The 288,358-nt window shown below is 46.8% G+C and overlaps 1 protein-coding gene across 1 annotated transcript; it reads right to left on the reverse strand.

The window, feature by feature from the left end:
* Positions 1-225: 225 nt before the first annotated feature.
* GRK3 (G protein-coupled receptor kinase 3) lies at positions 226-141,537 on the reverse strand. The gene is made up of 21 exons (XM_075534361.1): positions 141,400-141,537; positions 99,781-99,857; positions 88,718-88,791; positions 71,423-71,524; positions 67,134-67,208; positions 65,105-65,166; positions 62,469-62,520; positions 60,831-60,922; positions 57,335-57,434; positions 54,284-54,362; positions 50,667-50,797; positions 47,309-47,403; positions 42,101-42,208; positions 27,210-27,276; positions 26,447-26,547; positions 25,085-25,151; positions 23,619-23,714; positions 17,660-17,822; positions 11,207-11,343; positions 7,198-7,311; positions 226-4,883 (listed from the first exon to the last, which is right to left on the reverse strand). Exons 1-21 carry the CDS (start codon positions 141,510-141,512, stop codon positions 4,722-4,724), a joined length of 2,067 nt encoding a protein of 688 aa, XP_075390476.1. The 5' UTR covers positions 141,513-141,537; the 3' UTR covers positions 226-4,721.
* Between the last annotated feature and the right edge of the window lie 146,821 nt (positions 141,538-288,358).

A 288,358-nucleotide genomic window follows, 5' to 3' on the forward strand; every position in this document is an offset into this window, starting at 1 on the left:
TTTCTGGAAACATCACTAGGGAATGTAGATGCAGATAGTTCCTTCAGATGCTCCACATGGGAGCTAAGGCCTGTCATCCCTAAGGATGGCCAACTGGGCTTCACTGACAGAAACTTAGGTGCATCTCCAGGCATCTGTGGGAAGGGCCTACGTATGTAGTGTTCACAAAAGAATGACAAACAGCAGCCATCAGGGTCACCTTTGGTCAGTGCCCATCTGTGCCGTCCCCTACGAGGTGCCCAGAGGACAGGCAGCAGCCATGTGACTTCCCAGAAAGTCTAGAGGGAAAAGCAAGAGGCTTCCCAAGATGTCAACATACTGCACCCGTCCCCTGTGGATTCCAATTCATGATGAGCCCACAGGGCATCTCTGAGGCTGTCAGTCATTATGGAAGCAGACGACCTGGTCTTTGTCCAGTGGAGCAGCAATGTTTGAAGGGCGGACCTTTGGGTTTACAGCCCAGTGCCTTACTCCTTCTGAAGAAGCCTGGGAGGCTCAGGATGGCCAAAGTGATGACACCGTAAGATGACCAATGACTCCACTGCATTGGCACTCAATCATTGGTGGCTCAATGGTTCAGTGCTCTGCTAACAGGAAGGTCGGTGGGTCAAACTCATCAGCCTCTCCATGGGAGTAAGGACAGGGGCGATCTACTCCTATGAATATACCGGCCCTGGAAACAGGATACTGAACACATCATGTACTTAAAAAGACCAGCCAGAATGCTCCACAGAAGCGAGGATGGCCAGACTTTGGCTGTGCTGTCGGGAGAAACTGGTCTCTGGAGAAGGACATCATGCATGGTAACGTAGAGGGGCAGTAAAAAAGAGGAAGCCCCTCAGAGGTAGACTGATCGTGCAGGCCTGGGAGGTGCCTCCTTCTGTTGGGCATGAGGTCACACTGAGATGGCGACGTGACAGCAGTTAACACCAGCGGGAGACACCAGCGGCAACTGCACTGTCATGTGAATCACTACGAGTCAGACTTGACTTGGTGGCACCTAACAACTAAATACTTTTTTAAAAAGGGAGGGAAAAAATCCCAGGAACCTTTGACCCAGTCATCTACCTGATAATCTGATTATGATCAGCCAATCAACTTCTTTTGCTTTATTTCTAGGACTCTTCTCTCTGTGCCATACACCACACTCACCCCTCATGCCGCAGGACCTGCCAGTCATCACCCACTGCAGAAATGCCTGCATTGCCTCTAGGTCAATGGCTCATACGGGGCACAAGAGGTGGCTTGGCAAGTATCACAGGACAGTACCAACAGCTCCTTGAACATAACTGAGAGAAACAAGACGACGAGAGTCATAGGAGGGGGTACCCCCCAAAACTGGAAAAAACTCCTCGGGGCGGAGCTTTCATAGTACAGGTTTTTTTCCAGCAAGCGAGCATCGAGCAACACGCTCTGAGTTAACGCACCCAGGAGTGCCGCCTGGGAAGGTTCTCTCTGGTCATAGGGAATTTTTTTTGTAAAAGCAGTTTCACTTGAATCTTGTTTGTGTGTGTGTGTGTGTGTGTGTGTGTGTGTGTGTGATGGCCGATTTCAGCGAACTGAGTGCAGCTGTGAAGTTTTGTTTTCTGCTCAGGAAAAATGCCGCAGAAACTGTTGAGATATTGAACACAGCTGACAAGGACAGCACTATGGGAAAAAACTCAAGAGTACGAGTGGTTTTTCTCATTTCAAGGAAGGTGAAATGGTGACTGGTGACAAACCGCATTCTGGACGCCCATCAACTTTCCGAACAGATGAAAAGTTGAAATGCACTCATCTGGAGTTGATTCCACCAGGTCAGATTGTTAATCAAGCTTTCTATTTAGAGGTTCTGAAAAGATTGCGTAACTGTGTGTGTGTGTGTGTGTGTGTGTGTGACAAAAAGGGCCTGATTTGTGGCAGATGGGGGACTGGTTTCTCCAGGATAATGCACATGCTCACACCGCCATCTCAGTACACCAGTTTTGGGCAAAAAACAGCGTGCCTCTCTTGTCCCACACACCTTACTCACCTGACCTTGTTCTGTGAAATTCTTTTTGTTTTTGAGAATGAAGAGAGACATGAAAGGACAGTGGTTTGATGACATAGAAGAAGTGAAGAAAAAAACTAGGGAGGTGCTGTCTGCCATCCAAACACATGAGTTTACAAAACATTTTTTAGAATGGAATCTCAGATTTGATAAAAAACATTAAGTAAAATAGAGAGTACTTTGAAGGTGATGTGGGTTTTTTGCAAAAAACAAAAAAAACCAAGCCATAGCTTTAGAAGGAAAGGGGATTCCAGATTTGGGGGGTGGTGTGCCCCCTCATATAATGAACAAATCACACACAATAAATCCTCTCCAGTGCCCACCCAAGTTAGGGTGACTACATGGTGTGAAAGACATGCAACTCAGAATCGGGTCATCTTCCTGGTGGGTTAAGACTGTCCCAGCACTTTTCAGAACAAACAAAACACAACAATTCCCCCCGAAAGTGAAATGCTGCATCGGATCAGGGCAATTACCAATTAGGAGCCAGAGCTAAAATAAACATAACATGCTCCTCAAAACAAGCACTCATGTGTACACACGCACACTTGCCCCATGCAAAGGGTCACCTCCTCAGGATCACCCACGCCCGCTTTCCCGGGTGAGTAGCTCACCCCAAGCTCACAATGCATAACGCAATGAAAAGAAGTAGGTGTGTTTCCTCAGGGCTCAGTGGCATAGTGGCTATGCGTTGGGTTGCTAATTCTAAGGTCAGTGGTTCTAAACCAACAGCCACTCCTCAGGAGAAACAAGGGGCTTTCTATTCCTGTCAAGAAACCCACAGGAGCCCTGGAGGGTGAGCCGGCAAGCTGTTCCCCCTTCATTTGAATCGATGCTCTTTCTGGAGGCTTCCTTTGGCCTGGCCAGCTGCTGCTGGTGTTGGGTGACTCACGGTGATGTCATAGACAAGTACAGCCATGATGGGGTCGGAATGCCGCCTCCCCTGTCCAGCGGGGTCAGAATACCACCTCCCCTGTACAGCAGGGATCTGAGATTGTGCACTCCATACAGGACTGGACAGACATGTGGCGCCCAGGACAGAGGGACCACAGACTGGCTAAGGGTGTGTTCACATGCAAAATGAACAGCTGCTTGTCCTCCCAGGCTTCCTAGGGCCCGGGTATCATCTTTCTCTTTGAAATACGGGAAGCACATGTTGTGTCTACCCCTGCCCCACTACACCGGAGACGTCGCAGGTTTACTGAAACCCACTTACCAGCTGACAAACTTCAGCAAGGCAGGGCCCGGCTTACTGCCACACCGTCACCCAGGATCCTCTGGGTCCACACTCACAGAGCACCATTTCATTTGAAAAGCGCACGCTTTCCCAAGGGGTGTAACGCTCGTGCGTGAACAGTTAAAAGGAAAAATGCAGAACCACTAGACACACTGAAGGTGGGAGGCAGAGCATCATGAGTGCAAGGCGCTTATGCGGCCAGTTGTTAACGTCCAGAAGTATGGGAAGACCCCCGCCCCCAACTCCAAAACCTTGACCAGTGTGTGTGACTCGTAGATTTGTCTTCCTTGCCGGCTGATGGCATGGGGGTTGAGGCTGGGGGGAACCATGGAGACTGCACACCTGAGCAGTATGTATTAGGGGCATAGGAGGGTGTGGCTATAAAGGGGTGGGCGGGGGCAAAACTATGGGGCCGGGGGGTCTGGCTGGGAGCCAGCTAGGGGGTCAGATGCTCTTTTTGGATGCTTCCACAGCCAGGAGGAAATTCTAGTGCAAAACTAGATTGACGAGGACAGACGGGGAAGCGCAGGAAGCCAGTGGAGTGCGAGGCTCACCCTCGTTCCCTGGAACCCACTGGGACCCCGTCATGGAGCAGCACTGTTTGCAATAACATGTGTTTCAGAACAGCCTTTAAAAACGAAAGAAAAAAGGGCGACAGTCTTCTTTGCCCCTTTCTTTGCATCCATTATAGATCTGTTTCTGGGGGGCAGGTAGAGAGAGCAGCATTCCTATAGACCCCTGTGCTTTGTGTGGAGACCTCCCCGAAGACCGGCCTGCATCTGTCCGGGGGACACCCCAGGGGACCCTGGGTTGGCAGGAACAATGAGGGTCTGACAGGTCTGGGGGTTACCATGGCTCCGATGTGGGGCAGGCCCATCCCTACTGGTTTAGAATCCCAGGAATCTCCCCACTGTTGGGCTGCCGAACACCCCAAATCGTTCATTGATGTCATCACCTCTGAGACCAGGCCATCCCTGTTCCCATGGAATAGCCAGTTACCAAGGGACCTGTGTGCCAGAGGCTGAGCAGGCAGTGCCCACGCGGGGCCAGGATGACCAGGTCGGGCATTTCCAGGAGACAGGAAGTCAGTTCTGAAGCAACAGAGAGGAGGGCCACATGAGTGGCCTTAGCCCCCAGCGGTCAAGAGCTGAGACGTGGACGCACACCGGGCAGCTTGAGACACAGCCCGCCGATCGCCCTGTGTCCCCCTCAGGGAGTCGATGGCAAGTGAGACACCAGACATCTTGCTGTCAGTGGCAAGAGGGAGCATGAAGGCCACCGCAGGCCTGAGATGGGCCCCTCCCTGTCCAGGAGTATCTTGGCATGGTGGCGAGCATGTCGGGCGTCTGGTCTCCATGTTTCTCGAGCCGGCTCCATCCGCTCCCGGGCTGGCCACGGCCAGGTGAGGACAGCCGCAGAGGCCCAGCTCCCGACGACCCTGCCTGCCTGGGTCTCCTACACACCGTTGCTGTTCCTATGGCACAGTGGGGGTTTCGAGAGTTCCCCCACGGCAGGGCGCGGCTTGTTGAGGAACTTGGGCGCTCGGCGCAGCAGCCGCTGGGCCTCCATGAAGGTCTCCGTCAGCTCCTTCTTCCACTGCGCAAACTCGGGGTCGCTCTGGGCAGAAACACACAGACATGGGGAGAAGGGGTCAGGCTCTCCACCTGGCCCACTCACGTTGGAGGTGAGTGGACCACACTGCACACGCGTGGTGGGAATACAAGGGACACCTTCCACTGGAAACCTGTCCTGTCCTTCCACCCCACCCGAGGGGCCCTGGTGACAACCTGGTTAGATGCTTGGCTGTGAATGGAAAGGTTGGTGTTTTAAGGCCCCACTGGCTGCGTGCAGGCAGAGAGGCCCTGGCCCTGTGCTCCACAAAGGTGGCAGTGGAGAAACCATAGGGGCCAGTTCCACGCCATCATCTGGGGTCGCTCTGAGCCGGAACCGATTGAGTGGTGCCCAACAGGAGCAGTACCGCTCACAGAACACCAAACTGAACCCACTCCCTGCAGTCGGTTCTGACTCATAGCGGCCCTACAAGACAGGGTAGAACTGCCCTGGGGGCGTTCCACGATGAAGTCTTCATGGGAGTAGAAAGTCTGGTGGTTTCAAACTGCTGACCATGTAGCAGTCCTACACCCACATACACACTACACCCCCAGGGCTCCTTTTCAGCATCTGACCCAAACCAAACCAAACACAACATGCTTGGGTCCGGTCTGCCCCAGAGTGACCCTACAGGACTGGGTAGAACTGCCCCTGTGGGTTCTTGAAACTGTCAGGCTTTACAGGAGTAGAAAGTCTCATCAGGGGCTGACCTTGAGGTTAGCTGCCTAGCACGTGTCCCTCTGCACCACCAGGGATGCTTAGAAAGGCCCGATACAGTCAGGGGCTCTGATACACCCCATTGTGAGTCATGGCCTGGCATGTATTTCTGGATACAGCCAGAGGGCTCGTCGGAAGCAAGGGCAGTGGCCCTTGGTCTCGTGCACTTTAGGCCTGTGATAGGAGAGACTCGTTCCTGGAGAAGGACATCAAGCTTGGCAAAGAGGAGGGGCAGCCGGAAAGCGGAAAACCCTCAACAAGATGATTGACACAGTGGCTGAAACCACGGGCTCAGGCATAGCAATGGTGGTGAGAATGGCTCAGCAGCGGGCAGTGAAGCATGCACTGGACATGGGCTCACGGTGGCAGGTCCAACCTTCTGTAGTCTAACCCGGGGGTTGGTTAGCCTTTGAGATGGAAGAGCCAATCCCGTCCTTCCCAACAATTTAAAAATGACTCGGGAGCCATAAAGATATTTTATCTGAATAATATCCTTTAGATGAAATTATGATCGTTTTGTTTTCGTTTTTAATTTGCTTCCGAGCTACATGTGTATACTGATGGCTGAAACACCTCAGTGTGCTGAGCCCTGGTAGAGCCCATCATCCAGGAACAGGTGTAGACTCTGCTTTGGCAGTGCCCCCTGGATGGGTCAGGCATGCCCCAAGAGGGTGGTATCTCCTACTTTGGGAAACCTTGGACTGACAGTATGGGAACCTTTATCAGACTGGGAACCGAACGATCTCAAGTTATGCATCAAATACTTGCTTCTTTCGGCATCACCCGGGGATGCTCTCGCTAGCTGTGGTAGCTACATCATCTGGTGTCAATTTGAAACTCGTGGGGATTAAGAGTGAAGGGGTGGAGTCTAGTCTGTCAATTGGATCATAGCCAATGAAGCCTCTGTGTGGGCATGGCCTTCTGAGAATTCTGGGAATTCCTGGTGTTTCCTCCTTGGAGACAGAAGACACCTCTCTCTCTTGGCTCACTCCCTTGGAATCTCTCTACTGACAACGCTTATTCCTTGAGAGTCCTCTACTGACAAGACACATGTCACTATGCCCTGGGAGCTGGAGAAGCCACATGGATCTACCCTGATGCAACCAGACCTCTGGAACTGGAGAAGCCATGTAGAGACCCCTGCCAGCGCTGAGATGCTTACATACCAGTGGATTCACAAGACTCCCAACCCGCTGTCCGGTGAGCCTCCTGCATTTGGCATCATTGCATATCTTTTGTGAGTCTGAAGAGGCCTATACAGATTGGTATCAAACATATGGGCTAATATTGGACTTATGGGATTGATCTGGATTGGGCTGGGACGTTTTCTCAATACTCAATTGCTCTTGTGTGTCTGTGGATTTGTTTCTCTAGTCTACCCAGACTGACACACTAGCCTGCGCTGTGATAAAACCTTGAGAAAGACTAGTAGCTGCAACCAGGTGGCTCTCGCCGGCTCTCTACTCTCCCAAGCCTGGTGTCCTTCCCCAGTGACTGACTCCTCCCGACCACAGGCAGCCCCCCTTGCCCAGCACTGGCTGATTGATGTCACTGTCTTGCCATCCACCGCAGACAAGAAAGAAATCAATAGATCAGAGCTCACCTCACACTGCAAGACAAATTGCTTCCCTCCCTTGATACGCAGCAGAATGCACTTCTTCTCTTTCACCTGCGTTTCTTCCACCGCGAGGATCTGCTCCATTGTCAGCAAGTTTTGCTAGCCGGGAACAAGGAAAAGGACCCGTGATGCCCAGCCCTCTCAAGAGTGCGTGAGTGACATTTCAAAAGAATGCTACAGCTTAGAAAAGTCAAAAAGGAAACAAAAATGTGTTTCCTTTTTTCCTTTCTTTCGTGATATTTGAGAATTAGGGAGGAAGCGGCAGCTAGTGAGAAATGCAGCCCAAAGTTGAAATGATGAGATTTCCCAAAAGAAAGTGCAAAGAAAATCGTGTCCCCATAAAAGGCAAAACCAGCAAAGGCGGGTGACCCCTCAGTATGGGACCGATGCATGAGCAGGAGTCCCAACTCCACTTCCTCCCCGTCACGCGTGCCGTCAGCAAACGTCCTGAGGGGACAAGGGGACAAGGAAGCGCTGTAGATGGTTCCTGCGAGCAGAGGTGTGGACGTGTGGTTTTCGTGGCTCATTCAGAACAAGAGGGTATCTGACCTATCGGGGACAGCCTGTAAAGGCTGACACACAGGTCCTTATGGGTGACCGCTGTGGCAGCTGGGTGATGACCTTACCATTTTATGTGCTTTGGGATAGAGACTCCAGGAATCCTAAAGGAGAAACAGCACCATCATCAACTCGCAGGGGCTCATTGCTTGTTTTCTACTTTAGAAAACGTCTCGCATAGAACACAACTGCTGCACCTTTGAACCCTAGATGGCGTCTTGCATTGGGTATTCATCAAAGGGAGATCCAACAAGCAACGGCAAGGACCATGGAAGTCCTTACGTCCCACGGGACAATGACAAGGCTCTCCACTCCCATCAGGGTGACCGTTGGAGCTTTGAGTGTTCTTTGCTTTCTTCCTTTGGGAGTGAGGTTTCCCCCTCTGTGTCAGTCTGTTACTGTTGTTAGCTTTTTTTGTTTGTTTCTTTATTTTCGTGTGTTTTTCCGGATATGAAATCTAGGATCGGAGGGGTGAATCTACAGAGACAGTAACTGGTTTCTCGGGGGCAAGGCAGGGAGGTTGGTGGGGAATGAGGAGCTGACAACAGAGTATAAGAAAGAAAAAAACATTCCAAAATTGATTGTGCTGATGATTGTCCAACTCTTCTCGGCATGACTGCATCACTGCATTGTATGATAAGTGTATTAGGTCCCAATAAAACAATTGTTTTGTTTTTTTTAAAGGAGAATTACAGTCTCAGAAGCCCAGGGACAGTTCTGCGTTATCCTATAGAGTCTCCATGAGTTGGAACCAACTTGATGGCAGTGCGTTTGGTTGGGTTACCTCTCCTTAGAATCTCAGAAGCATTCAAACATCCTCCAAAGCGGGGCCCTGGCTGTGCACTAGGCTGCGAACCCATCATGCCCTGGGCTACACATTGGTCTGCTAATCGATAGCAGCTAGAAACCCCCAGGTGCTCTGCAGGAGAAAGGCTCTCTGCCTCTTCAAGAGTGACCGTCTCAGAAACCCACGGGGGCAGGTCTACCCTGTCCTATGGGGTTGCTCTCAGTTGGAATCGACTCTGTGGCAGGGAGTTTGGTTTTAGTTTTTGTTCAGTGTTCAGCGTAGACACAGGAGCTGTGCATTATGGTAGAAGTCCAGGATAAGGGTTAGGTTGCTAACCAGATGGTCAGGTGTGACAACGCACTAGTTGCTCCTCACAGGACAGCTGTGAATGTCTGCTCCTGAAAAGACTGATCGCCTCAGACAGCCTCAGGGACAGTTCTGCTCTGTCCTGCAGGGTGGCTGTGGGCCAGAGTCCACTGCACAACACTCCCTGAGCGGGCACAGCAGCTTGGAAAGGCTGCTTTTAAATCCCCTCAATCCGAGCTCTAATTCAGGGCCCCCCAGAGAGTTTCTTCAATCGCAACTGAAATCTGCGGCCTAGAACTTGAAGCAAACAACCAGGCAAGGCTTCCATGACACCAGTGAGAGTGAGGAGATGCTGCTTATCTTGAACAAAACGTGGTCAGATGAGGAAGGCTTTAAAGGCTTTGGGAAGGAAAATGGGAATTACAAGATAGGGGGAACCCCCCACCCTCTCCCCCTGAACTTGCTGAAGCCTCTTTGTTTGCCATAGTGGGAAATTCAGCAGGGATTTGAATCGTCCATTGCAAGTCAAATGCACAGTATTGGAGCCTGCTGCTTCCCCACAGGTCTGTAATCCCTAATCCCTGGAGAACCCAGGATCACTTCCTACCACATAACCAAGCAAGCAAACGCACTGCTATGGAGTCAATTCTGACCCAGGGCTACCTGATAGAACAGACGAGGACTGCCCCTGTGGGGTTCTGGGACTGTAACTCTTTATGGGAGTAGAAAGCCTCTCCCAACAGAGCAGCTGCTGGTTCTGAACTGTTGACCTTACAATTAGCCACCCACAAGGAACCACTACACCCCCCAAGGCACCTCACACAGTAGGTGCTCAATTAATGCTGCCTGCCTTGCAGAAAGGGTTGTGGGTGGACCAGAAAGGTCATTTACATTAGTCACAAACAGTCGCTTTGTAGAGAGCAGCTTCTTCCTGAATCGTGGATGAAAGAATGCACCTGATAAATTGTCCTGTCCGACCAGGTAGGTAGAGAAAAGGCTGTGAGGCCTGGGGACTTGGCCTGCACCCCAGTGCCACACTCTTGTGCCAGTCAGCTCCTCTTACCTGACCCGACTGACGGGGAAGGCTGAGCCTTGGCACACCCAAGAGCAGACCCCCAACCAGGGTCTGCAGGAGCCGCGCCTTGGGAAGGATGGGACTCTCCACCTCTCCTCATCCCCGACCCAACTCCCTCTTCATAAAACTGGGGGGACCCTCCAAAGGGCCTGAACAGATGTGAGGGCTTGTGCCTACCCCCTGGCTGATGTGAAAACCAAAAGCCAAACTCACTGCATCAAGCTGATGCTGGCGCATAGGGCAGGGTAGAACTGCCCTATGTGTTTCCAAGACTGCAGTTCTCGACAGGAGTCGAAAGCCTCTTCTTCCTCCCTCCCTCCGAGTGGCTGGTGGTTTCAAACTACTGACCTTGCAGCTAGCAGTCCAACGTGTAACCACTACATCACCAGGACTGATGTTAAAACCAAAACCAAACCCACTGCCCTGGAGTCAGTGCTGACTGCTACAGGACAGGGTAGCAGTGTCATGAATTTCCGAGACTATACCTGCTTAAGGGAGTAGAAAGCCCCATCTTTCTCCCGAGGAGCAGCTGGTAGTTTTGAACTGCTAGCTATTCAGATCTCAGTTGGATGGGCAACCACTATGTCACCGAGATTCAAGACCATGGTCCTATTTCCATTCAGGACACTTCCGTCTCTCCTTTTAGGGAGGCTCCAAGTGCTCTTGGTCTCAAGACGCTGAGCAATAGGTTGATTGAGACATCTCTGTCTGACCCCAAGCCTCAAGTCCTTTATGGGGGGGGAGCAGGCAGAAGTGAGGAGGCATCAGGGGGAGTTGTGATTTACACAACATTCCAACCTTCTCCAAACCCACTTGGCCGGAGGGAGCTGATGGCCTTGTGGAAAGACAGCCTTCCATTTATCAGAAAGTGCCACGTTTTTTCTCGGCTTGGATGTTTAAAGGTTAAAGGATCAAGGTTAATCAACCTCTCTCTCCTTCCCTCCCTCCCTCCCTCCCTCCCTCCCTCCCTCCCTCCCTCCCTCTATCTCACTGCCACTGAGTCCATTCTGACTCATAGCGACCCTAGAGGACAGAATAGAACTGGCCCTGTGGGTGTCTGAGACTCTTAACTCCTTAGGGGGCAGAAAGCCCTCTCTGTCCTGCAGAACAACTGGTGGATTCAAACCGGTGCTCTTACGGTGGCAACCCAACTCACAACCCACTGGGCCACCAGGACTTTTGCTTTAACGCTCAGCTGGACGCATGCCTGACGGGGAGCCGGAAAGAAAGTGGGGTTTGGGGTAGGGGTGTGTGTGTACCCAACTCACCCGAGACTCAGCTTCACCTCTCCACTCGAGCCTGTTTGGGAAGAGGTAAAAGTACCTCCGCTGCCACTGCGTGAGGAAGGGGTTCCCGAGCTTCAGCATGTACCCGTGCATGATGCAGTCTTTGCCCAGCGCGTAATCTGAGGTGCAGAGAAGAGAGGGACAATGAGGGGACCATGCGGGGCAGGAGTCCCAGGCAGGAACACCGAGGTCCTAGCGTTCTCAGAGAGGACAAAACCAAACAGAGAGACACCTACACTCCTTTCGGGAAAATCTTGTTCCTGGGAATACCACACATGCGAGAGTGGCTTCCTTCTGTTCATGCATCTAGCAGAGGCCTGGTTTCTCGGTAAAGGAACACAAGTACCGAGCTGGCTTCCAAACCAAACTCAATGTCAACGCCTAGCGACCCGATAGGGCAGGGCAGCATGGGCCCTGTGGGTTTCCAGGCCTGTATGTAACTCCTTACCACTTGTCCGTCAGTTTGTCATTCTGTGGTGGTTTCAGTGTTGCTGTGCTGCCGGAAGCTATACTCCTGGTATTTCAAGTGTCAGCAAGGTCACCCAAGGTGAACGGGTTTCAGAGGAGCCTTGAGACTAAGAACGACCCATGAAGAAGGGCTCGGCTGCCCGCTTTGGAGGAAGCTGCCACTGAAAACCTAGTCAGAGCTTCCAAACATTGCCAGAGACAGAGGGCCTAAGAGAGGCTGGGCCAGAACTGGGCAGAAGGTGCGCCCGTTGTGCATGGGGCTGGAACTGACTCAGTGGCACCTAACAACAACCATAACAACAACAACTCATTACAGGAGTAAAAAGCCCCATCTTTCTCTCGAGGAGCAGCTGGTGGTTTCTGACCCTGCAGTCAGAAGTCCAACAGGTAACTACTATGCCACCAAGGTGCCTGACATGGATGGATGGATGGACGGATGGACTGACAGGCTTGTTATTGCTGAGTTGATTCCGACTCATAGCAACCCCATGTGACGGGGGGACAGGGGGTGGGGGGCGGGGTGGAACTTCCCCGGAGGGTTGGACTTCACAACAGTAGATGGTCACATCTTTCTGCCTCTGGAATGGCTGCTGGGTTTGAACTCCTGACTTCTCTGGTGTGGGCCACTGAGCGCTTTAGGCACCGTGCCACCAGGACTCATGTTCTGTCGCCACTGGCAGATTCAATGGCTGCTACCGTCTGCTGACCTCTCTCCGCTGCTCTCAATCACCATAAGTTTCTCCCCGGCTAGTTTTGTGAAATTTTCTTTATGCATCAGGAGAATTGGAAAAGTGAGCGGATTTAAAATTTAGGGTCTTCCCCCAAGTACCTGGGCCTTTATTTGAGGTTAGGATCCTTCCTTTAACTTATCTTTTCTCTTCTAAGTAAGAATTCAGTATAGGTTGTCTTCTGGAGGAAAGCTAAGGCCCTCAGCAAGCAGCAACCAGCCCTGCCTCCTCCTGCAGTGATCGTTACCCCTCTTACCTGGTGTAGCAGGTCTACTCAGGGCTGCTAACTACAAGGTGGGCAGTTCTAACTCTCCAGTTACTCCATGGGGAAAAGATGAGGCTGCCTGGTCCCATAGCGACTGAAATTTAAGAAATCCCAAGGAGCGGTCCTAGTCAGTCGGTGTGGCTAGTGTGAGCCGGAGTTGACTCCATGGCAGTGCATATGTTTGCTACGTCTTCCTTCAGGAATTCGGAGCCTTGGGGGGAAATCTCTCCCATGCTCTCACACCCGAGCCCTATTGGCTGGATGCCTATGTGCTGGGCAGGTTCTGGGTGCACCGGATTCAGCAGCAAACAGCGGGGACGGAGGTCCTTGCTCTCAGGGAGCGTCTGCTCCAATGGGAGCAGGCACGCAGAACCCATCAGGAGAGAAGGAGCCAGGAGGGACAGGGCAGTGCAGGGAGGGACAGGGGTGACTGGCGAGGTCAGGGGGGGAATGTTCTGGTGTACTGAAGGGCTTCGGTGGTGCCATCCAGTCAGTTGTGGCTCACAGAAACCACCGATACAACAGAAGGCAACGCCCCCCAGTCCTGTGCCAGCCTCACAATTGTGATGTTGCAGCTACACGTGGGTGTCAGTCCATCTGCTGGGGGGGGCTTCCACTTTCCGCCGCCCCCCCCCCCCACTTCACCAAGCATGCTGCCCTTCTCCAGCCACTGGTCTCTCCCGACAACATGCACCTCACCGCCCTCGAGTCTATCGGAACGCCTAGTGCACCTTGTGAGTGGAGGGTTTGCTCCAGTGACCTTGTGTCGCCCCCTGCGTGTGGGAGCCTAGACACGGTTTCTCTGTGAAGGTGACCTCTAAGCTCTGAAATGCATGACCCACATGGGGAGATGGATTCATGAAGTGACCATTTGTGGCTCTAATTAATAGGAGACAGTTCAGCAACTCCATGAAGGTACCCATCCCCCCACCCACACCCCATGCCTCTGGGACCCATCTGCCGAGTTTCTCCTGGCCTGGTGACACTCTTATGGCTAAGCCCCACTGGAAACTCCTGTGGCCTGGGTGTTGCAGAATACACAGTCCAGCCGCAGCTCCGTGGACCAGCTCTCTCAGGACGAAGTGCCTTTCTGACAGAGCCCAGCTGAGCTCAGTGCCAAGCTGTGCCGGGTTTTGGGGTATTCAGCCAATGGTGATACGGGGATCAATTCACGCAGGATGGTGGGGGCCAAGTACTATCATTGGTTTGATGCCTATCTGGATTCAGCAGCAAACAGCAGAGATGGAGGTCCTTGCCCTCAGCGAGCGTCCACTCCAATGGGAGCAGGTAAGCAGGGAGTTTTTCTAAGTCTACAAGGGGACAATCTGGGCTCGGGAGGACTCTCAGTTAAAGGTGAGAAAACCTGTATGCCCAGGTCCCCACCCAAGCAACCTATTAATAGCACAAAGGTGTTTCTGGTCCTGTTTGTAGGAGGCAAACCTCGTGCAGGTCTTTACTGAGAGGCACAACGAAAGAAGCCTTCACACTGATGAGCATGTCATCACTGCATGGGGCCATCATGCTAGAGGACCAAAGAGAGGTCTGTGGGAAACAGAAAGATTTCTCCCGAGTTGTCTCCCCGAAATGTATGCGACCACACTTAGCTGCTTGCTACATGTGGTGAATGGCTATCACTTGGAGGTCAACTGAAGTAGGTCAAGGTTATTCTCCTAAGAGTTATCAGCCACCCAGAGCAAGCAGTCACCACTGTTTATCCCACAACAAGTAGGACCCACTCCCTTCTGATAAGGACAGTAGTTGTCTGTTTCCTTGTAGGAGAGCCCAGAGAGGTCTAGCCCACCCAAGAGTGACCAAGGTTAGGCCACCATCACGAATCTAGGGTCCACTCATCTTGTCACATGTGTACCTCTAGTCCTTCCCCTTCCTCTGTGCACACCCCTACCTTATCCCCTTCCTGCCACACATATGCCTATTGTACATCTCCTTCCTATGATGTGTATGCTTATTGTACTTCCCCTTCCTGTGACTTGTGGTTACCTGCAATCAAGTCCCCTAAGTAGATATAAGCCTTGGTTCACAATAAAGTTGGTCCCGGGCTGGCTCTCTCCAGCGGTCTTGGCCCCATCTCGCCTCAGCCCATGCTGTGCATGGACCTGGCTGGTAAGATGGCCATCCAAGAGGTGAACATGCTACCATGAAATGTGTCTGACTCCATTATTTTAATTTCTTCTATCTCTCATGCTCTGTATGACTTTATTATAATCTTTAGGTGTCTCAACCATACAATTGTGCCTATGGAACCCGTGATTAGCTGTGGGGGGCTGGCATTTCCCCCCACAGAGGTCCTTAGAGATATCAGGGCCACAATCAGGAAGCTTATTTTTCCAATACATTGAAATATGGAAAATGCAAGGACTCTTAGTTTAAGAAGTCAAGAGCGATTGCACTATCATGCTCTCCCTCCATTCGGCTCTCAGTAATTCCTCTTCAATACATTGTACTTGATCACACCCCACCAGGCTTTATATGCCCTTTTTGCCATCAATTTTAGATCTCTTGTTGTTCCCTTATCCCTGAGTTTGTTGATTCCTCACGCCCCTCCTCTCCCATGACCCCCTGAACCACCGGTCCTGTTGTTTTCTCCTTGGGATTGTTCGTCTAGCTAGACATAGGGTGAAAGAAAAAGAAAAACAAAAACAGAAAACAAACAACCTCCCCCCCCCCCAAAACAAAATAAAACAACAATAGATATTTCCATGTCTGCCTGCTGACCCTTAGGTATGTTTTCTGAGCAAGTCTGATGAGGTGTCAAACCCTGTCTCCCAAGTCAGAAGTCTATTTTCACTCCTGACACATGGAATTCAGGAGAGGTAAACCCTCAGGAACAGTAGTGGGAGGAGTGATACCATGAGGATAGGGGAATGGTCAGGGAGTGGGTAGAAGGAGCAAGGGGGAACCCATGACAAGGCTGGATCTACAGCACCCCACCCCCCAAAGAGGGCAAAAATCAGAAATGTGGGTGAAGGGAGATGAACAGTGTAAGATACAAAACAATAATAACATAATTAATCAAGGATTCACAAGGGTGGGAAGTAGGGGGAAAAAAAGTGGAGCTGATACCAAGGGCTCAAGTCGAAAGAAAGTGTTTTGGAAATGATGATGGCAACCTATGCACAAGAGTGCTTGCTATAACTGATGTATGGAATGTTATAAGAGCTGTAGAGAGCCCCAATAAAATGATTAAAAAGGAAAAAGTGATTGCATTGGGCTGCTTGATTCCTGGACGAGGCTAAGTCAAAAAGTCTTCATATAAAATCAGACAAATGCTTATTAAAGTATCAACTCGGGGAACTACTGCTTCTCTTCAACGCAGCCTCCATCCAGGTCCGTACACATCCCCAGGCAGTGTCTCCACCTCGGTCCACTTCCACCGACACTTCAAGGTGGCAGTTTGGGCAGCCTCAGGACTCAAATTGTGCAACAGATTCTTTGAGGTTGGGTAGCCAAAAGGGGTCTGGAGGGCCAAGATAAAGACGAGAGCGTGGTGGAGGAAGGCTTCTCCACAGCGAGCGTTCTTGGAGGGTGGCCCTCGCTATCCTAGAAGAATGAGCAGGTGTTCATGGGCATGATGGGGGAAAAAATTCCTTGGGGTTAGTTTCCTGGCCCTTTTTCTCACCAATGCAGTTTTTCATTTCTCTTTAAACTTCTTCCCAATTATTTGTAATCGTCCTGTGTCCTTCAAGAACATCTGTCCCATGAGCCCTGGGGGATCCCAAGCACCAGCCACCATTTCCTTTGGTTGAACTGAACTGGCCCAGCAGCTCCCTTTGAAAGCCCCGTTTTGACTGAAACTTTCTGGAAGGTGCCCTGGAACACAACAAGAGAGTGCATTCCCGAGTCAACTTGCCCGCAGCCCTCCTCTGAGGGCAGAGACGTGCTTCCGTATGCTTTGTTTGGAATAAACCCTTGCACGTATGGATCAGACCCTACTTTTTAGTGTACCCGCTGACATTCTACTGTGGAAATCTCAACCGTGCACTCTGTTCATTTAAAGGAAGTGCGAACAGGGTGATCCTTCACCGAGGGTAACTGACTTGCCATCTAGATGCATGCTTGCAGGAAGATCTTTTGTCCAAAGCATGCCGTTGACTGTGGAGGTCTACGTGTAGCTAAGGGAGCACCTGCCATTTCAGCCAGCTGCACCTGGACAGTTGAGAAACACAGGCTGCGTCCACCAGGTTGTTTAACTGATGTAGACTTCCAGAAGCCTCTTCTGGCTGGCCACCATGCTTGGTGGCACCCAGTACAAAGTGGCAATGGGGTCCCTGGCCCCAGGATGGATGAGCAACCCCAGATGATGGCAGCGGGGAAGGTCATCAAGCTTGGAGATGGCCTGCCTCCTCACACAGGCCACACCCCCAGAAGCTCACTCTGTCCCAGATGCTGACAGTTCTGAAGAAAGTTCTAGAGGAAACAGTAGCCGGGGGAAAGACCACTGTAATGAAACAAGGCTGACTGTCTCCCTGCCTCTGATTGAGTTGACAGGAAGGCTCTGAAACCCAAGGGGGCATCGGTAAGTTCCTGGGGAAAACCCATTGTGGCTCAAGTCCCGGTTTCCACAAATCCCCACCCCACCCCCACCCCCAATCACCTCCACATGTGCCCCTGAACTCATGCAGGCTGGACAAGACAAATGCCATCTTGGCCCTCTCCCCCTGGATGGCCCAGATGCCCTTTGAGCTTTCACAGGGAAGGCTTGTGGAAGTTGCCATGCCAGCGATGCTCGGGAGCCCTGGTGGCGCAGTGAGTTGGGCTGCTTTCCTAAAGGTCAGCAGTTTGAAACCACCAGCTCCTCCAAGGGAGGCTTTTCCACTCCAGTCAAGAGTTCTAGTCCCAGAAACCCACGGGAGGGTTCGACCTGCCCTAGAGGGTATCTGTGAGCTGCCCTCAACTTGATGGTGGTGGGCTTGGCTTTGTCTGGTCTAGCAATGCCCGCAGGTGTGGGGTCTTTACCTTCTTCATGGCCCAACTGCTTGTTCTTGGCCCTCTTCCGAGTCTCGGCTTTGTCCGTGTCTGCGTTGACCGCCTTGTACACTGTCTCCGCCACTTCCTGCTGCCAGCGCTCTGAGATGACCAGGGGGAAGTTCTTGTAGAGGTCTTGGTCGCAATCAAGCAGCTTGTCAGTTTAAGAGATCGAGACACGTGAGGATTAGCACACTCAAGGAGGCTAAGGACACAGACACCCATCCGGGTCACAGCTCAATGTGGGGCGGTGGGTGGACAATCTTACAGATGGTCCGTTCAGTTCCCTTTGTCCTGAGAGAAAAGCAGGGAGTTGGTATCCTAGCAGGCTAGTGATTTATAGAGAGAAGAAGGAACCAGGATCTGAAGGCCCTTGCCAATCAGTAAAACCAACTGGGGAAGTTCCCCAGCTACTCTGAAAACCAAACCAAACTAAAACCCACTGATGCGTCAATTCTGACTCATAGCCATCCGACAGGACAAGGGAGAAATGTCCCTGTGGGTGTCCAAGACACTGTGTGTGAATAAAATGTCTCCTGAGGAGCCTCTGATGGATTTGAACCGCTGACCTTGCAGTTAGCAGGCCCAATGTGTTACCCACGGCACCACCAGGACTCGCTCCAGCTACTCTGAGTGCCTTTTTAGCAGAATGTGTCCACTGTGAGGCCACGGTGTGTTTGTCCTGTGGTGGTATACGTGGCTCCTGCACCCAGCTGCTGACCAGAAGTGGGAGGTTTGAGTCCACCCACAGGTACCTCAGAAGAAAGGCCTGCCAAGCTACTTCTGAAATGTTAGTCCTTGCTAACCCCAGAGAGCTCTGCTCTACGCTGACCTGTATGGAGTTGTCGGGGCGGCGACTACAGTTTGGTTTTGTTGGGTTTTTTGTAGAGCCTTCTCCCACATTTCAATTTTGTCACACCCCAAAGTGGTCCTCGGTTTGAGGTCCTCAGTTGTTCTGAATGTGAGTAGAGGGGTGTGCCTGGCTGTTCATGCTGCGTGGGTGATTTGGCAGGCCCCGGGTCTGACGGGCAGCTTAGAATCAGGCCACTGTGAAGAGGCTGAAGAGCCCACTCAGAATAAGAAACCACCCTCTCCCAAGGTCAACCCACTCACTCACAGCCAACGGACAAGCCACTAAGCCTCATAGCGACTGTACGGACAGAGCGAAACTGCCCGTGTGGCTTTCTGAACCTGTTAGTCTTTATGGGAGAGGAAGGCGGTCAACCCGCCGACCTGTATCTGTTCGGAACGCAATGGTCACCGTAGGGTTACTTCAACATGAAGGATGGCCTGCGCCTCAGTGGCTTGAATTCCTCAGCCACGCTGAGGAAGAAAGAGGAGCTGCCTGTTCCTGAAAAGGTTAACAGCCTTAGAAGCCCCGAGGGACAGTTCAACTCTGGTCCTACCAGGTCACTCTAAGTCAGGGTTAACTTAATGACAGCAGCTCCTACATAAAGGAAAAGAAACCAAACCAAAGACCCTGCCATCAGGTCCATTGCGACGCACAGTGACCCTACAGGACAGGGTAGAACTGCCCCTGTGGGTTTCCAGACGGCCACTCTTTATAGGACCAGAAAGCCGTGTCTTTCTCTTGGAGTGGCTGGTGGTCTTGAACTGCTGACCTTGCCGTTAACAGCATGATGTCACCATGGCAGAAAACCTTGATCTTTATGCTTCTGTCTGTGTTGTGGGTTACGAGTTGGTATGAAACCACCAGCTTCTCCCAGGAGGGAAAAAATGAGAAGCGGATCCCAAGGGCTCATGCAGAAAGCAAATGTTTTGAGAAGGATGATGGCAACGAATGTACAAATGTGCTTGACACAATGGATGGATGGATGGATTGTTATAAGAGTTGTATGAGCCCCCAATAAAATGATTTAAAAATAAAAATTAAAAAAAAGATTTAGAGTTTAGGAATCCACAGGGGCAGTTCTACCCTGTCTTATAAGGTCACTATGGGTCAGCACTGACTGGGTGGCAGTGAGCTTGGTTTTGGTTTATGTTGTTAAGAATGAATAGAACAAAGAAGACAATTGACGTTACATGACTGAGCCTTTCCTGCTTCACGTCACACGTGCCTGCGAGCATGTCTGTGCGCATGGGTAGCTTCTGAAGGGGGAGGAGCAGGCTATTGCGTCCTGCAGTTGTTACAGCTGCCACGGAGAGGGCCCTACTCATGATGCTCTAAGCTCAAAAGAAAAAAAATGCTGCCCGGCCCCACATGGCCCCATCCACTGCCATGGTTGCTTGGGGCTTAACCTATTGGGAACCACTGTGGGTTTCCCTGTTGTTCAACAGATCACCAGGCCTTTCTTCCTACTCTTCGTCCGAAAGACCTGCTGACACATAACGACTAGAGCCCGGACCTGCACCCCGCCCTCTAGCTGTGAGCCCCTGCAGAGCCTCCTCGTGGCCCAACTGGGAACTCCACTTCTCTGGCCAGAGACTTCAACATGTGATGCTCACACAGAGCCTCTACTGAGGTCCACACCCTCTGAAGTGTGCCGGCATAGCTTAAATAGGTTCTTTTTGCTTCCATTGCTATCATCACGAGTCCCACTCGCTCATGGCGATGCTTAGGGCACGCCTTGGGGGACCTCTCTCTCTCTCAACTTTCTATTATGAATTGGTCAGAGGAGCTCCTCAGTTTCACATCCAAAGATTCGTGCGCATTCTGTTTCATCTCATCCTCTGTGGTCTCTCCTCATTGGACCATCACCGAGCCGACTTCCTCCCTGTTTCCTGTTCCTGCCCTTCCTCTTTCCTAATCCTCTTGAACTCTGTCTTTGGGTCACGCTGCCTTTTGGATCTCCAGGGATTGATGAGTCTAAGGTGTGCCCCCCACCCCGAGTAATATGGTTACTCTTCTAGACCTGTCTAGTGTTCGGCTAGGAGTCCTGGTGCCTTAATGGTTACACGTTGAGCTGCTCACTGCTAGGTTAGCAGTTCAAGACCACTCAACACTCCCATGAGTCGTAACTGATCCATGACAGTGAGATACATGGTTTGGCTGAAAATTGAGGGATGGAGGGGTGAGTTCCAGACCAGAAGGAAGGACCTAGGACCAGACTGCAGTCTCAAAGATTCTGCCAACATCTATCCAATCAGTAAGTCTGGCCTTTTTGGTGGTTTAGAGCAACTCTGTCCATCTTTATGGGAGTAAGAGAGCCTCCTATTCCTCCCAAAGAGTGGCTGGTGGGTTTGAAACAGTGATCTGGCAGTGAGCAGTCCAGCACTTAAGCCACTGCGCCACCTGGCTTCCTTTCTCTCCAGTATGCTCAGGGAAGGCTCATGATGAAAGCACCCATTTTACAGATGAGAAAACCAAGGCTCAAGCGGCTACTCGAAGAGCCCAGGAGGAAGCGGCCCAGGTGAGCATTGTCTGCCTGATCCCAAAGCCCTCGGGACTCAATTGGCAGCATTCTATAGCATGAGGCTCTCTGTTTAAACCCCACCCCCAATTTTCATGGGTGCCTTCAGGATGGTGGTTTATTTTGAGGACCCATCCTGGATGATAAGATTCTGGGAGCACTAATGCTTTAAAACGAAGGGGCGGCGGGACCACCCCCCGAAACACTGCCACCTTTAGTGAGAATGTACCTGAATCCCACTGCCATAGGTGACACCTGGGGGAGCTGCAGTTCTGAGCTCAACGAGAGCCCATTGGGAACAGGGCGGAGGGCATGCCTATGTGGGTCAGGTCTCCCCTATAGTCATGGCCTCAGTTCTGTCCACCCTAGGCCTCCCCGCCTTCCCCCTCTTGTGAACATTGATCACACACCCTGAATGTTCTCCAGATTCCCCACCTCCCCATCCTTGCTCTAGCCACCACCAAACCACATCTGTCCCCTCCATCCCCCCAGCTGCCTGCCTCCAGCTTGGGGTGGCTCCAGCTCTGGGCAGTAGTAGGCACCTGTGTGTCATGCCGGCTGCCCAATCACCTACATCCTGCAGGTCTGCTTTCTAACCGAGCCGCCACCTTCTGGAGATGGCAACAGCTGCTGGGGGAAGATGAAGATAAAGGGGTGGAGGTGAGGGGCCCCTGAGCAGCGCAGCGCTGACAGTTTATACTTGGCTAAAAAAAAAACAAACAAAAAAACCTCACTGCCATGGCGTCGATTCTGACCCATATCAACCCTATAGGACAGGCTAGAACTGCCTCTGTGGTTTAGCAGACAGTAACTCTTTATGGGAGCAGAGTCTCATCTGTCTCATGAGGAGCAGCGAGTGGTTTTGAACTGCTAACCTTAGGGTTAGCACCTAACATGTAACAACACATAACCTAGTTGGCTGAAGGTCGAGGGGAAAAAGAGGTCTCTCCCTCCACAGGATGGACAGGTCCAGTGGCTACCACGGTGGGCTCAAATGTGACAAGGATTGTGAGGATGGTGCCAGGCAGCACTTTGTTCTGTTACACCTCGGGCTGCTGTGAGTCAGAACCGACGCAGCGGCCCTTTGGGACCACAAAGGAGCCCTGGTGGCACATACTTGAGTGCTCAGCGGCTAAGTCAAGGTGGTTTAAATCCACTGGGGTGGGGGGACTCCTTGGGAGAAAGCTGTGGGCACCTGCCCTGTAAAGACAACAGCCTTGGAAAGTCTCCTGCGAGCCAGTTCCCCTCTGTCATACGAGGTCACTCCATATGACACAAACACAACTCCAAATCATTGCCATTGAGTTGATGCCCACTCCCAGCGACCCTGCAGGGCAGGGAGAACTGCTCTGGAGAGCTGCCAGACTGTGACTCGTCACAGGAGTGAAAAACCCAGTCTTTCTCGCAAGGAGCAGTTGGTGGTTGCGAACTGCTGACCTTCCAGTCACAGCCTGGCTTGTAACCAGGATGTGACCAGGACTCCTTGGAAGGTCCCTGGGAGTCGAAAATGAAGACAACCTAACAACATCTAAGTTCCTAGTGGCTGGGCTGCACTGACCCAGCAGTGCCAGAGAAGAGAGGCCAGGCTATCTCCTGGAACAGAGAGCCACCCAGAAAACCCTCTAGGGCAGCCCCGCTCTGCCACTTGGGGGCGAGATGCACAGACACGGACTCAACAGCAGCTACCTCCAACACCGACTCCACTGGAGGAGGATGGGGGTTTCATCCCCCCAGTGAGACCACGACAGAAAGGACTGGTCATCTGCTGTCTGTGAAGATCTCAGCCAGGAAAACAGTCCTTTACTCATGAGCTGGGATGGCCTGGAAGGCCCAGGCAGGCTTTCTCCTAAAGATTAGGCCACAGGCGGCTAAGAGGAGGGCGGGAGGAGTGGGCGGCTCAGGGTAAGGAAGCTGTGGGGGCGGGGGAGACAAGAGCCTGACATGTGGGGACACAGTCTGAGTCAGCATCCCATGGCAGCTCAATTTCTCTGATGACTCACTGCCTCTAATTAGAACTTGTCTCTACTTGGGAAGGGAAAAAAGTCATACAAACCAAAGCTTAAAAATGCAAAGGAATATATATAGAGAGAGAGAAAGCGAGAGAGAGAACTGTGGTTATTGCTCCGTGACTGACAAATGCAACATGACGCATGCTCTTTACTCTCGTGAGCTTAGACTAGAGTGCACTGAGGCAGGTGCAAGGGCCTGGGCGGGGTACGCGTGGTGTCATGGACCTGAGGATCCCCCACTTCTGCCCCCTCCACACACACACGAAACCTGTAGTTCAACCACCAAGATTCCGAATCAAGGGTCATGGGACGGCGGTCTAGCTTCTGGAAAATCAAGTGTTCTGTCCACAGAAGGAAATCATGTTTCCAAAGTAGGCAGGTGGCAGACCTGTCGTCTTCCAAGGTCTCCATGTTCCTTTGCAAGTTGTATTCCACAAGCAACCCACTACTGGGAAAATCATTAGGTGTCCTTGATCTCTAATAGAAAACCTACCCTCCCCCATCTCTGCTGGACACCCCACCCCACCCCCACCCCCCCATCCACACACAAGCAAAGCATCCCACATGTACCTTAATGCCTTTGGTGTCTTCTTCATCGAATGAGCCGATGTCGAAGGCGTCGGCGGCATTGACTTCTCCTCGTGGTGGGATCAGGGGTGGAGGGTACTGGGAGGACCCCAAGATAAAAGTATGGTTTTCAGCTGTCCCTTGGAGCCCTGCTCTATGAAGTCTGCAGCACATAACGTCAGATATTGAAAGGCCACACCCAGTAGCTTTTGCAATGCTGCCATGGAGTCAATGCTAACTCACAGCGACCCCCACTCCCCATGGCTTTCCAAGACTGTAACTGTGTATGGGACTAGAAAGCCCAGTCTTTCTCCCTCAGAGCTTCGGGAGCTGCTAGTGGTTTCCAATTGTGCACCATGTGGATCACAGCCCACCTCACAACCATTACACCACAGGGCTAGAAACAGCTGTACCTTTATGACCTAAATCTTCTTAGATTCGTACAAGATCCTACTACAAACAGAGCCATGAGTGTGGAGCTAAGCGTCCAAGACAATGGGCGGAGACTGAGGACAGTCTCAGTCACATACAAGGGTCCGTCCGAAAAGTATTGTTACTAGGGTTCCCGCCCACGTGTGTGGCTTGACTGCAAGAAAGATGTGTTTAAACAAGTCTCTGGGACCAGTAGGTGGCTTCCGACTAGTTCTCTCAGGAATGCATTTGTCTTAGTCTCGTTAGTCTCGGTCCGTGCCTTCCCAAAAGAGCTCCGATCAAAGCAGCAGCTTCCATGGGACTCTGTGAGGTCAGCTAAAGGCAGAGAGGTCAACTCACAAAGTGGTGGCCACTGTTTTGGGTGAGATGCCAAGGAGGTGACCTTGAAGGACACAGGATGATCATCGGGCTTACCAGGAAGGCTTTGAGCAAATGAATACTACATTCCTGAGAGAAAGACCGGGCAAGTTGTACTGAGAAATTCCTCATCACGGCACGATGTCCACTTATTCTTCGAAGCTATCCTTGGAGGGTCTCACTGGGAAAGCTAATCTACTCTCCTACCAGGGCTCAGCCCTCTCCACTTCTATTTGCTCCTCAGACCCAAAGAACATCGAAGAAGGACATAGTTTGAGTCCCTGGAGGATACCAAAACCTTGTCCATCAGAGAACTCGGAATGTTTCAGGGCAGGGTTGGAGAGATGGAAACACTACCTTCAGGCATGGACAGACCTAGGTGATGTCCAGAAACAAGAGTTTCTTGGGTGATGGTGATATTTAAAACCAGCTTCTAGGCCCTTCAGCCATCATTTCTGCCTTACCCTGGAGGGAGACTTGAATTAGCTAGCTACAACTCTGCATTTGCACACATGCCTGTCTATAAAAGGTATTTGCAAGAGATCTCCACTGGAAAAAAGCTATCTCCCCAGAGGGTGGTGAGCACACAGTGGCAGCTGGGCGGAAGGGACCAAGGACTCTAGGGGATCAGAGAGGGGGGGGGCTCTGAGACCCAGAGAAGAGGGGTCTGGGTGGAGTACCTTTTGTAAGTAGACGTGCTGCCAGTCAATGCCTTGAAAAAAGCAATGCTCTTTCACTTCCTGTGCTCTGTGGGCGAGAGAAGGAGTAAATGTGCATTTGTAAATATTAACAACGCTGGCAAGAACTGTAGGTGTTAAAAACACAGAATGGTGACCTGCCCCAAGGAGCCGATCCCAACCCACAGCGCTCCTGTAGGACAGAGTAGAGCTGCTCCCGGGTACAGCTGTGCCCCAGAGAGCTGACCGTGCCTAGTTTGCCAGAGGTAGATCTTCAGGCTACTGAGCAAGACTGAGCAACCATCCCTTTGGTTAGGTGCCCAGTGCTCAGGGACCCCGCTTATATGAACTTAAGAGTCAAAAGTTAGCTCTTCGGAGAAGCAAGCCTGGCTTAGGAAAAAAGAGGGAGCACCTTTGAACGAGCTCTTTTCTAAGAAGCGTTCCCAATAGAACTGGACTTTGAGGGTTGTTGGCGCTGTTGTTGGGGGCTGTGGTGTTAACTTAGACACTCAGCAACCCTATGGGGCAGGGTGGAATGGTCCCAAAGGGTTGACTGGACGAGATGGGTTGACACAGCGGCTGTGACAATGGGCTCGGACATAGGTGCAATGGTGGGGGTGGTGTAAGACTGGGCAGTGCTTTGTTCTGCAGTGCACAGGTAGAGTCGCTATGGGTCAGAACCAACTGGCTGGCATCTCACAACAAATAACAACCCTGAGAGAAGCACGTCTCCTGTTCTTTTCTCCACTGGAGCCACCAGGTAGGCTAGAACCACCAACCTTCTGGTTCACTGCTGCGCCACCAGGGCTCTGTGATCAACACCAGAAACGGTCAAAGTTACAATTGGCATCAAGACCAAAAAATGGCACCAAAGGGACTTGGGAAATCCTGGGCTCTGGCTCAGTCACTGACAAGGTAGTTTTTTGTTTGTTTGTTTGTTTTTAAGGTGAAAAATTAGAAACACCTATAGCTTGCCAATTACAAAGCCCATAGGACAATATTAATATACATGCAAATGTTTCTGGGTGGTGGGTTTCACACAACCCCTCCCCCACCCCTTTCATGGAAAAATGAAGATTTCCAAAGACCAAGGAATGGTTTTGGGAAACAAACAAACAGAACAACCCACAGCCATCAAGTCAAATTCTGACTGATAGTGACCAGAGGGCAGAGAACTGCCCCTCTGGTTTCCCAGGCTGTCAGTCTTGATGAGAGCATTTAGTCTCCTCTTTCTCCCGTGGAGCGCCTGGTGGGGTTGAACCACCGACCTTGAGGTTACCAATCGGATCCATACCCAACAGTGCCAACCAAAGAAGGATTCCTCTTTTAGGGTCAGGGTCCCAAACGGTAGAGAGGACAGCCTACCCATCCCCGTGGCAGCCAAGTCGCTTGCTAACATCTCGCTGAAGCAAGGCTTCCAAGAGGGACGTTAATTCAGGGGAGAAGGTATCCGGAAGTTCCACATTCTAGGGGGAAGAGGAGAAAAAAATAACAACTCAAGGATTGACCCCTGGAAACAGCAGCTTCACAGCCAACGTGAGATTCGAAAGGCATTCCTTGGAGAAGCGAGGCATGGATAGGACCATCCAGCCAGACCAGTAGTCACTTTCTGAATTGACCAAAAGCCCAGGAGCCCAGAGGGGCTGGGTCCCTACTCTTCCCCATCTCTCCACTTCTCTCTCTCTCTCTCATACTCTTGGGGCTGAAGCCTGACATTCAATCTTCACATCTAATTCATGTTTCTCCTAGGGGGTGCTTCCAGGAACCATATCTTGATGTTTATTGGAACCCCCCTGAAACAAACACATTTTCCACTGGGTTATAAAAGAATGGACCCCCACAAAACTCGGACCCCCACAAACTTGGAGCCCACTGTCATCAAAGAGATTCTCACTCATGGGGTCTACAGGACAGGGAAGGACTGCTTTGAGGGGTCCGGGGCTATCTTTGCACGAGCGGACACGGCCTCAACTTGCTCCCTCAGGTGGGCTAGGGACTTCCACCTGTCAACTGGCTTCTCCCTGGGCAGCCCCAGTGCTTCATGCCTCGTACCATCAGGGCCCCCGATAGAAGGAATCCCAACGTGGCTGTACCCTCATAAGAAGAATGTCATTTTAAATCCCCTTACCACGGTGAGGGTCATGCGGTCTATTTCATGCTTATCTTTGGTTTTGTGTTGTCTGAAAGGGCTGTGTCTGTAGAAATAAAGAACATTCCATTAAGACGTGACACCATACCATCGGCAAGTCAGCTGCTCTATCGCCGTTCATCTGAGACTACAGAGCTGCAGAAGCCATAGAAACACTCATCGTGGCCAGAGAACAAATGAGGGACCCAAGACTCGTGTGGGAAGCTAAGGCGAGAGTCTTGCTACAGAATCGTAGAATGCCTGCCTGCATGAGAGCAAGATCCCAAACGGTGAAGCGAGTGCTCCTCAGGGTATCCTCCAGCTAGGACTAGACACCTGGGCAGGTGCTGTGTCCACCTCTCTACCCCAACCCCGAGCCTGCTTCCACGTGTACCACACCAACTCAGAACTCCAAACTCACTGCCGGTGTCGCTACCGGGAAGGGCAGAACCACCTCTGTGGATTTCTTAGACTATCTCTTTACGGGAGCAGAGAATCTCATCTTTCTCCTGAGAAGCAGCTGGTGGTTTCGAAATTCTGAAATGAAAACAAGCCCTGTGGTCGGGCGACCTCGTGGCCAGGTAACTGATCGTCTCACAAAATAATGAGTATCACCTGTGGGTGCTGTGCTCCCTTACAAAACCACCCAGGTAAGATCCAAAGGGCTGTCGATGATTCTGAAACCAAGATGAGTGTGTAAAGAGGCAGGGACGTTAGATGAATGGAAACAGAACCACCAGAAGGTACGTGAGGAGAATGTAGTCCGTGTTTCCCAACAACTGATGTAGAAATTGCTAGGTGGTAACCTACGCTGCCATGGCAACCTGCACCAAAAAGCTGATCGTATAACTTATTAAAAGCAAAGAACTCTGTCTTGTTCATGTTTCAACCACCATTGACTTTCGGACCATTTTGTATTTTTGTGTACAACCAACTAACCAAGCCCTGGAATGGCAATCAAACCCAAAACACCCAAACCAATGATTTTAAAATCAGAAATTGGTCATTTCCAAGGAATACATTCCTTTGAAGATAGCAGAGATGATAGCAAGTCTTATGCTACCAGGCCCCCCAGCATGCCAAGTGGAGCTTTTCCATCTTCTCCCAATGATGAGTCCCAGGGCTGGGTCAGATAGGGCCCAGTTTAAATGAGTTGGTTGTTGGAACCTTCCTTATCAACTTCCTCTGAGTCCCAACTCAAGAAAACCAAGGTCACTGCCATCGAGTCGATTCTGACTCATAACAACCCTATAGCACAGGGTAGAATTGTCCCTGGGGGGGGGGTTTGAGATGGTGCCTCTTTAAAGGAGCAGAAAGTCTTTCTTTGGCAGAGCGGCTGGCGGTTTTGAACTGTGGACCTGTGGTTATTAGCAACCCAACACATAACCCACTACACCTCCAGGGCACCTCTTCAGAGTCTTTCCTCACTTACAGCCACTGAGTCAATGCTGTCTCACAGTAACCCCCATTTGGGTTCCTGATACTCTAACTGTTCACAGGAGTAGAAAGCCCAGTCTTTTTCCCGTGGAGCTGCTGGTGGCTTCGAACCACTGACCATGTGGATCTCAGCCCATGTAAACACTACTTCTGACTGCTGAGGACAAGGATGAAGGTTCAAGTCCACTCAGAGGCATGTCAGAAGAAAAGCCTGGTGACTTTCTCTTAGCCATTTAGCCACTGGGAGCCTGTGGGGACACACTCCTAAGTGGACCATGCGGGGCTGCCAGGTGTTGACATGGACTCCACAGCAACGCTTCTGGTTTTCATCAGCCTCCTCCTCGATAGAGCAGGGCCCTATGGACAGATGTGAAAATGAAGGAAGAGACACACGACATTGAGTGTGCTCCCAGAAAGGCCTGCCTGGAAAGGGACTCACCCATAAACTGATTTGTGAGGCACAGCCGATATCTGAGGCTGAGCACTGGGGGAAACACAGCCCTCCTGGTGCGTGGAGTGGGGAGGCATGTGGAGTGACCTACACGTTCACACAGATTCACGTTGACATAAAACTCAACCGCCACCACCAAAGATATATGTTCTTATATGTCCATATTAGACCTTTTTTTTTCGGTTCAAAGACAGAAACCTTTGCCCTTTATGATCCTTTTTTTCGGAATTAGGGAAAACAGTTATTTACTACAGGTTTACAAAAGAACTGCTCTCTTATCTTACTTGTATTTTTTTTTCTTTTTCCCTTTTTTTCACAGGCCCCCAAAGAAGAGACCAGTCCCTGGAGAAAGCCATCAAGCTTGGTAAAGTGGAGGGACGGTGAAAAGGAGGTAGGGTCTCAGCAAGATGGACTGACACAGTGGCTGCAGCAAGGAGCTCAGACATACAGTGATGGTGAGACATACAACTTCTGTTTTACATGGGTCATGATGAGGTGGAACTGCCTTGGAGGCACCTAACAATAACAACGAGGGTGTGGCAGTCACATAATCCGGTGTCACTTTGAGACTATTAAGAGCGAAGGGGTAGGGTTTCGCCTGTCAATCAGGTCACAGCTTGATGACTTCATGTGGAAGCGCTACAGAGATCAACAGCTCGCTGGAGGTGGGAGACGTAGACTCTCTGCTCAGTATGCCTGCTGACAAGACACATGGAGCTACGCTAGAGCCCTGGAGCTGGAGGAGCCATGTGGAGACCACGCCAGCGCTGAGATGCTTACACCGCCACTGGATCCCCAAGACATTCCACCCACTTGTCTGTGATCTTCCTGCATTCGGCTTCATTGCATGTGTTTCTGAGTCTGAAGAGGAATTTATACAGTTGTATCAGACAAATGGGCTAATAGACTTAGGGACTTGATCTGGACTGGGCTGGGATGTTTTCTCAATATTCAATTGCTCTTGTCTATAAAGCTCTTTCTTATCCACATATGAGTGTCTCTGGATCTGTTTTTCTAGTCAGCCTAGACTAACACAGATGGTGTCAAGTGGAAATGCCATGTCGGGTGCTGGGTGTATGAAGACTGGTTTAAAACTCAAACATTAAAAGAAAATCCACTGCCACTGTCATATGGACCCTGACTCAGAGAGTTTCTGAGGCTGTCCATCTTTACGAAAGCAGACTGCCTCCCTCTCCTTCCCTGGGAGACTGGCGCCTTTTGTCCACTCTTTGGTTAGCAACAGAACACTTAACCACTGCACCGCCAGGGCTCCCTAAGCATGCTTGTTACAGTATTAAATATCAATCATAGACCAAAAAGGAGAAGGAAAAACCCAACAAGGTAAGTTAGCTAGCACTCCACAAGCAGACATCAATTAATCATTCAGATTTGGATTGAAAATATCCCTTTCATCTTGCTTCCAAGGAGAAAACGTATGACTGCATTTTAAAAACGGTTCAGCAGACTCGTCCCCAGCGGATTCAGACTCAAGGTAAGCCTAGAGGACAGAGAACTCCCCTGTCTGGTTTCTGAGCTGTCAATCTTTACAGAAGCGACCACCTCATCTCTCTCTCACCAAGCAGCTGGTGGGTTCAAACTGGTGGTTCTTGGTGAACCCCCAGTACCACCCCACCCCCCAGAAAAACTCAAAAGCTTCCCCTTAAAAGGTGAGTTGGATCTAAATAAGTATCCGGAAACGTTTTGTGGGAGTGTCTACACTACCTGGAAACACCTCTTGTACTTTGGTCCATTCTCCTTTATTCACAATACACATATAAAGAATTGTGCATGCTTGCAGCTCATTGTGGGGGGCGGGGGACTAATTACATCTCATTACAACCATAATTCTCTCTCGCCGGAATACTTAGCTGCCCCCTCACATCACCCCCACCCCATCCCTCGCAATGATCCTTAATGTGACTCAGCTACTATCACGTCGATTCCAACTTCCGATGACTACACACATGTCAGGGATGTGTTCCCAACAGGTTCTGATGGTGAATTTTTTCTTTCTAAAAATAGATCATCAGGCCTTTCTTCTGAGGGCCCTTTGAGGTGGACTGAAACAGCCCACCTTTTGGAGTCTCCTTGACATGAACATGAGAGGATGAAGGGAAGAGTCCCTCTGACTTGGATCCAGGTGCACAGCCGACAAAGCCCAAGCCTGTTCTTGATATCTGGACACTTGGTCCAGTTGATGCCAGACAAAGGACTGGCCTGACCCCTCTGGCTAGGTTATCTGTATTTGGACGGAAATGTCATGTGATAAAAATTTTTAGGCCTTTCATGAGACCCAGAAGGCAGGCTTGCAAGGGATCAGCGTTAGAACCAGTGGTACCCAAAACACTCCCAGTATGAGGGTCCTCTTGGATTGATCCACTTGGCTCCCTCCAGTGTCCGGCTCTAGCAGAAGCCGTGAGAAACATGGCTGTAGCCACCCGGTGATAAGTTGGCTCGGCCTGGTCCCTGCATATCTGGATGTGCATCTGTTTCCCATGCATTTGTGATGGTTCTTTGTGAAGCGAGCCAAAAAGATGCTGCTGCTATTCTGGGAAAACGCTGGAGGAGACCTACAGGGGGTGGGGGGCTGGGGGTGACACTAGTCTCACGTGGTGCTCACAGCAGCTCCCAAGCAGGTGACAGCCCAGCACGCGGAGCCACGCTCTCCTAGAGTCCCGGAGCAGCACTGTGTGGGGTCAGGAAGGGGGATGGGAAGAAAGTTTGCCCTTGAAATGGGCTGCAGCAGGGGCTGTGTCTGCGGGACAGAAGGGATGCCTGGAAGGCTTAAGAAAGTCTTTCAAGATATGGTTAAACATGGGCAAATACACGTGCGTGCGCATGCCCACACACACGGCTGTTGTGTTCTCGGGTGCTGTTGTGTGCATGCCATCCATCCAGAAGGACTGACAGGACCAAGTGGAACTGCCCCTGACGGGTTCGTAGGCTTCAGCATCCAGGAGCAGATTGCCTGCCATTCTCCCTCTGACCTGTGGTCAGTAGCTGAGCATCCACCCATGGCGCAGCCTACTCACAACTCGGTACCAACCCAGGGCCATGGAGCCAATTCGGACCCACAGCAGCCCTACAGGACAGAGAGGGACTGGTCCTTGGAGTTTCAGCGGCTCTCCATCTCTAGGGAGCAGACAGCTTCCTCTTTCTCCCATGGAGCCACTGGTAGCTTTGGACCACCAGCCTTGCAATTCTCCGTGCAGCATCACCAAGGGGATGAGCGTCATGAGCTACGTGAAATTCAGAGCGAAGCAAGTTCAAAAACACCGCACCGTTATGACTACAGCTGATCAAAGACTTTCACATCAAAAATTAATTTGAGAAACCTAAAAAGACGGTGTGTTACCCAGAACAGGCTTTTTGAGCCTACGCCGATCGCTGCCCAAATCTCGATAAGCGTTCTCCTCTATGCTTCCACGGCACAAATGCAGTCATCTGGGTGGTGCTCAGCTCTGCTGGGAGCCGCCTCTGTGTGGGGCCCCCAGATGCCACGCAAGCTCCCCTCGCGGCGCCTGCTGCCTACAGGGAAGGCGGGCAGTACAGCCAAACTCACAATCAAGACTCGTGTCGCTGTGGTGCCTGAGCTGGTTGTCTACATTTTCTGGGAGGGGGGTGTCATATTGGGGTTTCGCTCTGATGCATTTTGTCCTTAAGGTTAGCCCTCTTGAATTTTTGTTACGCGCTTCCTGTTTTTCAGTATCTGAAACCCAGGATTGATGAAACTATAGAGACAGCAAGTACAATAAGGATTCCTGAGGGGTACAGTGAGGAGGGTGGGGGTAAAGGGGAGCTGATATGGAGTTTAAGAAGAGATTGTTCTGAAACTGATTGTGGTAACAATTGTACAATACTTCTTGTGGCTGAACTATGAAATGATAAGGTATCTGTATTGGCTCCCAATAGTTTTTTGGGGGGAAAAAATCTGGACCAAGGATTCTGATCACACAGCTCCCCCAGGATGCAACTGGGACACTTGGCTCACACACAGATGCTGCTCCACATCTCTCAGCAAACCAACCGCACCGCCACAGAGTGGCTGCAATTCAGAGTTGCCCTACAGGACAGAGGCTTTCTGAGACTAGCTCCTTCCGGGAGTAGAGAGCCGCATCCTTCTGCAGAGGAGCTGCTGGGGGGGTTCAAATGGCTGCAACCCACTGGGCCGCCAGGGCTGCGGTCCTGGTTAGTGTGCTGCCTCCCCCACATCTTGCAAATTGGGGGCCATTCTGGTTTCACATCATTGGCCCTGATGGAACTGGTTGGAATTGGCTTCAAGGCATATGGCACTTAACATATTCGATCCCCTAATTCTTTGAGGTGGGGGACTATCTTGTGTGATATGGGATGTTGAGCAGCACGCCTGGTCCACCCTCCTCCTCACGTTATAATAACCAGAAATATGTCTAGGCATGTCTCAGGTATCCCCTGCAAGTTGAGATGACTGGTTTGGATGAATGCTAGATGGTGGCTGTCCTGGTGTCTGGGTCACTGCTCAGCGGTTACTGGGGCACCTACCCCTAAAAACTCCTATTCCAGGTTGGTGGCTGGCCCAGTGGGCCTCTTTGTTCTAGCTAGTCCCAGGTCTTAGATGCCATGCCAGAGAACAGGCAACTGCTTGGGGCTCCCCCTAGGCAAGTCACAAAAAATGTCACAGGGTGCTTATTGGTGCGATTGGCTCACACAGGACCTTGTGCAGCAGAAGAACAAGCGACAGGCCCCTCTGTTACAGCTGGGAGACTTAAAGCCCCTCGGAGATCCCGCTGCTGGGTGTAAACGTCTTTTGTTCCATGTGAGCCACTGATGTTTGTAATTGCTGATCTGGGTACTGAGAATCACCCTCCTCCCAGCTGCCTCAAATCTAAACCAGGGCCATCCTGCCCTCCTGGCTCTTCCATCCCGGAGTACCACGAACAGACACACCTGATGGGAAGGGCAGAACAGCCCGGAGAGGATAGCAAGGGCGGCTGTGTTAACAGGAAGCCTGCAGTCAAGGCCACTGGGGTGCACGTGGAGAAATGGCTGAACTGGTGGAGGCTTTGTTGTACAGTATTTTACAGCAAAAAAAAAAAGGTCTTCATCCAACAAGCAAAGAATAGAAACCATTCTTGAGTTGGAGACTCTAGCTCTCTAATGCGAAGTTTTTACTTCCTTTCGAGCGGTGTGCCCACTTGCAGCTCAGGCACTCACTACCTCACACCCATCTGTCTCTCCAAAGACCCAGGCTGCAGCCAGACTCACCCTGTTGAAAACCAGCCCCACTCGTGTTGCTTAAACACCTCTGGTAGCTCTTTGGGGCACAGAGGTGAAGACTTGCCCAAATATTTCCAAACTCAAGGTATTTAACACTCTCCCCCTCTTGATAAACAGTGGATATATCACTCGCTGTCAAGGAGTGCCTTCACATACACAGCATATTTATTCCCTACACCCAGATCTTTATCTCAGAATTCTGACCTGGCTGTATTTATTTTTCATATGTTTGAAATGAACTCGTATGTAACTAAGTGATCCAAGTCCAATTCCGTTTTACTTTTCCTCCTTTTTTTCCAGTTGCTCAGACCAATGTTTAGATCCCAGGGGGTAAGGAATCTAGAGGATTTTTTAAGGCTGTGTCTTCACTCTCTCTCTCTCTCTCAAATTTTAACTTTATTTCTTTAGTTGTTTTTTTTTAAAACAACAAACATATTCTGGGTAGTTGCATGGCCCATCTCATCAAATGAAATCAATGAAAGTGTCCCATCCACACACACCCATAAATGTGGTTCTTTTCCCCCCTGCTCCTATCCTCCCTCCCTCCTTCCATGATTTCCTGCCCCTCCCCTCCCCCTGCCCCCACTGCCATCTCTGGCCTCCTCATCGTCTTCAAAGTCTTATCCTTTGGTGGGAAAGCGCTTCTCTTTTTCTTGCTTTTCCTTATAGCAATGATGTCATCAAATCATGGTTTATATCCGATTGACTAAGCATCATGGTCTCTTGTCCCACTTGTCTTTAGAAGCCCACTCCATGAACTAACTAATGTCTACATGGAGTTGTCCTATTCATTCAAGTTGGAGTTGGTTCTGTAAATGGCCTTTCATCTCTCTCTCTCTCTCTCTCTCACACTCACACACACACACACACACACACACACACACACACACACACAAAACCTCTATAAAGAGTTAGTCTCAGATGTAGGAGGGGCCATGAAAACAGGGAGAGGAACAGCTGCACTGTGACGATCATCATGAAACCAGGAACACCTGTGCTACAGATGCTAAGAGAGTCGTCAGGGACAGGACCTTCCCCTACAGGTGATGCCCTGAGTTCAGATATCCGCCCCTTGAATAGTGAGCCTTCCCTTAACCTCCCCATGCCTCAGTTCAGCCATCTGTCCGGTGGGCTAATAGCAGTACTTCTCTCCCAGTGTCCTTGGGCAGATCCATGCTTCCCTCTGCACCGCCTGCCGAAGACCGGCTGCCGGCTCTGTAGGCATCCCCTGCGGCTGCTGTCACTGGCGCTCATGATCAGGATGACAAAGCTGGCAGCTCCCTGCTCTTTGGTGTTAGTGCATGTCCTTCCCGGTAGGCGACTTCTGAGCTGGTCTGCGATCACACACTGAGATGGGGAATATTCACTTAACCCCCTCTATCGCTCACCAGAAGGATCCTTCCCTGGGATCATTGGTCAGCCAGACAGTGACGGGACCCTTGCTTGGGAGACTCCCTCCTTGTGAAGCAGCCCAGATTCTGATGGACCGCCACCATCTTCCTCCTTAAAACGCACCCCCCACCACCCCCCCTGAAGGGCTACAGTATAATAAGTATGACCCCTGTAGGAAGGTGGACTTTTGAAGAGCTGAAGCCAATTGTTGTCAGGCGCCACCAATTCGGTTCCGACTCAGAAACTCTAGACACAACAAACCTACAGGACATCCTTGTCCAGGGGCTGGTCCCTTTTGGTGACACGCCCCAAGGATTCTAAAGCCCGTCATTACAGCTTGCTCTGTTCCCTACTCAGATCTTTCAACCTTTCCGGAGAAGTCATACCTTCCGGCTCTTTCACTGTTCTGTTCTTTTCTCATCCATCCCACCCACAGTTAGGTCTCTTCCACCTTCCATGGGCAGAAGGCAGACTTGGCACAACATCCCCAGCCGGATGTTGCTGTTGCTCGGTGCTGCCCAACCAAAGTGACACAACATGCACAACAGAATGAAGCACAGCCTGGTTCCGCACCATCCGGACAACTGTTGCTGGGCTTGCACCCACTGTTGCAGCCACTGTATCAATCCATCCGTGGAGGGTCTTCCTTTTTGTCCCTGATGCTCTATTTCACCAAGCACGATGTCCTTCTCCCAGGACTGGTCCCTCCTGAGGACATGTCCAAGAGATCCTAAAGCCAATCACTAGCTTCTCTACCTAGAGCCTTCTTCTACTTTTCCATGGAAGCCATGCCTTCTAGCTCTTTCCCTATTCGCTTCTTGTCTCATCCATCCCAACCCAACCAATCCCCTCCTTGTGACTGTTCTCTGGATGTCTTCCTGCCACAGTCAAAATGCCCCTCAACCGGAGCCGCATGGAGCCATGTGCTTCAAGCAGGTGTGGCCAAGAACTTCACAGAGAAATTGATACCACTCAATTCAGTCCTCCAGCCACGGGCCCCTCCTGATGATGCGTGGAAAGGGGACTAGACTGCTGGCAGGAGGACAGTGTGATGGTCGGTGAGGTGGAAACCCATAAAATCCAAGCACACCCTCCGGGAAGTAGATGGACACAATGAGATGCTAACAATGGACTTGGCCACACACGCACCATGGATACCGGCAAGCATGATGATGCCACAGGCCCAGGCCGTGTGCCATTCTATGCCCCAGGAGGCACCCAGGAGCCCGAGCTGACTGGATGGAAACCACGACAACGTTGACAATTCACGGGCAGTTATATGTTAGGCTGCTAATCACAAGGTCGGCATTTGAAGAGCACCAGGGGCTCCACAGGTGAAAAACCCAAACCAAATTCATTGCCATTGAGTCGATGCCGACTTCCTACCTCTACATATAAAGAGTTAGTCTCAGAAAGTCACCGGGGGAGTGCTCCCCTGTCCTATAGGGTCACTATGAAGTGGCCATGGAATCAATGGCAATGAGTTTGGAGTTTCAGAAGGCTGAATTACTAGCCAAGCTACAGACCACGTTGCTAAGGATTACAGGGTTAATTCAGGGAAACCCTCAGTTCTGCAGACACAGCATTTTTGCCGGAGTCTCTCCAGCCTATACACCATTAAAGTCCAACAACATCACAGAGCACGCGAAGAACTTGCATTCCTCTGGGGAGGCCTGAGTCCTGGGCAGCCAAAGTCTACAACTGAACTGTTCCCCAGAGATGTGTGTCCTCCCAGAAGGGTCTTTGGCCACATGGATAAGGACAACACTAACCAGAGGGGATCCTGAACAAAGACTGGTGTTGCTCCCTGTATTGGACAGGGTTCTCTAGAGAGACAAACCAGATCGCTAGTAATTATACAAATATATTTATATAGATATATAATTCGAGAAATAAACTGTTAAATAATATACAGATAGATAATACAAGAAATTAACAGTTAAATTACAAAGCAGTGAGACACTAGCAGTCCTTCATGTTTTGAGAGCTGCCAGGTGCCAGTCCCCTTCTGTAGAGAGAGCTGGGCTATATATACCCAGGCAGCAAAAAACAAGGCAGGTCCCCAACTGTCATCAACTGTCAGTCCCCAGCTCCAGAGATGAACATTCCAATTGTGTGGGCTTAAAGGGACCTCAACTTACAGTGACACAGTCCACAGGCTAGGCATCCCACAGGTAGTGTACCCCTTTAAACTGAGGCACAGAACAACCAAGGTGAGGCTCACTGAGCCATTTATCCCTCTGCCCTTCAGTTAATCCTACTTGTGTTTATCGGCCAGGCTGGCACAATAAACTATAGCACTCCCCTTCAGGCACTCCCAGTGCACATGGCAAACCCCACTGGGTACAGAGGCATCTTCAGCTTGGACAAGGTTGGCTCTGACCGCTATGCAGAAACGCTCTGATGAGGTCAGCTCGTCTGATGGCATGAATTAAGGCCATCCAGGCTCCATAGATGCAATGATTGAATTAAGGAATCAGAGGGAGGGCCTGGCTTTCTAGGCAGTAATGTGATTCTGGTGCCTGAGTGACTGCTGTGGGTGCTGGGAGCAGAGGCTCCAGGGAGGCCTGAGATAGGCACCTCCCTCTGGAATGTGCCAGGCATAATTCGAAGATCCGGCCAACCCAACCAGCCCCCCTGCTGTTGGGTCCAATCCAAGTCATAGCTACATTATTGACCAGAGCGGAACTGCCCCTGGGGGTTTCTGAGACGAGCTCTTTATGGGAGTAGAAAGCCTCCTCCTTCTACTGCTCTAGAATAGCTGGTGGTTCAAACCGAAAACCCAACCCTGAACCCACTGTGCCCCAGGGCTCTCAGACAAGGACCCCTGTCTGCTCCCGTCAGAGTTTCTGCTGAAGCTGTGGGCACAGTAGCCCAGGAACACGGCTGCAGCCTTCAAAGAAATAGGGAAAGAGGGAAACCTGGATCAGGACATTTTACTGTCAAGAATTATCACATCCATCAGGATCAGGTATCGGGCATCAGAGGTCAGAGCAGAGACCCAAAGCCCATCTCTAGATAATTGGACATCCCCTCACAGAAGGGTCCCAAGGAAGGGACGAGTCACCAGAGTGTAATATAGCAATGATGGAACACACAATGTTCCTCTAGCTCTTTAATGGCCCCCTGCCTCCACAATAATGACCTCAGTTCTACCTTACAAACCCAGCTAGACTGGAGCATGTCCACTGGTACAGATAAGCCAGGACAGAGAAACCCCCAGGAACAGTAGTGGGAGTAGCAATACCATGAGGGCAGGGGGAAGGTTCGGGGAGAAAGGAGGAAATCAATCCCAAGGATAGTCGTATAACTTCCACACACAACCCCAAGGGGCATGAACAACAGAAACATGGGTGAAGGGAGACAGCATAAGATAGGGAAACAATACTAAATTATAATGTATCAAGGGTTCACAAGGGTGGGGCGGGGAGAGGAGCTGATCCCAAGGGCTCAAGTAGAAAGAAATTGTTTTGAAAATGATGATGACAACATATGTACAAATGTGCTTGACATGATGGATGTTACAAGAGCTGTAAGAGCTGCCAATAAATTGATTTTTAATTTTTTTTAAATAGTCGGATTCCTTTAGACAAACAAAGAGAAGTCTGAAAAGGACAGAAAGAAAAAAAAAAAGAATGGTCGTATATTTGTGGAGGAAGGTTCAATCCTTTTTAAAAAAGTAAGGTCCTCGAGGTGCCCAAGGGACCAGGTATAAGGCATCATGCAAAAAAAAAAAGATAATAAAAAATAAAAATAAATAAAAAAAAGCAAGGTCCTCAAGAAAACAGAAAAACGGCCTTCATTGGTGGGCGTGTTAGCGTGCTTGTTAAGCACCCCATTGCACAGCAGACTTGGAAGGGAGTTTAGCTCCATGATCTTTTCCATTCTAGCCCATCGTACTTGGTCACTTGGAACAAGAGTGAAGTACAGTATCAGCCTGAAGCCCAGGCGCGCGCACGTCAGCTTTACTGTGTGTACAAATCAATGCAGGCTATCAGAGAGCGTTGGGTTAGGGCCTGCATCCCTCGTGGTACCCCTCAAAATGTCGTAAGCTCACGAGACAATCCCAGTAACTGGTTTCAAGGGAAGAGCATGAGTACCCTCTGCCCTGAGCCATGATGTAAAACAACTCTTTTCCTCAGAACATGGCGTATCCCTGGAAATCGTTCAAAGCTGCTTTCTCTTAGGTTCCAAAGTACTGCAATCCCTACCTGGGCTGGCAGAGAAAAGGGAGCCCTGGTGGCACAATGGCTAAGCATCTGACTGCTCACCACGAGGCCAGCAGTTCAAACCCACCAGCTGGTCCGAGGGAGAAAAGATCTAGCAGTCTGCTTCCAAAAGAGATCACAGGAAAAAGACAAAATCAAAAACGACACTGGAGGAGCGCTACTCTGTCCTGTAAGGTCACTGTGTGTCGGAACTGACTCGATGACACAGCACTCACATGGGGCTGAAATCTTTTTACCCCTAAGCTTTCTGGCAACAAACTCCCAATTTTATAAGACAGAAAGAACAAGTTTATTTTCTAGATCATAGACCCCCAAGTTCATCAGCCCTTTCCAGGAAAAAAAATCACTCAGAGCTCCCCTAGAAATTAAAACATTTGTACAGTAGTTCGCCATCCAGGATAAAGTGCAAGTTACTGCTTTTGCAGGTCTCAGTGGCATAGTGGTTAAGGGATGGACTGCGATCCACAAGGTCGATAGTTCGAAACCATCAGCCGATTCTCAGGTGAAAGCCCGGTTTTCTACACCACCTGTAAACATTCACATCTTGGAAACTGTCCTATAGGGTCTCCATGAGTCAGTGCTGACGATGGTAGTGAGTTTGGTGGTGCTTTTGACTTTGGGGGGCGATGTATCACCCACATTGAAGGAGACTGCTCAAAACAAATGACATTTGCAAATCATACAAACCATTAACATCAAGTTGTTTCTAGCTCACGGGTACCCGGCAGTCTCTGGGTAGAACTGTGCTCCAGGGAATTGCCACGTGTTCTGAGGTGTCTCAGGGTGGGCTCGGTTCTCCACCCTTTTGGTTACAAGTTGTGGTAGTTATGTAACCGTTGGACAATCGTTTGTCAATCTTTGAGGATTGAGTGTAGGGTGGAGTCTAGCCTGTCAATCAGATCATAGTCAATGAGGCCTCTGTGTGGGCATGGCCTTCTCCTGAGGATTCTGGGAACTCTGGTATTCCTCCCCGGAGGCAGGAGACACCCTCTCTCTCTCTCTCTGCTCACTCCTTTGGAGACTCTCTATTGACACATGGAGAGAGACTGATGGAGCCAGACCTCTGGAGCCGGAGAAGCCACATGGAGACCCCTATCAGCACTGACATGCTTACAACACCACTGGATCCACAAGACTTCCCACCCACTGGCCTGCGATCTTCCTGCATTCAGCATCACTGCATGTGTTTCGTGAGTCTGAGGACTTTATAGATTGGTATCGGACAGATGGGCTCATATTGGACTTATGGACTTGATCTGGGCTGAGATGTTTTCTCAATATTTACCTGCTCTTGTATGGAAAGCTCTTTCTTATACACATATGTGTGTCCATGAATTTGTTTCTCTAGTCTACCCAGCCGTACACACAGGTTGCTATTGTTGTTATTAGGTGCCATTGAGGCCATGCCGACCCAAAGCGACCCAAGTTCAACAGCAGGAAACACTGACGGGTTGTGCATCACATCACCCTCACAATTGTTCTTATGCTGAGCCCGGCACTGCGGCCACTGTCAGTCCATCTCTGCGATGGAGGGCCGTCTTTTTCTTTTTGCTGCCCAGCTTCTTTCCCAAGTGTGATGCCTCTCTACCGGGACTGGTCTCTCCCCTTAAAAATCCCCAAACCGAAAGAGTTGTTGTCGAGTTGATTCCAGCCCATAGCATCCGTGGTTTAAAGCGAAGACCTCCCCGCCAGGGCTTCCAAGGGGGAGCGCTTTATGCAAACAGACTGCCACATCCCTCTCCCTTGGAGCAACAGCAGGTGAGTTTGACTTTCCCCGTCTTGTGGTTAGCCTCCCAGAGCTTCCCCACTCTGCCACCAGGGCTTCTTGCAACTCAGAGTGACCCCAGGACAGAGGGGAACTGCTCGCTGGAGTTGTTCCGCGACCACCCATCTTTATGGGCTAGCCGTCCTCCATTTTCTACCTGGGAGCAACGGGTGGGTTCAAACCACCCCACTAATCTCGTGGTGAGCAGCCCCACACCTAACCTGCAGCACCACACAGCAACGCCCAAATAATATCCTCACTAAACCCCCAGCCGAGAGCTGCTCAGACTCATAGTCACTCCCCGATGCCGGGGTCGGGAAGCTTCTCATTCCTCCAGCCTCCCACCCAGCCCATGACTCACCCTCTGAGAAGTTTGAAGAGCATGCAGCCCAGGGAGAACCAGTCAGCACTGCTGTCGTACGCCGTCCCCTTCTGCAACACCTCGGGGGCCATGTACCCGTGCGTGCCGCTAGGGAGAAGAGGAGGGATGTGAGCTTAGCAGAGCTTGCCCATCGTAGGTCGTCAAGAGCAAACCAAGGCGCCGCTGCACAACCAGACAACCTTTATCACAGAAAAATATCCAAATGAAACACTGCCGCCTCTGGACACATCCTCCCTCTGGGCTCACACGCTGCTTCCCGATACGCTCCTGTACTCACCCTCTGTCCCTGAGGAAATCTACTGAGATGACCGACCCCTTTGGACTCCCCGCAAACCAAGTTGTCATAACCTTCTGAGCAGACCTCTCTGCTTGAATTGAACTGGCCCAGTAGATCCTCTTGGATCCACTGTTTTAATTGCATCTTATTTTTGAAGGCTCTACGGAGTTATTACCAAGAGAGCCCACTAATGGCAGAGATGTGTTGAAACAGTGTGTCTGACAGGGTGAGACTAGCACCCCCTCTCCCCCACCCCCCGAGAGTGGCCTGGATTCCTAGGAGAAGAATGTATGCAAGTAATCTAGGGGAAGGCAGAAGGTCCGTGCTGCCCAGGGACCCGGCAGCCCTGGGATTCTGTATGAAGTGGCAGTCACTCTGTGAAGACAGAGAGATGGCAGGGACGTAGATCATCCTGCAAGCTTATTCTGGACACTGAGGAAGGCCCCCAATGGCCATGAGATGGGGTTTCTCTGCCGCCACCACTGGGGTGTCCTGAAGGTCACCACACTCTTAAGCCTGTGGCAGCACCTGTACCCTTGGGGACAGTGCCACCACAGATAGGGCTTGGTGGTCACCACAACCTCGCCCCCTCCATCTTCAGGTCGAGTGACACGACGGGACAGAGTCCCTAGGGTTTCCGAGGCCGTCAATCTTCACGGAAGCAGAAGGCTTCATCTCTCCCTCTGGGAGCTGCTAGCGGGTTTGAACCACCGGCCTTGCAACTAGCAGCTCAGTGCTTAGCCCACAGTGCCACCATCGGATGCTGGCCAGCTGCTCAACTCCAAGAGTCCTTTCAGTTTCCTCTCACTCGCTGCCGTTAAGGGAAATTCCGGCTCTTGGCCTTACAAGGCACAGCAGAACGGCCACTGTAGATTTCTGAGACTGTAACTCTTTGTGGGAGTTGAAAGCCTCCTCATGCTCCTGAGTTTTCTCTCTACTCCACAATGAATTTGTAGTTTTTGATCATTAGCAGCACCTTCCATCCTACAAGGGATTTGGCCAGGAAGCTTAGCTACGTGTACTGGGCACTGTTCAGGGATGGGCCAGCCCAGGATGACAGCTTCAGTTCCCTGAAGACCTGAGAACCCAAGTGCAGGGGTTCTGGCTGAAAGCACTTCTGTCTTGCCCTAAGAAGCCCCCTGTAAGGCCCTGGGGACTCCACCTGTGTAGAAGGATGGGCACTGGCTACGGGGTCATACAGAACCGAACACTGATTCCAGCCTGCCAATGGAACTTCTCTGAACTCTACTTCCCATCAGGTACAAAGGGAGCGAAAGTACTTACAATGCTGAGCTTTATGGGAACGTGACGGTGGGCTCAGAGCACCTCACTGAGCCTACCTGAGCTGGGCTGAGACTACTGCCCCTGCCTATCACTCACTCACACACACACACACACACACACACACACACAACACTGGGCTTTCTGTGAACGTGATAGTGGGCTCAGAGCACCTCAATGAACCTACCTGAGCTGGGCTGAGACTACTGCCCCTGCCCATCTCTCACACACACACACACACACACCATGTGCCCGAGAGGCACTTCCTGGGCCCAGTTCCATGTGCTGTGAGCTCCACCGGGAATGCTGCTCAAAAAGTCTCCTTTCTGCAGAAACCAAGACAGCAGCCTGCCTCTTAGGGGTCACATGTGAGCTGCAGCCAGAGGCCAGCCGGACCCGACCACTCCATCCAAACCCAGGCCCTTCCGCCTCAGAGCAACCCTGTGTTTGCAAGCGTTTCCAAGGCTGTCGATCTGTGTGGGAGAAGACAATCTCTTTCTCCCGTGGAGCAGCTAGTGGCTTTTCCCCTTCAACCTTGCAGTGACAAGGACAACAGCAAACTGCTATCATCCAGTCCATTCTGACTCACAGTGACTCTATGGGACAGAGCAGAACTGCCCGTGGGGTTCTGGGACTGTCACTCTTAACAGATGTACAAAAGCCTCTTCTCTCCTCACGGAGCTACTGAATGGTTCCAACTGCTGGCCTTGTGCTTAGCAGCCCAGAGTGCAGCCCGTTCAACCACCAGGGCTCCTGAGCCTTAGATGGAAGCAAACAAACAACCTGCAAGAGATGGTGGATTTCTTTGGAATATTGACTTTTATGAACTCTTGGGATTCAGCTATGACTCCGCTCAACTGACTGCATTGACATGCCAAATAAGCTGTAGCATTAAAAATGCAAAAGATTCTCTTCGATCCGCCCAGGAAATGCTGCTTTGGCTTTCATAAGACTCAAACAGCCTCCCTGCCATGGAGCCCAGCCTCCCACAGCGACCATCTGAGGATCCCACGGGGGCAATTCCACCCTGTCCTGCAGGGTGGCCATGAGGAATCCTGGACTAGCCACGTGCTAATGTTTCTGTTTGCTCATGCAAAGGTTAATCCCAGCACACCCCACTGCTAATGTTGTCTCCATCCTCTCGCGGAGGTTGGAGAAGAGGCGCGTGCTTCCCACAGTGAGTGGTAGCACATCCGGGCTCCCAGCACTTGAGTGGAGGCGGCCGGCAGATGTAACGCGGCCTCTGACACGCGCACGCTGCTCCGCATCGAGCGCAAAGTCAATCCAGCGACAGACTGCAGTGAGGAAATCTGATACACAAGTGTCGACAGCAAAGAGTCGACACTGTGAGGCCTACGGTGTGCCTGGGCCAAGCCATGGTCTTTCCAATCTGCTCATCTGCATGGGAAAGTTGGCCGCGCACTAAAACGGACAGGAGACGGAGCAATGCGTTTGCACGCTGGCGCTGGTGAAGAAGACTGAACGCGCCACGGGCGCCAGAAGAACATGCAAATCTGTCTTGTAGGAGGTACGCCTAGATGCTCCTTAGAATCCAGGATGCCAAGGCTTGGTCTCTCGTACCTTGGACGTGTTGTCAGGAGAGACCGGTCCCTGGATAGGGACAGCTTGCTTGGTACAGTGAAGGGACAGCAGAAACGAGGAAGACCTATAAGATGGATTGCCATCGTGACCCCAACCTCGGGCTCAAGGTTGAAGATGGTGCAGGGCTGGGCTGTGTTTGGAAGGAGGCCCAGTGGTGTAGTGGTGACACGTCGGCAGTTCAAAACCACCAGCAGATCTGAAGGAGAAAGACTGGCCTTTGTACCCCATAACAGTTAGGGTCTCAGAAACGCACAGGGGGTCACTCTGCGTCAGCACTGACTCGATGGCAGTGGAAGTGAGAGGGCAGAGTTTCCCCCGCTGTGCGTGGGGACACCATGAGTCAGAGCCGACTCCGTAGCACCTGACAACAGCAGCAATAACAGCCCATCAAGTACTGTGACTCAGAGCCACTTCGCCTCCGGTGACAGACAGAGAGAAGAGCTCCCGTAGATTTTCCTCACTCCTACAGCCAAGGAGACTTCAAGACTGGCCCACAAAGTCCACCAGCGACTCAAGGTGCACAATGTAACACACGCATTAGGCACACTCACAGAGCAAACACGGAGCCAACGTCATGTGCACCCCCATCCAGGATGGCCACTTCAAGGAAGAGGTGCCAGCACACAAGGGAAAGTCGGTGGGTGCCCCCTCTGTCTCTGCGGCCACACAGCACCACCTTTGGGTGCCAGGGAGTCCTCAGGCCAGGGTCAGCCCGCACCGTCACCTCATGGGCAAGAGGTGCTGGCCCAGGGCCGTGTGGCCTCTTTGTGCCCACTCCACACAGTGATTTACTGTCTGCAATATGACCCATGCTGTTAAGAGCTTGAACTGCCTGTAGATGATCTGTGTCCTTAATCACTATCATAATAAAGATCTCTAATGGCTCTCAGCAGGGGGGGAAGCAAAACACAACACACGCCTTTCTGAGCGAAAACACAGCGCTCTGTGTCAGCAGAAACCAGAGTCCAGGAGGATGCTGGATGGACTCTCTGCCGCCAGCTCCATCTTTGCCTGTCAGAACCTTCTGTTGGAACTCCCCGTGGGAGGGACCCATCATCACCACTGAGTCTCAAGGAAAGAGACTGCAGATTAAATAGGTTACCTGGCTGAAGGAGGGTTGCACAGCCCCGCTCTCCCTCTCCCCTTCCCCCCGCCATCCCCCTCCCCCACGAAGCAATCTTAAACCACAAACAAACCACAGTGAGCCTCCCTGTGGGTTTCCAAAGCTGCAATCGGTACCAGAGTCGAAAAACGTCATTTCTCTCCTGCTAACGTTGTGGTCTGCAGCCCTGCGATCCCTTCACTTTGCTACCAAAGGACTTGGGGGACGGGGTGGGGGGGGGGAAGGAGAAGCTGGGACCACAGGTTCTAAGGGCTCCTTGCTTCAGGCGGTGGCCTTAGACAAAGTCCAGCAGAGGCGGCGACATAGAAACAAACACGTGTTGATGGCTGCCCAGCGGCAGGGGGGAGAGGGAGGACCAGGGACTCACAAGAGGAGCTTCAAAATGGTTGACGACGCATTATCTTCACATTCCAGCTGTCCATGAACCTTTCCAAGTCCCTTTATATGAACTTCACAGTGACCCCATAGGATCAACCCTCTAGGGGGTCTCCTAGGCTGGCACTCTTTACCAGAGCACGCAGCCTCATCTTTTTCCCCAGGAACAGCTCATGGGCTTGAACCGTAGACCCTGAGACTAGTAGATCAATAATACCTCGTCTACACAGCCACGGGGGTGTAAAACGGAGGGCCGTATAGAAAATGGGAAAAACAGAGAAAGTATCCCACGAGTTACCCTGTGACCATCCCCACCCCCGGACCTGTGGCAGAAAACCCTCCCCTCCGGTCAAGTCCCTCACAACCTGTAGTGCAAGACTCTGCCGCACCCAGCTCTACCACATCTCGAAACGCCCCGCTGCTCAGAGACCAGGTAGTTCATGAAGAAGGGACGGCAAGGACAGGTCAGCCCCGAACCAACAAGGCTCATCGCAGATGCCCTGGTCAGCGGGGCCGAGGCGCTACTTACACACTGGCGTGCGGCTTCTTTTTGGAAAAATCACAGGCCAGACCGAGATCCGATATCCTCACGTGGCCATTTTCGTCCAGGAGGATATTGGCGGGCTGTGGAGGGAGAGAGACACGTCCCCAAGATATCACAGGGGCTCTGACAACATTGACACCAACAGTGGCCCCACGCGTGCTCGTTATGGCACCGCCGTTTGCTCCTCGATATTAAATACAGCTCACACTTGGGGCTGTTCACCGCAGATCAAGCCCACCAGCCGCTCCTCGGGGGAAAGATGAGGCTTTCTGCTCCCGTGAAGAGTGACAGCCTTGGAAACCCACAGGGCAGCTCTCCCCTGTGCTGCCTGGCAGCTGAGAGTTGGAATGGCCTCGAGGGCAGTGAGTTTGGCTTGGGTTTGAGTAGCACAGTGGGACAAGCATCAGGCTGCTCAGTGAGAGGTCAGCAGTTCAGACTCACCTGCCACTCTGGGAGCACGATGAGGCTGCCTGCTTCTGTAAAGATGAACAGCCTTAGAAACCTCTGGAACTAGCTGGACTCTTTCAATAGGGTCACTGGGAGTTGGCATTGTCTTGAGGGCCTGGGGAGGGAGGAGGCGGAGCCTGGGCAGGGGGGATAAATGCCACAGAAATCGGACCTGATGGTGAGAGCAACATCTTTCAGGTCATCTTCAGAGTAAAGTGGGAGTGACAGGGGCAAAGGGACGTTATTCATGAGCATTTGAGATGCGAGGAGTGTCAGAATGCCTTTTCTCCTCACTGTACCCAGAAATGCCACACAGAGTGAGCTGAGTGGCCCTCGGTTAGCTCAGGGGTTCATGCTGTGGGGGCACCTCAAGGACCTGTGGAAAGATGGCCCTGGAAGCAAGTGGCAGAAAGGGAACTGGTAGAGGGCACAGCCAGCTGACCTCAGAGACCAGAGCCGTGCACAGGTATCCACCCTCATGCTGACAGACACCCTGCCAGTTTATAATGGCCATGTTCAAGCTCAAAGCCACACAAACGACCGCACAAGCCCACTGCCATGAGTTGATGCTGACTCACAGAGACCCTGCAGGGCAGCAGAAAGTATCTCAGACTGTTGATCTTGATGGAAGCAGACTCACAAAAATAAAAACAAACAAAAAAAATCGAACTCATTGGCATGGAGCTGATGCCCACTCACAGGACAGGGCAGAACTGCTTCTGTGGGTTTCTGAGATTTGTCACTCTTTACAGGAGTAGAAAGCCTCAGCTCTCTCCCATGGAATGGCTACTGGTTTTGAACTGCTGACCTTGAAATTAGCAGGCTAATGCATAACTACTATGCGTCAGGGCTCCAATGGAAACAGACAGCCTCATCTTTGTCCGACAAAGCAGCTGTCCTACAGAGCCTCCCAATGGTTGACACTGCCCCCAGGGCTCAGGGCCCAATGTGACTGTAATCTTGACTTGGGAAACACATCTCCATTCAGATTAGACCAAATCAATAGGACTACACACAAGAAAGTCCCTCTCCCCAGGACACATGGAATGACAGCTATCTGAATGTTGTTTTTACCCCCCTTGCTGGAGATCAATTATTGTTTTGCCTGCAATAAAAATAATGGCCCAGCTCTTCTAAAACTGAAGCTTGAATATCCAGGAATGGCTTGAATTGTGTTTTCAATAGGAATTAGATCATAGCTACTTAATAGCAGGGAAAACAAAAACTCCCATAAAAAGGATTCAAACCCAGTCATAGTCTTCAGTTGGAGTGGATCACAATGGCACAGAATTGCAAAGCAACCTGAAGGACTACAAAGCATGCTATATTTTTTAGAAAGAGTGCCTCCAATAAGCTCAAAAAATTTTTTTTCCCGCCCCCAGATGCTTAGCAAGTAACCCTGACAAGCTAATGGAAGTGATATTAGCTCCCTGGAGAAAGGAACGCCATCAGGATACTCCAGTCACAGTGGGCCATTCCAGACAGGATCTGAAACACACCTCCGATACTCTTCTCCCGATACTAGGCGGTCCTTTTTACCTGAGTAGGAAGGACAACATTAAATGCTCCTTTCACCTTTCCTGCACTCTGTCCCAGGCCCTGTGCTCTGTGCTGTCCTCAGGCGAATGGCAGTCTCAGCGAGTGAAGTGCCATCCACAAAGACGCTGAGCCAGTCCTGAGCTCCCTGGCTGAGGCGGCACCTCGCCCGGAGCCCTCTTCCATTATTCTGGGCTTGGGCCACCATTCCAGGGGATTGCACCAAGGCTTGAAGCCTCAGCTCCGACCTACAACCACCTCGCATCTAACAGGAGGGAAGGTGGCCCAGTGCTCTGTGAAGCAGACGCTGTTTGCCCCTCATCACCGTTTGTCCCAGTTGTAACACACAGCCTGGCCTAGTGGACATCTACGGAGGGACAATCAATTTTCAAGTGGGAGACGCCCAGAATGTCCTGCCTGGCTTTTTGTTTCTTAATCAATGAAAAGTTTGGATTCAGTGGCTGCGCTGCAGTTGGCCCTGCGTTAGGCACTGGGGTTACAATGATGACAGGAGCCCTGGTGGGGCCCCAGGGTAAGGGCTTACAGGTTCAAGTCCACAAGCTGCTCCTAGGGAGAAAGAGGAGGCTGTGTGCTCCTGTAATGGGCAGCTTTGCAAGTCCTTAGGAGGCAGGACCATCATGAGACAAGATGGCTCAGTGGCAGTTGGGGTTTGGATGGACAGGGGTCCTGCCGGTCTGTGGCCCCACCCCCTCCCCCAAAAAACATACATAGACGCAGACACATCCACACAGGGTTATGGAGTTTAGGGTGTACATGAAGAGATGATGAGTTATCACAGGATGCGATGACTTCCTGAGCAATGACAGTCTACACACAGGAGGGGCTGCTGTGGTCATGGTAACAGCATGCACGACTCCAAATGAAACTCCAAACTGCCATCGAGAGCATTCCAACTCAGAGAGACCTTACACGACAGAGGAGAACGCCCCCTGTGGGTTCCCAAGACTGTGTTCCTTTACGGGAGTAGAACTAAGCCACTCACATCCCCAAACCCCACATTCACTGCCACTGAGTCAATGCGGACTCACAGCCACCCTATAGGACAGGGTAGAACTGACCGTGTGAGCGCACTAGACTTTAACTGTTGAAAGCCCTCTCTTTCTCCCACAGAGTGGCTGAAAGTTCAAACTGCTGGCCTTGAGGGTAACCACTGCACCGCCAGAGCACCGTACTAAGCCACCTGGGCTCCTTCTGAATCATTTCTCGGGTAGAAAGCCTCATCTACCTCCTGTGGAAGGGCTGGTGAGTTCAAACTGCTGACCTTGCAGTTAGCAACCCAACACATAGCCCATTAAGCCACAAGGGGGAGTCTCAGCCAGCAGTTGTGGGCTGCCCTTACCTTCAGGTCTCTGTACACAACAAAGCGGGTATGCATGTGCTCCAGGCCCAGGATGATCTCCGTGGCATAAAACCGCATCTCCTTCTCCGAAAACACGCCGTGCTGGGAGAGGTGGTAGTGCAGGTCACCTCCTGGAAGCAGAGATTCCGAGTTGACTCAGAGGGAATAGAAACAGAGCATGCTGGGAAAGAGGGGTCGGGGTGGGCGCCAGGCCTCTGCTTTGTCTGACTGCCAACTTCTGGTTTCTGGATGGTAAAAAGAAAGCTGAGGAAACGACACGGAAACCCAGGCACTGAGATGGTGGAGCTGATGGGGCAGACACTGCCACTGTTCTCAGGTTGGGATAGCTCAGCTCCCCGTTACCCCAGCATTGGGGAGTGGGGCAGGGCAGTCAGCTCAGATGTTTAAATTCTAATTAGTGAGCTGTTAACTGCATGGTCTGCAGTTCCAAATCATCAGCTTCTCCTCAGGAGAAGGACAAGGCTTTCCACTCCCTTACAGAGTTACTGTCTACACAACCCACAGGGATGGTTCTACCTTGGCCTCTAGGGTCACTATCGGTCAGACTTGACTCAAGATCAGCAAAATTTGGGGGAATCATTGAGTGCACCTGCATGGTCATCCAAGAGCCGACTTAGCAACTGTCTTCATGGACAGACAAACACAATAGTCAGTTGGATGGGTGGACATCTGAGGAAGCAAATCACCACCAAACTCCATGTCATGGATTCAATGCCGATTCATAGCAACCCTACAGGACAGAGCAGAGATGCCCCCTGTGGGTTTCCAAGACTGTAACTCTTAACAAGAGTAGACAGCCTCAGCTCTTTCTACAGAGCAGCAGCTGGTTTTGAACAACTGACCTTGAGGTCAGCAGCACAATGTGTAAACCAATACACCACCAGAGTTCCAGTTGAGGAAGCAGCGATAGTGCAAATATAACTGGTGAAATTCCAATGAAGCCTCTCAACATTTGCTACACGTTTGTCATTTTCCGTAACAAAATGCTGGAACAATAAATGAAGTGCATGGCCTTGGGTTATAGAAACCGAGAAAGCTGTCCAGCGGCTACGAGGATTTTCGTAAAAGATCCTGGAAAGGTCTTTACTAAACCTGAAAATGTCAACGTTCAACTTTACTCCCTTTGCTTTTAAAGAGATCTTCCCTTTAAATACACCCACTCAACCCACAAAAATAACATGCATCTGTGTTCCTATTGTTTGGGCAACCTGTGAACCTGATCATCTAAGTGCAGTACTGCCAGTCATTACTAAAGAGAAATAAATCAGGGTGCCTTCCTTTGTTCTTTTCAATAAAGGTACAACCGCCTAAAACTAAAATGGTACAATTCACAGTTGTGGCAGATTTTATGTCAACTTGACTCTGTGTGAATGTGGATGGGTGGAGTCCAACCTGTCAATCAGGTCACAGCTTCATGATACCTCCTAGGGGGTGTGGCTTCTTTATAAGGAAGAAACTGAGAAATTCTCTTTCTCTCTAATTCTTTGCCTTGCTGCCTAGGGTTGGCCCCATGTGGGCTGCTCAACCCTGAGCTGTCGGGGCCCTCCCACACTTCCTCGGATCTTAGATCTACTGATACAGCACACACCAGTTTCCCACTTCACCTTTCCATGTCATTGGCCTGCAGCTACATGAGTCTGAAGGGTGCCCTGGCTTGCATGGGACCCATGGACTTGAGTTGCATTGGTCTAGGGCACTTTCTTGATATAAAGCTTCCTTATACATTTATGAATGTCACTGACTTTGTTTCTCTAAACAACCCAGTCTAAGATATTTGCATTTTCTCTCTCTCTCTCTCTCTCTCTCTCCTGGTTCTTCTAGTTGGCTTGAGTCGATGCCGACTCAGAGCGACCCTGTGTGTGCAGAGTAGAACAGCGCCACGGGGTTTTCCAGGCTGAAACCTTTGGGAAGCAGATTTCCAGGACCACCTTCCTAGAGGCCACTGGGTGGGCTTCATTTTCAACAAGTAGTTGCCAACAATTTCACTAGTAGTAGAGAATAGGTAACTCTTTGCCCCCAACCCCGAATCCACTATCGTTTTACATATAGGTGTGTATGCATACATATGCACGCGTATGTGCGTATTGGTATAGCCAAAGGTAAGTCAACAGAGCAGAACTTTCCCAAAGGAGTTCACAGGTTGAAATCTTTGCAGACATGAATGCCTTCTCTTTCTCCCTCAGAGTTTTTGGTGGATTTAAATCACTTCACTGAGTACTTACCCAGCCTGCCCCACAGACTCCTTCTCTATATGGAGATGCTCCTACGGATGCCCACCGGCTCTGCACATAAAAGATTGACAGCATTCCCCATGCCCATCCCTGTCAGTAGCTCATCCATGTTCCCTCAGACTGGCAGTTACTGTTCTGACTTTGCTCGCCATCTGTCAGGTCTGCCTCTTCATATAAGTAAGATCATATGGAATACCTGCATCTGGGTACAGTGTCTTTTGATCAACATTAAGTCTGTGAAACTCCTCCGGGTTGTTGGACAGATCCAGTTTTGAGCTAAACACTTGAATTATTAATAATACTCAAAATACAACAACAAAAAGAAAAATGGAAGAAGAATTTGTTCAACTGCATGCCTTTTGAGTGTCCCCGTGCATGCTAACAAAAATAGTATGAAGCTTTATCAGGCTATAGTCTAGCCATAGAAAATGACTTTTCTAGATGACAATTTCCCAGCATGCTCAGGGTCATGGTTCTTAGACCAATGCTGTGAAATGCAAGATTAGAAGGTACAGGGAGGGTAAAGGGAGGGTGGGGTAGAGAGGGGGAACCAAATATAAGGTTCTACATATAACCTCTTCCCTGAGGGATGGACAACAGAAGAGTGGGTGAAGGGAGACATCAGACAGTGTGAGATATGATAAAATGATAATTTATAAATTATCAAGGGTTCATGAGGGAGAGGGGAGCAGGGATGGAGGGGGCAAAATGATAAGCCCCTGACGCCAGGGGCTTATGTGGAGAGCACATGTTTTGAGAATGATGAGGGTAACGAATGTACACATGTGCTTTACACAATTGATGTGTCTATGGATTGTGATAAGAGTTGTATGAGCCCCGATAAAATGATTTTTTAAAAAAGAACAAACAACATATACAAAACTCTCATTTAAAAGAATCTAACAAATTATAACAATAAGAAGAAGGTAGAGGAAATTAGGTTAACATCTGTATGGATCCATAGTCAGTCTTCAAGGCTGGCATTTCAGTGCATTTCCATCTTTTGCTCATTGTGTTCACGGGGCCTTTCATTCCTGTGTGTTGAGGGCCAAGAAGTAAGCTAAGTCACTATCTTGGCCAGCTACATTCCAAAAAATCAAGTTTCACTGTAAATATTCCATGACTATTTTTTAATGAAAAATACACGAAATCTCCCCCGACCCTGGGAGGAGACAGAGGAGAACCTGAGGATAATCACATTTAACATTTTAAGATCATTTCTAACTGGAAATTGGAGGGTAAATGGTTTTCCCCAACCAAAGGGGTGCACAATTATCTGAAAGGCAATGCCTAGATTCATGCATGCCAAGCTGTCACATCAAGGCAGTCTCTAACCATGCATTCGGACATTGCAAGTTGGCTTACCATTCATCAGATCCAGGATGAAGCAGAGTTTGTCTGGCGTGTGGAAGGCATACGTCATACAGACAATGAAAGGACAATCCTAGAGACAAGAAACAAAAGTTTGCTAAGAGCGGCAAAAGTCGTTCTAGCAAGCACACCTCCGACCCGGCTCTGTGCTGTGGATTTTCAGCTGCCCGCTACCCTGATCACTGATCACCGACACCCATGGGTGCAATGTGACGATTGCAGGAATATGGACCTTGTTACCTAACAAAATGCTCAGAGACGCAACACTCGTGTTAAGATCCCCCTCTCACACAACCATGACCATCTTCTGATTACCTCCTCTTCAAAAGACTTAAGATTCTAAAGAAAAGTCTATTGTCTTTTCTTTTGATGGGTCTATGATATTCTTAAGGGAAAAAATGTGGGAATTTTTATAGTACCAGATACGAAGAACCAACCAACCTACTGCCCAATGTGTAACTCACTACCTCGCCAGGGCTCCTCTATGCCATGGCATAGAACAAGATACATGCTATAGGACAGAAAGAACTCTGACTCTGACTCCTAGAGACCCCAGAGAACAGAGTAGGGATGCTCCCTAGGGTTTCCAAGACCGCCAAGCCTTACAAAAGCAGCTGGTGACATCTTTCTCCAGAAGAGCAGCTGGTGGGTTGGAACTGCTGACCTTGAGGTTAACAGCCCAATGCTTAACACACCGAACCACTTATAGACTGATACGAGTGTAAGATGGTACAGCCATTTGATCTAACTTGTTGGTTGGTGCTCTCCAAACCAAACATCACCCAGCGATTCCACTCTGAGGTACATGGGCTTAGATGCCTCAAGAGACCTATGCCAGAAGGTTCAGAGCAGCGTCCTTCAAATGTAGCCAAAGATGCTGCAATCATGAGTTGGAACCAGCAGGACGGCATCTCCCAAGAGTCAGCAAAGAAGCTGGAGTCATCTAGACCAGAGACGGGGATTTTTTTTTCCTGCCAATCTTTTGGTTATTTAGAACATCAATCATCGGTCACACGGGTCCAACGTTTAATGAGCTCACCCCTCATGCAATGGCTGGGACTGCTTCTCTTTGGGGAAGCCTGTGATGTTAGCAGGAATTGATGATTTTGTGGGTCTTCCATGGCCCGAGGGCCAGACATTCCGCATCTCTGATCTAGACACTCAGATACAGCCAGGAGCATGGATGACTAACTCCTTGGAAGTGCCCAGGGTGAGTGGCTGGGATGATTGTTATATCCAACCTGGGAGACCCGCATCCTGGCTCTCAGACCCGCTGATGTCCCTTTAGGGTACGGTCTAAGAATTACAGAGTGAATTGCAACAGTACTGTGGTCCCTCTGGAGGATCAGACAGAAGGAAGCATTCAACGTAGGACTCAATATTCCATCCCAAACCTCTCCACCGAAAGTCAGCGTGGCCCCTCCTCAGAAGCAACAATGATTTAAAGCTGAAATGAGAAACTATAGATTACTGACAAAATGGGAAAAGTAGACTTGGGTTCGCCAAAAGCAAAAACAACTGTAAGTAACATTATTGAAGTCTTCTTGTTAGAGTAGGTATTTCTTAACTAAAAAAAGACCAAAACAAAACCTACCACAGTCTTACTATTTGAATTAAAAATATAGGCCTTTAAGCTAGTAGCAGCCCAATCCAATCTAAAATAAACTCACTGCCATTGAGTGGATTCTGACTGCCCCTGTGGGTCTCTTGAGACTGTGAATATTTACAGAATAGAAAACGTCTTCCTCCTCCTCGGAGCAGCTGGTGGTTTCAAACTGCTGACCTGTGGTTTAGCAGCCCAATAGGTAACCGCTACACCAGGACATAAACATAATCCAACATAACCCCGCACCCACAGTGGTCAAGTCAGTTCTGAGCTATCACAATCCCAGAGGACAGGTAAAACTGCTCCACAGTGATCGATTCCCCTGCTGTCGTTCTTCAGGAAAGCCTCCTTCCTTCTCCTGGGTTCGAAATGCTGGCCTGACAGACAGCAGCCCCATGCTTACCACACTGGGCCACCTGCGCTCTCTCACTGCACCTGATACAGGTGCTGCCTGCGCAACGACGATAAGAAAGAGCAGTGGCCACAGTTCCAAGCACATGGCGGAGAAACCTGCTGGGTGTCTGGTTCCTCACATTAATAGGTGATGGGGGTTTTTGGTTCACCGTGACAATTCGATTCTCTGAGCATACTTTAGGACACAACTCTGATAGGCAGATGAGTCCTGGAGGGGGAGCGGTTAAACATTGGTCTGCTAACCTCACTGTTGGCAGTTGAAGCCCACCACCATGTCAACAGGAGGAAGAATGGGCGATCTGTCTCCTGAGAGGTTTACAGTCTCAGAAATCCTAAGTAGCTATTCTCCTCCGCCCTGTAAGGTTGCTACTTGATGGAAGTGGGTTTGGCTTAGCTTGGACCTATGTCTCATTGCTCATATCCCTTCCTGGCTAGGTGCTGACACTGGATCCAGGTATGACTTACACAGCCAGGTCAAGGCCACACTACATGCATCCTACACCTATCCTTCCACCTGCTTCTGAAACACTAAGGACCGCCATTGGTTCCATGGACACAAGCATGCAAAGGGGTGTCTGAGTGGGTAGGTTTTGCTGGATGAAATGAAAATAAAAATAATATATAATTTAACAAGGGGTCATGAGGGTGGGGGGGTGGGGGAAGAGGGTAAAAAGAGGAGATGATACCAAGGGCTCGAGTAGAAGGAAAATGTTTTGAAAATGATGATGGCAACCGATGTACAAATGTGCTTGATGCAACTGATGTGTGGGTTGTCATAAGAGCTGTAAGAGGCCCCAATAAAATGATCTATTAAAAGAAAGAAAGGCCATTGCATGTGTCCATCCACATGGAAATCCAGGCTTTGATGCTGGGTGGTGCTGGAAGCAGGAGACCAAGTCAGAATGCAGAGCTGCCTTGCAAGAAGGATGAAGCACAGCACGTATTTGCTTCTCAACCTGAGAGTGGCATGCAGTGTCCAAGAGGCGGCGAAGGTAAAGGGGCAGTGCTGGAAAGGGAGCGCTTACCCCTGTACTGACAAGAGAGAGCATGATCCTTTCATTTAGGGCTAACGTTTCTCCTTGCTTCATCTTGATCCTTTTCTTATCCAAGCACTTCATGGCGTACCTAGAAACAGAAATCGTGTTGAACAGTCTACACTGCCAGCATGTCCACACCTGCGAGAGAAGGCGTGTCGTGGACGGCCTTGCTCTTCCAGGCCTGGCATGTTTCTGTTTTTGTTTGCTCTTTTAGGCTGTCGATACCACACACCATCCTGGGGAAGCTTCCTGAAGATCGACACGATATGAAAGAGAAGCAAAGAGCACCAAGACTGTATCGAGCAGTGCTCTAAAACAGAACAAAACTCGCTGGTAGGGACCTGATTCTGCCTCACCGCAACCCTAGAGGCCAGCGCAGAACCACCTCTCTGGGTTTCAGAGACTGTTACTCTTTAGGGCAGTTGAAAGTCTTATCTTTCTTCCGCAGAGTAGTTGGTGGTTTTGAACTACTGACTTTGAGGTAAGCAGCCCAGTGAGTACCCCACTATGCCTCCAGGGCCCCAAGCAATGCTAAGATCTTTTTATCATTATTTAAGGAGACATCCCAGGGAAAGACAGCACCCGTGTGGAGAGAGAAGAAATTCCGTGAAGTAACATTTACATACATTGCTTCTGCCGAATGCTATTGCCGCAGGAGACAGACACAGTTTTCTACTCTGTAAAGAGTTAGAGCCTAGGAAAAGCACAGGAGCGGTTCTGCCTTGTCCCTAAAGGGTGGCTAGGCATTTTAATCGACCCAATGACCGGGAGCTTGAGTTTAGTGCTATTGTACGTGTGTGTACATAGGTGTGGAGGGATACGATTTAACAGGGGGGAAGAATTCCAGTTGCCACTGAGTCTATTCAAATTCCAGGATGCCCAAGTAAGATGGGGCCATCCAGAGTGGTCAATGCAGGTTTTCCTTTCTGAAGTTGCTCAAAGGCCTTGCTCTCATTGCATCTCTGGGTGGACTCAAACCCCCAAGCTTTTGGTGAGTGGCCAGCATGTTAACCATTGGTGCCATGCAGGGACACAGGACTCAGCAGGGGTTCCATTTGTAGAAAGTGTGTATCATGGAAGATTCTAAAGAGTGATTGTCAGTTAAGACGGGAGAGGAACCAGGCTTTCAAAAAAAAGGCCCATTCCAAATGCTCTTTCACCGATTAGGCTTGAATCTTGTCAATTATCTCAGGTGATAAAATGGTTATGGAAGATTTTTATAGTATTAAACCAAGCCAAATGCACTACCATCAAGTCAATGCCAACTCTCAGTGACCACATATGACATGGTGGACTTGCCCCTATGGGCTTCTGAGGCTGTAACTGTACCAGAGCAGAAAGGCCCATCTTTCTCCCTCAGAGTGGCTGGTGGCTGAGAACTGCTGATCTTATGGTTAGCACCTCGGCAAGTTACTTGAGGAAAAGTAGTGTACAACTTGAGATGATTGAAAACTTGGGACAAATTCCTATTAGAAAAATTGAGGCACAGATTTTTAAAAATCGAGGGTAGCGGGTGGGGAGCATTCTTTGGCAGTTACCAGGGTAGGGAAAGGGAAGGGAAAGCCAATTACTAAGTAGCAGGTAGGGACATACTCGCGTGGGGGAAGGGAAGGACAGTAAAGGTGAGATCAGCACTGAATGACCAGCGCAAAGGGAGCACCAGGGACAAGAAATGAGGTAAAGGCAACAGAAGTACCTACCTACTACTACACAGCAATGCTGCCCTTGACTCCGTAACAGCCCGCTCTGAGTCTGTGAGCGGATGCGCTCCAGCTGAACAAGGTGGGAAGGATGCTAAGACTAATCTAACGCAGAGGGCAGGAGGGGGGCAGAAAAATCACTGCCAGTGGGTCTACTGCAATCGATGGTGACCCTTTATAGGTTCCCATGGGTGGAACTCTGTATGGGAGCAGAAAGTCGCATCTTTCACCCTTGGAGCAGCAGGTGGTTTTGAACTGCTGACCTTGAGGTTAGCAGACCAACTTGTAACCCACTACACATCACCAGGGGACTGCACCCACAAATATATATGGGCGTGACTGAAGTGTTTCTACAAATGTCTTTACAAATACTGAAATATGTCCATGAATATAGAACTTCCAAATTTTTCATTCCAAATTCACTGCCATCACGACTCACGGTGACCCCACAGGACAGGGTAGAACTGCCCCGGTGGGTTCCCAAGGCTGTAACTCTCTTTGGGAGTAGAAAGCCCTGTCTTTCTGCAGAGGAGCAGTTGGTTATTTCAAACTGCTGACCTTGTGGATCATAGCAGAACAATGAGTCACAACTCCATCAGGGATCTTTGGTAGAACTTACAGGGGAAAAGTCATGAACACTTTTTACCCATAGGCAAACGCTGTGGGGGGAATGAGGGGCTGGGGCCTGGGAATCAGGACCATAGTTGTGGATGATACACAGTATCCACAAAGAGAGTGTTCTGGACAGTGTTCTCCAATTCTGGCCAGTAAGGCCCGGGACCTTCAGGTTTGCGAGTGGCCATCAAAGGTGTAACTGCGGAGCTCTCCCTCTTCCATGGCGAATGGGCCAATGAGCCAGGGACAAGACGGGCTGGAGCAGAAGCTGTGTGACAAGTTACACCGAGCTGGGCCTGCTGCACACGGTTCCGTTTCTGGTTTCATCTCGGATGCACCGACGCTCACCAGCCAGACGTACGACTCGGCAGCAGCTGCCATCGAGTTGGTTCCTGCAGATTTCCCCTCTGCCCGACCCTGCCTCCCACCCCCAGCATGCCAGAGTAGGACTCTGCTCCATGGGGTTGTCTGGGGCTAGGATATTTGGAGAGAATAGACTACCAGGTCTTTCTTCCCAGGCACCTTTTGGTGGGTTCCAACGGCCCATCTTTGGGTTAATGGCTCCAGTGCTTAACTCTCAGTGCCACCCAGGGACTTCCTGAAGAAGACACAGTCCCCTAGGTGGCATCGTGCGCTAGGTTGTGGGCGCTAACCACATGGTTGGCAGTTCACATGCACGGCCCACTCCAAGAAAGGAAGACGAAGTTGGCTGCTTGCACAAGGATTGACAGGCTCAGACACTCTACGTGGGGTAGCAGTGAGTCAGAATCAATTTGGTGGCAGTAAGTTCGGGATTTTGGAATTTCTGGCTGAGAAAAATGAACCCCTTTGGATCACCAGCCACCATACTTTTATGTAGGGATATCCTTTGGACACAAACCAAAAAAATCCTCTTACTATTTCTGGTCAAACAAAACACACACCCAAACCAAAAAAACAAAAGACCTCACACTCACTGCCATTGAGTCCTTTCTGACTCATGGCAACTCCTCAGGACAGGCTACAACGGCCCTGTGGGATTCCGAGATGGTCACGTTTACCGGGGCAGAAAGCCCCTCCCATGCAGCAGCGGGTAGTTGCGAAAGGCCCTCTGTGTGGTTAGCAGCCCGCTTGTTACCACGACGCCACCAGAGCTGCACACACACCCACACGTCAGGTCAGAAGCTTACATTTTTCCAGTGTCTGCTTTCCTGCAACCATACACTTCGCCAAATCCTCCACGTCCAATGATCCTATGCACACTGAAATCATTCATGGTCAGCTGTGAAGTCGAAATGCAAAAGGAGGAGGTGAAACGGCATGAAAGCCACATTCTGAGAAGTACCGCTGGTCTCTTCTTTTCAGGCAACTTAGAGAGTTTATGTAAAATAGCAGCTCTTAGTTCTCAACTTAGGATCTAACACCTAGCTTTGAGGTATCACCTATCCTTCCCACGAATCCTCGCTTGATCAGACCCTGCTACATCTTGCTCCTGCAGCACCATTGCTGGCTTCGAACTGCCAGTCCTCTGGGTCACAGCTGAGCACTTCAACCTTGTTGCCGCCAGGACACCTTTAGAAGCCATGACTCCCATTGAAAGACTGGATGCACAAGGGTGATGGAACCTTCTAGTACCTTCTTCTGCTCTACCTCTGAAGTAAAAGGGTGCCCCATGGAAGCACATGAGAAAAGGCCTGGTGGGAGCTGGGAGAGAGGGCTTCTCCTGCCAGTGAGTGAAAAATTGATGACTGAGAAGGTCCAGGCACTCCCAGGGTAAAACCACCGAGTCCCTGTTTTCCGGGAGTGGGCCACGTGCTCAGACACCTAGGCAGACTGAACTTTCCACCTGTGACAATTGGCCATGTGGGCACAAAGCAGGAGTAGAAGTGAGTGAAGGTTTCATCCCCAAGCACATGCCCGCCCAGTGCCCCCAGTCACAAACAGACAGTGATCCTGACATGGCAGCATCTGTCCATCTGTTTCACTTCCCGGTGAACTAAGAGTCAGTCTCCGGGGTGTTCTCCTCACCCCACACACAGCCCCGGGGGAGGTGCCAGGGTCGCAGCCAGGTGGTGGGCACTGGGCCCACAGGCTTCACGCTGATTCCTGGGGTCTGTCAGGACATGCAGCCTCATGTATTTGCCCGAGAAAAAAAAAAACCAAAGAGATCCAAAGACTGTTTTTAAAATATGCACCGTGGCCTTTTTTGCCTTCCAAATCCCACCAGGAAACATCACGGGGAAGGAGGTAAGAAGCCTCCCAACAATAGCAGCATTCAAGGGCAACGTTTTTAGAAACATTTAATTGATTATTTTCTCGGCCCCATTGCAAGCTGGTGCCAGGAGGATGTGGGGGAGCATCCCCATATAAAGCTGTGTACCCCGTTACCTGACGTGTCAAGAGTCGGTCCCTCCCTGAATCCCTCAGGGCTAGCGGTACACATGAGACTATGACAGCTACAGAAATTAACTAGATAGGAGATGCATCTGTACTGCTGTTCCTGTTAGAGGGACAAGTGCTGCTTAAAGGGAGCTTTGTCACCTCAACCAGTACATCCCTATGTGGCCATGACAAGGGACATGACCATGACAATGAGAAGTCACATGGTTCATAAGCTGTAAAGCCTATGGCTCTCAGTAGACTATCTGAACTACTCCAGGGACCACTCACCAAAGTAAACTATTTCCTCACAAGAGTAAGCCAGAGAATCTTTTCATGAAAAATAAATTAAAAATAGAGGGGGCTGGGAAGAAAGGGAGGGAAGGAGGGAGGGGAAAAAAGAAGGAAGGAAAAGAAAAAAAGAAGGAAGGGAGAAAGAGGATACTTACATGGATATTTAGCTCTACATTTTTCCACTGACAGAATCTAGTGAACTTGTCACTGAAAAAGAAAGCCAATCGTTATTTGTTGAGGTGACGGCAGCCAGCGGGTTGTAGAGCAGAGCGGTGCTCTAGCACAAAGCAGGATTATAAGACTTGTTCTGTTTCAAGAGTTGCTTGGTTTTGCTTTGTTGGGGTGTCTGCTTGTCTTCTCTCAATATTAACAGCCCAGCTGGTACTGGTGGCTCCCCCTTGTGGCTCACCGGAAGGGTGCCGTTCTGACTGTCACCTGCTAGGGCCATAGGTTCCCCCTGCCTCTCAGAGAAGCAGCATGAGCCACGAGGGCCATCTCACTTTGGTCCCTTATGTAACCCAAGCCATCAAAAAGTGATGGTGTCCACACACCATCGACCTGAGACTATGGAGGAGACAGCCTACCATGCTTGAGTTCACAAGAATGTCTATTTTTTTCAATATGTTCTGTGATATGATTGACTGTGGAATTGTATGATATTTGGATTATGTCCCAATAAAAACATCATTTTTAAAGAACGAATACTCACGAAATGCAAGGGATAGAAAAGATCAATTAAAAGTTAAGAATGTCTATTTTTGTGTAGGTTGCAAACAATGAGATACAGGCTGGACGCATTTCAAGTGCTTCAGTAGTGACACGGGGTGTGGTGGTAGTGGCCTTTGAGTGGATTCTGACGCACAGTGACCCCACAGGACACAGTAGAACTGGGCAGCTCAGGTTCTTGATGTGTTAACATTTCATGACAAAAGTACCAGGTACCTATGGGTACACTTGAACCTCCAGCCTTCCAGGTACCATCCAAGTACCAGCCAGGTACCAGCCAGGTACCAGCCAAGCATATCAACCCTCTTGCCAAGGGACACCTTCACAGGGATCACATCAAAACTCTCTCATTGTCATTAAGTCAATACTGACTCATAGTGACCCTGTAGGACAGGGTAGAAGTGCCTTTGTGGGTTCCCGAGACTGTAACTCTTTACGAGAGTAGAAAGCCCTGTCTGTCTCCTGCAGAGTGGCTGATGATTACAAACTGTTGACCAGGTAGCTCACAGACCAGTGAGTAACCTCTAGGCCCACAGGACTCTCATATCAGAACTAGCCTGACTCAAGATTTAGGCAGGGCAAGATTGGTCCTACATTAATGGTGCCCCTGGCTCAGCTGTAACATCACTCCAAACCAGCAGCCCGGCCCTGGGCTTTGAACCATCTGCTTTGGGGAGCGGGGAGGGGTGGAGCAAGTTGTTGCTATTACACAGAAAAGCGTCATCAGCCCAGTTTCTCAAAGTACCGACTCTTTGCCAGGATAAAACCATCTCTTCAGAAAGAGTCAAATCACCACAAAACTCTCCTTTCTTTCTAATGACTGGTTCTGTGAAGATGTGGGCCAGAGGAGCAGGTACGGAGCAACTGCACGCTGCTTGGCAACAGTGGGGGAAACCCAATCATTCTGCTGGTCTGGAAATCAGCTAAGGTAGTGGAGGAAAGGACAGGCAATGGGAACATGGGCTCCGGTGCAGGTGGTCCAATGCCAGTCACGTGTTTACCTCAGAGGTAGCTCTCAGAAGACTGTTGACTTGTCCAACCGTCAGGCCCCTGGGAAGCTTAGGGGCAGGGCACTAGCATCATGGGAATGTAAGGATCTGATACGAAAGATACACTCTCTCCTGTGAGTTACCCCAAGGAGATCAACTAGCCAAAATCACAATATCCAAGGGGGCATCCAAGGGTCCCTGGGAAAAATCGGTTATCTTTCGAGACGATTTCCCCCTGAACTTTTTGAAGCTCCCTCATGACATTTACCAAAGCCCATCATGTGATTGTTCTGGTGGCTTAGACGTTACCTTGGTGCTGCGATACAAAGGAGTGGCAATTTGAAAGCACCAGCAGGTTGTCAGGAGAAAGCTTGGGCTCTCTATGCCTGTACACAGTCGCAGAAATCCACAGGGGGCGGGGAGTCACTATGAGTCAGCATTTATTCCATGGCAGTAAGTATGGTTTGGGAGGTAAATAATGACGTTCAGGCTTGTCTTACTTTGGGGCATATGAATTGAAACTCCCCAAACAATGGATCTGAAGGATTATGGTCATATGTTTGTTACAAAAAGATTCCCAATAGGTACGTTAATAGAGAGGTCCCTCTCGAGAGGCGTCCTCCAACTACGGCCCGCGGGCCACATGCAGCCCACCGAGGCCATTTATCTGGCCCGCCGGGTGTTTTTGCCCGGTTTGTTTTTTTACTTCAAAATAAGATATATGCAGTGTGCATAGGAATTTGTTCATAGTTCTTTTTTAAAACTATCGTCTGGCCCTCCAACAGGTCCGAGGGACAGTGACCTGGCCCCCTGTTTAAAAAGTTTGAGGACCCGTGCTCTAGACTAAAGTTTTAGGTCATACTAAAATGTTGAAAAGACAATAAGATAGGCATGCCCTAAATTATGATGTAAAATATTGAGGGAATAGTCTGGCACCGAGCCTGGCAGCTAGTAGAGGGTGATTAAATCCTTGCCGAATGAGTAAGTCAACACACAGTTCAAGGACGACACTTACTGAGGAAAGTGAGGGCTATGCAGCTACACAGGATTAAGAGTTTACATAGAAAGTTTCCTACCTTTCCAAAAATTTTTGAAAAATGTTGCCTCGAAGACTTTCACAGATTTCTTCTATATATGGCTAGAAAGGGGACAGGGGAGAAATCCCATACCATGTAAACAGGAACACATACAACTGACAAAGAAGAAACCAACAGGGGGCTTAGGCAAGAGAGGTAGCCAATTATACATCCCAACGTCATCCGGTGCCTTTCTTCCTGCCATTTGTTACAACTAGCGTGGATGGAGGACCAGGCGCCATAACTTTCCTTAATGGCTTTCTCCCATCAATGGCATGGACCATTGAGGACAGCGGTGGGGCTGGCTTAATTTGCCCACGGCTCTCCACCTAAGAGGTGAGGGTGTGGCAGCCAGCACCTGCGTAAAGATTGCAGACAAGGTGGTGGCTAAGCCAGGCTGAGGCTGCATTTCCTGGCTTACCTGTGCAAACCACATGGGAACAAGGACAATCTTCTCAAATCTCCTGCCCAGTAGGCACTGACGAAGCAGCCCAGTATCTTGAAGGCAAGGATCTTAAGGGATCTCTGTTATCTCTGTCTGGAACATGCTTGCTTTTTAATTTTCAGCGTCATAGATGATGCTTCAGAAAAAGCTCAAATCAGAAAAATATCCAGTGCCGTCTACCTGGCCCTATTCAAGGTGTGTGAGGCTGTGAATAGTGACAGGAGCAGACAGGCTCATCTCTCTCCCAAGGAGACGGAATTGGACCTTAGACCGAGCTTGTGGTTACCACCAGCCCAAAGCTTAGTCAATAGCAGACTTTGTCAGAGTCATAGATCCGGAGATAAGAGTTTCCCAATGCTCCATGTACTGGACAGGTTGTCTGCGCAGTGAGTTAAGGTTGGGTTGGTAAGACTAACTGCAAGGTTAGTACTTCAAACCCACCTGCCTGTTGGTGGCAAAGTGGCTACATGTTAAGTTGCTAACTGCAAGGTCAGAAGTTCAACACCACCAGCCATTCCTCCGAAGAGAGATGAGGGTTTCTACTGCCATGAAGAGATCCAGTCTAGGAAATCCACAGAAGCAGCTCTGCTGTGTCCTCTAGGTTCACTGTAAGTTGGCTTGGACTCATTGACAGTGAAGAATTTGGGGCTTTTCCTTTGTCTTCTAGCCTCTCCAAGGGAGGGAGATGAGGCAGTCTGACTCACAACCTCTAAAACCATTTGGAGCAGTTCTGCCCAGTCCTGAGGGGTCACGAGGAGTCAGAATCTGCTGGATGGCAGCACACACCATGTCAAAGTTGGTCCTAACACGAGAATATCAAGTCATCACTGGGTGCTGTTGAATCTATTTCCAACTCACAGAGAGGCCCCGTGAGACAGAGCCAACTACCCCACAGGGTGCTGTAGACCACAGACTTTATAGAAGGGATCTCTGAGGCCCATCGGTTAAGCACCCATGGGCGAGCCAAAAGGCTGGGGTTAGAAACCACCAGTGGCTCAGAGGGCGGAAGGCCTGGCCACCTGCAACTGTACAGATTACAGCCTCGGGAATGCAAGGAGGCAGCTCTCCTTTGTCAGGTGGGTCCACGATGCCAGCATGGACTGGCCAGATCCTGACACCCATAAGGATCTCTATGGAAGCAGAGACCGTTCTCCCTGGAAACTGTGGGATTCGAGCCTCCCGTCTCCTGGTGGGCAGCTGACCACTTTGCATCGTGATATTCTACCGGCAAGAATGGGTGAACAGTGGGCAGAAGTCACTGCCACCGGCCGGCAGCTTTTTTTCCTCCTGGAAATCTTGTCAACTCACCGCTCATTGCAGGTCCCCAAATGGTAACGTGTTGCCTGCAGATGGAAAAATGGCTCTCCTGCTATCCTTTTTCCTATACTGATTTACAGAAACACCCTGGAAAGCTCTGAGGGTCTTTTCGGGAAAGCCGTGACGGTGGCTGTTCGTCATCTGACTTCACTAAGAAGGCTCAGTTCTCCCAGAATGCTGTATGACAGGGTGCCCGTCACACACACGCACGTGTCCCAGGCGGGAGGCGCCAGGCACAGAGCAATTTTGCTGTAAACGTCTTCTTACCTGAAAAAGTGTAGGTGGCACTTGTTTCTGGGCGAGATGACTTTGGACATGTTCCACAGCTTGCTTAGAAAACAGCTTTGAAGAATCAAAAACAATGCAATTTTTTTCCACACACGCAAACATGTTTCTTAAAGACAACAGCACTCAACGAACCTCTGTATGTTACTCAACATCACGCTAGATCGGGGCCAGCAAACTTTGGGGACAGTAGAGCCAGTCCCGCTCCTCACAATTCAAAGATTATTCAAGAGACATAAGTACATGTTTACCAACGAATGACATCACTGTGATCTGAATAGTATCCTTTAAATGAAACTTGGATCATTTAATCTTCATGTTCAATTTCACACATAAAAGGCCGTTATGGCTCGGTCAAGAGCCACAGTTTGCTGACCTCTGCCCTAGATCATTCAACACAGAGCTTGCCAAATTGGTATGGCCTATTGACCCCTTTTCCGAAAAAAGGATTCTGTGTGTCACCTCCCCCTCCCCAGTCCCATTAAAAATAATGTTTGTACTGTAGCCCATCAACCAGGATAAAATATAAGCCTCCCCCCTCCATTGGGATTGTACCAGTGCCCTCCAGGGGGCAGCATCACCCACTTCGGGAAATAAAAATTTAACATAATGTTTACTCTGTCTATGGAGAATTAGCCAAAAACAAGGCTCCAAGAATTGATGGAATATCCAAGGAAATGTTTCAGAAAACAGAATAAGCACTTGGAAGCACTCACTCATCTCTGCTATTCCCATTCCAAAGCAAGGTGGCCCAACAGAATACTCAGGCTATAGAAGGATACGATTGATATCGTAAGCAAAGTAAAATTTTGCTGAAGATCATCCAACAACAGTTGCAACAACACATTGACAGGGAGGTGCCAAAAGTTCAGACTGGCCTCAGAAGAGGACGTAGCACAAGGGCTATCATTGCTGATGTCGGATGGATTTTTGGCTGAAGACAGAGAATACCAGAGAGATGTCTACTTGTGTTTCACTGACTATGCGAAGGCATTTGACTATGTGGACCATAACAAACTATGGATGACCTTGAGAAGAGTGGGAATTCCCGGATCCTTCATTGTGCTCATTGAGAACTTGCACATGGATCAAGAGGTGGCTGTGCAAACAGAACAAGGGAAGAGTGCATGGTTTAAAACTGGGAGCATCAGGGGTGAATCCTCTCATTAAACTTATTCAGTCTGTATGCTGGGCAGATCATCAGAGAAGCTGGATTTATGAAGAAGAGTGTAGCACCGGGATTGGAAGGAGGCTTATTAACAACCTGTGGTGTGCAGACAACACCACCTTGCTTGCTGAAAGGGAGAAAAACTAGAAGCACTCGCTCATGAAGATCCAGGATTGTAGTGGAGTATAACTCAGTGTCAGGAGGACCACAGTCCTCCCAAATGGACCAACGGGTAACACCATGATAAAGAGAGAAAAGGTTGACGTTGTCAAGGATTTCATCTTGCTTGGTTCCACAATCAATGCTCATGGAAGCAGCAGTCAAGAGACCCAAAGGTACATAGCATTAGGTAACTGTGCTGCATAAGACCTCTTTAGAGTATTGAAGAGCAAGGGGGTTACTTTGAGGACGAAGGTCCCCTGACCCAAGCCCCAGTCTTCTCCACTGCATCATATGCATGTGAAAGTTGGACACTGAAGGAGGCAGCCCACAGGAGGATAGATGCATTTGATGATGATGCTGGAGTAGAATCTTGAAAGCACCATGAACTGTCAAAAGGACAAAGAGATGTGTGTTTGAAGAAGTACAGCCAGAGAGCTCCTTAAAGGCAGGGATGGCAAGACTTCGTCTTACATCTTTTGGACATATTGTCAGGAGTGACCAGTCCCCGGAAAAGGACGTCATGTTGGGGAGAGAGGCAGCGACAGAGAGGAAGGCCCTTAAGGAGATGGACAGACACAGTGGCCGCACCACTGAGCTCAGGCACAGGAACACTCGTGAGGATGGCGCAGCACCATGTGGTGGTTCAGTCTGTTGCGCCCAGGGCTGCTGTGGGTCGGAACGGACTCGACAGCACCTAACACCAGCAACAACATCTATGGTGGTGTAGGGGTTACACCCCGGGCTGCTCACCACAAACTCCGCCGTTTGAAACCACACCCATTCTGTGGGATAAAAATGAGACTCTTTACCCCTGTACAGAGTTGCAGTCTGGGAAACCCACAGGGGCAGTTCTACCCTGCCCTGTAGGGTGGCTAGGAATCAGACCAGGCAGTGAGATGGTAATCAGAAGGCGCCCTGATGCTGCTAAGCTAGGCAGTGGACACCTAGTTAACTATAAGGTTGATGGTTCGAGCCTGCCAGACATTTCCTATAGGGAAAGATGAGGCTGTCTATTCCAATAAAGATTTACAGTCTCGGAAAGCCACAGCGGCAGTTCCACTCTGTCCTACAGGCCACCATGAGTTGGAAGGGACTCCATGGCAGTGTGGTCTTGGCTTGTGGGAATCATAGTAAAGCCTGCTGGATCTGCACAGGTGCGCTTAGCAAGCAAGTGTCTCAGATGGCCCTGGACATAGCTGTTGGACACCGAGTCCCAGGAGGTTACTATAACGACGTTGTGGCAGGAGTCTTGAGGGGTGCTGTGTGCATTGAGTGGATTTTTGATTCAGGGAGAGCCCACATGGCAGGGCAGAATTGGGGTGGGTTTTCTAAGCGGAGTAACCTTTAGAAACGGCATCAGCTCTTGCTCCCGCAGAGCCCCTGGAGGACCTCAGATCTCCAACCTTTTGGCTTCCAGCCAAGCACAAAGTGAACAGCCACAAGGGCTACTTACAAAGGAGCATGCTTTCACCTTATTGAAAGTCTGTAGGCTGTAAGAATTGTCTCGGCTAGACACCATGATTCAGATGCTAGGCGGGACTATGAACAATAACATCAAGATAATAACTTTGAACAGAGAGTGTTACCCACCCACAGACAACCATAAAGGGCTCTTTCCTGTCTCGGAACTCTAGGCTTATAGAAGCATCCAGATGCATCCATTGTCCAGGCCAGTCGCAGCCTACAGAACTTTCTGACCTGGATCTGGATCTCAACTACCCAATACAGGGTCACTAACCACAGGTGGTGACTTCGACCTTGAAATGTGACCCACAAAGAAACCAAGATACTAATATTTTAATTCCATTAATTTTTTTCTTGATGAAGTTATAGACTTTAACATAAACAGCCACAGGTATTGAAGGGATATTGAAAGGCCAAGGGACTGACAGAATAAACAAATGTGTCTTAGGACCAGAGAGTGTTTCGCTCTGTTGCACAGGGTCAACATGCTGGTGCCTAACATAAGGTGACCAGACGTCCTGCTTTTGGCGGGAGAGTCCCGATTTTTAACAATTTTTCCTGCGTCCTGTGGCGTTTTTAAAAAGTCCCAATTTTTGGAAAGAATACACAACAAGCTAGGGTACACAGTTTTCGGCTGCTGCTATTTTGCCAGGATATGATTTTAACAATGGTGTCCCGCTGGTGTCCCACTTTACCAATGTTAAAATCTGGTCACCTTAGCCTACCACCAACAATGTTGGACAGGGCAGAGCAGGACCATGGGGCTGACACTCTTCTAGAGAATGGTCTAGAGACACCACGTGATAAATTTCCATCACTCATTATCCACTTACTCTCGGCAGAATCATTTCCAGGGAACTGAATTAATCCCCGGAAACCAAATGAATCCCAATAGTCCACAGGTTAGCTGATTTACAAGGGAAAGAATAGTACATGAACTAATAAAATGAACACATTGATTCAGGCAATCATTTCTGATTTATCTTTAGAATATCTGATTCATGTCACCATTTAAGTATAGCTTAATGAGGTAACATTTCACGGTGACCCTCTATCTAGACAGCATAGAACTGCCCTTTTGGCTTTTTGAGACTGTAAATTTTGATGGGAGGGAATCGGCTGGTGGATTCAAACTGCCGACCTTGCAGTTGGCAGTCCAATGCGTAACCGATTATGTCATTGCCTCATGAGTTTTAATGAGAAAAAAAAAAAAGAACCCAAGAGCTCAACTTCCTTGACAAATAGTCTATCATCGAGACTAACCTCTTCCACTGGTACAAGTAAGCAACGTTATTTCACCACGTTTTGCGGTGAGAATATGAGAAGGCTTTTGGAAGGAAGTCAAAAGGATGTGAAGCACCAGCGCACCTGTCCGAATGAACCCAGTATTTCTCTTCCTTTCTCCAACATTCTGCCCCTGCGGGAAATCCTTGGCGTCTTCTCATCGCTTTGACCAGAACCATAAAGAGACACTTACGTGTGAGCACGATAGAAGCTCCTTCATGATATAGGTGTCGTAAATCTGCCGGCTCCGACAGAGCCGGTCTTCCTCATTGTCCAGCTTCTCATAGTCTTTAATCTGCAAGGTTGGAAAGGTAGCTGGGGTCAGGCAAGGCAGCTTTGGCACTTAGGAAATGACCAGCGAGGACTGGCCCAGGCAAGAAGCTGGACAGCAGAGAAGACAAAGGGTGTCTTAGGAGCCCTGGTGGCATAGTGGTTACGTTTGGGGCTGGTATCCAGAAGGTCAGCAGTTCAAAACCACAACCCTCAGCTTTTCTGAGGGAGAAAAATGAGACTTTCTACTCCCATAGAGTTAGAGTCTTGGAAACCACAAGGGGACGTTCTACCCCGTCCTACAGGGTTGCTATGAGTCGGAATCAATTGGATGGCAGTAAGTTAGGGACCAAAGAAACTGCTGCTTCTAAGGAGGTAACAATAAAGTTGGGAAGAAGCATATTGAACTAGAAGCACACTACACACAAACAAACAAACAAACACCTCACTGCCATCAAGTTGATACCAACTTATCTTTCTCCTTTGGAGCAGTTGCTGGGATTGAACTACCAATCTTGTGGTTGGCTCAGTATGTAGTCCATTATGCCACCACCCGAATCAACCAAACTCACTGCCATCGATTTGATTCCAACTCACAGGGCAGGACAGAACCATCCCTGTAGCTTTCTCTTTATAGGAGTGAGACTGTAACTCTTTGCAGGAGTAGAAAGCTAATCTTTCTCCAGTGGAGCAGCTGGTGGTTTCGAACTACTGACCTTGTGGTAAGCAGCCATTGTTTCCTCAAATGTACCTCATCACCTTAATGCTAATTCTCCTCTCCCAAGCACACCTAATTCAGAGACGGCCTCTCCTCAACTGCAGTGCCACAAGATAAACAGGTGCGGGGCGGGGGGGGGTATTGTTGGGAGAAATGTTGTCGGCATTCCTGCAGGGAGATTTCTTTTATGAATCTACTAAAACAAATAACCTACATTGGAAAGGAATGAATCTATAAATAAGAATACTGGTTTTTCAAGTTGGAACTTGAGACATTTGATAAAAATATTAACAAATGACTTGAAATACTATCATTTGCTTTTCTCAAGGGGAGGGAGAGCTGACTGCTGTACCAACATGCAAAACCATAAGCGAGGCTTAGAAATGTTTACCTTCTGTACAAACGGCCACAATTGCTTTCTGGGTTACTAACAGGAAGCCTGGGTCAGAGAATGATCTCCATTTATTTACAGAAAAGCCTTATAACCCAAAGGGCAAAATAGGACAAAAAGCATATGTTCAATACAGAGCAAATCAGAGGGGACCCTGAGCACAAACACTGAAGTGCTCAGTTTCTACCCCAAAGGTTGGTGGTTCAAAGCCACTAAAGGTCCGTCAGAAGGCAGGCCAGGTAACCTGCTTCCAACAGACACAGGCTTGAAAACCCTTGGTGTTGAAACTCACAATCAGTGAGGTAGTTAGTTTATTGTGCCAACCTGGCCAATAAACACATGGGGTTAATTGAAGGGCAGAGGGATCAATGTCTCTGTGAGGCTCGCCTTTCAAGTTCTTGGGTCTCTTGCTTTGTGATGGTCACACCAGGGTGCAGCTACTTAGCCTGCTTTAGCTTGCAAGACTCACTTCCTGCAAGACATGCCCTAGGAGAAGCCACATGGACCTACCCCGATGCAGCCCTGGGTGCTGGAGCAGCCGGGTGGAGACCCCCCGCCAGAGCTGAGATGATTACCCTTTCACTGACTCGGCTTTCCTCCTGCAGTCAGTGTCATAGTGAGTGTTTTGTGAGCTGGAGGAGGACTTTGTGGATTGGTGTCGGACAAATGGGTTCATGTTGGACTTGTGGGCTTGGGAAGCACTGGGTTGGGGTGTTTTCTTGATGTGCACTTACTATTTAAATAAGACTCTCTCTTATACATGCGTTGATGTGGATTTGTTTCTCTAAAGTACCCAGATTCACACATGAACAATAACAATTCATAGCCATGGAGCTAGTAGGTAGACCCCAGCAAAGGTCTTCAGCATGACTGAAAAAAAATCCATCACTTACTTTGGTGGGGTGGGGGTCAGCGTTTGTTTTCTGCCAAAGGATGTTTGGATATTTATAAAATCACTCCCATGCGATACAAAATGATTAGCGGAGACACTAGCCTGCTGCATTTGGCGCAGCATCCGTGACCTCCCCTTAATGTGACAGCTGCAACTGCTTCTCGTGGGTGAGCTGAGTGAGGTGAGCTGGCGCTGAGGATCTCTGGGGCCTCCTATTAACTGCCTGCGGGCCAGCTGTTCACCAGCCTTGCCTTAACGAGTTGCTATGAGTTGGAATCGCTTCAGAAGAACTGGGTTTGGGCTCTGGAGGTAGATAAACTCTCAAACTTGGCCCCAAACAAAAGTCTCTCTTCACAGGCGGAGAAGGGAACAATAGAAAGCTGTAACTTGTGATTTGGGGCAGCAAAGCCAATGAAGGACGTCAAGGAGATGGACTGACACAGTGGCTGCTACAGTGGGTGCAGACAGGCACAATTGCGAGGATGGTGCAGGCGCAGGCAGTGTGTCTTTCTGGTGTGCATAAGGTTGCTATGAGTTGGAACCGATCCGATGGCACCTAACGAGACCAGCTTGTCATTTATTTCCCATTACCGGCTGGACTCAGTCAACTGTGAGTCGGGACCGCTTATACGGATGGTTGTGTTCTGTTGAGTTGACTGCGACTCACAGAGACCCCTTGGGACAGAGTAGGGCTGCCCCATCGGGTTTCCTGGGCTGTGACCTTGGAGGGAACGGATTGCCAGGTCATTTCTCTGGGGACACTGCTCTTACGGGGCAGTCGGGCACTTTGCCCAGTGCCAGAGCCCTTTGCCACAGTATATTCCCAGCAAACTCGGGCCTTTGGTTCTAGTGGAAGGGCTGCCAGGCAACTGGTGAGAGCAGAGGTCTGAGTTCAAGGGCAAAGCTCTTCCCCTGAGCAGGATGAGAACCTTTTCTTCAGCAGTCAGCATCTCCTATGAAATTAGGTTAAAATTTTAACACCCTATCATTTGATCACCCATAGGATCTATTTAAGTTTGATCTAGTTTTTAATATTTTCTACTCTCTTTTCCATGAAGATTTTTATGTGTTTCAATTTGTAATTTTTTTACTTTGTCATTCTTGTGAGGTTGTCTTGGTTGTTTCTTTTGGTTAATGTTTTCCTGTACATGAACTCCAGGATTGGTAGATCTCCAGAGAAGGTAACCGGGTTAATGGTTCTCTGCAGGCATGGCAGGGGAGGTGAAGAGGAAATGGGGAGCTGATAATGAGGAATCCAAGAATGAAGACAATGCTCATTGTGGGGATGATGGTACAACTCTTCTCTTGATGTGATTGCTATGGGGTTCAGCTGGTCCTGCCACCTACTGAACCAGGATTCCGAGAGCAGGCATTCCTGGTCCACATGGGGTGGCCTCCACCTCGCAGCCTCTGGTCTGTTCCCGTCCTGGGGAGATGGACTAGAGGAACCGCAGTCTCCTCTGTTCTTTGCCTCACTGTCAGCTCCTCTCTGGCCATCAGTGACCTGCTTCTCTGGGGCTGTCACACCAGCACCCCCCTTTTCTCTGTCTCCCTTGGCAGTTCTTCCTCCTCTGCTAGACTTCAAGAGGGAGCCCCTCTTTCACCAGCCACATCTCCCTTAAGCACAGCTCTCAAGCCCATGGTTTTAAATAGCATGTGGGTGTTGGGGCCGAAATATCCACTTCTCAAGTTCAAGTATCCTTCTGGGCCCAAGAGTCTACATCCAAATGCCTATTTAAAATGTCCATGTGAATGTAATGTCCAAATGTAAAGTCTAAATAAGCCGCCGGAGTGCCAACTCCCCTCTACCACAGCCCACATGCCCTTCTCTAGCCTTGGTGTCACAGAACTGGCTGAAACCATCCTCCCAATTACTTCAGTCAGAAGCTGAGCAACCACCATGAAAGGATGGTCTTGCTCACTCCCCTGCCCCGACTGAAGCCCTGACATTGAGTTCATCAGTCAATGGTGCTGCCTTTCTCTTCAAGAGAGATCAAAATGCCAAGCTCTGCTTCCTGTGGTGACTAATTTGCAGCAGGACAAGGTTCCCGAGACAACCCATATCCATCCAGGGCAATATATAAACTCAACTGCAAATGGACAAAAGCAGAGGTATTTGGGGATACAGTGGAAAGCTATTCCTGAAAAGTTAAACCCATTGAAGGGTAGAGTCAACATTTCAGGTAGAAACTTGGCTCAAATCTCAGGCAGATGTTTGAATGACACATGAGCATGGAAGACCCCAGCTGGCCCAACCAAACACCAAACCAAGTGCTGTCAAGTCGATTTCAACTCATAAAGACCCTATAGGACAGATTAGAATCACTCTGAAGGGCTTCTGAAACTATACATTTCTATAAGAACAGTGTGGTAGTTAGGGATTATGTCCAGTAGGGATTCCTGGCTAGGGTCACAGACTGGCGATACCTCCTTGGTGTCATAAGCCTTTTGTTATAAGAGTGGGAGACACTGGGAAATTTTCTTTTTAATCATTTTATTAGGGGCTCATGTAACGCATATCACAATCCATACATACATAAATTGTGTAAAGCACATTTGTACATTCATTGCGCTCATCATTCTCAAAACATTTGCTCTCCACTTAAGCCCCTGGCATCAGCTGATTTTTCCCCACCGTCCCCACTCCCCCCTCCTACATGAACCCTTGATAATTTATCAATTATTTTGTCATATCTTGCCCTGTCCGACATCAGCCTTCACCTACTTTTCTGTTGTCCGTCCCCCAGGGAGGAGGTCACATGTAGATCCTTGTAATCAGTTTGTTCCCCCTTTCCAAGCCACCCTCCCTCCGCCCTCCCAGTATGGCCACTCTCAGCACTGCTCCTGAAGGGATCATCCGCCCTGGATTCCCTGTTTCCAGTTCCTATCTGCACCAGTGTACAACCTCTGGTCTAGCCAGATTTGTAAGGTAGAATTGGGATCATGAGAGTGGAGGAGGAGGAAGCATTTAGGAACTAGAGGAAAGTTGTGTTTCATGGTTGCTCCATCGCACCCTGACTGGCTCGTCTCCTCCCTGATACCCTTCTGTAAGGGGATGTCCAGTGGCCTACAAATGGGCTTTGGGTCTCCACTCCGCACTCCCTGCCTCATTTACTATGACACAATTTTTTGTTCTGATCATGCCTGATCCCTTCGACACCTTGTAACCATGTGGGCTTTGTTGCTTCTGAACTAGATGGCTGCTTGTTTATCTTCAAGCCTTTAAGACCCCAGACATTATTACTTTTGATAGCTGGGCACCATCAGCTTTCTTCACCACATTTGCTTATGCACCCCCTTTGTCTTTAGTGATCGTATCAGAGAGGTGAGCACACATGATAATGATTTTTTGTTCTTTGATGCCTGATAACTGATTCCTTCAGCACCCCGTGATCACACAGGCTGGTGTGCTTTTTCCCACTGGGAACTTTCTCTCTCTCTCTCTCTCTCTCTCTCTCTCTCTCTCTCTCTCTCTCTCTCTCTCTCTCTCTCTCTGCCCCCTTCACCTTCCTGTTTGCTGGGACTCTGCCACCTCAGCTCCTGAGAGCTATCAGGTTTTCATGCAACTTTGGATCCATGCAACCCCATGCCCACTGGCCTGTGATCTTTCTGCATGCCCCATTCACCTTTCTACATTACCACCTGCAGCTAGAAGAGTCTGAAGAGGGACTTGTGGACCAGCATCACTCATGGACTTGAGTTGGAGTAGACTGAGATGCCTTCTTGATAAATAATTACTTCTGATTGTTACTGGATTTGTTTGTGAGACAACCTGGCCTAACACAAACAGACAGCCTCATCTTTCTCCTGCAAGGAATCTGGTTGGTTTTGAACCTCTAACTCTATGGTTAGTAGCCCAACACTTAGCCCAAGGGGGTACTTGATCTCCTTCCAAGTGCTCCAACTGTCTGTCAGTTTGCCGTACTGTGGTAGCTTATGTGTTGCTGTGAAGCTGGAAACTATATCACTGGTATTCAAAATGCCAGCAGGGTCACCAAAAGTGAACAGGTTTCAACAGAGCATCCAGACTAAGAACAGGCACCAGAGGAAGACTCAGCCCCCCCACTTTGGAGGAAGAAGCTGTTGAACAACAAGTATTCCAGCTAAGACTAAAGGAGCTGTAAACAAAGAGTTTGGAGTTCAAGTACAGCCAAGTTAACTATCTGTTCAAGCAAACCAACCGAAGACAATACCCTTTGTAGGAGCATGCCACAGTATAGAGAATCTATAAAATACCCATCACAATATAACATCTTTCTAAATATGAATAAATGGGAAAATAATGTGAAACATACTCAAGGAAAATACCATCAACCATGTCCAACCCAAGAAGACTAGAAGGTAACAGTATCAAAGACTGTAGGCAACGATTTTAAATATAGGCGCCCTGAACATTGGGCTGCTAACCACAAGGCTGAGGGATCAAGCCGAGTAGACGTGCTACAGGAGAAAAGTGAGTCTGTTTGCTCTTGTAAAGATCTATTGTCCCAGAAACCCGAAGAACAGCTGTACTCTGTCCTATGGGGCTGCTATGAATGGAAACCAACTCGATCACAGTGGGTTACAGTAATCTTGATATAATGAGTGTATCAGGAAGAGCACCGAAAACGTGCGTGTAAAGAATGAAATCAGAAAGCAAGTGAACTGTAAACTCACTGCCATCAAGTTAATGTTGACTTAAAGTGACCTTGCAGGATAAGATAGAACTGCCCCTGTGAGTTCCTAGACTACACCTCTTTACAGGAGTATCAAACGCCATCTTCTTTCTCCTGAGTAAGGAGGGACTCACACCAGGGACTCAGTCCTGGATGTTCTCCACCCCAAGCTGCTCCCATCTTTATTCATGTCCCAGCTTAAACGTCACTTCCTCAGAGTCAGTCTTTGGCCCATCAAAATAGACTGGCCATGGCACATGCCTCTGGTGTCTCTGCATAATAATTAGTATTTCTTATTTGTTTATTCCTTGTGATGGGTCTGCTTCTCTCAACCAGAAGATAAAGTCGACATAAGAAAGGCCCTTCTATAGTTTTTTATTTGAAGAGGGTCTGAAACCACTTTGTTGTTATTGTTGGGTGCCAACAATTGCTGTCAACTCGTAGCCACGCCCAGGGACAGAGCAGACCTTCCCAACAGGGTTTTCTTGGCTATCTCTTCAGGAGTGGATCTTGGCCGTCTTTCTTGATGATCATCTTTACAGGAGGGGATCACCAGACCTTACTCCTATGGAGCTGCTGCGTGGGCTCAAACCCAGAGTCCTAGCTAGTAAAGCTATGGGGCCAACATCCAAACCCAGGTAGTGTTGTGGTGAGACAAGTTAATTTATGTGGCCTTTGCCTTGGTTCTTTGGGGACAGAAAAACAACTAGAGAGATTTTTTCCCCCTAATCCCTAAGGATTTCCCTATGTCCTAGTTTTCTACCCCAGTGGTTTGCTCCATTTCCTGGGTAAGCTGTAAACAACTTGGGGAATACTTTTTGTCTGGTCTGGGCTGAAGTTGGGCGCCCTGCTGGTTCTATGGGTTAGACACTGGGCTAGTAATGAAAACGTCAGTGGCCTGTACCTACCAGCCACTCCACGGGGACAAGGTGAGCCAACAGCCTCTGTAGAGTTCTGCAGCCCCAGAAACCCCAGGGAACTGTTGTGTTCAATAGGGTCGCTGGGAGTTGGGATCTCCTCAGTGTCAGTGGTTTGGGGCTGCAGCTTGCCCCATCATGGATCTATTTCATGCAGATGAAGTGACCAAGACTTACTAAGCAAATAACGAACGTGTCTATGACCTGCCTGGAAGCCGTGGCCCTCGTGGAAGGCCCAGGCCTGGAAACTGACCCAAAGTTTCCGCATACATGCAGCCAATCCCACAGGAGGAAGAAAGGGGCAGCAGCAGGGACCCTGCTGAAAGAGCACCAATGATGGTCTCGGGTATGTAAGAGCAAGGGCTGGAAGGGATCCTGTGGCAGGGTCACCTGGGGAAGGAATCAGTGCCAATGGCAGAGAGCCCGCTGTGGGACTTCAGCTACGTGAGCTGCTACACTGACTACAAGCTGGTTCAGTTCACCATGGAGAGGCTGTCCTGAGGGGCCTGAAAGCCCATCCTGAAGGGGAGCAAAGGGAGCCTGTCCTGTGGGCTGAAGGAAGGTCCATGTTGAAGCGAGGGGATAAAAGGAACCCATTCTGTCGGGCCAAGGGGAGCCTATCCTAAAAGGGAGGAGAGAAGGCCCATTCTGAGGATGCTGAGGGAAGGTCCAACCTAAAGGGGACAAGGATAAATCACTCTGAGACGTCAAGAGTAGGCCTGTCCTCAGGAGGCCATGAGGAGGCTGGGAAAGGGAGGGATGTGCTTTCCACTTCCAGGTGCCTTGCAGACTTTGCCTCCCTGTTTCCTGCTCCTGAGCCGTAGCTTGTTATTTCTTTAGACCACTTAACGGTATGTGAGGGCTGAGCGTTCGGTGTGGTCACTGCCACCAAGGAATCCTTTTTTTTTTTTTTGGTCAATTGTTTTTTGACAAGGGTGATAAGTTCATTTGATGGGAAAGAAGGTGATGATCCACTAAGCGGTGATGAGGAAGTGGGATTTCTATAGGCAGATAATTAAACCGGGTTCCTTGCCTCATGTCGCATGCAAACATGAATCCAAATTGGATTAAAGATTTAAGTATACAAAATAAAACCATAAAATTGCTCGAAGAAAATGCAAGGAACCTGCTTTCCATGAAGGGTTACCCAACATAATAACCAAGTCACAAAAGACAAAAATAAGTAAACGAGACTTCATAAAAATGTTGATTTTCCTTCTCAAATGATTTTACCAACAAAAGGTGAAAAGGCAAGTTACCACCTGGAGGAGTTGTCTTTGAAAACCATACAAGGGAGCTGAAAAAAAGTAGTGGAAATATTTTATCATCTTTCAACTCCATTTTTCCATGAACTTTTTAAAGCCCTGCCATATATATTCAGGGAGCCCTGGAGGCATTGGGTTGTGATACACATGGTTAGTAGTTCAAGCACCCGTTGCTCTTGGGGAGAAATGCAGGGCTTTCTACTCTCATAAAGTTACAGTCTCAGAAACTCACAGGGGCGCTAATTCTACCCTGTCCTATAGGGAGGCTGTGAGTCAGCATCACCTCAAAGGCAGTGCTAGGTCTTAAAAGCTTGTAATTGGCCATCCAACGCCCAGTTGGTCTCTATTCAAGAGACAAGAGGCAGAAGGAGCAAGAGGCGGAAAGAGAGTGAGGCAAAGAAGTCTATGGAATGTGTGACTAACCGCCTCCATGAACAACTGCCTCCTTTACCATGCGAGCCCGTGAATGGAGAGTGCGGGGCTGCCATCACAGGGCATTTTGGGCAAAGATTCGACAGTCATCGGACGCCTGATCAAATATGCGGGGAGAGGAGGGAAATGCAGAATGGAATCTCCAATTCGCATGGACTATACACCCTCAGGGACCATGGAGGCTGGCTGAAGCCCTAAAACTCTGTCCTTGAGATCATCTTTATAACTTCAACCAAAAATGTCCTCTGAAGTCTGCTTCAAACTAAACAGTGAACCGGTAAAAAAAATAAGTAGTCTGCCTTGAGTGCTATGCTCTCTGAACACTATTTCTATGGGACCGAAGTGGCTACAGCAGCGGGAGATATTCATCGCGCTCTTGGGGAGGGCGGTGAGTGTATGTTCATGGGGGAGAGGCAACCTGGAAAGGAAGGATGGGATGGGTCCCACCACTCAAGAACACGCTTGGTGTCAATGGGTCCCACCACTCAAGAACACGCTTGGTGTCAATGGGTCCCACCACTCAAGAACACGCTTGGTGTCAATGGGTCCCACCACTCAAGAACACGCTTGGTGTCAATGGGTCCCACCACTCAAGAACACGCTTGGTGTCAATGGGTTGCATGAGCAGAAATGGTGGACTCAGCATGTGGCTTGTTGAACATCTTTCCAATAGTAACCAAGCACGTAGAGTTTAAAGGAACATTTAAAAAACTGTCACTTAGGAGGAACTTCGGGGGACGCTGCACGGGATGAGCTGCTGAGCCTGCTGAGCTGTGGGCTAAGCCAGACGGTGGGGGAGAAGGGTTGGGGAGCCCGCCAACAATGAGAAACACTAAGACTCCCAGTCCAAAAGGAAACCCATCAGAAGTACTCCACCAGAGTTTTGATCAGTGCTCAAGAAACTTCCCCGGGAGATTATTCTAGGCCTTTCTTGACTCCCCAGCTGCTTCCATCGAGCATCAGCATCTTCTCAAAGAGATGTCTCTATACCGGCAAGACGACTTCAGACATGCTGAGACTTAAGGAGGGCACGCTTTTCGGAAGAGAGAAGTGGTTTTTGTTTTAAACATTTAGCACAACAACCGGACTTCTCATCGAAGCAAGTGCTTGATTATGAAACAGATGGAAAGAATGCTGTTACATTGCACTGAGGAAACTCCTTCTGGACTGATTTGTTTTTAAGGGGGAAATAAAAGACATTGCCTGTTGAGTCGACCTCCAAGTTCATGGTGACTCTGTGTGAAAGAGAGTAGAACTGTGTTGTGCACCCATCTGGCCCTTAATGGACTGGCTTTTCAGAACTAGCTGGTTCTTGCTTTTTTATGTCATTGTAAATGTACACCACACCTGACCATTATTCCTGTAGCTATATTAATATATTTAATATGATATATTATATATATTAATGTTATCCACAAGAGGATCTGGAAAAATATCAAGTATGATGATGGTTCCAAAAAACTCATGGGAAAAGTAGAATTGAAAGATAACAGAGGACGATCCCTCCAGTTTCCCAAACTGCACAGACTACTAAGATCCTGGTGAACTATGTTATTTTATAGCCGGTTCTCTGAAGTTTTGTGATCCGAAGATCCAAGCGCGCAGACGAGAGAGACGCAGGCACCAGACCCTCCAACACCACTCAAGAAGTCACATGAAGCAGCTACGGTACACAACCCTAGAACCCAGACCCTCTCAGGGTCAGAGAAAGAAGTAGACTAGATGGGGCAATGACGAATGAAAACAGCCAACGAGGAGCTCTGCGAACAAGGAGGAGCTGTCAAGTGGTACAGGCCTACACTTGGAATGGTTGTGGGCCGTGTTGGAAATGGATGGAGCAGGAACCAGATGGGTGACTAGCACCCACCCAGTTGGCTGACCATCACACACACACACACACACACACACACACAGAGAGTATTGTGTAGTGTTGGGGGACTGTGACTTTTTCTCTTTTTTTTCTTCTTAGTTTCTTCCTCTCCCACTCCACTCCCACCCCTTAAAAATTTTTTTTATTATTCTTTCATCTGACTTCCCTTAAAATACAAAACAAAAACAAACAAAAAAACCCTCAAAGAGCGGTCACGCCCTCCACACACCTCTGTGGTCATCAGAGCCGAGCCCAGCCCTCCCCATCGGGTTTGCACACAGACCAAAGCATTTGGCAACCTCCAAGTTCATCAGCAGTACACTTTAACTTACTGCTACTTCGTGGTGTTCTTCCTACCCCTGTGTTTGTTTTTATCTTTGTTGTTCTTTTAACACCCTCTTCTTGACTCTTTTTGTGGATCCTACTGATGGGTACCCCATCACCCGCACGCCAGCCCCTCACATACAGTAACACCCGAAGCTACCAATGTTCCGTGGTGTGTCCCACCCCAGATTGAGAACTACATCCAACCAGCCTGTGGTTGGCAGCTGGTGCTTCTGCGTTGAGGTTGTTCATGTTGATTGTCTTTTTCTTATTTTTGTTTTCTTCTTCTTCTTCTTCTTCTTCTTCTTCTTCTTCTTCTCTCTCTCTCTCTCTCTCTCTCTCTCTCTCTCTCTCTCTCTCTCTCTCCCTCCCTCCCTCCCTCCCTCCCTCCCTCTCTTTCTCTGTCCCTCTGATTTAGTTCCATTTGTTTCACAAATGTTTTGATAATCCCCTGCAATCAATTTGACAGAAGACCTTTGCATGTATGTATTTATATATGTCCTGCAAATATATCCATGAATGCAGTAGAGAATTCATGGGGAAATGTCCACAAAACAATTTTAGCCATAACCAAACACCTTGTAGGCATGAATCGCTGGCAGAGGACCACAGTGTCTGCAGATGCCAGGATGAACTGACATAATACACTCCACAAACACTATGCTCTAGGGTTATTGCTTTTGTCAGCAGGAACTGGAGTCATCGATCTCATCAGCTTTGTAAGGTGTAACTACTGGTCTCTCCCCCTCCAGAACAAAGTAGAGTGAAGAAAATAAAGCACACCACGAAAACACTGCGTCTAAAAGACTGGGATCATGTCAACTCCAGCCCATGACTCTGAGACCAGAATAATTAGATGGTGCCCAGCTACTGCTGCTGACAACTTGGAATGGGATCACATCAAGGGATCTTGGAAAGAGTGGGAGAAAAAAAAATGTGGAACAAAACGCAAAATGATAAAACAGACAAAAGATTGGGCTTCTTGGTTGGTTAGACACTAGAGGTACACCCGTAGACTCCTTTCAAGTCTGGAGTTAAACTCACCCTACTTGTTTAACTCTCAGCCAAATGATACCAGGACTATGCCGTGAACAGAACACCAGCCCATACACAGACCTTGGCCAAATCAGCCATTCAAGATCAAAAGATCAGCATCTGCCCATGACTAAAGCTCTGGAAATAAAGACAGAAAACAAAGACCAATGAAAGCAGGAAACTCAGTGAGGAAGTGGGACGGGTGCTGTTATCTTGTGAGGACTGCAATCAATGCCCCCAAACAAAACGTATATTGACTGCTTAGTGGGAAATCAGTTGGTTCTTTCATCTTTCCCCAAAAATGGTAATTAGAGAAAGAAAACAGAAAGCTTTAGCATTAAGATATGATAAGAGAAACAATGGAATGCAATGTAATGAAAAATATTTTCTAATTTCTGTTTTAATATCTTCTTGGACTCATAAAGCTCCCTGGTGTCACAGTGGGTTAAGCAGGGGGATGTAGACCACAAGGTGAGCAGTTCAAACCTACCTGCCACTCAGCGATGGAAAAATGAGGCTGTCTGCTCCTGTAAAGATGGAAAGCCTTCAAAACCCCAAATAGCAGTTTTACTTTGTCCAAGTTGGGATACTAAGGAGTCGCAATGGACTTGACAGTCCTGAGTTTGGTTTGGATTCGATGGACTCATACATTCTTGGGAGTGTAACAATTTCCAGGAAGTAAGATTTCTTAATGCTACTATTAAATGTAAGCTTAATTTTGCTCTTCTCAGAGAAGATGCTCTGAATGATGTCTGTCTCGATATGCTTAGAAACCGTCTTTCAGGCACAGGGCTTGATGAACTGTCTGTTTGTGCTGCAGGCATAGTTTCTATGTGTCAGTCAGTTCAGGTGTATTTATCACTTTATTAAGATCTTCTATGTCCTTATTATTTTTTGTCTCCTTGTTCGCGAAGTTCTTGCGAAGTATGTGTTAACATTCCCCACAAGGATGGTGAATTTATCCTGTTTGGGGTCTGCCCATTTTGCCATATACATTTGAAGTCATGTGATTTGTTGCATAAAGTTTTACGATGGTGATACCTTTCATCTTTCTGTGAGGCTGGCCACTCTATCATTATGAAATGTCTATCTCAAAAAGTAACATTTTGATGTGCTTTACCAGTTAATTGTATCGCTACACCAATTTTACTTTAATTACTGTGTGCACATAGTAAGGTTTTTTAACCTTTTACTAGAAATATTTTGTCCATTTACATTACATGTAATTACTTATGTAGATGGTTTTATCTTCTCTTCCCTTATGTTTGAAATTAACTTGTATGTCACTAAAGACACCAATTCCACTTGAGTTTTACTTTTCCTCCTTTTTAGGCTCTAGAACAATATTTAGATCCAAGGGGTAAGGAACCAGGAGGATTGTTCAGGCTGTGAGCCTTCTCTCTCTCTCCCTCCATAGATAGATAGATAGATAGATAGATAGATAGATAGATAGATAGATAGATAGATAGATAGATAGATAGATACACACATACATACATAGAAAGATAGATGATAGATAGATAATAGATAGATGATAGATACATACATAGAAAGACAGATGATAATTACATAGATCAAAAGATAGATAGATGCTAGATACATAGAAAGATAGATGTATACATATATATATATCTACATTGTTTTCTGTTTTTGTTTTAAAAGAAGCATTGTCTATATAGCTGCACAGCCAGAAGCGTTTATCTTAATATTTGCTTTTCTGTCTTTTCCATCCTGCTAACATACCCTTTTCATTCTTTTAAAAAATATTTTAATGCCTTTACTCCCTTTACCTCCTCTTTAAACATTACTTTACAGACTACCTTAGGGGTTACACTTGTGCATCCTTGACTGACGACAGTCTAGTAAAAATGACTGTTTTCACAATTCCCCTGATGGCCCCAAGACCTTAAAACATCCTAACTTCATGAGCTTCCCTCTGCCTTTGCAGGGTTGTGTAGAAACAACACTCATTTCCATTGTGCACACACTTTGCGTTTTATGGTGTGCTTCATTCGTTCTTGTATTTCCGTCGGGAGTCATTTTCCATCTACCCAAAGTGTCTCCTCCCCTTTAGTATTTCTTGTAAGGCAGCTCCTTAAAGCATACCAGGAAGTTGGTTCAGACCCCTACCAGCCCTCAGAAACCAGAGGGCTCCTGAGGCGGCAATGCGCATCTCTCTCTGATGCATTCAAGTCTCCGACTTCATTAAGCAGCCAAGCGCTGAGCGACTGCCCACTAGGGCACTCGGATGCAGGCCCGCTGCTGCCAAATCCCTTTAGTTATTACTTGTCTGCAAATATCTTTGTTTCGCCCTCATTTTTGAAGATAATTTTTGCCAAGAAAAGAGCATTAGGTTGGCTTTTTGTTTGTTTTTCTCCTTTCAATACTTGAAAGATAGTCATGTCATTGTTTTGTATTTTGTTATTTTTTAAATCGTTTTATTGGGGTCTCATGGAACTCGTCACAATCCATGCAGACATCCATGGTGTCAAGCACATTTGTACATTTGTTGTCATCATCAATCTCAAAACATTTGCTTTCTACTTGAGTCCTTTATATCAGCTCCTCATCTTTCCCCTCCCTTCCCGCTCCCCCTCCCCCTCTCCCTCATGAACCCTTGATAATTTATAAATTATTATTTTGTCATATCTTACACTGTTCGACATCTCCCTTCACCCACTTTTCTGTTGTCAATCCCCCAGGGAGGAGGTTATATGTGGATCCTTGTAATCGCTTCCCTCTTTCCACCCCACCTTCCCTCTACCCTCCTGGTATCCCCACTCCCATCACTGGTCCTGAAGGGGTCATCTGTCCTGGATTCCCTGTGTTTACAGTTCCTATCTGTACCAGTGTACATCCTCTGGTTTAGCCAGATGTGTAAGGTAGAATTGGGATCAAGATAGTGGGGGGTGGGGAATGGGGAGGAAGCATTTAGGAACTAGAGGGGCGTTGTATGTTTCATCATTGCTACACTGCACCCTGATTGGCTCGTCTCCTCCCTGCAACCCTTCTGTAAGGGGATGTCCAGTTGCCTACAGATGGGTCTTGGGTCCCCAGTCAGCACCCACTCCTCATTGACAATGATTTGATTTTTTTTTCTTTCTTTGATGTCTGATAGCTGATTCTTTCGACAGCTGGTGCTCACACAGGCTGGTGTGCTTCTTCCATGTGGGCTTTGTTGCTTCTGAGTTAGATGGCCACTTGTTTACCTTCAAGTCTTTACGACCCTAGATGCTATACCTTTTAATAGCCAGGCACCATCAGCTTACTTCACAACATTTGCTTATGCACCGCTTTGTCTTCAGCAGTTGTGTCAGGAAGGTGAGCATCATGGAATGCCAGTTTAATAGAACAAAGTGTTCTTGCACTGAGGGAGTACTTGAGTGGAGGCCCAATGTCCTTCTGCTACCTTAATACTAAACCTATAAATATATGCACATAGATCTATTTCCCCATCCTCATATGTAAATATATTTACATGCCTTTATTTAGACCTCTATAAAATCCCTTTGCCTCCTAGTTCTTTCCTCTGTTTCCTTTGACTTTCCTCCTGTCCCACTATCATGCTCAAGCTTCATTTGGGCTTCAGTAATTCTTCTTGGTTACATTACCCTTGATCGTGCCCTACGAGCCCCCTTACACACTCCTCACCACCAATTTTGGATCACTTGTTGTTCCCTTGTCCCTGTGCTTGTTAGCACCACTTCCTTTCCCCCCACCTCCCCCTCTCCCATGTCCCCTGGAACCGTTGGTCCCATTGTTTTCTCCTCCAGATTTTCAATCATGTAAGTTGCCACTGACATCATGTTGCTGTTTCTTTAGAAGCAGTGTGATTCCCGGTCATCTTCCACCCTAATCCCTTGATCACTCTAAACACTGTCTCTTCATCATAAGTTTGACATAGTCCTATGCCGATGTGCCCAGATATTTTCCCTGGATGTTTATTCTCAGATATTTCTAAGCTTTTTGAATCTGGAAAGCACCCTACCTTTCATCATTTTATAAAGTTTTTAAATTCTTGGGATTATCTCTTCAAATACTTCTTTCTCCAATTCAATCTATATCAGACCTTTTACCCATGTACCATATATTCTAATGCTCGTGTGTATACATGTGTGTATGAGTCTCCTCTGTGATTCAGTCTGAGATTCTCTACTGATCTTTCTTCTAGTGATTAACCTTATCTTACATTGTGTCTAATCTGTGATTGAACATAACCATTAAGTTCAAAATTTCAAGTATGGTATTTTTGAGTTCTAAAATATCCATCTGGTTCTTCATGATAAAGGCCAACTCCAAACTCTCTGCCATTAAGTCTATTCTGACCTGTAGCAACTCTACAGGATTGGGTAGAACTGTCCTTTTTCCGTTTCCAAAATTGTAACTCTCTTTACAGGAACAGAAAGCCTCATTTTGTTCCTGTGGAGTGCCTGGTGGTTTCGAACTGCTGATCATTTTCTCGGTGCATCTCTAAGTGACTCTCTAATTTCTGAAATGTCAGCCCAATGATTACCACGCACTTCTGAAGTACTTGGAGCTTTTAAGGTGATGGATTTTGCAATTCGCCTGCTTTTATTTTTAATAAGGTCTGATAACATGGCTGATCAATTGAATCCTGTCCCTTGCATGAATTTGGGAAATGGTACCTGTTGTCTTGATATTGTTCAAAGCACAATCTAAATATGCTTTGGGGATGAAAAGCATTGGTAAACTTCTTACCTCTTCATAAAACTTCACCTGAGGTACCGCTTCATTAGTTTCATTCAAACAAAAATCTTTAAAGAGCAAGAAACCTGAAGAAGAAGAATGAAGAAGAAAAAAAATCAGGAAGGACAATACATGGAAACTTTACCCTACAAGGTGTTTTCAACATAATTTTTTCCATATCTCATCTTTTCCTTCCCTACCTTAAAAGAAAAAAAAAGAAGAAGAAGAAGAAAAGGAATTCTTAGAAGGTAATTATATTGTAGGAGAAAATAACCCTGTCTGGGAGAGTGCCACATACCTGGCTCCTTGCTTCAGGGGCCCCTTCCCTATTAGCCGTCCCTCTCTATAAACCAAAAACAGAAAAAGAAAGACAGAAAAATGCCTGATAAGGGGATGCTAGTGGTGACAAACACCTAGAGCCACTGGTCACTATAGCGACCAGGAAAACAACCCAGGAAATAAAAGATGTGGGCAGTGTGGACATGTTGGGAAGAGTTGCCATGTGGATGATAAACACTATGGCCATAGAAATAGGAATTAACGCCCCCAGAACACACAGAAATGTTCCAGCGTTTTTGTATGGTCACCACTCACTCTATTGCTATCCCCAACCCAAATAGCCAGTGTCAAAGTAGATGACCCCGTCCCACATCACTCCTTGCTCCTTCACAGCTCCAGGACTCACTTCTAGAGTCACTTCTGCCTCCTCCAAGGACCTCTGAAGGTGCAGTGGGTTAAGCAAAGCCCAAGTTCAAAACCACCAGCCATTCTGAGGGAGACAGATGAGTCTGTCTGATCCTGTAAAGATTTAAGGCCTTGGAATCCCTACACAGAATCAATGGCATTGACCCAATGGCAGTAGATTCGTAAGGAGCCTAAAAGCGACTTGGGAATATGGTGGGTTACACAAACCACAAGGTCAATAGTTCAAATCCATCAGCTGCTCTGTAGGAAGATGAGGCTATCTACTCCCATAAAGATTGATGACAGTGGGTTTGGTTTGGGTTTCTAAGGGAATGACTTTAAGCTGGACAAACTGAAATATATTAGCAGTAAAGTGGTAGGGTAGCTCCAAGTTACTCTCAAGTGATTCAGAAAAAAAAATCATAGTGAACGGGAGAGAATGATAAAGCCAATGGGGAAAAAAATATAGAATCAGTACAACTGCTTTAAGGATACATATTCTTGGGGGAGGAAGGTGAGGCACAGTCTGCTCCCACGCAGTGTGACTGCCTCAGACGCCCCGAGGAGCAAGTCCCCTGGGCCATGTGGGTACTAAGTCAAGACGGACAAGATGGTCATAAGCATGGTATGATGTAGGTACTATTATTGCAGCTTTTCTGTCCATTTTAAACTCTATCAGGTCATAAAGTTACCTGCAGAGGTGGGGGCAGGAATCATATACAGCAGCAGTTACCAACCTGTGGGTCACGACCCCTTTGGGGGTCCAACGGCCCTTTCACAGGGCCACCCGATTCATAACAGTAGCAAAATGATAGTGATGAAGTAGCAACGAAAATAATTTTATGGTTGGGAGGTCACCACAGCATGAGGAACTGTATTAAAGGGTCACAGTATTAAGAAGGTTGAGAACCACTGTTACAAAGTAACAACTAACACATGGCTAAAGTTCTAAATAATTCTGGAGGAGAGGAGGCTGTTTTACTACATGAGATAAAAAAAATAACTGAGATGTAGTTCTTAACCATTAGAATTTCTGTGTGACTAATAACACAGGTCACACCTGTCAACTTGATTGTTCAAATATTTATTCCTGATATAATTGGGAATATTTTCCCAACAGTTTTATTGGCACTTAATCCACATATCACAGAATTCAATAGTTCAATCATTTCAAGAAGAATCGTACAACCGTTATTTACCACAATCAATTTCAGGACATTGAAAAAACAAACAAACCCATGATTAAATCACCTTTAAAATGAGTTGTATAATTACCTTCAGGTCTAGTGCTCCCTCCCCCTCCCACCTTCATTGTTCATTCCAGAAAGGTAAAGTTGGTTTGTTTTTTTAATCAAAAGAAAACCTGAAAGTTCACACTTCAAAAAACCAAACGAGCACAAACAGTGGTCGACCGTCAATCCTCCAATGAGTACCATATAATGAAAATACTAACAGCATAAAACAAGGTCAGCAGTTCAAAACCACCAGCTGCTCGGAAGGAGAAGGACCCGGCTTTCTACACTCAGTCTCAGAGGCCTTATGGGGGCAGCTCCACCCTGTCTTACAGGGTCACAACGAGCCAGCATCAAAGGATGTCAGTGAAGGAGAGAGACAGACAGACAGACAGATAGAGACGCAAAGCAAGAGCTTCCCATTCTCCTTAACCCTCCAAGTAAATATCTTAAGAGTGACAGTCTCAGAAGCCCCCGTGGGCCATTCCACCCTGCTCTAGAGGGTCGCTATGAGTCTGCATTGACTTGATGGCAATTAAATTTGCTTGGTTTTTGAATCATGCTAAGGAAGGAGCCATCTCTTCCCGTTTGAATCAGCAGCCCAAGTTCAGCCAGCATCTCTCTACCCAGGATGAAGGAAAGGGTTTGGGCCAGCTCCTTTGCCGCGAACCCCTGCCACAGTGGCTGGGACACAAGGTGGGGGAAGCAGAAGGACACGGACCGCAGTTACAGGAGCAACCAGGCGCAAATGAAGCGTGTGCCGGGCTTAAAGTGATCCAGGGGCAATGCTGAGGCAGGGCAGAATCAATGAGCAAATGCTCCAAAGCAGAGGCCTAAGCTGAGAGGAGGAAACGTTGGACCAGCAAGTCCCTGCAAGGAGGTGGTGGAATGCAGATTTCTTTTCAGCACTTTGAATGTGCCTGGGGGTGCGCGAGAGCCCCGGAGAAGAACGCAACTGTCCCTTGGATGGCAGCGGTGCAATCCTGAGCGTGTGCTGAACGTCTCAACAAGCAGAAGAGCCTGCTGGGAACCATTGTCAAAAGAAGTGGGCGGCGGGTGGATAAAGAAGAAACCGGCTCGCAAGTCCAGAGCAGGGTCTTAGCTGGGCCTCCTCTGTAATCTGACAGGCTCTGAGCAAAGTGGAAAAAGGCCCTTCCCTGATGGCCCTCAATGGTCCTGAGGTCCCACCCTCACCTGTCCTGAGGGATCTTTGCAGCCTGGCCCTGCTTCTAAGCCAAGCAAAACCAGGTTCCTAGAATGATCTCTGCTACATATTTACCTGTCCATCTCCCCCTCCGGAGAAGCTCCAGTGCAGTGGGCAAACCACCTCTAGGGGACTTGGGGGCTTCAGGGGGCTGCAAAAGCAGGTACCTACCCTTTACCCTAGGAGCCCTGGTGGCAGAGTGGTTGCACAATGGACTGCCAACCACAGGTCAGTAAAGAAAAGTGGAGCTTTCCATTCTGTGAAGAGTTAGTCTCGAAACCCACAGGGGCGCTGCGACCTTGTCCTATAAGGCCGCTCTGCGTTGGCATCAACTCGGTAGCGGTGAGGGTGAGAAGGGCCAGCGTACAGATAGATGTTTTTCACTGCCAGAGAGGGTCGATGGAGAGTCAGAACTGATTTGAGGGTTTTGTACAGAAAGGTAAGGGGTTTGGCTCCAGGCATCCGAACTAACAAGTCTGGCAGGGGCAGGGGAACTTTACAGAACAAGTAGGTCACATGCAGAATTCTGGAAATGAGAAGAACACCAACGGGGAGCAGGGGTGGGGGTAGAGTGCTGATTCTGCGTGTGATAAGGGCCTGGGTGACAGTCAGCATGTTTGGGTGGCTCCTGTGTGTGTGTGTGTGTCTTGGGAAATGTTGCCCCAGGGAAGGAATTTGGCCTAGATACGGAGGCACTAGGGAGCCATGGAAGGGTTGGGAGGGAGGCAGCCATCTGGTCTGATTAGCAACTGGGAGCACAGCCTCGGGTTACTGTGTGGAGTTAGACTGAGGCTGTTGTTGGAGGGGCAGGGGCCCACAGGCTACACTGTAGAAGTTGCGGGGGGGTCTCCTGATGGAGAAGGAGTGCTCCTCTTCTGCACCCCTTCTTTGTAAAGGGATTTGAGGGAATTACTGTCTCCTTTAGGCCTGTTTGGATGTTTCTCAAAAGCACATCTATTCCAGTCGATCTCAGGCCCAAACCCAAGGCAGTCAGTTACCCTGACGTTGATCCCACCTCAGGAAGAGTTCACTGGGTTTTCAAAACTGTGACTTCCTGGGAGCTTTTCTTCCAGGGCGCCTCTGGGTAGGTTTGAACCACCAACCTTTCTGTTAATAGTCAAGCGCGTAACCAGTATCTCCCAAAATGGGCAATACCACTCCTTGGGAGCATGCAGGGGGGTTGCAAAAGCAAACACATGAACTTCTTGCTGGATGATGGACAATAGTAAAAAGGGTTTTCACTGCCAGAGGAATGCTGAGTCTTTTCTTTTTTTTCTGAAAAGGGGACTTATAGGCCCAGTAATTTGGAAATGGGTGCATTTAGCATGTGAAGTTGGACAATAAAAGAATCAGAAGTTGATACCTACTACCTTCAAGAGTCAAAAGAGCACAGCGCTAAGAAGTGGAATGCCAGGTGGTGAGGTGGAAATGCCTGCCCTACAACACCCCGCCCACCTTCAATCCCCTGCCACAGAAGACACCCCCCTCATCCCCCCATACTCAGTGATGTCATGGATCCACATCAAATCCACTGCTGCCATCCACTTGATTCCAACTCACTGCGACGCAAGAGAACAAAGGATAGGGGGTCCTTAGGGTCTCTGAGACTGTCAGTCCTTAGGGCAGCAACCTGCCTCCCCTTACTCCTGGGTAGCAGCTGATGGGTTCAAGTCACAGAGCTTTCAGTGAGCAGGCCAGTGCTCCACCCACCGCACTGCCAGGCACCGCTTCCTCAGTTTCTGGGAAATGGGGAGGAGGTGAAGTGACCAGCGTGCTGAGAGAAGAAGGTGTCTGTGCTGGCTGGGCCTGGTTCCATTTCACTTAGAACCAACTGGCTACCAAAACTCAAAAAGCTCACTGCCATCGAGTCCATGGCAACCCCTCGCAGCCCCACAGGACAGGGTAGACCTGCCCCTGTGACTTTCCATGGCTGTACTCTTGGCTGGAATAGAAAGCCTCATCGTTGTCCTGTGCTGGTTTTTCACATTGCTGATCTTGAGGTTAGCAGCCCAATTCATCCACAGCTGGCTACACTCATTGCCGAACTTGTGACACAGGAACACCCTTGGGGGACAGGGGAAGTAGTGAAAGACCTCTAGCAAGTGCTCCTCCAGAGATTTTTAAAGACGGGTCCTCGAAGCGTGGGTCACCCTCTTGCAAAAGTGAGTGTGTGGCTACAGAAGGATGGTGGAGTTATCCGTCGGCAGTCCTTGCTTGCAAACTGACCACAGGGAGGACAATGGAGGTGGGTGCTATCCCGAGCCTTGGCTGCATTAACATAGGCCCCCAGCTGCCCTGCTCCATCAGCACACTGATGGTCCTCGGCCCTCCCAGGGGTATTCTCTGAGCAAGCTGTGGCTGTGATGTGGTTCAAGTGCAAGTGCATGCGCTGTCTCACCATCCGTGCCTCTGCAGGACCAACCTGGCTGTACTTCTTTTGAGAGGAGTCACTAAGTAAGCACAAGGTCAGCAGTCCGGACCCACTCACCGCGCTCCACAGGAGCAGGAGGAGGGAGGCTGCCGACTCCTGGAAGGACTGCATCTCCACACGCAGGGCAACCTGCAGGAGCGTCATCATTTGGCGTGACCGTGCTGCTGAGTGGAGGGACGGAGAGCTTGAGCCTCAGAGGGGGGCAGTTTCCCACTCCCAGTTTCCACTCAGCTGCACGACCCTGCGCATGTCATTTTCCCTCTGAGCGTGTGCCTCGTCACCTGTGAGACAGGCTGTCCGTGGCCACCACACTGGGTCGGTCTGAAGACACCCTGAGGGGGTGTGATCCAGCACGGGGCACTTGGGAGCCCTAGCACAACACAGAGATAGCTGCTTCAGAGATTGCCCTTTGCAGTGGGTTTCTTGGTGGGACGGCCGGTGTTCGGTTTGGTTTTATTTTATTCCAGACCTGAGCTGCTTCTGGAAGGACCAGTCACCACGTTTCTATCACTCCATGAAGTTAGTTAGGATTGCACAACCACAGGCAGCCCCATTTCAAGTAGGTAACTCCCTTCCCCCGACAGCCAACCATTTTATTTCAAAAAGTGAGATCAGAAAGGAAACACGGGGGCCTGAACTGGTGATAAGGGTTGAATTTTCATCTCTCACCAAGCCCAAGCCACGGCCGGCGAGTTGATTCTGACTCAGAGTGACCCTAGATGACAGTGCAGGGCTGCTCCCTGGGGGTTCTCAGCCTTTGTAGAAGCAGATGGCCCCATCTTCCTCCTGAAGAGGGGCTGGCGGGTTCCAACCTCCAACCTTGCAGCGAGCAGCTCACCACTCAATCTACCGAGTAACCAGGGCTCCCTAGAACCAAGCCCCAACGGCTCAGAAGGCAGCGGCTAAACTGCAGGGGCAGGTGCCAGCTCTCAGCTTAAGCCGACTCCCACCCAAGCCATTCCATCACCCCAACTCTCATCAAAGTCAGCAAAGTTAGCTCTCACTTCTCCCCTCCCGACCTTCCTCTCCAAGCAGAGTTGTTATCAGCAACCCCAAACTTGAAGCTGTGCTGAGATGTGGACCGTGTTTCCCCCACATGGCTGCATCTGCTCTTTGGCTGGAAAATTCAATTCGCCGTGCTGAGTGGTGTGTTTGCACCTGTCGCCGGAAGGCTAAACCGGACACGTAGCTGTGGCTTTCACTCAAAGTGTCCACAAAGGCGTGGAAAATGGATGCAAGCTTGTCCTTGTCGAGGGGAGCCGGGCGCTCTGCTCTCTGCAGTGCTTGGTTGCATCCGGCTGGAGAAAGTTGAACGGAGGAGATAGGGCGCGGTGCGAGTCTCCTTTCGTGACTAGCGATGGGGCAGGGAAGGGGAGGGTCATTTATCCTTCATCATGACGGAGACACAGAGGGCCGAAGCCCGGGATGCTCCCATGCCAAGATGTGTCTCCCTACAACCAGCGACAAGGCTCCATCTGCTGTTGCACAGCCCAGTCTTGGGTCACAATTGTAGTCACACAGGTTTGTGGATTCTAACTCTGGGGGTGGAATGCGTACACACTGGGCTAACTGCAGTTTGAACCCACGGGGGCTCCAAGAAATACTCTGTAGTGTAAGACATGAAAAAATAATAGCAATTTATAAAGTATCAAGAGCTCATGAGGGAGGGAGGGAGGGAAAAAATGAGGAGCTGACACCAAGGACTCGTGTAGAAAGAAAATGTTTTGGAAATGATGATGGCAACAAAGGTACAAATGTGATTGACACAGTGGCTGGCTGTGTGGATTGTGATAAGAGTTGTATGAGCCCCCAATAAAATGATTTCAAAAATAAAATAAAATGAAAAAATATATATATTTTTAAAAAATAAAATGAAATATATATATATATTTTTAAAAAATAAAATGAATATATATATATATATATATATATATATATAAAGACAGGGTCTGGATATCCTGATAAAGTAGAGGCGCAGTGACTGACACAGCGGCTGCATTCATTGTACATTGGGCTGATGCTATTCCAAACAAACTTAGAACACCTAGAGGGGATTCACCAGAGGCTTCACACGTAAGTATTTCCCGCTTCACTTTTTTGGGGGATACTCTAGGTGTCCTGAGTTTGTTTAGAAGAATATCAACCAATGTACAACGAATGAAACACTGCCCGGTCCTACACCATCCTCACAATTGTTCTTATTTTGCAGCCCATCATGGCAGCCACTGTGTCCATCACTGGGATTCATTCAGCCAACCTCGGATTGATTCAGCTCTGCATCCACCAGCCTGTGGCCTCCCTGCTTCATCTTCCTGTGTTCGTCAGCCTGGCAGCTCCTGAGTCAGGAGAAGCCTTCAGCTGCCATCTGACCCACAGACTTGAGCCAGACTGGACTTGCCCACGTCTACAACTGTGTGAGCCATCTCTTGGTCTAAATTTCTTTCTATAGACAGACGCGTAGAAACCTGACTGATTGCGCTTCTCTAGAAAACCCGGCCTAACACACCTGGCATTACCCAGCCTCACTGACACAGCCAGGCCCACTGGACTCTGTCGAGGGACCACATCACAGAATCAGAATTAGGATCAGACATGGAGCTCCAGGGAGCAGGAATAATACCCTCATGTCTTGACATGGTTGTGAAGCCATTTCCTCCGGCTATAAAATCATTGAAAGACTGTGATGCAGAGAGTTGGCGGGGGGAGCGGGGAGAAGGGGGCGGAAGCAGAGCCAGAGGGAGGGAGGGAGGGAGGGCCATGCAGCCCTCTTCTGTTCAGCTGTGCTGATTTCAGGTCCAAACCCCAAGGTTATCTAGCCAATGGTCCCTGCTCAACAGGCTGTCTGACATCCGGGCTCCTACCCTAGTTGCCAGCGAAATACGAGGGGCCTTCAAAGAGTGGATGGAATTCACATCCCCTGGTCTTGCTGAAGAAACCTCTGGATGAGAGGATCTGTTCTGTGGGAATGAAAATGAAGCAAAGCAGGCAGGGTACAGTGTGCACCGGACATGCAGGTGGCCATCTGAAAATGACCCTTTGAGAAGGCAGCCGGGACCACTCGCCCTTGTCTCCCTGAAGGTCCTTCTGTGGTGCAGTGAGGTGACAGCTGTGGTTATCATAGCTCTCCAGCGTCTTTAGAGTTTCCACCAAACGACCGAGCGGGTAGAAGCATGCAGATTGGGGCTCTGGGACTCTCGCATGGAGATTGGTCGGTTCTACCATGCTGCTGGGTATGCAGTGAGGCATTCCAAAAGCAGGATTAAAGATTTCACAACACAAGAGAGGAGAGTTACGAGAGGAGAGTGATTCTCTGAAGCCGAGGTACCTGCACGAAGAGGCCCTACATTGCGAGCATGAGACAGAGTGGTGGGTTTCTCAGCCCCTGGAGCAGGAACAGCTGCGCCTTCAGGCACCAGCAGAGTAAAGGGACTTCTCAAGGTGCACTTGTTGGAGCAGTGCAGCGGCCATTAGGCTGAGAGAGCGAGGAGCAGAGAGAGATACACGTGCCTGCTGGCACAGCTGAGAAGAGGCACTGAGGACAAAAGAACTGTATCCTTGACATTCTGATCCTGACTTGGAACCTGTTAGCTAAAAGGAAGGCCTAATCATGGTATTGCCTATGAGTTATGTGTGACCATTACTGATAACCCAGAGCAGAAGGAGAGCGTCGTGGAAGGGACAGTGAGTGTCCTAACTGGTAAAGCCGTTGGAGAATGAAGGCATGTCTAACCTCTGCCTCATGGGGCTGACCTTGGGCAGATGAGAAGTTGAAGTCTCCTTCCCTTTCAAGAAGCTGAAGGAGACCACATACAGCCCCCACTTCATTTCTCCACCTCTGGACTCCACATAAGGCAACGTGCAAATTCCTCACAGCTCCCCCTCCACTGACCCCAAGGTAACGGTCGAGTCCTGCTGGCACAGTGGTTGAGTGCTTGGTGGCGACACCAAAAGGCTGCAGCCCTAATCCACCAGCTTTTCTGAGGGACAAAGGACCTGGCAGTCTGCTCCCACAGAGAGACAGCCCGGGACTGGGTGCAGTGAGATGACGGGTGTGGGTATTGGAGACATCCCGTGTCTTTAGAGTTCCCACCAAATAAGACAGTTCTCTCCAGACTGGCGGCACCCAGCAACAACAAGGCATCCCTGTGCACAGCACCACTACACAGGTCAGAACCACCTGGGTAGTGTGCAGAATAACACTACCCCCACTATATATATTAAAAAGCAAACTCACTGCCATCGAATCAATTCCAACTCATAGTCACCCCACAGGACAGAGTGGAGCCGCCCCTGTGGGTTCTGAGACGGTCATTCTTGATGGGACTCAAGAGCCAAGTCTTCCTCCCTCTAAGCGATTGGTAGTTTCGAACTGCTGATCTTGTGGTGATCAGCCCAACATGTAACCACTATGCCCCCCGAGCTCCTACTGCTAGGGGCTTCAAAAAGTTCATATGCAATGAAGTCCTTATGGCCTGCTGAGAAGAGATTCCAAACACTCACGAGAATCAGAAAAGCTAATGTAGTGGTCATTCAAACCATGCCCTAAAATCATCAGCCACTCAAGAGCCAAGCAAGGACAGCATTCCTAAGGGTTAGGGGAGAAGATAGGATGTTAGAGGAGACACAGATAGGAAGAAGGGATGGTCGGAATTCCATTGCTGGGATGACAGTCATCAACTTGTTGGATGCCAATGAGATGACCTCCCCGGCCTCACCCCAGGGAAGGAGATGGAACCAGTCACAGGAGTGGAGTAGAACACTGGTTCTGCAGACCCTCTCAAAACCTAACTCCCTCCACCCAGTTGATTCCTACTGACAGTTACCCTATAGGACATAGGTGAATTGCCCCTGTGGGTTTTCTGAAGGTGTGAGTCTTTACAAAAGCAGCCAGCCTCATCTTTCTACCAGGGAATGGCTGGTGGGCTTGAACCACCAATCTTTCATTCAGTAGCCTAACGCATAACCCAATGCACCGCATCCCCATCATCACAGAGTGTAAGATGGCCTCAAAGAAGGGTATGTGCATGTCTGCTATTAGCAAGGGGCCGAGCAAACGAGCATCCAACCCTTTGATTTGGGGCCCCAGCCAGACTGCCTTAAAATACAACTCAACTTGTCTGTTCCCCAAGCATTCATTCACAAGATGGATTACGAGGCATGTAAATAATCATTATGCATCTTGGCAAGTGCTTGGCATTTCTCCGTTCCCAGCCTTAGCTACAAAGCATGCAGAAAATAAAACAAAACCCACTGCTCGCAAATCCATTTGGACTCCTGGCTACTCTACAGGGCAGACTAGAACTAATCCCCAGCCTTTCTGAGGCTGTCCATCTGTGTAGGAGCTGGCGACCTCATCTGCTACTCTCTCAGGGTGGCTGCTGTCTTTGGGACTGCTGGCCTTTCAGTTAGCAGCCCAATAAGGTGTAACCTCCAGAGCCACGGGGCCCCTCATAAACTAACAGGGACCACATGCATGCATCCTTCCGGAAACAACTGCACGCCCCCCAGTATGAGCAGAACTCACCAATCTTCTGATGGAAAATCTTATCAAAGGTGAGTTCCTTCCGTTCCTCAAGGTACTTCTGCATCACGCTCCGGATACTGAAAGGCAAAAGGAGGCCAGTTTCTGTATCTCTGGGTTCCTATTGTATCCAACAACACAACTTGCATCAAGTCAACCCAGCCCTGGACTGAAAAGCCCACTGCCATCAAGTCGATGCTAACTCATCGCAACCGTAGCGGGCAGGGCAGAATGGCCCCCGTGGGTTCTCGAGGCTGTACACTTCACAGGAGTAGGAAGCCCCTTCGTTCTCCCTTGGAGCAGCTGACCTTGCCCATCAAAGCTCAGCGGGTAACCACCATGCCACCAGGACCCCTCAAAAGAAAAACAACCAGTTAATTTTTTTTAAATCAGGTGCCATCCGGTCAATTCTAACTCATGACCAAGCTGGATGTGTCAGAGCGGAACTGTGCTCCCGTGACTGAGGCGTCCTGGTAGTGCAGCGCGTCAGGCACTGGGCTGCTAACTGCAAAGCCAACATACAAAACCACCAGCTGCTCCGGTGGAAGAAGAGGCCTTCTACTCCTATCAAGAGTTACAGTCTCAGAAACCCACAGTGATAGTTCTACTCTGTCCCACTGGGTCACTGTGAGTCAGAATTGGGTTGATGGTGGTGAGTTTTGAGAGGGACAGTTCCCTCCAGGAGACTGCCAGACCTTTCTTCCGAGGCACCTCTGAGTGGCCTTCAATCTCGAGGGTGTCTCTACCCAGGGGTTCTGGGAAGAGCATAGCCTTCATCCCAGGGTATTAGCAACAGTCCAACCTGGAAAAGCCAGCAGAACCAAAGCCAAAGGAGGTGGGCCCCTGTCACAGAAGGATAGTGGTAACACTTACCACTGAAGGACGGTGGTGGAGAAGTGGGACAAACACATCCCATCAAAAGAGGGAAACTGGTGAGACTCGGGGAAATGAGGCAGACCCATCGAGTTCTGGCTCTTACATGGTTCACTGTATAGAGAGGTGGAAGGATCACTGAATAAGAGATCATGGGATTCCCCCCAGGAACTTTCTGAAGCCCCTTTGTTACCATGACATGCCGAACGACAGAGACTGGCTGACTAGACACCGAGAACACAGGACCACCACCCTGCCCGCCTAGTGACTCCGGGCCAACCCTACAGCAGGAACCTGACGAGCAAAGCTGCCCTGACAGGTTTCACAACAGCAAAAGGCAGAGGGGAGAGTCATCTGTCGCTGGAGGGACACACAGACAAAGGATGTTACACGTGCACATGCAACGGAGGTGGAGTGAGTTGTCCTCAGATGCCCCGTCTAGCCCAAACTCTCACGATTGAACTGATAGGTCACATCACGAAAAACAGACAACAGGGTGAAGTTGTCGGGGATTTCATCTTGCTTGGCTCTACAATCAATGCTCGTGGAAACAGCGGTCAAGAGATCAATCAAAGGACGCATTGCCTTGGGTGAATCTGCTCCACAACATCTCTTTAAAGTGTTTAAAAGCAAGGATGTTACCTTGAGGACTGAAGTGTGCCCGACCCAAGCCGTGGTATTTTCCATTACTTCATATACATGTGAAAGTTGGACATTGAATAAAGAAGGCCAAAGAATAATCAATGCATTTGAATTGTGGCGCTGGAGAAGAACAGTGACAGTAGTATGGACTGCTCAAAGGACTATCAAATCTGTCTGGGAAGAAGTATGAGCCGAGTGCTCCTGAGAGGCAAAAGTGGCGAGACTTGGTCTCATGGACTTTGGACATGTTGTCAAGGGAGTAGTCCCTGGAGAAGAACCTCATGCTTGGTAAAGTAGGGGGCAGTGAAAACGAGAAGGTCCTCGACAAAGAATGTACCGTGTTCCCCCGAAAGTAAGACATCCCCCAAGACCTACCTACAAGCATCCCCAGAAAAATAAGACCTCCCCGAAAATAAGGCCCCCCCAAAGCTACCATAACTCTGGACCATGGTGGCGGGTGCCGCCACGCAGCTCACTGTTGGCCACAGTGCAGCCGGAGCAGACAGGAAGTGCAAGGTCTCTTTTAATAAAACAATAAATGTGTACCGTATTCTTCTTCATGGAAAAATAAGATATCCCCTGAAAATAAGACCTAGTGCATCTTTGGGAGCAAAAATTAATATAAGACACTGTCCTATTTTCAGGGAAACAGGGTACCTTTAATGGACTGACACACAGCTACAACAATGCGTTCCAACACAATGGTTGTGACAATGTCACGGAATTGGGGAGTGTTTTGTTCTGTTGTACATACAGTTACAGTGTCAGAACCAACTCAATAGCACTTAACAACAACAGCAACAGAAATTCATGTCTCGGTAACTCTCCCCAGAGGATTGGGCGGGACTATGCAAACAGGGCATCTGTAACCCTCGTACAGGGGATTGGCCTGGTTTAGTTATCCTACTCCTGACTATAAGGATGAGACATCTTTAGAGCACACAGGAGCACACAGAGAGACAAAGCCCAGGTCCACCGGAAGTGAAGCACTTTTGAGTCTCTGCAGTGGCAGAGACCAAGACTAGTGACAAGAGAGGCCGGGGCAAAGAGGCCATGACACAGAACAGAGGAGCAGCACTGAGACTATGGGACCGTGAGGCTGAGCAGCAGAGTCCTCAGCCCATAGAGGCAGAGGCCAAGGAACCCCGTGGCGGAGAGGCTGAGGACAGGCGAGAGACTTGGCTATTGGCTGAGAAGAAGTATTGCTGTGGACCAAAAATGTCTCCCTACTGTTACTGATCATGGCTGTGGTAACCCTAATAGACCTCTTTAATTGTGCCTATTGTTTTCGCCTCCAGATGGTTCATCCAGCCTATCTTATTTAGACAGACCTGTGGAGATAATAACACGCACATAACCAAGACGGAGCAAAACAAAGCAACAAAAGGCGACAAAACAAAAACAAAAAAACAATGACAAAAAAGAAAAGCCTGTAGTTAGTTCAAGGACTGTTTGTTGGCCTTTAGGAGTGTTTTCTGATTGAGTCTGATGGGGCGCCACACCCTGGCTCCAAAGTCTAGTTCCTTAGGGACTTCGTTGCTCTGTTCCCCTTGCTGTTCTGTTGCACACCCTTAGTATTTTGCCTCGGTGTGATGGGGTCAGATCAGGCGCAATTCCCACACTGTGGGGTCAGTGAGGGATGCGGTGTCTCATACTGGGGCCGGCCACATGGTCTTCTCTGTGGATAGGCTGCTCTGAGTGGTAATATCATCCTCAGGCCTAGGTGGACCAGGATGCGCTCCACTCCCTCGTCCTCTTCCTTCATTTGCTCCCATGTTCTTTGATCAGACATGTCCCTCTCCCTGAGCTGCAGCTTCAGTGCTGTCCTCTGAAATAAATTCTTCTGGGGGGAGGGACAGGTGTCCACACAGTTGGGATTGAGGCCAGCCCCTCAGACCTCTCCAGTGGTTCCCTACTCCATGCCAGTATGTTGCATTCACATCTTGGAGCACTGGGTTGAAGTCTGGTCCGTTTCCCTCAGCAGACTCATGTTGTACTTCTCCTTCTGTACTTGGCTGATGTCCCTTAGCATGATTTCCTCAAGTTCTTCATTCTGTGTTGTGCTTCATATGTTCATCACTGCTTTTTAGCGATGCGTAGTACTCCGTTGTATGTAAGTACCACAGTTGTTTAATCCACTCGTCAGTTGATGGAAATTTGGGTTGTTTCCATCTCCTAGCAACTGTGAACTGTGCCACGATGAACACTGGAGCACAGATGTCTGGCCCTGGTTTGTTTCTTGCCTCTTCTGGGTATTTGCTCTGCAGGGGGATTGCTAGGTCATAAGGTAGCTCCATTTCCATCTGTTTAAGATCGCCAAATCGATTTCCATAGTGGCCGTACATTCCGGGGGGACATGGGAAAGGGGGAGGTGGGGAGGGAAGGAAATGGTGTTAACAAACCCAGGGACAAGGGAACAACAAGTGATCCAAAATCGGTGGTGAGGAGGGTGTAGGAGGCCTGGTAGGGCATGATCAAGAGCCATGTAACTGAGAGGAATTATTGAAACCCAAATGAAGCCTGAGCATGATAGTGGGACAAGAGGAAAGTAAAAGAAAATAGAGGAAAAAACTAGGAGGCAGAGGACATTTATAGAGGTCTAAATAAAGACATGTACATATGTAAATATATTTACGATGATGGGGAAATAGATCTGTGTGCATATATTTATAAGTTTAGTATTAAGGTAGCAGATGGACATTAGGCCTCCACTCAAGTACTCCCTCAATGCAAGAACACTTTGTTCTATTAAACTGGCATTCCATGATGTTCACCCTCCCAACACGATCCCTGAAGATAAATTGGGTGCATAAGCAAACGTGGTGAAGAAAGCTTATTGTGCCCGGCTATCAAAAGATATAGCATCGAGGGTCTTAAAGACTTGAAGGTAAACAAAACCACAAAGCCCACGTAGAAGAAGCACACTAGCCTGTGGTGTGGAAGGCATCAAAGAACAAAAAAATCAAATCATTGTGAGTGAGGGGGAGTGCAGAGTAGGGACCCAAGACTCATCTGTAGGCAACTAGACATCCCCTTACAGAAGGATTGTGGGGAGGAGATGAGCCAGTCAGGGTGCAGGGTAGCAACTATGAAACATACAACTTTCCTCTAGTTCTTAAATGCTTCACCCCCACTATCATAATCCCAATTCTACCTTACAAATCTGGCTAGACCAGAGGATGTACACGGGTACAGATAGGAACTGGAAACACAGGGAATCCAGTACAGATGATCCCTTCAGGACCAGTGGTGAGAGTGGCGATACTGGGAGGATGGAGGGAAGGTGGAGTAGAAAGGCGGAACCGATTATAAGGAATCTACATATAACCTCCTCCCTGGGGGATGGACAACAGAAAACTGGGTGAAGAGAGACATCGGACGGTGTAAGATATGACAAAATAATAATAATTTATAAATTATCAAGGGCTCTTGAGGGAGGGGGGAGTGGGGAGGGAGGGGGAAAATGAGGAGCTGATACCAAGGGTTCAAGCAGAAAGCAAATGTTTTGAGAATGATGATGGCAGCAAATGTACAAAAGTGCTTGACACAATGGATGGATGGATGGATTGTGATAAGAGTTGTACGAGCCCCCGGTAAAATGATTAAAAAGAAAAAACATTGTGCCTATTCTCTGTGAGTTTTGTGTGGACACTGCTACAAATCAGCAAGCCCAGCATATAAGCAGAGTGTCATGGGATGAATGGTTGGTGTGCGAATCGATAAAGGAGATGGACGTTGGAGGCATGCCTTGTGACACAAAGGAAGCCTGAGGAGATCAGATCTGGCCCCTTCAACAGATATGGCCATTTTCCACAGAATTGCTACACAACATTCAAAGAACCAGTCAGAATCTGCCACCGCCTCCAGCACATGCTGCTGAGTGACATTATCCACCACAGAAGCACAACTCTTACTTGAGACCACTGCTATAAAAAGTCAAGAAAAGGTTTTCACACTAAAAGGTACATTCTTGGATGCTACCAAGTGGGAAGAGAGAATAAATGACTAACCAGAGAGTGAAAAAAACCCCACTGCCTTCGAGATTATTACAATCCTAGCCCCCCCCCCCCCACCCCATAAGGGAGGGTAGAGCTGCCCCTGTGGGTTTCCAAGGCTGTAACTCCTAGCAGGCCAATAGCCCTGCCTTTCTCCCATGAAGCAGATGGTGGTTTCAAACTGCTGACCCTGTGGTGAACAGCCCAACACCTTACCCATTATGCTACCAAGCCTCCTCATGACTAGAGAATGGACACATACTAACTTGGGTGCAACTCACTGCCATCTACTGGATTCCAACCTAAAGCAACCCTATAGGACAGAACCCTAGGGGTTCTGAGGCTGCGCACCTACAAAAACAGCCAGCTTCAGCCTTCTCTCGCGGAATGGAGGAGGCGTTTGAACTGCTTACTGTTGTAGAGAGCAGCCCAACATGGAGCCCACTACGCCACAACACTGTCTTTTGTAAAGAAGATTCACTGTCATTCTGCTGTTGTTGCTGTTAGGTGCCATCAAGTCGATTCCCGTCCACAGGGACCCCATGCACAACAGAATAAAACACTGCCTAGTCTTGGGCCATCCCCACGATTGTCCCTGTGCTTGAGCTTATTGTGGCAGACACCGTGTCCGTCCATCTCCCCGGGGGCCTTCCACTTCTTGCTGCCCCTCTCTACCAAGCATGATGTCCTTCTCCAGGGACTGGTCTCTCCTGACAGCATGTCCAATGTATGTGAGAGCAATTCCCGCCATATTTCTTCTAAAACAGATTTGAGAGTCCTTTGAGAAGCCCATGCTACTTTCACGATTCTTCTCCAGCGCCACAATTCAAAAGCAAACTCTTCTACATCCAATGTCCAATTTTCAGAGGCATATGAAGAAATCTAAAATACCATGGCTTGGGTCAGGTGCACCTTAGTCCTCAAAGTAGCATCTTTGCCTTTCAACATCCTGCAGAGGTCTCGAGGAGCAGGTTTACCCAATGCAGTGCATCCTTTGCCTGCTGCTTCTATGAGCATTGATGGTGGATCCAAGCAAGACAAAAAACCTTGATGACTTCAACCTTCCATCTATTTACATTGATATCATCCATTTGTGCAGTTGGCAGGCTTTGGATCTTCTTTCCATTGAGTTGTCATCCATACTGAATGCTGAGTCCTTGATCTTCATCAGCAAGTGTTGCAAGTCCCCATTTTCAGCAAGCAAGGTCGTGTCATCTGCAAATTGAAAGGTGTTAGTAAGCCTTTCTCCAGTCCTGACGTCACATTCTTCTTCATGTCATCCTGCTTCTTTGATTATTTGCTAGGCACACGGATTAAATAAGGATAGTGAGACTATAAAACTCTGATACACACCTTTTCTGATTTTAAACCCTACAGCATTCCCTTGTTCCGTGTGCAAAACTTCTTAATCCATGTATAAGTTCCCCATGGGCACAATGAAGTGATCTGGAATTCCCATTCTTCTCAAGGTCAACCATATTCAACAATGCTGGACATTGTGTGAAAAAGGGCTAAGAATTGCAGCTCAGAGGGTCCCTGACTTTATTATTTACGTAGCTCAATCCTGTTTATTATGATCCTTGGTTTCTTCTTCCTCTTATAGTCTGATGGTTCTGCTCCTGGTTTTAGGAGTCCACCTATAAAATCATATTTCTCTGGAAGACACATCAAAAGAAAATCAGTGGCAATCAATTTTGTTTGCCTCTTACTTATACGGGATAAGCACACCTCTTCCTATTATTCACTTTCCATAGTGTGTTATTATCTACACAAATGCTTTTGCATAATCAATAAAACACATGTAAACATATTTGTGATTTTCTCTGCTATCGCCAGGATCCATCTGACATCAACAACGATGTCCCTTGTTCTACTCTTCTGAATCTGCCCTGAACATCTGAACATCTGGCAGTCCCTTGTCAATATACTGCTGCAACTGCTGTTGGCTGATCTTCAGCAAAATCTTACTGATATTGTCAGTGATATTGCCCTATTATTTTGAGCATTCTTTGGAATGGATACAACTCTGAATCTCTTCCAGTCAGGTGGCCAAGTAGCTGTTTTCCAAATTCTCTGGCACAGACGAGTAAGTGCTTCAGTGCTTCATCAGCTGTTGAAAGCTTTCATTTGATGTTCCATCAGTTCCTGGGCCTGGTGCTTTCAGTGCAGCTCGACTGTCTGCCTTCGGCACCACTGGTTCTGATTCACATGCTACTTCCTGAAAGGGTGGAAGGTTTACCCATTCTTTTTGGTACAGTGATTCTGCGTGTTGTTTCCATCTTCTCTGAATGCTTTCTGCATCATTCAATAGTTTCCCACAGAATCTTTCGATATTGTAACTTGAGGCTTAAATGCTTTCGTCACTTTACTGCCTCAAATTCTTATTGGTTCTTTCCGTTCACTTTCTCTTCTAATGGAAGGTGGGCCTGGTTACTGAGTTACCAGGCTCTTTCATATTCCTGTCAGGATTGTGAGTGGGGTGGTCGTGCATTCATGGTTAATGTGAGGCAAACTGACTACACGGAGTCTCTCAGCCCAGAAAGAGGCTCTCTCACTACCCACTTACCCCCTTGTTTTTCTTCATATTAGTCTTATCTATGATTAGCTGGTGAAGGCTGGTCTGGAGTAACACATTAGGAAACACTTATTTTAAGCTAACTATCCATTGGGTTGTGCATCACAAGGTCAGTAGTTCAAAACCATCAGCTGGACTCAGGGAGAAAGACCAAGCTTTCTATTGCCTTCAAGAGTTACAGCCTTGGAAATCTACAGGACAGGCAGTGCTATAGGGCCGCTATGGGTCAGAATCGACTCAATGGCAGTGAGTTTGGCTTTGTAATGTTTTTTGGCAAACAAATGTTCAAAGACTTTAGACATAGGAAGCCATGAAGATAATTTTCATCCAAGGGACTTACACTGGGCAGTTTCAGTGGGTACAAAAAACATGCTTATAGGGGTCATCAGCCTGGCTGGTGTGGTCAGTTTTTTTGTTTTTCCCGCTGCTAAATTTAACTACCACAGCTAAAGATTAGTGACATGAGTGGTTTCAAAAAGTTCGTGGAAGAATTCCATTGGTTTTTCATTCCAGTTCTCCCTGAACTTTTAGAAGTCCCCTTGTATCCGTTCAAGATATGAAGCACAGCCAAGTCTTAGGCAGAAAGTAGATACATGTTTTTTTCTGGAAAGTCTCCTTTCCTACAATGTGTTTTCTCTTCTCTCCCTCTCTCAGGCTCCATGGCATCAGCTTCCCACAGAAACCCCATTCGGTCCCGAGGATGTGAATCTGCCCATATTGCTTGGATCAGGCAGGCATCTCGAGGTGCAGATGAGTTTATTCAAACCTTACCCGTGTCTTTGCAATCAGCTTCTTGTGGAGGTATTTAATAAGACATCCTCAACCCATAGCATTTCCCTGTTAGTCCACCACGTTACTTGAGATTCAGTTCTTTGTGTATCTGTGGATAGCAGGGTGTTAGGAATCTGCATCCTAAGTCACGTTACATTGAGGTAAGGAATGGTGCCAGTGACTAAACGAACAGAATCGTGATCTTCACAGTTAGCCACTCACTGTTGTTACTGCTGTTTTAATTAACTGTGAAAACGTTCAAAGACACAAGGGAACAGTATCATGAAGCCCCAGCATTGGGCCACTCATTCAAAAGTGACTGAGATTTCCATCTTCTACTTCTCTCTCCCTTTCCCTCTGGCTATCTGAAGTCTCAGTGTGTCATGACACCCCTGCTGTCTGTCACCATACCCCCATTATTTGTTTGTCATGATAGCCCATGGTTGGCATGATCCCCTGCTGTTTGCCATCAAACCCTTCCTGTCTGCCATGATACCTCTATTGTCATAATACACTCAACTACTGCCCTACGCCCCACCATGAAGATAACACTAATCCCTAGAGACAATCAAATTCCCGGACCCTGTTCCAATGTCATCAAGCTGATTCAGATTCACAGTGACCCTGTAGGCTACGGGGCGGGGGGGGGGGGGGCGCTACCTCTGTGGGTTTCCAAAACTATACCTCTTTATAGGAAAAGAAAGCCTCCTCTTTCCCCCTTGGTGTGGCTGGTGGTTTCAACCTGCTGCCTTTCAGATCGCAACCCAAAATGGAGTGGCTGCAACAATGAGCTCAAACATAACAATTTGGGGGCGGGGGTGAGAACAATTGTGAGGCTGGAGATGGGTTACAGAGGTGGCACAATCACCTTCAGAAGAGTATGAACCTAGATGGAGGAGGTGTCCAGACATAAGAGCTTTCCATTTAGGTCTTTCTGTTTAATACACGGTTCTATGATTTTATAGTGGCACTTGGCTGCTGACCATTGTATTTTCAGAATGCGTTAATCAACAGCTTATCAACCTTTTTGATGCTCAGATTGTCCCACCTTTGTTTGGCCCGCGGTGCACTGGTGGTTCCATGGGTTAAGCATTGGACTGCTAAGCCAGTCGCAGAAACCCTAGGGAGCAAGGCATCTGAATTGACTCAAGGGCATTGGGTTTGCTATTTTGTGTTTTTGGTGGTGGTGGTGTTTTTCACAAACAAGTTCTAAGAGATTTACAGGCTCAGCATTGACTGGGTGGCAATGGGCTTAGTTACACAGTGGGCTGGTCAATGAACGCCACTTCTGCATTGTTGCTGGCACCCACTGCCACCAACGAGCTCGAATGGAACAACAATGGCGAAGCTGGTGAAGGACTGGATGGTGCTTCGGTCCGTTGTACACGGGGTCACTGTGTCTTGCACCACCACCACTTAGACCGCTCATTCCCCATAGCACACAATTGTGACAAGGACTGAGTTTTCCTGACTACATCTGGAAGATCCAACAAGTGCATTACAAAAGTCTGCCCACTGTACCGGACTACAACATTCCCTGGGCTTTTCAGTGGACCCAACCAAAGAGTCAATGCCAACAGAGCCCAATACAGTCCTGCCTTTGAAAAGAAAGGAGAATCGTGAGTTTCGAATGACTTCCCAATGCAGATGTAACTTCAGGGCACTCTCACTTCACTCTTTTCCTGCACTTTGGCAGTTAAAATCTTACCACCAGCAACACCATTATTTCTTACGTCACCCAACTTCACCACGGGTCTCTCAGAACTAATCCCAGACTAACAATAATGTTTCTCCTGGCAGACTTATAACCCTAGTTGGATATTTCTTTGCCGCTCTGTTTATCCTTAAAATAGAGAGGACAGTTCAAGGCGAGGATGACGAGACTTCATCTCACGTGCTTTGGACATGTGATCAGGGGAGGCCAGTCCCTGGAGAAGGACATCGTGCTTGGTGAAGTAGAGAGTAAGTGAAAACGAGAAAGACCTTCCAAGACATGGATTGCTATGGTGGCTGCATAAGCTCAAGCGTACCAAACATTGTAAGGGAGGCCCAGGACCCAGCAGTGTCTCTCATGTTGTATGTAAGATTGCCATTGACTCCATGGCCCACAAGAGTGGCAACATCCCGGAGAAAGGCTCCCACGTAGGTCCAATTAGATCCACAGAGAAAGTATATTCACTGCCATGACAAAGCATGATGTCCTTCTCCAGGGACTGGAACCTCAGCATGCCAAAAGTTCTTGAAATGAAGTCTCATCATCCTCACTTCTAAAGTGCATTCGATACATGTAGTTTGCTGTAAGCTACCGACAAGAAAACGCGCATCAGGAATGATGAGGGGCAGAAGGCAGGTCCTAATTGGATTCATGAATGTGCACCTGACAAACGGAAGCCAGTCCCAATGTGACCTCAAGGACTTCTCTCTGCAGAGGTTAAGTGTGTGCTTGGCTTCATGGGGGTTAGCACCATTTAGAACGCACCACTCACAAGACTGTCAAGTTCAACATGAAGAAATCCCAAATGGGTCCAATGCAGCCATGAGCACGTGCCAGGAATGGATGCCCATTTATCTACTGACAACAAAGATAAATTTAAATGTTTTTTTTGTTTTGTTTACAGTCAGGGAACATCTGAAATTGCAAAATTATGCCAGAAAACACATTAAAAACTCTGGGCATGGCCCACATGGAAGAAACACATCAGCCTATGTGATCATGAGGTGTTGAAGGGACCAGGTATCAGGCATCATCAAAACAAAAAATCATATAGTGAATGAGCGGGTGTGTGCGGAGTAGAGACCCAAAGCCCATTTGTAGGCCACTGGACATCCCCTTACAGAAGGGTCTCAGGGAGGAGATGAGTCAGTCAGGATGTGCTGTAGCAATGATGAAACATACAACTTTCCTCTAGTTCCTAAATGCTTCCTCCCTCCCCCACTATCATGATCCCAATTCTACCTTACAAATCTGGCTAGACCAGAGGATGGACACTGGTACAGATAGGAACTGGAAACACGTGGAATCCCGGGCGGATGATCCCTTCCGGACGAGTGGTATGAGTGGCAATACTGGGAGGGTGGAGGAAGGGTGGGCTGGAAAGGGGGAAGCGATTACAAGGTTCTACATGTGACCTCCTCCCTGGGGGACAGACAACAGAAAAGTGGGTAAAGGGAGATGTCGGACAGTGCAGGATATGACAAAATAATCATTTATAAATCATCAAGGGTTCCTGAGGGAGGGGAGAGGGGGGAAGGAGGAGGAAAAATGAGGGGCTGGTTCGAGGGGCTTAAGTGGAGAGCAAATGTTTTGAGAATGATGAGGGCAATGAACGTACAAATGTGCTTTGCACAATTGATGTATATATGGATTGTGATAAGAGTTGTATGAGCCCCTAATGAAACGATTAATATATATATGTATGTATATATATATATATGTGTATATATATAATCTTGGCATATACTTTCAATTGATAATGCTACCACCATTATTAATAACTGCCCTATTATTCAAGGAACCTGGGTGGCCTAGTGGGCTATGAATTGGACTGCTAACCGGGAGGTCAGCAGTCTGAAGCCACCAGAGGAAGGTAAGAATGTAATGTCTGACCGCCGTGGGAACTCACAAGGGCAGTTCTACTCTGCCCTACAGGGCTGCTATGCGTTAGAATTCACTCAACGGTAGTGAGTGAGTTTGGTGTTTTTGTTTTTTGCTGGTTTGGGTTTGGTCCTATTTTTTCAACATGAAATTTTTTAACACCGTATTTTCTAAGGGATCGCTTATATGGCTAAAGGTCCCCCAAACACCAAACTTAAGAGTGTTAAGTGACCCTATAAAACAGAGTGGAACTGCCCCTGAGGGTTTCCAAGACTGTAACTCTTTAAGGGAGTAGAAAGCCTCCTCATTCTCCTCAAAGCAGCCCATGGTTTCTAATTGCTGACCTTGTGGTTAGCAGCCCCAGGTGTAAATCACTATGTCACCAGGACTCCTAGGAGCCCCCAGGGGGAGCAAAATGATACGTTTTCAGATAACAGCTGAAAAAGATAAGCAATCCGAAGGCACCCTTCTGGGCTTGGAACCGGAGGCGCTAATTGAAAGGTCAGTGGTTCCATCCCACCTGCATGAGTACAGCTTACAGCCTGGAGAACGCCTACGGGCAGTCCCACTGTGCCTTGCAGGCACTATGAGTCCAAAGGAGCCCGGGATCAGGGAAAAACCATCCTCACTGCCATAGAGTCAATGCCGACTCATCGCGACACCCTATAGGATTCTGAGGCTATAGCAGTTTGTGGGAATAAAAAGCCCCGTCTTTCTCCTGCAGAGCTGCTGGGGGTTCGGACTGGCAACCATACAGATCACAGCCCAGCAGGTAACCACGACACAGGCTCCAGAGCAACAGCAAATATGGAGACTCCTTCTTCACACACATGGGAGCTCAAGAGTCAAAACACTCTGACCACCTGACCCTCCTGATCCAAAACTGGCGCTCGCTGTGGCACCTTCGGGTGTCCTGGAGGCGCGGTGGTTATGTGTTGCCACAAGGTAGGCAATTCAAAACCGCCAGCCACCCAGCGGAAGAACGGCAAGGCTTTCTACTCAAGTAGAACAGTCTCGGAAACCGTCCCACCTTGTCCTATAGGGTTGCTGAGTCAGCATCACTTCCCTCGATAGCAGTGACTCATGGCACCTTGTGGGGTTGCCCACCAGGGAAATCCTGGGGACAGGAGATTCTGGCCATCTGGACTCTGAGATCTGAAGTGTTTCACGTGAAGTTTGAGCCACCTGTGGCTTCTCAGATCAATGCAGTGTGTGTGGCAGAAGCATCGAGGTGTGGAAACCTCTAAAGATCAACAATTCTTCTCCAGACATCCTTATTCATTGTCCAGCACACGAGGCAGCCAAAAACACCATGGCTTAAGTCAAGTGTACCTTCACTTGGCTTTGCATCACTTTAGAGATCTTTCACAGCTGACTTGTCCAAGACAATACATGATTTGATTTCATGAGGGCTGATTGTGGAGCCAGGTAAAATAAAATCCTAGAGGACTTCACCATCTACCTGTTATTTTTGATGGCGCTTATTGATTTTCTTGATATTGAGATAGAACCCATACTGAAGGGTCTAGTCTTTGATCTTTTCAGTAAGTACTAACAGTCTTTGTTACTTACAGCAAGCAAAGTTTTATCCCCTGTATCTCGCAGGCAGTTAATAAGCCTTCCACAAATTCTGATGCCACACTCCCCCCTTCACAAAGCCCAGCACACAAAATGAACAAGTACTATGAACAGGTAAGATCCTGAAGCACACCTCTCCTGATTTTAAGCCACCAACCGTCTCCTTGTTTTGTTGGGAAGATTGTCTCTTGGTCCTTGAACAAATTCTGCCTGAGCACAATCAAGTGTCTGAAATTCCAGTTCTTCACAATGTCACCATAGTGCGTTATGCGTCATAAAGTCGAATGCCTTTGCATGGTTGAGGTAATTAGTTTATTGTGCCAACCTGGCCGATAAACACATGTGGGATTAATTGAAGGGCGGAGAGATAAATGGCTCCGTGAGTCTCGCCTTTCTTGTCTCTTTCTCTTTGATCATTGAACCAGTGTGCGGCTGCCTTGCTTGTTCTGTGCCTCAATGTGCAAGCTACCTGTGGGACACCTAACCCGTGGACTGTGTTGCTGTAATTTGAGGTCTCTTCAAGACCTGCTTCGTCACACCACTGGAATTTACATCTCTTGAGCTAGGGACTGTCGGACCCTGTCATCTGGCTGACTGTTGGTGACCTGCGTTGCTGTTTGCTCTGTGCCCGGATAGCCTGAATTGCTCTCAGAGGACTACCCGGCGGCCCTCAAGACTTGAAGGACTGTCAGTGTCTCACAACTGTCTCATGAGAGTGAGTTGCACTAAGCCATTTGCACTGCTTTATAATTTAATTAACTGTTTATGTATTGTCTTATCTATCTATCTCTATGTAAATATATATAAATTATTAGCGTTCCGGTTTTCTCTCTCTAGAGAAGCCTGTCTAACACAATGGTCAATGAAACAGAAGTAAACATCTTGCTGGTATTCTCTGCTTTAAGCCAAAATCCCTCTGAATCAGCAATGACGGCCCTCAGATTCCACAAGTCTTTGGAATCCAACTGGAATGACTGGCACATCCTTGTCGCTGTGCTGCTGCATTCAGTTCTTTAAAAACCTGCAGCAAAATGTTACTTGGGTGTGATGCTAAGGATGTTGTTTACTGATCAACACATTCTGTTGGCTCACCCTTCTTTGGGAGAGGCACAACTATGGATCTCTTCCAGTCCATGGGGGAGACAGCCATCTTCCAAAGTTCTTGGCATAGACAAGAGAGCACTTCCAGCTCTACCTCTGTTTGTTAAAACATCTGGATTGATATTCCTTCAACTCCCAAGAGTCTGGTGTTCCACGAATGACTTCAGTGGAACCTGGACTTCCTCCTTCAACGTCATTTGTTCTTGATCATATGCCACCTCCTGAAATGCTTAAAGGGTGACCAGTTCATTTTGGTACAGTGACTCTGTGATATATTCCTTCCACCTTCTTTGAATACTTCCTGCATCATTCAATATTTTGCCCGTAAAAATTTCTGAACAGTGTAACTTGAGGCTTGATTTGTTTTTTTTTTCTATCATTCTTTCAGCTTGAGGGTGTCAAGTGGTTCAATTGTCTTTGCCATTTACTTCCCCCAAACCCAGCCACTGAAAACCTCCGGAAGCAAGGTTCCACTCTGCCATATATGGGGTCACAATGAGCCAAAACTGACACCATGAGAACTGGTTTATACACACTATTAATATGCAGTTTGTTAATATCATTTGTGCCAGCTGCCTTATCATTTTCCAAATTAACAAAAGAAATAACTTAAAAATGAGTCAACACTCCTATTGCCTTATGTTATAAGAATAGGATATTTGTTTACTCATCTGCTATGAAACCAGCTTACTGGAGACTGGAGTACCTGGTAGAGCATGGATGAATAGAAGGATCAGGATGGATGGATGGATGGATGGATGGATGGAGGGAGGGAGGGATATGAGTACAGATTGATGAACTGATATGGAATCAGATGGACAGGTGGATCAGGATAGAAGGATATATAGATTGAAAGATGGCTGCATAGTGGTTGGGTGGATCGATGGATAAATGAGTGGGTACATAGTTGGATCAGAATGGATGGGTGGATTAATGGTTACATGGGTCAGGATGGATGAGGGTATAAATTGATCAACATGGATGGATGGATAGATGGATGGAGAAATAAATGAATGAAGATGGATGTGGAAGGGAGGATGAATGGATAGACAGATATGGATGGATGGATGGATGGATGGATGGATGGATGGATGGATGGATGGATAAATAGATCAGGATAAATGAGTGGATGGATAGCTAAGTAGATTAGAGCAGGTGGAGAACTCATCTTTCTTTATTTTAAAAATACCATTTTATTGGGGGCTCTTACAGTTGTTATCGCCATCCATACATCCATCCATGTGTCTAGCACATTTGTACATATGTTGTCATCATCATTCTCAAAACATTTTCTTTCTACTGGGCTCTTGATATCAGCTCCTCATTACCCCCTCCTTCCATCATGAACCCTTAATAATTTATAAATCCCCCCCCCATGTAGTACACCAACCGCCGTCTCCCTTCACCCACTTTTCTGTTGTCCATCCCCCTAGGAAAGAGCTATATGTTGATCATTGTGATTGGTTCCCCCTTTTTCCCCCACCTTCCACTCACCCTCCTGGTATCTCTACTCTCATTATTGGTCCTGAGGCATTTATCTGTCCTGGATTCCCTGTTTTGAGCTCTTATCTGTAGCAATGTACATGCTCAGGTCTAGTACATGCTCTGGTCTAGGTAGAACTGGGATCATGATAGTCGGTAGGGGTGGGGGAGGAAACATTAACAAAGAACTAGAGGAAAGTTGTGTGTTTCATTGGTGCTACACTGCACCCTGACTGGCTCATCTCTTCCTGTGACCGTTCTGTAAGGGAATGTCCAATGGTGTACAGATAGGCTTTGAGTCTTCACTCCGTGACACCATGGCCCCCACTCCCACATTCAGGTTGATATGATTTTTTTGTTCTGGTCTTTGATGCCTGATACCTGATCCCATCGGCAGCCCATGATCACACAGGCTGCTGTGCTTCTTCCATGTGGGCTTTGTCGCTTCTCAAGGGAACCCATCTTTCAGTGCTGAACCATTTGCCCCATCCAGGGCCCTGAGTTAAAGAAAACACACGGATTTTAACATTTCTTCCCAGTGTTTTCCTCTTGGGTTATCTGTGTTTAAAATAAGAACTAAAAAGTTTAATGTTTATTGGTGTACATTACTGTTCAAAATCAGGAGAGGTGTGTGTCAAGTTTGTGTCCACTTACCATAAAGCATAGAGCTTGAATAAGTACGGTAACAAGGTCGGAGGAAAGCCTATTAATGATTTTCAATTTGCAAATGACCCAACTCTCCTTGTTGAAAGTGAGGAGGGCTTGAAGCACTTGCTGATGAAGATCAGGGATTGCAGCCTGCAGTGGAGATGATGTCTCGATGTAAAGAAGACCAAAATCCTGACAACTGCATCAAAAGATTACATCAAGATAAATGAAGAAAAGATTGAAGTTGTCCAGGATTTCGCCTTGCTTGGATCCACAATCAACGCTCATGGAAGCAGCCGTAAAGGGATCAAAAGACGTATTGTATTAGGTAACTCTGCGGCACAAGACTTTTTTAGAGTATTGCGGACTAAGGTGCGCCTGATCCAAGCCAGGGGATTTTCAGATGCCTCACATACATGTGAACGTTCGACTTTGAATAAGGAAGACCAGAGAAGAAGCGATTCCTTTGAATTACAAGGCTGGAGAAGATTATCAAAAGAAAAAAAAAACTACCAAAAGAGCGAACAGATCTGTTTTGGAAGAAGTACAGCCAGAACGCACTTCAATAGCGAGGCTGTCAAGAGTTCAATTCACACACGTTGGACATGTTATCAGGAGAGAACAGTCCCTGGAAAAGGACATCATCTGTGCCCGGAGCATGTGAAAGAGAGGAAGGTCCTTACCAAGACAGACTGACACGCAGCTGCAATGACGGACAGGCACATCACAGTAACGGTGAACACGGTGCAGGGCCAGGCCGAGTTGGAGCCCGCTTGGCAGCACCGAACAAGAACCACAAGTTTATGAATAGATCATTTTCAAAGGAGACAGACGCTTACCGGGACACTTTCCTGACAAATGACAACAAAGTCTATTTTACTGAGGGGAAGATGAGTTCGGTGAGCGTGAGTGACCTCCTGGTGGTCACCAAAGTCTCTGTGTGTGTGTGTGTGTTGTCCTTTTCCTTATTTCGCCTTACAGTAGTGCTGTTATTAAATATTTATCTTTGTAAAATGGAATCCGTTTGCTAAGCATAATGTGCTCTAGCTTTTCCCATGTCTGGCAGTGTTTAAGAAAGTTGTCATTTCTTGTTATGGATGCATAAAATTCCGCAGTGTGAATGTTCCAGAGTTTGTTTGTCCATTCCTCTGTCATTGGGGTTTTTGGATGTTTCCATGTTTTTCCTCTTACAGAAATTGCTGCAGTAAACAGAAGAGTACATATGTCTGTCTGTGTTCCTCTCGGAGTCCTACGTAGACCCAAAACCACACCCACGGCTAATGGGGCGATTCCATCTCACAATGACCCTTTAGGATAGAGTCGGAGCCTATAGAGAAAGGGTTAAGCAGAGATGCCCAGTGAAGCTGACGCATCTACTACATGGCCCCAGAGAACACTCAGAAACCTAAATGCACTGCCATCAAGTCCATGCCGAGCCACAGAGTCCCTGAAAGATAGGGCAGAACTGTCCTTTGTAACCACTATGATGCCAGGACTCAAGAGAAGATGTCCCAAACCCAAAGGAACCTTTCCAGATTGTGAGAGACAGAGGTATTACTTGGGCACTTTATTTAGACTCATGTCGCAGTTGGAAAGCAGCCCGAAGGTGCTAACTTCTAATCGGTGTTAAAATATTAAGTGAGGGGGGAAAAAATGAGAGAAGCAAGAAATGAGAGAAGCCAAGCAGAAGGCAGTCCAAGACCAGGAGGCCCCATGAGCACACAAAATACCTAACACTCAAATGATTGGACTATAATAGAGGAGAGTTGCCTGGTTGATCTTGGTCTGCCTGTGTGACCAGGGAGCGATAAGGAGTGGGGCAGGCCTGGTGGGACACAATTACACCTAGAGCAGGGGTCTGCAAAGATAGGAACAAAGGTTGGTTATTTAAGTGATAAAGCAATTTGGAGTTTGTAGTAGGCCATACACATTGCTGAACCCTTTGTTTGTTTGCAGGTGGGGGGGGGGGGCGTGTTTCCCAGGATGGAGAAGGGGATGCACAGAAAGAGGTGTACTCTGGGTGGCCACTTTCTCCGAAGGTGATTGCAGGTAGCAATCCCTTTCAGAAGCTGGGCAGAGCACAGCACTGTCAATTTGTCATCCAAGGTGGCAGGATTGCGCTTCTTGCTTCTCCTGATAAAGGGAGCAAGCTCTTGACCTCCAGCTTCTCCTGGGACTGCAGGCAAGGCTTACTGATTCACTTAGTCATAATTACAGGCTCCATAGGTCCCTGAAGCAGGGTGGCGCCTTGTCAGTCCCAGGACAACCCCTTGGCACAGTCCTGATTTCTCTAACATTGCTCTGGCAATGCCATGGAACGCTTGCTGGCCGAATACAGAAGAACCATAGACAATCCATTCCTTGCGCAGTGAACAAGTGCTCACAACTCCATTTCAAAGTGATCAAGCCCCCTCCCCCGCCACACACACTCACACAAGAAAAAATATTCTAAAAAATTTTTGAATAATTATTGTATAACTTTTCTTGATATGATTGGACTATTGGATTGTAGGATGTGTGGATTGTGTGCCAATAAAAAGAAGTGCCAGGGCACTGCTGCTCCTTTAGATGAAGGGGCACAGAAATGTGGGAAGAGCTGGGCTCTGGAATTCCCTGCCTGTGTCCCTGGTCAGGGTCACCTGTGGCTGCTTCCTAGAGACCCCTGAACCTGCCTGAAACGCCTCTTCCTTCATCTGTAAAACAACACTGCTGGCCAAACAGATAGACAAGGACAGAAACAATTTCAGGAGGGTGGTAGAGTGGATTATATACTGGGCTGCTAACCCCAAGGTCAGCAGTTCCAAACCACCAACCACTCTAAGGGGTGTGTGGGGGGCGGAATGAAGCTCTCTCCTCCCATAAAGAGTTGGTCTTGGAAACACACAGGGGCAGTTCTACCTCGTCCTTTGGAGGCTACTCAATGGCAGTGAGCTGAGAGATTTCAGCTCATGGGGACTCCCTGCGTGTCAGAGAAGAGATGGGCTCCTTACCAAGTATAACATCAGGCTTTTCTTCCACCGAGTCTGGGATGGACTTGAACATCCAACCTTTTCAGCTGGTAGCCCCGAGTACTCAGCTGGTAAGATGGAGGAATAATGTGTGAAACGAACAAAAATGCTTGCACCTAATAAAAATGCTCCAATGGGAGCCGTGGTGGCACTGAAGGCTACTACTGCGAGGTCAGCAGTTCAAACCTACCAACAGCTCCATGGGACAAAGATGAGGCTGTCTGCTCCTGCAGAAACCCACAGGGCCGATTCTACTTTGTCCTAAGGGCTTCAATGAGTCAGAGTGGACTAGAAGGCAGTGGGTGGTGTAGCGGCAACCCTAAGGGACACAGTATAAGTGCCCCAGTGGTCTCCAAGGCTGTCAACCTTTACCAAATCAAAGGCCACATCTTTCACAGCAGAGCAGTCAGTGAGTCTGAACTGCAGACCTTTTGATTAGCAGCAAGCACTTAATCACTGCACCACTCAAACCAAACAAGCATAATGTCATCAAGTCAATCCCAACTCAAAATGACTCTATAGCAGTGGTTCTCAGCCTTCCTAATGCTACAACCCTTTAATACAGTTCCTCAGGTTGTGGTGACCCCCCAACCATCAAATTATTTTCATTGTTATTTCATAACTGTGATTTTGTTACTGTGATGAATTGGGTGACCCCTATGAAAGGGTCATTCAATTCCCAAAAGGAGGCACGACCCACAGGTTAAGAACCGCTGCTCCATAGGGTTTCCACGGCTGACAATCTTTAAGGGAGCACCAAGCCTCGTCTTTCTTCCAAGGCACAGCTGATCGAACTGAACCACCTACCCTGTGGCCAGTAGCTTGCCTGACAGTGCCACCAGGGCTCCTTATAAACTGGGACCACGCTCCACATATGGGAGCTATTTCACTGTGAGGCGTCCTGGATGACAAAGTTACTGTGCTCGATGGTGCACCCAAAGGACGGAGGGTCAAATCCACTCAAACATTCCCCGAAATAAAGGCCTAGCAATCACGTTTGAAACATCAGCCTCAGAAAACCCTACAGTCCTCCTTGGATGTGTGTAGGTTGGCCACAAGTCAGGGCCGCCTGGGTGACAACTGGTTTTCGGTTGTGTTTTCATTGTATTATTACTTCACAGAAGTGAGACTTCCTTTTCCCTGGTATCCTGCTCTCTCCTGTCTTACATCTCCACACTCTGCTCTCAGCACTGGGTTGAGGGCCCTGCAGTTCTCTGTGAAGCCTCATCACCTCCATCCAACAGCGTGGGTCCCGGTGCAAATGACTGTAGGGGCGAGCCAGACACAGGGTAATGAGGCATCACATTATGGTGCAAGCCCCCTGGAGGATGACCTTGAGTGTCAGCAGTGGGCCTGGTCTCCAAGAGATGGACTGCGCCGCAGACACACACCATGCCACAATGCAAACTCAGGCACAGGCTGCATCCAAGATGGAATGTACGGAAACAAGCCATTTCTAAGAACTGACCGCTCCAGACTGCGCGCCCAGCTTCAAGTCACTGGCACAAATTAATTTCGACAAAGACTGAAATAAGATGGGAAAGGTCAAACTAAATTACCTTGTGAATTTGTGCTCAAATGAAAGAGAGACAGAGAACCCCATAGGAATCATTCTCAGGCCACAACAACAGAGCCAGCCTCCCTCCTGCCTGGGAACAGACGTTTACTGGGTACCTCTTAGGCGCTGGGCTGCTCACCACAAGATCATTTGTTCAAATTCACTGAGCAGCTGTTCCTTGGGCAAAAGGTCTACTCCCATGAAGACTGGCAGTCTCGAAGACCGTACATAGGGTCGCAAAGAGTTAGAATCCATGCTATGTCAGTGCGTTTGGGGTTTGAGTTTGGCTCTATTATTACTGGGTGAAGGAGCCCTGGTGGCACAGTCGTTAAGCATTCACCGATTCACTCCAAGGTCAGAGGTTTAAACCTACCAGCCACTTCTTGAGAGAAAGAGATGTGATCTGCTCCCATACAGCTTGACAGCCTCAAAAATCCTACGGGGCAGTTCTGCTCTGACCTAGCAGGTCGGGGAGAGTCAGAATTGACTCCAGGGATACATGCATTGTCCCTCTTTTGCTTTGTTTTATTTCTGTGCCAAGTACTACCACAGCCCCTGGAAAGCCTGAAGGAATGAATGAAGGCCCTGCCTTTATAGACATTATGTCCACCACTTAATTAGCATGCAGCTCTGACCAGTTCTCCTGGGCGAGTTTTTTTTCTAAATGCTGTCCTTTTTCTTCCTCCAATTGCCCAGAACATTATTAGCTCATGTATGAGAAACCCAGGAGGTGCCATGGGTTACACATCAGGCTGCTAACCAGCGAAGTTGGTGTTTCGAACCCACCAGCCTCTCTGCGGGAGAAACAGGAGTCTGGCTGCTCCCCTAACAATGTACAGTCTTTGGGAACGCTAGGCCTGTTCTTCTCTGTCCTAGCGGGTCGCTATGAGTCGGAATGGACTCCGTGGCAGGGATGTACATTATGCAGACCCCTGGTGGCACAGTGGATGGGCACTTGACAGCAAACCCAAATGATGGTGAGTGATTCAAACCTGCCAGCTTCCCCCGAGCAAGCAGCTTCTGTACAGCTGCCAAAAAGGCAAGCCTGTGGCCATGGACTTGCTTCTCACACCCAGTGCGCCCACAGAGCAGGAGACTGCCCCACAGGGTTTCTAAGGTGGCCACTTCTGAGGAAGCAGATGGCCACATCTTCCACCGGCTGAAAGGTGGCCGGTGGTGGCCAACTGCTGTCTAACTGCTGTGCCACCTGTGTTCTTTAGGTTAAGATTCAAACCAAGCCCATGCTGCCATAGAGGCTGTTATAATTTCTAGTCACCTGAGATGGGGCTTCGGCTGCTGTGGATCTTTACGGAGGTGGCCAGCCTCCTGCTTCTTCCGAGGGAGCATTTGGTGAGTTTGAACAGCCAACCTTCCAGCCAACAACCCAGCAGCTAACCCACAGCCCCAAGGCATCTCACAAGTTCTCCTTTCAGAAAGTTCTGATTTCTTTAAAGCAGTGGGTTCTCAACCTTCCTAAGGCTGCGACCCTTTAATACCGTTCCTCATGTGATGGTGACCCTCCCCCCTCAACCATACAATTATTTTCGTTGCTACTTCATCACTGTCATTTTGCTACAATGGAAATATCTGATATGCAGGATCTATTTTCAATGTTACAAATTGAACATAATTAAAGCATAATGATCGACCACAAAAACAATATGTAATTTTATATTGTGAAATATTTATTTCTAATTACAAATAAATGAAATTTCGTCTGGAAGCGTGGTGTAGTATGGGTAACAGTCTTCACGCTGGGTACTCATATGTGGGCGTATCTGCATGTGGGAAGACCCGCCTGGACACTAGAGGAGCCGTGTCTCAGTTCCTAAGACCATCGGAAATATGTGTTTTCCGATGGTCTTAGGCGACCCCCGTGAGAAGGTCATTCAACCTTCACAGGTTGAAAGCCACTGCTTTAAAGGGAAGGCTTTGCAGTAGATAATCCCAATTCCTCAATGTCTCGCAGACAGAACTGAGGCTTGAGAAGGCAATTTTTTATAATTCATCCTGTCTTGGCGTGATTTCATGACGACCGCAGTTCACCGGCTCTGAAAGGAACCTCAGTGGAGCACCAGGCTACACACTGGGCTTCTAACCACAAGGTCAGGAGTTTGAAACCACAGGCGGTTCCTTAGGAGAAAGATGAGAGTCCCATAAGAGTTATCAGTTCTAGTATGCCTCATGGGGGTGCTATAAGTCAGAATCAACTCTATGACAGTGAGTTTGGTCTTATTTGTTTATAGCGGGGATTTGTTTGTTTGTTTTTAAAGCCTCCTGTTTTTAGTTTCAGACAAGTTGGCCCTGACTAAACGGCAACACCCATGTCTACCATCAGAACCAGAGAGGGTCATTCGGCTCTCGCGGTTTCCAATGACTGGCTTTCTCAGGTGGAAGAAAGTAAGCCTTTCTTCCTCTCTTGCTACTTCAATGAAACCTGTTCAGCATCAGCATCAAACCAAAGAATACAACTGGGTGAACTGGACTCTACCCAAGACACACTTGTAACCGGAGGACTCAAGATGGAAAATTCATGGTGTCTGAGGACCTGAAAGACAGTTGTGCCAAGATTGTGGAACTGTGGGTAGATGGACAATCATGGTCTTGCTACAGTAAGCTATATATTACAGCAAACCTGTGACTGAAATTCTCAGTGAATATTATTGTAAATTTTCCCTGACAACCAACTCCCATTGTTTGTGTAAATAGCATCCAGCCAAGGAAGGACTGATTCCGCATGCGTGAATATTCAGGTACTGAGATATGGCGTTAGAGTACATTGGCCCAATACTCCTCTCTCAACAGTGCTTTAAAAAATTAGTACCAAGGGCTAATCAAAGCTAGCATTAACAGAAGACTGTTATGCCCCTGAGGAATGATTGATAAGACTCTCTATCACAAAGTAACAAAGATATTTTGAAGAAGGGAGCTCACACTAAATCCTAGCTCTAATTTAACAATTAGCTCTTACATCAAGGCCCTAACTCTCAAGGAAGGAACACAAAAGATATGGTTGTAGCATATTTTTTGCTCTAGCAAAGTGTGGCGAAGAGGACAGCCCTGAAGCTACAGCTCAGGGAGAGGGACAGGTCTGATCAGAGCACAGAGGACCAAATGAAGGGGGAGGAAGAGAGAGTGGAGCACATCCTGGCCCAGCAAACCTTGAGGATGATATCCCTGCTGAGAGCAGCCAATGCAAAGCGAGGACCATATGGCCAGCACCATTATGAGATGCACCATTTCTCACTGACCCATAATCCTATGGGGGACAGCAATGGAGACACAGTGTGGGAATGGCGCTCGATCTGACTCCACCACACGGAGTCAAAGCACTAAGGGTGTGCAATAGAAGAGCAAAGGGAGCAGAACAAGGTAGTCCTGAGGGAACACCAAAAATAAACTTTGGGGCCAGGGCGTGGCACCTCATCAGACTAAACCGGAAAACACTCCTAAAGGTCAACAAACAGACCATAAACTATTTACAGGTTTTTCTCCTTTTTTGTCATTGGTTTTGTTGTTTTGTTTTCTTTTGTTGCTTTGTTTTGCTCTGTCTTGTTTTTGTGCATATTATTATCTCTGCAGGTCTGTCTAAATAAGATAGGCGGATAAACAATCCGGAGGAGAAATCAACAGGACCGACAGTTCCAGGGGGACATGGGAGATGGGGAGGCGGGGGAAAGGAAGAGAGTGTTAACAAACCAGAGAAAAGGGAACAACAAGTGATCCAAAATCAGGTAAGGAGTGTGTAGGAGACCTGGTAGGGCTTGATCAAGGGCAATGTAACCAAGAAGAATTACTGAAACCCAGATGAAAGCTGAGTGTGACAGTGGGACAAAAGGAGAGTAAAGTGAAATAGAGATAAGAACTAGGAGGCAAAGGGCATTTATAGAGGCCTAAATATGGGCATGTACATATGTAAATATATTTATATGTGAGGATGGGGAAATAGATCTATGTGCATATATTTATAGGTTTAGTATTAAGGTAGCAGATGGATATTGGGCCTCCAATCAAGTACAGGCTCAATGCAAGAAGACTTTGTTCTATTAAACTGGCATTCCATGATGCTCACCTTCCTGACCCAATCGCTGAAGACAAAGCAGGTACATAAGCAAATGTGGTGACGAAAGCAATGGTGCCTGGCTATCAAAAGATATAGCATCTGGGGTCTTAAAAGTTTGAAGGTAGACAAGTGGCCGTCTAGCTGAGAAGCAACAAAGCCCACGTGGAAGAAGCACACCAGCCTGGGTGATCAAGAGGTATTGAAGAGATCAGGTATCAGGCATCAAATAACAAAAAAATCAAATCATTGTAAATGAGGGGGAGTGTGGAGTGGGGACCCAAAGCCCATCTTTAGGCAACTGGACATCTCCATATAGAAGGGTTGTAGGGAGGACATGAGCCAGTCAATGTGCAGTGTAGCAACGATGAAACATACACCTTTCCTCTGGTTCTTTAATGCTTCCACCCCCAAAATATCATGATCCCAATTCTACCTTATACATCCGGCTAGACCAGAGGATGTACACTGGTACACATAGGAACTGGAAACACAGGGAATCCAGGACAGACGAACCCCTCAGGACCAGTGGCAACAGTGGCAGCAATATCAGGTGGGTGGAGGGAAGGTGGGGGATATAGGGGGATCTAAACACCAGGATCTCCACATAACTGACGACAGAAAAGTGGGTGAAAGGAGATGTCAGACAGTGTAAGACATGACAAAATAATAATACTTTATCAATTATCAAGGGTTTGTGAGGGAGGGGGGGAAAGGGTGTGGCAAAATGAGGAGCTGATACCAAGGGCTCAAGTAGAAAGAAAATGTTTTGAGAATGATGATGGAAACAAATGTACAAATGTGCTTGACACAGTGGAGCCTCCAATAAAATGATTGTTTTAAAGTGTGGTGAGGAAATTAGATAGTTCCCAGCTGTCTGATAAAATAGTGTGTGAGTCTCAAAGGCTTGTTTCCAAACAAGCAGCCAACTAACTGAGATGTCAACTAAGTCCATATGGAAGAAAAACAGCAACAGCAGTGACTGAAGGATTATAAATCATATAATCTGAAGTCAAAGGAGGGAATAGTATCAGCTCCTAAATTGTCAGAATCTAGTTTGCAAAAGGCTATCAATGACACTGGGAACCCAAATTACGTTATGGAACTACATAGGAATTAAGCCTCCATGGATTCCCCTCTATCCATAATAGATGGGAAGAAACTGGTTACCAAACAGAATGCATTGCAGAGGTGACTATAGAAGATCCAAACGATAAACCTGACTTGAACGGTTAAATCCTTGCAGTTGACCCCCCGCACCCTGCCCTCTCTAATGCACACTAGGCCTGATCTGGTTTTCAACATTTTCTGGGGGTTACTTGTCTGTTGGTTTGGGTCTTTGGTTTGTTCATATTCTCAGATGTGTATTGCCTTGGTTTTCATTATATGTGTTTCTGTTTTTCAGTATAGGACTCTCAGGATTTCTAGGGGTATGGTGGTGGGAGGGGGTTAACGAGAGCTGAGGTCAAGGAGTTCAAGAAGGGAAAGAATGGAGGGGTGCCAGGAAAATGCCAACTAGCTCAGACTCACCCACCTGGAGCTCTTGCTGCCAGACCAGAAAACTGGGAGGTAAGGTGAAGGAAACTGGGAGGTGGAGTCCTGAAAGTAGAATTAACCTACTGGGGTCTCTCCTGAACCCCCTTTTTTGGTGATTTCCACTCACAAAATAAACCACTCTAAATCACTCTAGGTTTGGCGAGCTGGGCTCACGGGCTCCACTTGAAAAGCTACTCCTGCCACTTCGCAGAGAGTAGCGATTTCTCCAGGCTGATACGCTAGGGGGGACATAATCCCAGACAGAACACCCCACACCAGAGTTCTCCATGCTGTTAGCTGCCTTGGGCTCATAGCCTGGGGATGGGGGGTAGTGGGTAGCCATAATTTGCAGTAGAAAGAAAAAGCAGGATTTTAACTGAGGCAGATTGTGGTGTGGGAGAAAATAGGTGGATAGTCAGAGTCCAGGGAGCAATTTCAGTTCCAATTGGCCGAGAAGGAAACAACCCCCATGATAAGCTGGATCTCCCCCTCTGGGGGTCTGCGTGACACCCCCAAATCAGAGCACCTCACAAACATAATATCAAAAAGAGGGTGAATATATATTATTGGTAAAAAGTAAAATCCCAGCCATGCTGCTCTGCTCCAAGGAGCACATAGAAGGGTCCCTTCATGTAAATCAGCGTAAGAAGAAGCCCCCTCTAAGGAATGCCAGAACTCAGCTACAGGCCTGGAGGCTTTTTGCATAACAAAGCCCACTGAAACAAGTCTAAGCTTTTAACAGAACACAGATCTAGAGCCCAGAGCCTGGGAGACAATTTAATTTGATTCTCTTCTAGCTGGCCATGGGTAAAAATATAAGAAGTCCTCTGATCTAGTAGGGCACCAGCAGTCTAGATAGAACAATAAGCCAAGCTTCCCTCTCAGTGATTCTACACACAGCTAGGGAGGTCCTGTCTGTCCTGGGGACCTACACGAGGCTGTGGGAACACCCTGACACTGCCCGCACCCCTCCCCCATTGCTGTAGTGCAACATACAGCACAAGTCAGGTATACCAATGAACCCCAGTGCTCACTACCGCCATGGGAACTAACGCCAGGCCGCTGGTGCGATCTTGCCTTTGAGAGTAATCCCACCTTGCATCTGTGAAGCCCTACATCAAGCAGGCATACCACCCTGCTACATTAAGGAAGAGTTGGAACTCCTCCAGCGACATGGACAAGTGGTCAAGTCTCAGTTAACTCCGTACTTACCACTCTATTTCTTTTTTCTTTAGTCACTCACCCTTCTATCTTTCCGACCGCAGTTGTTCTCAACAGGCTCAAGTTTCTTTTGTTTTTTTCTCTCTTCTTTTCCCTCCTTTTTCCTCTTCTCTCCCTCTCTTTCCCACCATTCGCCACTGCTGGTTTCCAGACCACTATGCTCTGCCTCGGGAAACTCTGTCCACCCAGTGGGGAGGGCTACAGCCTGCCCTGTAGGTCAGTGCTACACACAACATGGCACAGGATTCAGCAATCTCTATTTTTTAATTTTATTTCTTTCATTTTTCTTCCTTTTTATTCTTTTTTGTTCTCTCATTTTTCTTCCTTTCTCCTCTTCTTCTATCTGTGCTCTCTTTCCTACCAAAGTCTCAGCAGATTCAGATCTCTTTTTTATTGTTATTTTTTTACTGCATTCACTTTTGTTGAGTGTGTGCATTGTGTGTGTGTGTGTGCGTATTAGTTTTCTTGGCACTATTTCTCCTGTCTTTGCTTCCTTCTTTCTTGTTTCCTCCTCTCACTCTCTTTCACAAGCCACTAGTGGCCTCCAGGCCACTCCCCTCTGCCTAGGACAACTCTGAAAGCCCAACTAGTGGAGCTCCCGCCCGCCTTTGTTGGCTATACACAAAGCTGGGGAAATCACACCTGTCCTCTTCCACATACCAAACAACAGGGGGTTCTCCCCTTCAAACAGTGGGGAGAACCCCAGCCTAACCCAAGGCCCTACAAGTGACTGGGGGAAACCCCTGCACACTACTGGTGGAGCTCCACACTGCTGCAGGAACTTCCACCCAATGTCCAAGGTGATCTCTGGGTCGAGGGCAATTCCCCCTGCCTGACACGATGCTCTACACCAAGGAGGATAGACCAACACGCCCTCCTTGGGAATCCTGTGGCAGAGAGAAACACCACATACCAACCGAGGTGTTTTAAGCACTCTGAGGCCTACTTAGATATCAGCCAGTAAAGCGACACCCTCTTGGGCCCACAACAACCCCATCAGCATCACATGAGAGGGCAATCCAACTCACATTCCAAATAACAGAATACTGGTCGGCTAGGGTAAGAGTGAAACCACAGAAAGATATAGTGGTAGCCTGACCCTTCAGTACAGATACCGGCAGGTAGTTCATAGAATCATTTATACCAGTCCCCCAAGAGACTCTGGAAGATGGCTCTCAGCTCCTCTAAAGCAACATATATACAGCAATCAGTCCTTACAGCCTCATCCAAAAAAAAAAAAAAAACAGGAGAAAAGAAGACAATGCTGGAAGAGGTCTAACAATGTGCATAGTAGAAGCAGATATTTACTGGTCACAGAAGAAAATTTCAGAATGGTGCTTGGAGTCATACAGGATATGAGGGAAGCAATACAGAAAAAGGATGAAATGATAGAGGAGATATAGGCAAAGCACCAAAGAGAAATACAAGACTTAAGGGAGGACATAACAAATTCCAGTGGCAAATTGAAAGACTTTGCCAACAGACGTGAGAAGGCAGAGAATCGCTCCAGTGACCTAGAGGATAAACAAACAGACCTCAGCAAAGGGGAAAAGCAGTCAAAAAAAGACATTCAGAGAAGCTGAAGAAAAATTGAGAGCCATATCTAATGCTATGAAGAGGGACAATATTAGAATAACTGGACTACCGGAACAAGACACAACAAAGTCAACCGCAAAAATAGCAAGGGAATTCTTAGAGGAAAACTTTCCCTGCTTAATAAATGAAAATAAGGCAAGCATTAAGGATGCTGAAAGAACACCAGCCAGACTGAATCCCAAGAAGTCACCAAGACACATAATAGTCAAAGTATCCAACTATGATGAAAAGGAGACGATCGTAAAAAGCAGTTAGGTAAAAGCAAATAGTCACATACAAAGGTATCCCAAGAAGAGTGTGTTCAGACCTATCAGTGGAAATGATGAAGAAGAGGAGCAAATGCAATAACATATTCTAAAAATTGAAGGAAAACAATGCAAACCCAAGAATACTTTACCTGGCCAAATTATCTACTAAGACAAATGGCGAGGTAAGAGTCTTCCTAGACAAGGAAAAACTGAAAGAATACATAAAAAGAAACCCAGCCCTACAAAATATCCTTACCGATCCAGTGTGGGCAGAAGATCAACATTCACCGAGGGCAAATAAGAGACCATCATATAGAATAACTCCACCTATAGGGCGACAAAGGAAAAACAGCCCCCAGGATAGCATTGGTTCAATAGTGTAGAAAATGCAAAAGTAAACCACACACACAACACAAGTGGATAAGATTGGTAGGTAGGAAAATACACAACACACAGGGTACAAGATGACATCACAGAGTCCACAGATGGATGTAATAACACTGAATATCAATGGCCTGAACTCCAGCATTAATAGGCAGAGGCCAACAGACTGGCTCAGAAAACATAACCCATTGATCTGCTGCCTACAGGAGACACATCTCAAGCTTACAGAAAAAAAAAAAACAGGTTGTAAATTAAAGACTGGAGAAAAATATGCCAAACAAATGGCGATGCAAAAAAAGCTGAGGTAGTGATCTTAATATCTGACAAGAACTGTTCTCAAGATACAGGTCATAAAAAGAGACAAGGAGCGGCACTATAAAACGCTCAAAGGAACAGGAGACCAAGATGCAGTGAGCATAATAAATATATGGGTGCCTAATGAGAGACACACGAAATTTGTAAAGCAAACACTCCAAAGGATGAAAATAGAAATCATAGGCTGAACAATTATAGTTGGTGACTTCAATACACCAGTCTCTGAAAAAGACAGATCACTGGGAAAGAAACTCAACAAGGAGGCTATAGATCTAAATAGCACAATTGGACGACTTGACTTCAAAGATATTTTTGATAGCTCTTTTCAGAGCTTTCCACTCAAATGAAAAAAAGATTCACATTCTTTTCAAACCCGCATGGAACATACTCGAAAGTAGACCACCTGCTGGGACACAAGCCAAACTCGAGTAAATCCAAGCACATAGATTATACAGACTTCTCTCTCCGATCACTGTGTCATAAGGCTGGAAATTAACAGAAGGATGGTGAAGAAAACAAGGGCAAACAATTGGGAGGATGAACAATTCTCTATTTCAAAAGGAGTGGGTATTGACCCAGATCAGAGATGAAATCAGGAAGTTTCTAGAATCCAATGAGAATGAAAATGTGACATACCAAAACCTTTGGGATACAGCAAAGGCATTATATAAGCGGAAAGCTGATAGCAATAAGTGCACACATGAAAAAAGAAGAGAGATTTATGGACGACATCCTGGTACAAAACTTACACCAATTAGAGCAGAGTCAACAGAACAACCCTACTAATATAAAGAGGATTGATAAATAAAAATAAGAGCTGAGATACAGGAGAGGATAAACAAGAAAACTATAGAAAAATTAATGCAAGTAAAAGTTGGTTCTTTGAAAGAATTAACAGAATTGATAGACTGCTGGCAAACCTAACCAAAGAAAGAAAGGAACAAATGACAATTGCAAGGATGAAGGATGAAACAGGGGACATTACAACAGACCCTAATGAAATCAAAAGCATATTTACACAGAACTATGAAGGCCTATACTCTTAACGAATTCAACAACTTGGAAGACATGACAAATATTTGGAAACACAATCCCTCCCTAGACTATCCCAGATGGAAGTCAAGAACCTCAACAGACCCATAGAAATGGAAGAAATAGACAAGGTTATTAATGGATTACCAACCAAAAATCCCCTGGCCCAGTTGTGTTCACAGGAGAATTCTACCAAGCATTCAGGGAAGAACTGACACTAATCCTACACAAACTCTTCCAGAACATAGAAAAAGACGGAAAATTCCCAAACTCTTTCTACAAAGCTAGTATAACTCTGATACTTAAAGCAGTCAAATATCCCACAAGAATTGAGAACTATAGACCAATATCCCTAATGAACATCAATGCAAAAATCCTTAACAATATACTGACCAATAGAGTACAAAAGCATACAAAAAATAATTCACTGTGGTCAAGTAAGATTCATACCAGGGATGCAGACATGGTTCAGCATACAAAAGACCATCAATATTATTCGCCACATTGGCAGGAAAAATGATAAGAACCACACGATAATATCAATAGTTGTGGAAAAAGCATTCGACAACATCCAGCACGCACTCCTGTTTACAACAGTCAAGAAGATAGGAATAGGAGGAAAATTCCTCAATATTACACAAGCTATGTATGGAAAACCAACAGCCAACCTGGTAGTTAGTGGAGAAAAAGTGATAACAAGTCCACTGCAAAAGGGGACCAGACAAAGATTCCGCTTGTCCACAATATTATTTAACATCGTACTGGAGGCCCTAGCTAAAAACATAAGACAAAGAAAAGACATCCAAGTCTTTCACCTTGGAAAGGAAGAGGAAAAGTTATCATTATTCACAGACAATATGATTCTATCCATTGAAAATCCCCTAAACTCCATAAGTGGAGTGCTGGAAACAATAGAGCAATATGGCAGAGTGGCAGAATACAAGATCAACAAACAGAATTCAGACAAGATCACAGAAGAGACAATGAAAAAAGTAGCACACTTCATAATAGCCAAGCACAAATTGAAATATCTAGGGATAAACCTGATTTAAAGAAACTAAAGATTTTTATGAGGAAAATTATAAAACACTACTACAAGAAACCAAGAGTGACCTCAAAAATAGAAGAAATTTCCATGCTCGTGGATTGGCAGACTCAATATAGTAAAGGTGTCAGGACTGCCCAAAGCACTCTACTAGTTCAATGCTATCCTGATATGAATACCATCATCCTTTTCAAAGAATTGGAAAAACTGAGTATCAACTTCATATGGAGGGAAAAGAAGTCCAGAATTAGCAGAGAACTCCTCAGGTAGAGGGATAAAATTGGAGGGCTTGTTCTCCCTGACTTCAGGACATATCTAGCCACAGTAGTCGAAACACTGTGGTACTGGTATACGGACAGATACTCAAACCAATGAAAAAGAGCTGAAGACCCAGAAATAAAAACAGCAGCATCCAAGCAACTGATCTTTGATAAGGACCCCAAAAATATCAAATGGGAAGCAGATGCCTTCTTCAATAAATGGTGCTGGAAAAAATGGATTATCTACCGGCAGAAAAATGAAGCAAGACCCTTATGTCACTCCATCCCCAAGAATAAAATCAGGGTGGATCGCAGATCTTGAGATAAAACCACAAACAATTAGGGCCATTAATGAGGGAATTGGGACAAACCTGAGAACCTTGGCACAGGGAATACATAGGTTATCAGAAATAGGGAAGGACACAAATGCAGAGGAGACACACATACAGAGGAGACACAAATACAGAGGAGACAAGTGGGATATAATGAAGATAAGGCACCTGTGTACCTCAAAAGAAATCAACAAGAAAGTAATAAAAGAACCCACCGACTAGGAAAGCATCTTCAGCTATGACACATCAGAAAAAGGGCCTTATTGCTAAAATCTACAATACTTTGCAAGCTTACAATAAGAGAAAAATTAACTGCCCACTGAGGAGGTGGGCAAAAGACCTGAGCAGAAGTGTCACAGAATCTGAAATCTGAATGGCCTATAAACATATGAGAAAATGTTCCTGATCATGAGCCACAAGAGAAATGCAAATTAAAACAACTATGAGATATCACCTAACACCCTCAAAGATAGCCCAATTCAAAAAATCAGAAAGCAACAAGTGTTGGAGGGGCTGTGGTGTGATAGGAACTCTCATCCACTGCTGGTGGACCTGTAGGTATGTACAGCCACTATGGAAATCGATTTGGCGATTTCTCAAACAGATGGAAATTGAGCTACCATACAACACAGCAACCCCCCTACTGGGCATATATCCAGAAGAGGCAAGAAACAAGCCAAGGCCAGACATATGTGCTCCAATGTTCATCGCAACACAGTTCACAATTGCAAGGAGTTGGAAACAACCCAAATTTCCATCAATAAATGAATGGATTAAAAAATTGTGGTATATACGTACAATAGAATACTACACATCACTAAAAAGCAGTGTTGAACACATGAAGCATATTACCACAGCAGAAGAACTGGAGGAAATTATGCTAAGTGAAGTAAGCCAAGCACAAAAGGACAAATACCACATGAGTCCACTGAGCTAAGTTTATAAACAAAAAAGAAAAATGCACAAAGGGCAGAGGGGAAAAGCTACTGTATACAAACACTCCAGGGGTGAAGTCTGGGTAGTATGGCAGGGGCCTGACCAAATCCAGGGTTACATATGGTAGTCAACTAAACAGGAGGGGGCTAAGGAGGAAAAGATAGAGACATGTGGTGGGGGAACAGGGCACTGACCCACCCAAGGGGAGGGCATTGTTTGCGTCTCCACAGGGAAAGAGGGACCAGACTTAAATCCTGTGCCTGGTTGTGAATGCAACATGCCTGCCGGCATGGAGAAGGGAGCCAGCGGGGGCGGGGGGGCCTGAGGCCTCAGCCCCAATCCCAGCTACATGGATAACTGCCCCTCACCCCAGAAGAATTTACTTTAGAGGACTGCACTGGAGCTGCAGCTCTAGGAGAGGGACATGTCTGATCAGAGCACACAGGATCAAAAGAATGGGGAGGAAGAGAGGAGAGAGAGTGGAGCACATCCTGGCCCACCAGACCAATAAACAATGCACAAACAGCCAATGCACAGAGTGGACCATATGGCTGATCCCACTATGAGACACGACGTCCCTCACTGACCCATGGCCCTGTGGTGGACAACACTGTAGACTCAGTGTCGGGATTGGCCCCGTCTGATCCCACGACACCAAAACAAAACACTCAGGGCATGCAGCAGAGCAATGGGGGGAGCAGAGCAGAGAGCTTCTGAGGGAGTGCAAAGGACGGACTTTGGGGCCAGAGAGTGGCACCCCATCGAACTTGACTGGAAGACATGCCTAGAAGTCAAAAATGGGACCTTGATATATTTACAGATTTTTCTTTAATTAATTTATTCTCTTCCTGGTCATTGGTTTTCTTTTTTGTTGTCATTGCTGTATTCTCATTCGTCACCTGTCTAGCTATGCCTTGCTTTTTGGTGCATATTATTATCTCTGCAGATCTATGAAGATAAGATAGGCTGGATGAACAGTCTGGAGGAGAAAACAATGGAAACAGGCTGGGGAAAGGAGGTAGCGTTGACTAACCCAGGGACAAGGGAGCAACAAGTGATCCAAAATTAGTGGCAAGGAGGGTGTGAGAGGCCTGGTAGGGATTCAGCAAAGGCAAGGTGACCAAGAGAAATTATTGAAACCCAAATGAAGGCTGAGCATAATAGTGGGGCAGAGGAAAGTAAAAGGAAATAGAGGAAAGAACTAAGAGGCAAAGGCCATTTATAGAGGTCTAAATACAGGCATGTGCATATGTAAATATATTTATATAGGATAGTGGGGAAATAGATCTACGTGCATACATTTATAAATTTAGTATTAAGGCAGCAGATGGACATTGAACCTCCACTAAAGTACTGATTCAATGCAAGAACACTGTTCTATTACACACCTTCCCTACACGATTGCTAAAGACAAATGTGCATAAGCAAATGTGGTGAAGAAAGCTGATGGTGCCAGGCTATCAAAAGATATAGCGTCTGTGGTCTTAAAGGCTGGAAGATAAAAAAGCAGTCATCTAGCTCAGAAGCAACAAAGCTCACATGGAAGAAGCACACCAACCTGTGTGACTATGAGGTGTTGAAGGGACCAAGTACCGGACATCAAAGAACAGAAAAATCATATCATTGTAAATGAGGGTGAGTTCAGAGTGGAGACTCAAAGCCCATCTGTAGGCAACTGGACACCCCTTTACGGAAGGGTCTTGGGGAGGAGTGGAGCCGGTCAGGGTGCAGGTTGGCAATGATGAAACATACAACTTTCCTCTAGTTCTTAAATGTTTCCTTCCAACCCTCCCCTCCCCCCCATCCCGATCCCCAGTCTATCTTACAAATCTGGCTACACCACAGGGTGTACACTGGTAGATAGGAACTGGAAACACAGGGAATCCAAGACAGATGATCCCTTCAGGACCAGTGGTGAGAGTGACGATACCAAGAGGGTGGAGGGAAGGTGGGGTAGAAAGGGGAAACTGATTACAAGGATCTACATATAACCTCCTCCCTGGGGGATGAACAACAGAAAAGTGGGTGAAGGGAGATGTCAGACAGTGAAAGATATGACAAAATAATAATAATTTATAAATTATCAAGGGTTCATGAGGGAGAGGGAGCAGGGAAGGAGGGGAAATGAGGAGCTGATATAAAGGGTTCAAATAGAAAGCAAATGCTTTGAGAATGATGATGGTAACATATGTACAAATGTGCTTGACACAATGTATGTATGTATGGATTGTGATAAGAGTTGTATGAGCCCCCAATAAAATGATTTTTTTAAAAGCAGCACTCCTGAAAGAGAGCATTTTAAAAAGTAAATAATGACTTAAATTTTTTTTAAAAAGGAGAATGTTTTAAAACTTTGGTAGCAATTTTATAATAGTTTGATGTGATTGAACTATGGAATAATATGATATCTGTATTAACTTCCAATAAAATGGATTTGGAAAAAAATACAACTCATTATCATCGAGTCAATGGTGACCCACAGTGACCCTACAGGGCAGGGTAGAACTGCCCCTGTGAGTTTCTGAGACTCTAACTCTTTACAGGAGTAGACAGTCCATCTTTCTCTCACCAAGGGGCAGTTGGTTTCAAACTGCCGATCTTGTGGTTAGTAGCCCAACTCACAACCCAGTACGCCATCAGGCCTCTTTGGTCAGTCAGCATCATAGTAATCCACAAATTACCAGTGATAAACGGGCTGGATGGTGGCCATGCATGGGGTGTACTGACCCGAAGGAGCCCGGATCTCCCAAGTGGAAGCTGAGAATTCTACCACTGAGTCTCCACCCCCCTTCGCCCCCACTGCTCCTTCCAGATGAAGCTGAACATAAAATCCATTCTGATCACCCAAGGCTTAAGATGCTGACCCTGTCTAGAAGTTGCCTGAGGAATTAGATTCTACCTAAATGTAAGTATTTCTTTTGGAACATGTCTTGAGAGCAAATGGCCATGCACGTCTGTCTGCTTTTCTTTTTAAAAGTCAAGACTGCCCACCTTGTCCAACTGGTCAGTTACCATCCCCAAGGTGGCCCATTATCAGATACATTAGCTCAACAAATGTTTCCATCAACTGAACTGGCTAGATGGGAACAAACAAGTCAGTCTGGACAGTATTTACATGCCTAAACTCATTAACTAAACAATGTGTCAACCTAACAACTCATTTGTCTGTCCTTATCTCCCAGAAACAAACCTTCCCCTGCCTACAGGGCCCCCCTACTGCGACTCTGGGGGGAGGGGAATTGTAGACAGTGAGTTTCCTTTCAATGAATTAACTACGGTTTCATTTCGTTCTATGGATTTTGCTGGCTGTTGGTGTCCTTGCTCCTGTTCAAAACTGAGGGATAAAAAGCAAAGTGACTAAAAATAAGGGGGCATGCAGAAATATTAGTTACTTCCAACAGCTGGGAACCAAAGGGATCAAGGGATCAGGGACAAGGAGTGTTTCGTTCTGTTTTAAACAGAATTGCTATGAGTCTGAGCAGGCAGGACGGTCCCTAACCGCTCGCACAGCCGAGTTGACGCACCAGTAATTCACGGTTGGCATATGACTAAAAGGTTCACATCCACCAAGAGGTACCTCCAAAAAAAAAAAGCCTGGTGATCTCCTTCTGAAATGGTCAATGCCACGGAAAACTCTACAGAGAGCAGTTTTCTACTGGGGCACAGTCGGACTCTCTCCAGGGGTCACAATTGCTTTGTGATAACCCACTGGCGTCTAAACAATTCCAGCCTATAGCAACCCTAGAGGACTGAGGAGGGCTGCCCCCCAGGGTTGCAGGGGTTGCCTAGCTTTGTGGGAGCAGACAGCCTCCTCCTCCTCCTTGCTCTCCCTGGGAGTGGCTAAGCATTTGGTCAGCAGCCCAGGTCTTAACCCACTGTGCCACCGCGGGGCCCTGTTCACAACAGGTCACAGGCTAGTTTTCCATTTCTCATTTAGGCACTGAAATTCCGGATCTAAACATGTTTTTCGTGCATATCACTGACCACTGAGCTCACACCAAGCTCAAAAACCAAGCTCAGGGCTATGGGGTAGACGCTGATTGGTGCCTATAGAAAACCCCATCTTACTCTTGCGAGCAGCCAGTGGTTCCAAACTGCTAACTGCGGGTAGCAGTCCAGCCAGTGACCCACCGTGCCACCACAGGCCCCTTGGACTCACACAGCTCCCTCCAAAATGAAGCAAAACAGAAGCCATTTAAACCTTTGTCAAGACAGGGAGGTCCTGCCCACCCGCGGAGCCATTGAGACTGAGGTGCCATTCAGACTTTCTCTAGCTCTCAGCACAACCCCTGCCTGCCAGACACCAAGCAGATGGAAGGACGCGGCCAGCAGTAGAGAGCGTGCAGCAGGTGTCTCTGCCTGATCATCTCAGGAAACTGAATCCTGACATGGAACCACAGGGTCTGTTCCTGTGCAGGCGATTCTATTCCCAAACCCTTGTCCCCCAGCCCACCCTAGCTGCAGCAAGAAATACAAAGCAAGCCTGAGACCTTTGAGGAGGCCTCCTGTGAGGGTCTATTAAAAAAAAATATCTCAACAGAATAACAACTACAGAGTTGGTTCTAGAGGATTCTTCTCCTGCTAATGTGTCTCCACTCTCAAAGATCAAAAGAAACGTCCCTGAGCCGGACCAAAGAACTTCACCGAGAAACCAAAACATTAGAACCAAGAAGTACCCTAAGCATATAAGTATGTTTTTAAGAGAGATACGTACACACATAAAAAGCAGAAGTCACAATAAGTTGAAAACATGAAGGGGGGAAGATGAACAGAAGTTCCTAATTTTAGTAATATTAAATTCACTCCCGCCACCACTGGATGGAAAAACAGAAAACCACCCTGACCCACGTGTTGAGATTTGCTGATTCCCTTATCTAGAAACTAACTCTACTTACTCAAGGCTCCTTGCCCTTTGGGGTGGGTAGGAAGAGCAAGAAAAAAGAGAATTGCACCTTTTATACCAAGTTCAGATCACATTTGCCGAAATTCAAGAATTTTAATTTTGATGGGCTGTCCTGGAGAGAAAACACAATCGAGACTATGTGGTTCCTGAAAGACCCACAGCTTCAGAAACTCTAAGGAGCCTTTGAACTCTGTGGTGGGGTAGGATGGGGGCAGGAGTGTATCAGAATCAACCAGTGGGTTTGTAAAATAATGAAAAATATTTGTTGTTATTGTTTCATACAATCTGAGTTTAAGGGCGAGGAGGTTCTCACTTTTTAGCTTCCCACTAGCCGGAATTTTATAAAAAACACCGCTTAAGACAGTGGTTCTCAACCTTCCTAATGCCACAACCCTTTAATACAGCTCCTCATATTGGGGTCACCCCCCAACCAGAAAATTATTTCCGTTGCTACTTCATCACTGTCATTTTGCTACTGTTAGGAATTGGGTGACCCCTCTGACAGGGTCTTTGGACCCCCAAAGGGGTCACGACCCACAGGTGGAGAACCGCTGGCCCAAGAGCTGTCAAATTCTGAAAGAGGAATGTCCCATTTCACAACACCCGCCCAGAGCCTGCCCTCTCCCCTGCTTTCCCTGCCCAGCAATGCTTTTCAAAGGGCATGCCCTGCCAAGCCAACAAGGCACAGGGACCAAAAATATCTCCGGTAAGCAAGTGTCATTTGCTTTTTCCCAAGAAAGATCGTGGAGCCCGAGAAGGGGCTATAAAAACCATCGGAGGAACATTTGGGCTTGGTTCTCTGATGGCAGGGAGAGAGCCAATTAAGCCATCTTGAGTGTCTAGGGCCAGAAGACCAGATCAGTCCACAAACTGGGAATCGCTGTGGTTGAGATGTCAATCTTTGACAAAACTGCACGTGTTCACGTGCGCCTGCATTCTCCTCCGTTCGACACAAGACCTACTTAAAAGTTGGCGGAAAAGCTCCTGATGCGCGTTGATGAGCAAGCAGCTTGGCGTAACGGCCCAGCAAAGGCAGCCTTGAGATTGTGCTGGCAATTCGCTAGGCACATCAAGAAAACCTTCTTTTCTGGAGTGGTTGCTAATGAAATGATCGCATGTTACGAGGCTCTACCACCTGGCAACCTCGCCAATGATAGATACATCATCACAACTTGGGATGAACCTCCCTGAGCCCACGTGCCATCTCCACCCGCCACAGCGCGCGCCCCTCTTCAGTCATTTAACAACCCATCCTAGTCTGGTATGGTCGTTGGAGGTGCTTTGGGAAATGAATGCTCCTCTGGTGGACAGCGCCGAAAGGAAAAGCCCAGGGTCCGGCACCACGGCTTACGGATTCCCTGGAGCACGAAAGCAGCAGGACGCCTCTGTTGGAAGCTGTTTGGGCCCAAATGGGACAAAGGGGGCAAGTGCTGCAAACTGAGCTGGAAGTGTGTGGTGAGAGGAGGGGGCCGGGGGCGGGGCGGGCAGCCTGCACACTGGGACTAAGGAGACCGGAGGGAGCCTGGAGAGGATACGGAGTTGGCAAGAGGGACTGCAGGCGCCAGGGAGAAACCATCTGGACGCAGCTCCAGGGAACCTCCGGGATGACGGGAGAGGGGTGCCGGGGATGAGGAAGGAGTCCACAGCAATAAACAGGAAGGGTCACGAGGATGGCGCTGGGTGGGAGGGCAGGGGAGCCAGGGCGGGTCCACGGGGACCCCGGGGATGATGGGGAGGAGACGCGGACAAGGAAGGGGGCAGGAGGGGGTGACTGGGATGGGGCTGAACCTGCCAAGCCCTCGCCCCGCCAGGAAGGTGGCAGCGCGCCCCGGGTGCGGCGCCGGGCACTTTGGGGCGCCCTGTCCTGGAGCGCCCCCAGTGCGGGGCCCGGGTCGCCGCGGCGCGGGGGGCGGGCAGGGAGCCGGTACCTGGGCTCCGGCAGGACGATCTTCTTGCTGGCGCGCGCGGCCGGCGTCGCCTTGCTCTTCTCCATCGCCATCAGGTAGCTGACATCGGCCAGCACGGCCTCCAGGTCCGCCATGTTGGCGCGCGGCGGCGGCGGCGGCTCCTCGGGACGCGGACGGGACACGCGCCGCCGCCGCCGCGCGCCCGCCGCCCGCCCGGCGCACCCCGACGTGTGGGGGGCGGGGGGCCGCCCCGGGGCAGCCCCCGCGCGCGCGCCCGCCGCCCCGCCCCGAGCGCGCGCCGCGGCCCCTGCGGGAGGGGTCCCGGAGGAGCGCGCGCTGATAGCCGGTTCCCCAACTCCTGGCGCCGGGCCTCGCGGCAGGCCCGCCTCCGGACCGAACCCCGCGGGCGCCCTCCAGTCTCCCCCTCCGAGAAGCCACCGGGGACTTCCGCTCCGTCCTTCCCTGACCTCCTGTCCCCTGCCCACCCCCCTCTCTCAAGACCCTCTCCTCCTCTTGTACCCCCTCTCCTTCCTCCCCCTCCTCTTCTCTCCGGGCCCCCTTCTTCTCTCCTTCACTTCACCCCTTCCTCTTATCTTCTTCCTCTTCCTCTTCCTTATCTATCCAGACCTCCCTCCACAACCCTGGGGCTCCCCAGCCCTCCCCCACGCCAGGAACCCCTTAAGGGTAACTCAGACCTCAACACCCCAGGACAGCAGCAAAACCCCAGACCCTGCACGTGGACACTTTTCACACTGGACAAGGGTCCGGGCTGTGCCTAGAAGGGCCTGTCGTTGAAGGGGGGACTGCATCTTCTTGTGTACTGCATTTAAATAGCACCCACTTGGAAACTCAAATTCACTGATATTGGGTCAATTCAGACTCAGCGTGGGTTCCAAGCCAAACTTCACAGGAGTAGAAAGCCTCACTCTCTCAGCCGACCTCGTGTCTAGTACCCCACCTCATAACCACTATGCCACCACTTGAAAGCCCCTCTGTACATTTAAGCCAGGAGAGTTTAAAGTTGGGGGAAGCTGTTGGTCTCAGGTTAAAAAACCAGGGCAGAGGTGCAGCCCACTGAGTGGAGAGTTTTCACTCACGGGCAGTTTGATTTGAAGTGGACGTGGGAGGGAAGGCGGTAGCGATCCACGATCGTGGGGAAGAACCACTAAAATGTTCTGGCTCGTAGGAGTTTAATTCTAGAGACAATCAGGGAGCACCTACCATGAGGGTGATTTAGGGAAGTAGGGGTGGGGTGGGCGGGGAAATGAGGCTCAAACACCAAGGGAGTTTCCAGCTTCGTGGTGCTCAGGAGACTTGGACTCTTCGGTCCCCACTTCCCATTCCTGCCTGGTGTTTGTATTTGCTTCTGAGCTTTCCACACAAGTGCACACAAGTGCCAAGCCCCGGTGGCTGAGTGACAACAAGGACCCTGGGGCAGCGAGGAGGAGGACTGGAGCTGATAACTAAATAGACACAACCAAACCAAAACCCCTTGAATTAATCGACAGGCCGTCCCACTGGGATTTGTGTGTTTGACCGATGACTCACAGCTTGAGCAAGGTCCATCAAAAATGCAACCTGGTGAAGGTCAAAGTTGGGGTGTTTTAAGGAAGTGTTTGCAGAAGCAGCCTGCCTGTCTGGCCACAAATTTTCAATCTCTCTCCCTTGGTCTAGCCTTTGTTTCCCTGGCTGTACCTTGCCATCGAAACCGGCCAGTTTTACAAGTCACTTCTCCAGATCCTAGAAGGTCTGATACCATCGTGGGTTACGTATTGGGTTGCCAAGGTCAGCAGTTCAAAACCACCCAGATGCTCCCTGAGAGAAAGATGAAGCCTTCTACTCTCATCCAGACAGAACGGCAGTCTCAGAAACCCACAGGGCTGGTATATCTACCCTGTCCTGTAGGGTGGTGATGGGTCAGCGCCGATTACTGCTGAGTTCAGTTTGGTTTATAGTCTCTAAATCCACGACACAGTATATGACAGTTACCTAGACAGGGACTGCAGATGTGTTCAGAAGGGAGGATGTACATTTATAAGAGTACAGAGCCCAGAATACATTAAGGACGCAAAGAGGTATTCCTATCAGCCGGATATCACACTCTCACCTTGAACCACGGCTGGGGCAGGCAGGGGACAGGGAGGACCAGGGGCGGGGGGCAATGGGTGAGGGATGTCTATAAGCAGGATCACAGAATGACCTCAATCGAAGAAGGAAGCTCCCCAGAAGGATTTCAATTATGATTTCCCTCAGGCTGCCTTTCGCATTGCCTTTGATCGTTGCCGCTGTCACATCCTGGATACGCCTCTGCCTATATGTTTCTGGCTCTCCAAAGACTGTGATTATTTTTTTAACTTTGTCTCATTGGTTTCCACGAAGAAAATGTATTTTCTGGGTGTTTTTCTTTAAGCATTTCACTGGGGTCTCTTACAAATCTCATGACACTCCATCGTTCAATTGTATTAAGCACACATATATATGTTGCCAAAATATTTTCTTTCTACTTGAGTCCTTTTTCTGATTTGTTTGCTTTTTGAAGGCCACAGGAGTCCATTTGAATCTAGACATACCTGAGTTCAATCCTACACTCTGTCTCACTGGGCAATCTTACCCCAAAAAATCAAACTCACTACCATTGAGTCGATGCCAACTCATAGCAACTGAGTAAAACTGCCCCTGTGGGAAAGTCTTTGTGGGAATAGAAAGTCTCAAACTGCTGACCTTGCAGTTGGCAGCCCAAGGTGGCACCACCACACCATCACGGGTCCTTGAGGGATCATAGAGGATGCTATTTCTTTATCATCGGTAAAGTGGCAGTGAAACCAGGAGCATCAAGACAATGGAGAAAACGATATACACACACAAGAAACCTGTAGCAAGTGGCTCAGCATGCAGAAGATTCATAACAAAGGCCCCTGCCCTTCCTCTATGTCTTGGACTTTCTTTTACCCGAGCAAGCTAGAGAAGATACCAGAAGTATGTACTCACCATCATAACCCTGGCAGGAAAACCCCTTACCAAAAATAACATCTCCCTTGGGCATTTCTAGAAACTCAATCTTGGCTCCAAAGGATGAGCATTCATACACACGAATAAGGACTCGCCAAGTACAAAGAAGAAGGCTGCCCCCCTTAATGGAGGCCATCCCAGCCTTGAAAGTCAGCTGACTCGATGACCCCAGGGTATTTTTCTTGATATTAATAGTGTGTGAACTTGGGTTCGGGCTCTCTAACCTCACTTTCTCCACCCACCTCCTTCTCTCTTTCCACGAACACTGAACAGTTTGTTGGTTGTCTGTTTGCATTCCCAGTGCAAAAGAAACCATTGACAGTGGTGAATCGGCCTCCGCCGACCTGCTGCGTCCCCTTGTTGAAACACCATCAGCAGTCTGTCATCAGGACAGTTTACAAGAAAAACAAATGGACAACCCACCCATGCTTAATGTTCCCTGGAAAATAATTACTCCCCACCCTCTAGATCAGCAGTTCTCAACCTGTAGGTCATGACCCCTTTGGGGGTCGAATGACTCACAGTAGCAAAATGACAGTGATGAAGTAGCAAAGAAAATAATTTTATGGTTGGGGATCCCCACAACCTGAGGAACTGTATTAAAGGGCCTCGGCATTAGGAAGGTTGAAAACCACTGCTCTGTATGATCGAAATGACTGCCGGATCATAAAACTAAAGATAACGCTCTATATCATTGTGTCTGGGTTGGTCAGTCTCTCCTCTCTGCGTGTGTGTGTGTGTGTGTGTGTGTGTGTGTGTGTGTGTGTGTGTGTAAACAACTAGGGAACACGTCTTATTTAGCTCCATCTTTATTTTCTGATTCTGCCTTTTCTTAGGGGTGGCACAGTGGTTATGAGTTGGACCGCTAACCACAAAGTATGCAGTTTGAAACCACCAGATGTTCCTTGGAAGAAAGGTGAGGCTTTCTACTCCCATTAAGAGTTACAGTCTTGGAAACCCCACAAGGGCAGTTCACCCCTGTCCTGTAGGGTCGCTATGAGTTGGCATTGATTTGCTGACCACCCTAGACAGTGAAAGTTGAGAAACAAATCTGTCCTGGGAAATTAATTGATTGAAGCTTCCAGAATCGCCTGGAAAGCTCCAGAGAGAAGATGTTTGAGGGCCACTGATACCTGAAGGTCTGACTTCATTCCTTCCCATCTCCTCTCTTCTGTCCATACCGCTAAGAGCAACTTGATAGCCTACAAGCAGTTTGTTGTTTGTCACGGCATGGCTTTTCCAGAAAACCAGGCACAGTCAGGATCAGAGCAGGATTATCTTCAGATCTTACACTCTGAAAAGTTGTTGGCAGTTATCTCTGCCACTCTGGGCCCTTATCCCACTTCACCTCTCACTTAGGTAAAAATTCTGCTCATGCTTAACCCATATCCTATCAATCACTGCCAGGCAGCCTCACCAACAGTGCTTTGCACACTTTCATGGCAGCTTCATGTTGGCCTGCTTACTCCAGGTCAGCAGTTCAAAACTTCCAGCTGACCGCTGGGATAAAAATGGGGCTCTCTACTCCCATATAGAGTTACAGTCTAGGAAACCCGCAGGGGCAGTTGGACTCTATAGGGTCACCATGAGTTAGAACCAGCTGTTTTTTTTGGGTGTGTCCCCTGGTAACACTGCATTGTGCTACTGACCAACATACAGTAAGGTCGTGTGTTTGATCTCACCAACCACTCCTGAAGCTGTCAGCAACCAGAAAGACAACAGTCTCAGAGCTCTATGGGTTGCTATGGGTTAGTTGACTCCATGGCAGGGGTTTGTGGTTTGGCTTGATTTGTTTTTGTTATTTGTTTTTGTTTATGTCCATTACAGGGAAGGAGTCCTGGATGCACAACAGTTAAGCACTCAGCTGATAAACCCCACATTGGCAGTTAGAACCTACCCAGAGGCTCTGTGTAGAAAGGTCTGGCGATCTCCTCCTATAAAGATGAACTGCTCTACTCTGGGGTTTCTATGAGACCGAATCCCTTGACAACACTTCACCCCAAAACAACCGGCTCAAACAGAAGAACAATGGGGAGGATCATGTAGGGCCGGGCAGGGTTTCATTCTTTGCACATAGCGTCATGATGAGTTGGAACCTACCGGACAGTGCCGAACAACAACAGATGGCACGCTGGTGGCACCGTGGTTACAACGCCCGAGGGCTCTCAGGAAGGTTGGCAGTTGGAACCCACTAACCACTCTGTCGGAGAAGGCTGAGGGCCTCTACGTCCATAAAGACTGGAAGTCTCAGAAGTCCTGGGGAATCAGTGCTGCCCGGAGTCAGAATCCACTTGACAGCAGTGGGTGCTAGATGACGTGAGGACATAGCACCAAAAGACTGTGTCCCAAGGAAGAGTTTGCACTTGGGTTTTGATTCTGAAATGATGGCCAGTAGAGGGCCTTCCTTAAAATGCATACAGGAGGTAACATGTTTTAGTAAATAGAGATCATTTTACTGGGGACTCTTACAACTCTTATAACAATCCATACATCAAGTGTATCAACATATTTGTACATATGCTGCCATCATCATTGTCTAAACATTTGCTTTCTATTTGAGCCCTTGGTATCAGCTCTTTTTTCCCTCCCCACCCCCTTGATAAATTATTATTTTCATATCTTACACAGACTGCTGTCTCCATTCACCCAAGTTTCTATTGTTTGTACCCTGGTCAGGGGTATGTGTCAATCTTTGCAAACAGTTCCCCTTCCTCCTCTTCTCCCCTCATCTTCCCCCTACCCTCCTGGTATCACTACACCCATTTCTGTTCCTAAGGGGTTTGTCTGACCTGGATTCCGTGTGTTGTAAGCTCTTATCTGTACCAGTGGACATGTTCCAGTCTAGCCAGAACTGAAAGGAAGACTGGAGTCATGATAGTGGGGGGTGAGGAAGCCTCACAGAAACAGAGGAATATTGTGTGTTTCATCAGTGCTATGCTGTGTCCTGGTTGACTCATCCCTTCCTTGTGACCCTTCTGTGAAGGGATGTCTTATTGTCTACAGATGGGTTTGGGTCTCTGCTCTGACCTCCCTCGTTCTCAACAATATGGTTGGTTTGTTTTTTTGTTTGTTTGGGGTCTTGTGATACCTGTTACTTGATCCTGTTGACACCTCATGATCGCACAGACTGGTGTGCTTCTTCCATGTGGGCTTGCTGCTGCTCTGCTAGATGGCCGATTGTTTGACTTCAAGCCTTTAAGACCCCAGACACTATGTCTTTTGATAGCCGGGCACCATCATCTTTCTTCACCACATTTGCTTATGCACCCATTTTGACTTGCGGGGAGTAGGAGGTGGGGAAAGGGAGGGGTGGACAAATAATGTAATAGACAGGGGAGCCACTAGGGAATTAAAATCAACAGCAAGGAGGATGTAGAGATCCTGTGGATACTGGAGTAACAGCAATCTAGCTGAGAGGAATTACTAAGAGGCAGAAGAAGGGTAAACATGATGGTGGGTCAGGAGGAAGATAAAAGGAAACAGAGGAAAGATCTAGGAAGCAAAGCTATGGATAGAGGCATAAACATAAGTATGCACTCATGTAAATATATTAATTCCTAAAAATAGAATTATTGGCCTATCTACATATATTTATATGACAACAGACCGAGGAGGAGGATGAATGTTGGGTCTCTGCTCAAGTCCTCCCTCAACACAAGAACACTCTTTTCTAACAACCTGGCATTCTGTGATGCTCACTCTCCCAACGCAATCACTGGAAATACAATTTTGAACTCCTGGTCAGAGAGCCTTACTGTCTAAAAGGGGCAGTGTGAGGCTGTGCACGAGAACCCTGGGACTAGTGCTTTGTAGCTGTGTGTCCTTACATAAGTTTCCCAACCTCTCTGTGCCTCAACACAGAGTGTTCGTTGGTTAGCAATGTGAAGAACGGTGCAGGTCAGGAGAAACACTTATCTCAGTGACGGGCACAGAGAAAGCACTTAATCAATGTTGGCCTCGGGGTTGGCTTTGATATCATGATGATCCGTTGAGTGACAGCAAGACATGCTGGGAAGGGACCTGTCCCAGAAATGAAAAAGCCAAATTACATGTGACCCCTGGCCTGGCCCTTTGTCGAATTCTGCAAGTCTCTTCAGCTGGTTAAATCTGTTTCCACTGCTGCCTAATGAAGCCATAGAGTAAGCCCCTGGGGTCCCTTCAGATTGTACATGTTTCCAGCTTTCTTTCATCCGGCAGTGAGGTCCCGCATAAGATGATGAGCACTCAAAGCCCTTAATAAAATTTGTAAATTTGGATTTATCAGGAAACCCCTAAAGGGATTACCCAGAAAATCCCCAGGTGAAGTGATCAGACCAGGAGCTAGGTTTTATGACTTCCCCATGCACTGGAGCTGAGCTTGCTCAAGAAATAGGGGTTACATGGAGAAATGGATGGATGAGTCAGTGAGTGAATGAATGAAAAAGGTGGTGGAAACATGAATGAACGTGCTTAAGAGTGAGTGACTGAATGAGTGAGTACATGAGTGAATGAATGGTTAAGAGAACGAGGAGATAAGTAAATGGATGGATGGATGGATAAGTGAATGAGTAAATGCTTAAAAGTGAATGGATAAGTGAGGAAATGAATGAATGAATGGACAAGTGAATGAATAAGTTGATGAATGAGTGAGTACATGAGTAAATGAACATATAGGTGAATGAAGGAATGAAACTCTGAATGGATAAGTGGGTGGATGGGTAGAGAAGTGAATGAATGAGTGGGTCAACGAATGTATGAACAGAAAAGTGAATGGGTGGATGGGTAAATGAGCGAGTGGATAGGGGGATGGATAGATAAGTGAATGAGAATGCAAAGGTAATTAAGAATGCACGCATAGACAAGTGAATGAAAAACTGGATGGATGGCAGACAAGCACCGATTGCCCCGAAAACAGCCTTTCATTAGCAGAAAGGTAACACAAAGAACACAATGCTGTTTAAAACCACAATATCCCCACTAAGGAGGACATAGCCCATTGAAAGGCAGCTCTTACGGCCAGGCCCCTGGCACTTGGGTGCCTAATGGCCTAGAAGCTGCTCCCCAACCTTCTACCCCCGGCCCCAGCAGCTAAGAACGGGGGATGTGCAAAGGTCATTGTGGGACCTTGAGGCTAAACCACTTCTCCTAACAACACTGAGTGAGCAAGTGTCTTCTCTCTTGAAATGCTGCGGTAGCAGAAATACAAGTTTCAAGAGCAGGAGGTGCTGCCTCTGAGCTCCTTTCTTGTCAATAGCCCTGGGCAGAGGCCCTGGGTTCCTGGTGAGCTTCTCTTGTCTCCTCTGTGTGTGGCTAGCTGGACCTATGCAGACCTTTTTTCTAACTCAGAAGTGATTAGATTTAGAACCCACCCTACTCAGGTAACATCTAGACAGGATCCGGGATTAGAATCCCAAAACAGAGGTAGGGGCTCAAGGGAGAGAGCGTTTCATTGGTAGCACTATAGGGCTGCACACTGCAGGTGATACAAGGGGTTGGAGGGGGCGGAGGGCAGTAGACGGGAGATCGGCTGCTCCTCTGGAGGACCTTTAGAGAGAGGAGACCGGAAGGCTCTTCTACGCCATTTGAAGCTTGCTGTACAAAAGAAGCCCCGGTGGCATGGTGGGTTACCACAAGGTCAGCAATTCGAACTCACCAGGTGCTTTTCAGGAGAAAGATGAGACTATTTCTGGGAAAGAGCTGCAATCTCAGGAACCCACAGGGGCAGTTCCACCCTGGCCTATAGGGGCTCTCTGAGTCAGCATGGACTTGAGGGCAGTGAGTCTGTACTGTAAAGCACCTTCATGCCTCCCCAGGGACTCTTACAACGTTGGGGCTTGGTCAATGGGTGCGTTGAAGACCACATGCAGAGGAGGTGGCCACAGGGAGCTGGTCCCCATGGGATGGACATCAAGACAGAGATCAAAACTCAGCATTGAATGGGACAGTCAAGAGAGGCTAGAAATCTGGGCGATCAATGAAATTGGAGAAATCAGTCCCCAGAGGCTGAAGTAGGTCTCACAATAGAGGCCTTTGCAGCAATGCACAGAAGGACACATGCAGCTGACTTCTGGGTCACAATGCCCTGCTTTTGTCCCTTGAAATAGACCAGAACTTTACGACATTGCAAAATTACCTCTAGCCATGATCCTGGCGGCCTGTCCCCGAGGGGCACCTCAGTCTGAAAGGCCATGTGCCTTTCCACAGAGGAATTGTATCAAGACTCTGAAAAGGTCGCCAAAGACCTCAGTCAGCTAAGATTGACCTCAATCCCCTCTGGCATGCCTTATCCACACATTTGTGGCACAATGATGAAACATTGAATGCTGAGTCAAAAGATTGACAGTGCAAACCCCCTCAGTGGGCCTGGCAATCTGCTACCAAGAAAATCCTATGGGGGCAGCTGACACTGTCACATGGGATCACCATGACTGATGGCACCTGTTAACAATATGAGCTGGTGACCACGGGCCTTTAATGCACAGACCCTGCATTTCTGGGATCCTTGCTCCTCCTCCACCAGTTCTGCTCTTTCACTTCCTTTGGCTGTAACATTTCCCCAGCTGAGTGGAGTTTCAAACTCGGTCAGGCATCACCCTGAACCCAGAGGAGCTCAAGGAGCTACCTGTGGAGGTGCCACATGCTCTTAAAGTGTGCTCCGGGCCAGTATGGCCATATTGTTGCATGTTAAAATACAGTTGTGTGCTCCATGGTCCAGTGCAGAACTTACAGCTCTGCATCTAGGAGGGGCCTAGATGCTTAGTCACTGAACCATTGGACTTGTACACCAAACCCACTGAAGCAGAATCTACAAGGTGATCAGCTAGCCAGGCGATTCCAAAAACACAGGAAAATACAAACACACTGCCTTCGAGTTGATTACTCATAGAAGGACAGAGTAAGGCTGCCCATGTGAGTGTCGGAGACTGTAACTGGGAGTAGAAAGTTCTGTCTTTCTCTCTCAGAGCTGGCTGGTGGTTTTGAACTGCTGACTTTATGGATCACAGCCCAACGTGTAACCACTACACCATCAGGCCATTCCAGGGCACAGGAAACTGGGAGACTCCCCGCTCTGGGTCTCCATGAAACTTTCAGCAGGGCAGCAGAAACCTAATGAGAGATTGCAAAGAGTGAGCGGACCAAACGGGTGCAGCATAGCGTGAAAACCCAGGAGACCTGGGTGAGGGTAAGTGCAGCAAAGACGCCAACACCACATTGCTTGTGGAGGTTCCCTGGATGTGTGCAAAAGTGGGGACCCAGCAATGAGCTGCCACCTCACCCCATTAGAACGGCAATGATTTTTTTTAAAGGAAAAGAAAAGCAAGTGTTGGTGAAGTTGTGGAGCCACAGGGCCATTCATCCAAGAATGATGGAAATGGGAGATGGTGCAACCATGGCCGAAAACAGTTCGGCACTTCCCAAAAAGGCTACACATGCAGCAAGCTACCCCCGAGATGTGTGTACAGGGGGCTTCCACGTGGTCTCAGAAAGCCCCACTATCTTTTGATTCCATCTCTTCCTGCCAACGGTTTTGAAGGCCCATCATATGCCCAGAAGAAGAGGCAAGAAGGCACCAGAAACCTGTGCATGTTCACCTCAGCACTTTCCACAAAAGCAAAAGAGGGCAATACCCACCATGCCTCCCAATAGCTGGGTGAAGCCAATGAGTAGGAGCCAACCAAAGAGGAAATGGAAGCTGGAAGAGCCTTGGAAATAGCCCTCTGAAGGAGATCACTCCATCGCAAAAGGACGAACACCGTAGGCTCTCCCGAGGCTGAAACAAGCCCACAGCTAGAAACAAAACTTCCCAGCGGTGGTTCCCACAGCTGGGAGGGAGGGAGGGAGGGAGGGAGGAAGGGAGGGGAGATGTTGCTTAGGGACCACTGAGTTGATGTTAACGGCACAGATGATTTGGGGAAAAGGTATACAGCTTGGTAAGGTGCCCCGGTGGTGTCGTGGTTACATGTTGGGGTGCTAACCACCAAAGTCAGCATTTCTAAAACACCAGCTGATGAATCCCCTCGGAGCGTGGGCCAGGGAGGTGAACAGCCTGGCTGTCATGCAGAGTGCACTGCACAGTGGATGGTTGCGGATGCAGTCAGGTTAAAATGCAGTACTATCCTGTCACCAGATCTCCCTTATGATCCATTTAAATTTGTTCTTGTTTTTAATAGTTTCTGCTTTCTTCTCAGTTGAGAATTGTATCTGTTTTATTTTGTTATTCTCATTAGTTTTTTTGTTTGTGTTTTTAATGTTTTCCTATATATGAATTCCACTATCAGCAAATCTACTGAGACAGTGGCTGTCTATTGGGGGTACGTCAGGATACGTTTGTTAGTCTGGGTACTTTAGAGAAACAAATCCACAGAAACTCATGTACAAGAGAGAGTTTTATATAAAGGGTAAGTGCACATCAAGAAAACATCCTAACCCAGTGGTGCCCAAGCCCACAAGTCCAACATTAACCCATGAACCCATATGTCCAATGCCAATCCACAAAGTCCTCCTCCATCTCACAAAACAGACACAATGACACTGACTGCAGGAGGAAAGCAGAATCAGTGAACGTGTACGCATCTCAGTGCTGGCGGGGTCTCCACACGGCTGCTCCAGCACCCAGGGCTACATCGGGGTAGGTCTATGCGGCTTCTCCTTGGGGATGTCTTGCAGGAAGTCAGCCTTGCCAGCTGAAGCAGGGAACTGGCTAAGGCAGCTGTACCCTGGTCCGACCATCACAAAGCAAGAGACCCGAGAATTAGAAAGGTGAGGCTCACTGAGGCATTTATCCCTCTGCCCTTCAATTAACCGCACCTGTGTTTATTGGTCAGGTTGATACAATAAGCTAACTACCTCAGTATGGCAGGGAAGGTTGAGGGGGAATGAAGAACTTATACCAATGAGGACAAGAATGAAGAAAATGTTCTAAAACTGATTGTGGTGATCATTGTACTACTGGATTCTTGATGTGATTGAACTATTGACTTGTATGATATGTGAATTACATGCCAGTAAAACTGCTGGGGGTGGGTAGGGGAAGGGTTCAGAGAGACCGCAAGAGAAAGACAAGGCTTTCTGTTTCCAGTGAGTCTCAGAAACCCAGAGGGGCAGTTCTCCCGTCCCGTAGGGTGGCCGTGAGTCAGCATCAGCTTGAGAACAGTGAGCTATGCGGAATGGCAGCACACTGTGAAGCATGTTTTTGACGGAGCTGCACGTGTGGAAGGGGGTGAGATGGCAGGGGTTTTGTTGTGTATATTTTTACCACAAATTTTAAAACAGAGAGAATGGAGGAATATCAACCAGAGAGCTACCTGAGCTTCTCAAACAGCCCACCCACTGCCATTCAATTGATACCATCTGCTAGGGACCCACTAGGGCAGAGCAGCACTGCTCCCTGGGGTTTCTGAGGCTGTCGGTCATTACAGAAGCAGACAGCCTCCTCTCTTACACTTGGTGGTTCAGACTGCTGTTCTTGTGGTTAGCAGCCCAACACTTAACCCACTGCACCACCAGGACTCCTGAAACAGAAGTAGGTTCAAAAGGAAGTCCCACTCTTCTCTTCCTTGCACCCCCCAGGTCTGTCTTCCTTTCCATTCGCATGGCGCCCACAGCCAACAACCAGTCTGTCTTCCAAATCCTTTCTTCTTCAATTCATTGAATGCTGTCAGCCCCCAGATTTCCCTAAAGCAGAAGAATCAAAACAAGCTCCTGCTTAAAAAAAAATCATCCACAGCTCCCCATTGCCTGCCAACTTCTATTCAGACGCCTCTGCCCTCACGCATGTGCTCTGCCATTGTGTTAGTCTGGGTACTTTAGAGAAAGAAATCCACAGAAACTCATGTATAAGAGAAAGCTTTAGATAAAGGTTAAATGTGCATCAAGAAAACATCCCAACCCAGTGCTGCCCAAGCCCACAAGTCCAACATTATCCCATTAACCCATATGTCCAACACCAATCCACAAAGTTCTCCTTCTCACAAAACAGATGCAATGACGCCGACTGCAGGAGGAAAATCGGGTCAGTGAAAGAGGAATCGTCTCAGTGCTGTCGGGGGTCTCCACATGGCTGCTACAGTACCCAGGGCTGCATCGGGGTAGGTGCATGTGACTTCTCCTCAGGGATGTCTTGCAGGAAGTGAGCCTTGCCAGCTGAAGCAGAGAACTGGCTAAGGCAGCCACACCCCGGTCTGACCATCAGAAAGCAAGAGACTGGAGAACTAGAAAGGCAAGACTCACTGAGCCATTTATCCCTCTACCCTTCAATGAACCCCACATGTGTTTATCAGCCAGGTTGGCACAATAAATTAACTATATCAGCCATTTTTCTTGGCCCTGCACCTGCCACGTTGGCTCACAATTTGAGTCACACAACAAAGAGTTTCTGTCCTCGGTGTGGCAAGGACCACAAAGAAATCAGTCACCTGCAGAGATGCAGAATCAATCCCAGGAGGCCCACAGCCCCACTTAAATGCTCTTCCGACTGAGCCATCTTGACTGGATAGCACAGGGATTGTGAAAATAACAATAATCACGGACACTAAGTACCAGCTATTGCTCTCTCCAAGACCACAGCTTGGATGACACCCGAACTTCGATCAACGCCCCTCACACTGTACCCACAAACAGCATAATGAGCAAAGAGCCAAGACCACAGTTGCCAAGGACTTCCTTTCACTTGGGTCACCATTCAACATTGGAGGCAGCAGGTGGGAAATCAGCTGACATCTTGCCTGGGCCATCTCTGTGCAAGACTCGCTCCAAGTATTCAAGATGGGCTGAGTCAAGCCATGATATTTTCAGTCGCCACATATGCATGCGGGAGGTGGCCAAGGAGAAACGAAGACCGGAGAAGAATGCGTGCCTTCGAATGATGATGTCGGCCAAGAATACGGACTATGCCGCAAAGTGTCAGACAAAGAAAAAAACCTCTCGTCTCAGAAGAAGTACAGACTTCATCTCACATACTTTGGACATGTTATTGGCTGGAAACAGTTCATGAATCCCTGGAGGAAGACACTGGTGAAGCAGAGGCTCAGTACAAACCAGGAAGACTCTTAAGGAGCCGGACTGACACGGTGGCTACAACAATAGGTTCAAACACAGCAATGATGGTGAGGCTACACCAAGCTGTTGAACATGCACCGAGTCAGAACCAACTCAATGCCCCTAACACCCTGCTTATCTCCTTAGGTCTTCCTCCTTCCCCGTGATGGAAATGGTTGATCTCATTTGTTAAAATGAGGAAAATGCCGAGTCGTTTGTTAAAGGTCATGATGAGTTTCATAGGATTTGAACCCAGGGAGTCGAAAGTCAGGAGAAGTGACACAAGTGGTTCCGCTCTTGGCTGCTAACTTAGATGTCGGTGGCTTGAGCCCACGCAGCTGCTTGGTGAGGGAAAGATCAGGCAATCTGCTCCCGTGAAGATGACCGACCACTATCGTGAAGATCTATTACCTCAGGTAGGCATCTTGTCTAGATGCCTAGACAACCTTACAGGCTAGTTCTACTCGATCACATGAGAGCTTTCAGCTCTGACTCTTATGCCCAAAACCCGTTCCTGCATGATAGAGTCTCTGTTTCCAACAGGATAGCACAGTGTATATCCGTATGTGGCATGGGCTCTGAAATTCCACAAGATGCTATTTCCAACCTCACTGCCTATGTCTCTCAACTCCTCTCTTTTCCCTCCACACCCACAGGCCAGGCTGCTTCCAATTCGGCTTCTTGCCCCGGCTCTTTCTTCTCTTTGCCTACAATTCCCTCCTGTGAGATCTCATCCTCAGGTCTTCATGCAGAGAGCATTCCTGGCACCTTTCTGGGGAAGAGATGCCACTAAGCCCCCTCTGAGAAAGTATACAAAACGTTCAAAAGGTCCAGAAGTCCTGGTGGTGAAGTGGTTATATGTTGGTCTGATAACTACAAGGTCATCAGTTCAAAACCACCAGCTGCTCCTGGAGAGAAATATGAGGCTTTCCACTCCTCTGAAGGGTTACAGTCTCAGATACCCAGAGGGGCAGGTCTACTCTGTCCTATAGACTCACTATGACTCAGAATCAACTGGATGGCAATGAGATGGGTTTTTTCTGGTTTATTAAAAACTCTTTCCAGGGGCTCGCTCCTCCTTTTCTATACCCATCTCTCCTTTCCCTTTCTGTTCCTTTCCCTTCTTCTTACCTCCCCTTCCCCCTTCAGCCCTTCAGGCACCAGCATCCCTCTCTTCTTCACTGGGCCCTACGTACACACCATCTTCATTGAAAAGCCACTTCATAAAAGAGCTATCAGTCATTTACACTTGAGTACGATGTTGCTCAATTGCAGGATTTGCCTTCTATCAGAAGAACTGCATATGTGTGATGTGTGATGATGTGTGATGTATGTTATGTTTGATATGTGGTGTGTGGTGTGTGATGTGTGGTGTATGATGTGTGGTGTGTGTTATGTGATATATGGTGTGTGGTGTGTGGTGTGCGGTGTGTGATGTGTGGTGTGTAGTGTGTGATGTGTGATGTGTGATGTGTGATGATGTGTGGTGTGTGGTGTATGATATATGGTGTGTGGTGTGTAATGTGTGATGTGTGGTGTGTAGTGTGTGATATGTGATGTACAACAGAGTTTCTTTTCTGCTTAACCCCCAAAATCTTTTCAAGCTGACTTCATTGGGCTTTAAGTGACTCCAGGGGTGTGGCATCAGACGAATGGAAGACCTCAATTCGAATCTGTTTCTTATGCTACTTGTATGATCTTAAATCCAGTGCCTTCCCTTTTTAGAACCCCCCTTTCTTCTCTGTCACATGGGGGTGATTTACTCACTGTGCCAAGGATTCCTGTGCAAATTAAATGAGTCAGTAAGCACCATAAACTGCCTGCTACACGGGCTCCAGAAGGGCCTGTTGAATGAGTGACAGACACATCACTGCTCCATGACTGTCTACCTGCCCACAGACACCTATTCAGGGCAGGCACCTGCTACATGAATGCTTTCCAGGCAGAACTAAGCATGACAGAGCACAGGAGACCACAGCAAACTCCTAGGATCCTGGCCACTCTCGAGTCTCCAAGCCTCTCCTTCAGAGACTCCTTTCTTTCAGGCCAGCCTTCATTGGGGATTGTAATTGTCCCAGTCCTGTTCTCTCCTTGTCACTGAGAAGAGCAAATGTCATCCTCCACCTTGAGGGGCTCCGGAGGAGCCTGCCCCCATCACCATCACCTGTCCTCTGCAAGAGCAGACAGCAATCCCCTGAAAGATATCCTGAGCCAGCCACCACAAACTCAAGGACTAGAAGTATACTTATCTAAAAGGACTAGGAGGCTTCTCCACCCCGTTCTTCCAGGTGGCCAGGTGGGATTTCTGATACCAAACAACAGGGTTCTCCATCCATTCATTCGTGGATTCATCCATTCCATCAATCAATTACTAACCACATCTTTGTTTGGGAACTACTTTGCCCAAGCCTCTGGGATGGCAGTGGAAGCAAAGTGGTTCTTGTGGTAGTACTGGTGGATGGTGGTTTCTGGTTACTAGTCGTGGCTGTGGTTACCAACTGCCTTCAAATCCACCTCCAAATTAAGGTGCCCCCATACACAACACCACCAAATGCTACCCACCCTATACTAGCCCTATACTGTGCTCCCCGGCCCTATACTAGCCCTATACTATGCTCCCTGGCCCTATACTAGCCCTATACTATGCTCCCAGGTCCTATACTAGCCCTATACTATGCTCCCTGGCCCTATACTAGCCCTATACTATGCTTCCCGCCCCTTACTAGCCCTATACTTTGCTACCAGGCCCTATACTATGCTCCCTGGCCCTATACTAGCCCTATACTTTGCTCCCCGGCCCTATACTAGCCCTATACTATGCTCCCTGGCCCTATACTAGCCCTATACTATGCTCCCCGGCCCTATACTAGCCCTATACTATGCTTCCCGCCCTTTACTAGCCCTATACTGTGCTCCCCGGTCCTATACTAGCCCTATGCTATGCTTCCCGCCCTTTACTAGCCCTATACTTTGCTCCCAGGCCCTATACTAGCCCTATACTATGCTCCCAGGCCCTATACTAGCCCTATACTATGCTCCCTGGCCCTATACTAGCCCTATACTATACTTCCCGCCCTTTACTAGCCCTATACTTTGCTACCAGGTCCTATACTAGCCCTATACTATGCTCCCCGGCCCTATACTAGCCCTATACTAGCCCTATACTATGCTCCCCGGCCCTATACTAACCCTATACTTTGCTACCAGGCCCTATACTAGCCCTATACTATGCTCCCCAGCCCTATACTAACCCTATACTTTGCTACCAGGCCCTATACTAGCCCTATACTATGCTCCCCGGCCCTATACTAGCCCTATACTATGCTCCCTGGCCCTATACTAGCCCTACACTATGCTCCCCGCCCTATACTAGCTCACGATTCACTATGAATCAGACATTGTTTTATTGGAATCCATAGGGTTTCTTTGACTAAGGAGCCCCGGTGTCACCGTGGTTGTGCTACTAACATAATAAGGTTTGTAGTTCAAACCCACCAGTCACTCCATGAGAGAAATGTGAGACTGTCTGCTTCAGGAAACATTCACAGCCTTGGAGACCCTGGAGGCAGCTCTACTCCTTCCTCTGGGGTCACTATGAGTCAAACTCAATTCCATGGAAATGCATTGAGTTAATTCTCTGAAGTCGAGCCCTTTTTTCTAGTCTGTTTTATTTGGGACCCTCAGCTGACACCTGCTTAGCAACATAGCAGCATGCAAGTCTTCACTGACAGACAGGTGGCGACTTCATACGAAGTAACAAGGTAAATGTCCTCTGTCTTATCACAATAAAATTCTAGTGAAAGAGATGCCACTGATTCATTGGTTATTTAATGAAAAATGTGCTATGACTCGTGAGCAGCCATCTAAGGCACAACTTTTGGTCTCTCCGTCTGTGATGAAAAGAGTGACGAGAAAGAACGATGAAAATTAAGGACACATGGAAACAGTCAGCCCAATGGACCAAGTGAACATCAGTCTCCACAACCCTGAGATCAGAAGAACTAGATAGTGCCCAGCTACCAGCATCAACTGCCCTGACAGAGATCACATTAGAAGGTGCTGAATACAATAGGAGAAAGGGTGGAACAAAATTCTAAACCATACAGGAAACCGGACTTACTGGTTTGTTAGAGATTGGTGGAACCTCCAAAACTATGCCCCTTGGTCACCCCTCAGATCCAGAACTGAACTCTCCCCTGTGGCTCAGTTCTCAAACAAGAGACAGGTTTGTAAAGGGAACAATAACCCTAGGGAGGAGCACACACCTGAGAACCATCAACCATGGAGATTGAAAGGGCAACACTGGCCCAAGGACAGAGTTCAGCAGGGTTAGGAAAGGAGGGTTGAAGACAGGAAACCCAGGGAGGAAGTGGGACAAGGATTATTACATTATGGGGACTACAATCAATGAGATAAAATGAAGTGTGTCTGAATCACCGACTTAAAAAACTAACCTACTCTGTAAATCTTCATCCAATAAACACACCACACACACAAATGTTCTGTTTTCTTTCTTTTCTTTCTTTTTAAGAGTGCTATGTGCCAAAAGAATATAGACTTCTGAAACGGGAGACTTCACCATCACTTGTGAATCCAGGAGGACTTCTCCAAGGAGGTGACATTGGAGCAGAGATTGTAAGGATGACAGAACTAGAAAGGTGAGGCCAGTAACCCTCAGAGGGAAAGAGCAGGGATAGAGGCAAAGGGTCAAGAGAGTTGATGTGAGAACAGGCCACAGAAGAGGCAGGGGCTGGATCCAAGCAGGCCTAGGAGGCCACAGGAGACCTGGGTCTTTGTCTCAAGAGCAATACTGACTAACAGAACTAATTCCCTTCCTCCCTGTTTCCTGTCTCCACTTCTAACCCTCTAAATGTTGGCCTTGGGTCAATGCTTTTCCCTTGGTCCCAAATGGTGATTCTTTTGATCTTTTTTTTCCCTCTTCGTATGTTTGAAATGAACTTGTTTGTCACTAAAGAAGGACTGGTTTGGGTGGTCCTTGGACCTTGGGTGGGACCCCCGTCTTAGTGTATGTTCAATGAAAGGGGACCCAGAACCATCACACTCATATATTTAATACAACACTGTAAAGTGTTATGATGTGTGTGTGTGCGTGTGTGTGTGTGTGTGTGTGTGTGCGTGTGTGTGCGCGCGCTCACCTCCTTACAGTCATCAGTCTTATCTTTGGGTGTAAAGATCACATTTCAAAACCAGGGCAAAATATTGGTCATATGGCTGCTTCCGGTTTCTTGCTATTGTGTCTGAAAGACTCTGCTGGAAGAGGAAGCAAAGGATGCCCACTCCAAGACTGGTTATACCTCAATGCTGCCCCTGCATTAATATGACAAGTTTTAATCTTTGAGGCCAGGATCGGCCCTTGTAAGAAACGACAGGAAATTTTCCCCTAGCACCAACCCCCCAAATCAATGCAAACAGAGCTCAATACATTAACAAGTCAATCTGCACAAAGCAAAAACTCATGGGTTGCAGCTCACTATCTTCACATACACTCATATCAACAGTACTTTAAATTTGTCATTGGATACATTATTGATGTTATCAATCCCATCACTTTATACCCCAGGGAGATGATTGCTAATGTTTTCCTTCTTTTGCTTGGGGGATGGGGGGTGTTCTTGGTTTGTTTTTGTTTTGCTGTTTTTTGTTGTTTCTGTTTGTCATGATATGAACACCAAAATAAATCAGAATAGTTCATAACCAGTGGACAAGCAGATGGATTCTGGGCTCTCACAGAATTCTAGCTCCAGTCTAATAACAGTTAGTTCTTAAAACATGGCCCTGCTCTATACTTGCCTGCATGAAGAGATCACTGAAGATACGGGTGCTACAGCAAAGTGTGGTGAAGAAAGCAGATGGTGCCTGCTATCAATTGGAGTAGTGTCTGTTGGGAGTCTTAAAGTTTGTATTCAAACAAGCAGCCATCTAAGCAAGGAATCAGCTAAGTCCACAGGGAAGAAACACAACAGCCTACGTGATCCAAAGATGATGATAATAAAATCCAAATGTGGTGAAGGGACAAATATCAGTGCTTACACTGTGAACACCTAATTAGTAGGAGGCTATGTACAACAGTGGGACCCCAAATTCATCTGCAGGGTATCTAGCAAGATTAAGCCTCTGGCAGATCCCCTCTAGCCACAGCTTAGGGCCTCAAACAGCTTTACTATCAGTGTGATAATTAAGTTTTTTTTGTGCCAACATAGGTCCTGTAGGAACATGTGGGCAGAGTTTAGCCTGTCAATCAAGTTGCTGCTTGATTTCAGGGCAAATGAGATCCATGGCCAGCTTCCTTCTCTCTTTCCCCCTGGAGGTGGGCCACGCTCTCTCTCTGCTTCACCTTCCTGTTAACAAGCCACATGGAGCCACACCAAGACCTGCGAGAGCCCTAGAGATGCTTCCACCTCCACGGAGTCACAGGACTTTGCACCCAGTGGCCTGCAGTGATCTTCCTGCATTTTGCATCCTTGACTGTGCTGTGTGAGTCTGAAGGAAGATTCATGGACCAGTATCAGACTTATGGGCTAATATTGGGCTTATGAACCTGATCTGGACAGGGCTGGGATGTTTTCTTAATATACAATTACTCTTTGATGTACAGCTGCTTCTTATATGTTTATGAGTGTCTCTAGATTTGTTTCTCTAGTCAAGCTAACATAATCAGATAATGATTACTAAACCTGATTATTGTGGATCAATCCATGGTATAATATGATTCTTTTCATTGACCTCCCTCTTGAACCAAACAGAATTTGCTCTAGGCTCAACTGTTTCTCATGTTCCATGACAGATATTTCTTCTCTGGCTTTTAAAATATTGTTGGGTTTTTTTTGTTTGTTTGTTTCATTTTGCTTTTGGTTTTTATCGTTTCTTTTAGGCTTCCCATTTTCTGAAGCACAGGATTGGACGCGTAGAAACCATAATTAATGCAGTGGTTTATTGGAAATGGGGAGTCGGGTGGAGAGGGTGAGAGGAATTGGGGAGCAATCAACGAATGAAGGAGGTAGAGGGAGCATTAGCACTGATCGTGATGATGTCTATACAACTTTTAAAAATCCATTTAAATATGGGAGTGAATACTACATCAAGAAAAGTACTAAAATTTTTTAAAAGAAATGAAACTTGACCTATGGATACCGTGTTTGAAGGGGGAAGCATTTTCCCTTAGGGGACATTGAGTTTACGCTAATGGTGATGGAATGATTTGGAAAAGGAGATCAAGAATGGTTGTACAACATGAGGAGTATAATCAATGGCACTGAATTTGACATGTAGAAGGTGAATTGGAGAATGTTTTGTTATGTATATCTTTGCCACAATTAAAAGAAAACAATTATACAAATAACGAGTAAAATGAAGAAGAAAATGGTCTAAATTGATTGTGGTAATGATTGTACAGCTCTTCTTAATATGATTGAACTATTGAATTGTATAATGTGTGGATGAAGTGTCAACAGAACTGTTTTTTAAAAAGACCACATTTTTTTCTTTGTGTTTCCTCATAATAATGGTGTCATTAAATGCTTACCTTCTTAACACTGTTTGCTAAGCATAATGTTCTCTAGTTTTGTCCATGTCTTGCAGTGCTTAAGATACTTGTTATTGTTTTTTTCATGGATGCATAATATTGTATTGTATGAATGTACTAGAGTGTTTTTATCCATTCCTCTATAATCAGTTTTTTTTATAGTTTCCACGTTTTTGCTATTATGGAAATTACTGAAATAAGCATAGGTGTACATATGTCAGTCCATGTTGCATTCTTCATTTCTTTAGGGTACATACCCAGTAGAGAGATTGCTGGCTCATAAGGTCATTGGATTAGCGTTTATTTAAGAAAGTACCATACTGATTTCCACAATGGTTGTGAAATTGTACGGTCCTATCAGCAATGTCCAAGCATTCCAATCTCTCTGAATCCTCTCCAGCATTTGTTACTTTCTGTTTCACTGAATTTTGCTAGAAGTGTCATTAAAAAAACTCTTCTCCTTCACCCACGGTCACCATAGGTCAAGTTTGGTTTCTTTTTCTTAATTTTAGTACTCTTCTTGATATAATATTCACATATCATTCACTTCCATATTTAAATAACCTTTTAAAAGAGTTGTATAGACATTATCATGATCAGTGCTAATGCCCTGATTTGAGCAAAATTAGCAAAAATGTGAGGTGGAATTTCATTGTTGTTTTAGTTTGTATTTTTCTTATTGCTAATGAACTCAAACATTTCTTCATATGATTGTTAGCGGCCTGGATGTCATCTTTGTTAAATTGTCTATTCATATCTTGTGCCCATTTTGATAGGGTTATTTGTATTTTTTTTCTGTTAAGCTGATATAGTTTTGTACAGATTTGGCAGAGTAGCCTTTATCTGATTTATCATTACTAAATGTTTTTTTTCCCAATCTGTTCTCTTTTAATTCTTTTGAGGAAGTCTTTTGACGTGCATAACTGTCATATATTCAGAAGGTTTCAGTCCCTTATTTTGTCTTCTATAGAGTGGATAGTTTTCATTATGTTCAGTAGTGTATTTATGTCTCATATGAGGACCCTTAAAGTTTGTCCCGATTTTTTTTCATTGATCATCTTTAATTCTGTGTGGTTTATATTTAGGTCTTTGATTCATCTTGAGTTCAATTTTGTACGTGGTAAAGGGTATGGGCTCTGTTTCATTCTTTTGCAGGTGAATATCTGGTTTCTCTTGCACCCTTGCTTGAAAAGACTATCTCTTCCCCACTTACTGTGTTTGGTTCTTTATCAAAACTTAGGTGTCTATGGGTACTTGGTTTTATTTCCGGGTTCTCAGTTCTCATCCTTTGGTCTTCATATCTATTGTTGCACCTGTCCTAGGCTGTTTTGATTGCCATGGCTATCTAATAGGGTTGCAGGTCTGGGAGTAAAAGCCTTCTTACTTTGTTTTTATTTATTTATTTTTGTTGTTTTAAACGTTTTATTAGGGGCTCATACAACTCTTATCACAATCCATATATATATATATATACATCAATTGTATAAAGCACATCTGTACATTCTTTGCCCTAATCATTTTCTTTTCTTTCCTTTTCTTTTTTTACATTTTATTAGGGACTCATACAACTCTTATCACAATCCATACATCAATTGTATAAAGCACATCCATACATTCCCCGCCCCAATCATTCTCAAAGCATTTGCTCTCCACTTAAGCCCTTTGCATCAGGTCCTCTTTTTTTTTCCCCTCCCTCCCCGCTCCCCCCTCCCTCATGTGCCCTTTGCAATTTATACATCGTTATTCTGTCATATCTTGCTCTATCCGGAGTCTCCCTTCCCCCCCTTCTCTGCCATCCCTCTCCCAGGGAGGAGGTCACTTGTGGATCCCTGTAATCAGTTCCCCCTTTCCAACCCACTCACCCTACGCTCTCCCAGCATCGCCCCTCACACCCTTGGTCCTGAAGGTATCATCCACCCTGGATTCCCTGTGCCTCCAGCCCTCATATGTACCAGTGTACAACCTCTGCCCTATCCAGCCCTGCAAGGTAGAATTTGGATCATGGTAGTTGGGGGGAGGAAGCATCCAGGATCTGGGGGAAAGCTGTGCTCTTCATCGGTACTACCTCGCACCCTGACTGACCCATCTCCTCTCCTAAACCCCTCTATGAGGGGATCTCCAGTGGCCGACACTTGGGCCTTGCGTCTCCACTCTGCACTTCCCCCTTCATTCAATATGGTATATATATATATATATATATATATATATATATATATATATATATATATATATACACATACACATATTCTTTTTTTTTTTTTTTGCATGATGCCTTATACCTGGTCCCTTGGGCACCTCAGGATCGCACTGGCTGGTGTGCTTCTTCCATGTGGGCTTTTTTGCTTCTGAGCTAGATGGCCGCTTGTTCACCTTCAAGCCTTTAAGACCCTAGACACTATCTCTTCTGATAGCCGGGCACCATCAGCTTTCTTCGCCACATTTGCTTATGCACCCATTTGTCTTCAGCGATCCTATCATGGAGGTGTGCAGCCAATGATATGATGATTTTTTGTTCTTTGATGCCTGATAACTGATCCCTTTGGGATCACTCGCTCACACAGGCTGGTGTGTTCTTCCATGTGGGCTTTGTTGTTTCTGAGCTAGATGGCCGCTTGTTTATCTTCAAGCCTTTAAGACCCCAGTCACTATCTCTTTTGATAGCCGGGCACCATCAGCTTTCTTCACCACATTTACTTGTTCACCCACTTTGGCTTCAGCAGTTGTGTCGGGAGAGTGAGCATCATAGAGTACCAATTTAATAAACGAAAGTATTCGTGCATTGAGGGAGTGCTTGAGTAGAGGCCCAAGGTCCTTCCACCACCTTAATATTAAACCTATAAATGTAGACACTTAGATCTATTTCCCCATCCTCATATATATGTTTGCATGTACATGTCTTTGTCTAGACCTCCATAAATGCCCCTTGACTCCCAGCTCCTTCCTCCCTCTCCCTTGACTTTCCTCCTGCCCCCCCACCATTTGTTTTTATTTTTTATAGTGTTTTATTTATTCTGAGTTTCTTTCCTTTCTATATAAAGTTCGTGAACAGTCTTGCCATTTCTTTGAAAAGCTGTGGTAGGATTTGTATAGAAATTGCATTGAATTTTATTGGTTTTGGTAATATTGGCATTTTCACAATATGTAGTCTATCTATCCCGGAACATGGTGATTGGTGATTCTAAGGAGTGCATACATCCCTAGAGTTATTGTTCCCTTACAGACCTGTCTATTGTTTGGATGAAAATTGAGCAATGGGTTAAGTGTAGTTTCAGACCTGAAGGGTGACTATAGGCCATAGTCTTAGGCGTTCCAACAGTCTCTATCTGAACTGTCAACATGGTCTGTTTTATAATTGAGAGTGTTGTTCCACTTTTCTCCCACTGTATCCAGGACCTTCCGAGCAATTGGAAATGGCATTTGGTCACCATTTAGTTCTTCTGGTCTCGGGGTGTGGAGACTGATGTTCACGTGGTCTGTTACTCCATTGGACTACTTATTTCCATCCACCTTTGAGTTTTTCCAGTCTTCTTTCATTAGACGAGGAGAGGCCACTAGTTGCATTTGTAATGATCATCATGAGACATAGTAGAGTTTTTTAATTAAATAAATATACAAACGTATATATAGCAATGGTGTGATGTTTACCTTTGAAGAAAAGATTGCTGCCATGTGGATGATGATCTTCCCTTTCCTTTAACAGAGCCAAACGCAGGCATGTGCATGCATGGTGGGGTGGGTAGGGGATGGACTTTGCTGGAGAACATTCCATACAATCTGTTTTCAATGGGATGAGATGAAGCTGGCAACTGACAGCCCTTCCCTTACAAACTATCATTTTTCTAAACAAACCACAAGGCTGAGCTACGTTAGGCAAAATAATTGCCACCCTTGAGGTTTTCAACAGTTAGGTGTGCTTCGTCCCCACCTTGGGCTGATTTGCTGGGGACCGGGATGTGTAATGCAAATTGATACCACATGCAAATGATGCCTTCTCTGGTTCATGAGCCATGAGTCGATACTCTCCTGTATTATCATGTGTGTTCAGGGTAGGGAAGTGCTTTCAGCCTGAGCTACACTTGACAACATCTGACCTCTCCTCCTTGATGTCTTCAACAATCCCCTTGACAGCCATGTGGACACTTAAGTGTCATGATTAGGAAATTCTTCCCATGGAACCTTTGCTTAAGAAACATTGCTGCAATGAGGCAGTACTCTTGGGAGTCATCGGGGCTCCTCTGACCCACTAGGGTCCCATCAAATGGGCAAGAGAGAATGTGATGCCCCAAGACCAAACAGGTATCATCCTGACATCATGGGATGTCCAGGACAAGGACCCTTCTTTTGCTGATCAGGAGTGGTGGCACTTAAAACTACCTCCTTGGGGAGCTTCCCCACATCTGGAAAAGGTCTGGTTGTGTACTGGTGTTGTCATGTGCCTTTGAGTCGATTCAGACTCATTACCAACCCCACATATGATGATGTAGAACTCCTCCAGTGAATTGTCCTGGCTCTCTTTATGGATTCAGGTGGTCTGGCCTTTCTTCCATGGTGGGTGCTTGCAGGAAGAACACACTGCTTGAGCCACCAGAGATCTGGCTGTGTCTTCCCAGTGCCAGTAGAATCAGATCTCCTGATGATGTCCTGCCAGATATTCAGCTTCTCCACTGATTATTTACCACTGGGGAGCAGCATGACCACACAATCAGTGGTTAAGCACAGGTATGGTTTCAAAGTGCAGATGGGTTGGGAACCTGGGTACAGCTTAGCTAAGTAATTTTGATTCTCTGATGGTACTTTAAAGTACAAGCATTGGTGGTTTCACAGATTTGGGGACTGGAAGTCCAAATGAGGCCAAATGTGGTTTGAAGGAAGTGCCCTTCTGTACCTGTAGCCCTGGGTGTAACTTGGTATTACTTGATAACTGTCCCCCTGCCCCACTCGTATGAGTGTGTCTATTTGGCTTTATATCAGACATCATACAGCAGTAAGTTTAAGTCTGGCTTTATTCACATGACTGCATAAAACTGTGTCACTCTTGTCTGTTGTTAGGTGCCATCAAGTTGGGTCCAACTCTTAGCAATCCTGTATCCAACAGAATGAAATACTTCCCCTTCTTGGGTCATCTGAACAAGATGGGCTTATATTTGAAGCCATTGTTGCAGCCACTGTGTCAATCCATCTCATGGAGGATTCTTTTTCATGGATGTCCTCCTCCAGGGACTGGTCTCTCCTGATGATGTCCAAAGAATGTGAGATGGGGTCTTGGCATCCTTGCTTCTGTTAAGTAAGTAAATGAAAGAAAGGAATTTGATGTGCAGCCCTTCTGGTCCAGTCCCCAAACCTTCTTGGCTATTGGGCAGCAAATGGCCTGGAGAGCCCTATCTTGGTTACCATTGGGATCTTTCCCCAGCCCAAGGGCTTCTTCCCCGCTTTCTTGTTGACAAGGGAGGGGACATGGAAGGACAACTACATCTCACTGATACAAGACTCACTGCCACCAGGTCTATTCCTACGTCTAATGACCTTATAGGACAGAGTAAAGCTCGTCCCTAGGTTGTAAATCTTTATGGATGCACAGCTTCCTCTTTCTCCCAATGAGCAGCTGGTGGGCTCAAACCACCAAACTCACAGTCAGCAGCCCGCTGCTTTACCCACTGTGCCATGCCAGCTGGTGCTCATACAGCTCACTCTCCATTGTATTCATCTGTGGGTCTGCCCATTGGCAAACACCTGCCTTCTTTCCCTCATTTACATCTATCTACTAATTTCTACCACATGTTTTGACCTCGTTTTTATTCTTGCTTTCCTCTCTATCAGTTACCACACTGTTGACTCTCTGTAAATGTGAACAATTATCATTCCTTGGCCAACAGGAACATTCCAGTTGCTGGGAAAGCAAACCCCATGATGGGATGGAAATGATGGCAGCCTTGATCAACTCTTCCTGAAAATGCTCCAATGCACTGGACTCAGATGTCAGGAGGGACCCTCAGATGATGAGTTGTGCTTCCCCCCAAGATGATCTGAGGGCAAGAAAAACAAACCCTGGGCCAAGGCTTTTAAAGCTGTGACTTTAAGGCCAATGAGGGACATTCCTCAGAAGCATGTATACCTCTCATTTAAATAATGACCCCAAAGAGGACAGAGAAGGCATCCACGTGTGTCGCACATTGTAAGGGCTATTTTTGTTTTGTAAAAGGTGTGCTCCAGATGTGTGTGTGTGTGTCATGTGGGTTACTTTATGGGCCCTTATCAAACGCCTTGAGAGCCCCAGGACCTGGTAGTATATACCCAACTCACTGCCATCAAGTCAGTTTGGCTATAGTGACCCTAAAGGACAGACTAGGACAGCCCCGGTGGGTTTCTGAGACAGAAATATTTACAGGAGCAGTCCCATCTTGCTCCCGGGGAACAGCTAGTGGATTCAAACTGCTGATCTTGAGGTTAGCAGTCCACTAGGCCACCAGGGTCCTCTTAGCATATAACCAGCAAAGAGGAATGAGTTGATACCACCCAACTGAACTAAGAAACCCAGTTTCTAAAATGGAAAAAGGTCCCTAATCCAGGGGACTTCTATGGAAATACAATACAGAGAGAAATTGAGTGAGAGAGAGAGACGCTCTGTCTAATAATTAGCTTCACTCCCCTTCCTTTAATACAGAAACGGAAATTGCCCACTGAGGACAATCAGTGCAAATCCTTCTTAGGTGAAGACTTGAGCAGGCCACTGGAGAAGCACTTTGCATCTAGGCGAGGGGAGCCTGGCTTTTTAAGATCTGGAGGCCTCTGTGTTCATCAATTTGAGTGCTCAGCCATCTGGGGCCAAACACTCCGCAGTCTTTGAGCTTCCGGAGCTGCTGCTTCTTCCATCTCAGAATCAGGAGTAAGAGGGCTCTCCCTGGGGAGATCTCGCCTTGACTCCATTCTCCTTCAAGGGCCAGGAGGAAACCTTGCTGTTGCAACTTTAAACTGCAAGTTTTCAAGTGTGGGAGGGGAAGGGGCAGAGTGGAAGGAGATGGGTGGGCTAGATATTGACTTCTCAGCAGGGGAAACACTCAGAAAGCTCATTGACTTTGAGTTGATCTTGCCTCATAGTGATCCTATGGGGCAGGGTGGAACTACTCTGGGTTTCTGAGACTGTAACTCTTTATGGTAGTAGAAAGCCTCATCTTTCTCCCTGGAAGCAGCTAGTGGTTTCAAACTGCCAGCCAGGGGTTAATAGCCCAACGCTTAACCATTTATGCCACCAGGACTCTTTACAGGGAGAACATGGATCCCTTTTTAAGGAAATGAAAACTCTATGTGCTTGGTCCACCTTAGAAGCTATTGCTCTACCTTGGGCCACCTTCACAACAGACTTAGGGTATCAGGAAGGAAGGAAGCATTTCTAGGAATCAGGCTGTGTCTGCCCACCCCCAGTCCAAAATGTGTTGGAGCCTCCCCTTTATAGCTATGGCTCACTTTAGAAATAGGCTTTTCTTTGCTAGGTAAGTGAGGGTGCATTGGGCTAAGGTATATCCTAACCTTAAGTCAACAGTTCCAACCCACCAGTGGCTCCAAAGAAGGAAAATGAAGCTGCCTGCTCCTATAAGGGATCCCAGCCTTAGAAACCCAATGCGGGGTCTTCTCTATAAGTTGCAATCAACTCAATGGCTATGGTTTTTGCTTTCATGGATCTGTGCTAATGGGGAGCACTTAGGAACTCAAAGCGAAGGGGAGGAAGGGAGGGAAGGAGGGAAGGAGAGAAGGCGGGAAGAAGGGAGAAAAGGAAGAAGGAAGGGTGTGGATGAGGCAGGGAGATGAGGAGAAAGGAGTAGGAAGAAGGGAAAGGAAAGAAGTAAACTCAATAGAATAGCCAAGGAGGTGTTGATTTAACTGGAGCTTTGGTGTGATCAGGAGGAGGGATTGCACCAAATGTGCCACGGCCCCAAATGACACAGTGACCCTCATGGAATGAAGGGGGAGGGACGGCAATGTGCAGCTGGGCCACTGTGATCTGAAGGCTGTCACTTGATGGAAGTGGTAAGGGATTCTCTCCACCTCTGGCCAGCTCTGAGGACCAGCAAGGATGCTGAGCTCACCTCCAGATACTCAGCGAGAAGTCACAGAATAGATGCTTCAGAGAGCCAATGGGTTCCAGGGCCTTCCACGGCTGCTTCTTCCCAGATGTGGAGGTGACATGCAGCTTCCAGATTTCACTGCAAGTCACTCCTGTGGTCATTCAGTTCCCCTTGACAGACATTCCCTTCTCCAGGTCCTCCTATATATGTCACAGTTCAGATCCCTCAAACATAGTCCTTACTCCAGAAGACCATTCCATTCTGCCTCTCCCGGGTCCCCTCCTCTCACAAACACACCCAGTGTCTGGCCAGAACACAGAGGAGATGGGACTTGAAATGTTGGGACAGTGGCAGACCCTGCAGGACCTCAAAGCATAAGTCAGGAGTGTGGGCTGAATCTTGAGGGAGCCCTCGATACTGCTAAGCAGACATGGTGGCCTAGCTGTGTGTTTTATCTTCAAAACAAACTGCTGTGAAAAGAATGGACTAGGATGGAGCCAGAAAGACTGTTGGGGTACCATAAAAGGACAGCCCATGTGGTAATTTTTATACTATCTAGTTGGAGTAGCTCAATGAAAGTTAAACTTTAATCATGGCATGAAAGGTAATAAATCACTTATCAAGCAAATATTTACAATTTCTGGCTCCTCAATAGAAATATGGATGGTTTCCACCAGCAGGGGAAAAAAAAAACACCCTGAAGTTAGGAACTCCCTGTAATAGGCCCCTGAATAGCACAGATGGGAAAGCGCTCAGCTGCTGATCAAAAGTTGATGGGTCAAGGGCACCCAGAGGACCCTTAGAAGAAAGGCCTGGGCATCTATGTGGGGTGGGGGTGGGGATCCTTCACTGAGACTAATTTCTCTGAAAGGGATCACATCAGAAAGTTCTGGATAGAGTGGGAGGAACAGGTGGGACAAAATTCAAAATCATAAAAAAGAAAGCAAGCTCAAGGGCCTATAGAGTCTGGTGAGCCCTCGGAAAGGATGGGCCTTGGTCACCCTTCTAGTCTAGAACTTGAACTCACCCCTCATGGCTCAATTTCCAGCCAAACAATGGGGGCCTACAAGGGGAACAATAGCTATAGGGAGATCTGCCCCTTTGAGATCCAAAAGGCAGCAGCCACCCCAGAGCCAAGTGGAGCAAGGCTAGGTGCTTATGGAGACAGGAAATGCAAAGAAGCAGTGGGTGGGGCATGCTCCGGTAGGGACCACCGTCAGTGAGATGAAACAAATGCTCGTGAATGGCCGAATGGAAAACTGACTGTTCTGTAAGCCTTTACCCCAATCATGGTAAGATAATTTTTAATCTGTCACTGAAACCCCTATGAGTCACAGTCCTACTCAGACACAATGGGGTCCTCCTGATTTCCTAGCTTAGAATTACAACTGAAACTCCCTGCAATAGTAACAACGTAAGTCAGATTTGTGAAAGGCACCAGAAAAGAGGGGCACATCTCATGGAGAGAAGACAGATATGAGGTGGTACATGAAATAATAGCACCATTTCAGGTGTTAGGTCTGCCAAGGATGGGCCATCATCAATAATAAGAAAAGTCCCAAAAGAAGAAGAAAACAAATGAACCAACAGGGGAATCTTGGTCTTGCTAGCCATCTGATCACGGCCACATGAGCTTGATTAAGCCCTTCAGACACCTTTCCACCTATTAAGAATGGCCCAGGCCATGGTAGTGGTGGTGGTAGGCGAAGCATTAAAGAACTAGAGGAAGGTTGTGTGTTTCATCAGTGCTATACTGTACCCTGACTGGCTCGTCTCTTCCTTGCGACTGTTCTGCCAGGGGGTGTCCATTTGACAACTGATGGATTTGGGTCTCCATTCTACCCTCCCCCTCATTCTCATTGATATGCTTTTGGTTTGTTTAATTTTGGGTCTTTGATGCTTCCTTCCCCCCACCACGGTTACCATGATCCCAATTCCATCCTACAAATCTGGCTAGACCAGAACATGTATACTGGCACAGATAAGAGCTTACAACACAGGGAATCCAGAACAGATAACCCCCTCAGGACTAACAAGGGGAGCAGTGATACTAGGAGGGTAAAGGTGTGGGGGAACTGAGTAAGGGGGAATGGATCACAATGATTGATCTATGGCTCTCATCCCAGGGGGACAGACAGCAGAAAATTGGGTGAAATGCAACAACAGTTAGTGTAAGACATGAAAAAAAAAGAATAATTTATAAAAAGGGGAGAATGAAATAAATTTATAAAATTCATAAAAGGGTGGGGGAGAAAGGGGAATGCAATGAGTAGCTGATTCCAAGGGCTCAAGTAGAAAGAGTTTCTAAAATGATGGTGGCAATAAGCGTATAAATATGCTTGACACGATGGATCCATATATAATGTGATAAGAGCTGTATCAGCTCCAAATAAAATGATTTTAAAAAGAGATGATGACAACATATGTACAGATGTGCTTGACAAAATGGATATATGTATGGATTTCAATAAGAACTGCAAGAGCCCCCAATTTTTAAAAAATGGTCTAAATAAATAAATAAAATGGGAGGGGGAATGCATAGAACAACCCAGGTATCACCAATGAGTACTGTATGCTTTTAAAAATATCACCAATGTGAGACCAGCTGGTCTGCGAGTGCTGGATAGGCCAGGTGAGGCTGTAGGAGGGCAGGGAAACACGATGGGTAGAAATGGACCCAGCAGAAGAGGAATCATGGGAAGGTCCACCCATGGTGACAAGTCGATGTCACTAAATACGTGGGGAGGAATTTTTGAATGGGAACCTCAAGTCTCTGCACATCTCTGCTGTAAACCCCATTCATAAAAGAGGAGGAGGAGGAGGAGATATGAAGAAGAGAGGAGACAGTTGAAGAAGAGGAAAAGAGGAGGAAGGTGGAAGAGGAGGAAGAGAGGAAGGGGGGAGAAGGAGAAGGAGGTGGGGAAGACATAGGAGGAAGAGGGGGAGAGGAAGAAAGGAGGAAGAGGGGGAGGGGGAGGAGGCAGGGGTCATGAACATATCACTTCTCAGAGCAGTTTCCTAAGTGGACCACTCAGGTACTAGTACTTCATCTTTCTGAAAACCAGAAGCCCCTGCATTCTCTCCATCCCTCAGGGGAAACGGTTATGTATATATTGCCGCTGTGGAGTGTATATGTTGGTTCTCAAGTAAAACCGCAAAATGAGACTACAGCTTTGAGCTGCAGCATTCTTTGACTTTCTGCTTTGAGACTGCCATCCAGTAAGGAGAGTCTGGAGAAATAGCCCCTAACCAAGCCCACTGCTAGCAAGTCAACTCTGGCTCACAACTACTTTGTAGGGCAGAGTTTAACTAACTGGTCCATGAGGTTTCCAAGGCTGTCATAGTTCTGGGGGCAAACGGTGACATCTTTCACACACATTGCAACAACCGATAGCTTTAAACTTCCCAACACCCACAGGGGTGTGCATATGGATCTGATCAGTGATGGGAGGAAGGAATTACCCAACAGCTCAGAGTAGACTGGGTTTCGTGTCTTCTGCAATTAAAGGAACTGTTGCTATTCCCACATCACAACAAGGACAACAAGAAAGTGAAAACCAATGACCAGGCTGAATGACAATGGCCCAAGTCCCTTTCTTTACCCCAAGCGAGGTTCTCAGATTGCAGGTGGGTCCAGGAACCCCTGGTGGAAAACGAAGAGAGGCCTGGCAATCTTCTCCTGGAAACATGATAACTTAGTAAAGCCAGTGCGGCAGTTCTGCTGTGTCACGTGGGGTCTCTAAGAATCAGAACCGACTCCACAGCAGCTAACGCCAGCAGGCAGAGTCAGTGACAGGATATTGTTACAAAATACTGTATTACAGAAAAGGGGTGAGTAGGTGCTGCGATTTCAGACACACAAAGGGGACAACCCAGACACTGACAAGAATCCTATGTTCTGAGTGGCCATCCAAGACCCAGGGGATGGGATTCCAGGCCTGTGGTTAACCTCATCCCTCATGCCCTGAACCCAGGGTCTCTGAGGCCAAGGGAGTCAATAAGAACTGCCCATCAGCCAGAGGATTCTAGACCAAAGATAGAGTTGCCTCTCTTGCTCAGAATCACGAGGCACACACACCTAAAAGTCAGTCGTGGTAATGACTTGCTTGCACAGTTGCCAACAAATGTAGGAAACAGAGCTGACACAGACTCAAGCACCCAAAGCATGGAGACGCTGCAGAGAAACAAACCCCAAACGTCCTCCATTCTAAAAAGATGTTGCGTCTACACCTGAGGACCCGTTTTGCCCTCCCATTAGGCAGAAGGGCCCCACAATCATTATCCTTATTTTGTTTGTTAGTGTGCTTCCAGTAAGAAAACGACATGGGGGAGTCCCGCTTTCCTAACCCATCATAATAATGGAGGAAGTTATTGCCCTCAGTAGATTGGGCATGCTAAAAATAGAAACAATTATAACACCTTCCAGGAATCTATTGGACAAGATTCTATTGTTCTCCATCAGGCTTTCATTGGTGATTTTTTCGAGAGGCTTGTCAGTCCTTTCCTTGTAGTCTGTCATAGTCTGGAAGTTCCCCTGAGTCTTATCCACCATGGTGACACTGCTGGTACCAATATGAGAGGGTGGAATTGTAGGCATTGTTGTTCATTCACCAATCTTCCTTCCCTTCCAAACTTGCTTTCGCTTCAGTATATACAGCATGGACTCCCCACTTTACTGGGCATGGCTAGGTGACTTGGTTTGGTCAAAGGCTCAAGCAGAAGCTTTAAATGAGCTTGGGTGTGGTGACTTGGTCTCTTGGTCACTTACTGTAACCATGAGATAAGCATGTTCTACATAGCCATGGCTCCTTCCTCCAGGGTTCAACCAACCATGGCTGATATCCAGATTTGTGGGAGGGAAGTAAATGTTACTGGTTGTAAGCTGCTGAGATACTAGGGTTGCTAAGTAGCACTATCACAGCAAGAGTTGACTAATAACTGGATCATTATAAGACAATCTGGACACCATCCATATTTCTTGCTTTTTTATGTTGGATCAGTGGAGAACAAGAAAATCCTCTCGGTAAAAGCCAGGGTATCCCTCTAAAGACAGACAGCCAGAATGAAAGAATAGGAGGTCTTACCAGAAAAAAAAATTCTTATGCTGATCAAGAACTTCTCCCACCATCTTTCCTTTATTGTCCCTTTTCTCATTATTTCATTTCCTCTGTCAATTACTATTTTCCTCTATACTTCGTAACCATCCAAATGGCTGTCCAGGGTTACACAGAGCAGATAGGTCATGGAAACCATTCCGAGGTCATACAACACCTTGGCAGAGTAGCCGGACTGACTCTTCAATTCAAAACACAAAAAGGCAGTCCAGCTGATTCTGACTGGTGGCAGCTTAATGTACGATAGAGTAAAACTGGGTGCCATGGGGTTTTCAATGGCTACTTTTGCAGAAGCCGATTGTCTCTAGGGTCGCTATGAGTTGAAATACACACCTGGGTTGAAATACATGTGATAGAGGGAACTGCTTCTCTTTGATGAGCCATGTGATGTTAGCTGGTATTGAAAAATGTTGTGGGCCTTATAAGTGAGCTCTGGTGACATAGTGGTTATGCTTTGGGCTGTGATCCTCAAGGTTAGAGGTTCAAAACCACCAGGCACACTGGGAGAAAGACAGGGCTTTTAACCCTGTAAACAGTTACCTTCTCAGAAACTCACATGGGTAGTTCCACCATGTTCTGTAGGTCACTAGGACTCAGTCAGCATCAACTCAACGACAGGGAGTTTGATTTTGGTTCTCATTTGGTCCAAAAGCCGTCGGTGCCCGTTCTTGGTTTAGACTGCCAGACCACAGACCTTTCACTTCTCGGTAGACTCAACGGACAAAATTATTCACCATTTGTGCTGCTGTTCGATCTCTCTGGTGATAGATACACCTCGGCCCTTGGCTCCACGTGAGAAAGAATTCACACCGAAGCTTGGTTTGTGATCCAAGTGAAGTTTTATGAGCGTTGGAGGAAGTTTCAGGTTTACAGAGGCACCCACAGGGCTCCTCCCGAACATGCAGTCTGCCTGCAAACTGCTCGCAGGGGCACGCAAAGTCCTCACAAAGTCCCCTGGTCGACTCCAGGCTCCTTCCTTTTCAATGATTCCACAGGGAGGAGTAGTGGATGACTCCCTGCTCGATCCCCATTGGCTGAATTGAATTCACCTGGTCTAGGTGAGCCAATCCAGGTGCAGCGCCCACCCATGCATACCTGGCGGGAAACCTGAGCCTCTCAACATATGCGGTGTGCCACTCCTTTGTTTCCGTAACTCGGATCAATGGACATGCGTTAATGGACGTCCCGGCCGTCCACTAGCCTGCCTAACACTGCCCAGGGACTCCAGCCTTATAACAGCATAATTGATGAGAACAGATTCAGATTCCCACTAGGTAGTTTCTTTCTGTCTCTGGGTGTGGGGAAAAAGGCTAGCCCCCAACTAATTGCGGGTTAGATAGGTGCAATTGTATGGTTAAAATATATATAAAGATTATAATAAAGTCATAGAGAGCATGAGAGATAAAAGAGCGATTGAAATAAAGGAGTCAGACACATTTCATAGTAGCATGCTCACCTCAGCCTCACTTGGTGGTCCACGTGGAGAGAGGGGGAGGGGGATGAGGACAAGGGGAAAGGGAACAGGGGAGCGAGGATGGAGGAGAGGAAGGGGGAGTGGAGAGAGGCCAAGGGGAATCTTTATTGGTAACCAAGGCTTATATAACTTTGGGGGGAGTGCAAGCCCACTAATTATAGGTAGAGACATACGTCACAGGAAGGGGTTGCACTATAGGTTATACAGCAATGAGAGGGGGACAATCTAGGGACATACATGCAATAGGAAGAGGAGGGATTGGGGGTATACATGTGACAAGATGGGTGGATCCTAGATTCAGGATGGCAGCCCAACTTTGGATGTCACTGAGCAGGTTTGTCCTGTTCTCTGGGTCTCCATAGAAATCGTTATCAGGAGGGTGTAAACCCCACCTAGAGACCAGGCTAATGATCCCAAACCTTTAGGGAGAAGTAGCCCATTGTCCTTAACAGCAGGGAGTGAGCCCTACCTGTGGTGGGACCAGACAATTGTCTGGCAACTGACTGCCTTCAGGGAGGTAACTTGACAATCATGTACCATTAGCTTCAAGCAGTGTCCTAAATCTAACATCTATTTGGGGGAGAGGACTTGGGAGAAATCTTTCTGTTCCCCACATCTGGGGTGTTTCCTACCAAGGATGCACTGTCATTTTCAGATCACCTGCGTGCAGTTACATCACCAAGTTGGTTAGATTTGTGGGCTTTTGTTTTGCTTTTGATTTTAAAGAATTACTTTTCGTTTTCAGTGTGACTTTTTAATCATTGCCAAAGAAATCTACATGATTTTCAAGCCACGTCTATAAAATTAGATGTTTTCATATCTACCTTCTCACTGATCACTGACTATCTCCTTTACTGAAATTTTGCATTTACAACAATAGGTTCACATCTACTATCTAAGTATTTTGTGCATTAACCGCATAAGCCTAGGTGTAAAGCAAGAGTTACACTGGCTATGAGGGCTAAGGTTATGTAGAAACTTGACTGGGCCACAATCCCCAGGAGTTTGTAATGATGTAATGTGGGCAGTTGTGTAACAATATAACTTGGCAGTTATGTAATAATGCAATTTGGTAATTATGTAATGTGGCTTGACAGTTTTATGATGATATCATTTGACCGGTATGTAATGATGTAGTCATCCTCCATTTGTGACCTGACATGGTCATCCTCAACTCCTGCATAGCTCAGATTTTTTAATAAAAGCTAGGTCTTTATAGCCTAACCTTGTTCGTCAGTGAGACGTGGGAGTGTTTGTATGTTTACTGTTATTGTTGTTGTTGTTAGGTACTTTCAAATAGGTTCCAATCCATAGCAAACTTATGCACAAAAGAATGAAACACTGCTCAGTCCTGCACCGTCTTCATAAGGGCTCCTATGCCTGGGCCCATTGTTACAGCCACTGGGTCGGTTCAGCTGCTTGAGGGCCATCCTGCTTTTCACTGCCTCTCTGCCCTGTATCATCCTTAATTCTCAGACTTTTAAAAAGTTACTTGAAGATCTTAGCTTATTCTTACAGAAGAAGATTAAATAATGCTGGGTATCATTCAGACTATTATAAATTATGGGGTATGCTTTGCGTGTGTATGTGATAAGGAAATGCTCAACGTTTCAGCATGGAACAATTTTACTTCCCCTACCAGGCTTCCCACATTTGCCAAGCACACGACAGACCTGACTGAAAGCATGGGTGTCATAAAAATGACTGAAGTCAACTAAATGTCCAGGTGTTCCCAGTGGCGCTTCCTTTAGACAAGTGTGTGTTTCAGAACATCTTTGTTCCCTCTGGGATTTTTTGTTGCCCTTTCAAGTTTTTTTTTTTAGTTTTTTTTTATTGTGCCTACAGCCTGACTGAGCCTCTCAAGGTGGCTCACAAGCTGTCCTCACAGGAGGCGGGCAGTCTTCCAGATGAAGAAAATGGCTCACAGCACCCAAGGTCTCCGAGCTGCTCAGTGAAGTGATTGGGGCCTTTCAGCCCTCTCTACATGTGGCCCCTTCTCACCATCCTATTTCACAGCCAGTCACTGCAATCCAGTTTTCTAATGACCGTGATGAAAGAAACCCAACCATTTCTGCAACTCCCTCCCATAGATATCAAATCACATATGCTAGGCTTCAAACGGTGGACTGCCCATTGTCTTGCCCAAGCTAAAAACTGAGCGCTCTCTCTCTCTCTCTCTCTCTCTCTCTCTCTCTCTCTCTCTCTCTCTCTCTCTCTCTCTCTCTCTCTGTGTGTGTGTGTGTGTGTTACTTTTCCTATCTTCCCTCATAGCTAGTTGCTTCTATCTCCTGTTGGTTCCACTGCATAGGGTCTCAGTCCCCAACATCCTTCTCCTTTCTGTCTTCCCTCTGCCTACACTGGGGTCTTTCATGAAAAATGACAGGAGCCTCTTTTCTTTCCTTCTCTCCAACCACTATCAACAGAGCCCCAAACAATCCTTTTAGAAAACCAAACTTCTGATAGGCTAACATTCCTGTTCACACAGTCAATGGCTTGTAGCAGCAGCCACACTTCTCAATCTTGTCCCAACCTCAAAGGTGACCAACAGATCCTCCATGCCCTTCCCACTGCATGCTCCCGGAGGATGACAAAACCCAAACCAAACACAGTCATCAATTTGATTCCGACTCATTTTGGCCCTCTAGGTCAGGGTAGAATTGTCCCTGTGGGTTTCTGAGACTGTAACTCTCTAGGAGTAGAAAGCCTCATCTTTCTCAAGCCCAGAGCATCTCAGGTCCTTTAATTCCTCTCTGTTGAAGGAGCTGTAATGGTGCTGTGCTTTCTCCCCACAACTATCCTGATCCCAATTCTGCCTTACAAATCCGGCTAGACCAGAGCATGTACATGGGTACAGATAAGAACTGGAAGCACAGGGAATCCAGGACAGATAAACCCCTTAGGTTCAATAATGAGAGTAGCAATACCAGGATAGGAAGGGGAAGGTGGGGTAGAAAGGGGGAACCAATCACAAGGATCTACATATAAGCCCCTCCTAGGGGGGTGGACTACAGAAAAGTGGGTGAAGGAAGATGTCGAACATGTGTAAGACATGACAAAATAATAATTTATAAATTACAAAGGGTACATGAGGGAGGGTGGGGCGAGGAAGGAGAGGAAAAAATGAGGAGCTGATACCAAGAGCTCAAGTAGAAAGAAAATGTTTTGAGAATGATGATGGCAACCAATATACAAATATGCTTGACACGGTGGATGCATGTATGGATTGTGATAAGAGTTGTACAAGTCCCCAATACAATGATTTAAAAAGAGGGAAGAAGAAGAAGAAGAAGAAGAAGAAGAAGAAGAAGAAGAAGAAGAAGAAGAAGAAGAAGAAGAAGAAGAAGAAGAAGAAGAACCAAGAATATCCAGTGAAGAGCTTAGATGAGTGACTCTCAGCATTGAGATCGACTGCAGGGCAGGTGGAGGAGGGAGACTGCTGAGACCTGCAGATTGTTAATCCCAGTGTCCCCAGACTCTATAAATTCAAAAATCTAGATGGGGCCTGGAAGTCTGAGTTTTGCACTGCAGTAAAGAAGAGGAAGACTCTGAAGGAGATGAATTAACTCAGTGGCTGCAACAACACACTCAAACATAACAGATAGTGAGGAGGGCACTGGGCTGGGCCGTGTTCCCTTCTTTTATACTAGGGTAGCTTTGAGTTACATGGAGCCCAACAATAACAACGACAACCCCCTGGATGCTCAGAGGCAGGTGAATAATAGAACATTCAGAGAACCAGGTCTGTCTGGAAGCTTCAAGGAGTGAACTTTATTCTCAAAGAGCGAGATAACTGAGATTCATTGTTTACCTGTGACCTCCTCCCTAGGGGACAGACAACAGAAAAGTGGGTGAAGGGAGAGGTCGGACAGGCCAAGATATGACAAAAATAATAATTTATAAATTATCAAGGGCTCATGAGGGAGGGGGGAGTGGGGAAGGAGGGGAAAAAATGAGGACATGATGCCAGAAGCTTAAGTGGAGAGCAAATGTTTTCAGAATGACGAGGGCAATGAATGTACAGATGTACATTACACAATTGATGAATGTATGGATTGTGATAAGAGTCGTATGAGCCTCTAATAAAACTATTAAAACAAAATGAAATGTTACAATAAAAATTTTAAAAAATAAGAAAAGAAATCACATCATGTGGAGCTGCTCATCCCACTGAAGTTCTGAAATCATTCATCGTGTAAATGATCTCTATATCTCTCTTTTATAATAAACTAATGCTATTCAATGTCTCTAAAATTTCACTGCATTGCATTAAAACATTTCCAAATAACAATATGTAAACCAGAGAGAGAGAGAGAGAAAGAGAGAGAGAAAGAGAGAGAGAGAGAGAGAGAGAGAGAGAGAGAGAGAGAGAGAGAGAGAGAGAGAGAGAGATGGCTTGACACAGAGCTGCATCAATGAGTTGAAATATAACAACAAGGATGAGGATGGCCCAGGACTGGCCAGTGTTTTGTTCTGTGCCACAAGGATTTGCTATGAGTCAGAACCAACTCCATGACACCTGACAACACTAATATATATGTTTCTGGATATATATAGATATATAAACCATTGACTGGATGACACTTAGCAACAATAACATATAGACATGCACAGGCATGGATGTAGATATTGATACATAAATCAATATTGATATATAAATATAAACCCAACTGTTACTGGCTTGATGGCACTGAATATTAGTTCCATATCTAGATAGACATAGACATGGATAAATAAACCCACTGCCAATGAGTCCATTCTGACTTACAGCAGCTTTCTAAGGACGGAGGAGAACCGCTCCCTCTGGTTTTCAAGACTATAAGTCTTTGCAGCCTTCCTTTTAAGGCGCATTCTGGATGTACTTCTTTCAAGATAATGGAGTATACAGTGTTATCTTTCTCTTGAGGAGTAGATGGGTGATTTAAACTATAGAACTGTTATTTAACAGCCCAGGACTTAACCCTCCACAATGTAAAGTGGCATCACAGAGTAGGTCGAAAAATCCAATTACCTTTTTGTCCTGCCTTTCCATGGACTTTTTGAAAACTCCACCCCCTTAATGTACTGGTCCCCATAACTGAATGGCAGCTTGTATCTCTAGCCCTCAATCAGGATTGGATGAAGGCAAGTGGGTTGACTTTCCTGTGATCACAAGAATACCCTGCGTAGCCTGTTTGAGGACATTCAATCTATGGCAGGCATGCAACAGTGGATGTCTCCTTGGGAGAAGGGCCTTTGCAATCAGTCACACTCTCTGTGGAAGTCTTTCTGGACACTTACTGGGAACATAATTGAACAATATAGATTTCCCTGGTTACCTGGATCCCACTCCTCAAATTATGCTACATTGACAAGAGGAAAGTAAAAAGAAATAGAGGAAAGAACTAGGAGGCAAAGAGCATTTATAGAGGCCTAAATACAGGCACGTACATAGGTAAATATATTTACATATAATGATAGGGAAATAGATCTATGTCCACATATTTATATGTTAAGTATCAAGGTAGTGGACAGACATTGGACCTCTATTCAAGTACTCCCTCAACGCAAGAACACTTTGTTCTAATAACCCATTTCATGATGCTCAGCTTCCTGACACAATTGCTGTAGACAAAATGGATGCATAAGCAAATGTGGTGAAGAAAGCTGATGGTGCCTGGCTATCAAAAGATATAGCATCTGGGGTCTTACAAGTTTGAACACAAACAAGCAGCAATCTAGCTGAGAAGCAACAAAGCCCACATGGAAGAAGCACACCAGTCTATGTGATCATGAGTTGTCGATGGGATCAGGTATCAGGCATCAAAGACTCAGAACAAAAAAATCATATCAATGTGAATGAGGGGGAGTGCAGAGTAGAGACCCAATGCCAATCTGTAGACAATTGGACATCCCCTTACAGAAGGGTCACAAGGAAGAGATAAGCCAGTCAGGTGCACTATAGCACCAATGAGACATACAACTTTCCTCTAATTCTGTAATGCTTCCTTCCCCACCCCAACCCCACTATCATGATTCCAATTCTGCCTTACAAAACTGGCTAGATGAGAGCATGTACATGGGTACAGATAAGAGCTGTAAACATAGGGAATCTAGGACAGATGAACCCCTCAGAACCAACAATGAGAGTAGAGATATCAGGAGGGTAAGAAGAAGGTAGGGGGAGAAAGAGAGAACCGATCACAATGATCTACGTACAACCCTCTCCCTGGGGGGATGGACAGCAGAAAAGTGGGTGAAGGGAGACATCAGTCTCCCTTAAAATAGCAATTTATAAATTATCAAGGATGAGGGAGGGAGGGAAGGCTGGGGAGGGAGAGGGAAAAATGAGGAGCTGATATCAAGTAGAAAGGAAATGTTTTGAAAATGATGATGGCAACCAATGTACAAATGTGAAAAAATGTACAAATGTGTTTGATACAATGTATGTATGTATTGTGTTAAGAGCTGTATGAGCCTCCAATAAAATTATTTTTAAAAAGATAATCCATAGTTTGTTATGATCCACACAGTCACATGTCTTGTCATAGTCAATAAAACGTCAGTAATCATTAAAAATATAAATTATACTCCATAAGACCAACGAACTGGCATGAAGGAGGTGTGGGTAGAAACCCATATCTCCAAGGTAATGGGGTTCATGGCCTAGTTTGTAGTCATCAGCTCTTAAAGAAGAGAGTCTTAGAGGGATGCTGCCCTCAGGTCCTTGGTGCAGAAATAAACACTGCAGCCAGAAGGGTGCACAGTCATGGTTGGGAAGAGCTACAGGCAGCCTAAACTTTGAGAGTCCAAGTCAGGGTGTAAGTGGGTACTGTCCCCTGACTTATTGTATGTCCCTTCCCTTCTCCTCTGGGCCTCAGAGTGGTAGTGTGGGCTTAATCAATTGTCATTAGGTGCCATAAAGTTGTGTGCAGTTCATAGCCATGCCATGTACAGCAGAACAAAACACTGCCTGGTCCTGCGCTATTGTAATTATTCTTACATTTGAGCCCATTGTTGCAGCATCTTGTCGAAGGTCTTCCTTGCTTTCACTGCCCCTCCATTTTGCAAGCATAATGTCCTCCAGGGACTAATATCTTCCCATAGCATGTCCGAAGTGCATGAGATGAAGTCTTACCATCTTTGCTTCTAAGGAGCATTCTGGCTGTACTTCACCCAAGACAGATGTATTTGTTCTTTTGGCAGTTCGTGGTACTTTTAAATATTCTTCACCGGCACTGTAATGCAAATGCATTGTATCTTTTTCCATCTTTCTTATTCAACAAGGGTAGGTGGGGGAAAGGCCTTCTGAAGCCAGGCAGTTCCAGTCAATGAGTTCAGAAGGCTGGGCACAGCATTGAGTTTATGCCCACCTAAAAGAAACCTGGAAGCTGTATCAAAGGAAACGTGAATCAGAGTCATTTCAGCTAGTAAGTCGGATACTTACTACTCCACACACGGTATAGAAGAACTCACGTACTTTTCTGATGATTCCAGACCCATTTTATAGAGGATGAAACCAGGGCTCAGAGGTGGAGTCATTTGCTCAGGGTAGCACAGCAGGTAAGTGATAAAGAACACCCCTGCTGGAAGAATCAGGAACAAGGTAGTTTCCAACCTTGGGATGACATGCTTTCTAGAACCTTCCCATCCCTCAGACTGTGGACAACACAGGTAAGCAGTAGAGGTTGACAAAATGTGTTCCTAGGAATCAACTTCAGATAGCAAAATAATAAACCAAATAATCCCACTGCCATCAAGTCAATTCAGAGTCACCATGTCCCTGTGGGACAGGGAAGAACTGCTCTCTTGGGCTGCGGAAGCTATCCGTTTTTATGGTTGCAGAAGCCTCATCTTTCTCCTAAAGAGCAGCTGGAGGGTTTGAACTGCCAAACTCTCAGTTAGTAGCTCAATGATTAACCCAAGGCACCACTAGGGCTCCTTAGCAAGCTAATAAACCAAACAAGTCCACTGCCATCGAGCCAATTCTGACTCAGAGGGAGCCTATACAGAGCTTCTAAGACTGAACATCTTCATAGGAGCAGGTAGCCTCATCTTTCTCTCTAGTAGTGGCTGGTAGGTTTGAACCATTGACCTCATGGTTAACAGTCCAACTCTTTCCCAACAGCACCAGCCAGGGGCCCTTTGATAAAAGAAAGGGGATTTAAAATTTAGACAAAGGATCAACTCGGATGAGAAGATGCCAGATGTGGAGAAAAAGAAAGGGACAAGGCAGTGACTCTGGGCATTCTTAAAGGGAGGAAAGTGGAGCTAATCCTGGACTGCTTATGAAGAGAGTGTTTTTGCTGTTCATCCCCGCTAATCAACGCTTCACTTGCCAGGAGGGGAATTTCACCAGATCATGCTGGAGTTGAAGGAAGGTGAAGCAGAATCCAGGGCAAGGCAAGCTTTTTCTCTTACTCATTTATCCTTTTCCCTGGTGACATAGTTGTTATGCATCGTGCTGCTAACTGCAAAATCAGCAGTTCAAAACCACCAGCCACTCAGGGAGAAAGATGTAGCTTTCTACTCTCATGAAGAGCTACGGTCTTGGAAACTCAGAGGCAGTTCTGTCCTACAGATGGGGTCGCTATGAGTCAGCATCTACTGGATGGCAGTGGGGTTGCTTTATTTTAGATACATTTTTCAAATCTCAATTATGAATGAGACATCACGCTTAGTACTGGATGGAAAAGAGAGATGGAAGGAAATGAAGGAGATCAAAACTTCTAGGGAAATGAGAAAGGTACGGTCTCTTTGTCCAGTGAGTTTCAACTCACAGTGCCCCTACATGCAACAGAACGAAGCAACACCCCATCCTCCCCTCCTGCCATCCTGCCATTCTTACCATGGTTGCGCCCATTATTGTAGCCACTGTGTCGATCCAACTCATCAAGAGCCATCCTCTTTTTGGCTGGCCCTCTACTTTACCTAGCATGATGTCCTTCTCTAGGGACGAGTCTCTCCTGACAACATGCCCAAAGTACATAAGACAAAGCCTCACCATCCTCAACTGTAAGTAGCATTTGGTTGTACTTCTTCCAAGATAGCAGGGAGAAAAGGAGATGACAGAGAGGCAGCGGAGACAGAAAGTTGATCAAAGATACCAACCAAGACACACACACACACCACAAAGAGAAAAACCTAAAGGCAAAGATAAAGAGAGGCAAAGAAAGACACACAGGAAGGAGAGGCAAAGAGGGGGGTGAGGGAGAGAAACATTAATAGAGGGAAAGGAAAAAAAAGCAGCAAACGAGGTATCTGAAGATTCCGAAACAGAGAGGACATCTGGAAAAAGAAGAGGAAAGGCTGCAAGCTGAGCCGTGAGTTTCAGAGTCCACAATGGCTCTGCACTGCGTTCCCCTTTGCCTTCATGAGCCAACTGCTCTGAATCCTTAAACATTCAGAGGTTTTGATCTACTGAGTTCTGAACGGACATATGACTCATCTCTGAACCACCACCATTTCCTGGTTGTTATTACAAATTGACAGAGACCCAAGCCACAGGCAAATGTTTCCCGCAAGGAATATTCCAGAAAGGAAAAAAAAAAGTGTTAAATAGTCTGAAGAGATTAGACTTTATAGCCAGGAAAGAGGATACCAGTGGTTCTCAACCTGTGGGTCGTGACCCCTTTGGGGGTTGAACTACCCTTTCACACGGGTTGCCAATCCATAACTGGAGCAAAATTACAGTTATGAAGTAGCAATGAAAATAATTTTATGGTTGGGAGGGTCACCACAACATGAAGAACTGTATTAAAGGGTCGCGGCATTAGGAAGGTTGAGGACCACTGGAGTACACAGTCATGTCGACTCAGGCTTATCAGTGCTAGAAGCAACCACATGATGGTGATGATGATGATGATGCTAATAATACAAATGAGTGGTTTTTGGCTTTATATATCCCAGACATCACGCTGGTTGTTTTTACCAGCATCAGCCATGAATCAGTCCAACAATCCCATGAAAAAAATATTACCCCCACCCCTCAACCCACTTTTTCTCAGAAAAGATAATTAAATTCTAAAACGTAAAATCAGCCCCTAAGGTCAAGACAAGAGTGGAAACGCGATGTGAACATATCTCTCGTAGTTCTTCTGAACAGATGCTCAAACAATGGCTAAGTAAAGATGCTCCAGCTGTGGGCCCTGGACCCTCACATCCAGCATCACCCCTAAGAGCAGCTATTTAGACTGCAGGCTCATGATCTCCATCCAGATCCACCGAGGCTTCCAAGGAAGGATCTGTGCTCTGAACTGGATTCCCTACATGAGTTCTGTGTTGGGCTGTGATCTATAAGGTCAGCAGTTTAAAATCACCCACTACTCCTTGGGAGAAAGAGATAAGGTTTTCTACTTCCACAAAGCGCTATGGTCTTGGAAGCTCACAGGGACAGTTCTACCCTGTACTTTAGGGTCACTATGAGTTGGCACTGGCAGTGAGTTTTGTGTTCTACTTTATCAGCCAAGATGTCCTCCCATGATGGGTCTTTCCAAAGCAAGTGAGACAGGCTGTGTTCTGTTGTGGTCCACAAAGTTTTTGACAATCACCATCTGAGACTCCAGGTTAATATTAATTCTTAAACTATGATCCATGAACAGGCTTCAAGGAGTCTATAACTCACCAACAATAGACTGGAATATTGCTGAATATATGTTCCCTTCCTTTGCTCTCTATTTTGGGCCAGTGTATACTCTAACCCCACTGACATTGAGCTAGACTAGCTGTCTGACTGTGGCCAATGGGATGGAAGCAGATAGTATATGCTTGAACTGTGTGTGTATGATTGGCTTGTCTCTAGACCTCTGGTCAACACCACATAAAGAACATAGTAGCCATCCCTTCATTCTGGGCTCCGGAATCAGACTCATGGGGCAGAGTCTGGAGCCAGGCACAGTTAACTCACGATCTAAAACAGAAACACTCCAACAAACCCACATATACCAAGCAAAGACATGAAATGCTTGTTGTTGCCGGATGTTGAGTTTGGGCATGTTCTGCTATGCAGCTCTGTGCGGCTGCCCTTGCCTCAGCACCATTGAGCTGGCTGTCATCAGGTCACCTCCAATTCACAACATCCTTGAAGACAATAGAATAAAAAGTTGCCCCGTCCAGCATCATCTACACCATCAACAGCGCACTCAAATCCATTGTTGAGGCTATCGTGCTTGTCCATCTTACACGGGGTCTCCCTCACCCGCACTGGCCTTTTAATTCACTAACGTGACGCCCTCCTCTGGTGCTCGGTGTTTCCCAGTGATGCGTCCATAGCACATGAGACAGAGGGTGCTCTCCTCCAATCCAAAAGGTTTCCACTGGCTGATTTTCAAAATCCAAACTGCTCTAAGAGGTCACAGCCTTTAAAACCCTACCGAGTAGTTCTCCTTTGCATACGAGAGGACTTGAAACGTTTGTGGAAAAATGAAATTGGAAGATAACGTATTTTTCCCCAAAGCCAGTTTGAAGTTCACCTTCACAGGGGTCACCATGAGTTACAATCAACTCAAAAGAAGCTAACAACAACCATTTTCAGCAGCACATCACCAGATATCTCTTCCTAGTCTGTCTAAGTCTGGAAACTCCAATAAAACCTGTCTACCATGGAGGATCCTGCTGGTACATGTAACATGTAACATGTAACATGTACATGTAGCATCAGTAGTGTAGCTTCCAGCATCATAACCACACATAGGACACCACGGTGCCACAGACTGAGAGGTAGTGGATAGTTGATATAGCTAAGATTGTACTCTCTACTACAAATCTACCTTGGAAGAAGTACAACCCCAATGCTCCTTAGAGGCAAGGATGGTGAGCCTTTGTCTCACATACTTTGGACCTGTTTCCAGGAGAGACCAGTCCCTGGGCATCCATAGAGTCAAGGAGCAGCCTCAAAGCTTTCAAGGAGATGGACTGACACTGGCGCTAACAGTGAGCGCAAGCATAGAAACAATTTTGAGGATGGCCTGGGCAGGCGCTCTTTCATTCTATTGTGCACAGAGTTGCTATGAGTCAGAACCTACTAGATGGCCTCTAACAACACTGTGTTTCCATTCTTAAATTATGGGTCCACTTTTCTGGAGAGAGGGTACACATCCCTATCAGCAAATTCACAGCAGGGACCCCACAAAGTGTTAAGAGTGACAAATCTATTTCAAAATTTTACAATTCTCAATAGAAGCTGAGACTCCAAGACCTGAACTGAACTGAATAAAATGTCACTGTTCCCCTTCTTAGAATGGGAATATTTATTTAAGCTTTCAATTCTTTTAGGAGAGACTGAATGGGCTACTTGTTATTAGGCGCCATTGAGTTGATTCCAACTCTTAGTGACCATGTGACAGAGTAGAACCACTCATTGGCTTCCTTAGGCGGTCATCTTTACAGGAAAAAGTTCAGTGGTTTGAACCCACCAGCTGCTCCACAGGAGAAAGACGAGGCAGGCAGTGTACTTCCGTAAAGATGAATGGTCTCAGAAGCCTCAGGACACAGTTGTGCTCCATCCTATAGGGTCAAGATAGGTTGCAATTGTCCCAAAGGCAGTGAGTTTGGGGTTTTGGTCACCTTAATGGGCACAGATCTTTCTCCCTCAGAACCTTTGGTTGCTCCCAAACCACCAACATATGCTAGGAGTCAAGGGCTTAACTTTTCCTCCACCAGTGTTCCTTGAATGGACTACGAACAACAACAAGAACGACACAAAATCTCCCTGCCATTCCGACTCATGGCAGCCCTCTAGACACGGTCAAACAGCCCCTGGGGGTTCCGAGACTCTTAACTCTTTACAGGAGCAGAAATCCTTATCTTTCTCCCTCAGAGCAGCCGGTGGTTTTGAACTGCTGATCTGTGATTAGCAGTCCTACTTGTCACCACTATACCACCAGGGCGCCTTTGAATGTGCTATAGCAGTGTGTAAAGAGGGACATGGTGAGAGTGGGTCTTAAAATCTCTTGTCAAGTCCGTGCACTCTTAAAATGATCATGATATGAAACAAGAGTGGGACGGGGCTCTGTCTCACACTGCTCTCCACTTCGCAGCTAGATTCTATAATTTATTGTGGTGGTCACTCAGAATCCGTAGACAATGCTCACGATCATAGGGTATATTACAGAAAATAATGGGCGATAATTCAGGTAAGAAATGCTCGGGACACAGTTGTTCAGTCAGGACACGTTTCAAAGTTCTGTACGGGCTGCTAATAGATACCCAAAGGGCATGCCATTTTGCTGCTAAGCCTCAGCATAAAGGCACTCTGTTCCAATTCAGGGTCAATGACCCCAGCTCCCCAAACGAAGTGCTCAGAGGCACCCCGCTCCACAGCCGACCCCCTGCACCAAAGCACTAGGCTTCCCAGCTCTGTGGGCTGGGATGTCCACTTTTGTATCTCCTGAACTGGCTCCTGGTTCTGCTGCCGCTCCCTGGTTGCTCTTCTGTGGTCAAAGCTGTCCTCCGGAGCTCAGGAGGTTCACTACACAGGAATCTCGGATCCAAAGGATGTGCTCCACTCCTGGCTCTTGGGGGTAGTGAGTGGCTTTTGCGACAGCTCATTTTATACCCAGCAGGTCACCAATCATGCAGAGCTGAATCATAGAATCCAATCAGGCTCTTCACTCATCTTCTTACCTAGACCCTTCAGGAAAACGAGGTTCATTTGGTAGGAGTAACAAAGGCTATAGCTAGAAGAGGCAAATTAAGTAATTCATTGTATGGCAGGGAGAAAGAAAGAGGGAGGGTGGGGGGAGAAAGAGAGATGATTAAATCTGAAAGAGTCAGAGTATAAGATTTCCCTCTCTTGTACCCCATACTTCACCCACTAATCTCCCCAGTGGAAAGAAGTTTCTCTCCATGTGTATGTATGAAATAAATATAAGCAGCTTAGACAATGTTCTCCCGGCAACATGCAAAATCAAAATACTATGCCCTGGGCTGGGTTGGCATCTATGTAAATGGACATATTCAGAATCCATATTTCACACCTCAATCGTCAAAATCACAGTAGCCTGCCATGGGGCATTACTTCTCAAGACCACGGAGCACAACTTTTGTGATTTAGGGATTTGCGAATACACAATGTAAGAGGTTTGGGCTTGTAGGTTGAAGGCTACAGCTCTGGGCTCCCTGGGAAGAAGTGAGCAGGCCTCCAAGAAAGCGGCATGATCCCGCCAAGGCTGCTCTGTTTGACATCACAGCCCATACATCATCTCCCAAGCTGGAGACAGTGAGTCAATCTGTTGACAATTCATTTTCCTGTGCTGGCCTCGTCCCCTTGGCTGTTATCGACCAACTATTTCCCCAGAAGTGGGTTCTGCCTGATCAGGGAGTGGCAGCTGAATTTTAACTGAGTCCAGCTGGCCCAGTTTCCAGCTGCAAGACAACCTGCTGCTTTCAAGGGTGGTGGGATCCAAGCTGGTATTGGAGAAGGAACGGGGCAGGGAGGAAGAGAGAGAGGCAGGGCGGGGGTTCTGAGAAGGTGGGGAGGAAGGTGAAGATCTCCCATCTTTTGACCTTCAATGATGGCCACACCCCTCATCATTTTAGATCTGGAGGCAGCTTGTAGAAAGGAGCCTGGTAGCATGGTGGGTTAATTGTTTGGCGGCCAGCACACAGTAAGCGGCTCAACCCCACCCGCTACCCTGTAGGAGAAAGATGGAATGCCCTGCTTCTGTAAAGATTGACAGCCTCGGAAATCTTGTCAGGTAGTTCTACTCTGTGCTCCGGAGTTGAATCTACTCAAAGACAATGGGTTTGGTTTGGGGATGGTCAGTGGAAGCCACAACACCTGGGCTTGAAGCCCATCGTGTGCATTCACTGCATGTTCAGCAGTAGACAACTTGCAGAACTTCTCTGCATTTCTCTTTGCCTCAAAGTGGGGACAAAACACTCCCAAAGATGAAACAGGCAGAACACAGGACAGTGGCTACAGCGGAACTCCAGTTCCACCCTTTAGCACGGGGCAGCCTAGGGCAAGTGACTCAGCTTCTCCATTCTTCTGTTTTCTCCTCTGTACACTGCACCTGAGACCAGCTCTTCACCCGGAGACCTGACCCGATGCATTTCTATGCAGTCAGTCCCACTGGGTCTCAGTCCAGGACCTTACATGCTCAGAAGTTGTCCAAGGTGGTTCTGCTCCTGTCTGGGAACCCCATTAGGAAGACTAAAGTAGCTGGGGATTTTCTGGAAGCTTCTCAATTGGAATAACACAGAGTGCAGATTCAGTATACTCTGTCAACTGAAGGGCTTGGGATTCTTGTTGTTGTTGTTGTTTTTTGGGGGGCTTGGGATTCTTACACATAGTGACTATGCTGTAAGGGGGTATGGTCCAAGGGACCTGGGCGAAGAAGGCAGCATGGCTTTGGCTGCCCTAGCTAAGAAGCCAGCACTGCCTTACTGACACTTTTCAAAACACAAGGCCCTGTGAGATTCCAGGGGAACCGCCCCCGCCCCCGCCCCCACAGGGCCTATCCCTCAGTGGGAGGGATGTCAAATAATTGACAGCCCTCCTTTACATCAGTAAGGGCCTGGTGGTGCAGTGAGTTCTTTGTTTGGCTGCTAATAAGAAGGTCAGCAGTTCGAAACTACCAGTTGCTCTGAGCAAGAAAGAGGAGTTTCCATAAAGAGTTACAGCCTAGGAAACCCACAGAAGCCACCCTATCCTGTCGGTAGCGTGAATGTGAGTCAGCATTGACTTGATGGGGCACTGAGTTGCTGCGTTTTGTTTTACAACAGTCTCATTGGCCTACAGGTTACTGTGCTGAGACGTCATCAGAGCCAGGGGACAGACCTCAGTGCTTCCAGATGTCTGCTGCTGCTGCTGTTGCTCCTGCTATTGCCATCTTCCTATCAGTCCCTGATTCATGGTTGTTGTTTTTTTAAATCATTTTATTGGGGGCTTGTAAAACTCTTATAATCCATCCACCTATCCATTGCGACAAGCACATTTGTGCATTTGTTGCCATCATCATTTTCAAAACATTTTCTTTCTACTTGAGCCCTTGGTATCAGCTCCTTATTTTTTCCCATCCCTCCTGCACCCTGCCTCATGAACCCTTGATAATTTATAATTTTTTTCATATCTTACACAGACCAATGTCTCCCCTCCCCCACTTTGCTGTTGTCCATCCCCCAGGGAGGAGGCTACATGTAGATCATTGTGATTGGTTTCCCCTTTCTCCCCATTGCTCCACCCCCTTCCCTTTCCCCTCCTGATATGGCTACTCTCAATATTGGTCCTGGGGGTTTTATCTGTCCTGGATTCCCTGTGTTTCCAGCTCTTATCTGTACCCATGTACATGCTCTGAGCTAGCCAGATTTGTAAGGTAGAATTGGAATCAGGATAGTGGGGGGAGGTAGCACTAAAGAACTAGAGGAAAGTTGTATGTTTCGTCGATGCTATACTGCACCCTGACTCCTCCCCACGATCCTTCTGTAAAGGGGCGTCCAATTGCCTGCAGATGGGCTTTGGGTTTCCACTTTGCACTCTCCCTCATTCACAATGGTATTATTTTTTGTTCTTTGATGCCCGATACCTGATCCTATTGACACCTCATGATCACACAGGCTGGTGTGCTTCTTCCATGTGGACTTTGTTGCTTCTCAGCTAGATTGCTGCCTGTTTGTCTTCAAGCCTATAAGATTCCAGGTGCTATATGTTTTGTTAGCCGGGCTCCATCAGCCTTCTTCACCACATTTGCTTATGCACCCACTTTGTCTTCAGCGATCATGTCGGGAAGGTGAGCATGATGGCATGCCAGTTTAATAGAGCAAAGGGTTCTTGCACTGAGGTGTACTTGAGTAGAGGCCCAATGTTCATCTGCTAACTTCATACTAAACATATAAATTTATGTACATAGGTCCATTTCCCCATCGTCACATAAAAATATATTTACATATGTACATGCCTGTATTTAGACCTGTATAAACGCTCTTTGCCTCCTGGTTCTTTCCTCTATTTCCTTTTACTTTCCCCTTGTCCCACTACCATGTTCAGCCTTCATTTGGGTTTCAGTAATTTCTCTCAATTACATTGCCCTTGATCAAACCTTACCAGGCCTCCTACTCCCTCCTCATCATTGATTTTAGATCACTTGTTGTTCCCTTGTCCCTGGGCTTGTTAGCACCCACTTCCTTTCCCCCACCTCCCCCTCTCCTGTGTCCCCTACACCCGGAAGTGTCGGTTCCATTGTTTTCTCCTCTAGATAGTTTATCTCACCTATCTTATCTCGATAGACAAGTGCTGCCTGGCCTTGTGCCTTCCACAGGACCAGTTGGGATTTGGACACTTGTGATCCATAGGGTTTTCCCTGGATTGTTTGGGGAGGTAGATCACCAGGTCTTTCTAGTCTGTCTCAGTCTAGAAGCTCCACCAAAACCGTGTTCATCACCATGGCAACTCACAAGCTTCCACTGGCAGACAGTCAGTGGCTGGGCATGAAGTACATTAATTGGGAATTGAACCCACATCTCCCAGAGGGAAGGCAAGAATTCTACCACAGAACCACCCCTACCCCTCTTTTTATGCTTTTTCTTTTGTAGTTTGGTGCCGTCCAGTCAGTGCTGACTCATAGAGACTCCATGAGCAGCAGAATGAACCGAAGGCCAACCAGTTCCGTATGGTGCCACGACTCTTTCTCTTCCATTCTCCTTCGAACCTTCTTGCATCATTCAATGTTTTGCTTATAGACTCCTTGAGGATTCCAACTCCAGGCGCGATCATTTTCTTCAGCTCTCTCAGCTTGAGAAATGCCCAACGTGTTCTTCCCTGAGGGTTTTCTGGCTCCAGGTGCTTGCACGTTTCACTAGAATATGTGATTTGCCTCCTTGAGTCTGCTGTGGAAGCTTCTGGTTAGCTTTTTTATGTCATTGTTTCTTCCTTCACTTTCACTGCTGGTTTAAAGCAGGATTCAGAGTCTCTTCTGGCACCCACGTGGGTCTTCTCTTTCTTTCCTGTTTTTTTGTTTTGTTTTGTTTAATAACCTTTTGCTTTCTTCGTGCACGCTGTCCTTACTGTCATCCCATAACTCCTCTGGCTAATCAGTGTTCAATGCCTCCCATTTATTCTTGAGGTGGTCTCTAAATTCTAGTGGCACATACTTAAGGTCACTATCGGGCTTTTGTGAACTTATTTTAATTTTCTGCAGCTTCAACTTGCATGTGAGTTATAGATGATCTATTGGCTGTCTGTTAGTTCTGACGAATGAAACTGAATGTCTCTATGGCCTCTTCCCACAGATGAAGCTTGATTCCTGCGCATCCCCTCTGGGGAGGCCCCTGTGTAGAGTCACCCTTTGTGACGATGAACAGGTATCTGTGAAACCCCGTCATGCCAGGGTCATTCCTGTCTCAAGGCCATATCTTCCCATCAAGCCTCCTTTGTTTTCCACTCTCACATTTCAATTACCAATGATAATTATCAATGTTGAAAAATTGAGCGCAGACATAGATTAAAATCTTCAATTTCTTTCTCTTTGGCATTAGGGATTGGCGGGTAAATCTGAACAACAGTCAAGTTAATTGGGCATTTTTGTGGGTGTGTGGGTATTATCATTATCAAAGACAGCACTGGACTTCAGGATAAATGTCGAGATGTTCTGTTTGATGGTGGAGATGATGCAACTTTGAGGACTAAGGTGGGCCTAACCCAAGCCATGGTATCTTCAATCACCTCTTATGCATGTGAAAGGTGGACATTGAATAAGGAAGACCATAGAAGAAAAGACTATGAATTATGGGCCTGGTAAAGAATCTTGAAAGTACCATTGACTGTCAAAAGAACAAACAGACTGTCTTGGAAGAAGTACAACCAGAATGCTTCTTAGATAAAGGGATTGGAAGATTTTGCCTCACATGTTTTAATGATGTTGTCAAGAGAGACCAATCCCTGGAGAAGGACACCATGTTTGGTAAATGGTCAGAAAAAGAGAAGACCCTCCAGGAGAGGGACTGACCCAGTGGCTGCAATGATGGCCTCAAACAGAAGAACCATTGTGAGGATGGCCCAGGACTGGGCAGTGTTTTGTTCTGTTGAATGTCATTGTGAGTCAGAACTGACTCGACGGCACCTAACAACAACAACAACAACAACAACAACAACAACAACAACATGATGCCGGTGCTCTTCATTTTCTCATTCCCGGAATAGTAAGCCCTCTGTTTGCCGAATTTAATTAGCCAGTACAAATCCATTCAGGCTTACTATTGCCTAGGATACCTATCTCAATGCATCGGGCTTCATTTTTTACAACTTCTAGTTTTGCTAGATTTATTCATGTGTACATGCCATGCTCCGATTATCAGTGGACATCTGCAGCTGTCTCTTCTCATGTTGTGCCTGCTGCGTCCACAAGTCAAGGTCCCCAAAGCTGCACCCCACCCATTTCATTAAGGCTGACTCTTCTTTGAGGAGCTAGGCTTTCTCCAGTCATATTTTAAGGGCCTTTCAACCTGGGTGTACCTTCTGGTGGTATACCAGTCTGATGCGATCCATAAGTAAGATTCTCGGTGGCCAGTCTATTCAGAAATTGACTGCTACATCTTTCTTTCTAGTCTGTCTTCATCTGGAAGCACCACTGAACCCTGTCCGCCATGGGTCACCCTGATGGCATTTGAAATACTAGGGGCACAGGTACACAAGTCCCTACAAGACACAGTACAGCAAACTTACAGACAAATGGTGGCATTTTCATGTAGAATCTTAAATGAAAGGGAAAGAACCCCTACCCATCCAGCCCAATGCATAATGAATGTATGTACTGCTTAGAGAGCTATGTATGAGTATTCCGAGGCGTAAGTTTTCTGAGGCATTTTGACCAGGCATAATTCTAGCCTATGGGGTGTTAGTGAAGAATATAAAATATACTATGGATTGAAAGCAGTGTTAATAAAAAAAGCAAGATGTCACTTTGAGGATCAAGGTGCCCCTTACCAGAACCATATTATCTTCAATCTCCTCATAGAGATGTGAAAGCTGGACACTAAATAAGGAAGACCCAAGAACTGACCCATTGAATGATAGTGCTGGTGAAGAAGATTTACTATCCCATGGACAGCCAGAAGAAGGAATCAATCTACCTTGGAAGATGTTCAATCAGAATGCTCCTTAGAAGTGAGGCTGGAGAGACTGTCTCACTTGTTTGGGGCATATTATCAGGAAGAACCAGAAACTGGAGAAGGACATCATGTTTGGTGTGTTAGCCCGGGTTGACTAGAGAAACAAATCCAAGGACACTCGTATATGTGTAAGAAAGAGCTTCATATCAAGAAGTAATTTTATATCAAGAAAACATCCCAGGCCCAGTCCACCTCGAGTCCATAAGTTCAATACTAGTCTAGACATCTCTCTTCAGATTCATGCAGTCACATGCAATGATGCAGAAGGCAGGAATATCACAGGCCAGTGGGTGCAACGTTGTGCGGATCCAATGTTGGTAGAGACATGGCAGGGCTCCAGCAACTCTCAAAGTCAGCAAGCAGGAAGGCGAAGGCAGAGAGAGGAGGCAGTTCCCTAGGCCCTCCATCTGAGAAGACCATGGTCACATGGAGGCACCATCAGACGATGACACGATTGATAGATTGGATACCGCCCCAACACTTTTATGTATCTTCAAGTTGCCATAAAATTATGTAACTACCACACTTGGTAAAGTACAGGGGCAGCGAAAAGGAGGCAGGCCTTCCACGAGATGGATTGACATGCTGACTACAACAAAGGGCTAGAACATAGGAGGCATCATGAAGATGGCACAGGACTACGTGGTCTTTCATTTGTTGGACATGGGGCTGCTGTGAGTCAGAGCCCATTCACCAGCACTTAAGAAACACAACAGGAGGGATCTGGGTCATTTTTTGTTCCCTGACTGTCCTTGAATCTCAACTTCACTTGACAAGTTCCCAATGGCAAGTTTCCTGGAACGGTCGGCCATCTCTGAGACTCCTTCCTGGGAACTGAGAGGAGAGACCCAGGTGTCTTCTCGCCTATCCTTGTCCCATTCACATCATCCAAGGGGCCTGCTATGTCCCTGGCTCCCTCCAGTGGAAGTTCATCAAGCATCTAGACCCCTGGCATCCCCACTGCCCACAAGAAGTGTGCACTGCCAGTGTGGCTCTGAAGATCTCGTGCTAAGCTGCTGTGCGCTGCCCTGATCGGTCCTGGTGTTTCTCTCAGAAGCCCTTCGCTGCCATGCTGGGGCCAGACAGCTTACTCCAGGGCCTGTGAAGAAGGAGGTAGCTTAGGACGAAGGTTCTGGGAACCCAGCTCCAGTGTCCCAAACCATGTCCCCTAACTCTCTAGAGTGCTGGTCCTCCTCCCAGCTGCCCTTCTGTGAGTGTGGCAAGGCTCACATTCAGCCATTTTAAAAATTGGGGTTTGGGGCTAGAGATGTGTACAACAAATAAAACACATGCCAATTCAAAGCTTTCACTGTGTATCATGCAGTTCCATCGGTTACATTCTGCCAGTGGTGCCAACAACCTTTTTACCCTTATCCCAGGTGTTTCTCTGCCATCAACACATGCTCACTGCCTCATCGAGCCTTTCAAGTTGTTGTTGCTGGGTGTCATGGAGTCTATGGCAACTACAGGATGGATCAGAACCACCCTTCCCAGACAGGGTTTTCTAAGGAGGAAGACCCTTCCTGAGAGGGATAGACCCAGCAGCTGCAACCAGAGGATCAAGAATAACAAGCAAGTTGCTGTTGTCGGTTTAGTGGAGAGGCTGGCCCAGGACCGGGCAGTATGTTTTCCTGATGTACAGGGGGTGTCTACGAATCAGCACTGATTCATAGCATCTAACCACAGCAACAACCACAGTTCCTTACAGAAGGGGCCCATGTGGTGCCTGCCATGAGTTAGCACTCGGCTACTAGCTGAAAAGTTGGTGGCTCAAACCCACCAGCTGTGCCGTGGGAGAAAGAGGAGCAGTCTGCTTCCATAAAGATTGAGAGCCTTGGAAACTCTATGGGGGCAGTTCTATGTACACTGGGAGTGGGATGTGGCTCAATAGCCAAGGATTTTGTCATTTCATCTTTAGGAGAGCAATTGCCAGCTCTTCGTCTCATGGAGCTTCTCAGCAGGTCTGCATCAACAATCTTTTGTTTAGCAGCCAAGCACCTAATAATTGTGCTACTCAAGATCATGGGACATCTCTATGCACACAAAGAACCCCTGCCTCCAAAGGTCTGCTAGCCCTCTAGGCCAGGGACGATGAATGTCTGGCCCATCAGCCATTCATAGAGGGCCCATAAAATCATTAAGACCAGTTCTCATCACAGGCTTCACCAAAGAGAAGCGGTTCCAGCCATCACATGAGGGGTGAGTTCGTTAGATGTTTGACCAGTATGGTTCTCGAATGATGTCAAACTATCCAAATGGCCCTGGGCAGAAAAAAAGGTTCCCTGTCCTTGTGTTTGGACAAAGAAACAGGAATGTGCAGCCCAGGAAAAATCAGAATATAGCTTATGGCATTAGCCAAACACCAGAGAAAAACTCTCTGGCCCTGTCCCAGCCCCATCCTCCAGACACTTGGCATTACCTCTCAATCTTTCTGAGTACCAAACATTTCCCTAGGAGATAGGTTTTCTCTCCCCTGTCTCCCGAGAGGTGAAGGGAATTAGCTCCCACGGTTGGGGACCTGCCCGTACTTCCATTCTGAAACCCATGTGGGATGGAGAAGGGTACCACACTCTGATTGGCCAGGACTAGGTCACATGCTTATCCTGGGACAGGGGTGGGGCTGGGGGGTGGGAGTCAACTCAGCTCCCCGGAGAAGCAGCATGACGCTGTGCATAGCAGAATTTCTGGGTACCGAGACAGCCACTCGCTCAACAGTGGGGGTCTATGGCAAACCCTGGCATTGAAGCAGACTTGTAGACAGGAAGGATTTCAGTCAGGATCCAGGCAGAAGTGCAGAGACGCATCTTAGATGATGACATTTGGGAGGGATTAAATATAAAGAGTTATACTTAGCCTTTAGAAATTGCACAAGGACAAGATTGTTTTCTGAAAAGTGCCTATTGGTAAAGAACACTTGGCTTTCCTCCACAGCAAGCGCAGGGCAAGTTGGGAGTGCATGGGTGTGGGCACAAAAACAAGCAAAAGACTCCTTCTCAGACCACATTCACAGGTCCGAATGAGGGAGGCAATGAGGCTGTGCTTGGAAGACTGGATCTTGCTTTGGCTAGAAGAGTACAGGGGATCGTCAAGGGCACTTGAGAGCATCCTTGCTCAGATGTGCTTGAATTTCTTTGCAAGCAGGCTCACAGCTCACTCATTAGCAACAACCTGACACTGGGCTCAAACGTCACAATTGTGAAACAAAAGAAAGAAAGAAAAAGAAAACAATGGTGGTCAGCAACAAGGATTCAGTCAGCTCATGAGTCAACTGGGGATCTGCTAAGCATAGGCTGTGGTTGGCTAAATGTGGAAAGCAGATTGGCCAGATTTGGTTAGTGGGAGCCCTGGAGGTACAATGGTTAACTGCTCTACTACTGACCAGAAGATTGGTGATTCGGACTCCAGCCATCCAGTGAGCCCATGAGCAAAACTGACTGGCCCATAGGTGTATCTTGTCTGTAAATCTTTCTAGGAGCAGTCCACCGTGTCTTTCTCCCACAGAGCTGCAACTGATTGCAACTTCCGGCTTTTCCCTCAGTAGGCAAACATTTCACCTTTTGGCCACCCTTCCTGCAAAGAGCCCAGGGAAGAGGCTGGGGAAGGGAATGAAGCAGGAGTGGCAGTGGGGTCCCATGGTTCGATTTGCACTCCTGGAAGAAGACTTGACTGGATAGAGGCAGGGCCAGGGTAGGAACTGTCTGAGGGCTAGCTTACTCATGGCCGTCATGGCCATTTTGACCCCTAGCGCCCCTGTGGGACACAGTAGAACTGCCCCCTGTGGGATTCCAAGACTGTAAGTCTTGACCGGAACGCTTTCTTCCTCAGAGTATCAGTGGGTTCGAACCGTTGACCTTGTGATTAGCAACTCAGTACAGAGAACCACCTGGGTTTGGGCAAAGGTGGTGAATTCTCTTTTGGACACACTGGGCTGTGTTTGAGCAGATGCTGAGACATGGGTTTGGCGTCAGGGTATGGGGGCGGGGAAGGAGGATGCTCCAGACCAAATTGCAAAAGGAGGCTCCAAACACAAACTGCGGGCATCGCAGCTGGATAGCTAGGCCTTCTTCCCTAGGATTCTCTGGCTCGGCGTTGCTTCCCTCTGTGGAGGCATTCCTTGTTCTTCCACTACAGACCCACTGGAAACCAGAGCGCTCTGGATCCCCTGCCACACAGGAGTGGGGAGATGAAAATTCTGCAGGGGGACGGGCAGTCTTGAAAAAGTGGCAAAGTCGCTGATTCCAGACAAGTGTCCCCTCCCTCCCTGTTCGTCCAGGGTGCTTGCATGCCACACTCCACGCATACACATCTCCCATCGTCTGGGACACCTGAACTTACACATCTCTACGCAGATCTGTGTTTTTCTCTGAGGGCCATCTGTCGCTGGTTCTGTCATAAATCTTGTTGTGTTTTCTTGCCATATGGTATAATTAATTACTCCAAGGCACAAAGGGCCATGCTGCTCCTTGGGCCAGGAGCCAGCTGGATAACAGAGGAACAGTTTTCCAGGCTGGGGCTTGGCCTGGCTACTGGACCCTGGGCAGCCCCCTCCCTCAGCCAGCCCCGTTGGCTCTGAGCCCCAATTCTCTGATCAGCATCTGCCACCCGCTTGGCAGAGGCAGGGACCCGGGCAGGGACACAGAGGCTTCTGTGAAAGTTAAGACCACACGCCATCCATTGCCATGGAGGGGATATTCACCTATTAACTCACCTGGGACTCTCAGGCCCATTTATCGCTGTCACTTAACCACTAAGGTAAAAGCAGGCTCTCCTCCTCTCAGACTGTAGTCTCCTGAGCTTCCAGAACCTGGGAAGGCAATGGAGATTGTAAAAGAGCTGCCACGGTCAGGTTGCCCCAGGGAAGCTGGGACCCAGTGTGAGTGGCTATAAACAAGGAGAGCTGGGCCAGCCTTCAGTTCCCTGCCTGCTCAGGATGGCAGATTCAGCCCATCAGCCTGTCAATATTCAATCAACAAGCCCCACACAAAGTGCTAGGGACAGAGGCCTAAGCAGGCAGGACAGCCCCAGCTTCACTTCCTTGGTTCCTGGGGAGGGACACACACACACACACACACACACACACACAAAAGTAAAACATGCACTGCTGGTGTCAAACCTAGGAGCCCTGGTGGCATGGTGGTGACTGGATGGGCTGCTAACTGCAAGGTCAGTAGTACAATACCACCAACCCCGCCAAGGGAGAAAGACGGGGCTTTCTGCTCCTGTAAAGCAAGTCTCAGAAACCCACAGGGGCAGTGCAGCACTATCTGGTAGGGTCACTCTGAATGGGAATCAACTCGATGGCAGCGAGTGAGTGTAGTCTAGCCAGTTCTAACTCATGGGACCCCCTTGTACAGAGGAACAAGGTGCTGTCTGGTTCAGTGCCATCCCCACGATCGGCCGCAGCTTGCACTGGGTGGCTCAGTGAGGGACTGCCTTGGCTTATCTTCAGAAATAGATCATCAGGCCTTTCTTCCTAGTCTGGCTTAGTGGGGAAGCACTACTGAAACCTGCACAGCATCCTAGCAATGCACAAGCCCCGCAGATGGTTGATGGCTCCTCACAAGGTACATTGGCCTAGAATTGAACCCAGGTCTCCCAGAGGGGAGGAGTCAGCCACTGAACTACTACTCCCTCACACCTGACTGCCCCCAAGTTGCAAGAGGACAGGAGCGGTCCATGTAGTCCCTCTAAAAAGCCAGCCTGGGAAGATACACAACATCATTTATGCTGCATCCTATTGGTCATAGCAATTTAAAATTCAAGTGGCTGAAGAAAGAGTCCACCTCTTGGAGGGAGGAGCCCAAAACAAAAATAGAGCCACCAAAGACTCTTTGGTATGGTCCTAAAGCGCAAACAGTTAACACCTCCCATTGCAAACTGTAAGTGTGGAGGTTCAAAAGAAAGGCCTGGCCAACTGCTTCCTAAAAAAAAAAAAAGCAAAAAACAGGCTGTGAACCCCTGCAAGGATGCTCTCCTTTGACACGCACAAGGTCACCCTGAGTCACAGTCTGGTCTGCCGTCAGGGGTTCATGTGACTCGTTGCATATGGCTGGCTGGTTTTCATTTTTCTCTTGCTACCCATCCCCACATGACTCCTCTTTCTGCAGAGCATCATTCGCACACATTTGGCGACAAGAGGCAACTCGGTGGGGACACTGCAGCTCAGGAGGACATCAGTGGTGGCATTGACGGAGCTTGGGAGCAGAGGGAACTGCCCTTCACCGACTTGGCTGGCAGCATTGGAGCTCAGAAGAAAGGTCACTGGCTCCCGCTGGCAAGAGGACTGATTCAAAGAGCTGTGGAACCAAACAAATCAACACCCACGTCCACTGCCACCCACACAGATGCGACCAATGCTTTCCTCAGGCGGGAAAAGAAAAGGACCCTGACCTTGGCAGCAGAGAAACTAAGAATTGCTCTCCACAAGGAAAATACGATGTACTCCTATTGTTCTTTAGGGGCTACCTGCTCCATGGATATGGAGGGCTGAGAGGGGAGAGGGAGAGGGAGAGGGAGAGGGAGAGGGAGAGGGAGAGGGAGAGGGAGAGGGAGAGGGAGAGGGAGAGGGAGAGAGAGAGAGAGAGAGAGAGAGAGAGAGAGAGAGAGAGAGAGAGAGAGAGAGAGAGAGCAGAGGCTTGAGGCATGTGCATTGGAGTTAGGTTTGGGATCTTCAAAATCTAAGGCTTTGGTTGGGGGGGGGGTCTTAAAACCTCTAAGGTGCAACTACTGGTCTCTCCCAATTTTGGAGTAAAGCAGGATAAAGGAGATCAAAGACGTGTGGAAACTATCGGTCCAATGGACCACAAAAACCCAGCCTCCATGTCCCTGAGGGCAGAGAAACTAGATGGTGCCTGGAGATCACTACTGGCTTCTCTGAAAGAGATCACATGGGGGTTGGGGGAGTCATGGACATAGTGTGAGAAAGGATATGGACCAAAATTCTGAATCATAAAAGAGACCGGGCTTCTCGTTGGATGGAGACTGGTAGAACCTAGATGATGCCCCCAGTTACCCTTCAGGTCTGTAACTGAACTAACCCTGTGACTCAACTTTCAGCCAAAGAGTAGACAGGTCAGTAAGGGGACCAATAACACTAGGGAAGGACACGCATCTTAGAGTCATCAAGTCTCTAAGACCAGAAGGGCGCATTGACCCACGGACAAAGCTCAGAATGCAGGCAAGGGGAAGGACAGGGAAACTCAGGGTGGAATAGGATGACGGGTGAGACCCGGCGGGGTCTACAATCAGTGACATGAACCAAAGCATGCTGCCATTGTTGACTGGAAAACTGATGCTCTTCTCTGTAAACCTTCATCCAATTCACAATAAGAGGTTAGAAAACAATGCCCAAACTGCTTACATTCTTTTGACAACTCACTTCACCCACCAACCCAATTGTCCTTCCACTCATCTACCCACCCATTCATCCATCTACCACCCTATCCATTCAGCTGTCCATTCACCAGCCACCCATGCACCTATCTACCCACTTGCCCATCTGTCTATCCATCCACCCACCCAGGTGTCTGTTCACCCATTCACCCACTTTTCCATTCATCCCTCCACCTACCCATCCATCTAGCTGACCGTCTATCCAACCTTCTACCCACAAATTGAATGCCTGTGATATCCTCAGCCCCCTTCCAGGAATGCACTGGTGAATGAGATATGTGACGTTTACAGCCCGGATGGGACTTCTGTCAAGAGCAGAGTCAACAATGAAACAGCTATGACATGATGCAACATAAAGACCTGTTCCTTAGGTAGACATGCCAAGCCACTGCCAAAGGGGCACCACTTGAGTGCTTCTTCTGGGTCTCCCATTGCCATACGCATATGACCATTTTAAAATCCAATTCTGATAACTCCCTTACAAAGTTGTGGCTATTAACATTTCTGTTTCACTGGAGGGCAAATGGAGACCCAGAGAGGTGATTTGACTCACCCAATGTCACACAGCTGTAAAGTAGCAGATCTGGGATTGGAACTCAAATGTATCTGCCAGTCACGGCCCCAGAGGGCACTGGAAGGGAGATGGTCACAGCCAGGGCTTTCTCCCACCATTTGTTCAGAGCCATTAGTACACAGGGTCATACCCATTAGTACACAGGGTCACACCACACAGGGTCTCCACCAGAGATGAAGGTGGTCCATGGCTCCAGCTGGGCTCATGTCATTGCCACCTAGGGATGTAGCCAATATCCCTGGGGATGTAAACAGAAGCAGCCCATCCACAGGAAGAGGGAAGGGAGGGCACCCCCATGTCCATAATCTGGGTTCAAGGTCCACCCCCGTGGCCACAGCTTTGTTATGTGATGCTGGGCATGTGACTGCCTTTCTGGACTTCTGTCCCCCATCTGCACCACGCGGTACCCACTGAACTCATTCATCCAGATATCTGTTGTTGTTTTCTTGTTAGGTGGTGAAGGTTTGCAGAGCAGATCATGGATTGTGCATGCGACAGTCCACATTCACCTTGTTTCAGCTGATAGATGGCCACCCCCTAATGTAACACCTCTTACGTTACCCCACTTCCTCCCTGAGTTTCTTGTTTCCATCCTTCCTTCTCTCCTGACCCCCTGAACTCTGTCCTTGGGCAAAGGCTGCCCTTTGGATATCCAATGGCTGATGATTGCAGATGATCTGGCCTTTGAGACTGGCCGTGAGGCGTGTCTTGGCATAGTGCTAAAATTATAAGAGCAAGAACACAGAGTGCAGTAGCGATAGGACCTGGGGCAGCTTGACCCAGAATAATGGCAGAGGAGTTCTCGGGGTACTCATCTTTCAGCGGAAACTTAAAGGATAAGGACCAGAAAACCAACCCAAACTCCAATTAATGCTGATTCATAGTGATCCCCTGTGGGTCTGCAAGACTATAATTCTTTACAGGAGTAGAAAGCCCAGTCTTTCTCCCTCAGTGCACCTTGTGGTTTCGAACTGCTGACCATTCAGATTGCAGCCCAACACATACAGGAGTAAAGACCAGGCTACCTACATCCATACAGAGTATAGCCTCACATTGGTCTATCCCTGCTTGGAGGAAAGAAGAATGATGCAAATCCAAGACACATGGAAGCAATTAGTCCGATGGAACAATGGACTGCATGAACCTCAGCCTTCATGACTCGGAGACCAGAAGAACTAGATGATGCCCTGCGACTACTACCAACTGCTCTGAAAGGGATCATGACAAAGAATCCTCGATAGAATGGAAGGAGCCCTAGTGGTGCTGTGGGTTAAGTGTTTGGCTGCTAAATACAAGGTCAGTGGTTCAAATCCACTGGCAATTCCGCAAAAGAAGGATGAGGCTCTCTGCTTCCATCAAGTCTCAGAAACCATTTAGAGGTTCCCTTTGAGTTGGAATCCACTCAATGGCAGTGAGTTTGAGTTTAGTTTGGTTTTGGATGGAGTGGGAAAACAATGTGAAACAAAACTCAGTATCATAAAAAAAAAAATGACCAAGGTGACTATGGCCTTTAGTCACCCTGCAGGTCTGGAGTTGAACTCAGCCAAATAGGCAGGCGGATGGGGAACAGTACCACTAGGGGTGTACGCACACACCTTGGAATCATCAACCCTTGGCTATCTGAAGGGCAGCCTTTGCTCAAGGAGAACATTAGGAAAGAAGGAAGGATGGAAACAGGAAAGCCTGGGAGGCAGGAGGATGAGGGATAACACAGTGCGAGGGCTTCAGTCAATTCCATGGAACAAAAGGTGTCAGAATTGTTGAACGGGAAACGGATCCATCCACTCTGTAAGCCATCACCCAATTCACAATAAAAATTGCTTTACGTAGTTTGGAGTGTAGTATGAATATTACATGTATACAGTGGCATCTAAAACCTTATGGGGGGGCAGGTTTGTCACAGGTGTGTGCTGTGAAAAGGAGGCACTGACTCCTGGGCTGTGATGGTTAAGGATTAAATCAAGTAGACACTCTTGCGAAAGGGAAGGCCCAACCTATCGATTGAGTTGCAGCCTGATGACACCCTCTTGGTGTCACAGCCTTTTTGTAAATGAGTGAGAGACATTAGGGTTTGCCTTGCTCTGTCACTTCACCTTCCTCTTCTGGGACTGCATGGAGATTCGTGTTTTCCTTTACGTGTGGTCCCATGTCGGCCACCTGACCCGGAGAGCTGTAAGCACCTTGCCATGCTTCCATCAACCTTGGATCCACATGACTCAGCACTCACTGACCTGTGATCTCCCTGCTTCCTACTTCACCCTTCTGCGCCATCGGCCTGCAGCTATGTAAGTCTGAAGAGGCCCTGGCCGGCATTGGCATCAGTTGGACTGGGCTAGAACGTCTTCTGGAAGGAAAGTTGCTTATTGATATAAAGGTCTTTCTTGTACGTAGGTTAGGGTCACTGGTTTGTTTTTCTAGAGAACCCAGCCTAACATAATAGGCCCCCAAATGGGAAGATCTGGCATCAGCTATAGCATCTGTGAATGCCCTGGTGTGACCGGATCCCAAAGGGAGGGCAGGACGGTGCAAGACAAGCACAAGGAGGTGGGCTGGGTCCTTGGGCGCATTGGTGGACTTGAGGACCCCGAGCAGAAGGAGATAAGGAAGCACTGAATGCTATGTAAGCAACAATTTAGGAAACAGACCCCACTGAGGGGAGAGGGGACTTGCAAATCCAAACTGGACCTACTTTTCTAGATTGTCAGGAGTGGATTCATTACGAGAACTTTGGCTGGTGGTGGGAGGACAGGTTGGCACTGGAACTGGGAAAATGACACTGTCAGGGGGCTGGTCTCGAGACTTTGTACTGCAGCCCGTGTAACTTGTGGGCTCTTTTCATTACAGGTAGGGATGCGCCTGACCTGAGAAAAGGGAATGGAGTGATCCCATAACTCGAATTGATACATTTGGATGAAGGCGCTGCTGGAGAGTGATGAAAGTACTGTGGGCTGCCTGGGGAACAAATGCGTCTGTCTTGGAAGAAATACAGCCAGAATGCTCCTTAGATGTGAGTGTGGGATACAAAAAGTCTTTCCCCAGCTTTGTCTCCCCCAAAGATATGCCAAACATTAGAGGCTGTTTGCCAGCACATGGTGGGAGGTCAGATGCTTAGAGATATCCTCCCTGAAGGTCTGCTATAAGTGGGGCTCACACGCTACTGATAAAGACAGTAATTGTTTCCATGGAGAGCCAGAGAACAGGTCAAACCTGCTCAGTGACATCCTAAATTAGGCTGCCTCCCTGAATGTAGGATCTGCCCATTTTGTCACATGTGTGCCCCCAATCCACCCCCTTCCTACTGCATGTAGACCCCTAGAACATCCCCCTCTCATTGCTGTATAACCTATAGTGCAACCTCTTCCTGTGATGTATGTCTTTACCTGTGATTAGGGGGTTTGCATGCCTCCCAAAGATATATAAGCCTTGGTTAGCAATAAAGAAGTGTTCTCCCGGTGCTTTCTCCCATCCTCTCCCCCCTGGTCCACACTCCCCTGTTCCCTCTCCTCTTCCCCTCCCCCTCTCTCCTGCCCTGAACCAGCAAGAGGAGCTGAGGTGAACATGCTACCACGACATGTGTCTGACTCCATTATTTCAATCTCTCTTCTCTCTCTCCTTATTCTCTATGACTTTATTATAATCTTTATATATTTTAACTGTAAAGTTGCGCCTATCGAACCTGCGATTAGTTGTGTGGGGCTGACCTTCCTCCACATGTGAGGGTGTTGAGACTTGATCTCATGGTCTTTGGACAGGGCATCAAGAGAGACAAGTCGCTAGAAAAGGACACCATGCTTGGGAATGTAGAGAGTCCGTGAAAAAGAGGAAGGCCCTCAACCAGATGGATGGACACAGCGGTGGCAACAATGAGCTCAACCATAGCAACAATTGTGAAGATGACACAGGAGCTGATGATGTTCCATTCTGTTGTACATAGGGTCACTATGAGTCAGAGCTAACTTGCTGGCACTTGACTACAGTTCCTGGTCATGCTGTGGGTTAGGCATTGGGCTGCTAACTACAAAGTTGGCACTTTCAACCCACCACCTATCGACTCCCCGAAAGGAACTTTTCTATCTTGATAGTGTTTCCATGAGTCGGAATGAATGGATGGCAGTGGGTTTGATTTGGGTTTGTTTGTGAACAGCTCAGACCTTCAGGTGCAGTGTGATATAGAGCCTTTAATGATAGTACAAGGACGTTGCTTCTTCCTCCACATCTCAGCAAGTTCTTCCCTGAGAGGCACTCCATGCTTTACATCCCTCACACATGGTGATGCTGTCAGCCCTGCTTTTTATCTTCACCCCTCCTTCCCCACTCCCACACACAAACAAACTCACGGTCATGGAGTCAGTGCTGGCTCACAGTGACCCCCTGTGGGTTTCAAGACTGTACTTGTTTAAGAGTGGCAAGCCCAGATTCTCTTCCTCAGAGCTGCTGGTGGTTTCAAACTTCTGACCGTGCAGATCACATCCCAACCTGTAACCACTACACAACCAGGGATCCTTCATCCCTCCCAGTGAACCAGAAAGGAGATCCAGCCTCTACTCATAATCTCAAGCCACACAACACTCTCTGACTGGCCCATGCCTCAACCAATCAGCGGCCAGAAAGACAGAACATGCTTATTGATTTAGCCTAGGTCACATGCTCCACCACTAGGGTCAGGGAGTAGAGCCAGCTTCTAAGAAATCAGGGAGAGCAAGGGAGGTCCCCAAACAGGGACAAAACAGGAGCACTGCTCCCACATAAAAGCAGGGTGGGTGGAGTCCGGAGGTGGTGCAGTAGTAAATGTGCCGACCAGGAGACTGGAGGTTTGAGTGCACCCAGAGGTACCTCAGAGGCTAGTGGTCTATTTCCAAAGATCCAGTCATTGCAAACCCTACTGAGTCAGTTCTACTCTGCATTCGTGGGGTCACCACGAGTTGGGATTGATTCAATGGAACTGGTAAGCGATGGGGATTAGGAAGAAAGAAGAGGTGATCCTCTTCCCAAAAATTATCATTGAAAAACCTATGGAGCAGCGGGGAGGGTAAGCCAGGGGAAGGGGGGAAAGAAAGCATTGATAATTATATAACCCCACTGGAGGGAAATGAACAACAAAATGGCAGGTGAACAGATACATTGGATGGTGTAGGATAATAATATTTGATAAAATAACAAGGGTTTGGGGGGAGTGATAAAGGGATGCTGATACCAAAGAGTGCAAGAAGAAAGAAAATGTTTTGAAAACGATGGTGGCATCAATTGTACACTCATGCTTGATCTAATTGAACTGTGGATTGTTAAAGTGTCTGTAGAGCCCCAAATAAAATGGGGAGAGAAAGAAAGAAAACCCTACAAAGCACAGTTCTCTGATGAGGTTGCCACGAGTGGGATTGGCTCAATGACAACTGGTTTATTGGTGCCTGTCACATGCAGATGCCTATAATCCCCCCCAAGGTGAGATCTTCCAAGGGTCTTGTGGAGAGTAGAAGGAGCTTGTTTCAAGTTTGCTAAGACCTGCCACAAAGGGTGACAAACAGCACTGCCAAGGTGGATCGGATCGGCATTGCATTAGGAAAACAAGGGGAAAGAATCAGAGAGTAGCATGGTCCCCAGAATCAGGGTGCTGGAGGAAGTGGGGCAGGGGGAAGAGCTTCATATGCATTATGTTCTGAACACACCAGGTCACGTGGCAGAGAGATCTTGGCACACTGAGTCAGGTCAGAAGGGCAGGGATGAGGTCATGCTCAATCTGACTCTTCTCTTCACAATGCTGTTGTGTGGGGTCCCTCTCAGTCATCTGTCGGGGTATGAGGTCTCCTATGGGTTCAGCACATAATAATGTAGCCAAGCTGGGGAAGGCTATGGAATGTAATCAATAGCAGAAGGGCAAACTCACTGCTTGGAAGGGCTGCTTAGAAGGCAGGACCATGAGATTGGAATCAGTGGTTTGAATGCACCATCAGGAAAGACCAGTCACTGGACTAGGACATCACAGTTGGCAAAGCAAGGGGTCAGCAAAAAATGAGGGAGCCCCTCCATGATATAGAGCAAACTGGACCACAACTAACACCACTCAAGGTGGGGGGCGGGGCGGCTCTTGGAAGATCGGGATGAGAGACTAGGGTATTCTGGGTGAGCCATGGAAGCCAAGGGTCTTTGTTGCAGATGAGTAAAATTCTCAGCAAGAAAATCATGCACCATCAGATCCTGGAGACCTGCTTGCTGCCTTCCCAGTTGCCCTGTGCTCGGCTCATGAACTTGACCCTTCCTGGGCAGTGGTCATATTCCTGGACCTCCCTCCAGCCAGGATGCCTGCTTTCCCCCACTTACCTTCCTCCTCAGATCTCAATGTCTTTATGATGACGCAAGTTCAGTCTCCCTAGGAATTCTTGTTTATATCTGTAGCCCCGTGCACCATTACTCCTGGGGCTTTGAGCCCTTTGACTGGGCTGTAAACAGCACATCGGACAATTCAGTCATTCAATAGTATCGAGAAGGGTTGGGTCAATGTCGCCAAAATCAACTTAGGAACATTTCTACCTTCTTCTACCCATTGATGTTGACTCCTCGTTTCCCGTACCTCCTCTTCCGTTCCCCCAGGCACTCATTAATCCAGCTACTCTCTTCCGAATCCCACCCATCCTAGTTTCCCTGTACAAATAGACATCCAAACTAATGGCAAACAACAAGCAGGTGCCCTGAAACAAAGCAAAGACCTGACTCTAAGAGAAAGCAAAGATTATTACAAATTGAGCATAAATTCATATTAGGTCTGGAGGGAAACCAAATGACAAGGTGTTGCATTCTAGCCTAAGTCGAGCAGCTAAGGATCCACTTTACAGTGCTTTTTGCCTGGTATTAGGGCTGTTAATGTTCTTAGTCTATGTGAATTTGGGATTCGCTGGAGACTCACCCACGTAGGGCCCCTGTAAGTGGATTTGGGGCTACCACTATCATTAGTAGTTTTCTACAAACCGGTGTTCAGCAGTTAGGCACCGGTACTATTCCCCACTCTAAGCTTGGGTAGTACTGTTTACAATCCTTCCATCACACAATCTGGTGTGCTTCTTTGGTGTGGACTTCGCTAACTCCTCGCTTAGATGGCTGCTTGTTCTGAGACAAGCCTTTAAGATCCCAGAGGCCAGTTCTCACTACAGCAGGCACTGTCTGGTTTCTCTACCGCACTTTGATGGCACCCATGACTTCAGTGGTCTCCTCATGAGGGTTACCCCTTTCCTTTATCAAAGTGTTGTGGTTTGGGTGACAATGCTGGTATCTCCACAAATCCCTGAGCCCTACCCTATCCAACAATTCCTTTCTCATAATAGCCTCAGTGGTCTTGCTGGATTTTCTGACTCATAGCAAGCCTGTAGGACAGAGTAGAACGGTCACTAGTGTTTCGGAGGCTGGAGCCATGTCAGGAGCAGATCACCAGGAAAGTCTTCTGCACAGCAGCCAGTGGGTAAGTTTGAGCTGACCGTCTTCAGATTGGCAGCTATGAGGAATTAGCCAGCACACCACCAAGGCTCCTTCCAATAGCCTGGAGGACTTTTAAAGCCTGAATCCAAATGATCAGCCACCGAAACATCTCTTTCCTCCCCTTGAGTTGAACAGAAGCTGAGCCTGCAAAGAAAACAAAACGAAACAAAACAAAAACCCCTCAAAACTTTCCATACATTCCGGGGGTTGTTGACATCCAGTCTCCAAACAACCCCACCCCACCCCCAGTCTTGAGAATTTTCTATTCTGCAACCTGCCCACCCTTCTCTCCCCAATTCTGCCTCACAATCAACCCCCTGTTTTCAGGTAACTTGAGTGGACCTCTTTTTCCTGCAAGAAGAAAAGAGGTGTGCCTAAAATAGGCCAGGGCCTGGGCCTGGGGCCAAATGGGGATGAAGAACTAGGTCAGGCAGGGGAGGGAAGCCCTCCTGCTGATGGGGAACTTGCTGCAGCTGAACCCTAGGCTGACTGGCTTACAAACATTGCCTGATTCCATCTTTTTGCCATATTGGGAGATTGGTGCTACAGGGGTGATTTCCAGAGGACGAAACTGGGAGTTCACCAGGGCATCCGTGAACTTCCAGAGGCTCGCTATGGGCCTCAGCCATCTGGTACCTAGAAATTTAACCTCACCAAGCCCAACTGGGAGGTTCTTGGCTCAGGCAAGCTCCACAGTTTCTTCACCATTGAGTGATTGATTAATCTTTTTGAGTGAGTCGATGGGAGGTGGGGTGGATGTTTCAAGGTAGTTGAAACAAAATGTGAAGACTTCAGGCATTGCTGGATCCAGGCGCTCATATTCTGTCCTCCCATGTAGCTGATTTTCCAATTGATTTCCAGTTATCTGCTTCCTTCTGGGCATGGCTCTCTACATGGAGAGAAGATGAATGACTGCTGGCAGCTCCAAGCCCTCACCCCCCAATGCTTGAGATCTGCACGGGGGTGTTTCTCTCCACCTCCCCTGTCTGTAATCTCCCTCTCTTTCCCCTTTTCGCCTTGTTCCCCACATCTCTCAGCATTCACAATGAAACCCCAGAGAAGGACTAGAATGAGCTGTGCTGGAACACATGCTGTGATCGTTAAGGTTTATTGTACCAACCTGGCCAATAAACACATGGGGGATTAACTGAAGGGGATTTTCATCGAAGGGCAGAAAGATAAATGGCTCAGTGAGCCTCCTCTATCTGGTCTTTCATTCTCTGATGGTCGGACCAGTTGCAGCTTCCTTAGCTAGTTCTCTGCCTCAGCTGGCAAGGCTCACTTCCCGAGAAACATCTCTGAGGAGAAGCCACATAGACTTACCCTGATGCAGCCCTGGGTGCTGGAAAAGCCACGTGGAGACCCCTGCCAGCGCCGAGATGCTTACACACTCATTGATTCCTCTTTCCTCCTGCATTCGGCATCACTGCATGTGTTTTCTAAGTCTCTTATAGATGTTGGACATATGGGCTAACGTCGGACTTATGGACTTGGACTGGACTGGGTTGGCATGCTTAATGTACAATTACTCTTCATATAAAACTTTCTCTTATAAAATATGAGTGTTTATGAATTTTGTTTCTCTAGTCTACCCAGACTAAGACACAGGCTAATCTCAGGGCCAGCCTTTCTCCTGAAGAGCTGCTGGTTGTTTCAAACTGTCAAGTGTGCTGATCACAGTATAACCACTGCACCACCAGAGCTCTTCAAAAAAGTTGCTGTAATAAACATTTAAGCACCCAAAAGGAACCTGCGAAATTCATTAATCAAATGCTCCAAAAGATGAAAAAAGAAACCGCAGGCTCAACAATCATAGCAGGTGACTTTAATACACTGTTCTCTGAGAAAGATCACAGGGAAAGAAGCTTAACAAGGAAGCTACAGAACTAAACTCTACAATTAGATGACTTGACCTGGTAGACATTTTCAGAACTCTCCATCCAAATGCAAAATAAAAAGCAAGCCCATGTGGCACATACTCGAAGATAGACCCCATATTTAGACACAAGTCAAGCCTATGTCAATTCAAACACATAGAGGTCACTCAGATCGCCCTCTTGGACTCCTACACCATAAGACTGGAAATTAACAAAAGAATGATTTTTTTAAGGGAAAACAATTGGAGGATGAATAAATCTCTACTGCAAAATGAGTAGATATTGACCCAGATCAGAGATAAAATGAGGAAGTTTATAGGAACCAATGAGAATGAGAATATGGGGACACAACAAAAGCAGTTATGGGAGGAAGTGTGATAGCCATAAATGCACCCATGAAAAAGGAAGAGAGACTTATGAAAAACTAGACTATCCCAGATGGATGTCAACAATCTCAACAGATTCATAGAAATCAAGGAAATAGACAAGCTTATCAAAGAAATACCAACTTAAAAATCCCCTGGGCCAGATGGCTTCATAGGAGAATTCTACCAAGCTTTCAGGGAAGAATTGACACCAATCCTACACAAACTCTTCGAGAGTTATAATAAAAGATGGAAAACTCCCAAACTCTTTCTGTGAAGCTAGCATAACACTGATATCTAAATTAGGCAAATATCCCACAAGAATTGAGAAATACAGACCGATATGCAAAAATCCTTAATAAGATACTGGCCAATAGAATACAAAATTTTATAAAACAAATAATTCACCATGACCAAGTGGGATTCATTTCAGGGATGCAGGGATGGTCCAACATCCAAATGTCCATCAGCATTCTTCATCACATTGATAAGAAAAAGAATAGAAACCACATGATAATATCAATAGATGCAGGAAAAAAGCATTCTACAGCATCCAACACCCATCACTGTTTAAGACACTCAAGAAGACAGGAATGGAAGGAAAATTCCTCAAAATAATACAAGCGATATATGAAGAGCCAACACCATAGTCAATGGGGAAAAGACTAAAACAATCCTCCTGAAAAAGGGGACCAGACAAGGGTGCCCCTTGTCCCTTCTATTTAACATTGTACTGGAGGTCCTAGCTAAAAACATAAGACAAAGGAAAGATGTTAACGGTATTCCTATGGGGGAATAGGAGGTGACATTATCCTTATTCATAGATGATATGATTTCATATATGGAAACCCCAAAGGCTCCACAAGAGGAGTGCTGGAAGTGATAGAAGAATGTTGCAGAATGGCAGGATACGAGATCAACAAACAGAAGTCTATCAGACTGCCATATACATGGGACAAGTCCACAGAAAAGATCAAAAAGGTAGTACCCTTAACAATAGCCAAGAACATTGTGAAATACCTAGGGATAATACCTAACAAAATAACCCAAAAGATGTGTGTGAGGAGAACTACGGAACACTACTACAAGAAACCAAGAGTGATCTCCATAGGATATTCCATGCTCATGGATCAGAAGACTTAATATAGTTAAGATGTCTGTCCTGCCCAAGGCACTATACAAGTTTAATACTATCCTGATACCAACTTCATTTGGAGAGAGAAGAAGCCCAGAATTAGCAGAGAACTCCCCCAGAAGGACAAAGTTGGCGGGCTGGCTTTACCAGACTTTGTCACCTACTATTCAGCTGCGGCGGTCAAAACAGCATGGTACTGGTATGATGACAGATATTCGGACCAATGGAAAAGAACTGAAAACCCAGAAACAAAACCATCAGCATACAGACAACTGATCATTGATAAGGGCATAAAAAATTTGAAAATGGGAAGCATGCCCTCTTCAACAAATGGTGCTGGAAAAAAAATGAAGCAAGACCCTTACCTCACTCCATGCGTAAGAATAAACTAAGGTGGATCACAGCCCTCTATGTAAAACCCCAAATCATAGTAGCCATCAATGAGGGAATTGGGACAAACCTAAGAAAATTAGTGCAGGAAATACATAGGCTATCAGAAATAGGGAAGGATACAAACCCAGAGGAAGCACAAATTGACAAGTGAGATACACTGAAGATAAAACACTTGTGTACATCGAAAGTCTTCGCCAAGAGAGTAGTAAGCGAGCCAGCCCGCAGACTGGGAAGACATCTTTAGCATTAACACATCAGACAAAGGCCTTATTACTAAAATCTACAACACTTTGACAAAAACAAATAACCCATTAATACAAAAACAAATAACCCATTGATGAGATGGGCAAAAGACCTGAACAGAAGTTTCATAAGGGAGGAAATCCAAATGGCCAACAAGCATATGAGAAAATGTCCCAATCATTAGCCATAAGGGAAATGCAAATTAAAACAACTCTGAGATACCACCTAACACCCTCAAAGAGAGCCCAATTCAAAAAGTCAGAAAGCAACAAGTCCTGGAGGGGATGTGGTGAGAGAGGAACTCTCATCCACTGCTGGTGGTTCTGTAGGTTTGTGCAAACATTATGGAAATCGATATGGCGATACCTAAAACTAATGGAAATTAAGCTACCATTTGACCCAGCAATCTCCCTACTGGACATACAACCCAAAGAAATAAGAAACAGACAAGGACCACACCTCTGTGCTCCAATGTTCATCGAAGCACAGTTCACAATGGCAAAGAATTGGAAGCAGCTTAAATGTCCATCAACTGATGAATGGATTAAAAACTCTGGTACATACATACAATGGAAGACTATGCATCCCTACAAAGCAGTGATGAATGCAAGAAGCACATCATCCCATGGGAAGAGTTGGAGAAAATTATGCTAAGTGAAGTAAGCCAAGCAAAAAAAGGACAAGTACAACAAAAGTCCACTGAGGTAAGTTTAAAAAACACAAGGGGCATAGGGAAAAAGCTACCAAATGCAGAAATTCCTGGGACAAGGTCCAGGCAATCTGGCAGGGGTCAGACCCAATCCAGGGATCCATATGGCAGTCAATTGAAAAGGAGGGGGAAGGGAAAGAAAAATAGAAAGGAGGACGTGGATGGTGTGCAAACAGGGCACTAACACACACAGGGGGAGGGTATTGTTCATGTCTCCACAGGAAAGCGAGAAAGGGACCAGACTTCAACCTGGGACAGCAAGCCTTGAGGGCAACATACCAGCATGAATTAGCAAGTTAACAGAAAGGTCTGCAGAGCAGGCCTCAGTCCCAGCTATGTCGCCCCCCCCCCCCTCCCCAGAAGAATGCACTACAGGGAACAATACTGAAAATACAGCCCAGGGAGAGTGGTGGGTCTGCCCAGACTACATGGGTGCAAACTAAGAGGAAAAGAAAGAGAGAGAGAGAGCGTGCAACCTGGCCCACCAAGCCTGGAGGGCAACATTCCTGCTCAGAGCAGCCAATGCAGAGAGAGGCCCATGGGGCAGGCCCCACCAGGAGACATGACACCCACTCACTGACCCAGGTTGCCACAGGAGACAGCACAGGGGACACAGTGTGGGTATTGTGCCTGGTCTGACACCCTTCACCCCCACCCCGGAGTAAAACAGGAAGGGAACAAAGCAGCCAGGTGAGCAAAGCAATGAAGTCCCCAAGGAATCCTGAAAAAAAGACTTCAAAATCAGTGGACAGGGCATGGCACTTCACCAGATCCGATTGGAAAAACAGCCAGAAGGGACAGACCTGGTACTGTTTATAGTTTTTTTTTTTTTCCTTCTTGGACAGGAGAAACGTAAAAGGAAATAGTGGATTCCTCTGCTTGGGGACTCAGGATCCTAGCATCTGGGGACACCAGGTCCAGTAGGCATAGCAGAGTCCCCAAATACACTATTTTACATCCTGCTTTGGTGACCAGGGATTGTGGCCTCAAAGGCTCTTTGCATCGATTGGTCTCTCCCATCTGAAGCTAAGAAGAGTGGTGGCCAATCAAAGACAGGTGGAAACGATGAGTCAAAGACATGTGAAAGCAATGAGTCTGTGGGCTAATGGACCATGCAAGCTTCAGTTCCAATCCTGAGAGCAGAAGAACTAGATGGTACACATCTACCACGACCAACCACTCAGAAATGGATCTCATTAGAAGACTGTAGATAGAGGTGGAGGAACATGTGGAACAAACTCAAAATGATTAAAAAAGGAAAGTAGGCAAAGACGAGGCTTCCTGGAGACTAAAGGAAGCCCTGGGACCATGGCCTTTGTAACCTGAGGTCTGGGACTCAGCTCACCTGCCGTGGCTCAGCTTTCTGCCAGACAGCAGACACATCGGTAAAGAGAAGAGCCACTCTAGAGAGAAATGCACACCTTTGAGTCATCAACCTTGACGATCCAAGCAGCAACCCCAGGACCAAGTTGTGCAGGGCTGGGAGAGAAGGACGGGTAGGGACAGGAAGCACAGCGAGGAGGTGGGAGGAGGGGTGCTCTGTGGCGGGACGACCCTCAGAGACATGAAAACAGGTGTGTCTGAACTGTTAAAGGGGAAATAGATCTGCTCTGTCCACCCAGTCACAATAAAGAGCTGTTAAAAAATGAAATGTAATTATTTTCACACTGGTCAAGAGTCTTTGTATGGCTTCTCCCCCCTCAGCTGGCCCCAAGGATGAGCCCAAGAGCCAGGGGAGGTGCCATCTGGCATCTGTCCCAATCCTCGGACGTATCTCATCTCCTTTGCACGTAGTCCCCATCTCCTTTGCACGTAGTTCGGGAGCCGCTCTCTCCTGCTGTTCACAATTCACCACGCAGATTTGCTCTCCCCTCCGGATGACTGGCTAAGCATTTGCTATGACCTGGGGAGCAGGCTCCAGCAGCACCTCATTGGGTGTAACAGGCCTGGCAAGGGCAGCAATGGCCAGACTTAAGGGTTGAGCGCTGTGTTCCTTATAGACCAAGATATATGACATTCCCTGAAACATTGGAAACAGAAAACAATGAGAATTTCTGACCTGGCTATTTCTGCAGGACAGGTAGTGGGTGGGAGCAGGGGAGGGGCCGTACTGCAGCTGGCTTGGGGTCTCACAGAGCTGCAAAGATGGGGGCAGGTCTGGGTTGGCAGTGAGTAGCCCTCACAGCCGTGTCTGAGGCCTGGCACAGAAGTTCTCTCCACAGGGATGCTGGGCAGCCCTCACCATGGGGCTGTCGGATGCTCCAGAAGTCCCTAGAAAGACATTAGGATGGCTTCAGCTGCCTGGCCTGGAGCATTTTACCAGGTTACTTTGTGTCCATTACGAAGGATTCAGGAGTTCACCTCACACTCAGGGAGAGGAGCACTGCTGTTGTTGTTAGCTGCCATGGAGCTGGTCCTGGCTCACAGGAACCCCATGCACAGCAGTCTGAAACGCTGCCACTCATGCTGCCATCCCATGATTCATTGAGATCATGTGGTTGGTTTTCATGGCCTGATTTTCAGACGTAGACCACCAGGCCTTTCTTCCTAGTCTATCGTAGTCTGGAGCCACAGCCGATACCTGTTCAACATCCCAGCAACACATGCTAGCCTTTGCTGCAGACAGGTAGGACCAGTGGATGGGGTGCATTGTCTAGGAATTGAACCCAGGTCTTTTGCATAGAAATTTCAACCAGTAAACCAGCAATACCTCAGAGGGCATTAGACACCACCTTTTGAAAGGAGTGTCAAATAATTTGGTGGGAGCAAGGGGAATTTTAAATCACCACAAGCAATGTTAACCATGATTGTTTACTTCTTTCTGTACCTACATTTTGCATCAGGCAAATCTGCTACAAAAGACCTCTTTAAAGTAGTCAACGACACTGGTGCTCCTTTAAGGACTAAGGTCCACCTGATCCAAGCCATGTGCTTTTGCATGCTTCTGAAATGATGACAAAGTTAGACAATGCCTAGGAAAGACTAGAGAAGAATTGATGTTACTATTTTGATGTTGATGAATATTGAATATATCATGGACTTCCAGAAAACAAAGATATCTTTCTGGAAAGAAGTACAGTCAAAAGGATCCTTAGAGGCAAGGATGGTGAGACTTCTTACAAACCTTGGGAATGTTGTCAGGAGAGACCAGTCCCTGGAAAAGGACACCGTGCTTAGTAAAGTAGAAGGTCAGTGGAAAAAGAAGAAAACCTTTAACAAGATGAATTGACACAGTGGCTGCAACAATGGGCTCCAATATAACCATGGTTATGAGGATGGGGCCGGACAGGGCAGTGTTTCGTTCTATTGTTGTAGGTGGTGTTGATGGAGGGAATCAGAGAGTTAGCCTGCTGTTGATCAAAATACAAGAAATATAACATAACTTTAAGATTTCGTTTGTAGGCAATCCAAAATGTAACAGTCTTCTCCCTGACTGTAAACATTCCTTTTCATTACATCAGACAAAGGGTTTATCTCCAAAAGCCTGTTGTAGAAAACTACAACATCATAATAAGAAAAAATGTAAATAGCTCAATTAAAAATTGGGCACAAGACGTGAATAGACAATTTACCAGATGACAGCCAGTGTCAACCAGCCCTCTGAAGAAATGTTCGAGTTCATTAGCAATAAGAGAAATACAAATGGAAACAATGAGATGCCACCTCACACGAACACTTTTAGAAAAGTTCAATAAAACAGTGAATAATAAATGCTAGAGAGGATGTGGAGAGGCCAGACTGCTTTTCCATCTCTGGTGGGACTATGGAATTATACAACCCCTATGGAAATCAGTATTGTACATCCTTACACATATGCAAATCCAACTACCTTATGATCCAGCAATCTCCCTACAGGGTCTATACTCCAAAGAACTAAAGAATGCGACGTGACCAGACATATTCACACCTATGTTTATTGCAACGATTTCCATAACAGTAAAAACATGGGGACAACTGAAAATCCTGATTATGATAAAAATGGATAAACTCTGGTACAGACATACAATGGCATGGCATGCATCAGTAAAAACAAGGACAACTCTCTTAAGCACTATAAGACATGGACAAAATTTGAGAACACCATCTATAGCGAATTTAGGCCATTCTGCAAAGGTACATATTTACTAACACCATTATTCTGATGAAAAACAAAGTGGGAGAAGTAGTTTTTATCTCCCACAAAAGATAAAACTTTGATGACTACTAGGAAGCCAGGGATGAGGGAAGAAACAGGGAGAGGGGAGGGATAGGCTATTAAGAGGGGTTTATTTATGTGGGGTTTAATGGGATATTGGTGCCAATTTAATTTGTTGTATTGACTGTGTAACTACATAGAGTGTGCTTCTTTAAAAAAATCCCTCCAGATTCTTTACCCCTTGGACCTAAGTATTAGTCTGAGTGGCTAACAAAAGGAGGAAAAGTGAAACTGAAATGGACTTGTGGCATAAAAATTCATTTCAAACATGCGGAGGCCAAATTCGTTTTCATCTCAATCAGCAGAAATGTTTTCACTGGGGAAAATGGTAAGAAGAGCCATTTTCCAGAGTAGCCAGACACAGAAATACCCTCCATGCAGACCAAGTAAGCCCTGGAGAAATCGAAACTCTCAAAGCCAAACTCACCCCCGAATCAGAAACCCAAGACTGTAACTCTTTACGGGAGCAAAAGCCTCATCTTTTTTTTTTTTTTGGCTTTCAAATTTTTATTTTATTATTTATTTTTTCCCATTGTATTGGGGGCTCTTACAACTCTTGTTACAAACTATACATCAATTGTCTCTGACATATTAATACATATAGTCCATCATTCTCTTCTAGACATTTACTTTCCACTGAGCCCTTAGGATCAGCTCCTCCTATTTTCCCCTCCCTCCTCCCCCCTCCCCACCCTCTTGGCCCCCTGATAGATTGAAGATTGTTAATTATTTTTAAATCTCACTCTGACGGCTGTCTCCCTTCCCCTCTGGTTTCTGTTGTTCTCCCCCCTGACTGGGGGTCTGTGGTTATGTGCTATTCATTGACGTCGGTGCTTCCCTCTCTCCCCACTTCTCCCCTACTTCCCCCTACCCTTTTGGTGTCTCTATTCCCATTCCTGATCCTGGGTTCCATGTGTTGTGAGTTTTATCTCTTGCCTATACCTATGTACATGCTCCCGTCTAATTTAGATTGGGAGGCGGCACTGAGGTCGTGATAGCAGGAATGAGGAGGCCTCCCAGAAACAGATATATCGCATGATCCATTAGTGCTCTACTGCACCCTGAATGACTCACCCCCTCCTTGGGGCCCTCTGTTGGGGAATGCTCCATTGTCCATAGATGGGCTTTGGGTCTCCGCTCCAACCCCCCTTCATTCTCACCAATGCATTTTGTTTGTTTGTTTACTGTTCGTTGTGAATCTCCTGACGCCCGTTGCCCAGTCTCAACACCTCACGATCACACCGGCTGGTGTGCTTCTTCCTTATGGGCTTGTTGTTTCACTGTTGGATGGCAGCTTGTTTAACTTCAAGCCTTTACTATCCCAGACATTATATCTTTTAATAGCCGGGCACCATCCTTTGTCTTCACCAAGTCGGTTTATGCGCCCGTTGTGTCTTTAGCAATCGTGTGTGTGTGTGTGTGTGTGTGTGTAGCATCACAGAATGCCAGTTTGTTAGAACAATGTGTTCTTATATTGAGGGGAGGTATGAGCCAAGGCCCAAGGCCCACCTATATCTTCAGTGTATTGCCTTATAAATATATGTGCATAGGCCCATACCCCTATTGTGATGGGTTAATGTGTTTGCATAAGTGCACACCTCTGTTAATCTCCCTATCTATGCCTGTGCTTCCTAGAGCTTTCCTCTGTTTCCCTTTTGCCTCCTCCTGCCCTGCCATCACTTTCCCCCTTCTTCCACCTCTTAGTGCTTCCTCTCGACGAACTTGGTGTTGCTCTAATACTCACAGGATCTCTATCCTCTCCTAGAGACTGGTTCCGCTTCCCTCGTTGTTCCCTTGTCCATGATGCCATCTGCTCACCACCCTCTTCTCCCCACCTCCTTCTTCCCCCTCTACCTTCCGGGGCCATTGGTCCCATTGCCTTCTCCCCAGGCTTCCCTCCCATGGCCCAACCCATATAATTAGACAACCCATGCATGTCCTAGTCCGAGCAATAAGAAAGCCTACGACTGAAGAAAGAAAGGGAAGGGAAAAGATGAGAGAAAAGAAAAGAAAGACTGTTTGCTGGTCCCTATGGGACCCTCCCCCCTGGTCCTGAGGGGAGCCCAGGGGCTGCCCCTCCTCAGCCGAAGTCCATTCTTGGGGCTCCTCAGGGGCTGTGTGCACGGCTTTATTCAGCTTGCTGATCTGCTATGCTCCATTCCCACGGTGTCTCCCCGCCGTGTGTTCCCATTATTGCCCCGTCTCTGTATGCCCCAGTTAGGGGCAACATGTCTTGAGCTGTTGGTAATCCCACAATCCTCTCTGTGCCCCAGCAGCTCCATGCAGGGAACTCATCCTCTGGGCTTGGCATGTCCATATAGAGTCTAGGCCGACTGCCCCTTTCTCTTTTTCCCTTCTTGGTTTGCTTCCGTCTGGGTATGGTAGCTTGGCTCCTTTCCCCACCAGAAGGTCTAGTATCATTCTCTGTGGCACACACTACCAGGGTGGGGGTCAGGCTGGTTATGGTTGGGGCCGGCCTGTAATCCAGTCTTTTCAAGGATTCCTCCATGTGTTACATTGCCCTCCTGGTTTGGCACACTCCAGTTCTGTGGATACACAACCAATAACCTCCCCCTGGGTGGGTTAGTGCCCTGTTCCCTCCATGTCATCATCTCAGTTTCACCCCACCCCCATTCTTTCTCCTCCTTTCCCCTTCTTTACATTGGACTCACATGTAGCTCCCTGGGTTTGATCTGACTTCCCCCGACTGCCTATGCGTCCACCCATGTATTGTGAGATAAGGTCTTTTCTTTGATTTCTGCTGTGCTGATTTTGTACTTATCTCAGGGGACTCATGTTATTCTTGTCCTTTTGAGATTGACTTACCTTGCTTAACATGATTCCTTCCAACTCTTCCCATGAAATGACGTGTTTTATGTGATTGTCTGTGCTTTTCAGTGCTGCATAATACTCCATTGTGTGTATGTGGCAGAGTTTACTAATCCACTCGTCTATCGATGGAACCTAAGGATGTTTCCAAGCCTTTGTAATTGTAAATTGCGCCACAGTAAACACTGGAGCACAGATAACTGGTCATGTTTTATTTCTTACTTCCTCTGGGTATATTCCCAGTAGAGGGATGGCTGGGTCATAAGGTAGATAAACTTTCCATTTTCTTTAAGTATCGCCAGATTGCTTTCCACAGTGGCTGTACAAATCTCCACGACCACCAGCAGTGGAGGAGGGTTCCTATTTCATCACATCCCCCTCCAACATTTGTTGCTCTCTGATTTTCTGATTTGGGTAACAACAGGGATCTTAGGTGGTATCTCATGGTTGTTTTAATTTGCATTTCTCTTATGGCTAATGAACGGAAACACTTTCTCATGTGTTTGCTGACCATATGAGTCTCCTCCCTAGTGAAAGTTCTTTTCAGTTCTTTTGCCCATGTCCTTAGGGGATTAACTGTTTTGCTTTTTTTTTTTTTTTTTAGGCCATGAGGGTGTTGTAGATTTTAGTAATGATCTCTTTGTCTGATGTATCATTACTAAAAATCCTCTCCCAGTCTGTGGGTTGCCTTGTCACCCTCTTGGTGAAGTCTTTCGAGGTGCACAAATGTTTTATTCTTATTAAATCCCATTTGTCGATTTCCAGTTCACCTGTGTGTGTATCCTTCCCAATTGCAGGGAGCCTATGAATTCCCTAGGCCAATGATCTTAGGTTTGTCCCGATTCCTTCCTTGATGGTCCTGATGGTTTGGTACCATATTGTGTTGAGCCTTCCAATCCATGAGCATGGGATGTTCTTCTATTTGTGGAGGTCGCTTTTGATTTCCTGTAGAGTACGGGCTTATAGTTTTCCTTGTATAGGTCTTTAGGGTTTTTTTTGTTGTTGTTAAATGTATTCCTAGGTACTTCAGTTTGTTCTTGGCTACTGTGAAGGGTACTGCCTTCTTGATCTCCTCTTCCATGGTCCTGTCCGATGTGTATAGCAAACCAACTGACTTCGTATCCTGCCACTCTTCCATATTCCTCTATCGCTGTAAGTACTCCCGTTGTGGAGCTTTTGGGATTTTCAATGTACAGGATCATGTCGTCTGTAGATAGTGATAGTATCAAATCCTTTTCTCCCATTTGGATACCTTTAATGTCTTTCTGCTGTCTTATGTTGTTAGATAAAACCTCCAGTACAATACTGAATAGAAGTCAGGACAAGGAGCATCCTTGTCTTGTACCCTTTTTCAGTGGGATTGTTTTTGTCTTTTCTCCATTGACTATGATGTTGGCTGTTGACTTTTCATAGATGGCTTGTATTAGCTTGAGGAATGTACCTTCCATTCCTATCTTCGTGAGTGCCTTAAGTAGGAATGTGTGTTGGATGTTGTTAAATGCATTTTCTGCAGATGTGAAACCATCCCTGCATCCCTGGGATGAATCCTATCTGGTTGTGGTGGATGATATGTTTCATATACGTTTGTATTCTGTTGGCCAAAATTTTGTTAAGGATTTTGCCTCTTTGTTCACTAGATATATCGTTCTGTAATTCTCTATACCTGTGGGGTCTTTGCCCTGTTTAGGTATCAAAGTTATGCTGGCTTCGTAGAATGAGTTTGCCATCCTTTTCTATGCTCTGGAATACTTTGTGGAGAATCAGAGTCAACTCTTCCCTGAATGCTTGGTAGAATTCCGCTGTGACGCCATTTTGTCCAGGGGCTCTATTTTTATTGATAACTTCTTGATTTGCTATAGGTTTGTTGAAGTTCTTGACTTCTGTCTGAGATAATCTAGGGAGGGACTGTTTGTCCACATATTTATCCATGACTTCCACATTTCTGAATTCATTAGTATACAGTCTTTCATAGTATTTTGTGATTATGCTTTTAATCTCATTGTGGTCCGTTGTAATCACCCCTCTTTCATCCCTCATCCTGGCTCTCCCTGTTTGCTCCTTCCTTTCCTTAGCTAGGTTCACCAGCAGTCTGTCAATTCTGTTGATCCTTTCATAGAACCAGCTTTTTGCTACATTTATCTTTTGTATCATTCTCTTGTCTTTCCACTGGTTTAACTCTGCCTGATTTTTATTATTTCTTTCCTTTTGCTATTGGAGGATGTGTTCTATTTACTCTGTTCTAGTTGTTGGAGGTTTTGTGATAGAATATCTGTCACAAGCCTCTCTTATTTTTTCATATATGCATTTATTGATATCAAGCTACCTCTGATAACTGCCTTTGCAGTACCCCATAAGTTTTGATACATTGTATTCTTGCTCTCATTAGTTTCTAGAAACTTCCTAACACCTCTCTAATCTTGGCCTGTAACCCTTCATTACACAGGAGATGGTTATTCATCCTCCAATTGATTGCCCTTGTTTTTCTGGTCCTCCTTTTTAAAATTTCAGCTTTATGGCATGGTGGTCTGAGAAAGATGTCCAAATAAGCTCTATGTGTTTGAATTTACTCAGGCTTGACTTGTGTCCCAACATGTGGTCTATTCTTGAAAATGATCCATGGGAACTTGAGAAGAATGTAAATTTTTGGCATTTGATGGAAAACTCTATAAATATCTATCAGACCCAGTTACATTGTTTAGCACTATAGCCTCTTTGCCTAGTTTCTTTCCCGGTGATTTGTCTTTCTCTGATAGTGGAGTATTAAAGTCACCTACTATGATTGTTGAATCTATGATTTCTTTTTTCATCTTTTTAATAATTTGTTTGATGAAATTAGCCTCTCCGCTGTTGGCACATAACTATTGAATACGCTAACTGGTGCTTGGTTTACTGAACCTTTGAGCATTAGATAGTGCCCCTCCTTGTTTCCTTTTATGGTTTAAGTTTTGAGGTCCATTTTGTCAGAGATTAAGATTGCCATCCCTGCTTTTTTAAGTCACTATTTTCCTGGTATACTTTCTGCCAGCCTTTTATTCTTAGTTTATTTTTGTCTGTGCTCTTAAGGTGTGTCTCTTGCAAGCAACAGTTAGATGGATTATGTTTTCTGAGCCAGTCCTCCAGCCTTTTTCTTTTAATGTACAAATTGAGTCCATTGGAATTCAGAGTTTTTATCACAGTCTGTGGATTCATTGTTGTCATACCCTGTCTTGTGTTTTGGGTGTTCTCTTATCTCCCTCTCTTCATATCAGTGTATTGTGTTTGTATGGGGAGTTTCTATCCTGTCTTCTTTTCCCGCTGAGGCCCTGTTATCTTGGTAATGGTTGCTGGCATGTTGCCTTCTGGATGGAGTGGGGCTCTATGGTGGCCTCCTGCTTGTGCTTGGTGGAGGTTGATCCTCTGGCCATAGTGAGACAGCCAGTATCTTCTGCAGGGTCAGGTGTCTTGCAGCATATTCTTTGAGTCTTCCTTGTCCTGGAAGACCCTTATCTCCCAATCTATCTTAATGGATAATTTGGCAGCATACAGGATTCTAGGGGAGGAGTTTTTTCTTTCAGGTTTTGGAAGATGTTTCTCTCATTCTCTCCTCCTGAGAGAATGGTCTGAGCATATTCTTACCTGAGCTCCTTTGTCTGTGTCTGTCTTTCTTTCGCTTGCTGCTCTTAAAATTATCTCTTTTTCCTCAAAGTTGGAGGTTTTTATATTATATAGCTTGGTGAGTTCTTCTTGGTGTCTAGTCTAGTTGGTGCCCTTTCTACTTCCTGTATGAGTGCCTGGTTCTCACTCATTAAGGTGTGAAAGTTTTCTTCCAAAAATTCCTTTGCTATTTTAGCTATCGACTTCTGTGGTGTGTTCTGCTCTGGTAGACAAATCATTCGAATATTATTCCTCTTCATAGCACCTATCATTGATTTCAGGTTATCTTCTGCTTCTTTAATTTTCCGACTGTCTAATTATCTGTCTTTCTTGCTTGCTGTGGTCTGTTTGAGTGTCTTTGAGATCACTGATATGGTTCTCTGCCTCCTCAAGCCTAATCAGAAATTCTCTAACCTTGTGTGTTTAGCATCTGTGTTTACCTTTAGTGTGTGGACTTCATCCCCTCTATTGTGGACTTCATCTCCTCTGTCCTTATCTTTGTTCTGCATTGCTTCCCTCAGCTCCTGTATTACTAAAGGCAGATGTCTGAAGATTTCCTTCTGTGACAGATCCATGTCTGATTATTCTGTGAGCGGCATTAACTCTGCTACTGTGTGTTGTCTCTCTCTGGATTTATTGTTGAGAAGTGATGTGGCCTGTTGATTTTTCCTCAATCCTTTTGTAGGCCCCATGTTTCTGTGAGACCAAGGGGCCTTTTGGTCTTTCTCTTTGTTACTATTATGGATGTTTTCAGGGGGTTTCCTGTGACCTACTACAGAGGTGGGTCAGACTGCCATGTAGGCAGAGTTCCTCAGTGGTTCATTGGCCAACAGTGGTGAGGAGTTTCAGTGACTGGAGTGGGGGGTGGAGGCTGTATGCATGTCCATAGACTGCTTTGACCTGGTCTGTTAGGGAACACTTAGCAACATTTTTTTCTTATTTAATTAAAAAAAAGAAGAAAAATAAAAGAGAAAAAAAATGTTTTAATTTCCCCCTTTTCCTTCTAATCTTTAAAGATGCCCAATAGAATGCGAAGGTGGAGGAGGTGGGGCTGACCTAGGACTCCTAAGCCAGGCTATGTGAGGGGATTGTATGTTCCTCGGTTCAAGCATGCATTCCCAGGCTCTCTGCAGGCCTGTCATGTTCAGCCCATAGGCAGAGGATGCACTGGCGGGAAGAGCACTGCAGCAGTGAGCCTCGTGCACCTTCCGGAAAGGGCTGGGGCAGCAAGGGGTGCTGCAGTGGCATGGTCCAGCTGGGAGTCGGTAGAAGTGGTATGGGTTCAGGTAGCGGGTGTGTCGCCAGCAGGACGTGCCCAGGGCTGCCACCTCAGTGAGTGATCCACAACGATGCCTCCCAGGCAGGGAGCGGGAGTGAAGCTGGCGGGAGCAGGCAGGCGGGCAGATGGGGTGCCGGTGTAGGGGTCCCAGGCCATAATGGGGGTGCCCACAGTCGCAAGTCACATAACCAGCTACCGGTAGACTGCAGGTCCGTTACTGGGACCCTGGGTGAATGGAACGAGGGACCCAAGCCCAGGGGCCACGTGGGGAGAGGGGAACTGCTGGGAAGGGGAAACTTCTCTTCTAGTGTAGTACAATGAGTGGGCAGCTGCTGCAGGGGTCTGCCACAGCTGCATGTGGCTCAGCGGGGCTGCCAAGCATTTCCTGGCATGGAGACCTGGCCTGGGAGTGGGCTGGGTCAATCGCTGCTCACTGCAGCAGTGGTGCCACAGTGCACTGGGACCACTCAGCCTGATGAGCCGAGATGTCCTAGGGATCAGATCCCAGATCTCTGGGGCTCTGGCTCAGGACAGAAGAATGGGTGGGGGTGGGGTGTTGTCTCAGGGGGCTCTCTCACTCACCAGAATCCTTCCACTAGGCTATTAGGACAATAAACCCTCCTTGCAGGAAAGAATTCTCAATATGAGCCGCTCACCTGGGGGCTATCTTGACCAGTCTCCTCCTCATCTTTAACCCTCAGAGCAGCTGGTTCTTTTGAACATAGGCATACTTCCTATGATCACTGCAAAGTCTTTTGTGTCCCATTGTTTAGAGTTTATCAGCTGTATCTGGTGGTCAGAGTAAAACCTGCTAATCACCTCAGAGTTTGAAGTATATAAACTTACTTGATTTTTAAAGCAGTTTGGAGGTAGCAAACTTGACCCTCTCCTTCTGTCTCAAATTTCAGAATAAACAGAGTGTCTCAAATCACCCTGGTCTCCATCTTTGGCTAAAGTAGGGACAGCCATCCCAGACACTTGATTCCTGGCAACAGGACCACTATGAGTTATAACCAATTCAATGGTAGCTAGCAACAACCTGTTTGCATACCTTTAGCCAAAGTACCGTGTAAGGTCTTTGGCTTTGTGCTAGGCCATTTTACTCTCAGGTCAAGAGTAACGGTAAGCAAGGCTAGGCCTGAAGAGGCTGCGGGCTTCCACTTGCCTTCATACACTCCAGCCATTGCCAGCAGAGGGACATGCCCGGGCTAGCACATGGACCCCAGGAGAGGAGAAGCCACACATTAAACAGAACATAACCTCCCCAGCTGAACCAGCATGGCCCACACTAGACATGCGGGCTCCATCACTACTTCTTGTCCCAGGCCACTGAGATCCCATTGCTGTTTGTCACCCATCGTTTCAAAGGGTACAAACTGGGAGCTAACCTAAAACTAGGCAGCTTGACGCCACCCAGCAAAAACATGGAAGAAAAGCCTGACAATCTACCCCTGGGATGATCATAGTCAGGAAAAAAACACCCTCTGGCACAGTTCAACTCTGTAGCACATGACGGCACCGTGTGTCAGAATCAACTGACACGACAACTTCTCTTCCCCTCTCTCACTGCCATCCAGTTGAGGCTGATGCATAGCGACCCTCCAGGACAGGGTGGAATTGTCCCCGTGGGTTTCTGAGACTGTAACTCTTCACGGGATTAGAAAGCCTTATATTTCTCCTGAGGAGCAGCTAGTGGCTTCAAACTGCTGACCTTGCAGGTATTGGCCCAACTCAGAACCCAAGACACTATCCAGAGCTCCTCAGAATTGACTTGATGACATTGAATTTGTCTGTTTGCTGCTGTTGTTGTCGTTAGGGGTTGAGATTAACGCGATGGCAGTGGCTTCTGGACCTGCTGCTGCAATCCTGACAGGCAATGACAGTCGGCACTGGATGTTGCGCCTGAAGCAACCGCGGAAGCTCCCTCCTGTCCAATACCCCGGGGAGAGGTCCAGGCGTTCCTTCTTCTCCTGTGTGCTCCGGCTGCTCGTCAGCCCCCTCCTCCCCGCCAGCTGGGCCGCCTGCCTGACACGTCTTGCACACAATGCCACAGCCCTGCCCATGCTGCCAGACTCAGCGAGCTCCTCTGTAAAATGGGCACAGCTGTGACCTCTCTCTCTGTGTCTGTCACACACACACACACACACACACACACACACACACACACACACACGACAACCGGTGATGTGCGTCCTCATTACCAAGCAGGGCACTGATCTCCCTGGGTGAGCTCAGTGCCACCTTTAAACACCCTCCCCACTGAGTAATGGATGTCACAGGCTCTTGAAAAAGCACCCTGGGGTGTGAATTCTCACGTCACCACTTACCAGCTGGGAGACTTTGGGGAAGTGAAAGTGCCTCACTGTTTTTCTGCTTCCTCAACGAGACTCTGGCCTTTCCTACTGCTGCAGTCTTTGACCCTACTGCTCACAAGATGTGCTTGCTGGGCAGGCTGAGGACTGGAGGTTCAAACCAACCCTCCCCTCTGCAGGAAGACAGCCTGGTGATCTGCACCTGTAAAGATATCAGTCTAAAACAGCTCTAGAACAGTCTGGAACAACTCTACTCATGACACGGGAGCACGAGGAGTCAAAAACAACTCTATCCTAGCAACCGCAGCAAACCCACTGCCAGTCTGTCAATCCTGACTCATAGCAACCCTAGAAAAGGGTATGAACCTGTCCGTCTTTCCTGGAGCTTCCCAGTTGGTAGTCTTGAATCACCAATCTCTCACTTTACAACCCTGCTTCGAACCAACAGCATCGAACAACATAGTATAATGATTATTAATAGTTTCTCCATCGGTAATGAGGGAGTTGTGCTAGTCATGTATCGAGGACACCAGCATTGGATGTCGGTTTCTAAAGCGTTGCTGGGAGTGGGAGCTAAGGCAGAGAGCCCAATCCCCATGACCAGCCCCTTCCATGACCAGCACACAATACCTCTCATATATGTGTGTGCACACGTGTGCAAATATACACATGTATATATGTATATTATATATGCAGACACACACACATCTATATATGTGTGTGTGTGTGTCTGCACACACACAACAAATTGAGCTCCCTCATTCCAGGCTACCTAGAAAGCAATGTCCTTGCTTTTTAAAAACATTTTAACATCACATTGTATTAAATGAATCAGGCGCAAAATGAGTACTAGGATCTCCTTATAGGAAGCAGGTGAATGCATAGAAACCAAAGGCTGTGCTAGGAGCCCCTGGGTAGGACACCCCGACTAAGTGCTCGCCGAAAGCATAACTCATCGCCCCTTCCATGAAAGAAGAGATGGAGGTTTAGAGAGGCGGAGGGACGGGCAGCAGATAGAACAGCACACTGAGCACAAGGTTGACGGTTAAAACCCACCCAGAGGTGCCTTGGAAGAAAGGTCTGGAAAGCTTCTCCCAGAAGATGGCCTAGCCTTGCAAACCCTATGAGGCATCTTGACTCTCCACACGTGAATGGAGAGCGACTAACAGCAGAGCTTGTTATAGGTTCCAGAGGTGGGAGCAGGGTGAGAGGGTCACGTGTGTTTAGGGGTCATTATGTACATGCTCATGGGAGCGGAACGATGCAGAAAAGGTTATTGAGGATGGAGGCACCACTTGAAGCATGCAATTCAGTGTTCTGGAGCCTGCACATAGAAATGGCTGGATTGGAATATGGTTCTCTGCATACATTTTCGCCAAAAGAAAGAAAGATGGAGAAAGAAGAGGCTGTCTTTCCAGTCTCGAAAACCCACAGGACCAGCGCTACTCTGTCCTACAGGGTCTCTATGAGTCAGCTGGCTGACGATGCGTTTTTGTGGGTCTTCCTTGGAAAGGAAGAAAGGAACCCGCTTGAAAAACGACTGAACTCAAAGCTCCAAGGCCCTTCCAGCTTTACATTCCGATCCCGTGGCAAGCAGCTCATTGAGGGATGAACAGTAGGTGCCAGGGGCTGCAGTCCCTATGATCCCTCTGCCCCTCCCAGTGACCCCGAGGGCCACCCCGGAGCCACTCCCCTGACTCCCGTCCTGGCCCAGGAACACCTACCTCACTTTGCCACCCGCCAGAAAACACCCTCTTGCTAACAGTCCCTCTCCTCCCACCCCTGCCACGCTCTGCTTTCATTTGTGTATTTTAAACCCAAGCCCCGATCATCAGCTCCAGGAAAACAATGCAGGTTGAAAAAAGAATCCCTCCTTCCCCGTGGGAAGCTACACTCCTAACCCAGGAGGCTTTGCAGACCCAAAGCTTGCAGTTTGGATCAATGGAGGGACATCCCGGCTGAGGGTGGTTTCTTTTGTTTTTTAGTTTTTTTAACATTCCACCCCCCTTCCATTTTGATCTTTTATTAATAGCTTGTTTTGATTCGGTGGTTGCCATGATACAGGAACATCGGAAGCTGTTTCAGAGAGGCCACGTGCATGACTGTTTGTAGTGTTTCCACCTCTTAGCAGGGACACCATGGGTGGCCCATCTTCAGGACTAGGCCTGGCTGGGGCTGGGGAGCAGCAGTGGACAGAGTGGAGGGCAGCCGGTAGCTCACCTCTGGGAAGATACGACCATGGCCACTAGTACTCAAACCAGGGGCAATATCTGCTGAGTGTCATTTGCCCCCAACTTGTTATGTGACCTGCTCCTCTCGACTCTCAGAACCTTGGTCTCTTCTTCTATGAACCACACTCGCTGACATTGAGTAAATTCCAACTCAATTCGGTCTGCTCCCACAAAAACGGGCCATCTCAGAAACCTCAGAGAGCCGTTCTATTCTGTCCTGCAGGGTCTCTAGGAATCAGAATCAACTGGGCAGCAGTGGGGTTGGTTGGGTTTTTAAAAGAACTATCTTGGAGCGATGGGAGAGTCCATGGATGGCACAATTGGATAAGCACTTGACTATTAACAGGAAGGTCGGTGGCTCAAACCCACGCAGAGGTGCCCTGGAAGAAAGACCTGGTGACCACCTCCCAGAAGGTCACAGCTTTGAAAGCCCGGTGAACTCATCACGAGGCGGGATCAATGCCAGAATAACTGGATGCCTTGGGTTTGGGCCAGAGGCCAACTGGAATAGATGTATGTTTGAGAAACATCCAAGACTAGGCCACATGGGGGCCTGAAGGAGACAGTAATGCCCCCAAATCCTCTCATTAATAAGGGGTGCAGAAGAGGAGAAACTCTCCTCCATCAGGAGACAACTCCCCCAACTTCTACAGAGTAGGCTGTGGGCCCCTGTCCCTCCAACAGCCCCCAGCCTCTCACTCCCAATCTTACCCAACTCCAAACAGTAATCTGAGGGTGTGTTCCCAGTTGCAAATCAGACCAGATGGCTACCTCCCTCCCAACCCTTCCATGGCTCCCCAGTGCCTCCCATATCTAGGCAACATTTCCTGACACTCAGAAGCTATCCCAGAATGCTGACTGTCACCCAGGCCCCTGTGACACACACAGAACCAGCATTCTCCTCCCCCCGCCCCCCACCAGTGTCCTTCTCAATGCCAGAATTCTGCACGTGATCTACTTGTTCTGGAAAGTTCCCTTGCCCCTGCCAGACTTATTAGTTCAGATCCCTGGAGCCAAATCCCTAACTATTCTGTTTAAAACCCCACTGCCCTCAAATTGATTCTGCCTCACGCCTACCTAATTTGACAGAGAAGAAGTATTCCCTGGGGTTTCTGAGACTATCCTTCTTTACAGATGCAGACTGCCTTATCTTTCTCCAGAGGAGCAGCTGATAGGTTTGAACTGCCAACTGTGCAACGAGCAACCTGACTCGTCACTCATGGCACCGCCAGGACTCCTTCTGGTGGCTGACAGCCAAGTGGTGACAGCATGTAACCGAGGATAAGTGAAGGTTTGGCCTGTGTCGCGTTCCAACATCCCTGAAGGTGCTGTCGAGTCATTTCCTCCCATGGAGTCCTTTCAGGGCTTTCAGAGCTGATCTGTGCTCCCGTGGGTTTTCCATGACTGAAACCTTTCAGGAGTACTAGCCAGGCCGTTCTTCTGAGGTGCACCTGGGTGGTTTCTAGGAGTCCATCTCTGGGTTACTAGCTGAGTACCTAGCCATGTGTTCCATGCAGCACATCCAGAAAGAAAAGGTAGACAAAAGCGCCCCATACTCTTTAATGAAATCGCACTCTCATATAGCCTGAGCATCCCTGCAGGCTAACCAAAGAAGTACCTGTTCCTCTGGCCTGCTCTGCCCTGCTCGGTCCCTGCCCTTGTCGAAGTCTCATGGCCCCCAGGCTGAAGGCGGCAAGTGAGCACGCAGTCGCTCCCAGAAGGACTGGAAAGAATAAGAATGGAGAGGAGAGGGGTGTGTGTGTGTGTGTGTGTGTGTGTGTGTGTGTGTGTGTGTGTGTGTGTGTGTATTGTGTGTCTGTGGGATATATGTGTGGTGAGATGTATGGGAGATAGGTGAGTGTATGTATATGTGTGTGAGATGTTTGTGTGATATGTATGTGTGATTGTGAGATATGTGTGTGTGGGAGATGTGTGTTTTTTGACGAATGTGTGTGATATGTCTATATTATATTTGTGTCTATGAGATATGTGTGTGTGCAATATGTGTATATGTGTAGGTGTGTGAGATTTGTGTGCGTGTAAGACACAACCCCAATTCTAATTTACAAATCCAACTACACTGGTACAGATAACAGCTGTTGACACACAGAACTCAGGACAGATAAACCCCTTAGGAATAATAATGAGAATAGCAATACCATGAGGTTGGGGAGAAGATGGGTGGAGAAGCGGAAAAAAGAGGAAACCAATTGCAAGGATCAACGTCTAATCACACATAGACACCCGCCCCCAGAAACGTGGGTGAAGGGAGACAGCAGATGGTGTCAGATATGAAAATAATAAAAATTTATAAATTTTCAAGGGTTCAAGAAGGTGGGAGGGTAGGAGAAAGAGGAGGAAAAGGAGCTGATACAAAAGAGCTGGAAAACATCTCATTGATATAAGTAGATAGAAAGCGTTTTTGGAAATAGATTTATGTACATATATTTATATATTAAGTATCAAGGTAGCAGACGGACATTGGACCTCTACTCAAGTATTCCCTCAACCCAAGAACACTTTGTTCTAATAATATGGCATTCCGTGATGCTCACCTTCCTGATATGATTGCTGAAGACAAAATGGTTGCATAGCAAATGTGGTGAAGAAAGCTTATGGTGCCCGGCTATCAAAAGATATAGCATCTGGGGTCGTAAAGGCTTGAAGATAAACAAATAGCCACCTAGCTGAGAAGCAACAAAGTCCACATGGAGGAAGCACATCAGTCTGTGTTACCATGGCGTGTCGATGGGATCAGGTATCAGGCATCAAAGACCCAGAACAAAAACAAATCATATCAATGTGAACAAGGAGGAATGCAAAGTGGAGAGCTAACTCCCATCTGTAGACAATTGGACATCCCTTACAAAAGGGTTACAAGGAAGAGATGAGCCAGTCAGAGTGCATTACAGCACCGAAGAAACATACAATTTTCCTCTAGTTCTTTACTGCTTCCCCGCCCCCACTATCCGGGCCCCAATTCTACCTTACAAATCCAGGTAGGCCAGAGCATGTACATGGGTACAGTTAAGAGCTGGAAACACAGGGAATCCAGGACAGATAAACCCCTCTGGACCAACAATAAGAGTAGAGTTACCAGGAGAGAAAGGGGAAGGAGGGGAGAAAAAGGGGGAAACAATCAAAACGATCTACATATAACTCCCTCCCTGGGGGATGGGCAACAGAAGAGTGGGTGAAGGGAGACATCAGTCAGTGTAAGACATGAAAAAAATAATAATTTATAAGTGATCAAGGCTTCGTGAGGGAGGGTGGGGGAGAGAGAGAAAAAAGGAGCTGATACCAAGGGCTCAAGTAAGAAGAAAATGTTTTGAAAATGATGATGGCAACAAATGTACAAATGTGCTCGACACAGTGGATGTATCGATATATTGTGATAGGAGCTGTATGAGCCCCCAATAAAATGATTTTTTAAATAAAACGTTTTTTAAATGATGATGGCAATATATGTACAACTGTGCATGATATAACTGATGTGTGTTATTGTTTATAAGAGCTGTAAGAGGCCTCGTGTACAAATATGCTTATACAACTGATGTATGGAATGTTATAAGAGCTGTTAGCTGCCAATAAAATGATTTAAATAAATAAAAAATGAAACAAAATACAGCGATTAAAACAAATTTCACCAAGCACTCAGAGCCAGAAACTAACAAAGCAATCACAAACACACAAATAAACCTAGCATTCACAACTACACACATGAATTCAACAAACACTCTTAAAACAATGGTCATCAAACACTCTTTCTCACACAAACTCATCAAGCACACACACACAAGCAAATTCACCAAACACTCTCACACACAATCTCAACAACCACTCACACACAACCTCACCAAGTGCTCACACACAAACTCACCAATCACTCCAACACAACCTCGCCAAGTGCACACACACAAACTCACCAACCACTCTAACATAAACTCACCAAGTGCTCACACACAACTCACCAACCACTCTAACACACAAACTCACCAAGTGCTCACACACAAACTCACCAACCACTCTAACACACAAACTCACCAAGTGTTCACACGCAAACTCAACAAGCACTCTCACAGACCCAAATTTACGAAGCACTCATTGATACAAACTCACCAAGCACACAAAGACACAAATTCCCCAAGCACTCTCACACACATCGCACCAAGCACTCCCTCATATACAAAGTAACAGAACTCCCATGAACAAATTCACCAAGCACTCACACTGACCTGCGATCTCATCAAGCACTCTCATACAAAAAAAATTCACCGAGCAATCTCACGCATATGAACTCACCAAGCCCTCACAGAGAGAAATTCACCAACCACCCCCCTCACACACAAATTAACCAAGAACTCACCAACCACGACAAGAACTCACCAACCACTGTAACATACACATACTCACCCAGCACTGACATACAAACGCAATATGCAGTCTCACACAGAAACTCATCACACATTCACATGAACAAGTAGAAATTCACCAAGTACTCTGATTTACATAAGCTCACCAAGAACCCTATCACAATCTGTGCTCCAGTGTTCATTGCGGCACAGTTCACAATCACAAGGAGTTGGAAACAACCTAAATTTTCATCAACAGATGAATGAATTTAAAAACTGTGGTACATACATCCATACAATAGAGTACTATGCATCGCTAAAAAGCAGTGACGAATGCATGAAGCACATCGCTGCATGGGAAGAACTGGAGGAAATTATGCTAAGTGAAGTAAGTCAAGCACAAAAGGACAAGTACAACATGAGTAAGCTTATGAGAGAACAGAAAGGTAAGTGAAAAAGGGGCACAGGGGAAAAGGTACTGTATACAAACTCTCCAGGGGTGAGGTCCAGGTAGTATGGCAGGGTCCAGATCAAATCCAGGGGTACATATGGTAGCCAACAAAAAAGGGGGCGGAGAGGGAAGAAAAGAGAAAGAAAATGTGTGGCGGGGAATAGGGCACTGACCCACCCAAGGGGAGGATGTTGTTTTTGTCTCCACAGGGAAAGAGGGAGCAGACTTAAAAACAGTACCAGACGAATGCAGTGTGCCAGCAAGGAGTGGGGAGCCAGTGGGGGGGCCTGAGGGCTCAGCCTCCATACAAGCTACGTGGACAACTTCCCCTCCCCCCAGAAGAATTTACTTTAGAGGACAGCACTGGAGCTGCAGCTAGGGGAGAGGGGCATGTCTGATCAGAGCACATGGGAGCAAATGAAGGGTGGGGGGAGAGTGAAGCACATCTTGGCCCACTGGGAGGCCTGGAAGCCAATATCCCTGCTCTGAACAGCCAATGCACAGAGTGGACCATATGGCTGATCCCACTATGAGACACGCTGTCCCTTGCAGGCCCAGGGCCCTAAGGGGGACAAAAGTGGAGACTCAGGGTCGGGACTGGCCCAGACTGACCCCATGACACCGTGACACCAAGGCAAGCCACTAAAGGTGTGCGGCAGAGCAACCGTGGGAGCAGAGCAAGGAGCCCCTGAGGGAGTACAAAGGATAGACTCTGGGGCCAGAGCGTGGCACCCCATCAGACCTGACTGAAGGACAAGCCTAGAGATCAAACATCAGACCTTGATCTATTTACAGGTTTTTCTTTCTTTTTAAATATTTTTTCTTTTAATTAATTTATTCTTCTATGGGTCATTGGCTTTCTTTTTTGCTGTCATCGCCATGTTCTCATTCATTGCCTGTCTTGCTATGGCTTGATGTTTGGTGCATATTATTATCTCTACAGGTCTATCTAGATGAGATAGGCTGGATGAACAGTCTGGAGGAGAAAACAACGGGACAATGGTTCCAGAGGGACACGGGAGAGGGGGAGGTGGGGGCAGGGAGGTGGTGCTGACCAACCCAGGGACAGGGGAGCAACAAGTGATCCAAATTCAGTGGCAAGAAGGGTGTGAGAGGCCTGGTAGGGATTCAGCAAGGGCAATGTAACCGAGAGAAATTACTGAAACCCAAATGAAGGCTGAGCATGATAGTGGGACAAGAGGAAAGTAAAAGGAAATAGAGGAAATAACTAACAGACAAAGGGTATTTATAGAGCTCTAACTACTGGCATGTACATATGTAAATACATTTATATAGGAAGGTCGGGAAATAGATCTATGTGCATATATTTATAGGTTTAGTATTAAGGAAGCAGATGGACATTGAACCTCCGCTCAATTACTCAATGCAAGAACACGTTGTTCTATTAAATTGTCATTCCATGATGCACACCTTCCCAACATGATTGCTGAAGAAAAATGTGTGCATAAGCAAATGTGGTGAAGAAAGCTGATGGTGCCTGGCTATCAAAAGACATAGCATCTGTGGTCGTAAAGGCTTGAAGATAAACAAGTGGCCATCTAACTCAGAAGCATCAAAGCCCACATGGAAGAAGCACACCAGCCTGTCTGACCACAAGGTGTAGAAGGGACCAGTTATCAGACATCAAAGAACTAAAAATTATATCAGTGGGTACCACCTTCCTGATGTGATCACTGAAGACAAACGTGTGCATAAGGAAATGTGGTGAAGAAAGCTGATGGTGCCCGGCTATCAAAAGATATAGCATCTGGAGTCGCAAAGACTTGAAGATAAACAAGCGGCTATCTAGCTCTGAAGCAACAACGTCTACATGGAAGAAACACACCAGCCTGTGTGACCACTAGTTATTGAAGGGATCAGGTATCAAGCATGAAAGAACAAAAAATCATATGATTGTAAATGTGGGTGAGTGCAGAGTGGAGACTCAAAGGTCATTGGTAGGCAACTGGACACCCCTTACTGAATGGTTGTGGGGAGGAGATGAGCCAGTCAGGGTGCAGGGTAGCAACGATGAAAAATATAACTTTCCTCTAGTTCTTAAATGCTCCCCCCGCCCCACTATCATGATCCCAATTCTACCTTACAAATCTGGCTAGACCAGAGGATGTGCACTGGTACAGATAGGAACTGGAAACACAGGGAATCCAGGACAGATGACCCCTTCAGGACCAGTGGTGATAGTGGCGATGCCTGGAGGGTGGAGGGAATGTGGGGTGGAAAAAGGGAACCGATTACAAGAATCTACGTATGGCCTCTTCCCGGGGGGATGGACAGCAGAGAAGAGGGTGGGGGGAGATATCGCACAGTGTAACATGACAAAATAATAAGAATGTATGAATTATGAAGGGTTCATGAGGGAGGGGGAAATAGGGAGGGGAAAATGAGGAGTTGATATTAAGGGCTCAAGTAGAAGACAAATGTTTTGAGAATGATGATGGCAACAAATGTACATATTTGCTTGACACAATGGATGGATGTATGGATTGTGATAGGAATTGTATGAGCCCCCAATAAAATGATTTTAAAAAAGAGCTCTGTCACACAGAAATTCACTAAGCACTCACAACACAAACTCAATCAGCACTTGCACACACAAACTCACCAAGCACACACACACAAACACAAATTCACCAAGAGCTCACACACCCATATAACTCACAACTCACAAACTCACCAAGCACACACAGAAACAAACTCACAAAGTGCTCTTACACACACAGTCACCAAATTCTCTCTCTCACACACACACACACGCACACTCACCAAGCACTCTCACATTCACAGTATCCCCCAAACTCTCTCACTAAAGTAACCTATGATTCACAGACACTAGCTCACCAACCACTCTAAGGTAAACATACTCGCCAAGCGCTAACAGATAGAAAGTCACCGAGCACTCTCACGCACAGAAATTCACCAAGCACTCTCACAAGCAAACTCATGAAGTCACAGACACAAATTCACCAAATGGTCACAAACCCACATCCCTCACAACTCACAAATCCACCAAGCTCCCCAAACACTCTCTCATGCATAATGTAACCAAGCACTCAGAGACAGAAACTCACCCACCAGCATAACATAAATTCACAAGCACTCACTAATACAAACTCAACCAGCACTCTCACCCACAAACTCACCACACATTGACACAAACAAGTAGAAACTCACCAGCCACTCCCTCCCACACAAAGTAACAGAGAACTCTCACGCACAAATTCACAAAACGCTCTTACAAACACAGTCGAGCTTTCTCACACACACAATGTAACCAAGCACTGCAAACACAAACTGAACAAGCGTTCACCCCCACACACACAAATTAAGCAAGCACTCACATATACACCCTCACCCCCAATCCCATAGGAACTGACAAGGCACTCTGAAACACAAACTCACCAAACACTTCCTCACACACAAACAAGCTCACCAAGCACTAACAAACACAAAGCCTTCTCTCACAGAAAAATCCACCAAGCACTTGGAGACACAAGCGCACCATGCACTGTTACACACACAGATTCACCAAGCACTCTCATACACTCCCAAGCTACAAGGATTCACCAAGCACTCACATACACTCCCAAGCTGTATCCCCAAGCACTCAGTAACACACACAAACTAACCTAGGACTCTCAAACAAGCTCACAAAGTTTACTCTTACATACAAAGTCACTAAGCAATCTCACATACAAACTTACCAAGCACTCTCAGGCACAAATTCACAAGCGATCAACCGCATACATACTCACCAAACACTAACAGACAAAATTGCACCAAGCACTCACAGATAGAAACTCACCGAACACTCCTACACACATGCTCTCACCAAGCACTGTCTCACATGCTCACATATGTACAAAGTCACCAAACACTATCACACAGACAAACTCAGAGAGCTTTCTCAAGCATAAAGTAGCCAAGCACTGTCATTCACAAACATAAAACGCACCAACCACTCACACAGAGATATTCAACAAACACACAAAAAGTCACCAAGCACTGGGAAAACAGAAAATCACCAAACACACTGTACATATGATTACCAAGCACTCTTGTCACTCAGAAACCCACCCAGCATTCTCACCCATGCACACTCACTAAGCACTCATAAGCCATGGCTCAACAGCTGTAACCCTAACTCTAGACCTAGCCTTAAACCAGAACCTAATCTTAACTGAATTCAAGCCCAAACTGAACCCAAATTCTAAACCTAAACCTTAAGTTTAAGCCTAAACCTAACCCTAAGCTTAACCTTGACCCTAACACTAAGCCTTAACTCTAACCCTAACCATAACCCTTAACCTTACACCTAACAGTTCCCCTAACCCTTAACCCTAACAGTAACCCTACCACCACCTTAACCATTAACCCTAAACCCTAACGCTAACACTTAACCACAATCCTTAAACCAAACCCTTAAACCATAACCGTAACTCTAATCCTTAACCTATAAACTTTAACCCTAATCGTTATCTTAACCCTTAACCCTAACCCTTAATCCTTAACCCTTAATGATAACTCTAATCCTAACCAAGCCCTAAAATTAACCCGAACCCTAATCCTAACCTTAGTCCTAACCCTAACCGAAAACCTAACTCTAACCCTATCCTTAACCCTTACCCTTTGTAATGGGTAGGTTCATTGTGCCACCTGGCCAGTATGAACATGTGGGATTCATCAGGTTTGACTGGAAGGCAAAGAGATAAATGAATCAGCAAGGCCCGCCCCTTGCTCCCTTTCTCTCTGGTGACTGGACCAGCGTGCACTACTTTAGCTGGTGCTCTGCATCAGCTTGTGAGCTACACTGCCCGTGGGACAGCCAACCATTGGATCGTGTTGCTAGAGCTTGAGCTTCCTTCGGGACTTGCATCACCATGCTGCTGGTGTGTACATCGCTTAAGCTTGAGGCTGGTGGATCCTGTCATTTTGCATCGCTTGAATTCGATATCCCGTCCAGGCCTGTTTCACTAAGCTCCTGAGCTGCTGACTGTTGGTGACCTTCTGTGCTGTTTGCTGCCTGTGGGCGAACTCTGGCTGCATTGCCTGTGGGGAAGACTCAGCTGTCTGCTTCCTTGACCTTGGACCCAGCAGCCCTAGGGAGTTAAAGGACTTCCAGTACATTAACTGTTCCATGGACTGAGCCCTCTGTACTGCTGTGTGGACTAATAAGCTGTTATATTCCTTCATGCTGTTTAAACGCACACACACACACACACACACACACACAAGCGTCCTGATTTTGTTTCTCTAGAGAAGCCTGCCAAACACACCCTTATGCAAACGCACAAGCACTCACACATACAAGCACAGCAGGTACTCACCGAGATGCACACACACCCAGCAAGCGTCTCTCACACACCTCACAAAGGACTTTCCCACCCACGGAATCACCAAGTGCTCTCGCACAAACAGATAAAGCACCCGCAACATAAACTCAGCAACCCCTCTCACAGAAACAAGCTCCCCAAGCACGCACACCGGCACACTCACCAAGCACACACACACACAAAACAAACTCACCGGGCAATCAAATGAGCACAGGCTTATAAAGCATTCTCACACACAAACTCACCAACCACTCACAGAACACACACAATGCTCACACCAATACCAAGCACCCTCTCACACGCACACTCACCAAGCCTTTGTTGCACAATAACTCACCAATCATGCCTCGCACACACATTTACAAAGCTCTCTAACATACACCAGCTCACCTTGCACTGTCTCACAAAGTAACCAAGCACTACAAAATCAAACTCAGCACGCATTAACACGCACTCACATACACACGTACAGACTCAGCAAGCACTCACAAATACACATACGTACACACACAAAGGAACTCACAAATCACTCCTAAACACAAACTCACCAAGGACTCACACACACACACACACACACACACACACACATTCGCTCACAAGTTCACCCAGCACTCTCTCACAGAAAAAGTTACCAACCACTTATAGACACAAACTCATCATCCATTGTCTTAGACACAAACCCACGAAACCCTCTTACCAACACAAATTCACCAAGCACTCACACACACTCACAAACTTTCTCACACGTAAACTCACAAGCACTAGCTAACACAAACTTACCTAGGATTCTCAAACTAACAAGCTCACAAAGCACTCTCAGACACAAATTCACAAGCAATCAAATACGTATATATTCACCAAACACTAACAGACACATGCATCAAACACTCACAGATAGAAACTCACTAAGTACTCATACACACATCATTTCACCAAGCATTGTCTCACACTCACCAAGGACTCACACACATAAGCAAAAACTCACCAGTCACTCTCACACAGAATAGCTCACTGAGCACATTTTCACACACAAAGTAACCAAGAATTGTCCCTCACAAACTCACCAAAGACTCACACACACAAACACAAAAACTCACCAACCCATACACACACAATCTCACGAAAGGCTCTACACACAAAAAAAGAACCAAGCACCCGCACAAAAATATTCACGAAGCACTCACAAATTCATTTACACAGTAACACACACAAACTCATCCAACACTAGGAAAACAAAAAAATCAATAACACTCACAAATAAGCACTCTGTCACACAGAATCACACACAGAAGTCACTCACAAATACACTCACCAAGTACTCACAAATTCTACCTGAACACTCCAAGTCTAATGCTAGCACTAAATTTGAACCTAACCCAAATCTAATGTAAATATAACATAACGCTATCCCTAACCATAACCACAACCCTAATCTAAACCCTAAACCCCAAACCTAAACTTAACCACAGATCTAACTCTAAGCCTAAACTTAACCCTTACCTATTACTATCATAACTCTAATCCTAACCCTAAGCGTAAACCTTGGCTTAGCCCTAACCCTAAACTAACCCTAATGCTAACCCTAATACTAACCTTAACCATAACCCGAAGCCTTAGCATAACCCTAGGCCTAGACCTAACCCTAAACCCAATCCTCACATTAAAGTTAACCGTCACCCTAAACATAACTATAAACCTAACCCTAAACCCAAGCTTACACCTAAACCTAAGCCTTAACCCAAGCCTAAGCATAAGCTTGATCCTAAAATTAAGCCAAAACCCAACCCTAAGCTATTTGTAATCTTCACCCTAATCCAGACTATAACATTGACCCTAGATCCACCTTAAACATAAGCTATACCCTAAACCCAACCCTAATCATAATTCTAATGCTGACCTTAAACTTAGGCTTAACCCTATCCCTTAATCTAAATCTAAGCTTAACCCAAAGCCTAAATCTAATCATAGCCCTATGTTTAACCGCAAGTCCTAGCTTAAGCCCTAAATTTAAGCTTAGCTAACCCTAAACCTAACCTTAACACTCGCCTTAACCCTAACACTAAATCTAAGACAAAGCCTAAGCCTAAATCCAACCCTAATTCTAAGCATAAGGCGAAGGCTAAGCCCAATAGTATTCCTAAGCCTAAACCTAACCATAAACCTAAACTCAAGCCTAGCTCTAGCCCTAACCCTAAACCTAAGCGGACACCTAGCCCTAACCTTAACCCTAACCTTAAACCTAATACCAAATTTAAACTTAAAACTAACCCTAGTCCTAATATTGATCCAAACACTGACCCTAACTTTAAGCTTAAACCTAGCGCTAGCATTAGCCCTAGCCAAAGCCATAACCCCAAACCTAAGCCTAAACCAAAGTGTAAGCCTAAATCTAAGTATACCCTCTAGCCCTACCAAGAACCATAAATCTATCTATAATCCTGACATTAACACTAACCCTAATGCTAATATAACGGTAACCACAAGCGTAACCACAGCAGCACTGCAACCGTAACATAGCCTATCCCCAACTCTAGCACTAAACCTATCCCTAAACCTAAGCCTCACGCTAAACCTAACTATAATCCTAACCCAAACCCTACACCTAACCTTAACCCTAAGTTTATCCCTAGCTTTAACCCTAACACTAACACTAAGCCAATACTGAACCCTAACCGGAACCCTAACATTAAGCTTAACTTTACACTTCACCCTAATTCTAACTGTAAACCTAAACCAAAACTAATCCTAACCCTTATTTTTTTTAACATTTGTGTTAACATTTAGTACTTAACAACTAAAGCTAACGCTAACCCTTAACTCTAACCCTATCCGTATACCTATATCTAACGCTAAAACTAACCCCAACCCTAACCTTTACCCTTAACACTTGTGCTAACATTTAACACAATCCAAACACTAAACCTAAATCAAACCCTAACCCAAACCAAAGCATAAACTTTAGCACTTAACCCTTAAATTTAACACTTAACACTAAGCTTGAACACTAAATCTGAACTGAACCCTAACCCGAACCCTAACCCTAACCCAAAACCTCACCCTACACTTAACACTAAGCTTAACCCTAATCCTAAACCTAATCTTACCCCTAATCCTAACTCTATCGAGAACCCTAATTTTAATCAAATCCTGCCTCTAAACCTAAACTTAACCTTATCCTAACCCTAAACTTAACATATACTCTAAAATTAGTCCTACCATAACCTTAACCCTAAACTTAGCGCTAGCCCTAACCTAATCTGAACCCTAAATCTAAGCCTAAATGAAAGTCTAACACCAAACCCAACACAAACCCAAAGATTAACCCTAACCCTAAAAATAAGCCTAATGCTAACGCTAACCCTAACAATAACATTAAATCTATACCTAACCCTTAATACATAACACTTATATCATTATATGCTCACCTTCTAAAACCAATCGTTGAAGACAAATGGGTGCATAGGCAAATGTGGTGGAGAAAGCTGATGGTGCCCGACTATCAAAAGGTATAGGGTCTTAAAGGCTTGAAGGTAAACAAGTGGCCATCTAGCTCAGCAACAAAGCCCACATGGAAAAAGCACACCAGCCTGTGTGATCACGAGGTGTCGAGGGGATCAGGTATTAGGCATCAAGGAACAAAAAGATCATATAATTGTGAATGAAGGGGAGTATAGATTGGTGACCCAAAGCCCATCTGTGGGCAACTGGACATCTCCTTAAAGAAGGGTCACGGGGAGGAGACGATCAGTAAGGGTGCATTGTAGCAACAATGAAACATACAACTTTCCTCTAGTTTTTAAATACTTCCTTCCCCCCACCCTAAGGATCCCAATTCTACCTTACAAATCTGGCTAGGCCAGAGGAGGTACACTGGTACAGATAGGAACTATAAACACAGGAATCCAGGACAGATAAACCCCTCAGGACCAGTGGTGAGAGTGGGATACAGGGATGGTGGAGCGAAGGTGGGGTAGAAAGGAGGAACCGATTACAAGGATCTACATATAACCTCCTCTCTGGGGGATGGACAACAGAAGAGTGGGTGAAGGGAGATATCAGACAATGTAAAATATAACAAAATAATAATAATTTATAAATTATCAACGATTACAAGAATCTATGTATAGCCTTCTCCCTGAGGGATGGACAGCAGAGAAGAGAGCGAGGGAGACGTTGGACAGTGTAACATATGACAAAATAATAATAATTTATGAATTACGAAATGTTCATGAGGAAGGGGGGAGGGGGAAGGGGGAAAAATGAGCAGCCGATATTAAGGCCTTAAGTAGAAGGCAAATGTTTTGCGAATGATGATGGCAACAAATATACATATGTGCTTGACACAATGGATGGATGTATGGATTGTGATAAGAATTGTATGAGCCCCCAATAAAATGATTTTTTTTCATTATTAAGGGTTCATGAGGGAGTGGGGAGGGAGGGGGAAGTGAGGAGCTGATACCAAGGGCTCAAGTAGAAAGCAAATATTTTGAGAATAATGATGGCAACAAATATACAAATGTGCTTGATACAATGGATATATTCATGGGTTGTGATAAGCATTGCATGAGCCCGAAACAAAATAATTTAAAAAAACATGTAACACTTGTGTTAACAATTAACAGTTAATCCTAACCCTAATGCTAGCCTTAAACTTAACTCTTACCCTAATCCAAACCGAACCTTAACTGATAACTCATAATACTTAATACTTGTGTTCACACTCAACACTCAACAATTAAAGCTAACCCAAACCCTAATACTAAAACTAACTTTTACTCTAATCCTAACACTTAAGCCTAAAACTAATGTGTACCCAAACCTACCCCTAATCAAACCCCTACCCCTATCCCTTCACCCTCAACAATTAGTATTTAACATTTTGTTAACATATAATATTTAACACTTAATCTTAAACCCAACTATAACTCTAACCCTAAACCAACGCTAACCCTAATTTAAACACTAACCCTGAACCCTAAATCTAATCCTAACCCTAAACCTAATCTTAATCCCTAATCCTTTACCCTTAAAAAATAACACTTGTGTAAACATTTACCACTTAACACCTAAACCAAACCCTAATCCTAACCCTAAGCCTAAACCTAACCTTAACCCTAACTCTAACCATAACCTTAACTCTAACCCTTAAACCTAAACCTAACATACCCAAACCTTCCTCTATCCTTAACCTTCACCCTAAACCTAAACTTAACCTAATTCTTAACACTTAACCATTAATACTTAACATTTAATATTTAACCTTAATGCCAGCTCTGACCATAGCCCTAAGCTAACCCTAACCTAAATACTAGACCTGAACTCTAACATTAGCACTAACCTTGAACCATAACTTTAACCCTAACCCTAATTGTTAATCCTTAACCCTTTACCCTTCATATTTAAAACTTGTGTAAACACTTTACACTGGGCACTTAACCCTAAACCTAACCATATTACTAAACCTAATGCTAAACCTAAGACTAACTCAATCCCTAAGCCTAACAGCAACCTAACACTAACCCTAACCTAACACAAATTCCAACCCTAACAGTAACCCTTAAGCCTTAACCCTTAATAATTAACACTTGTGTTAAGACGTAACACTTAACAATAATCTTAATCCTAAATCTATCCTTAAACATAAACCTGTCCCTAACCCTAAATCTACCCCGAACCCTAACACCAAACCTAAATTTAACCCTAACTCTAACCCTAACCTTAACCATTCACCCTTAACCATAAATATTTAATATTTGGTTAATATTTAACTTTAGCCCTAACCTAGCCCTAATCCTAACCTAAACACTAACCCTAAACTAAACAAACCTTAACCCTTAAAACACTTAACTCTTAATACTTAACACTTGTGTGCACACTTTACACTTAACCCTAATCCTAATCCTCACCATAACAAAAACCCTAGCCCTTACCCTGAGACTAACCCCAAGACTAACCCTACTCTTTACCTAATCCAAACCATATATCTAAAGCTAATGCTGATCAAACACTACATCAAAACCTAAGATTAACACTTAACCCTTACACTAAGCCTAAGCCTAATTTTAACACATACCCTAACTCTAGTACTAACCAAAACTTAACCCTAACTCTAACCAGCCCTAGCCATGACCTGAACATGAACCCTAAGATTAATCCTAACCCTAAACTAAGACTCATTCCAACCACAAAGGTAACACTAAGAATAACACTAAACATAATCCTAAATTTAACACTTACTTAAACCCTAACAAAAATACTAACACTCAGCCTAACTCTAACCCTTAACCAATAACCCTTAATAATTAACACTTGTGTTAAAATTAAGTTATCTCTAACCCTAACCCTTAAGCTTTAATACTTAATTCTTATGTTAACACTTACCAATTAACCCTTAACACTAACCCTAACACTAACCCTTAACCCTTAAGATTTAACCCCTGTGTTAACACTTAGCACAATGCTAAATTTAAGTCTAACCCTATTCTTCACCCTCACCCTAAACAAACCCTAGCCATAAACCTAACCCTAACCCTAACCCTAATCCTAACTCTGACCCAAACCCTAAACCTAACCTCAACACTAGCTCAAACCCTAACCCTAATCCTAAACCTAGCTCTAAACCTAACTGTAATCCTAACCCCAACTTTAGCCATAACCCTTACCCAGCCCTAACCCTAAATGTAGCTCTAAGCCTAACCCTAGCTCTTACCCTATCCCTAAGCCTAAGCCTAAACCTATCTCTAGAATTACTCATAGTCCAAGATCTAATTCTTTTCCTTAGCTCTTAATCTTTAATCCAGTTTGTTATCACTTATTTCTTAACCTGACTTTCAACCTTATCCTACCCTAGCCCTAACCCTAGCCTTAGCCCTAAACTTACCCCTATCCATTGCAATAACCCTAACCTAAGTCTTAGAAGTAGCCGTAGCCCTAGCCCTAGCCCTAGCCCTAGCCCTAACCCTAACACCTAACCTTAACTCTAACACTTACCTTAACCGTATCCCTAACCCTAGTCCTAACCCTAACTCTAGTTCTAGCCCTAATACTAACCATAAGAAAAAAACCTAGCCCTAACATCAATTCTAGCCATAGTACTAAGCCTAACCATAACATTAACTCTAACCCTAATCCTAAACCTAAAACTGGCCCTAACCTTACCACTAACCTAACCCTCACCATAGCCATAACCCTAACCCTAGTCCTAACCCAACTCTGACTCCATCCCTTAACTCTTTTTTTTTTTCTGTTAGTTTTTTACAATTTTTTAAAACAATTTATTAGGGGCTCATACAACTCTTATCACAGTCCATACATATACATACATCAATTGTATAAAGCACATCTGTACATTCTTTGCCCTAATCATTTTTTTCTCCTCTTTTCTTTCTTTACATTTTATTAGGGACTCATACAACTCTTATCACAATCCATACATATACATACATCAATTGTATAAAGCACATCCATACATTCCCTGCCCCAATCATTCTCAAAGCATTTGCTCTTGAGGGAGGGGGAAAGGGGAGGGAGGGGAAAAAAAAAAGAGGACCTGATGCAAGGGGCTTAAGTGGAGAGCAAATGCTTTGAGAATGATTGGGGCAGGGAATGTGCGGATGTGCTTTATACAATTGATGTATGTATATGTATGGATGGTGATAAGAGTTGTACGAGTCCCTAATAAAATGTAAAAAAAGAGAGAGGAGAAAAAAATGATTAGGGCAAAGACTGTACAGATGTGCTTTATACAATTGATGTATGTATATGTATGAACTGTGATAAGAATTGTATGAGCCCCTAATAAATTGTTAAAATTAAAAAAAACACACACAAAAAAAAGAATTGTATGAGCCCCAATAATTTGTTAAAATAAATAAATAAATAAATTTTTAAAAAAAGCATTTGCTCTTCACTTAAGCCCTTTGCATCAAGTCCTCTTTTTTTTCCCCTCCCTCCCCTCTCCCCTCTCCCTCATGTGCCCTTGGTAATTTATACATCGTTATTTTGTCATATCTTGCCCTATCCGGAGTCTCCCCTCCCCGCCTTCTCTGCTGTCCCTCTCCCAAGGAAGAGGTCACATGTGGATCCTTGTAATCAGTTCCCCCTTTCCAACCCACTCACCCTCCACTGTCCCAGCATCGCCCCTCACACCCTTGGTCCTGAAGGTATCATCCACCCTGGATTCCCTGTACCTCCAGCCCTCATATGTACCAGTGTACAGCCTCTGCCCTATTCAGCCCTGCAAGGTAGAATTCGGATCATGGTAGTTGGGGGGAGGAAGCCTCCAGGATCTGGGGGAAAGCTGTGTTCTTCATCGGTACTACCTCGTACCCTGACTGACCCATCTCCTCTCCTAAACCCCTCTATGAGGGGATCTCCATTGGCCGACACTTGGGCCTTGGGTCTCCACTCTGCACTTCCCCCTTCATTTAATATGGTATATATATATATACACATATATATACACACATACATACATATATACATATACACATACATACACACACATATATATATTTTTTTGCATGATGCCTTAACTCTTAATTCTTAACCAAGGTATTATCACTTCAGGCCTACCTAGGTGTTAAACCTAACCCTAGCTTTAGCCTGATCCCTATCCATATTCCTAGTCTTAGCCATAGCCCTAACTCTATCACTTAACTCTTAATCCTGAACCCAGGTGTTAACACTGAAGGCCTAACATGGATCCAAAAATAACCCTAGCCCTACCCATAGCGATAGTCCTAGCCCTTGCCATTACCCTAACCCTAGTCTTAGCCTGAGCCCTAACTCTGTATCTTACTCTCAATTTTTAAAGCTGGTGTTATCACCTAATGCCTAACCTGGTTTTAAAACTAACCCTAACCCTAGCCCTAGCCCTAGCCACAGCCCTACCCCGAAACATGCCCTAACCTAACACTAGCCCTAACCTGCCCTACATCTAACCTAACCTCTAGTCCTAGCCCTAGTCTTAACTCTAATTGTATCCCTTAACTCTTAATCCGAACCCAGGTGTTATCGCTTAAGTGAGGGTTAGGCTTTAAACCTAATCCTCGCCCTAGCCCCACGCGTAAACCTAGCTCTAGCCCAAGTCCTAATGCTAACCCTAATCCTAACTCTAACCTAGCCCTAGTCCTAGCTATAACTCTATCCCTTAACTCTTAATCCTTAACCCAGGTGTTATAACTAAAGGCCCAACCTGGTTATCAATCTAAGGCTAAATTAAACTCTAGCGGTGGCCCTAGCCCTAACCCTAACTTTAATCCCAGCACTACCATGAACTGTAACCCTAGCACTAACCCTCACCTTAACCCTAAGCCTAAATACAACTTTAACCCTAACCCTAATCCTAGGTAACCCTAACCCTAACTCTAATTCTAGGTAGATCCCTAACCCTAATTCTAGTACTAACCCTAACCCTAATCCTAAATCTAACCCTAACCCTAAATCTCACCCTAACCACAGCCTTAACCCCAACCTTAACTGCAACCTTAAACCTAACCCCAACCTGAACCCTAACCCTAATATTTGCTAGTACAACCGTGCTTCCTGCAGTTAGTTTCTTTTCCTTCTGAACAATATTACCTCTTGGAGATTCATGGGTTCATAGAAAACTGTGGATTCTTCAGGATCATGTGTCTCAGAACTAAATGACTCTCGTAGCTTCATGAGTCTAAGGACGTGTGCTACATGGAAATTCAGGTGTCTCAGAACCACATTGCCCCATGGAGCTTCAACTGTCTCAGGAAACTGTGCTACAAGGGCTTCAAGCGGTTTCTCTTCTCAGAAACACACTGCCTCATGGAGATTCATGGGTCTCAGATAAAACAGTGAACCATGCAGCTTTCTGGGTCTCCGAACTCCATTGATTCATGAAAGTCCCACTATGCCTTCTGGAGGGTCCTGTTGCTAGAGAAAAGCGAACTCCACAGGGTTTCAATGCGTTTCCATAAACTGGAGATTACTGGAATTCTTGAGCTTCTGGGCTAATGTGCCCCTTCAGGTTGACGTTTGCAGGTACACCAGCGCCTCCTGCAGCTAGTTTTTTTTTCCATCAGAATTACGTTGCCTCTGAGATTCATGGGCTGAGGAAAAACCTGAGTCCTGCAGGTTTCAAAGTGCAACAGCGCCACCTGCAGATAGTTTCTTTTCCTTCAGAATTACATTGCGTCTTTTTTTTTTTTTGAATCTGCAGTATATACTGTTTAATTTGGCTGAAGGACCATGATCTAAGACACAGCTATTCCATACACTACATGAAAGACTTGGGTCAAAGGGACCCAAGAAGTTGAGAAATTAGACATATACTTGAAATATAACTTTATAACAAACATTAAATTTTCAGAATACTTTTTTTAAAAACAATTTATTAGGGGCTCATACAACTCTTATCACAGTCCATACATATACATACATCAATTGTACAAAGCACATCCATACATTCCCTGCCACAATCATTCTCAAAGCATTTTCTCTCCACTTAAGCCCTTTGCATCAGGTCCTCTTTTTTTTTCCCCTCCCTCCCCTCTCCCCCCTCCCTCATGCGCCCTTGGTAATTTATACATCGTTATTTTGTCATATCTTGCCCTATCCGGAGTCTCCCCTCCCCCCTTCTCTGCTGTCCCTCTCCCAGGGAAGAGGTCACATGTGGATCCTTGTAATCAGTTCCCCCTTTCCAACCCACTCACCCTCCACTCTCCCAGCATCGCCCCTCACACCCTTGGTCCTGAAGGTATCATCCACCCTAGATTCCCTGTGTCTCCAGCCCTCATATGTACCAGTGTACAGCCTCTGCCCTATCCAGCCCTGCAAGGTAGAATTCGGATCATGGTAGTTGGGGGGAGGAAGCATCCAGGATCTGGGGGAAAGCTGTGTTCTTCATCGGTACTACCTCACACCCTAATTAACCCATCTCCTCTCCTAAACCCCTCTATGAGGGGATCTCCATTGGCCGACACTTGGGCCTTGGGTCTCCACTCTGCACTTCCCCCTTCATTTAATATGGTATATATATATATATATACACACACACACATATACACATACATACACACACACACACACGGGGCATTAATCCACATTGCGTCTTTTGAGATACTTGGGTCTACCTGCAGATTTCTCAGTTCAAGCGTTCATCTGGCAGTTGCTTTTCTCGCAGAACAATATTGCCCCGTGAAATTCGTAAGTCTCCTGAAAACTCTTTGTCACGGAAGTTCAGGGCTTTTCCCCACCAGAACGTGGCCTCTCTGAGGTTCAGTGATGATTGCAGAAGTTTCATGCCTCTCAGTTCAAGTTTACCTTTCAGATTCACAGGTCTAAGAAAAAGGTGACTCCCGCAAGTTCCTGTGCAGGTTCACTGCTGCACGACCTCACGACGATGTTTGCTTATAAGTTCAATCGTACACCCAGCGGCTTCATTTCTCTCAGATGAACTGTGCCTCCTGAAGATTCCTTATTCCCAGGAACACTTTTTGTCGTGGAAATTCCGGTGCTTCACCACCAAGTTACCACTCAGAGGTTCACCTGCCTGTGTTCCATGGTGCTTCCAGCAGTTTCATTTCTCTCGGTTCCGTTTTACGCCCTGGAGATTCACGAGTCTAAGGAAAACGGGGAATCGTGCAGGTTCACTCAATCTTGGAAGTTCGGGTGTCAGAGAACAAACTTTACTAGGGAAGTTGATGTTTCCGGAGAAAAGTGAACATCAGCAAGTTTGGTAGAGTCTCCTTAAAATTCTGAATCAGGGCCCTTTTAGCCCTAGTGCCTGAGGGAATCACAGCTCCTGCAGCGTGCTGTTTCTCAGAGCAAGCGTGCTTAGAACAGTCTCTTTTCTCTCAGATCAATGTTGCCCTCTGAAATCCGGGGTCCTGTAGGCTGGAAGATAAACAAGGGGCCATCTAACTGAGGAACGACAAAGCCCACATGGAAGAAGCACAACAGCCTGTAAGATCACAAGGCGTCCAAGGGATCAGGCATCAAAGACACGCCCCCCCCAAAAAAAAATCATAGCATTGTGAGTGAGGGGAAGTGCAGAGTGGGAGCTCAAGGGCCCGTCTGTGGGAAATTGGACACCCCCTTGCAGAAGGGCTGCGGGGAGGAGACAAACACAGGTATCCCCACAATTCACCATTTTCCTCAAACCCATGAAGCTCCAGAAGTTAAAGTTGGAGAGCAATTACACTGCTGCAGGCTCCATTTCTCTCAGAACTATATTGACTCATATAGCTTCATGTGTCTAAGGACATGTGCTACATGGAAATCCAGGTGTCTCAGAACCACATTGCCCCATGGAGCTTCAACTGTCTCAGGAAACTGTGCTACAAGGGCTTCAAGCGGTTTCTCTTCTCAGAAACACACTGCCTCATGGAGGAGATTCATGGGTCTCAGATAAAACAGTGAATCATGCAGCTTCCTGGTTCTCTGAACTCCATTGGATCATGAAGGTTCATGTGTCACAAAACCACTGTGCCTAATGGAGGGTCATGTTTCTGGACAAAAGTGAACTTCACGGGGTTTCGCTGCGTTTCCATAAACTGGAGATTACTGGAATTCTTGAGCTTCTGGCTAATATGCTCCTTGAGGTTGGTATTTTCAAATACACTAGCGCCTCCTGCAGCTAGTTTCTTCTTCAGAATTACATTGCCTCTGAGAGTCAAGAGTCTAAGGGAAACCATGAATCCCGCAGATTTCTCAGTTCAAGCGTGCCTCCTGCAGTTTCTTTTCTCTGAAAACAAAATTACCCCATGAAATTCGTGAGTCTCTTGAAAACTCTTTGCCATGGAAGGTCAGTTGTGTTTTGTTTTGTTTTTTTCAGGAAATCGTGGCCCGCTTGAGGCTCACTTGCCTCTGTACGATGATGAAAAGAAACCAACTAGGTGAAGTGCAATTGTAGTGGCAAATATTAGGGTCAAGGTTAGGGTTAGGATTTGTGTTAGACTGTTAGGGTTAGACTTAAAGTCAGGGTTAGGGTTTTTAAGGTTAGGGTTAGCGTTTATGTTAGACTTAGGGTTAGGGTTTGTGTTAGACTTAGGGTTAGGGTTGGGGTTGGGGTTAGATTTGGGGTTAGGGTTAGGGTGATGGTTAGTGTTATGGTTAAGGTTAGGGCTAGGGTCTCAGCACATCGTTGAATCAAATTGATTCATGTGTCTCCATAAATAGAGATTAAAGGAAGTTCTTGAGCTTCAAGGGCTAATGTACTCCTGGAGGTGGTTGTTTGCAAGTACAAATGTGTCTCCTGCAGTTCTTTTCTCTCTGAACAGGACTGGCCCAGGTTCATGGAAAACCATGAATTCTGCAGGTTCCTTGGCATCAGGAAAGAAAGTGCTAGAGGCAGACTTGAACTCAGAAACATGCTTCAGTGCCACAACTCACAATTTGAAGGACACTCTGTCAAATTCTCTGAGGTTCGGTTTTCCCCAGAATCATCAACCTCCATGAGATGTTTGTTCTGTGGCACCTGAATTTCCACAACCGAGAGTGAACCTTCAAGATGCACCCTTTTCCTTAGACACATGACTCTCCAGATGGTAAAGTGGAACTCAGAGCAACGAAACAGCTGGAAGCACCGTTACGGAATTTTATGTTTCTCAGTACAACCCTACATCTACCCGTTTCATTTCTCTCAGATCAACATTGCTCCTTGAAGAATCCTTATTCTCTAGAAAACCTTTTGATGTGGAAGGTCGGGGGTTACACAACAAAGTTGTTTCTCATTTCTCTCGGTTCCATTTTACCCTCTGGAGATTCATGAGTGTAAGGAAAACAGGGAATGGTTCACAGAACAAACTTATGAGATGGATGAATTTCAGCGAGTTTGGTGGGGTTTCCTTAAAATGCTGAGCCCTGGCACTTCGAGGACCAGAGGGCAGGCACCTCAGTTCCTGCAGCATGTTTCTCAGTTCCAGTTTGCCCCTCGCAGTTTCTTTTCTCTCAGAACAATATTGCCCTGTGGACGTCGTGAGTCTCATGAAAACTCTTTGTCATGGAAGTTTAGCTGTTTCACAGAAACATTGCCTCTATGTGGTTCACGTGCCTGTGTACAGTGATGCTTCCAGCAGTTTCATCTCTGTCAGCTCAAAATTAACTTTTCTAGATGCCTCGTTTTACAGATACGGGGAATCACCTCACTCCTGCGTGGCCTCACAAAGAAGTTTGCTTGTCAGTACAATGGTACACCGAGCAGCTTTCTTTCTCTCCGATCAACCTTGGCCCATTAAGATTCCTTATCTTTTTCCTTGGAAGTTCAGGTGTTTCACCACAAAGTTATCTCGCAAAAGTCCACCAGCCTCTGTTCAATGGAGCCTCCAGCAGTTTCATTTCTCTGAGCTCAAATTTACCTTCTGCAGTTTCATGGGTCTAAGGAAATGGAATCGTGCAGGTGTCACAGAACAACCTTTACTAGGGACATTGATGTTTCTGGAGAAAAGTGAATGTCGGTGAATTTGGCCGTTTCCTTAAAATTCTGAATCAAGGCTCTTCTAGCATAGCACTGGAGGGAAACGCAGCTCCTGCAGCGGGCTGTTTCTCAGTTCAAACTTCCCTTCTGCAGTCTCTTTTTCTCAGATCAATATTGCCCCCTGAAGAGTCCTTTTTCTCCTGAAAACTTTCCGTTTCACTTTATCCTCTGGCGATTCATGAGTTTAAGGAACACAGTCAAACTCGGCGGTACCTCTGTTTCTCAACATCACTGACTAACGGACATTTATATTAGTCAGTAAAATTAGACCTAGGGTTGGGGTAGGGTTCGGTTAGCCTTAGGGTTAGGGTTAGAGTTAGGGCTGGTGTTAAGATTCCAGGCTAGGATTATGGTAGGATTGGATTCAGGTTGAGGGTTAAGTTTGGTGTCAGACTTCAGGTTAGGGTTAGGATAAGTGTAGGGTTAGGTTTAGTGATAGATTTAGGATTAGATTGATGTTTAGTGTTGCTGTTAGACGTAGGGTTGGGGTTAGAGTTAGGGTCAGGGTGAGGCTTCATGTTAGACTTAGGGTTAGGGTTAGGGTTAGGCATAGGATTCATGTTAGATTCAGGGTTAGGTTTAAAGTTAGGGTTAGGACTAGGTTTGGTGTTAGATTTAGGATTAGGGTTTGTGTTAGATTTAGGGTTAGGTTTAGGCTTAGCTTTAGGGTTAGACTTAGGGTTAGATTTGGTGTTAATATTAGGGTTAGGGTTAGCGTTGGCGTGTCTTAGGGTTAATTCAGGGTGGATGTTGGACTTAAGTGTAGGGTTATGGTTGGGTTTAGGGTTAGGCTTTGGGTTAGAATTAAGATTAGGATTATGGTTAGTGTTGGTGTTACACTTAAAGTTATGGTTAGGATTAGGTCTAGGGTTAGGGTTGGTGATAAATTTAGGGTAGGGTTAAGGTTAGGTTTAGAGTTACAGTTGGTATTAGACTGACTTAAGGTTAGTGTTAGGGTTAGATGTCATGTTAGGGTTAATTTTGGCGTTAGACTTAGTGTTAGGGTTGGTATTAGGGATAGGGTTAGTGTTAGTGTTATAGTACATGTTAGACTTAGTGCTAAGATTAAGGGTAGGGTTAGGCTCAGTGTTGGGGTGATGGTGAGGGCTAGGTTTGGTGTTAACTTAGGGTTATGGTTATGATTGGTGTTAGATGTAAGGTTAAGGTTAGGCTTGGTGTTAGACTTAGGTTTAGGGTTGGGGTTAGACACGGTATGCTTAAAGTTAGGGTTAGGGTTAGGTTTTGTGATATACTTAGGGTTAGGGTTGGTATTAAGGTTACGGTTAGATTAAGGGAAGATTATGTTTGGTGTCAGAGTTAGGGTTAAGGTTAGGTTTAGGGTTGGTGTTAGACTTAGAGTTAAGTTTAGGCTTAGGTTTGGTGTTACACTTAGGGTTTGGGTTACTGTTTTGGTTAGGCTTAAAATTAGGGTTATAGTTAGATCAGGGTTAGGGTTATATTAAGGTTAGGGTTAGGGTTAGTGTTAGACTTACGGTTAAGGTTAGGGTTGGTGTTAGATTTAGGGTTGGTTTTAGACTTAAGGTTCATGTTCGGTTTAGAGTAAGGATACGGATAAGGGTTGGTGTTAGACTTAAGGTTATGGTTGGTGTTAGACTTTGGGCTACGGTCAGCTTTAGCATTGGTGTTGGACTTAGGTTAGGGTTAAAGTTAGGTTAGGGTTAGGTTTTTTGTTAGAATTAGGGTTAGGTTAGGTTTAGGTTTAGGGTTAAGAATAGGGTTAGGTTTGATGTTAAACTTAAGGTTAGGGTTAAGGTTGCTGTTAGCCTTAAGGTAGGGTTAGGGTTAGGGTTGATATTAGATTTAGGGTTAGGGATAAGGTTAGGATTGGGGTGATGTTATACTTAAGGTTAGGGATAAGGTTAGCGTTAGGGTTAGGTTTTGTGTAAGACTTAGGGTTGGTGTTGGACTTAGGGAAAGGGTTGGTGTTAGACTTAGAGTTGGTGTAAGATTTAGGGTTAGGTTTAGAGTTTGGGTTGCAGATAAGGGTTGTTGCCAGATGTAGGGTTGGTGTTATACTTAGGGTTAAGATTAGATTTAGGATTTTTGTTAGAATAAGGGAGGATTATGGTTGGTGTTATATTTAGGGCTAAGGTTAGGGTTAGGTTTGGTGTTAAACTTAGGGTTAGGGTTGCTGTTAGACTTAGGGTAGGATTAGGGTTAGGGGTAGGGTTGGTTTAGACTTAGGGTTAGGGGTGCTGTTAGACAGGGAAAGGTTAGGGGTGCTTACATGTTTAAGTCTAACACCAACCGGAATCCTAAAATATAACACCAAACCTACCCTAACCCTATGCTAATCCTAAGTCTATCATCATACCCAACCCCAAACACTTATCCTAACCCTAACCTAACTCTAACCATAATGTTATCCCTAAACCTGTTTCACACCAACCCTAACCCTAATCCTAACATGAAACTGAAGTCGAACATGAATTCTAACCCTAACCCTAAAACTAACTCTAACCCTATGTCTAACACCAACCATAACCCTAACCCTACGTTTAACAACAGTAACCCCAAATCTAACATCAACCCTAACCATTCCCTAACCCTAAGTCTACCACCAACTCTCACACTATCTTAACCCTAACCCTACTCCTTAGTCTAACACAAACACAAACCCTAACACTAACCCTAACCCTATACCTAACACTAACCTTAACTCTATCCCTAAACCTAATCTTAACCCTAAGTATAACACCAACCCTAAACCTAACCCTAACCGTAAGTGTAACCAACTCATAACCTGAACATAACCCTAAGCCTACCCCTCACTCTAAGTCTAACACCAACCCTAACCCTAAATATAACACAAACTCTATGTCTAACACAAAACCTAACCTAAACCATAACCCAAACACTAACCATAACCATAATCTTAAGTCTAGCACCATCTCTAAACTTAAACATAACCCTCATCCTCACCGTAAGTCTAACACAAACCCTACCCTAACATTAACACTAAACCTAACCCTAACCTAAATCCTAATGCTAAACTTAACCCTAAATCTACAACCAAGCCTAAATCTAACTCTAATCCTAACCATAAACCTAATACTCACCTTAAGTCTAACACCAACTCTAACAGAAAACCTAACCCTACCTATAACCTTACAGTAAACACACTAACCCTAAATCTAACACAAACTCTAAACCGAAACCTAATCTTAACTCTAATCCTAACCCTTAAACAAAGTCTAAGTCTAAAATAAGCCCTAACAGTATCCATAACCATAAAACTAACCCAAACCCTAATTCTAACACCAAACCTAACCTTAAATTTAACACTAACCCTAACTCTACGTCTAACACAAACCCTAAACCTAAACTTAACCCTAGCACTATACCTAACCCTAACCCTAAACTTAAGTCTAACACCAACCATAACCCTAGGCCTAACCCTGTCTACCACCAACCACAACCTAAACCATAAGTCTAACAACAACCCTAAGCCTAACGTTAACTCTAAACTTAAACCTAACCATAACCCTAAATGTAACCTTAACCCTAAGGCTCACACCACCCAAAACCCTACCTCTAACACCAACCTTAACCATAACCCTCAGTCTAAACCAACCTTAATCATCAGTGTCATCCTAAATCTAACAACAAACTTAATCCTAAACAGAACCCTAACTGTAAGTCTACACCAAATCCAACCATAACCTTAACACTAACCCTAACAATAAGTCTAACACCAACCTGAACCCTAAACCTAATCCTCACCTAAGTATAACACCAACCCTAATCCTAACACTAACCCTACATCTAATACCACTCTAACCCAAACCCTAACCCTATGTCTAACACAAACCCCAAACCCAAACCTACACCTAAACCTAACCCTAACCATAACGTTAACCCTAACTGTAACCCCAAGTCTAACAATAACCCCAACCCTAACCCTAACCCTGACTCCAAATCTTACCCTAAGGTGCAGTTAGGATTGGTATTTGAGTTAAGGTCAGGGTTATGGTTATGGTTCGGTTTAGGATTGGTTTTAGATTTAGGCTTAGGGTGAGGGTAAGGGTTGGTGTTAGACTTAAAGTTATGTTTATGGTTCAAGGTAGGTTTAGGGTTAGACAATGTTAGGGTTAGAATTAGGTTGAGGGTTAGGGTTGATGTTTGACTTAGTGTTAGGTATAGGGCTGGTGTTAGATTTAGGGTTAGGGGTAGGTTTATGGTTGGTGTTAGGCTAAAAGTTATGGTTATGATTATTATAAGGGTTAGGGTTATCTTAAGGTTTAGGGTTAGGGTAAGATTTAGGGTTAGTGTTAGGGTTAGGATTGGTGTTATATTTAGGATTAGGGCTGGTGTTAGTTTTAGGGTTTGGGTGAGGGTTTGTGTTAGACTTGGGGTTAGGGTTAAGGTTGGTGTTATACTTATTGTTAGGGGTAAGGTTGGTGTTAGACTTAGACTTAGGGTTAGGGTTAGGCTTAGAGTTATGGAAAGGGTTTGTGTTAGACTTAGGCTTAGGGTTATAGTAAAGGTTGGTGATAGGCTTAGGGTTGGTGTTAGACTTAGGGTTAGAGATAGAGTTAGGGTTAGGCTAGGTGTTAGACTTAGGTTTAGGATTAGGCTTTGGTTACAGCTGGTGTTAGACTGAGGGATAGGCTTAGGGTTAGAGTTAGGGTTAAGTTTAGGGTTGGTTTTAGACTTAAAGTTAGTCTTATGGTTAGGGTTAGGCTTTAGGTTGTTGTTAGATTTAGGGTTAGGCTTAGGATAAGGTTAGATTTGGAGTTCGAATTAGGGTGAGGGTTAAGTTTGGTGTTAACCTAGGGTTAGAGTTGGTGTTAGACTTAAGGTTAGTGTGAGGGATAGAGTTAGGTTTGGTGTTGGATTTATGGGAACGGGTAGGATTGTTGTTAGACTTAGGACTAGGGTTGGGGTTGGTGTTATACTTAAGGTTAGGGTTAGGGAAAGAGTTAGGTTTACAATTAGGGTTATTCTTAGGTTAGGGTTAGGCTTGGTGTTAGACTTAGGTTTATGTTTATGTTTAAGGTTATTTTTTGATGTAAGCTTTGGGTTAGGGTTAGGGTATGGTTTGGTGATAGACTTATGGTTAAGGATAATTTTAGAGTTAGGGTCAGGGTTGGTGTTAAACTCAGGTTTAGGGTTTAGGGTTAGGGTTATAGTTATGGTTAGGATTAGGGATGGTGTTAGACAGTGTTAGGGTTAGGGTAAGGCTTAGTGTTATGGATAGAGTTGGTGCGAGGCTTAGGGTTAGGATTAAGGTAAAAGTTGGTGTTAGGCTTAACGTTAGTGTTAGGCTTGGTGTTAGGCTTAAAGTTAGGGTTAGGGTAAATATAAGATTTAGGACTAGACTTAATGTTAGAATTAGTGTTAGGGTTAGTGTTATCATTAGAGTTAGTGGTAAACTTTGGGTTAGGGTTAGGATTAGTGTAAAATTTGGGTTTACCCTTAGGGTTAGGGTAGGGTTGGTGTTAGACTTGGGAAAAGGTTTGTGATAGACTTACGGTTAGTGTTAGATTTATGCTTGGAGTTTGGGTTAGGGCTCTTGTTTTACTTAGTGTTACAGATATGGTTGGTGTTAGATTTAGGGTTAGGGTTAAAGTTGGGCTTAAGTTTAAGGTTAGGGTTAGATTTGGTGCAATGCTTAGGGTTAGAGTTAGGGTTGCTGTTAGATTTATTGTTAGGGTTCAGGTTGGTGTTAAACTTAGGGTTAGAGTTACAATTAAGATTAGGGGAAGGTTTAGTGTTATGGATATAGTTGGTGTTAGGCTTAGGGTTAGTGTTAGACTTAGGGAGGGTTTTGGTTGTTGATAGTGGTAGGGTTAAGGTTAGGGTTGGGTTTACGGTTTTGTGTTTGACTTAGGTTTAGCATTAGGATTAAGGTTAGGGTTCGTGTTAGGGTTAGGTCTGGTGTTACACTTATGTTTACAGTTAGGGTCAGGATTAAGGTTGTATTTGACATAGGATTAGGGTTAGGGGAGGCTAAGGTTTGGTATTGGATTTAAGATTAGAGATAAGGTTCGGGTTCAGGTTGGTGTTAGACTTAGGGTTAGTATTAGGGTTAGGTTTGGTGTTAAGGTTAAGGTTAGGCTTAGGGTTAGGGTTAGGTTAAGGGTTGGTGTTAGATATAGGGAGGGTTATGATTAGTGTTAGAATTAGGGTTAAGGTTAGGGTTAGGGGTATGGTTGGTGTTAAACTTAGGGTTAGGGTTAGGATTTAGGTTAGGTTTAGGGTTACATTTAGGGTTGCCTGCATGTAAGACTTAGGGTATGGTTAGGGTGAGGATTAGGATTGGTGTTGGACTTAGGGTTAGGGTTGGTGTTAGAAGTAGGGTTAGGATTAGTTTTAGTGTTATGTTTAGTGTTAGGCTTGGTGTTAGACTTCGGGCTTAGAATTAGGGTTGGTGTTGGACTTAAGGTTAGGGTTAGACTTAGGGTTTGGGTTTCTCTTAGACTTAGGGTTAGTGTTTGGGTTTCTCTTAGACTTAGGGTTAGTGTTAAGGTTAGGGGGTTTGTGTAGACTTAGATTAGTGTTGGCGTTAGGGTTAGGGTTCTGATTATGGTTTGTGCTAGGTTTATGGCTAAAGTCAGGGTTCTTCTTAGACTTAGAGTTAGGGTGAACTTTGCTGTAAGTCTTAGGCTAGCCTTAGGGTTGTGTTAGACTTAGGGTTACTGTTAGGGGTAAGGTTGATGTAAGAGTTAGATTAGGGTTAGGGTTTGTGTTAGGTTAGGTTTGGGGTTAGTTTTAGTATTATATTTAGCATTAGGCTTGGTGTAACTGTACGGTTAGAGTTAGGGTTGGTCTTGGACTTAGTGATAGGGTTAGGTTTAGTGTTAGGGTTGGTGTACGAGGTAGGTTAGTGTTAGGATAACAGAGTTAGGGTTCATTTTGGACTTAGGGTCAGACTTAGGGTTAAGGTTAGGTTACAGTTAGGCTTTGTGTTAGACTTTGGATTTGGGATAGGGATATGGTTAGTGTTGGTGTTAGAGTTAGGGTTAGGTTTGGTTTAAACTTGGGGTTAGGGTTGATGTTAGACTTAGAGTTAGTGTTAACGTTAGGGTTATGGTTGGTGCTAGACTTAGGGTCTAACACCAACCCTAAACTTAACCCTAGCCCTAAGTCTAACATCAATACTAATCTTAAGTATAACACCAACCCTTATCCATAACCCTTACTCTAAACGTAACATTAACCTAAAGTCTAACACCAACCCTAACCCTAATCCTAAGTCTAAGACCAAGGCTAACCCTAAATATAACACCAAGCCTAAATGTAACATAACCCTAAACCGTACTCTAACCCTAACCTTAAGATAATCCTAGACCTTACCTAACCATAATCCTAACTTTAAGCCTAACACAAACATAACCCAAACCCTAAGTCTAACACCAACCCTAACCCTAACCATAACCCTAAGTCTACCAAACATAACCCTAAACTTAACCCTAACATTAATCTTCACCTTAACCCTAAGTGTAACACCAACCCTAACCCTAACCCTAAAACCAACCTTTACCCTAACCCTAAGCTTAAGCCTAACACCAACTCTTTCTGTTACACTAAACCTTATGATAACCCTAATTCTAACCTTAACCCTAGCCCTAAATCTAACACAAACCCTCACCCTAAAGATAAGTCTAACACCAGCCCTAATCCTAACCCTAAATCTACAACAACCATAACCCAAACTTAACCCTAAGACTAACACCAACTCTAGTCCTAACCCTTATCATAAACCTAACCATAAGTCTATACCCAAACTTAAACCTTACTGTAATCCTAACACTAAGCCCAACACCAACCTTACTGGTAACTCTAACCCTAATTCTAACCCTAACCTTAACCCTCACTCTAATCCTAAATTTATGTCCAACACCAAACCTAAGCCTAACTCTAACCTTAAGTCTAACACCAACCCTTATCCATAACCCTAACTCTAAACTTTCCCCTAACCCTAAGTCTTACACCAACCCTAGGTCTAACACCAAGCCTACCCTTACCCCTATCCTGTCTAACACCAACCCTAAACCTAACCCTACCCCTAAGTCTAACACCAACCCTAACCTTAAGTCTAACACCAAACCTTATCCATAACCCTAAACTCTAAACCTAACGTTAACCCTAAATCTAACACCAGGCCTAAACCTAACACCAACCTTAACCCTAACCCAAGTCTACCACCAAGGCTAACCCTAAGTCTAACACCAAGCCTAAACCTAACACTAACCCTAACCTTAAGATAACCCTAACCCTTACCTATCCATAACCCTAGCTTTAAGCCTAACACAAACCAGTGCTGAGATGCTTACATGTTCACTGACTCAGCTTACCTTCTGCACTCAGTGTCATTGTGTGTGTTTTGTGAGATGGAGGAGGACTTTGTGCATTGGTGTCAGGCATATGGGTTAATGTCGGACTTGTGGGCTTGGACAGCACTGGGTTAGGATGTTTTCTTGATGCACACTTACTCTTTTATATAAAACTCTCTCTTATACATATGAGTTTCTGTGGATTTGTTTCTCTAAAGTACCCAGACTAACACAATGTTAGACTTATGGCTAGGGTTGGGCTTGGTGTTAAACTTAAGGTTAGGGTTAGGGATAGACTTAGGGTTAGTGTTAGACTTGGTGTCTGACTTAAGCTTAGGTTTACAGTTAGGGTTGGTGCTAGACCTAGGGTTAGGTTTAGGGGTAGGTTATGGATTGTGTTAAACTTATGGTTAGGGATAATTTTAGGGTTTGGGTTAAGATTGGTGCTAAATTCAGGGTTATGGTTAGGGTTAGGTTTTGTTTTAGTTTTAGAGTTACGGTTAGGGTTAGGGTTGTTGTTAGACTTAGGGTTAGGTTTAGGATTAGGGTTTTGGTTGGTGTTAAAATTAGGGTTACAGTTAGGTTTGGTGTTAGAAATAGGGTTAGAGTTAGGGTTAAGTTTGGGGTTTGACGTTGGGTTAGGGTTAGGGTTTGGGTTGGTGTAAGACAGGATTAGTGTTGGGGGTTGCATTAGACTTAAGGTTAGGTGTAGAGTTAGGGTTAGGGTTAGGTTTAGTGTTAGTGTTAGCATTAGCGATACAGTTGGTGTTAGACATAGTGTTAGGGTTAAGGTTAGTGTTTGACTTAGGGTTAGGTTTAGGGTTAGAATTAGGTTTGATCACTAAGGAGCAATGGAGTGGAGCAGTGAGGTCCCCAGGGAATGCTGAAGGTGGACTTTGGGGCCAGGGTGTGGTGCTCCAACAGATTGGACTGGAAAACACTCCTAAGACCAACAAAAAATCCCTGAACTAACTGCAAGCTTTTCTTTCTTGTGTTGTGGTTTGTTTTGGGTTTTGTCATTGGTTTGTTGTTGCTGTTGTTTGTTGTATATTCTTGCTTGGTTTTGCTCTGTCTTGTTTTCGTGCACGTCTGTCTAAATAAGATAGGCTGGATGAACAATATGGGGGAGAAAATAATGGGACCGACAGTTCTGGGGGGACATGGGAGAGGGTGAGGTGGGGGGAAAGATAGTGGTGTTAACAAACCCAGAGACAAGGGAACAACAAGTAATCTAAATTGGTGGTGAGGAGGGTGTGAGAGGCCTGGTAGGGTATGATCAAGGGTAATGTAACCAAGAGGAATTGCTGAAACCCAGGTGGGGACTGAAGATGATAGTGGAATGGGAAGAAAGTCAAAGGAAATAGAGGAAAGAGTTGTGAGGCAAAGGGCATTTATAGAGGTCTAGATAAAGGCATTACATATGCAAATATATTAATATATGAGGAGGGGGAAATAGATTTATGAGTGTATACTTATAGGTTTAGTATTAAGGTAGCTGATAGATATTGGGCCTTCACTTAAGTACTCCCTCAATGCAAGAATACTTTCTTCTATTAAATTGGCATTCTATGATGCTCACCTTCCCGACACAATTGCTGAAGACAAAGCGGGTGAATAAGTAAATGTGGTGAAGAAAACTGATGGTGTCTGGGTATCAAAAGACATAGCATCTGGGGTCTTAAAGGTAAACAAGCGGCCATCTAGCTCAGAAGCAACAAAGTCCACATGGAATCATCACACCAGCTGGTGTGATCACGAGGTTCTGAACGGATGTTATCAGGCATCAAAGAACAAAAAAATCATATCATTGTGTGCTCACCTCCATGATACGATCGCTGAAGACAAATGGGTGCATAAGCAAATGTGGAGAAGAAAGTGGCCTTTAGAAGTGTTTTCCAGTTGAGTCTAACAGGGTGTCAAGCCCTGGCCCAAAGTCTATTTTTGGTATTCCCTGGGGACTTTGTTGGTCTGTTCCCCTTGCTGTTCTGTTGCATGCACTTAGTTTTTTTGCCTCTATGTGGTGGGATCAGATCGGGTACAATTCCCACACTGTATCTCCAGTGTTGTCTCCTGTAAGACTATGGGTCAGTGAGAGATGCCATGTCTCCTAACGGGGCTGGCTATATAATCTTCTTTGTGGATTGGCTGCTCTGAGTGGGAATTTCATCCTCAAGGATTGGTGGGCCAGGATGTGCTCCTCTCCCTATTCATTTTCTCCCCTGTGCTCTGATTAGACATGTCCCTCTCGCTGAGCTGCAGCTTCAGTGCTGTCCTCTGAAATAAATTCTTCTGGGGTGAGGGTTAGGTTTCCACGTAGTTAGGATTGGGGATGGCCCCTCAGACCTCTCCACTGGTGACTTACTAGATACAGCATGTTGCATTCACATCATGGAGGACTGGGTTGAAGTCTGGTCGCTCTTTCCCTGTGGAGATATAAACAATACCCTCCTCTTGGGTGGGTTAGTTCCCTGATCCACCACTACCTTTCCCCCACCCCTTTTCGACCTCCTTTTCAGTTGGCAACCCTATGTATCCCTGGATTTGGTCTGGCCCCTGCCATACTACCTTGGCCTCGCCTCAGGAATGTTTGTATATGGTAGCTTTTTCCCCATGTCCCTTTTGAATTTCTTTAAGCTTACCCCATGGACTCCTGTTGTACTTGTCCTTTTGTGCTTGTCTTACTCTGCTTAGCATGATTTCCTCCATTTATTCCCATGTGGCAATGTGTTCATGCATTCATAACTGCTTTAAGGGATGCATACTACTCCATTGTATGTATGTACCACAATCCACTCGTCAGTTTTTGGAAATGTGGGTTGTTTCCAACTTTTTGAAATTGTGAACTGTGCCGTGATGAACACTGGAGAACAGATGTCTGGTCATGGTTTGTTTTTAGCCTGTTCTGGGTATTTGTCCAGTAGGGGGATTGTTGGGTTGTATGGTAACTCAATTTCAATCTGTTTCAGATATCACCAGATCGATTTCCATAGTGCCTGTACATACCTACAGGTCCACCAGCAGTGGATGAGAGTTCCTGTCTCCCCACAACCCTAACACTTGTTGCTTTCTGATTTTTTGAATTGGGCTATCTTGAAGGGTGTTAAGTGGTATCTCATTGTTGTTTTAATTGGCATTTCTCTTATGGCTAAAGATCGGGAACATTTTCTCATATGTTGATTGGCCCTGTGAAACTTCTGTTCAGGTCCTTTGCCCACCTCCTCATCGAGGAATAGTTTTTTTTCTTTTTGAAAGCTAGCAGGATATTGTAGATTTTAGTAAAAGGCCTTTGTCTGATGTGGCATTGCTAAAAATGTTTTCTCACTCCGTGGACCATCTTATTACTCTCTTGGTGAATTAGTTTGATGTATACAGGTGTTTTCTCTTCAGTATATCACACTTTTCAATTTGTGCCTCCTCTGTGTTTGTGTCCTTCCCTATTTCTGATAGCCTATGTATTCCTTGTACCAAAGTTCTCAAGTTGATCCCAATTCCCTTATTGATGGCCCTAAGAGTTTGGATTTCACTTCAAAGTCTGGGATCCACCTTGAGTTTATTCTTGTGTATGGAGATAAGGGTCTTGCTTCATTTTTCTGCAGGGAGATATCCATTTTTGTCCAGCATCAGTTGTTGAAGAGGGCATCTGCTTCCTGTTGGACAATTTTTTGGACCTTACCAAAGATCAGTTGTCTATATGCTGATGATTTTATTTCTGGGTTTTTAGTTTTTTTCCATTGGTCTGAGTATCTGTCATTATATAAATACTAAGTGTTTTTGACAACTGTGGCTGTATAATATGTGCTAAAGTTAGGTTAAACAAGCCCTCCTACTGTGTCCTTCTTGAGGAGTTCTCTGCTAAATCTGGGCTTCTTCCTTTTCCATATTAAGATGGTAATCAGTCTTTCCATTTCTTTGAAGAAAGATGAGTTTAATGGTATCAGGATTGCATTAAACCTTTATAGTGCTTGGGCACAACTGAAGTCTTTACTATATTCAGTCTTCCAGTCAACGAGCATGGGATATTCTTCATTGGTTGAGGTCATCCTTGGTTCATTTTACTAGTGTTCTGTTCTTTTCCTCAGATCGGTCTTTTGTTCTTTTAGTCAGGTATATCCCTAGATATCTCCATTTGTCTTGGCTATTATAAAGGATTCCACCTTTTTAAAATCTCCTCTTCTGTGGTCTTATTCTATGTGTATAGCAGTCCGAAGGACTTCTGCTTTTGATTTTGTATCCTGCCACTCTGCCAAACTCCTCTATTCCTTCCACCACTCTCCTTGTGGAGCTTTTGGGATTTTTCATATATGAAATCATATCATCTTCAAATGATGATAGTTTCACCTATAAGGATAGTTTCACCTAATAAGGATAGTTTCACCTATTCCTTCCCCAGACAAATACCTTTGATGTCTTCTTTGCCTCACGCTGTTAGATAAAACCTCCAGTATGATGTTAAATAAGAGTGGGGACAAGGAGCATCCTTGTCTGGTCCCCTTTCCCAGTGGGATTGGGTCAGTCTTTTCTCCATTGACTTCCATGTTGGCTGTTGGTTTTTTATATATAGTTGTGTTGTCTTGAGGAATTTTACTTCAATTGCTATCTTCTTAAATGTCTTAAACAGGAATGGGTGTTGGATGTTGTCAAATGCTTTTTCTGCATTTATCAATATGATCATGTTGTCCTTATAGTTTTTCATGTCAATGTGGTGAATGATACTAATGGTCTTTCATATGTTGAACCCTCCCTGCATCCCTGGTATGAATCTCACTTGTTCATGGTGATTCATTTGTTGTATATATTTTTATATTCTATTGGCCAGTGTTTTGTTAAGGACTTTTGCACCGATGTTCATTAGGGATATTGGTATGTAGTTCTTGATTCTTGTGGGATCCTTGCCCACTTTTGGTATCAGAGTTAGTTGTACTAGTTCATAGAAGGAGTTTGTCATCTTTTTCTATATTCTAAAAGAGTTTGTGTAGTTATTGGTGTTAGTTCTTCCCTAAATGCTTGGTAGAACTCTTCTGTGAAGCCATCTGGGCCAGGCGATTTTTGTTGGTAATCCCTTGATAACCTTGTCTATTTCTTCTATTGCTAAGGGTCTGTTGAGATTCTTGACACCCATCAAGGATAGTCTAGGGAGCGATGGTTTTTCCAAGAATTTGTCCATGTCTTCCAAATTTTTGAATTCATTGGAGTACAGTCCTTTGTAGTAATGTGTCATTATGCTCTTGATTTTGTTAAAGAGTCTGTTGTAATGTCCCATCTTTCATCCCTCATTCTTTCCATTGAAAACGGTTTCCTCCTTTCTTTGATTAGGTTTGCCAGCGGTCTATCGATTCTGTTTAGCCTTCCAAAGAATTGACTTTTAGCAGCGTAAGTTTTTTACATTGTTCTCTTATTTTCCCCCTCCTGAATCTTAGCCCTGATTTTTATGATTTCCTTTCTTTTCTATTAGTAGGATTGTCCTGCTGACTGTGCTCTAGTTGTTGTAAATTTTGTGCTAGCATATCAATCATGAGTCTCTCTTCCTTTTTCAGATGTTTATGTATTGCTAAGAAACTTCCTCTGATTAGTGCCTTTGCTGTGTCCCATAAGTTGTGGTACTCTCATCTGGTGTTCTCATCCTCGTTGGTTTCTAGAAATTTCCTAGTTTGATCTCTGATCCGTTCCAGTACGCACTCCTTTTGCAAAGAGTTATTCATCCTCCAATTGTTTGCTCTTTTCTTTGCCTTCCTTTTGTTGTTTTCCATCCTTTTGTCCTAGTGGTCACAGTGGTGAGAGAGAGAGATGTCTGAATGATATTAATGTGCTTAAATATATGTAGATTCGCCTTATGCCCCAGCATGTGGTCTATCTTCAAGTATGTGCCATGAGAACTTGAAAAGAATGTGCCTTTGTCTTTGGATGAAAAGCTTTTTAAATATCAGGTGACATTTTCTAATTGTAGTGGTTATATCTCTAGCCTCCTTTTCCCCCCCAGTGATCTATTTTCCCAGAGAGTGGTGCATTGAAGTCAGACACTATAATTGTTGAGGGTGTTATTTCTTTTCAAGTGTTTGGTTGACGTATTCAGTGGGTCTCTCATTCGGGGGATATATGTTTACAATGCTTAGTGGTTCTTTGTCTACCGTTCCCTTGAGTATCATATATGTCCCTCCTTATCTCTTTTTATGGTTTGCACTTTGAGGTCAATTTTATCTGAGATTAGGATTGCAACCTCCACTTTTTTTGGATCACTGTCTGCCTTGTATGCCTTTCTCCAGTCTTTAATTCTCAGACTATTTTTGCCTGTAGCCTTGAGATGTTTCTCCTGAAGGCAGCAGACTGATGGGCTGTATTTTCTAAACCAGTCTGCTAGCCTCTGTCTTTTAATGCCTGAGTTCAAACCACTGATTTCAGGGTTATTATCTCCATCTGCGGACTCTGTGATGTCATCTTATACCTTTTGTGTTGGATATTTGCCTACCTTCCTTTCTTATTAGTGTGTTGTGCACGTGTGTGTGCTTGTGTGTGCATCGTTCTTATTAGTTTCCATCTGTAAGCCAATGCTATCTTGGGGTCTGTTTTCTCTTTATTACCCTCTGGGTGAGGTTGCTTTATGTGGCAGTCTTATTTTTGCTTGTTGTTTTGTCCTTCTGTCAATACTGGGTCGGCAAGGATGTTTTGTGGGACTGGTTTCTTCTAACGTATCTTTGTGTTTTTCCTTGTCTGGGAAGACTCTTCTTTTTTTAAATTTAATAAATCATATTACTAGGGCTCATATAACTCTTATTACAATCCATACATGCATCTTACTTCTTCATCTATCTTGATCGATAATTTGGCTGGGTATTTTTGGGTTTGTGTTGTTTTCGTTCCATTTTTGGAATATGTTGCTCCACTCTCTCCTCTTCTTCATAGTTTCTGTTGATAGGTCTGAGCATAATCTTATTTGGGAACACTTATGGTAATTGCTTGTTTTTCCCTAGATACTCTCATGATTTTCTCTTTTCAAATTCGGTAGTTAAACTATTATGTGACTTCTTTTTGGGATTCAGTCTAGCTGGTGTTCTTTCAGCCTCCTGGATGGTTGCCTGGTTTTCATTCATTAAGCTTTGGAAGTTTTCCTCTAAGAATTCTCTCACTATTGATGCAGATTACTTCTTTGTTTTGCCTTCATCCAGTAATCCAATTATTCTGATGTCTCTCTTGATAGCATCAGACATAGCTCTTACGTTTTCTTTAGCTTCTCTGATGATCAATCTTATTAGATTTTTGTTTGTGTTTCTTAAAGTCTGCTTGTCTGTCCTCCAAGTCACTGGTGCAATTCTATGCTTCCTTCAGTAGATTCTTGGGGTCCATGAGTCTGCAACTGGTTTTCTTATATCCTCCCTAAGCTCTTGTATTTCCCTTCTATTGTATGGACTTTATCTCCTCTATAATTCCATCCTTTTTCTGTATTGTTTCTCTCATATCCTGTATGACACCAAGCACCATTCTCAAAATATCTTTCTGTGACTGACCAATACCTGCTACAATGCACGTCATTGGGTTCAGAACATCTTCTGCCATTGCCTTTTGTTTCTCCTGTTTTTTCGTTGAATTCGTTGGGGCTGATGGCTGTTTGCGTTGCGTTGTTTTAGAGCAGACAGGTGACATTTTCCAGGGAGTCGAAGAGCACTCGTTCTCTCTGTGACACTCTTAGGAATGCCTCTCCGAACTACCTACAGCTAATTTCACTATGGAATTACCCTAGTACTTTATCCTCCTATGGCTTCACTCTCAAGGGGAGTTCCCCAGAAGGCTGGTGGGGTGCCATCTCTCGTGGAGAATACTAAATGGCGAATGATTTGCAGAATTTCGTTCACCAGGTAGATCACCGCAGAGGTTGGGCAGAGGTTCTTTTAGCAGCTTGGAACATTGGTGAGTGTTGGCCGAGCCGCCTTAGGCTGTGTGAGGCACTAAGGTAGGCAGGAGGAAATTTCCTCAGTGATGCTGGCCCACAGAGGCAAAATAGACGCTCCCCCAACCACACAGGCAGGAATTCTCTGGTAAGAAGTTGGACGGAATATACACTGGTGGAAGTCGGCCGGGCTTCCCCAGCTTCAGGCTATGTTGAACTGAGTGGAGCTAACCTAGCCGGGGGGGGGGGGGGGGGGAGGGCAAGCATAAATGCCCTAGGCTAAGTGGAGTTGTCTCGAGGTTGGCACTGGTGTGTGAGAGAACAGGAAAGAGATAACGAGGAAAAATAAATAAGCCCGCTGAGATTGTGGGGGGATATAGATAGGAGAGAGAAACAAAAGTAACAATATATCTTAGCCTCAATCCCTGCCCATGGGGCTGCAAGGGTTTAATCCATGCCCCAAGGCAGTGGCAAGTTGAGATAAAGCCCTGCACCAGCTCCAAATGGTCCTGGCTCTGGATGAGAAATTGGTGGGGCTAAGGTCAAACCCAAGTTGGCTTCCACTGTGGTAAGCCAAAACCCCCCAGGCCCTCACAATATTGTGGATTTATGCCTACTTATCTTTATGATGCCCTTCCTGTGATCCAGCGGTGTTAAATTTTGTATAAGTGACTATCCTCGGATGATTTCTGCAGAGTTCCTCTGGTACGTGTTACTCAGTTGCCATCTTCCCAGAAGTCTTTTTTTAAATCGTTTTATTTAGGGCCCATACAACCCTTATCATTATACACACAAACATCCATTGTGCCAAGCACATGTTTACATTTGTTGCCATCATCATTCTCAAATGTGTGCTTTCTACTTGAGCCCTTAGTATCACATCCTTATTTTTCCCCTCCATTGCTGCCACCCTTATGGACCCTAGACAAGTTTTCCTCTCCCTCCATTCCCCACCATGAACCCTTGATAATTTCTAAATTATTTTATCATGCCCTTACACTGTCCAACATCTCCATTCACCCACTTTACTGAGGTCAGTCCCACAGGATGGGGGTTATATGTAGATCCTTGTAATTGGTTCCCCCTTTCTACCACTTTCTCTTTACTACCCTGGTATCACTACTCTCACCAGTGGTCCTGAGGGGTTCATCTGTTCTGGAATCCCTGTGTCTCCAGTTCCTGTCTGTACCATAGTATATCCTCTGGTCTAGCCATATTTGTAAGGTAGAAGTGGGATCATGCTGGTTTGGGGGTGGGGGTTTGGAGGAAGCATTTAAGAACCAGAGGAAAGTTGTATGTTTCATCGTTGCTATACTGCACCCTGTCTTGGCTTCTCATTCGTGAGGGGAATTGGCTAACATTTTGCCTTCTGGCTATCTTCATGAGAAGGCTCTAACTAGAATTTTGTGCTTTAGATACACATGACATCAACCCATGGCTTTTACTAGGATGACTGCACAAACACCTATTGATGGCCCAAGATAGTAGATGCAGGTTTCCCATTGTGTAGACTGGCAGTTGGAGAGCCAGGAGAAGCATAATAACTGGCCAAGAGTGATTTCTTTGGTAACAGGGAGAAGCCAGGATAGATCCGAGCTCTGTTAGTATGAAGTGGGGATTAACTGTACTTGGGTTTCCTAGAAGCCTAGAGGAGGCCATCGTATTTATTGTCTTCCCCTTCTATATATCTAAAGATGACATGGGTGAGAACAGGCACATAGAGGCCCTTTGATCTCATTCAAGAAGGCATAGGTAAGGGGCACAGGAATAGACAAGAATTCTGATTACTTTTGGAACTCTCATGACCCGCAGTTAACACACACACCCCCAAGCTTCCCATTTGAGCAGAGAAGCTAAAAATATCAACATGTTTTCTTGTTTATTGTCCACTACCTGAGACAAGAGACTCCAGAGAGCAAAGAATGAGAATATTTTTCAGTGAGCTGCACATTGGCTGCGCCTTCCTTTACAAATCTGCTGGACAACGGAGAGATACAAGCCAAAGGTAATACAGAGTGGACCAGGGGATGTTCAATCCATGCCTGGCCACCACTGTGCAAAGGTTACCCTGTCCTGAATCTCAAGAGGCCCCAGTTAGATCAGTGAGTAGGAATTAAGGACATTAATATTGAGAAAGGAAGTGGTCAGAGGGAAGCATGGTCCACTGGGAAAGAAGTACATGGACCTGAAAGAGGGATTTTTAGAATAGAAGTGATGTGATTGGGGAAGATTTTCCAGGGGAGTTGTGGTAATGACAATGTTATCAGTGTTGTTATGATTATGGGTTCCCTGGATGGGTTCCAGGCCCTGGCCCTCCCACTCGTTCATTGGTACTACACCAGAAAGCCCTTTCCTTCTTTGTCCCACCTCCAGAAAAGCACTCAAAGTGCTCAAAATAGATCTAGGGAGCATCTACAGGTGCAATGTCAGTGGCTCTCCATGTGTCTGTTGTCCAAGAGGTGGACACCGCTGACATCTCCACTTCTATGGGTATTTACTGGTCCTACAGCACCACCAAACAGGCATTCGAATCACTTTACAAAAAGTAACTGTGTGCCTCTTCCAGAGCACAGGAAAGGCTCTGAAACCCACTAGCCACATGTCTTTGGAATGTCACTTCATCTCTCTGTGTTTTCCTTTGGTCCTCTACACACAAATGAGGGAATTAGAGGGCCCACTGACGTGTTCTGGTGAGGTCTACAGGTGGAGGTGCTCAGTGAGAAGTTGGCTCTGTGGGAAGGGCTGCTGGAAGGGCTATGGGTGTTCATAGCTGTTTATGTCCGTACTCTGTGCGGATGCTCTCTGCCTTACCACTCACTGATACCAGGATATGTCCCAAATGGTCTGCCCATTTGAAAAAGAAGGCTTGAAATCCCATCTTGGACTCTGTTTCCCTGGAGCAGGGATCCCTAAGGGCAGTTGAGGGACAACAGGACTACTCAGATCTCTCAGGAGATGGTAGACAGACGATTGATTTACAGATGCTTAAGTCAATGGCCACCATTTTCAGGTATTTTATAATCACTTAGCACTATTCTTGGAGCAAAGTAGACATAGGTCTGCCCTTTGGGGATTCCATTCTGGTTTTGTCAGACACGAGTATTCAGTTACATGCACAGATATATACACAGAGATTAGTCATGATACACCCATGACTTCTCTAGATATGGATACATCATTGGAAATGGAGAACCTCAGGAATGACTCAAAAAGGGAGTGGGCTTTTAGGTCAGTGGTGGGGGAACTTATTTCACCAGAGAGAAGAGTGGGTGGGGTAGGCCTGGGCGAGGCTGGGTAGAATCCTGAAACTCATATAGAATGTAAATCCAATTAGAAGACTGAAGTCTATGGGCTACCTTGGCAGGAATACAAGGTTAAAAAAAACCTGAGGGTGGGATGCAGAGCACCTGGTGGTGTAGGTGGGCAAGAAGCTCAGGGCTTTTGAGCGGACCTACCCCCACTGCAGTCACACGGCTCAATTCAGTTTGCACCCAGCACACTACAACTTGGGGTTCCAGAATAGCTAAAACGAGCACTCTGTATTCCAACTAGCTGTATTCCTCATGATGGTGGGCCTGCCTTCCCATAGGGCTGGGCAAGCTGTAACTCCATCATTTGGGGAGCCTAGTGTCAGTGGGAAACAAGATCACACCTGGAACGGGGTACATAGGGCCACAAGTGGGTGCTCAAATTCGAGGGGGCACTATCCTGTGAAGATTAGGCCAGGAAAAAAGACACGTATGTTTGATAATCCATCATGCATATATGGAGAACTTACTGTGAGTCAGAACAGAACACAGAATAAGGCTATTAAACCCCTACCCTCATCCACGGTACTAACCAGGGGAGGGTTCAGGGGGGACACACAGAATATCATATTCCTCCTGGTGACATACAGCATTAGTCAAACCATGGATGCAGACATCCTCTGCTTATGGACTAGGTCACTATGGCCAAGACAGTCAGAGTGGGGTCAGTACTGGCATGCTCCTGGCCTCTGGATGGGCAGGGCCAGACAAGAAGCCCAGCTCCCAGACACATGTCATGGGAGAACACATGAAAGGTAAGGCAAGGCTTCTGACTGTGGCCCACCAACCTGCGCCACCCCCCGCACCCCGTCTCCAGGGCCATCTCTTCCATCCTGAGCATGTGGCTGGAACAATACCCTGAGGATTTCTATCAATTGCCAGGCTTTCCCTGCCTCCATTTGCTGTCAGATTACAAAGAACTCAATATGCCTGGATCACCTTTAGAGCAGTGTGTCCACCTTTTCCTCACACCAATGGAGCATCAGAAGGCCACTGAAGTGGAGCCAAAAAGTGAGGCAGAATGAGAGGTTGTATGAGAACATGTGGGGAGGCGCGCTGACTGGGTACACAGAGGGTAAGCACCCAAGTTTGGGGGTGGGACAAGAACAAAGTATAACCACAGATCAAGAATGTCAATGATATTATGCAGTGCAGGCTAAGAAGGCTCCCTAAGTTTCTGGAACTAGACTGCTCCAAGACAATGGTTTGGTTTCCTTGTGTGGAAGAGCACAAGGATAGCCATTTCTGTCAGTGAAACACTGTCTCTTCTTAGCTCTAGGGCCAGAAGTGGAGTGCTCCACAGTTTCCACATCAGTTCTAACAATTGATCCAGAGCCGGAGGCCAGTCCTCTAGAAGGTTCTGTACAAGACCCATTGCCAGCCCCAGCAGTTACAGCACAGCCAAGAGTTGGTACCAGATCCAAAACCAGAACCGGTACCAGAGCCAACACCAGAGCTCATACCAGAACCAACACCAGAGCGGCTACCAGATCCAACACCAGAGCTAAAGCCAGAGCTGTTACCAGAGCCAACACCAGAGCTGCTACCAGAACTGATACCAAAGCCAACACCAGAACTAACATGAGAGCTGCTACCAGTGCCAACACCAGAGCTGCTACCAGAGATAACACTGGAGCTGGTACCAGAACCAACACCAGAGTTAACGATGGAGCTAGTAACAGAGCCAACAACAGAGCTGGTATTAGAGCCAAAATGAGAGCTGATACCAGAGCTGGCACAAGAGCTCAAACAAGAACTGGTACTAGAGTCAAAATCACAGCCAACACCAGAGCCAAAACCAGAGTTCCTACCAGAGCCTTCCTGCTCCTCGTAGAAAGAGCTGGTACCAGAGTCAACACCAGTCTTCCTGCTCCTCACAGCAAGAGCTGGTACCAGAGCCAACACCAGTCTTCCTGCTCCTCACAGCAAGAGCTGGTACCAGAGCCAACACCAGTCTTCCTGCTCCTCATAGAAAGAGCTGGTACCAGAGTCAACACCAGTCTTCCTGCTCCTCACAGCAAGAGCTGGCACCAGAGTCAACACCAGTCTTCCTGCTCCTCACAGCAAGAGCTGGCACCAGAGTCAACACCAGTCTTCCTGCTCCTCACAGCAAGAGCTGGTACCAGAGTCAACACCAGTCTTCCTGCTCCTCACCAGTGGACACACCTTCTGAGATGGGAGAGAAAATGCCAAACATCTTGACATTTTCTCCAAAGCTGGTGGTAGAGCAATTAACACTGATGGATTTATGAGGCATATGGGCTAGCAGAACGGGCCTGTGTTAGACCTTCAAGCTTCCATTTGATGACCAAGAACTGTCTTCCCTTAATCAGGGTTCCAATGATCTGTGTATAATTTCCCGCTCGACTGCTTGCCAGGCATGGGCTTTGGACAAGTTTCTTCAATCCATGGGCCTCGGTCCAAATATGCATAGTAGACAGGATACTGGCCCCAACCTGCTGCTTTGAGTGACTGAAGATTCAAAACATGCGACAAATAACAATTGGCCAGTGATCCATTCTAGGATTAATGAAGCATTTGATGCTTCACTATGGAAGACATAAAAAGAAAGCCGGGAGTTGTAAGACCAAAGAAGAATGTATATCTGAGTTAGAAGGCAGACCAAAAGAGATGGATTTGGACAAAAGGTGCATCCTTGGTCAGTGCAGGCACAGAAGCCTTCTGGGTAACAGGACTGCACTCTCTTATTAGCAATGCTATTGTGTCACTCATTTGCTGGCTCCTCTCAGTGGAGAGAGAGCAAAACCAACACACACACACAAGGCTTAACACAGCTTCTAAGCTTCCCAAGTTCCAGGGCAGACCAAGGAGCCCAGACCTAAGACTGGGGAGCTATGAGTTCTGCCCTGGGTTGGGGAAGATTCAAGCGGTGTGTCTTCTCCTCTCCAGGACTTGTTCAAGGTGGTGGTGCCCTCCGACTGCCTAGGATCCATCTGATCCCAGCAGAACAAGAAGAGCAAAGAGAATCTGGCCCTCACCATCCGCGAAAGTGTCACACAGCTTCACAGCATCACCCTGTGTGTAATTACCACCTGCCTGGGGAACAAGACCATGATGGCCACAGGCAGAGCCCAGGCGGTGGAGCACAGGATTGAGGTGGCCAGGGTAGGACGGGGGGGGGGGGGGAGGCCCAGAGGATCCCTGTGACTCTGATCCTGGGAACTCCCTTTTCTCTTGGGTCAGGTTCGTGATGGGAATGTATGGTTGGAGTCCCTTTACCAGGGCGGAGTCCCCTTGGGGTAGGCATGCACTGCTACCTAAAACTCCATCCTCACCTTGATTTGAAATCATGATTCCTGGTCTCCTTGTCCCGTGTGTCCAAAGTGGGACCTGGTATGACCTCCCCCCCAAGGTCCTGCCTCCTAGAGGAGAGATGTCAGCACAATGGACTGAGACTACAGCAGGTGGAGGTCTAGCTTTCTCCCTCATGCCGTATTCTTTTCCTACCCACAGGAGTATCTACTCCAAAGGAACTTCTCCTCCCTCCAGGCTGTCCTCTCTGCTCTGCAGAGCACAGCCATCCATCGCCTGAAAGAGACTTGGGGAGAAGTGTCCAGGTGGGTGTGCCTCTCCCCATGAGCTCTGAGCTAGACCTCAGACTTCCCACAAGGATGGGCATAGCTCATCTGTGAACCTGGAACCTGCCGGGAAGAGCTGTGGAAACAACATCTGAGTTTCGGGACAGAGTCTCAGAGCCTCCCCATATCCTCAGGGCCCCAGTTCTGTGAAAGGACTACATTTCCTGTTCTGTCACATACAGCTGGATACACTGTTCGATACGTCAAACCCCATAGCTCTGTGTCACAGCGGAAAAATTCTAGCTGCTGTGTAGAATGAACAATGGAATCCTGGTGGCACCAACCTGAGAACACAACGACTCTGTCCCAGTGGGTCCCTGAGGGTTCAAAACAAGTCCATTTGAAAACCACTTGTTTCAGTAGGAGAGACCCTTAGGGGCTCTATGAGCCACGGGATTTGTACTGATGCTGCTCCCTCCATCCTCACCATTGGTCCTTCTCACTTCTCCCCTTAGCCGCAGCTCAAAACACTTTAAGAAGCTGTGCAAAAACAGGAACACACTGAGGGGGGACTTGATCATCCAGGTAAATTGGGGGCAGGGCAGGGGCAAGAACTGGGCAAGTAGAGTTTTATATTCAAAGTGTGCACGAAAACTCCTGGCTTTGTCTTGACTGGACACAGGGGGAAAGGGAGCTATTTGGCCAATGGGCAGGCTGAGAGTGGAACTGGGGAAAGGAGCCCTCTCGTTATGAGATGTAGTGGTAAAGGAGGCTGGGCTATTGCAGGAGGGCTTCATGACACGATAGAATGAGCAAGTCTCTGGCTTCCGAACTTGGCTGCTATGTTTGGATTTAGCGCCTCTCCCTTGTTGGTTATGTGGGGAGATTAAGAACGTTACTTCTATAGTCTAGCACAAGTTGCCCCAAGCAGACAGGGACAGTGTTCTGTATACAGGCTAAAGACTTGGGATTCATGTGAGACTTGTTGGATCCAGCTTTCTGTTCCCATGGCTGGACCCAGGAGAGAGCTGTGCATACCACCTGGGATTCACCACCCACCTCTTAGAACACACACTGCTCACCAACCACAGGATTCTCAACACACCATCGAGCACCTTGGTGATGCCGTATGGTCACTTGGTTGATGAAAAGTGTCTAGAAAGAAAGGAATCCAGAGTGTATCTCAGAAGCTTCCATGTACAAGAGGAAGGTCACTATTACAACTTTATGTTCCTGGCAACTTCTCCCTGGCTACTTCAGTAAGTCCTGCCCCTAGTTTTTGGAGACACAGTTCTCCGTGGGGGCATTTCTTTGGGTTTGTAAGGCTTTGGGCAGCAGTTCACACCCCGTGGGTTGCGATCCCTTGGGGGAGGTCGAACGCCCTTTTCATAGGCGTCGCCCAAATCATAACAGTAGCAACATGACAGTGATGAAGTATCAACAAAAATAATTGTGTGGTTGGGGCTCACCACCATGTATAAAATTATATGAAAGGGTCTCAGCCTTAGGAAGTTTGAGAACCATTGCTTTGGGCCATGACAGGGAGTTAGAGACTCCAGTGGACCTGGAGGAGGCAGGAACAGATCTGCCAGGCCTCTGAAAAGCACTGTGCTTTCCTGGACAGCTCAGTCCAACTTAGATCCAGCCTCACAGGAAGGAACCAGGAGGCAATTGTGGGTGGTAAGATAAGGCAGCTGCTGCCGAGCGTCCTTTTGGGAAAGAGGGCTGCTCTCTCCTCTGACCACTTGGGAGACCATGGGCACACTGCTGTCCCTACTTGAGTCCTTCTTTCTCACCTGGAAAATACAGGGGTGAGAAAATTGTGGTGCCCCTCATGGACTGGCCAAAAGGCTTAAAGAGAGCAGACACAAACTTGAGCATGTGGCCGGCTTCACTGTGTAAAGGGTGATGGTGAGACTAGTGATCCTAGTGACCTAGTGCTGAGGCCTCAGGAGACTCCCTGGAGAGGGTGAGATTCCCACCTCACACTCTAGATGGGGAAACAGGCTCAGGGAAGTCAGATTCCTTTCCCAAGAGCACAGCCTCTTAAAGATTTGTCAATTCTAAAGCAGGGGCAAGCTAGTGGTGGCCGTAATGGTTGTCCCCTTTGTTTGGGCCAGATGTCCAAGTTCCATTGGGGTGTGCAGGAGCCAGAAAGAGCTGAATCCAGAAGGCCTCATGACCTCTTTCTCACATCAGGGAGGAGGCATCCAAGCTTGCCATTATTAATATGACATTCAAAATATCACAGAAGGAGCCACAGAAGGAAAAGAAGGTGAGGGGGGCAGCAGGGGCGACCTCCAAGAGGAGAGTTGGGGGAGGGTGCCTTTCTTTAGCCCTGCTCTCCCGGGACCTCAGAACATGAAATGTTTCCACTGCTGAGGACTCTTGTGTGTCCTGGAAATACCTTGGCTTTCCTTGCTAGGGTCTTGAGGGGCACGTACTGGTTTCAAGAGCAAAGGCCTACAAGAGCCGGGGTCATGGTGGATTGGGGCTGGGGAAGGGCCAGGGATCACTTTGCATTCCTAGCTTGCCAAAAGATGAACCTTCAATATTAAAGGGAGGTCAAGGCCCAAGAAGCCAGAAAGGGAGACTCAAGGAAAGGACTAAGTGTCCCCAGGATGCTCTAAGCAGGGGCACTCACGAGGGGACTGATAGCTTGAGGTGGACGAGGTTTTGGTGAACGGGTACCTGAGAGTGGGTGCTCACCCACCCCTATCTCAATGTCACAGGGTGTCTGTCATCCAGGGCAACATTCCCAATGTTGAAGTGTTTCTCACACAGCTGGTGATGCTGGACACGGCTCTGAAGGATTTTTTGGATGTGAGTGAAGCAGGGGTCATGTGGATCAGGGCTGAAATCAGGGCCTGGTGAGGAAGGAGCCCCTACTTACTGTACCCTGAACTCTCCTCATGTGACACATCCCAACTTTTAAGCCCCCCCCCCCGTGGTCCCTGACAGCTGGAGCTGCCAGATGCATCTGACCTACAAGGACATGGTGGCTGAGCTTAAACCACCTTTCGCAGTGCCTTGGGCACATGAAGTAGCACAATAGATTTGCAGAACACTGTATAATGCTTAGGCTGAATAGCATCTCCCTTTGAAGTGACCTTGGTGGAAGTGGACCCTCCTAGGTTAGGCAGCCCCAGAGTGCCCTCCATGCCTAATGCCTCGGGTTGTCCATTTGTCATCCAAAGAGTTTAGGCATTTTGATACCTTGTTCACTAAGTCCTTTTCCAATTTCCGCAGGTGCCTCAAGCCTTAAAGTATAGCTAAATTCTGGTACACGTGCTCTCCTCCCTCAGCTACACTCTGATGGTCGTGTAGGGTGGAAGCGGGTGGGAGCGAGGGCTGCTAATGGCCTAGGGGACTCATTCTGATCCATATTGTCTGTGTGTCTTTCAGGGAGGTTGGATAAACTTCCAGAAGAAGGTAAAGGTGAGCGACTATCGCCCACACAGTGGAGGGCTGCAGTGGATACCAAAGCCCCTCTTAGACAGGACTCTCCTCGGTTCCACCCCCCTTCCTTTTCTATAGATAGTGAAAATCAGAGCACAGAAAGTAGAGCCTCAGGCCACATTCAACAGAGGGAGTGGGTAAAACTGGGCTCCATTTCCTACTGGAGCCTTTGAACCCATTCTGACATCAGGCAGGGCCCTGCATGTGAGAGGATGGATGGAGGAACCCAAGGAAGAAAAGTCCCAGAGACTGAGCCCATCACCTTCTCAGTGCACCCATCCCAGACTAGGCATATCTCATATTTTTCTCTCCACTTTCAGGAGTTTAGCGTGCTGCAGGGGATAAAGCTCAACCAGGAGGCTTGCCAACAATATATCATCATGGCCCAAGAGCAATTTGGTACCTGGTTTCAGGATTTGGAACATCTCAGTGAGACTGAGCGGTGAGCTGGGTCAGGAATTGGGCCAGGACAGTAGTGAGCTCTCCCTGGCAGCTAGTCCATAGAGTCTGGGGACTTTGTTTCTTGGTTGGTGAAAGATCTAGTTCTTTGTTGACAGTTGGAACCCCTGGACATCAACTTCTTGGCAGACTCGGGAAGGAATGACCTGGACCCCTCATGGTGTCACAGCTGTCACTCTGTCCTCCAGCAACCACCTTTCCTATGACCTGGAGTCCCAGTGTCAGTTTTCCAGTGGCATCCACGCATCCTCCAAAAAGATGTAGAAGACTCAGATATGGGTGGGCAGAGGCAGGGTGCTTCAGTGAAGCTTCAGAGCCTGGTGTGAGGTGGGAAAGTCAGACAGCTTGGTGTTGGGACATCAGTTTCCGCCGACGTCAGCAGCACATCTCTTCACCTCTTTGTTCTCCAGATTTCGGCTCTGTGAAAGTGACCACCCTGTGTATTAGTCCAGTTAGACTACAGAAACAAATTAATAGATACTCACATATGAATAAGAAAGAGGTCTGTCTATATAAGAACAATTGAATATTGAGAAAACATTCCAACCCTGTCTAGATCAAGTCCGTTAAGTCCCATATGAGCCCATAGGTCTGATACCAATTTATGAAGTCCTCTCAGACTCAGGAAACAGATGCAATGATACCAACTGCAGGAAAATCCCAGGCCAGTGGGTGGGAACTCTTTTGGATCCAGTGGCTGAAGAAGCATCTCAACCAGGGCCTCCATGTGGATTATCCAATTTCCAGGGCACAGAGTCTATCAGTGTAGTATCATGTGTCTTGTCAATAGTGTATCTCATATAGGAGTTCCTAGAATCCTCAAGAGAAAGCCATGCCCACACAGAGGCCTCATTGGCTGTGACCTGATTGATACACCATAAGACACCCAATCCTTTGGAAGATCCTTGCTAACTCACTATGGCCAGAAGGCCTACATCCACCAAGCACAAGCAGGAGACTACCATATAGCCCAGATCTACACAGAAGCCAACATGCTGACAGCATTACGAAGATAGCAGGGCCTCAAAGGGAAGAGAAGGTAAGAATGAAGCCCCTCACAAAAACACAGCACATTGATATGAAGGGAGATTGGAAAACACCCAACACAAAAGGCAAGAGATAACAGCATTGAATGCAAATATTGCATAAATAACTATGAATGCCAGTGGTCCCAATTCATACATTAAAAGAAAAGAGGCTAGCAGACTGGCTCAGAAAACATAACCCATCAATCTGTTGCCTGCAAGAGAAACATCTTAAACTCACAGACAAAAATAGACTAAGAATAAAAGGCTGGCAGAAAATATACCAGGCAAATGGCAACCTCAAAGAAGCAGGGGTTGCAATCCTAATCTCTGGAAAAATTAACCTCAAGGTTCAAACACAAAAAGAGACAAGGAGGGGCACTATGTAATGCTCAGAGGATCAGTAAACCAGGAAACAGTGAGCATAATAAATATTTAAATGCCTAACGAGAAACCTGTGAAATTCAAACTATTCAAATATTTAAAAAAAAAGAAATCACAGAGTCAACAATCAAAGTAGGAGACTTCAACACACTGCTCTCAGAGAAAACACTGGAAAAGAAGCTGAGCAAAGAGGCTACAGAGATCAACTCCACAATTAGACATCTGGACCTGACAAATATAGAGACATATATAAAGATTTCCATGCAAACACGAAAGAATTCACATTCTTTTCAAGTATTCATGGCTCACTTGAAAACAGAGCACATGGTGGGCCATTCGTCGAGCCTCAGTAAATTCAAACACAGTGAGATTAGTCAGACATCCTTCTCAGATCACCATGCCATAAAACTGGACGTTAACAAAAGTGCAACCAGGAAAACAAGGGCAAACAATTGGAGGATGAATAACATGAATGGGTACTGGCACACATTAGAGAGGAGTTTAGAAAGTTCCCAAAAGCCAATCAGAATAAGACTACAGCATATCAAAACTTATGGGATACAGCAAAAGCTGTTATCAGAGGTAGTTTGATAGTCATGGACACATATATCAAAAAGGAAGAGAGATTTATGACAGATATGCTATCACAAAACCTCCAGCAACTAGAACAGAGTAAACTGAAAAACCCCTCTAATAGCAAAAGAAAAGAAATAATAAAAATCAGGGCAGAGTTGAACCAGTGTGAAGACAATAGAACAATGTAAAATATTAATGCAGCAAATAGATGGTTCTTTGAAAGAATCAACAGACTGCTGGCAAACCTAACCAAGGAAAGGAAGAAGCAAATATCAATAGGCAGGGTGAGGGATGAAACGGGAGAAATCACAACAGAGGCCAATGAGATTAAAAGGATAATCACAAGTACTATGAACGTCTGTATTCTAATGAATTCAACAACGTGCAAGATGTGGACAAATACTTGGAAAAACAATCCCTTCCTCAATTATACCAGATAGAGGTCAAGAACCTTAACAGACACATAGTGAAAGAAGAAAGACATGGTTATCAAGAAAGTACAAACAAAAAATGGCT

This window comes from Tenrec ecaudatus, chromosome 16, assembly GCF_050624435.1.
Source record: "Tenrec ecaudatus isolate mTenEca1 chromosome 16, mTenEca1.hap1, whole genome shotgun sequence".
NCBI classification, from domain to species: domain Eukaryota; kingdom Metazoa; phylum Chordata; class Mammalia; order Afrosoricida; family Tenrecidae; genus Tenrec; species Tenrec ecaudatus.

Coding starts and splice junctions, on each gene's coding strand:
- GRK3 (XM_075534361.1), bottom strand. CDS start 141,512: ATGGCGGACCTGGAGGCCGTGCTGGCCGATGTCAGCTACCTGATGGCG. Junction 57,435..60,830: donor AAAGCAGACACTGGAAAAAT/GTAAGCTTCTGA, acceptor TTCTGTTTCTAG/GTACGCCATGAAGTGCTTGG. Junction 7,312..11,206: donor GAGGTGAAGCTGAGTCTCGG/GTGAGTTGGGTA, acceptor GTTCCCGGCTAG/CAAAACTTGCTGACAATGGA.